We start from the raw sequence: 277,898 nt of genomic DNA, 5'->3' as shown, positions 1-277,898 counted from the left end.
TTCGTATTAAGAATTGTCTACCTTACCTGCCGAGTGCTAGTTACCGTGCGAGACTCATTACCTACTGCGTGCCTGGACAGAGAGAGAGAGAGAGGAAAATTTGAATTATCCCGAGTAGTTTTCGTAATGCCATAATCCGATTAGTATTTCAGCTGCCCTTTTAGCGTGAAGGACCGGTGTTGCCTCCGTCACTTCGGACTCACACGTCGCTCGACACGTCGTGAGGTAGCTCTTCGTTCTACCCGATCTCGCTTAGGAGGATGGTCCCTCCCAAAACTTCGAGCATAAAACATCGCTCTCGGCCCGCGGACGGATGAAGGGACACGTTGGCATAGGCCACTTGTGAACGCCGCCCGTGCCCTCCCCGCGGAAGCAACCGAGAGTTACATCGTCCACTAGACCGTGAATTCGGGTATCGCAGTCCGTGAGACACGGCGCCTCGTCCAGTGGGGTCTGGGGGAGTTTCCTGGGGGGAGAGGTGCTGTATTGCCTGGTGGTTGTGTCGTGGGCCCACCGTGATTCTGTGGGACGCCCAGGGTCGTGAGGGAGGCCTCCCCTTTGCCCTTTCAGAGATGCCCGCCGGATCCCCAAGAGGAAAGATGCCCGAACCACGGTCGTCAAATCGGGAGGCCCTATCCAAACGGGCGAGGGAAAGGAGAACGAAGATGTGGAGTATTAGATAATCATCCATTAAGAAGCGCGGCGAAGAATCATTTTCGCGCACGCTTCCACTTTCAAAATTGTCGCGAAAGCGTGAGCCGGGGCCCACCCTGCGGCCGCGCCTAGCACCCGAGCGCTGCGATGTGATACCCGAGTGGTGGGGATAGCGCCGGGCGCTGAGAGCAGCTCGCTCGCATAAATTAGTCTACTTCCGAGCACCCGATTGACGAGCCATGTCCAGATTGTTGCACCACCTGTCTTTCTTCGTGCCTTTCCTTTTGTTGCGAGCTGTTCCTCGGTAAGTCCGTCTTTCTCTCCACGAGTTCTTTCATTCCGTTGAGCCTCCCGTTCTCGTTCAGTGTATTTTCGGGATATTGTCCGAATTAAAAGTTAGTATTGCGATTTAGTGGGGACGCGTGGATTGCGGTGCCGAGCGAGATTGTGGCCGGTACTTCCCGCTTCTCCAGCCCTTTTTGATTTTGTGGCTTAATTCGATGAACGAGCTCGGTATTAGTTTGGTCCCTAAATATAGAATCACTGTGAAAACAGGCGTTATAATGGTCGTTCAATTTTGCCGATTGCGCGTTGGAAATTTCCACGCATTATTTTCGAGTCGCTCTATCTCTCTCTCCCTGAACGTGCTAAGGTCGCTAGCGAGCGCGCTCGGTCGCGCAATGTTTTCGCGGCGTCTCTCTCGCTCCTACGTTCGCGCTACGGCTTGTACGGTGGCTCACACCTCGTATTGTATTAATTGTATTTCGTTCCTTTCTTCGTTCTTCGTTACTGCGTATCGACTCGAATAATATGTCGTGTTTCGCCTCGAGACTTTAGTCGTACGTAATTTCTCCGCATTATTTTATAATTTATTTCTCGCTTTTATTTACTGTATTTGTTTGAGCTGCGAGTGAATCTCGGTGTACCCTCCGCCGGGCCGAAGTTTCCTTCGCTATTACTTGTGATACTCGCGAATTATTTTAGGGTTACCTAGCGTCAATTACCTTGCCTATGTTGCCTACGACGCTCTCGCGAAGTATTTTAGGGTTACCTAGCGTCAATTACCTTGCCTATGTTGCCTATGACGCTCTCGCGAATTATTTTAGGGTTACCTAGCGTCAATTACCTTGCCTTCATTCGTGTTGCGACCATCACTACTTTTTCTCAAGGATCCCCCCTCCTCTACCTTTCGTACCTCAGCTGAGCTGAGTAGCTGGATCGTCCTCGGTCACGGGCGTCCTTCGGGAACTCGGTATTCTACTGTTTGATTACGTTAACATCGCGAGAAGGGGAAAAATCAAGTCGAGTAATTCGGCGGTACTCTGTACCTAGCGCCCATCCCATCTTCGTTGCCGGTGAGTTCCTGAGGAGGCGCGACACGTGAGCCGAGAAGGGACCGATCGTACCTTTTCAGAGAAAATCGATGTTACACAATATAAAGAAATAGAAATACGAATATCTCTCGTATTGTCTGGAGAACGAATAGAAATTAGTATGACAATACACTGTAAGCTAAGGAGGTGGAAAAAAGGGACCGGTGAACACAGCCAAACTAAATGAAAGAAATTATGACAACAATACATTGAATTACTTGACCAAAGTTTTTTAAAATTTATTTGAATTCGGTTACACACAACCATCCACCTCTTTCTTTAATGTAATTACACAACATAGAATTTCTGTTTGGAAAAAACGTTTTAGAAGTTATAATGAACGAACGTTTTTTTTCTCATTGTTATTATTATTATTATTCAACACTAATTAGTCACGCCATTAATAATATCGATTCCTTCCACTTTTCAATAACCACTTTTATTTTTCTACACTCTGCACGCAACACCACTCCGGCGGTCATAACCTCAAACGTCAACATAACGCGAAATCTCGCAAATTTGCTATCTATGTATATATTACGATATCGAAGTAGAACAGATAATTCTTAATTTTCACGACACATTATTCACGTTTTCACTTCTCAACATTTTACTCACTCTCAGTACACTGCAGCTGTATGAGACCAATTAATCCACTTTTGAGGTTTTATTTATTATAGATATTATTGTCGTGAATTGGGCTCGAAACTTATTGAAACTTCTGTTATGAAAAAAATAAAATTGATTATATCCACTGCTATTTCCAATAATATTTTATTTATTTGAACGAAATTTGCAAATCTTGCACCGTTGATCCACGGGGCTACGATCGCAATCACTTTATAATAACATAACAGACGATAACAGACGGTATACAAGAAAACATTGAGGACTATCAGAAACTTTCTCATCGGCGATTGGTCGAGACGGATAGATTCTCACCGGTGATTGGTTATGATGGGCATCGAGAAGCCCTTGTATGTATCGGTATGAACCCAAACTTCAAAAAGTAAAAAAGGCACGCCAAGTATTAAAAGGTCGTGACCGTCGTTTTAAATGATTTTCTATATTCGCATTGTCAATAAATAAATTTAAAAAAATGTTTAACTGTGAAAAAATATGAGATCTATTGTAACATATACAGTGAATGAATTACGTTTCCTGTAGGAATTCTGAATTTTGGAAATAAAAAAAAATGAGATCATTTTCTAACGTAGCCAAGTACAGTGAATGAATTAAGGTTCTTGTGGAATTCATTTGTGTACACTTTTAGCCCTAATCCCTCACTTATTCAGAAAAATTTTCCAGCAAACGTCACAGAGCAACAAAGGTTTCTCGAATGATTCTGCAATTATTAAGAGATTATCATCTGTTTTTATGCTAGCTCGGGTTATAAACTTAAAACAGTTTACGCGTACAAGTGCATGCATTGTATCTATACGATGAACTGCACAAATTCATTTTCAACATTACACACAAGCTTGGCGTGCATGGTTTTCAATCGGAAGCTCGGGAAGAGACAATTGTTCAAATTTACTATGAAAACAATAATTAATTAGAGTTGTATGAACGAGTGTGAAAAAAACCGATCCCCCAATAAAATAAGAGGGGCCCTGTTATATAATGATTTGGTAAACAATACAGATGGGTGAAATTTGTGGATAAAATTGAACAATTAAACGAACGGATAAAAAAATGAAATCAATCAATCCCTTTATATGCCTTTATCTTGTACGGCATGTAATTTATCCACGCGTCACTTTCACTCGTTTGTCCGTACACTCTTTTTTTTACCAAATGGGCAGATGATAGGGATGAATTACACAAGTATTGAAATGGATGAACAAAGAAGTAAGCTGTGTAAACATTGATTTGAGAAAAGAAAACGCGTTGAATACGAAACATTTGGAGTAATGAATTTATCAGTCAAACTAGTCAAGAATAGATATCTTTCTTTGTGTACATAGCGCGGGATCTCACGTCGAACTACTCAATAAAATAGTTGGATGGAAAAGGGATGGCAAATTAAAAATCAATTACATGAGAGGATCATCAAGTTTTCTTCAAATATATGAACGGATGAGGCAGTCCTTCGCCGAGCTTCCGATTGAAAACCATGCACGCCAAGCTTGTGTGTAATGTTGAAAATGAATTTGTGCAGTTCATCGTATAGATACAATGCATGCACTTGTACGCGTAAACTGTTTTAAGTTTATAACCCGAGCTAGCATAAAAACAGATGATAATCTCTTAATAATTGCAGAATCATTCGAGAAACCTTTGTTGCTCTGTGACGTTTGCTGGAAAATTTTTCTGAATAAGTGAGGGATTAGGGCTAAAAGTGTACACAAATGAATTCCACAAGAACCTTAATTCATTCACTGTACTTGGCTACGTTAGAAAATGATCTCATTTTTTTTTATTTCCAAAATTCAGAATTCCTACAGGAAACGTAATTCATTCACTGTATATGTTACAATAGATCTCATATTTTTTCACAGTTAAACATTTTTTTAAATTTATTTATTGACAATGCGAATATAGAAAATCATTTAAAACGACGGTCACGACCTTTTAATACTTGGCGTGCCTTTTTTACTTTTTGAAGTTTTAATATTTACTGATTTCACTTCTTTTTGCGAGACGTGACAACTATATAGGAATCGTATTTCATTCACTATATTTGTCAACTTCAGAAAACGATCTCATTTTTTTTTATATTTTGAAGTTTTTTATTGATAATGCAAATATAGAAAATTATTGGAAACTACGGTCGCGACCTTTTAATAATTGGCGTTCTTTTTTTACTTTGTCAATTATTTTTTTTTCTAATTTAGCTTATTTTTTAGAGGCGTGACAATATTTACTTAAGAAAAAAAATACATTCCTCGTCTTCGACGAAAATTTTTAAAACGATTTGTTTCAAGTTGAGTGCTTTTCTCTATGTGCCAAAAGCAATCGACACAGCCAATTTTTCTATGTAGACGGACGAAAACTGTGCGGTTATGTTCATGTGAGTTGAAACCTTTTACAAGCAATAATGGTGACGATTTTGATTATCCATTCAGCAAATCGAATTTTCCAATGAAAGATTGGGAAATTCCTATGCAATGGGATGATATTTTCATTTTCTATTCCTTTTTTTGAAAAGCTCCACTTGTTTACTTGGAAAAATGATTTTTGAAACTATCTTCTTTTCATTCATGGATTTCATGTTGACATGGATACTGTCAATGGTTTGCAATGTCCAAGGAGATGTTTCCATGGTATTCAATGTCTAAGATCACAGCTTTATAGTTATTGGTGTCCAGTGATATTTTTTCATGGTCTGTAACGTCTGAACCTGCCTCGTCAATGTAAACTATTAAATCGCAGTTCTAGATATCGATAACTATGAGGAAATATATCGTAAACCATTGCACCGTTTACCTAAATATCGGGAAATATAAAATTGTCGAATATATATTGAAAAATTCGAAGGCATCAACCTAGACATCGAAAACTCTATAGTCGCCAAACTAGACATCGAAAACTATAGAGCCGACGACCTAGATATCGAAAACCTTAGAAAAACTCACCACACTATCGGAAACTATGAAGACATTAACTTTCATATCGGGAACCATGGACAAATTCACCTTAACATCGGAAACTATGGAGCTATCGACCGGGATAGTGAAAACTATGAAGTCGTCAACCTAGTCCACGAAAACAATACGAAAAATTTCAATGTCCAGGGAAAACATACCTGGACATTGAAAACTACGGAGCCGTTGATCTAGACCTCGAAAAGCATGAAAAAACATACCAGGACGACGAAAGCCATGGAGAAATATAGCTAGCCATCGAAAACCGTGGAGCTATCGACGTAGATATCGAAAACAATGGAACCGTCGACCTAGACCATGAAAACCATGGAGAACCATAACCAAACATCGAAAACTATGGAATTGTTGACCTAGCATCAAAAGCCATGATGGAATATACCTGGACCACGAAAACCATGAAGGAACATACGTAGACATTTAAAACTATGAAGCAATATACCTGGACATCCAAAACCATGGAGGAATATACCTAGACATTGAAAAATATGTAGACACATACCTAGACATCGAAAAGTATGGACTCATCGACCTAGATCACGGAAATCATGAAGAAATATACCTAGAGAACAAAAACTATGGAAACTCAGACCTAGCCATCGAAAACTGTGGAACCATCAACTTAGACCACGAAAACCATGGAGAAACATACCCAGACATCGAAAACCATGGAGGAATATACCTGAACCACGAAAACCATGATGGAACATGCCTAGACATTGAAAACCATGGAGCAATGTACCTAGATCACGAAAACCATGGAGAAACATATCCATACATCGAAAACCATGGAGGAATATACCTGGACCACGAAAACCATGAAGGAACATGTCCAGACATTCAAAACCATGAAGGAATATACCTAGACATCAAAACCCATGGAGGAATTATCCTAGACCACGAAAACCATGGAGAAGCATACTTGGATATCGAAAAATGTGGCGCCGTCGACCTCGACCGCGAAAACCATGATTAAACATGCCTAGATATTGAAAACCATGGAGGAATATACCTAGACATCGAAACCCATGGAGGAATTATCCTCGACCACGAAAACCCGAGAGAAACATACCTGGACATCGAAAACTGTGGAGCCGTCGATCTCGACTACGAACACCATGAAGAAACATACCTAGACCACGAAAACCATGGAGGAATCTACCTACACCGAGACAACCATGGAGGAATATACCTGGATGACGAAAACCATGAAGGAACATGCCTAGACATTGAAAACCATGAAGAAACGTACCTAGACCACGAAAACCATGGAGGATTGTACCTACACCACGAAAACCATGGAGAAACATATCCATACATCGAAAACCATGGAGGAATATACCTGGACCACGAAAACCATGAAGGAACACGTCTAGACATTGAAAACCATGAAGGAATGTACCTAGACATCAAAACCCATGGAGAAATTATCCTAGACCACGAAAATCATGGAGAAACATACCTAGACATCGAAAATTGTGGAACCGTCGACCTCGACCGCGAAAACCATGAAGAGACATACTTAGACCACGAAAACCATGGAGAAATATACCTTAGACATCAAGAACTATGGAGAAATACACCTGGACATTAAAAACTATGGAGAAATACACCTGCACATCAGAAACCATAGAGGAATATACCTAGACATCGAAACCCATAGAGGAATTATCCGAGACCACGAAAACCATGGAGAAACATACCTGGACATCGAAACCTGTGGAGCCGTCAACCTCGATCGCGAAAACCATGGAGGAATATACCTAGACATCAATAACTATAGAGAAATACACGTGGCCATGAAAAACTATGGAGAAATACACTCGCACATCAGAAACCATGGAGGAATATACCTAGACATCGAAATCCATGGAGGAATTATCCGAAACCATGAAAACCATGGAGAAACATACCTGGACATCGAAAACTAAGGAGCCGTCGACCCAGACCTCGAAAACCATGAAAAAACATACCTAGACGACGATAGCCATGGAGGAATATATCTGGACATAAAAAACTATGGGGTCGTCCACCTAGAAATCGAAAATCGCGATAGAATGTACCTAAACCTAGTCCTCCAAAACCCTTGATCTATCGCCCTAGACATCCTCGAAAAATCCAGCGGCGTCGACCAGAATTTTATATTTTTTTATTTTTATTATTTATTATTTAATGTTATTCGTATTATTCAATTTTTTTATTTTATTATATTATTATCATTTTATATTATATATTGTATAATATAATATATATATTATATTATATATTAATTATATTAAAATATTTATTATAATAATATTTTATTATTAATTAATATTAATAAATAAAATATATATTATATAATTATATACATATTTTATGCGCAAACCAGGAGCTGGTATTGCCCCCGCTGTGCGCCCATTCTCTGTCTCTCTCGCTCGGCGACGCAGAAGGAGAGGGGGTAGCCGCGTTCAGCGTAGTACGTGACGTAGAGTGTGACAAAAGTAAGAAATCGTGCAAAGGACGTAAGTCCAAATGTAAACAAGCGTAAATTACGCCCCTCTGTCTCTAAGAAAATGAAAATCCCGAAATGATGGAAGTAGTAGGTGGTGCACTATGGCGACCCCCACTCCTATCCCCACTCCTATCCCCACTCCTTTCCCCCACTAGGCCGAGCGGCCGGCGTTGTGGGTGAGCGGTTTGCGGGTGTGCGGAGCGTGGATGAGCGTGTCACCATAGTGCACCACCTTTTTTTTTTTTTTATTTTTTTCTCCGTACATATATATATATTTCAGCTCTTATTAATTTTACAATTCTGGTTATAATATGGTGCATAATTCGCAATACATATAGTAGTAGGGGATATTTTTTGTGGATATTTTTTTGGTTTTCGGCCGATTTCACGACGGGACCGATGACCATGGAGCGGCGGCTTGTGAGGTGTGCTGCTTAGATGGTCGGACGATTCTGTAACGAGGGTGACGGAGATACCATAATGTGAGAGAGAGGCCCGTGTACATTTGGGAGTGTTCAGATTTATGATAAATAAGTTTTTGCCTCATACCTGTTTATGATCATTCTTCAGCAGGTTTGAACTCCAGTCTGTTGTATTCCGTGCCGTGGTACACCATGATTAATTTATTGTTTGAGGCTGCAGCGCACATCTGCTGGAATAAAACGTTCTTATCTTCGAAAACTTTCACGAATCTTAACGGTAGGAAGCATGTAAACGAGTTGTCCACGTCCATGACGATTCGTTTGCCCCATCTCGTTTCGACGAACCGAATACATGTGATGCGGTAATCTTTGGCTAGTTCAAGATCGGCCAGTTTTTTGACGGGGTAGACGGACTCCAAAAGGCCTGTTTGATTGACGAGCGAGAAATCCATTGTTCAGATCGAGTTTTTTTACGGCCACTGTTAAAGCGTGGAGTTCTGATATGTCGCGTATTCTTGCTTTAAGCGTTGCAATATCGTGCAAAAAGATATCTAAGAGTGCTTTCAATTCACGGCGTTTACTTATGCGACGACTCGGGAGTACTGTCGGCTCATCAGAGAACTCGAGCGATTTAAACCTCCTGTTCGGCAGATCCATATCCCTACCTTGAGCGCAGAAAAGAGCTGACAACAATCTTTTGGTGCAGCATCTCCCGCCGTTGTCGCAGGGGGGTAGTGGTGGGAGAAATCAGCCAATGTCTTGGCTGATGTATTGGTTTACCATGACCCTGACAGCCGCCAGCATAAGTCAGCGTTTATAAGATGACGAAATGCGAGGATGAGATCAGCGGCAATGCGCGTCTTTACGAGGGTGATTTTTTGATACCGGCTGCTTTTCCCTCTTCCCGCTGCTTCACCGTTAATAAACCAGCAGTCCAGGATGTGGTGGTTCTGTACTCCCACAAGGCGATGGAGCGATCGTTATGAGAAAGCCATTTTTTCAATCTCACAGCGCCGTTGAGAGCACACTTGAACGAGGTATTTTTGTGCAGTAAGCCGTGAAATACGCAAAAAGTGCTGCTCTCAGGGAGATTACGAGACGGTGGTTCTTCGTTCTCCTCTAGATTTATAACGAAGCAGTCTGTTAGCTGTGTCAAATATGCGGCTGCATCAGATCCTCTTGTAAACAGGCGATCGGATTGTACCGCGATTTGTTTTAAAGCCGTTTCGACCGCACGTAAAGGTGTTTCACCCTCGGACCAGTCTATACCGTGATGATTGCACTTTAACCACGTGTTTTGTCGTTTCACACTAGGAGGCAGCGCGCTATAAGCGTGAGGCGGTGATATGACCCAGTGTGCCAGGTAAGATGTTTTCACAGAGACCACGGCTATTTCTTTAGGCACGAAGTTATTATATTTATCCTTCAGGCCTTGTATATCAACGACGATGTTCATGATACCTCCCGAACGACGTAAAGTCTCAAGCCTTGAGCGTCGACTGACGATGAGCGTTGAACGCTCTGCAGCTGCATTAGAGACAACAGTGCTGATCGTCAGCGAAATCTGACATCCGACCCGCGTCACCACTCGTACAATTTTCGCCGAAAGAAACGGGATAGGAGACAGACACAGGATTTTAAAACAGCTCGTGTGATTCTTGTTAAAATTTTATTATCATGTAATTACCGAGAACGAGAGCAGCAGTGTTGTATACAATGTAAATGCTTAATCCTATGCCCCCTGCCGATACAGTCATCTGTATCGGATACCATACCCTTAGATTTACCACCCTTGCTGCTATACGCATTATAATACTCATGAACTATTTTATCGTTTCGCTGCAGATCATGCGAAAAAACATCTCTAAATCGCTGAATACCGAGACCAGTAGCCATATAATGAAGAAACATAACACAATACTGTCCACAGCACTGCGAGTTAGGGCCTTGGAGCTGAACCGTGTTGCAGCGGAAGAGTCGACAGTTTCTTCGGAGACGCGCGAGATGCTGTGGGATGATTGGTGGTAGCCCGTAACTGTCGAAGAACCACCCGTGTCCATTTCGATCGACGTACATGGCGACCCAGTGGGCTCCCGGGCGTTTGTATCCATCGGTGTTAACCACGAATGCCGTCGGTTTCGTCCACACCCTCGGGATACGATCGGCTGGGTAGACGCCTATAGCATGCTCCTTTATGTTTTCGAGAGATTGTAAGATCTGAAGACTGTTCATGATTCGAGGGTTCTTTTTCCTCTTCGGTCCTGGTCTCGGACATACCAATGCTCCACGACGTGGTAGTCCTATACTCCCATAAGGAGGTAATCCTCTCACTTTGACAGAGCCAGGCCTTGATTCTCATAGCGTTGTTCAGGGCGCATCTGTAGGCCTGTCTGTGATCTGCGACGCAGTGGTGTATACAGCATGCGTCGCTTCGAGGTAGCTGACGTAATGAAGGAGCCTCTTCATCATCTTCTAAATTTATAATAAAATAGCCCGTGAGCTGCGCCAGATACGATGATTTGTCAGAGCCACGCGTGAAAATCCGTGTCGCATGGCCCGCAATCCTTTTCAGATTTGTCTCCAGCGCTTGTAGCGATGTATCACCTTTAGACCATTCTATACCATGAACATTATCACATAGCCACATATTTTGACGCTTTACAAAGGCTGGCAAGTTATCGCCCGTATAGGGCGGCTTTACAATCCAGTGGCCATAGTCTTCAGTTTTTACCGATGCGACGGCTACTTCTTTAGGTATAAACTGGTTATCTCTACCTCTCACGCCCTGCACATCAATAACAATATACATGATGCCGTCTTTTTATTTGACCGTCGCTCTTTGAATGCTCAGTGAAAACTGAGGGTGCTTCTCTCTCGCTCATCAACCGCTGAAATCTACGATGACCTGTCTAGATGAGTCAATCTCAAGCACATTATCATATTCAGCGTACACAATACAGTTAATCGTTGTAGGTAAAGACCCTGCGAAGCGTACTTCTATCCGCACGCTGCCATGCCTCACCAGGTTCCAGTGGGTGCTGCTATTAGCAGAGAGATCGGGTGTCAGATCAAACGCGAAAAGACAATGACCGTATGGGTAGCTCAAACGCGAGATACAATTACCATCGTTGAGAAAGTGAATACCCGAGCCAGAAAATAACGTATGATATGCATCCACATACATATTACTATCTGTGAAGTCTGTCTACAGAGGTTTTGATGGTATCTGCTGGCCGTCTACATATAAAGAAAGATAATTGATCGAGTAGTGGTGAAAATTGAACGGATTTTTTCCGTAATCACCGTTGAAAGCCTTATTATCGACAAATCCAATTATTATACGTTTTGGTAGCTGGCCCAGTATGACGTTATCAAGAGTATCGCCATGTATTCCGGCATGCATTGATATAGCTTTAACCTCGACGCGTGTCAGCGGATATTTTGCTGACACGCGTCAGCAAAATTTTTAGATTTAGACAGAGCTCTCGCATGAGACAGGAGTATACCAGGGGCTATCTTAACGCGTCGCACGATTAGCGATGCTTCTGTAATGCGGATTTTACAGTTTTTCAAATCAGTCATGAGACAGAAAGCGCTATTGTTCTGCACAAGGCGCAAACGCATCTCAACACCGTTCAGTAAAAACCTTTCCTGATTGAAGATATCGCAATGCAAATGTCCAAGAAGATCGATCGTTCTATCCTTGCCTAATGCATCCCGTCTCTCTACAAGTCCTTTGTTACCATCACCCTTATCATCCATTGCTCCCTCTGTATCACTATACCATAAAGCACTTGTAAGATGCGATGTCTTCGCGGCGTATGCGTAGTTCAATAGAGTTTCAATATAAGCTCTATAAGCATAAGCGTTGTTAGGAGGAGACACAAGTTTTTGATTCAAAAATACATCGATCTGACTGAACATTGAGTGTAGGAGATTATTGACAGGTCCTACATCGGGTGATACGCCCTCTAGCCCCCCTGTCTTTTTATAATCTGGAGCATCTATCTTAACGCGTATACTTAGCATTGTATGCGCGAGATCAATGTACTCATCCCCCTGGCCTGGGACGACAAATTCTATCGGTGAATCATCCGTCAACGATGAGATTGGTTTGTAGTATACAGAGTGTGTCCCCTCGATCGTTGTCTGGGTTGGCGGTAATGAAAATAATTCAAGCTCCGACTTAAGACACTCGCACGAGTGCGCGTGTAGGAACGCCATTTTTCAGAGCGCTGTTTAAGCAAAAATATCCGTCACCGTTCTTGGCTTTTTGTTACGTCTCGTGACGCGCGGTTTAGCCGATGATTTTCTACCTCTCACAGCCTTCTTCCTCTTCTTAACACACCTCGTTCTCGCGCCACCGCCGCTTGAACGTTTTCGCGATTTCACTGCCTTTCTTTTCACAGAGCTGCGTCGTGATACGCTCCCCGCAGCAGAATGCATCAGTTTATTAATCTTGCTGCCTTTATAGCCGGAGCCCTTCATGAGCGATGTAATTTTTTCCTCAGCTTTACGCCTCAGGTTTTGGCCTGATTCACGCAGGCGCGTTTGAAACGCTTCTCTCGGTTGTATGCCGGAGTTAACGACATCAGAGGCCATGTTAACCCCCGAGCGAAGCGCCTCTTTACCAACAGTCCGAGCCCCCTGTTTCAAGAGAGGTATGATACGTCGAAAGAGACCCCCTAAAAAACTTCCAATGCCATGACCTCGCTGGTTTGGTGAACCGATATACACGTGGCTGATACCACCATAGCCTGTTCGACCCCCACTCCCCGTCTGCACGCCGAAGTACTCATCATAGTAATCCATTGTAGATACACCCAGGTCAATCTATACGCTTGAACTGTAGCGTCACCGTCAGTGTCCCGTGCTCGAATGGTATTGGTTCGCCGAACTCATCCCTTATATCAATGGTTATTGTTTGAAAACTAGTATGTAGTAAGGGAATATAACGCGGTGGCGAGAAGCTTCTTATCCTCACAGACCCGTAATTATGGGCATCGGCGATAGCAACAGGTACAACGCGCAGCAATGGTGTGCGAACATCGCCGGTAATATAGGGCTCACAGATATCGGTATAAACGTACATCATGTTGGGCGCTCCGTTGGCTAAATTGGCAGGCCTCTGAGCAGTGTATCCTTCACGGGGCACTACTACGCCTCCTGTTTCGGCGAACCCTAAAACCTTGCTCAGTACGTCGGAGAAAAAAAAGGTGTGCTCCAGGCTCTTACAGGATTCGCAGACACGCTTCACCGTCACATACCCGTTGTGGGCGTGCTTGAATTTCAAATGGCCCGTGACATAAGGTATTTCGTTAATAGCCTCGAGCAATGTCCCTATGCTATGGTATACGCCGGGCGGCACACAGGCGTTATCTTCCTTAAAAGCAGACGCCTTTGAAGCACCGGCCTCCAACTCGCTCTTGATAGGTACGTACTTCACCAGGGTACCAGCCGGTTGCCTCGTTGTCACACTCAGGATGTTTCGCCTACTCTCGGTAGGTACGTACCTCATTGAGATACCAGCCGCCTGCTCCGTTATCATATTCAGGAAGTTTCGCCTGCCATCGGTAGGCACGTGTAAAATGGTTGCGGGTATATGGATCTCGGCTAATGAAACAGCCCAGCTACCGTGAAGAGACATACGCTGCGGTAGATGTGTGGTATACCGCGTTGTTACATTATCGGGATAATAATCCATACTACTATTGCTAGGTAAAACCATGTAAAACTCGTCTTTCATTTTAACGCCCTCTGTTTAACCTGCTTTGTTTGCACTCTCGATAGCTCGGGTTCATAAAATACACCGTCAATATCCTCGTCGTGGAGATCGTGCAGGAAGTATACCACAGGACAAATACCGGACGACACACGGTGAATCTTGAATAACTCGCTGCTCCAACCACCTTCGTAACCTTTTGCAAAGGCCGCCTTCGCGCTACTGATACGCACAATGTCACCCACCTTATATTTAGGGAGACAACGCTCTGGCCTTTTGTATCGCTGTATCAAGTTATTCCGAGCCCTAGCGGCTGTAGCAAGCGTCACAGAGCCGGGCGTCATTTTTATAGCGCTATGCGTAGAGTTGTTGTATGCTGAAACAATGCTCTGTAGAACGTCGAGGTAGCGTTTTTGCCGGGAATACGTGAAATAGCGCCACATTCTCTCCTTCAGCGTTCTATTGAATCTCTCGACAATAGCCGCTTTGATATCGGGGTTTCTCGCAATGCGAAACTGTATGCCTTTTTTCTTTAAGAAACCCTGAAACGCAGCACCGACGAATTCTTTACCCCTATCCGTCTGCAGATAAACGGGTGATCGACCGTTGCTATTTTTCTTAGACAAGATGAGGTTAAACGCTTTAGCCACGGATGTGGCAGATTTGTCGCGTAGAGGCTGAACCCATGCGTATTTACTGAGAGTGTCTATCACGACGAGTAGATAAACATAACCATCGTTATAATCTTTAATTGAGCGAAGATCTACCAGATCAGCTTCCCAAAAGTCATCAATGTTCCGTACGTTATAAAAACGTCGCGGGAAGTGCTGTCGCACGGGTCTGTGTTTCGTGTAAGCATCCTGCCCCTCAAGCCACTGCAGCGTCTTCGTTCTGGATACTTTTTTCTGACGTGCCAGACGTAGCAGTTTAGTAGCACCTGAAAACGATGCTTCATGGGATGGATTAAAATACACTTTTTCCAGCGTTTTCATATTTATAATTTGAGGTTAACCCAGATTACATGTCTTTTCTTATGATGTTTATTAGGATAGCCGTTGCCGCTCTGCCCTGCGTTATCTGATTTGCTATCACGGCCACTGAAGAACGGCGACTGACTCGTCGCACCTGTACTGTCGCTGTTTGTACTGCTGTTGCTGCTCTCCTCGAGCTGCGACGGTCGTAGCGTTGAATTGGCCCTTGTCTCCTGCCACAGGGCGTCATTACCGATGAACTCCCGCGGTGTCTGTATTGCTCTCAGAAATTTAGCGAAAGCACCACGCCCCGCCGGTTTAGATATTTTTCTAGCTCTCATGGCGTCGTTCACAAGATCAACGATATTCGAGCCCTGAATCGGGCTACCCTCAATCGATACGACTCCTCCGGAATCCCAAGAAAAATTGCTGCGTGGCGCGTCATGTAAACGACGGAGCAGTAACTTCGCTTTAGTGCGATATTTGGCTGGTATGCTTTCAATTATGACGGAGTCGTTCATGCCGTTACGAGTTTCCCCTTTTTCACTTTTATCATAATTAGACGCCATTGTATGGTCGTTCTTCATAAGATCGCTGTGTTGTCGAGCTCTCTCGTCATCAGAAAAATGGAGATAACGCTGTAGCACAACCAGGTACGCTGTCCATTTTTCCCTCTCATTCTTGTAGGCATTAGAGTTCAAAATTTCATTCATCTCCGCGTCCAGTCTGGATAATACGGTATCAGTAGATTGTGGCGGTTGTGCCGAGGCGTTCCAGCCGGCCGTTGGCTGTCTCTGATTTTGCATGCCCAGCTGCGTCACATGCTCCTCAGGGATAAGAACCATTTTTCTCGCGTGCTCCATCATCCCCGTCCACCAATCAGGCTCGATAGAACAGTGCCTAGTATCGGTGCTAGTAGGAGCGGTAGAAACCCGCCGCTCTGGATAACAAAGCGTTTTTTACTCTTCCAACAACCTTTTTTCGCGGCTAAACGACGGAGAGCGGGGGCGTGTCGTCGTAGCTTTTTTCGCTGATCAGCCTTCAAAGGAACGTTACCGCAAAGAACGTTCAAGGCACACTCGCAGATACAGCGGATGATGCTCGGATCCGCTTTACGCAGGACAGCCTCGCGTTGCTCTTTATTGAGATACTGAAGAGCCCGTAGTATCGTCACGTGCTTTTTGCAGAGTGGTGCACCGTTTCGCTCCATTACGCTTGTCAAACTGTCTAACCTCTCGACGTATCGCCCCTTTTAGCCGATTTTTTCGACCTATAGGGATGGGGGGTAGCAGTGCCTTTAAGAATATACCACACGCATAGACCAATACAATAATAAGGGTGGGAGGTGTTTCCACAGGTGTTGGGTCCTTGCGTTATCTTGTTAGCTCGCTGAAGTGCGCTCAAAACGATCATGCATTTATCACAGTACGATAGCCCTTTGGGCGCCATTACATGCGCTGAACTGGTAATTCACCAGCATTGCATCCGCTTTTAAACTTTTTCCGCGGTACGTAGACAAAATGATGGGGGTCGTCGGGAAAAATACAGGTACGGAATCTACAGTTGTCAGGCGTCGATTGTTTCAGATCGAGTAGCAAATAACCGTGCGGCTTGGATGTTGCGTCGTGGTACGCCTCCTGTAGGAAACGTGGGTTTTCAGGATACACCTGTCGCGCGAGATGCTGAATTTGAGCACGATCACGAGGGTTTTTGAAAATCACTATATAGTTGGCATTCAGCGAGATATCTCGCTGACCGTGTCCTTGATGGAATAAGTTCTGGGTAATAAAAATAACGCTCAGATTTTTATGACGACTGCCTTTGGTGAAAAGGTCCACAACATTGTTGTTAGACGCCTCGCGCATCAAATCATCGATTATGAGAAGTTTTGCGCGAGGGTCGTTAGCATAATCACCACTCTGAGGTAGACCCTCATGGAACTCTATTGATTCACCATACTCCGTGTACGCTGACTGCCACTCGGAGTAATAGAAAATGACTCTCTCGAATGGCTCACTGTTCATCAGTGATATAAACTTTAAAAACTTTTTTACAAAGTACGTTTTACCGCAGCCTGTGGGACCACAGATCATTGAGGTCCAGGGATGCTTCCACCGTACATCCATCTGCACGAATGACCACGTTTCCTGCGGGGCGGTATAATATAAAGAATTCGAGCAGTTGAAACATGTATAGAACTTTTATTTTCCGGTAACAGTATAAATATTTTACAGTAATAACATAGGTATTTTACAATACTGCTTAACAATGTTTAAAGCGAGAGTTTTTATAAACGGCTATTTGTAACCGTAAGGGAGCGAACCGTATTCGCCATCACGTCTTCGTTTGACACTCAGAGGCATGCACGATTTCTTTTCGGGTCGTGTGACAACCTGGTGGAATGGTGTACGACGTATTGAATCAAACTGTAGTACAACAGGATTCTCTCTCTCACCTATTATAAATGACCGTATTGATTCGTAATTTATCAGCGAGCTGTTTGCGTAATTCAGCGTTATGCCTTTAACCTTGCAAACCTCGCTTTCCGCGCCGCCCGGCGTATTAACTATGAAAGAATAAAATTTAGGGCCGCCTGAGATGAAAGACTTAATGTAACTGCCCTCGCCGTAAGAGCTTAGCTCGTCGGTTAAATCCCCTAGCAATTGACCCGTTGGCGGTTCATACTCTCCAGGCTCTTTTCTCGTGACATAAATAACGGAATCGGTGTCGCAGTACAGAGCATGCTTACCCAGCGGTTCGAGATAGGTGTAAAGTTTTAAACGGGCTTGGGCTGTGGTGTATGCAGCTATGACAGCGTTTGCTATATTAGACGGCATTACAGCATCATCGGTTTTCGTATAATTAACATACAGCACTTGGTTGTTAACGGGTAGCATACCAGTGATCTCGTGCTCGGGACTGCTTAGCAGCTCCATAAGTTTTTCGCGTGTCGACACTATTTCTGTTTGAGGTAAATTTTCACGTTGCCCAAATTTACCCCAAAAGGAGTTAAGACAAAGCTTGGCTACCGAACGCAGCCCCGGGTTTTTCGCTATCGCACTACGTTCCAGCTGAACCCCTTCGGCTGTCTTAAAAGAAGTTATATAACGGTCTTGGGCAGCCTCATCATCTGCATAACCATCGGGCCAGCCGCTAGCCTCTTGTTTGATTTTAAGAAAAGTGTTTATGTACCCGGTGAAAAGGCCCCCCTCCTGTGTATCGCGGTTGTACTGCGTTATCTCATACTGCCAGATCTCGCTCACGGTTAATATTTTATACCCGCACGCAATAGCTTGTCGCAATTCATCCACCACCCAGGTACCGCTAAATACACGCTCCGCGGGGTCTTCGTGAGGACACGCGTCCTGGTTCATTGTTTCGCAGCAGCTACGACATAACCCGAATAACAGGCGCTGATGCATTCGCACCGGCAGCACCGGATGATAAAGATTTTGCGGTGGAAGCACTGTACATTTAACAAGGCCCTCGACGCGGGAAAGACTGATATTATTTTCGGGACCTGTCAGCGCCCTGCACTCGTCGCCGACGTATACCGTTGGATGCCCCACCGGATATTTACCGTACTTGCAGATGTATGGGTACAATGAGCAGACGTCAACATATCGTATCTGTTCCCCGTCTTTCACATCGTACAGAGTGACCATGTTTTCCGTGCGACCACCGAAAAAAGCATCGCGCGGATTGAGAGGCTCCGCTCGAACCAGAGGGTGATCACTCACAAAAGCGCTCATCTCTAAATCTGTTTTTATCATCCGGTCATACGCGCACTCCCAAATCTCGGTTAACGTGTAGCCGCTTGAGCGGATTCTCTGCGATATAGCGTTTGTTCTCTCGAGACGCTCGTTCAGTGTATCACCGTCGCCTTGTACACGGTCTCTGTTTACAGTGAAACAGCTCAAACACCCGTGCCAATAGCAACCGTGAAACTGTAACACGTGGGCTGAATCAGGTGTTTCGTAGTAACCATCTACTAATAAATTTTGAGGCAATTTAAACTCGCGCGAGCGTCCTGCGTGAATGATACGACGATTTAAAGAATGCTCCATCCACACGAGCCAAGAGACCGCTTTTTTTGACTGATTGTGAGCCCATCTGTAACCACCCGTAGGTATAATACCGATCGTGTTAGGTTTTAAAAAATTTTTTCGAAAGATTTGAAAGCAGGCGGACGCGATTGTTGTGTTTTCGCTAAACGGGCAAACGCGTCCGCTGTCCTTGAACATTTTCCGGAAAACCACACAGGCCTGTCTCAATATCGTAACGTCGTTTTTACAATAGGTTATGAGCTCGTTTGAAAAGTTAAATACATAAGAAGCATTCTTTAACTCGTTATACCATGCAAAAAAACGCTCGCGTTCCTCCGGGCGCATAGTGTCGGGAGAGTAATCGGCTGCAGGCGGCATCGGCCCAATATAATTTTGATTCTCGGGCCTATTGAACAGATGCGGAAAAGATCCTTTGGCGAGAGCAGTTTTTAGACCGAAAGATTTAGGCAGTGCACTCAGAGGCATGTGAAAGTAGTTCAAGCTGTCGAGAAACACGAGTTTGCCGACGCGCATTGTGATGATTTTAGTACCGTTCATTATTAAAGATGGGAGCTGCGTTTTTTTCTCCTCGATGAGGTAACGCAGGATAAACTGGGCGTCGAAACCACCGGCGTTATGGGCTATTAAAAATACGTGAGAGAAGTTCGGCATACTCTGTATGGCTAACTCCACAAGCTGACACACAGGATTCGTCCTAAATATAAACTCGTGATCCCCGCAATGCTCGCACGGCTCGTCTATAGAAACATTATCGCAGCACTTGGTGCAGACACGTTGAGCTACGCAGAGATTCGGTTCGTGAACGCGCGTTGTAGGATCACCTTTTACAGGGGTACACTGCTGCGTTTCAAAATCATAGAATATGAATATGTTCTCTTTCGGCCTCTCATCGACGCGAATAGGCCTCATATAGCACAGGCGATTATAGGGGTGCCGCGATTTACACGTTTTACAGAAACCCTCCCCGCACACATGCGTCTTTTTCTCTAAAGATCTTATCGCGCGAAAGCAGTTACGGCACCGCTGAAGAGACTCGCAAACAGTGTTTACCCTGTGTTTACGACGGATGGTAACAGCCCTGTGATTTTCTAAACATTGTTCCCCAAAAAAATCGCGGTTACATGTCTCGCATCTGATCGCGGCAGCTGCTCCCAGAGCGCAGGGCGGTGCTTGAAGGCAGCGAGGGCATTTCTTTTTTAAACATCTATGATCCCGACGAGAACGGGCGTTACAGATTGCGCAGAAGTTTAAGCTGCCTACAGCACCACGCAGATTCAAGATAGGCTGGAAATGATGCGACCGCTCATAATACAGAATGTATAACGTGTGCCGGACTGAGCCTACTGTATCCATAACCGTCTGTGTACCGTCAAACACCGGTCTTTCGCGTCGCCCCAAAGTCAAAAACTCGAAAACCACGATAGCTAACCCCTCGCGAGCCAAATAATCCTGGTACATAGCAATTTCGCGCATACCGCAGCCAGCGGGCTGTATAACAACATTTGCGCTTCTCGTGAGCTCAAGCGCCGCCTCTTTTTGAAGCGACCCGTTAATCTGTCGTATACGCTGCCATCTAGAATGCAGAGCCCCTGAGCGTATCTCACCCCTTTCCGCGTACGCGCGTGCTGTTACTAACGAGCGCGGTAGACACAGATTGTCGGTATTTCGAATCGTTAAAATTGATTTTTTAGCAACGCCCTCGTGTGTCAAACGTTTTCGCCCCCTACCCTCCACGCCTTTAACGATACATACTTTTATTTGGAAAGAATCATCAATATCCAGAGACGCTGCACTTTGAGCTATGCTTGTTATTAATTGCCAGATATCTACAAATGTATAGGCGCGGACAGGACGGAATGAAAGCCAGACGGGGCCGTGCGTTAAGCTGCTCGCGGAGAACGAGATCCCCGCGTAGTCACCACCCTCACAGTGACTCGTGAGATGCGTCATAAGATCGCGGAATGCTCCTTCAAGCCATGCTGTCACGTTTGCGCCAGCTTGAGGTTGGCGGATACGCAGTGTTATCTCCCGACCACGTAGTCGAAAACGTTTGAAATAACGAGCTGTATCGTGCGCAATGATGATCCGCCCTCCCGGGGGTTGAACATCCCCGAAAGCCTCGCACCCCTGTGTATTGCGCGTTCTCCCCCCGCCCGTTTGTATATCTGTAATCAAACAAAAGCGTGAGTTATAGGGTAGAGATCGCTGATAAAAAGGCATATTGTAACTTTAGTGTACCTCGTACTAATCGCGGTACGCCAATAACGAGACAGCTGACGAGTCAGCTGACGAGTACCCTGTGTTAAATATAATAAAGCCTTTTAAACATATCCTGCATTTACCGCAAGGGCTAGAGATAAAGAGAGAGAGAAAGCGCGCGAGTGAGGGAGAAAGAGAGAGAAGACATTATTATTTCTTTACCTGAATCACACTCCATCAGCTCTTGAAACCATAGGCCGAAGCGTCTAGCTTCTAATCGCTCCTCGTTTAGACGCTCCTCCTCCTCCCCCTCCTCCTCCTCCTCCGCCTGTTGAACGTCCAGCGGGTACACCCCCAGCTGATTCTCGGGTTGTACGAGGTCATCATCTTCCTGCTGACGATGGCGGTGATGCGATGGACCCGCTATCGCTCCGTCGTCATCGTTAGCTCTGGTGTGCCGGTACACAGCTGTTTGGGTTATTTCATAATTTCTGCTTATTAACGCTGTTTATTTTTATTTTATTATCGCTGTACGGCTATGCTTACCCAGTATATCAGACCGATCGCTAAACATCAAGGAGGGGTTGAGAATAGTCGACGCCTCGTCGTCATCAAATTCGGGCTGCAGCGGTACCGGCTCGGCCGAGGCTGCCGAGGTGCTCGCTCTAGGCTCTTCCTCGGCCCTCTCCTCATGCTGCGGTTCTGAAAAAAACCGCGCCAGTAGCTTTTATATCTAAAAACGAGAATCGCTGATAATAATGCCAAAACAGAGTTGAATACACACGGTAGAGGGCGGTTTGATGCTCTAGATCCGCTTCCTCCGCAGCTCTCGTCGTCTCAGCGAGAGTCTCTTCTTCTTCGTCACTCACAGCGTCGTAAAACGGCCGATATATGGTAAAATGCTGCGGTATCGTCTCGGCCGGGGCTGCCGAGGTGCTCGCTCTAGGTTCTTCCCCTACCCTCTCCTCGCGCAACGGTTCTGGAAAAATACCGCCCCCGTGGTTTTTACGTCTAAAATCGAAAATCGCGGATGATAATGCCAAAGCATAGTTGAATACGTACGGTAGAGGGCTGTTTGACGCTCTAGATCCGTTTCCTCCACAGCTCTCGTCGCCTCAGCGAGAGCCTCTTCTTCGTCACTCCCCGCATCGTAAAACTGCCGATAGCCTATGGTAAAAAAAATAGCTGTTGTATTGCTAATCGCCAACAACAGTGATTTATCGTGATAATGGTACTTACATCTGATTTCACCGACAAGGCCTCTTACGCGGGGGGCTTCTAAAACACCGCGGCGCTGTAACTCGTCATACACAGCATCCAGCACTCGACGACCACTTAATATGCCTCTGTTATAGGCCACCACTAGAGCACGTAAAGGGGCCCACCAGATCACGTATTTAAGTCTGTTCACGAGTCGAGCACCCGATAAACGCAGCAACTCGTAACACCATAGGTCGTTACACCGGCGTCTCAGCTGAGCGCTATGCGGTTTTGTTAGACGTAAAAGACCCAAAATACAAGAACGCACTGATTCATCCGACATTGTAAGGGGTGATCGTTAAATACCGTTCTATATGACGGCTGAATCGCTACTGTCATATCTCGAGCGAGAAGATAGGTGTGAATCATGATTAAAATGCTAGCGATACTTTTTTCAAGACAGCAAAGGAGCAGTCGCTGAAGTTTAACAGTACTCTGCATGGTCCCCGGTGTTTGCGTGAAAAAGCACGCGCACGAGTGAGACAGCTTTGTTTAGCCCTGCAAGCATATTTCCGAGCATATTGCTCCATCTTCTGTATAGCATCTTCTCCCGAAGACCGAGCTGTGTCTTTAGCCCTCGGAGATACGCTCTTCATAAGTGAATCGGCTGAAGTCGCAAAATAGCATATAATAAAGAATATATATTGAGGGGGATTTGTTTAGAGGCATCAAGAGGCTGCATCCGTATGTGTAATTCCGACAGTTCTGTATAAAGCATCGCGTCTTACGGTAGAGCGAGAGAGAGGACTGCTCACTAAAGGATCGGTATGATGAGAGTGAGCGAGACGGCATACGTCATCACTGCTACAGCTTTGAAGCGTTGTGCCTCTACATCTAGCGAGAGAGCAAGTGAGAGAATGAGCGGTGTCGCGAGCGTGAGCGAGAGGGTATATACTGTTGCTGCTGCTCTCGCGCTCTTCACAAGAGAGAGAGTGAGCGAGAAAATGTATCATGTCTCCGGGCGTGGGCGAGAGGCTGTGCTCTATCCATGTTACAGCTCTGGAGCGCTCGGCCGATGCACGTGCAATTCTGATGACACTGCACGACGACGTCGCGAGAGCGCAGAGCCTCACATCTCATGAGAGCGCAAGCGAGAGGGTTTATCATGGTACGGGAGCGAGTGAGATAGCATGCTCTATCATTGCCGCGACTCTCAGATGCCCGAGTATCGGGCCCCACGGGAGAGAAAGAGAGAGAGGATGTATCATGATGGTGGAGCGAGCAAGACGGTATATGATATCACTGCTACAGCTGTGAAGCGCTGTGTCTCTACGGCTAGCGAAAGAGCGGGTGAGAGAATGAGCGGTGTCGCGAGTGTGAGCGAGAGGGTATATACTGTTGCTGCTGCTCTCGCGCGCTTCACAAGAGAGAGAGTGAGCGAGAAAATGTATCATGTCTCCGGGTGTGGGCGAGAGGCTGTGCTCTATCCATGTTACAGCTCTGGAGCGCTCGGCCGATGCACGTGCAATTCTGATGACACTGCACGACGACGTCGCGAGAGCGCAGAGCCTCGCATCTCATGAGAGCGCAAGCGAGAGGGTTTATCATGGTACGGGAGCGAGTGAGATAGCATACTCTATCAGAGCCTCGACTCTCAGATGCTCGAGTATCGTCCCCCACGAGAGAGAAAGAGAGAGAGGATGTATCATGATGGTGGAGCGAGCAAGACGGTATATGGTATCACTGCTACAGCTGTGAATCGCTGTGCCTCTACGGTTAGTGAAAGAGCGAGCGAGAGAATGAGCGGTGTCGCGAGTGTGAGCGAGAGGGCATATGCTGTTGCTGCTGTTCTCGCGCACTTCACAAGAGAGAGAGTGAGCGAGAAAATGTATCATGTCTCCGGGCGTGGGCGAGAGGCTGTGCTCTATCCACGCTACAGCTCTGGAGCGCTCGGCCGATGCACGTGCAATTCTGATGACACAGCACGACGGCGTCGCGAGAGCGCAGGGCCTCGCGTCTCATGTGAGAGCGAGCGAGAGGCTTTACCACAACACGGGTGCGAGCGAGATAGCATGCGCTATCATTGCCACGGCTCTCAAATGCTCGAGTATTGTGCCTCGCGAGAGAGAAAGAGGATGTAGCATGACGTTGGAGCGAGGGAGACGGTATACACCATCGCTGCTGGCTGTTGCTTAAAGAACCAGTGCGATGCTATGACTTAAGGTCAATGCTACGATAACGTACTCCCCCGCCTGCTTAGAGGCTGTGCACGGTGAGCGCGAGGTACCGTATCTCGAGAGAGAGAGAGAGCGAGCGAGAGCGTATACGCTGGCGCGTATGATAGCACGAGAGCGAGTAAGAGGGTGTACGCCGTCGAGATTGCAGCCACGTGCAGTTTTGATGAAGCACTGAATACCTCAAGCTCTCGCGAGGTATCGCGCCTCGCGAACGGTCTTATCTAAGCGCGAGAGCGAGCGAGAGGGCATGTGTGGTTCCTTTGCCCCGTATACGAGGATGACTGCATCGGGCCGAGACGTCAGCTGTTTTACACCCCTCCTGTCCTTCTTTTACCCCTGCAATGATGTGCTCACCATAAGCACGTATTTGCATGAACGTCTTAGCCGTCAGTCTTCAACCGAACCGTGCGCGAGTATCTCGTCCCGGTCAAATTTATATTTTTTTTCTCTCTACAAGTTTTTCCCTCAAAATGTATCCGCGTTACCGCTATGAACTCTTGCATCAATCGTTTATGTGCCGCGTCATACGGTTGTTGAGTGTTGCGTGTCTCTACGTACGCACCGCCGCTATAGAGCAGCTACATTTACATGTGTTAGAATTATTGTATAGTGAATTTATAGACAGGAGGCTGGACAGGCCTATCCAAAGTGAGGAGGCAGCGCCGGGCGTGAGTTGCGTGGTGGTGTTGCGGGGGTCACGCATTGTGTACCGCGGCGAAATCGTATACTGCGATAGCGATGATTATGTTGAGGTGTACCTGGTGGATCACTGTGACACGGCGTTTTACAACCTAGACTGCCTCCACCACCCCTCATCGGTAATAGAGGCAATACCGGCACTCGTAATAGAGTGTTCCCTCCACAGCCTCGCCTACTTGGAGGATTTTTGCTATCCCATCAATGAGATGGAAGCGCTGTGCGAGGGAACTCTTGCGGCCATCGTCATGAGCCCTCCCACGCAACACCCCCTGAGCGTCCGGCTGTTTGTTGAGGATGGCCGGGATCTCGGGGGTATACTCGTGAACGAGTTGTTGGTGCCCGACGGCTATCGTGGTTACGACGAAGGAGCCGAAGACGACGGCTTCGTCGACGTTGTCGACACCCCGGACGGTCCTGAGGAGTAGGCTGCGTGCGTGTGTGTGTGTGTGTGTGTGTGTGTGTGTGTGTGTGTGTGTGTGTGTGTGCGCGCGCGCGCGCGTGTGTGTGTGTGTGTGTGTGTGTGCGTGTGAAAAACTATCGGACGCGAGACAACGTCGTGGAACAGAGACTGGATCGATGGAGAGAGAGAGAGAGAACCACACGCGTCGTCCTGGTGAGTTTTTCAATATATATATTTTTTATTTTATTTTTTATTTTTATTTTTTCTTTTTATTTTTTTTATCCATTTTAAAAATTAATATGTATAGAGAAAGAGAGAGAGATTTTTTATTTTATATTTTTACAAATATAAAATAAAAAAAAAAAAAAAAGCGATGGTGCACTATGACGACACGCTCATCCCCCTCCGCACACCCGCAAACCGCTCACCCACAACGCCGGCCGCTCGGCCTAGTGGGGGAAAGGAGTGGGGATAGGAGTGGGGATAGGAGTGGGGGTCGCCATAGTGCACCACCTACTACTGATGGATTTTAAATCACTAACGTTACATATCTCAGGATCTACTGGACGGTTTTACTTGCAACAAAGACCAATGGAAAGAGAAAAATCGAACAAAAATCGTCACAAATTTTCAAGTTCTTTTATGAAATGGTTTATTTGTGATAGCCATTTGAAAATTCTGTGACGTCATAAAACCGGCATATTCGCGTATATAAGAGTAGCGGCAGGGCTCGCGCTGGCTTTTCTTTTGCGCTGCAGTTTTTCCTTTTAATACTTGGCGTCGAGCCGCTACCGCATCTCTTGATATACGGATACGTCAGCTGCGTAAATGTGTTGGTACTTTTTGCATAATCTTGAGCCCGTGCAAAGTTTTTTCTCAACAATTACGCCACCGATCATGCTGATTTTGGGCGCAATCGAAAGAGAACTTATTAATTGGCTCAAACTTCAATTTTCAAGTAGCGAAATGACTCCTGAGTTTCATTATTCTACAAAATAACATGTCGATTTTACCCCCACCACCGCGAATCGTTTTATTCAGAGATAATATATTCTCGGCGAGAGCCTCGGGCCAGCAGATAATAGGGCTGTCAATGTACTTGTCCCGAGACTCAACCGAGTCTCTTGATATACAGAATGCTTGTTCGCTATTTTAGGCCTTCTAACTCTTGAGCCCCACCCGCGGTCGGCTTAGCAGCTGGAGGAGCCGACATCGTTGAGCCAATCAGAATGCGTAGAGGCACAACTCTACTACCACTAACTACGTTAAAACTCGTATACGTATACGTCGAACTCGTGATGTGTCAGTAACTTTTTTGCATAATCTTGAGCCCGTTCAAAGTTTTTTCTCAGCAATTACGCCACCGATCGTGTTGATTTTGGGCGCAATCGAAAGAGAATTTCTTAATTAGCTGAAAGTTCAATTTTCAAATTGCGACATAACTCCTGAGCTTCGTAATTCAAGAAAATGACATGTCAATTTTATCCCCACCACCGAAATTTACTTTATTCAGAGATAATATAGTCTCGGCGAGAGCCTCGGGCCAGCAGACAATAGGGCTGTCAATGTACTTGTCCCGAGACTCTACCGAGTCTCTTGATTTATATACTGTGCCATTCATTTTACTTTTTGACTCTAACTGTGACTTATATATAAAATGAAAAATTAATTACAAAAGTCGGTAAATCTGTCGAACTAGGGCTGCAGCTTAAAATGCACTGAATTTTTTTTAAACATTTTTTATCACTCAAGAAAGGTGTCAAATGCAAAATTATGGTGGGGGACACCCTCGCCACCATAAAAAACACCATGAAAATTACAAAACTGAAAATCATAACTATGACTGATATGAATCGAGAATGGACACACACACACACACACACACACAACCCAAACACACCGAAAAACAATGGAATATTGCAAGAAGGTGTGACGAGGTTTACATTGCTACAATGTTTATATCCGAGAAGCAGGTAAGTCTCTACGATAAATATTCGTAATATTAGTATTCTCGAGACTATGGATTGTCACAGTTGTGAAATGTCGCTTCCCCAATGTATTATAAAATTCTAAAATCGGAAGGAAAGCATCGTCATTCTTCAAAATCATGGGGTTCTTCAACGGAAAGTTATTTGTACCACTTGCAACAACGCAGCTACTCTTAGTGAGAGCAGTCTCACTTGGCGATGTCAACGACGTCACGAAGAGCGGGTCGGAAAAAAAGTTATTCGAAAAGTGTGTAATTTCAAACAATCATTCAGAACAAAATCATGGCTTCGTAATAGTCAGTTGGCACCAGAGAAATGTTGCACTTTCATCGCTTATTACATGCTGCTGAACCCACCACATCATGATTTTATGATAAACGAGTTGTCAATGGGTTCTCACACTATTTGTGATTGGACAAATTTTATTCGTGAAGTGTTAGAACACTGGGTCGTGAATAATTCGGCAGCTCAAATTGGTGGTCCGAACAAAATCGTTGAGATCGATGAAGCAAAATTTGGCAAGCGCAAATATAATCGGGGTCGTGTTATCGATGGAGAATGGATGTTCGGTGGGATCGAGCGTGGGTCGAAGGACGTTTTTATGGAGCTCGTTCTGGATCGTAGTGCAAAAACGTTATTAGCAATAATAAAAAAAAAATCCGGCCCGGGACCACAATAATGTCAGACTGTTGGAAGGCTTATAATTGTCTTGGCGAGGAAGGATACAAACACTTGACCGTGAACCACAGCATGAATTTTGTCGATCCCGATTCCGGTGCGTTCACGCAAAATATTGAACGTACTTGGCGAGATGCTCGTGCAGCGATCCCCAAATACGGTCGTCGTAAATATTTTATGAGCGGGTAAATCGCAGAATTCTTATTCCGCCGGAATTATCCAGATCACACCACGCGTCTCCATTTCTTACTTACGGCTATCAAGAATTTCTTCAATGACATTGACTCCGATAGTGAATGAATCCTGTGTGTGTGTGTGTGTGTGTGTGTGTGTGTGTGTGTGTGTGTGTGTGTGTGTGTGTGTGTGTGTGTGTGTGTGTGTGTGTGTGTGTGTGTGTGTGTGTGTGTGTGTGTGTGTGTGTGTGTGTGTGTGTGTGTGTGTGTGTCGAGTGCCATGGCACTACTTACTCATCACCTCTACTGTAATATCTACTGTAATGTAATAAAGTAATATTTTTCATTATGGCGAATTTTTTATTTTTTTTATGGGGTTTTATGGCGTCCGCCACCATAATATCCCATGGGCTACCATATATTAGTGATAAAAAACATAAAAAAAAAAATTTGGAGCACTTTTGGGCTGCAGCCCTGGTTCGACAGATTTACCCAAAAGTCTTCAGTTGCTCATTTATGGATAGATTTGAAATTGCTGTCTTCAAAATTCATTGCGTAGATACATTGAATCGCAGCAGATCCCTGCGAACTCTGAAATTTCTGTGCATAAATACGTGTGTTAGAGTATTTTAGTTGATTCAACTGCAAGACATTTTTCTAATTTAGTTGAATCAACTACGCAATTCGCTATTCAACAAAAAAAATAGTTGCATCTACTAAATTTCCTTTCAACCAAATGGATTTAGTTCATTGAAAGAAAGTTTTTTCTCAGTGCGATACTTCCAGTGTTCCCAGCTTTTTAATAATGTCGTTCTGTGGGGCTCAGCTTGATCGGCGGTTCGTGATTAATTTGGTCTCAGTAGTAATTCATTAAAGCATTCGCTGTAGAATTTTGAAAATTATTGAGTTCGAGTCTTTTTTAAATCTGCGTAGTAAGCGCTGGAATATTCCACGCGACGACGCCTCTCTCTCTCTCTCTCTCTCCCTGCACGCGCCGAGGCTCTAGCGGATCCATTACCTCGCGCTTTGTTTTCGCTCTGTCTCTCTCGCTCGCTTTGGCGAGCATCGTTTATACGGCGTTATATTTGGTCTTTCGTATCGTACCTTTTTCAACCGTTGCTTTTACATTCGCCTCTATTGTTCTTTCTTTATTCCGTGTGACGCTTACTGTATTTTCTGTTACCTTATTGCGAACGATATTACATCATATTGTTCCACTACCTTTGTTATCTTCGCCAATATCAATCCGACGTTCATTTTCCCGATTTTACCGTATTCTCTAATCGCGTCAGCTCGTATTACCTACACTAATCGCGCAGGAACTTCGACGTTACCTCGTGCTTGGCCGAAGTTCGTTCCGATGTTATCTTCGATTACCTTTCGTCGCGTACTGCCGGACTCTTTGCGATCGAACGGGTGTCAATTACCTTTTACCTGGAATTACCTAAGGCGCCAGTTGTCCTGGCGTTGTTTACCTTTTACCTTTTACCTAAAGCATCCGCCTGGCGGATGGCTGATTACCGGTTACCTGCAACGCCTGAGCATCGGTTGTCGATTACCTACGGCACCCGGGAGATCACGAGGCGAATCGTTAACCGCGTTATTACCTGACGAATTTGAGCGCGCCACGCGCGAAACCCCTCATTACTGCGTGAGAGGTAAACGTTATGCGATCTGGTGTATCACCGAATTAATTTCGTTCGAACTTTATTTTGTATCGAATCCCACTCCGTCATAATTTCTCTTTTTCCTGTACTCTAGTTTATTCGGCAATTTCGAATAAAGTCTGAAATATTTCCTAAATTTTGCTTTGTCTTGGCTCATTTTTTTTGCGTTGCGAATTGCTATCTTTTCCCCAAGGATCCCCCCCTCTACCTTTCAGTATCTCAGATGAGCTGAGTAGTCGAACCGTCCTCGGTCACTCGTGTCTCTCGTTCTCTCTGTGCCGTACATCATGTTATTTGACGTTACCATCGTTGAGAGCGGATAAATTAAAAGTCGAGTAATCGGCGGTACTTCGTACCTGGCGCCCAATTCACTCTCATGACCGGAGAGTGGTGCGGGAAAATCATGTTACAATACATCCATATTCCATTATCAAAAACAGGAAGTGATAATACTTGTCGCACATGTCAATACTCAGAATTTTCAAAGTTTGCAAGTATCTGCTGCGGTTTTTTCATCTACATTTTGATATAGACAAAAAAGTACCATAGATTCATTAAATTAATTATGCCATAACTGAGAGTAAAAAAGACAGTGCACTTAAAAGCGAACAGAATTCAAAATTGTTTGATGCATCTGTGCATTTATTTTGGAAGATAGCACGTCCAGACCTATTCAGAAATAAGCAGCTGAAGAGTTTGGTAATGAATTTTTTCGTTCATATATTACAGTCGAAACCAAATAGTAAAAAGATTGGCACACCTGCTGCTCCACAGAAATATCAAAGTTTACAGGTACTCGCTGCATACCAGTAATACAAACTTTGATACTATAATACTTCATGATACTTCAAAATTTCCTGAACCACATTTTCGAAATTTATTATGTCACATTCAAGAAAAAAAGTGAAAGACATACTGTATGTTGAAGCGAGCAAAACGATGCAATTTTGTACGTCACTATGGTCATACGCAGGTAAAATATTTGGTCGCATCCAAAAATCATCAGGTGTAGACTAACAGACATGAATTTTTCAACCCATAATGCCAATCGCAGACATGGAGTGAAAATACTTAATATACATTGATTCATGATCACCTATTTCCGCAAGAAACCACAGAAAAATGAAAGAAAAATTTCGAAACGTATTAAAAGTTTCTTTAAACCGTGAAAAAATCATATACACAACTCAAAAACATTACAATCCTATGGCACTCAAAGGCCCCACTTGTAAACATTTTAAAAATCGATGAAGCTAGAAATTTTCATGACATTCAAAAATGTGCCTTTGATGACTTTTTGCAGCATTCTTTTCAATTCATGTTACCATATCCAGAGATGCAGAGTGGAAATACTCAGCACAGGTGTCGACGCAAAAAATTTTCAAAGTTTGCACTGTGACGATTTTATTTTACATTATCGTCACAAATGACATGTTCGTAAGACGGAGAATTGTCGAGCCGGCATCCCGTCCTCCTCGCTCGTTGTCGCGGCCACGCATCGACCACGTAGAACTTTTGAAAGGCAGAAAATGACAGGGAAAATAATAATTTATTACTACGTGGTTTATTTTAATTTTTCTTGGGAAGCAACATTGGAGAAAAAGGGGCTGAGAGCGAGAGAGAAGGAAGAGGGGAAGAACTCAACGTTGTTACTTTGGAATATTTCAATTATTGGAGCATTAACATCGATTTTCCCGCCCGAGATCACTCCCGTCGGATAGTCCGAGTGAAGCCAGAGGGGAGGGCAGAGAAACGAGGCTCTAAACATCGGCGTACTTCGAGCGGGGCTCGTACGCGAAGTCCCGGACAGCGTGGACACTCACACCAGCATAATACCTGCGTCGAATATTCTCGAGATTTCGAGAAAAGAATTGAAGCGAAGATTTCAGGGGAGTCCCGTTAAGAGGGGCGTTTGACCTTTTTTGTTGAAATTGAATCTCATTCGCGATACCCGAATCACAAATCTAAAGAAGTTATTCTCTCTCTTCCCGTTACGTAAATTCATAGTCATCGCATGTTCGGGCTAGGGGTTATTATCATCGAAATAATATCATCAAACAATTTTTCCCGTGAAATTTGGGGCCCCGTCTAACGTCCGACTAGAAAGATTGATGTGTCGCACCTGATGAAGGGCGAGAAAAGATCGAAGCAAGCGGGGAGAGAGAGGAGTGACACCGCGTAATGAGTATCGATCGCTTTCGGCAGAATTTCGTAGGATATCGAGCGAGCAGGACGTGTGATCCCGAGAGTGTAATACCGTGAGTCTTACCCCTTTTCATTGTTCGTTTGGTTCAGTGAGCTCTCGCAAATATTAATCCCGAATATTGTTGTCTGTTTGACAAAAACCGTAGTTATTGTTAACGGGAAGAATTATTTTGTAACAGATCCCGTCTATTTGATTTTGGCTCGACAAATTGTGGCCACGGCGACGATTTCGCCGCGCTGATATAGAAGCTTTAGTTCGCTTAATTTTTTTTTCCGGTGCCTGCGTTCCATTATCGCGAAGTGGGTTTCCTTTCATATTAATTTGTTGCGTAAAAGAAAACAGTTAATTCGCGTGGCCGCGTACGAAAGTTCTCACGAGTCGTGTCGTCAACATTTCGGAAGTAACCGTGGGGAAAAAGTCGGGAATCTTGGTGCGAGAGTGAGTGAGAAAGTACGAGTGGATCGGGAGCGCGTACGCGTGCAACGGGAGAACAGCCCGTCCGAGTAACCGAATAACGGGGGCTTGGTGATTTTTCTGATATCCCGAGTTTCTTTAATATCAAAATTTTCAACAATAGTAAATTTTCTGACCGCGAGTAGTTCCGCGACAGAAAGGACGGGCTCGATAGAATTTTGTGGTGTGTGTAGTTTTCCCGATCAGAGAGTAAGAGTGAGTGTGAGTTCGTGACCTTTTCCCCTCGTGTTTCGCGATCCTCCCGTACATTAAAAATTAGAATAATTCTCCGTCACAGAAAGTGTAATCCCGTAAGGAATAAATCTCAACTGTAAATATTGGAATGATTTTCAATTTACCCACCCCTTCCCGCTGAACTACGCTGGTATATCGTCTTTCTCTCTTTTTGGTCGAGTCGCTTTGCGACTGGCGCCCACGAAATTATTTTTCGAAAAATTAAATCGGCGAAATAGAGAGAGAGATTTTGTGACATCAAGTACCAGGTTGAAGGAAATTTCGGTCACAGCACATAGCTGACAAGGTCCAACCGGAGAAAGAAAAAGTATAAAGCATGTCAAAACCCACAGACTTGCTCACCTTTCAATGCATACATTGCATCCTGAAACCAGAAATACCGATGTCATCCAAAAATGAGACACCGACGATTTTTTGTAGCATCTTTTGAAATCCATATTACTATATGATCAAAGATAGGAAGTGATTATCAAGAGACTCGGTAGAGTCTCGGGACAAGTACATTGACAGCCCTGTCGTTTGCTGGCCCGAGGCTCTCGCCGAGACTATACTTTCTCTGAATATAAGAGATTCGCGGTGGTGGGGGTAAAATTGGCATGTCATTTTCTTTAATTGCGAAGCTCATGAGTTATGTACGGCTTTGAAATTTGAACTTTTAGCTAATTAAGAAGTTCTCTGTCGAATGAGTCCAAAATCAGCATGCTCGGTGTCGTAATTTCTGAGAAAAAACTTTGCACAGACTTAAGATTATGCAAAAGTTACTAACATATTCAGGATTTTACGTATCTGTATTGAAACGAAACAAATGTCTACCAGCAGCTTCGCGAGTTCGGGGATGCCGACTTTTAATTCTTATTTGTTGTGCTGGCCGTCTGATCTGGGGTTATTGACCGGCTCAGCTGTGTGGATCTTCGGACAGGCAGATAAGAAGGAGAGAGAGAGATAGGAATACAACCTCAGGAGCGCGTCGGCTGCCGTGTTTACATACGGCGCGTACTGTCGCACTTTTTCATCATCGGTTAGGATGAGGATTCGATGTTTTGGTAGTCTGGAGGTGGGGACTTGGGAATTCCCTTGATTGTGTGATAGTCAGGCGCTGTGCTGAGAGACACGACAATAAAGGAATTCTTCGAACGATTTATGTGTCAAAGGATAATCGAACGCAATGTCGAGAGACTTTTAACACATAATTCGGTTTTTCTGATCTATCGGGTGGCTCACGAATGGCGTTGGGATAATCCTTGATTTAGTGTGTTTCGAAATGATGAAGTGGGTACTGCGTTTAGAATGGTATGGGCTATACCGAGGACTTAGTATACTAATGAGGTATGGGCTGTACCGAGACTTATAAATTACGTGGCATGGGCTTTGCCGAGAACTTATATCTAAGAGTGGCCTGGGCTGTGCCAAGGAGTTTAGATTTCTATGGCAAGTGATAGTCGGATGCTATGCCGAGAGACACTTGTCACGGAGATCTTAGGGTGATTTCGTTCCCGAGTGATAGTCGGACGCTATGCCGAGAGACACTCGTTTCCGAGATCGAGGAGAATATCGTGATAGCTGGACGCTGTGCCAGGAGACACGATATTCGAGGTAGGATAGGCTTTCCTAAGGAAGCGTGATAGCTGGACGCTATGCCAGGAGACACGCCGAGAGTGTATTATAGGATTGGAGTTTTTGGATCCAATGATAGATAATTGGCCACGGAGGTGTCGCCTTATATAGTGTCCACTCCGTGGTGCGGCGGGGCACGCGGCGCGGGGTTTCCCTCGCCGTGGTGGGGCGTCGGACTCGACTGTTCTTACGCACACGGGCGCTTGCCGTGTGGGTGTAAAGTGTATCGTTACAGTATACGCGTACTCCAACCGCTACAAACATAGGCCTCTTGGCCCCCATGATCACCAATCCCTGGTGAGAGACATTTTGTTGCAACCAATGAAGAGTGAGAGAATTTTTGGGCCAATGACATTCAAGAAAAACAGCAAGGAAGTTTGGCGGAAAGCTAAGGAGCTCGAGAGCTTGAAAGTACTCGAAAGTCACCAGCTGAAGTTTCACGTCATGTTGACATTTGGGGTTATGATGTTATGAAGTACGTGCGGGAAAAAAAAATTTTCGCGTCATCTAACGAAGTGCATATTGATCTTTAATTTGTTAAAACTTGTGGTGTACTAAACCGGTATAAAAGCGGTCGCGTAAATGTAGACTGTGATCTGTGTGTGAAAATAAAAAATATTAAAAAATGCGCGATGCATATGTCAACGAAACTTTTCAAGATTTCATTATTTCGTTCGATTGGAAATAAGTGTCAACTGAGATAATCTTTCAATTAAACCAGAGTGCGCGGAATATTGTCAAGTGTAAATATATTATCAGTTGCGTGATTATATATCATGTGTAATAATGTAGGTTATATATTGTGACGTAACACTCGAACCCCAACCTAACCTCCAAAAACATCGCGACGCGGCGCGATGTTTTGACCGAGCGCGTACAACGACCGGGGAGCCGCGTCACTGCTGGCCGGCGGCGGCCGTACTGGAGGGCAATACAAAGGCCCGATACAAGCGGCGGAGCGCGACACTAGCGGCGCCGCGTATTAAAAACTTGAACTATTATATTTTTTTGTTTTGTTAATTAAAATTCAACGCGATTTCATAAAATATTGTAACTAGACTCAAATGAAGCGGAAAATTATAACGGATCGAAGGAAAATAATAAAAAGATAATTTCTTTTAAAAAAAATTGGTATCAATTCAAATAAAACAAGACGCGTGTTTATGACGCATGCGCGGGTGGAGCGTTGATGGGCTATAGGACGCGTACGTGACTTTTAGCAATTGTAATTATTCGAATCATATTAAAACAACTAACAATGTTAAAAAATGAAGAAAATTAAATAATAACGGATCAAATTGAAGTTTTTGTTGTTGAAAATCGCAATAAGCTGAAATTCATAAAAAGCGGTAGTCCGCGCATCGTATGTTAGCCCGCTCGACCAACGGGCGAGCGTGAATCATGGCAACGGGCCAATCAGAGAAGGCGTTAGAAATGGATGCGCAGAACCGATCCGAAAACCGAAAATTCGGCGTTTGATAATTTTATGGTGGGGACACGGGTATAAGAAGCGCTGCGCGACTCATTCGGGAGGCAGTCCTTCCTCAAAATTCTGACTCGGAACAAAAAGGCTGACCTCAAACATTCTGATTTTGGCAAGCAACCTAACCTATTATCCTAAATTTTTCCTGGATGCCTGGAATCTCGGAGCGATTCGGCGACGTTTCAATCCCAGAGTCCAGGGTCCGCACCTAACCTCTAAACTTTCCAAATTTCCGTTGCACGGGATCTCGGAGCGATTCGGTGACGTTTCAATCCCAGAGCCCGTGGACGGTAAATAACCTAACCTTGCAGATGCTCAGGATCTCGGAGCGATTCGGTGACGTTTCAATCCCAGAGCCTGGGGTTTGTTCCTTAACTTAACCAATTTTTATTTCTTTTTGCTTGCTATAATCAGGGATGATTTTTCTTGTAAATTTGTAAATTCTGTAAAATTCTCTTTTTAAATTCAAGGTTGAAATAAATCGAGTCCGAGTCAAACAAACCCGAAATTTCTGTAAAGTTTGTAAATCTTGTAAATTTTAAATAATTAATAAGGCCGCGGTACGAATTAGAGGTTATATCGCGTCAAACCTATAATAATTTCTTTTATTGTATAAAATCAAAACGCTTTTGAATTTTCGAAACTTTCTTCTTTTTTATAAGCGAAAAATGCGTAAATTAAAAATTGTTCAAATTCGAAACGGCGAGTGAAACAAAATTTCTCCCAATCAGCGAGCGCGATCGCGAATATTTCACGACAACAAATCAAAAACGAATTTATCCTGTGAAATCAATCAAAATTGAATAAATCGGAATTGTTAAATTTTTCAAAATCAAAATTCCGCGTTCTCACGTTTCTTTCATACCTGCTCTTTTTAAAATTAAGGTAGCTCGAACCGACGCGTGGCGGCGTTCAGGCCAGGTCGGCAAGAGCGTTACGTTACAATATACGAGTTCCCTTTGATAGCTGTGTCGTAAAGAAACGGCCGGCGTTTGACGTTACGAAATGCGGGACAAATGTAACAAAAGTTCGCATAGTTAGTGAATAATAATCTAAATAAGGCAAATCAGTTTATCAAAAATCGGTCTGGAAGTTGTAAGAAAAAATGTTCGTCAACCTATAACGTCAAATTTTCTTTTTGCGATCTGAAATATTATGGTTGATAATTAATACAACAAGAACACATGGAACTGTTAGTATCAAGAGACTCGGTAGAGTCTCGGGACAAGTACATTGACAGCCCTGTCGTCTGCTGGCCCGAGGCTCTTGCCGAGTATACTTTCTCTGAATAAAACGATTCGCCGTGGTGGGGGTAAAATTGGCAAGTGATTTTTTTGAATTACCGAAGTTATGAGTCATCTGAGGCTTTGAAAATTGAACTTTCAGCTAATTAAGAAATTCTCTTTCGATTGCGCCCAAAATCAACACGATCGGTGGCGTAATTGCTGAGAAAAAACTTTGCACGGGCTCAAGATTATGCAAAAGTTACTGACACATCACGAGTTCGACGTATACGTATACGCGTTTTGACGTAGTTAGTGGTAGTAGAGTTGTTGCCTCTACGCATTCTGATTGGCTCAACGATGTCGGCTCCTCCAGCTGCTAGGCCGACCGCGGGTGAGGCTCAAGTGTTAGAAGGCCTAAAATAGCGAACAGGCATTCTGTATATCTATATATGCGTTATACAGAATGCCTGTTCGCCATTTTAGGCCTTCTAACTTTTGAGTCTTACCCCGACCGCGCTCAGACTCCGTAAATATTATATATATATATAAACCATGTGTCAGTTTTCGATCATCGTATAAACAAACGGAGTTTTGTCATTATGGAATGCGTGTGGAATATATAAAAAAAACTTTCGTCATCTAACCAAGTGCATAGTACTACAACCTGTGGAATGCTAAACTAAACCGGTATAAAAGCAGTCGCGTAAATGTAGTCTGGTGTGTGAAAAAGAATAAAATAAAAAAATACGCGGTGCATGTCGACGAAACTTTTTAAGATTTCATTAATTCGTTTGACTGAAAATAAGTTTATCATTTATATCATTTGTGAATATAGGTTATAAGATATCAATACATCGATACGCACATCCGAAACCACCCGAGACTTGTTTTCATACTGAACGTCATTTTGACAGGTGAGGTTATGATCCCCAATGTGCTGTTGTGTGCGGACTCTAATTAATAAATGAAAATGGTTAGTGAAAATTGGTTAATGTATATTTTGTTAAAACTTGTGGTATACTAAACCGGTATAAAAGCGGCCGCGTAAATGTAGACTGTGATCTGTGTGTGCAAATAAAACATATAAAAAAATGCGCGGTTCATATATATGTCAACGAAACTTTTCAAGATTTCATTATTTCGTTCGATTGGAAATAAGTGTCAACTGAGATAATCTTTCAATTAAACCAGAGTTCGCGGAATATTGTCCAGTGTAAATATATCATCAGTTGCGTGATTACATATCATGTGTAATAATGTAGGTCATATATACGAGTTCCCTTTGATAGCTGTGTGGTAACGAACCGGCCGGGGTTTGACGTTACGAAGTGTGGGACAAATGTAGCAAACGTTCGCATAGTTAGTGAATAATATAAATAAGGCAAATCAGTTTATCAAAATAGGTCTGGAAGTTGTAAGAAAAAATGTTCGTCAACCTATAACGTCAAATTTTCTTTTTGCGATCTGAAATATTATGGTTGATAATTAATAAAACAAGAACACACGGAACTGTTAGTATATATATAATGTAAGAAACTCCAATCGAATAAATGTTTTCTAATTTATTTCTTGTGTCATCGGTATTTTTGAATATTCCCACATTTTGCTTCCTATTGAGATTGGCTCTGCTCTTTCCGATCCTTGTTTTGACTCCATCGGTTTGCAGCGGATCGATACATAGTATTAAATGGTTGCCTAATATGTGTCCTATAATTTTCTACTATTTCTTCATGCTGATTGTGGTAACATGATTCAAGTGGTTTCCGACTATGATCATCAATCGCACATTTTATATATCAGATTCTTAAAACAGTTTCTGGTGTTGATATAAGTGTTGTTATACTTTTTCCACCTGGTCTGTCGAGTAATAAATTTTGAAACTTCTTCCAAAAAGTCTTTGGATGCTTATTTTGCTGATGATATGAAAAGTCGTATCTTGGGAATGCTGTATGCAAACACAAATTTTGATAACAAAACTTATGGAATGACATGTATGTTGAGTATTTCCACTTTGCAAACTACAAATATGGAATTATTATAAAAAAAATTCATTCGAATAAGTCTACTGTTGCTCAGTTTTGGATGCGATCAAATATAATGCCAACCAACATCCCCAGAAACTTACAGAATTGCTGAATGCAATGTGCGCTATGTCATTTTAATGTAATATCATGACTTTTGACAACTTTTCATTATAATGCTGTAAATTCGGATCATTGACATACTGCAAAAATCTGCAAACTATACAATTTAAATACTGTGCCATTCATTTTACATTTTGACTCTAACTGTAACATATATATGAAGTAAAAAATTGATTATAAAAGTCTTCAGTTGCTCATTTATGGATAGATTTGAAATTGCTGTCTTCGAAGCTCATCGCGCAGATACATTGACTCTGAAATTTCTGTGGATAAATATATATGCGACGGATCACCCCTTATCTTTGATTATGGTAATATGTAATGGAACTTGGTTCGGCAAGGTTTTAAGTGTTCCTTTTCAAATAGTATTGAAGTTTGTATGACTGATACACAGCGAATACTTCCAAACTTTGATATTTCTGTGTTGCAGCATGTGTGCCAATCATTCAAATCATTTACTCCAACCGTATCATGTAATCTAGAAAATTTATCACAAAAGTCTTCCGCTTTTCTAAATACTTCAATTTTCCTTTTTCTACTCCATTGTGAGTTTTCGAATTTCTAAATTCATTTCTGAATTGTTCTGAAATGGTTTTCCTCCAAAACCAATGCAGGTACCTTAAACGTCTTTGAATTCTGTTGCTCTGTTGAATTAAGTTCGCTTAGTTTTTTTTGCTGCTTTGAGTTCTGGCATAATAAATGTTAGAAGTTTTCAGGTACTTTTTTTCAGCAACTATCAAACTGTGGATAATTGGATCTCAGCGGCCACTTGCAAACTTTGGAAATATATTTCATTGGGGGCACGTTTTGGATGAAATGAAATCTCTAGATTCAGAATGCAAAAGCGACATTCAAAGTGGGCAAATCTGTTGGATTTTTCGTGTCTTGAATTTGATCTATCTTTCATTTGAATTTTGAAGAAAAGGGATAAATAAAATCTGTTCTATTAAGGAAATCTTTACGTCAGTTGTTTCTTGGTATGAAGACTTGGAAAAAATCGGCAAAGGCCAAGGACAGACCGGTGACGAAATATTTCCAGTACAATTTTGACGAAAAATAGATCTTATTTCGTGGAAACCAACGTTATAAGCCGAAAATCATATTACGGCCCACAACACGCATTTCTTCATGCTCTTGGGTTCCCAATAGACAAAACATATTAGAAGACAAGGAGAAAAATCACCAAAGTCCAAGACCAAACCAGTGCCGAAATATTTTCAGTACAATTTTGAAGAAAAATTGGTCTTTTACGTGGAAACCAACATTATAAACCGAAATTCATTTCTCGGGCCTATCATCCCGGATTCCTCTATGCTGTTGAGTTCCTAATAGGCATAACATATTAGAGTATAAGGAAAAAAATCGCCAAAGTTCAAGGGCAGTCTTGTGACGAAATATCTTCACTACAATTTTTACGAAAAATTGGTTTTCTATGGTGGAAACCAACTTTATAAGCCAAACATCATACCGAGGGAAAATAAGATTGGGAAAAGTACATTTATGGTCCCTTATTTGCTGATAATTTCATGAAAAAGATTATCCCATAAAAATTGTTCGTATGAGAATGGAATCTATAAAAATATACTAAGCAAATAATTCATAGAAATTTATACTAAAATCCTATAACCGTCATAACATAAATGAGGAACTTTTGAGAAAAAAGGCGTGATATCAAACCGTAAACTTCCCCTAGGGAAAAAAAGGTTGGGACAAGTACATTGATGGTCTCTTGTTTCTGGATGACATAGAAAAAAGACTCAGAACCAGGAAAAAAATTCTATAGAAATAATAAACGAAAAATTGAAAAGTTCAAAAAAATTTAACAAAAATAAAAAATAATCGAAAAAAATTCTGTAAAGAAAAATAAAAAATTTTCAAAAAATTCATAAATATTGGACAAATGGAAAAATGTACTATCCAAGTTACATGCAGTATAAAAATGTATGATATCAATTGGAGGCCAAGTTTTTATTGATAATTTGGAATATTTATCCAACAAATCGGAAACTTTAATTGAAATTTATGATAATTATTTTCAAGAAAAAAGTTAATGAAAAAAAGTCATAACGGAAGTTACGTGCAGTACTAAAATGTTATTCGAAATATAATCTCCGGCGACAAATGAGCGTTGAGAATCCTTGTCGGGCTCACAACGTTTTATCAAAATTACTAAAAAATGAATGAAAATAAAATCATTAAAAATTCACATGAAAATCATTCGTTACTTCAATAAGCTACACACTTTAAAGAATCGATTCCCCTCCGACTTTCAGGATCTCCTGGTATTATTCACAACATTCAACTTCGATTGGATCGGTACAAATTATGTTCAAATACGTCTTAAACGTACTTGTCCGGCCCATCACTTTTTATTCAAATTGCTCATTCGAAAACAAATCAAAAACGAAGTTAATGCATGTGTTAATATTAAGGAACAGTAATTCCCGAGAAAATAATTTTCCTTCGAATCACTCTTGTCAAAATGAAACGAAAATGAAAGATGAAGTCGATTAATCTATTTATATTGTATGGAGTCATAATTCACAACAAAATCATTTTTCTCCAAATTCCAGGAATCCACGTGTCGTACTCGACTAGTGATATTTATCAAAATGTGTACGTGACTATAGAAAAAAAAAACATTTCATGGCTGAGTAGGTTCGAAAATTTCTAGTAATGTGCCTGATTATTTCTCATTTTCATTGGTTCTTACCGAATGGTATGTGTTCACTGAAGAAAATGAGAAGTGGATATTGCTATACGAACTTGCGAACAATCAAGTTCAAATTACTTGGAGATATTATTTTTATTTCTATCGATTTTATTATATTTGTCATTATAGAACAGTCCTGATTTGTTTTCGAATGAGCAATTTGAATAAAAAGTGATGGGCCGGACAAGTACGTTTAAGACGTATTTGAACATAATTTGTACCGATCCAATCGAAGTTGAATGTTGTGAATAATACCAGGAGATCCTGAAAGTCGGAGGGGAATCGATTCTTTAAAGTGTGTAGCTTATTGAAGTAACGAATGATTTTCATGTGAATTTTTAATGATTTTATTTTCATTCATTTTTTAGTAATTTTGATAAAACGTTGTGAGCCCGACAAGGATTCTCAACGCTCATTTGTCGCCGGAGATTATATTTCGAATAACATTTTAGTACTGCACGTAACTTCCGTTATGACTTTTTTTCATTAACTTTTTTCTTGAAAATAATTATCATAAATTTCAATTAAAGTTTCCGATTTGTTGGATAAATATTCCAAATTATCAATAAAAACTTGGCCTCCAATTGATATCATACATTTTTATACTGCATGTAACTTGGATAGTACATTTTTCCATTTGTCCAATATTTATGAATTTTTTGAAAATTTTTTATTTTTCTTTACAGAATTTTTTTCGATTATTTTTTATTTTTGTTAAATTTTTTTGAACTTTTCAATTTTTCGTTTATTATTTCTATAGAATTTTTTTCCTGGTTCTGAGTCTTTTTTCTATGTCATCCAGAAACAAGAGACCATCAATGTACTTGTCCCAACCTTTTTTTCCCTAGGGGAAGTTTATAATGTAAGAAACTAAAATCCAATAAATGTTTTCTAATTTATTTCTTGTGTCATCATTATTTTTGAATATTCCCATATTTGGCTGTACTTCCGAAAAGCGGAAACCGAATTTTGAGCTGAAATTTTGCATACTGCTTCTTTATAACAATATAAGACTTCCCCTAAAAGGATTTTTGGCGACTAGCAATATTTATTGAGAAATTGAATTTTCAAGTTGTTATTTTAGCCCGAACGAATATATCTAAATCGTTTATCTCGCTTGGCCGGTATCCTCACTGCGCTAGTGCCTTTAAAGGCTATATGGATGGCAAACGTTACGCTCCTTGGCTGGGCTACTCCGGGGATTTGTTCCTTAAAGTTCCGTCTCCCCGGCGCGAAGCGGACAAGTACTTTTAAATCATATTTAAACATAATTTCTATCCATCCAATCGACGTCGAATATTGTAAATAATATCAGAAGCTCCTGAAAGTCTGAAACGAATCGATTTTCTTATAAGTCTCTGCCACCGTAGAGTAAGCAATGACTAGCTTGCATGTGATTTTTTTGGATTTAAAAGCTTCTTAGAACAATTCCATAATGTTGAAATTTGGAGTTACTCATAAATTACTTCTCCTTCGATTGATATTACAAATTTTAGTGCTGCACGTAAATCAAATGGTAACTTTTTTCAATTTATTGTAAAATATTTGCCTCCAATTGATATAGTAAATTTTAATGCTGCACGTAAATTAGATGGAATTTTTTTTAATTGATTTAGCGGTGCGAATCAAATAAGAAGAATGAGGCATCGGTTTCCAAAATGATTTCAAGGGCGATTTTTTGGTTTTTTTTTAATTTTTACTTGTTATTTGATTCTTCTGACACTTTAAAAATTAGTTACAGATTATTTTTTTTTAAAGATAATGTTTTTTTCAAGTTTTGTGAAATTTTTTTCGCATTGTTCTGTATTTTTTTTATAAAATAATTTTTTTTATAATTAAAAAAAAAATTATTTTAAAGTTTTTTTTATGGATGGAATTATCAGCAAACGAGGGACGATCAATGTACTTGTGCCAACCTTTTTTTTCCTAGGGTATATTATTTCCTGGTGGTAAATAAAGAAATCAATTATTCTTGTAGAAAAAGAAAAAGTAACGGTAATTATGTAGTTTGATTACTTTTCCGAAAATCAACGAAAGAAATTTTTTTTGGAAAATGTTAGCCTCCCACGACGAAATATCACTTACTATAGTCCAATCGATAACTTCGAGAAGAAGAAAAAAAAATTCCATTGATTTTCGGAAAAGTAATCAAGCTACATAATTACCAAAGTAACTTATCATTATCGTGAATTACTGAGAGTAATTCATTGTTTTTCATGAAATCAATTAAAATGTACGTTTCTAATTGTTTGTTCTTTTTATTATAAGAAATTTTATTTCTACGTATGTATGTACGAGCAAGAAAAATTTGAACCAAATTACCGAGTTGTAAAAAAAAAGAAGTAACAAAATAATATCCTCAACTCCTTTTTTAAAATTTGATATATTAATACAACCCAATTTTTTTCTGACAAATAGAACAATATAATTGGAAACTTACAGTTTAAATCTTTCGTGATGTTTTAATGTGACGTTCAAGTTTTTTGCGCATTTTTTTCGAATATTTCCTTGGCCGTCCCAATCCTTAGCGTTGTTAAAATCGATTCGAACAGATTCTTTAAATATTGGTTCTGTTAAATTCGCACCATCTTCCTCTTTGAAAACTGATGAAACTGCATCTATAATAAAACAAAAAGCCTGTTTATTATAATGAGCGATAAATAGAGACTCAATTTAAATATGAAAACTCCATGTTATTTACCTTTAAGATACAAGTATAGTTTGGATTCGCTGAACACATGTTTGCCAGTTATTGCTTTCAATGTTATGAACGAAAGAGCTAAATCGCGTGACATGAATTTTCGAATTATTTAACCCATGTTTCTCCGCAGGCCAGTTTTCTTATTAATAGACAGTAGTATTTGACGTATCTGTAAGAATATGTTTGAAACTGTGAAAATCAAGGTTGAAACTGTTTTTAAAAGTTTGGCAAGTTCAAAAGTCATTTGAAAAAACTATAACAAAAACACAGTAGAAAGAAAATTTCAAAATTTACCAGTTTTTTCCAAAACTGCTCATTCTTTGCTAACTCTTCATTGAGTTTATTGAATTCATCATGATTTCGACATGGAAGTGAGAAATCAAGAACCTCTTCAGTGAAGTTTTTATTCCAATCAATAATATCATCATTTGTTGGTTTGATTGTCTGGATAGAGTTTTGAATGGAATTTTTAGCCGCTGACAGGTCAAGTATTTGTCCTTGGATTTGACCAATCTTATAATTCAATGAATTCAGCTTTTCCCCAAAGAATTGGAACAGCCGATCTGAAAACATAGTCTTTTAATAGTTCGATAATGATCAAAGTAGCTACATGAGTTTAAAATTTTTATAAAATCTTATCTCACCTTCGAAACACAGATTAGTACGAGCCGAAGGTAAATTTTTCTTGGCATTCCCAAAGGTTGTTGAACATTTTTGAGGATGTATATCAGTTTGAAAGAAATTCAAGCCCTCGGAATACTTGCTGGTGCTCGCAGAGAGTATATCTTTTTTTTAATAGCGACAAATTTTCCTGAACTTTTTTGACAATTTTGCTTTATTGGTGATGCGATAGAAGAACTGCTCAAACTCTCCAATGAAGTATTGTCGCTAGATTCTTTCTCAGAACTTTCCATAGGATCGGAAAGCTTTTGTCGAGATGGTTTTTTCCTTGGAATTTCAGTTTTCGTTGCTTAAGTTATATTTTTACTTTTTTCTTTCTCCGATACTACAAAGAGTGAAAACAAATTGAGGTTTAATCTTTTCTCATTGTAAGTTTGAAATTGCTTGTTACAAAATAGTCTTACCTTCGATGGGCATCAAATTATCACAGAGGTCGAAGCTTATGTCATTCAGTTTTTCCAAAATCAAACTATCTTTCAATGGAAGAAATTTGAATTTGAAACTTTTTTTATCCTGAATTGCTTTTTTCTTCGTATTTTTCTCACTATCTGTTGAGTAAGCATACGGTTTCTGTTCCAGTAAAAGTGCTTTTTCTTCTGTTTCTTCATAAGTAGCTAGAAAATTGATTATTACTACAAAAAGTTTTGCCATCGATTAAATCAAATAAAAAAACTTATTGAAACTCACAAGCTCTTCCTCGGAGATCCACCGGAAAACTGGGCCACTCCTCTAATGATTTTTTACAGTTTTTCAAAATTTTGTGTAGAATGGATATTCTTTTTTTCGTATACGGTTGCGGCATAAATTTGCACAGCAATGTGTCCATAGCTTCATCATTTTCGAGCCACGACGTGGGAACAATATCGATTTCCTTTTCTTTTTTATCACTTATGAACATCATTAACCTATATTTATATTCCATCGTGTCACTCTTTCAGTTTTTTTCTTAATGACGAGAAAAACGAGAAATAATTCTAATGACGAAACACGTGACTGATATTTATTTGTAACACTTTTTATTTTTTTTATATTTTTACACCACACAATTCTTACTTATTCTTCCAGCAAACGAATTCCATTCGGAATAAGAACTAACCTATACTGTTCAGAAAAGGGCATGGTTCGCCGTTCTCTCGCGTGGGGCCCTCAGTGCACGGTTGGTCTCTCGCTTGAGCTCGGCGGTGCCGTGCTCTCTGCGCGCGCTCCCCTCCTTCGTGCTATACTTGCCGGTAGCTCACCGGAGTTTTTCTAGGCTCTTCTTCCACGGATCTCGGTACGCGACGGATCGATTGTGATCCTCGCACTTCGGACTAATCATCGGCTCGCTTCATAATTTTTTACTCTTCTACCTTCTCTTTCATCGGGAGTGTTGCGCCTTACAACCGTGGCACTCTGGGACAATATTCGGGAAATTATTATTGAATTAATTCGGCTAATTTCATTACGAAATCTCTCCTCTTCGGTTTGGTACGTTGTGCAAGACACCACGTGCTTCTTAATTAGCTCTACTTCCCAATCTTCAATCATTCGTTTTCTAATTCAATTGAGTGCGCGTTTTAGTCTCGCGATTTACGCCCGTGGAATTAAACCGTTCACTTTAATTGTTTTCCGGCATTATCTAAAGTTCTCCTTCACTATCGGAACCGAACTCGTAACGGCTCTCTTCGAACACCTCTCCGCCATATTGGCCACCTGTGGACTCTTCGAGATATTTCGATTGTGAACTCTTCGATCTGAATAAAACTGTGATATTTTTGACTGATTTTTGCACGGAAATCTACAGCTTCGCCTTCATTCTTTTTTCTTTCACCCGGCCATGCAATTATCCACGATTCCATCCTCACAAACCAGGAAATATCCCTTCAAAAAATTACATATACTATTACTAAGAACATTAAACTGATAATGAATCGCATTTCAATAAATGTTTAACGAGATTCTACCATACGATTCCATTTTTTCATGATTGATTTTTATTTAAATGAATAGTAATGGGCCGGACAAGTACCTTTAACACATATTAGTATAGGGGCTAGGCCGGTTCTAAGCCAGGGATCTCAGGGGGGTGCGGGAACGGGGGAGCGCGGGGTCTGCAGCGGGGGGTAGGGTCTGCAGCGGGCAAGGGGTCTGTAGAGGGGACCGTCAGGAGAGAGATGGAAGATGAATGTGAGAGAGATGGGAAAAATGATCCGCAGTGGTGGTGGCAGGGTCTGTAGTGGGGGAGTTTGTAGAGGGATCACCAAGCGGGGGTGAAGAAGAGAGATGAATGAATGGGTGTAAAAGAGAAGGAAAATGGGAGTTGGGGAAATATTGTTTTTAAATATCGCATACGCTTGACAAAATTTATCAAAAACTAGAATTTTATTACAATAAATTTCCATGGAGTGAACGTATACATTAGAAAATTGATTTAATATATAGATTGAAAATGCAATTTACTCTATTTGAACATTATAATACAATTTACAGATAAACATTTTTTTTTTTGACAAGTATATATAAACTAGTTGTTAAAATGCAAGTGGGTGTGTGTAAATTTTTAAAAAGACTTGGAAGGAAAAAATAAAAATCATTTCACAAGTTAATCTCAAGATGGATAGAATGGCGAGTATGTATGCAATCCATCCGTTGAAAGAACATTGGATGCTGACTACGAACAAACTCGAATCGATTCCTAAGGTTCTGCTCATAAAATATTATAGTAAATTCATTCCGTCATTATGGGAGCGATTACCTGAACATTTGCAAAGTGATAGTGAGGTTCAGTCTTATCAATATTGTCACGATCATTTTAATCCACCATGGGAACGGACTCATATTGATAATCTAGGACCACTACGTCGAGAGTGCGAAAAATGTTTGATCATGGAGCAACTAGTGAATATTTATGCAATTTATCATTTAAGAAATCCTCATGAAATTACGACAGAAGAACTTCTAATTATATCACCATCAACGTTCAAGAAATATTTCAGTGACTTTACGGATGTTCTGTGGGATCGTTTGCCAGAACATTATAAATCTGATAGTGAAATTGTATCATTACGTTATTGCATTAAACATTGGAATGCATCATCAATGGATGACCATATTGACGGTCCAGCACCTCTCCGTCGAAATTGTAAGAAATGCTCTGAACGTGTTTGAACAAGTATGCAGGTGTTTACAACCTTGGTGAAGTCAAAAACGGATGAGCCGAAGGATAGTCGGGGGAGGCTGCATCGATGCGAGCGTTGATCAAGTTTGAACCTGTTTTTCAACGTGGAAAAAAAATGTATAGTAGCGGATGATCAGTTTTGGGGTAGGGATAGATGGAAAAACTACAAATAGCAGAGTCCAGAAGAAAAAATCATCATTCCACATTTTCGTAAAGTTGAGTCAAGACTTGCTCTTTGAAGAAAAATCTCAAAAAAAACTACATCCATAATGGAGTTCGCCGCAATCAACAAAATCATCACCAAGTCAGATCATCTTCCTTCCAAGAAGCTGAAAGAGCTGCAAGTCAACGAGGAATATCTCGTCTCGGACGTGAGGACAGTAAATACCAAATGGGGAAAACGATACGTTGCCGAAATCGGGAATCAATTCACTATATTCCTGCCGCCTCGAGTTGACAAGGCATTCGACCAGAATCCAACGGTATTCGAGAAACTTCTGGAAACAGCTCATTGTGGACAACTCTACATGAAATACCTCGGTGGTGATTGGAACGCAATTGAGTTTTCTCAAAGAGATTGTTAATATTTAATAAAAAACGGAAACAAATTATTCCGCAATATAGAAGGGATATTATTGTGCATCGATAAATGAAAAAAATTGTACATAATGTATATGTTCAAGCTTCCAAAATAACTCTGCAGTTTACATTCGATGCGGGCAATTTTTACTTCCCACTTATTCTTCCAGCGAACGAGTTCCATTCGGAATAAGAACTAACCTATACTATTATTAAAAACATAAAATTAATAATGAATCGCATTTCAACAAACTTTTAACGAGATTCTGCCGTGCCATTTCGTTTTTTTATGATTGATTCTTTATTGAATGTATAGTGATGGGCCGGACAAGTACTTTTAACACATATTTAAACATAATTTGTATCGATCCAATCGACGTCGAATTTTGTGAATAATACCAGAGGATCCTGAAAGTCTGAGAAGAATCGATTTTCTTATAAGTCTCTGCCACCATAGAGTAAGAAATGACTAGCTTGCATGTGATTCTTTCAGATTGGAAAGCTTCTTAGAACAATTCAATAATGTCAAAATTTGGAGTTACTAATAAAATACTTGTCCACCGATTGATATCATAAATTTTAGTGCTGCACGTAATTCAAATGGTAACTTTTTTCAATTCATTAGAAAATACTTGGCCTCGAATTAATATAATAAATTTTAATGCCACACGTAAATTAGATGGAATTTTTTTCAGTTGATTTAGCTGTTCGAATCTCATAAGAAGAATGAGGCATCGCTTTCCAAAATGATTTCACGCGCGATTTTTCGGTTTATTATTTTTTACTTGTTATTTGATTCTTTTGACACTTTAAGAAATAGATGCAGATTAGTTTTTTTTTAACATAACGTTTTTTCAAGATTTGTAAAATTTTTTTCGAATTGTTCTGTATTTTTTTTTATGAAATAATTTTTTTTTACAATTAAAAAAAAATTTTGTTTAAAGTTTTTTTTATGGGTGGAATTATCAGCAAACGAGGGACCATCAATGTACTTGTCCCAACCTTTTTTTTCCCTAGGGGAAGTTTATGTTTTGATATCACGTCTTTTTTCTCAAAAGATCCTTATTTATGTTCAGATGACTATAAGATTTTAGTTTAAATATCTATGAATTGTTTATAATTTTCGGCGTATAACGTTGGTTTTCACGAAAAAAGACCTATTTTTCGTCGATGTTATACTGAAAATATTTCGATAGAGGTTTATTCTTGGACTTTGGTGATTTTTCTCTTTGTCTTCTAATATGTTTCGTCCATTGGGAACTCAAGAGCATGGAGCAATGCGTGTTGCGGGCCGAGATATGATTTTCGGCTGATAACGTTAGGAAAAATAATGGAAAAGAGGAAAGATAGATCAAATTCAAGACACAACAAATCCAACGGAATTGGCCATTTTTAAATGTCGTTTTTGCATTCTGAATCTAGACATTTTCATGTCATCCAAAACGTGTCCCCGATGAAATATATTTCCAAAGTTTGCAAGTGGCCACTGAGATTCATTTATCTACAGTTTGATAGTTGCTGAAAAAAGGCACCCGGAAACATTTATTATGTCAGAACTCAAAGAAGCAAAAAAAACTGAGCGTACTTAATTCAACAGGAGCAACGGAATTCAAAGACGTTTAAAGTATCTGCATTGGTTTTGGAGAAAAACAATTTCAGGAGAATTCAGGAATGAATTTAAAAGTTTAAAAACTCAGAATAAAATAGAAAACGGAAAATTTAGGAATTTAGAAAAGCTGAAGACGTTTGTGATGAATTTTTGAGATTACATGTTACGGTTGGAGTAAAAAATTTAAATGATTGGCACACATGCTGCGACACAAAAATATGAAAGTTTGGAGATATTCGCTTCATACCGCAGTAATACAAACTTCAATAGTATTTAAAAAGAAATACTTTAAAACTTGCTAAACCAAGTTCTATTACTCATTCTCATAATCAAAGATAGGGGGTGATACTTAACACACATATTTATGCACAGAAATTTCAGAGTTCGCAGGTATCTGCTGCGATTCAATGTATCTGCGCAATAAATTTTGAAGACAGCAATTTAAAATCTATCGATAAATGAGCAACTGAAGACTTCTGTGATGAGTTTTTTACTTCATATATATGTTACAGTTAGTTTTAAAAAGTAAAATGAGTGGCACAGTATATCAATTTTATAATTCGCAGATTTTTGCTGTATTTCAATAATCCACATCTATAGTATTATAGAGAAAAGTTGGCAAAAGTCATGATGTTACGTTGAAATGACATAGCGAACATTGTATTCAGAAATTCTGTATGTTCCCATGGATGTTAGCAGGCATCTAGAGTCGCGGCAGCGACTCTGAGACAAGTACATTTATAACAACAACATGACATGACGAGTTGCTGCCAGAGACTCTTTACCGGAGCGATAGCGTTTCCAATTGTTTTCGAAAATTTTCAAAATTTGTTTCTTTAATACTTAATTAACTATAGTATTCCAGAGAATATTATAAGTTAACGTATTTTTTATTTTTTTTTTTCTTTCGATCGCGACCTCTTCGAACTCTGTAGCTTAACGCGTTGAAGAAATATTAATTATTTATTTTTTAATAGCATCAAAAAATGGGTCGGATTTTCGCACACATTTTTGATGTTTATTTGTTTTTTTTTAGTGACAAATCTGGTGCCATAATACATTTTATATACCTATATATTTTTTTTCTGGTGCCATAATACAAGTATATACTTATATATATTTCGTGATATGACGTATGGTGTGTTGTTATAAATGAATGAGGTTATAAAGATCGCGTTTGACAGTTCTCTGTAGTACAAGTATATATCTATATATTTCCGTGATGTAAAAGAAAGATCGCGAATGTAACAGTTTTCACCGACTATTCACCGACTATTTAAAAGCAGGACAATGTTTAGTGAAAATGGTGAAAAAAGTAAAGATGAAAAAAAGCGAAATAGAGGTCGAAATCCAAGATTGTGTTTTCAACAGTTAAAGTTTCATACGCAGAAGACTGCCAGTCAGAAGACCGAAATAAAATTTTGGTTCCTTCCGGATAGAGATTTCTTGAGTTGGTCCGTATTCTGAATTTTTGGATCAACAAAAATTTTTGGATCCGCAAAGAAAATGAAGAAAGATAGAGTGCGGGTGAGTATACTTGCAGGCTCCGGTGACAATGCTTTTAAGTAAGTAGAATAATTTTTCAATATAATAGTAATTTTCTGATTACAAAATCTTTTATCTCCAGTGCTAATGAAATGTGGAAGCGGTCTGTTGCTGTTCCTTTTCATTTTTGGTTGTGAAGACTGTCGCAATGGTCCAAGTCCACGGGTTCCTAAAGTGTCAGAATTTGTTACGGACCAGCAAAAATTTTGTTGTCTGAGATAAAGGTATCAAAATTTGATCCTCAATCAGAATTTAAACCACAAGTTAATAGTAGAGATGAAGATGAAATTGCAATCAACAGCGTTAAAGTTTCATACTTGAAGACTGCCAGTCAGAAGACCGAGATAAAATTTTGGTTCCTTTCGGATAGAGATTTCGTGAGGTTTGGTTCAACGTTGATCTGCAAAGAAAATGAAGAAAGATCAAGTGCGGGTGAGTATACTTGCAGGCTCCGGTGACAATGCTTTTGAGTAAGTAGAATAATTTTTCAATATAATAGTAATTTTCTGATTACAGAATCTTTTATCTCCAGTGCTAATGAAATGTGGAAGCGGTCTGTTGCTGTTCCTTTTCATTTTTGGTTTTGAAGATTGTCGCAATGGTCCAAGCGTACAGGTTCCTAAAGTGTCAGAACTTGTTACGGACCAGCAAATCTGAGATAAAGGTATCAAAATTTGATCCTCAATCAGAATATAAACCACAAGCCCTATAAACTCGTTCAGTTTAATAGTATAGATGAAGATGAAATTGCAATAAAAATTTTTTTTTATTACAGTGGAAGCGGTGTTTCCTGATAAAACTCTTTTGATTCAAATGGACACGGTGTGATTTTTTTCCATGACCTCAGTTTGGTTGATCAACACGGTTTTACAGTCTCAAGCGTTCCATGAAAATATATGGCTCAAAGTCTTGATTGTCCAGATTTCGTGATCTTAAGTGTATGGAGGTATTCCTTGAGCCATGGGCTTCAAATGAGTGGATACTGGGAATGAGATTCTTGGGTCAGACTCGTTGGGAATATGTTAGAACTTTTCAGTTCTGAAAGGTGCGATACTACAGAGAATGAAATTTCGATTCAGGTATATTTATATGCATTTTTTTGTAGTTTTCTATCAAATTGAATGAGAAACGAAGTCATCATTATGTGATTAATTGTATTCTATTTCAGTTAAAAAAAAAAATATTTCTGGATTTTCGCTGTGAGAATTCCGTCCAAACTGCTTGGTCATTTTTCGTGTTGCTCTTGCCAAGACACAACCATTGATTCAAGTGTTTCTCAAGGTAAGTCAGTATCCAAGTTTAACGCTACGAATTAGTCGATGATGGAAATTATTGCAATCATGGTTTGAAACACTTATATAATATATATATATATATATTTACGTTTTTTGCAGTTTTCCTCGTTGTTGCTGATAAGAAGTTACGGACTTGTGGCTTGGTTCATCGTGTTTTTCAGAAACGAGTTTGCTTAATGTATTTTGGTAAAAAATATGGTCCATTTTGAAATTTGCTCTGACTCGTTAATTCAGGAGTCAATAGGGTTGGAGAAGAAATTTATGAGGGCGTTGATGGAATTCTTGATAATTTAGAAAATGGCGCTGAATTTGTAACCGCATAACAGACTATTCGAAAGTGTTGATGATTTTTAATCGAACAAAGTAAAATTTAAGTTGGAAATAAAATATGCGCGCGCATGTTTGTTTGGCTGTATAGTACTTAAAACAACTTTAATGTATAATAAAATGATTTTTCAAAAAAACTAATTCTGCGTAAGTTGGATTTTCAATATCGCGTTATCTGGAATTTTTATTAGCCGTAATTTGATATATTTTTCTCTTTCAATGAGGCAGGGAATTTTTTAAAAAATTTCCAAGGTAGGGAAACTAAAAATCTATTTTATTAATTAAAAATTTTTCCGAATAAACTGATAGGTAATAATTATAATGCAGGAAATTCTATATTCACTTGTGGACAGACTTATGTTGGTCTTTCTCGTGTTACTACCTTAGACGGACTACATTTAATCAATTTCGATCCCCATTCTGTAAAAGCAGATGAGTTAGCTATAAGGGAATACAATCGTCTCAGACAGAAGTTTCGTACAGATCTTGCACTCATAAAGTTTGCCAAACAATGGGCTCCCAAAATTCCAGATTTTGTTTGGGCTATATCCAAAAATGTTATGGAGTGTCAAGCAGCGCCAAGTGAATGGAAAAATATGAGCTCCTGGTCTATTAACGGATTAACCAATACGGATGGTGTTTCGTGTTATGCTAATTCTATTATACAATGTATTTTCAATTGCAAACCTCTTAGGGAAGAATTTTTCAGACTTCGGAGGAGAAAGAAAATCCTATACCTCTTTTACTTCGGTCTTATGTGGAAAGAAATAAATCAGTGAGTTCATGCGTTGTAAGAGAATATGTAGGAGAATCGTTTATTCAAAAAAAAACAGCACGACGTTTCTGAATTTTTCATGGGAATCTGCAAAAAATCTGATTTACTTCGAAATGCTGTAGAACATAAATTGATTATTAAAGTTCGATGTAAAGCTTGTCAATATACGACCACAGATGAACAAGCAAATAATATACTAGTTTTGAGCTTTCCGCGTGTTAAAAAAGCTTTTACTTTACAGGAATTAATCGAACATATATAGTTTGTCTCAGTGGAATCCGATTGAAGGACATCAGTGCAATGCTTATGGCGGAATGGGAACACTCTTAACAAAAACTTCGCTATCAACTGTTCAAGGCGTTTTGATTCTTCAACTTTTAATATTATCTATAGATGAAAAAACTATGAAACTTTCAAAGATTAATTTTAGTATTAAAGGTATTCCATCCGCTGTAGTTACTGTTTGCGGCGAAAAATATAAAGTCAATAGTGCTATTTTCCATCATGATCGAACAGTATTTGAATGGCATTATACGAACATGTTAAGATCTGGTACGTCATGGGTTTTTGCTGATGATGCTAAGGTCGAAAAAAGAAGTTGGCCGAGAAACGCCAAGAATAGTTATGTGTATTTCTTGGAACGAACAAAAAAATGAATTAACGATAATAGTTGTGTCGTAACATGTCCTGTGAATTTTTTTCAAGTTCACAGTGCACAAAAAGTAGTCAAATCAAACCGTGAAAACAGCATGAGTGCTGTAAAAAAATTGGAGACAAGTACATTTATGTTTTATGTAACCTCGACTGAGTAAAACCCGACGTGTTACTCGTGTAGTCCAAAAAATAAATGCACGATGATTTATAAGAAGTTGTTCGATCTATTCTCTGGAAACTTGCTTCAATAATGAGCAATTCATTACTAAAGGTTATAAAAAAAAACTATTTCAAACGTAATGAATAAAAAAAATGAATCTGTTAAATCTTGGTAATGTATGAAAAACATTTGGTTCAAAGGAACAAAAGGTTGTCAAATAAATGCAAAAGGGACGAGTACATCGGATGACGAATAAACAAAATTTTTAACATAATGGTATGTAAAAAAAATTACGAAACCAACTGTGTTTGAATAAAACAATTAAGAAAAGCTTTCACAAATCGTGAAAAAAACATTATATTTAGAAGAAATACAAATCCATAATTATATTGTAAAGGAAAAAAAAATTCAAATAGAACGTGAGAAATTCATTCCTACGGGAAGCATCCGGAACTTGAAAAAGTTCTAGTGAATCAAAAAGTTACCAAAAAATCGCATCAAAGGTAAAAGTCATTTGTTACTCTATGGTGACAGATACTTAGAAGAAAATCGATTCTTCTCAGACTTTCAGGATCCCTTGGTATTCACAATATTCGATGTCGATTTCGTGTCGGTACAAATTATGTTTAAATATGTGCTAAAAGTACTTGTCCGGCCCATCACTTTTCATTCAAATTGCTCATTCAAATAAAAATCAGGGCTCTTTTAGATCTGATGGATCATATGTATGCCTACAGAGGGAATTGAGAAAATTATCTCCAAGAGATTTTAACTTAATTGCATTCAATTTTTCTGTAATATACAAGAAATATTATTGTGTATTGATGAAAAAATACCCTTCGGACGATAAAAATTGTCAAGCTTCCAAATTAACTCTCCAGTTTATATTGAAATTTTCGAGAGGATTCGTCTGTATAATCTCGTTTTTTTTTTATTATCACATACACAATTGCACTTTGTTAAAATCAACATAAAAACATGAGTGAATTGTTGCGAAGAAATAGTTGCCGCCGAGCATATATGAGATGATGTTCGAATTCAAGTGGGCGTGTAACGGCAGCGTCAATACTAGTTCCATAAAAATAATACATTAATTAAGGTCTAGTTTGATTTTTATTTGAATGAGCAATTTGAATGAAAAGTGATGGGCCGGACAAGTACTTTTAGCACATATTTAAACATAATTTGTACCGACACGAAATCGACATCGAATATTGTGAATACCAAGGGATCCTGAAAGTCTGAGAAGAATCGATTTTCTTCTAAGTATCTGTCACCATAGAGTAACAAATGACTTTTACCTTTGATGCGATTTTTTGGTAACTTTTTGATTCACTAGAACTTTTTCAAGTTCCGGATGCTTCCCGTAGGAATGAATTTCTCACGTTCTATTTGAATTTTTTTTTCCTTTACAATATAATTATGGATTTGTATTTCTTCTAAATATAATGTTTTTTTCACGATTTGTGAAAGCTTTTCTTAATTGTTTTATTCAAACACAGTTGGTTTCGTAATTTTTTTTACATACCATTATGTTAAAAATTTTGTTTATTCGTCATCCGATGTACTCGTCCCTTTTGCATTTATTTGACAACCTTTTGTTCCTTTGAACCAAATGTTTTTCATACATTACCAAGATTTAACAGATTCATTTTTTTTATTCATTACGTTTGAAATAGTTTTTTTTTATAACCTTTAGTAATGAATTGCTCATTATTGAAGCAAGTTTCCAGAGAATAGATCGAACAACTTCTTATAAATCATCGTGCATTTATTTTTTGGACTACACGAGTTATATTTGATCGCATCCAAAACGGAGCAACTGTAGACTTATGTCAGTCTCGGAGAGCTCCTTGACTGTCGTGCTTAAGCGTGACAGAGTCCAGTTCTTCTACCCTGGTTATTATCCTGGCGATGAAGAGTATAGTACTTGTCGGAAGGACAAGTGGAACCCTTCATCACTTTATCGCTTTTCCTTATATTGCCTATGACAGCTTGCTCTGCTTGTGAGCAAGCTTTGTTTAAATTCGCCCTCTTACAGCTAATTTATTAACTAAATAATTTGTTGATATCATGATTATTATTAATATGGTTTATTTTGTTCCCAGGTCTATTGGTAGATGGCATCGGCGGTGTCAGTTAGGGCTTTGGCACCGAGTGTGCCGTTACAATATATGAATAAATACAACAAAAACACACAGAACTGTTAGAATGATGTTGTAAACTTTAACCCATTAACGCCTGACTTGACCAAAATTCTTCGCTAGTTTTGGCCTAATATTTTGCATCGAAAAAAAATTCTAAAAATTATTGCATCCATCTTTCCTAATGTTTTCAGATCCGCTCTAACCGAATCCGCGATCAGATTGACATAAAAAACAGTTTAAACAATAGTTTTTTGATGTTTTTCAACCAAAAACGTGAATTTTGCTGGTCTATTTTTTTCAAAACGTCAATTTCACTCCGATAAAACTGTAAAATAATGCTTTGAACTATCCTATCGTGGTCATCGATAGTTGCTCTTGAAACATACGTGGTTGAAAATTTTTTTCCGGTCTCAAAAAATAAATATGGCGGTTGTTTATATGCGACGTCATTCGCGTAACGCGTTACATGTATTTACTCGTCAAGAATGCATCACAGGAAAAAAATCAAAAGTACAAAAGTTGTTTTATTTGTTGAGATCTTTTCAATGATGGTCCCAAAAATGGGGCCCGATAAAATTTTAGGTCCGGTGAGGCCTAAATCACGATTTTTCATAAAAAATACTCAGATTTCATGAAAAGTAAGTTTCCCATTACCCGGAGCTCCCCTGTTGGTGGTCCCAAAATTGGGCCTGATATGAATATTGGGGCCTGTAGGGCCCAAATAATGTTTTATATGCAAATTTTATTCCTATTATCGTAGAACTTGACTTTTCGCATGATTTTTTGTTCTACAACTATGAAATACGAAAAGGTAGTCCATACTTCTCCTAATTCAACATTTTTTAATGCTCTTAGCCGTTGCTGAATGTAACGTTGCCCGGTTTTCACCACGTGGAGGTGAGCATTCGTTGAAAACCTTCGTTTTTTTTGTTGTTTCAAAAAAAAAACACTAATGGTTCTTTTCTTCAAGAGAAAAGTCGGAAAATGATAAGCTAAAATCCAAAAATAGGAAAAAAAAACAAAAAAAAACCAAAAAAACAAAAAAAACGAAGGTTTTCAACGAATGCTCACCTCCACGTGGTGAAAACCGGGCAACGTTACATTCAGCAACGGCTAAGAGCATTCAAAAATGTTGAATTAGGAGAAGTATGGACTACCTTTTCGTATTTCATAGTTGTAGAACAAAAAATCATGCGAAAAGTCAAGTTCTACGATAATAGGAATAAAATTTGCATATAAAACATAATTTGGGCCCTACAGGCCCCAATATTCATATCAGGCCCAATTTTGCGACCACCAACAGGGGAGCTCCGGGTAATGGGAAACTTACTTTTCATGAAATCTGAGTATTTTTTATGAAAAATCGTGATTTGGGCCTCACCGGACCCAAAATTTTATCGGGCCCCATTTTTGGGAACATCATTGAAAAGATCTCAACAAATAAAACAACTTTTGTACTTTTGATTTTTTTCCTGTGATGCATTCTTGACGAGTAAATAAATGTAACGCGTTACGCGAATGAGGTCTCATATAAACAACCGCCATATTTATTTTTTGAGACCGGAAAAAAATTTTCAACCACGTATGTCTCAAAAGCAACTATCGATGACCACGATAGGATAGTTCAAAGCATTATTTTACAGTTTTATCGGAGTGAAATTAACGTTTCGAAAAAAAACAGACCAGCAAAATTCACGTTTTTGGTTGAAAAACATTAAAAAACTATTGTTTAAACTGTTTTTTATGTCATTCTGATCGCGGATTCGGTTAGAGCGGATCTGAAAACATTAGGAAAGATGAATGCAATAATTTTTAGAATTTTTTTTCGATGCAAAATATTAGGCCAAATCTAGCGAAGAATTTTGGGCAAGTCAGGCGTTAATGGGTTAATTGAATAAATGTTTTCTAATTTATTTCTCAGGTTTCCCATATTTTGCTTCATATTCAGTTTGGCTCTGCCCTCTCCGATCCTTGTTTTCACTCCATCGGTTTGCAGCGGATCAATACATATCATTAATTAATTGCCTAATATGTGTCCTATGATTTTCTACTATTTCTTCATGCTGATTGTGGTAACGTGATTCAAGAGGTTTCCAGCTATGATCATCAATCTCACATTTTGTACATCAGATGCTCAAAACAGTTTCTGGTCTTGATATAAGTGTAGTTATTCTTTTTCCACCTGGTCTGTCGAGTAACAAATTTTGAAACTTATTCCAAAAAGTCTTTGGATGCTTTGTTTGCTGATCATATGAAAAGTCGAATCTTTGGAATGCAGTAGGCAAACACAAATTTAGACAACAATACTTATGAAATGACATGTATTTTGAGTATTCCCACTTTGCAAACTAAAAATGTGGAATTATTAGTGAAAAGATTCATTACGCTAAGTCTACAGTTGCTCCGTTTTGGATGCGATCAAATATAATGCTTGCTAACATCCATGGGAACATACAGAATTTCTGAATACAATGTTCGCTATGTCATTTCAACGTAACATCATGACTTTTGCCAACTTATCTCTATAATACTGGGATTATAATAATAATTGGATTATTGAAATACAGCAAAAATCTGCGAATTATGAAATTGATATACTGTGCCACTCATTTTACTTTTTAAAACTAACTGTAACATATATATGAAGTAAAAAACTCATCACAGAAGTCTTCAGTTGCTCATTTATGGATAGATTTTAAATTGCTGTCTTCAAAATTTATTGCGCAGATACATTAAATCGCAGCAGATACCTGCAAACTCTGAAATTTCTGTGCATAAATATGTGTGTTAAGTATCGCCCCCTACCTTTGATTATGAGAATGAGTAATAGAACTTGGTTTAGCAAGTTTCAAAGTATTTCTTTTTAAATACTATTGAAGTTTGTATTACTGCGGTATGAAGCAAATACTTCCAAACTTTCATATTTTTGTGTCGCAGCATGTGTGCCAATCATTTATATTTTTTACTCCAACCGTAACATGTAATCTCAAAAATTCATCACAAACGTCTTCAGCTTTTCTAAATTCCTAAATTGTCCGTTGTCTATTTTATTCTGAGTTTTTAAACTTTTAAATTCATTCCCGAATTCTCCTGAAATTGTTTTTCTCCAAAACCAAGGCAGATACCTTAAACGTCTTTGAATTCCGTTGCTCTGTTGAATTAAGTACGCTCTGTTTTTTTTGCTTCTTTGAGTTCTGACATAATAAATGTTTCCGGGTGCCTTTTTTCAGCAACTATCAAACTGTAGATAATTGGATCTCAGCGGCCACTTGCAAACTTTGGAAATATATTTCATCGGGGACACGTTTTGAATGACACGAAAATGTCTAGATTCAGAATGCAAAAGCAACATTTAAAAAGGGCCAATTCTGTTGGATTTGTTGTGTCTTGAATTTGATCTATCTTTCCTCTTTTCCTTTCTTTTTCCTAACGTTATCAGCCGAAAAATATATCTCGGCCCGCAACAGGCATTGCTCCATGCTCTTGAGTTCCCAATGGACGAAACATATTAGAAGACAAGGAGAAAAATCACCAAAGTCCAAGAATAAACCTCTATCGAAATATTTTCAGTACAATTTCGACGAAAAATAGGTCTTTTTTCGTGAAAACCAACGTTATACGCCGAAAATTATAAACGATTCATAGATATTTAAACTAAAATCTTATAGTCATCTGAACATAAATAAGAATCTTTTGAGAAAAAAGACGTGATATCAAACCATAAACTTCCTCTAGGAAAAAAAAGGTGGGGACAAGTACATTGATGGTTCCTCGTTTGCTGATAATTCCACCCATAAAAAAAACTTTACACAAAATTTTTTTTTAATTGTAAAAAAAATTATTTCATAAAAAAAAATACAGAACAATTCGAAAAAAATTTTACAGATCTTGAAAAAACGTTATATTAAAAAAAAACTAATCTGCATCTATTTTTTAAAGTGTCAAAAGAATCAAATAACAAGTAAAAAATAATAAACCGAAAAATCGCCCTTGAAATCATTTTGGAAATCGATGCCTAATTCTTCTTATTTGATTCGAACAGCTAAATCAATTGGAAAAAATTCCATCTAATTTACGTGCAACATTAAAATTTATTATATCAATTCGAAGCCAAGTATTTTAATGAATTGAAAAAAGTTACCATTTGAATTACGTGCAGCACTAAAATTTATGATATCAATCGGTGGACAAGTATTTTATTAGTAACTCCAAATTTTGACATTATTGAATTGTTCTAAGAAGCTTTCCAATCTGAAAGAATCACATGCAAGCTAGTCATTTCTTACTCTATGGTGGCAGAGACTTATAAGAAATTCGATTCTTCTCAGACTTTCAGGATCCTCTGGTATTTTTGACAAAATTCAACGTCGATTGGATCAATACAAATTATGTTTAAATAAAAGTACTTGTCCGGCCCATCACTATCCATTCAATAAAAAATCAATCATAAAAAACGAAATTGTACGGCAGAATCTGGTCAAAAATTTGTTGTAATGCGATTCATTATTAGTTTAATATTCTTAATAATAGTATAGGTTAGTTCTTATTCCGAAATGAATTCGTTCGCTGGAAGAATAAGTGGGAAGTAAAATTTGCCATCATTGAATATAAACTGGAAAGTTATTTTGGAAGCTTGAACATATATATTATGTATAATTTTTTTCATTTATCGATGCACAATAATATCCCTTGTATATTGCGGAACAATTTGTTTACGTTTTTTGGTAAATTAGTGCAATTAAGTAAAAATTACTTGAAGATAATTCTCTCAATTCCCTCTGCATGAATACTTGTGATCCATCAGTTCTAGACAAGCCCTGATTTTTATTTGGATAAACAATTTAAACGGAAAGTCATGGGCCGGACAAGTACTTTTAACACATATTTAAACATAATTTGTATCGATCCAATCGACGTTGAATTTTGTGAAAAATATCAAAGGATCCTGAAAGTCTGAGAAAAATCGTTTTCCTTATGAGGCTCTGCCACCATAGAGCAACAAATGACTAGCTTTCATGTGATTTTTTTTAGATTTAGAAGCTTCTTAGAACAATTTAATAATGTCAAAATTTGCAGTTACTAATAAAATACTTGTCCACCGATTGATATCATAAATTTTAGTGCTGTAATTGAAGTGGTAACTTTTTTCAATTCGTTAGAAAATACTTGGCCTCGAATTGATATGATAAATTTTAATGCTGCACGTAAATGAGACGGAATTTTTTCCAATTAATTTAGCTGTTCGAATCAAATAAGAAGGATGAGGCATCGGTTTCTAAGTTTTTTTTTTATGGATGAAGTTATCAGCAAACACGACACCATCAATGTTCTTGTCCCAACCTTTTTTCCCCTAGGGGAAGTTTATGGTTTGATATCACGTCTTTTTTTTCGAAAGTTCCTTATTTGTGTTTTGATGACTATATAATTTCAATTTTAATTTCTATGAATTATTTACGATTTACTGCTTATAACGTGGGTTTCCACGAAAAAAAGACCTATTTTTCGTCAAAATTGTACTGGAAATATTTCGTCACAGGTCTGTTCTTGAACTTTGGCAATTTTTTTCCTTGTACTCTAATATGTTTTGTCAATTAGAAACCCAATAGCACGGTGGAAAGCAGGTTGGAGGCCGAGCTATTTTGGCTTATAACATTGGTTTCCACGAAAAAAAGACCTATTTTTCGTCAAAATTGTACTGAAAATATTTCGTCACAGGTCTGTTCTTGGAGTTTGGCGATTTTTTTCCTTGTACTCTAATATGTTTTGTCAATTGGGAACCCAATAGCATGGTGGAAAGCGGGTTAGAGGCCAAGATATGATTTTGGCTTGTAACCTCTGATTCGTCGAAAAAAGACTGATACCGCACAATCAGTATCCTAGTGAAGAATATTATACACGAATGCTGTAGGATTGTAATGTATTTGATATTTCCTTAGTGTTCGAAATCATTTTCGTTGTATGAATTAAGAAGTTTTGTTTACATTTTTTGTGGTATAATGCGAAAACGGGCGATCATCAATGTAAATGTCCAAATTTTTTTTCTCCGGGAGAGGATTTTTACGGCTTGATATCAAATCTTTTTTCTGTAGTAGTTCTAAACGACAAAAAATATTCTTAAACAAAATTTTCTAAAGTTCTCCAATGTTTCTGTTGTGATATTTTAAATTATTTCTTCAATGATTTTCTTTCAGTTTTGTACAATTTATAACAGTTTAATATTCTTCGAATGTTGGAAGTGATACCCTCACTTTTTCAACCATTTCGAACTTGTTCATAATTTTGTGGAATTAAAATCATATTCCGTAAGGTTTTTCAATATTTCGTATCATTCTGGAATTTTCCCCCGTCATTTATAAATTTTGTTTTCGATTGTTTTGATGAAATCATTGTGAATAAAGAAAATATGAAAATTTTTCAATGAAACGAATTTTTTGATTGATTTTCCTTAAAATTTGACAGAAGGAGAACGAACAAGATATATATAATGTTTACCAAGTCCACCAGAATTTGCAATTTTCACATATGTTAATTGAATTCTAATCCTACCAATCTTTTCCATTCATATTATCATACCCAGAGATAGAAAGTTGACGCACCTACGTCGTTGCACAAAATTTTCAAACTCTGCATGTAGCCACCAAGATTCAACCGGACAAAAGAAAAAGTATGAATTGCATCAAAACCAACAGAATTGCTTACTTTTTCATATGATCATTGCATTTTGAAAACATAACTTCTTATGGCATTCATAAACAGATCATCGCTGAATTTTTGTAACATTCATCATTATTTTTTATTATTGATTACTATTTATAATCTATATCCAAATCCTATAATTCATGTATAAATTTTATTATTTGTAGTCCATATTCCATAATCAAAAATAGGAAATACTAAGTACCTAGCATGCATGTCAATACACAATTTCCAAGTTTGCAAGTCTCCCCTGCGATTTATTCATCTAAATTTTGATACAGACAGAAAAAATCACCACCGATTCATAAAATTTATTATGCCAAAACTCAAAGGATAAAAGACAGCACACTTGAAAGTGAACAGAACTCATCATTGTTTCATGTATCTTCATTCATATATTTAAGTTGGAACCAAAAAGTGAAAAAATTGGCACACCTACCGTTTCACAGGAATATCAAAGTTCATCGGTACCAGTAATACAAACTTTGGTGCTATAGGGCAAAAAACTTCAAAATTACCTGAAGCACATTTTTGAAACTTATTATGGCATATTCAAGAAATAAAGTGACAGATACACTGCATGTTGAAGTAAATCAAATAGTGTAATTTAGTATGTCTCCATGGTTATACACAGACAAAATATTTGATCACATCCAAAAATGATCAGGCATAGACTCACACATATGAATTTTTTAATCCATAATGCCAATCATAATCATGGTCTGGAAATAATTAATATACATGTCGCTTCATCATGTTGTCAAGCTTAAGAGGGGTTCATTGCATTTCAAAGATACAAATTTTGATATCACGACAAATAAGCAACCAATGACTTATAAATTCCCAAATTCATCACGCAACAATTCAAGACAATATCTATGTATTTACATGGCCCAAAGATTTTTTCAAACTCGAGTTTATAAACAAGCAATGATGAAAACTTTTTGTTATGAATTTTCCAATTTATTGAAAACAATATAAGGAAATAGAAATACGAATGTCACTCGAATTGTCTAGAGAATGAATAGAAATTGGTATCGATACACTGTAAAAGCTAAGGAGGTGGGAAAAAGGGCCCGGTGAATACAACCAAACTAAATGAAAGAAAATATGACAATACATTGGATTAGACACTTTTCCTTGACCAAAGATTTTCAAAATTTATTTAAATTCATTTACATACAACCACACATATTTTTTCTTTAATGTAATTACACAACATAAAATTCCTGTTTGGAAAGAACGTAATAACCATTATTATTTTTTTACACTCCGCACGGAACAGCACTCTGGGGATCATAACCTCATACGTCAACATGAAGTGAAATCTCGCAAATGTGCTATCTTTGTATATATTATGATAATTGCACAAAACAACTGTAATTTCTGAGAAACGTCTGTTTTTTTCTTTTATTCACTCACAATAAGGAACATCACTTTGGTGTCCCCCTCCGATTTTCTTGAAACTGCTGTATGTGAAAGAGCATTCAAAAGTAAGAGACACGTATTTTTTTTTATCGGCGGAAAAACGGTTTTAAGGGGTGAAACCACCCTTGAAAGTAAGGCATGTCAGGGGGTGATTTTGCAGTTTCACCAATAAGCACTCAACTGATTTTGATAAAACCAAAACCAAAATGTTTCTTATCTAAAGTGATGAAAAGTTCACCATGTGCACGAAAAAAAAAAAAAAAAACAGGGGGTTAACCACCCTGACATTCTTATATATCTCACGCCACAATAAAAAGGAACGAATATGATGAAATGAAACGGGTTCTATTTCCATGAAAACATGAAAATAAAGTTCACGTGTTTTTGCATTTTTGCAAAATAGCAGTCTTAAGGGAATCAACTACCCCTTTTTTGAATTTTCGTACTGTAGGTGGCTTATTTTTGTTTTACATGTTTTTGCTGATTCGAAATATTATAATAGTTTCGAATCAAGATATTCTGACGTATCGAAGTCAATACAAGACTCTGAAAGGGTGAATCTCCCCCACTCGATTTTCCACTTTATTCGCTATTTCAAAATTTCTCCCTGCATTTCGTTCAATTTGGTTGCTCTGCATCGAAATTACAAATTTAATAATTTTAGGAACATATAAAACTCGTTTTGACCTGGACGGTGGCGGTTTGTCGGGGGGGGGGGGGGGGGGGGGGTCCCACAATTATTTTTTCGGTGATCATAGAAAGCTTGTAAACTGCACGTAAATGAATAGGTACCATGCTGCAGATAAAAATGTCTCTATAAAACACTTTATCAACTTTGGCGGAAAAATAGAGGTGTAGACATATAACCCCGGTGTTTGTGCTAGATAAGAATGTTATCAAGTAGTTATGATCACCTGATATTTTTGGCATTCTCACAAACCGAATAACATTAGTCATTCCGAATATTCTTGAGTCATGCATCAGATAAAAACGTTATCAGGCATCGTGAGATTAATAAATATATTTTTCTTTCGATACTTATTTTCAAAGGCGCTAACCATTAGCATTGTACTAGTGCATATTTGAGTGAGCTCCAAATCGTGCGTGCTTTTTCTGTGCTTTTGGTGTATTGTGCCTACTACTTTTACCAGCATGAAAGTCAACCCAATCAACGTTATCAAATTGTTACTGGCTACATTTGAGGTTATGAACATTGCACAAACTCCTGTTAATAATTCAGAAATAGAGATGAAGGAGAATTTCGAAAAAATTTTAATAGATTCTATGCAAGATTACAACGGGATTGAGATGATACAGGAAGAAACTCTTGATTTTCAAGAATCATTTAAAGAGTTCGAAGCAATTGCTGTTGAAGATATCATATAGCAAAAGGATGATGATGTCGATTCCGACGCTTGTTCTGGTGACGATGAGCTGAGCTATGATTATAAAAAAAAAGCTGTTGAACATTGGAAATCTGGTAAAAAAAAGAATTGCAGTGTTGAAACCGTCAAACAAAAATACAAATCTGTAAAATCCATACGGCAGTTACGACGCTGGGCACAACAACTGAACAAGGGTGGTACATATAAAGAAAAACTAGCTCGAATTTTTGAATACACATTACGGAATATGAAAACTGCTGTAGACGCTGGTGTCATTGTTCATGATATTGACCTTCGAAAGTGGGCTCTACAGGCACAGAAAGAAATAGGCCATGAAGATATACGATTCAAAGCCTCTCATAACTGGCTATGGAAATTTAAGAAATCGCATCGCATTGTTTCCAGAAAAATTAATAAATTTATAACGAGAAAAATTGTGGAGGAAGAAGCGCTTCTGCAAACAAATGCGGACAAATTTGTTCAAGATGTTAAATTACTAATAGAAAAGTATGGGTCAAGCAATGTATATAATTCGGACCAAAGCGGTTTTCAACTGGAAATCCATTCAGCACGAACTTTAGCGATGGAAGGATCGAAAAAAGTTGAATGTGTTGTACAATCAGTGTCTTCAACGACCCATAGCTACACGATTCAGCCAACAATAAATGCCAACGGGAAACTACTTTCTCCACTTTTCATAGTATTAAAGGAGGCAAAAGGTGAATTTGGACCAAGAGTAACGAACGAATTGTTTAAGCCAGATAACGTCATAGTAACAGCATCAAAATCTGGGAAACTTACTTCCGGTGCGTATTATCGTTAAGGGTGCATCAACTTTTTCCAAAATATAGTTATAAATATATAATTTGTTATATGTTTACAGATCATTTTAAAATTTGGATGGAAAAAGTTTTTTTTCCGAATGTTGGAAGTGACAACGTATTACTGATTGATTCCTGGAGTGGACACTGCCCCAAAGTTGTACGTGAAGCCACCCCTCATGATAAAAAAATCATCACAATGATTATCCCAAAAGGTACAACTGGAAAAATTCAACCGCTTGATGTATTTGGATTCAGGATATAGAAAAATTTTGTACGACATTTTTCAGATAGTGTTCTATTAGTGGATGCTGATATAAATTTACATTTGAGGAATAATATAATCAAACTGCAATCTTTGGCCCACAATCAATTGTCATCTCCACGCTATATCAATCTTTTCGAATATTCATGGTTTAAAAGTAATTATATTACGGAAAAACCGGAATATTTCGAAAATCCTGTTCATTTTGGGTTCGGTCAATCAAAAACACACTGTGAAATACCTGGTTGCAATAATATAGCGATTATAAAATGTGCATGGTGCAAAAAATCTTTGTGTTTGAAACATTTTTTTGATGAATATCATTATTGTACAACGTATGAGCCATAATTGCTGGAAATGATAGGTTTTATTATATTTTATTTCCTAATAAAATTAATTTATTAAACTATTTAATAGCCCTAATAAAAAAAAATATTATTATTATTGTTGTTATAAGTATTGAATTTCTATGAATAAAAGTAGTTAATTAATATGATTTTAAAAGTAGTTAATACGAATATTATTATGATTTCATTATTATGAATGATACGTATATGGAGATTAGAGGCAAGAGTATTTACGGAGGTTATTGTTCGGGAATTAGCGAGGTTTCGGTGCCGGCGAGCGCTCTCGGGCTCGAGTGCTCGCCCCACCGCGGGCGTCGCTAGCTCGCGGGCTCGGGAATTCGGGAAACGTGAGACAATGGGCTTTTCGTGCTCTAGTTCTCACGCTCTCGCGGGGGGTCAGCACGTACTGGACAAGCAATTCGGGTGCGGTCGACGCGACGTGTGGCGCATGCCCACGGCGCGTCTTCATCGATCTCCATATTGATTGACTAGTCTAGATCCGGTCGTTCAGCGTGCTGACGTGCTTCTCGGTACAAGTTTCACTTTCGGCTAAATCTCTCCGGTAATTACGGTGTTTCACCAAAAATACCTCGCTCAATATCTTCAGAACATTCACGGGAACAAATTGGACTACTCATTCGGACTTTTCTCTCATCGATTGCGGGTATTTCTCACGATAACTATCGGGCACGCGAAAGCACGCTTCGAGCGCTCCTCGTAGCTTCGTCGAACGAGCCTCGTTCGACGTTGACCGGCTCTTCTCACTCGGGTAATCTGCATCGGTTCGGGTGTACTTTCAATCGTGGGCATACTGTCCACGTTACTCTACGAGCAATAAAACCTTTTTACATTTTTTATCCCGCTACGTATTGTGTCATTTATTTTCTCCCCACCAACACCAGATCCTTCACGCAACATTTTTGGTCCTTCGAGCCGGATCTGATGGGTGGCACAGTGCAAAAAGTGATACAGAGTGTGTGAAGTGGTTTTTTTTGAGTGGACTCATTCGGGACTTTGGAATTTTTCATCGGGAATTGGACATTTTTCATCGGGTCTCGGCGCGTCGCAGTGGGCTCCACGTGCTTCGCTCACACGGCGGCCATCTTGAGACGCTCTCGCTCACGGGTACCGGCGTTCGACTCGGACTCTCAACCGCTTCGTCAACCATACTGGTAAGTCTCATACGATTTTTTGGGTCACGCGGAAAAATTCAAGTGCGCTTCCGTTGAATTGCGGAGAACATTGTTTGGTGCACGATAATTCGGTTCTTCGAGCTCTTTTTAAACGAACAGTGTCGGGTGTTCGGGCTCAACGGAGAGCGTCACATTACCGGGACTTGAATTTTCGATCGCGGCGCTCCGTTGCGCGAGTTTACGGTGCTCGTAGTGACATTCCCCGGTTTCCTCGGGCTGCACGGTGCATTTTTTCGGGACATTTTCGTGGGCATTGTGCGGGTTATTCATACGTGTGTTCGGGTTTCTCCGTATTTCAGCCGGGTTCAACGGGAGTGACTCGGGATGTCCGACAGTGAAATTCACATCGGGAAGGTGGAGGAGGGAGACGATTCGGGAGCGTCACCCGGTGTACCATCGACGGTATCGCTAGCCCCCCCCCCCCCCCCTCCAGCGGGCACCACTCGCCGGGAACGGTCTCCGGGCGCGGAGTCGCAGGGCAAACGGGGCTCGTCACGCGACAACTCACCGGGAAATTCGGGCAAACGGCCGTCGGGCTCGGCCGCTCTTCGGGCAGCGACTCAAGCGGCGCGGATACGGCTGTTGGGAGCCATATTCGAACGGGTTTGCGCCGTGGACGTCGAGAATACTTCCGTGGCCCAGCTCGACGGGTTTCTCTCGAATGCCAAGGACCTTTGGGGCAAATTCAGCCTCATGCACGACTCCATACTGGAGAACAGCACGGACGACTTCCTCCAGGATGAATACTTCACGGAGGACGCGTACTCTCGGGCCTTCACGCTCTTTGGCGACATCACCGGGCAGGTGGCAGTGCTGAAGGACGGGATTCAGCATCGCGATCGGGAACGGGCGGGATCACCCTCACTCGATACGAGCGTGGCAACGGGAGACAGGTCATACCTGCCAAAAATCGAGCTACCATCATTTTCCGGGGAGTATACTCAGTGGATACCGTTTCGGGATCTCTTCACTTCGCTCGTCATCACTAATCGGGCGCTCTCAGATGTCGAGCGGATGCACTATTTACGGGCGTCGACCACGGGGGAAGCCGCGAAGCTGATCGCGAGCATGGCGATCGAAGCGGACTCCTTCTCAACGGCCTGGGAGACTCTTACAGAGCGCTACCAGAACGATCGGGTTTTGGTCACTTCTCATCTCGACACGCTCTTCAAAACGGCGGTGATCGCTCCTCGCTCTGCACGGGATCTCCACGCGCTCGTACACAGCGTCACCGAGTCATACAACTCACTTCGGGTATTGGGCGCTCCTATAGAGCACTGGGACTGGGTGCTGGTTTATCTCATTCCCAGACGTCTCGACCCTGGGACTCGGGAGGCGTGGGAGCTCAGGACCGGGCAATCTAAAGTTCCCCCGTCATTCACGTCACTACGGGAATTCCTGGGTAATCGAGCTCGTGCATTGGAGGGAGCGGGCGTCGAGACCATCTCCACCCCAAAATCGGGCCCGGGCAAGGAGAGCACACAGAGGAATACTTCCTCTCGCGTGCATGCAGCCACGTCGGGTAGCGGGACAACCTCACAAGCTTGTGCCTTCTGCCAGGAGAAGCACTACATTGCCGTGTGCTCCAAGTTCAGGTAGCCGTCTCCAAAGGCGCGTCGGGGCGAAGTACAGAGACTCAAACTGTGCTTCAACTGCTTGGGCCGGCACAACGTCAACGCGTGCAACATCGCTACGCGATGCAAGGAGTGTGGGCGCAAACACCACACGATGATTCATACCGGGTGGTCCAAATACGGGGATGCAGCCAGGGGTACGGAAGCCCCCTCAACATCGGGCGGCCAGCAGGCCAACTCTGGGGACGCAGGCGCGTCAACATCGGGTACTTCTCAATGAGATACGGCGGCATTGACTTGCGCGATTACGGGAAGTGCACGACCAGCGGTGCTCTTGGCGACGAGCCAGGCGCTTCTCATCACCAACTTCGGAGCTGCTCATCGGGTACGAATGCTGCTGGACTCGGGGTCCGAGTTGTCCCTCATCTCTGACAAACTCGTTCAGCGGCTCAAACTTCGTCGGGAATCTTCCTCTATCTCAATCATCGGGATCGGCGGGACTTCATCGGGTCACACTCGCGGGATGGTCTCATGCACACTTCACTCAATTCACACCACGGATTCTCTCTTAATAAAAGCATTTATTATCCCCAAGTTAATGCCAACTCTGCCTTCATTCTCTATTTCGCACCCCCACTGGCCTCATTTACAGGGTATTCCTCTAGCGGATCCAGATTTCTCAGTTCCGGATACGGTGGATCTCATACTGGGCGCAGATGCATACGGGAAACTGGTACGTTCTCAAATTCGACGCGGGTCTCCTGAGGAACCCATCGCACAAAATACGATATTCGGGTGGGCAATATTCGGGCCCTGCAACGAAGCTCACAATTCGTCGGGTTGGGTACAGCATGCCGCTGTCGATCACGGGTTTCAGGCTCTCCAGGACCTCCTCGCGCAATTCTGGGTGCAAGAGGAGGTGCCAGTGCAATTTGGATCGGATCTCACACCGGAAGAGCAAGAATGTGAGGCTCACTTCGTTGCTACACATTCTCGGGATAATTCGGGTCGGTATATCGTTCGGTTGCCTCTTCGGTCGTCCACAATCCAGCTCGGTCAGTCGTTTCATACGGCGCACGCTTGCCTCAATCGGCTCGTACGAAAGCTCGACCGGGACTCTCACTACAAGGGACTGTACGACACATTTCTCGGGGAGTATGAGTCCCTCGGGCACATGTCACGGGTGCGGGACGACGAGGTCGGTCGGGATCGGGTCTATTATCTCCCTCATCACGGGGTCTTGACGACAAAACTTCGGGTAGTGTTCAACGGGTCGTGTAACACGGATTCCGGGACCTCATTAAACGATCTCATGCACACGGGCGCCAAATTACAAAAGGACATTTCGGATGTTCTCCTCTGGGCACGGCGCGACCGATTCATTTTCGCGACTGACATAGTCAAAATGTTTCGACAAATTTGGGTTCACCGGGACGATTGGGATTTACAACGAATTCTTTGGGTGGATGAAAACGGGAACACGGCTCATTATCACCTGACTACAGTCACCTACGGGACACGGTCAGCTCCGTTTCTCGCGGTACGGGTGCTACTCCAACTGGTAGCAGACGAAGGGGAGAAATATCCGGCCGCAGTCGCTCCTCTTACAATGGGGCGATATGTGGACGATATTTACGGGGGGGCTGACCAAATTTCGGAACTTCTCACCCAGGCGCGACATCTCATCGGGATTTGCACGGCGGGCGGCTTCCCGCTGGCAAAATGGCAGAGCAACAGTCCGGCTTTACTCACAAATCTGGGGTTCGGGTCGAGTCCAGAGGATTCACGCTCATTCGACGAGTGCGAAACAAAAGTTCTCGGGCTCGCATGGTTTCCGGGGCCGGACGTCTTCAAATTCACCTCACTTTCGTACACGGGCGAGCAAAGCATTACCAAACGGGTCATACTCTCGGAAATTGCTCAGATCTACGATCCTCTCGGGTTCCACTCACCGGTGGTCATTCGGGCAAAAATCCTTCTACAACGGTTGTGGCTGGAAAAACTCGCTTGGGACGACCCCGTATCCACGGAGGTCGGGAAATCATGGGTCACATTTCGTCACGATCTGGCTCACCTCGGGAACATCGCGGTTCCGCGGTGGCTCAACATGACCTCGGATTCCACCGTCGAGATTCACGGGTTCTCTGACGCCTCACAGTTGGCAATGGGTGCGGTCGTGTACGTTCGGGTTACGGGTCCGGGAAAGAGCACCAGAACCGCGCTGGTCTGCTCGAAAACGAAAGTCGCGCCGATCAAACGGCTCACCATTCCGCGGTTAGAGCTCACCGCCGCGTTATTGGTCGCCAAACTCGCGAAATACGTTCGGGATACGTTGTAACTCCGGGATTCGCAGGTATATCTGTGGACGGACTCCACAGTCACGCTTACATGGGTCACCTCTCATCCTTCACGATGGAAGGATTTCGTTCGCAATCGGGTATCCTCAATTCAAGAGCTCATTCCTCAGGGTCAATGGAGATTCATTCCCGGGCGGGACAATCCGGCGGATTGTGCTTCACGGGGACTAACCGTCTCTCAGCTCGAGCAATTTCAATTATGGTGGAACGGGCCACACTGGTTAGTCAAATAATCCTCACATTGGCCAACTCATTTCACCGGGACGGCAGATTCAGCGGCGCTCGAAGAGCGGCCAGGTCTTACGCTCACTGTCTCAACGCAACCCTCGCCGGTCTTCGACCTCATTCATCGATATTCCTCCCTCACCAGGCTGTTGAGAATTACTTCATTACTTTTCAAGGCGCTTACAAACCTGAAAGGTGCGGGTCAGGATTCATCGGGCTCACTCCTCACACCGGGCGACCTGGAACACTCACAACAATACTGGGTCAAGGCAATTCAAGGGGCCTACTTCGCGACGGAGCTCAAGATTCTCTCGGCGGGTCAAACGCTTCCGAAGTCGCATCCATTCACACGACTTACGGCGTTTATTGATTTTCACGGGACCATCCGGGTGGGGGGACGGTTGAAGCTCTCAGCCTTACAACCTGAGAGCAAACATTCAGCCATCCTCCCGCGGGACTCACCACTCACGCGTCTACTCATCTTGGACGCTCACACGCGCACGCTACACGGGGGGACGCAGGCAACTCTGGCGTTTCTGCGCCAGCGGTACTGGATAATCGGAGGTCGGGCCCCTGTTCGTTCCTTCATACTGCGATGCGTGCATTGCGCGCGCTTTCGGGCGCATCGGGCACAGTAACTCATGGGCCAGCTGCCTTCAACACGGGTCACTCCAGCACGGGCTTTCTTATTCACCGGCGTTGATTACGCCGGGCCAGTCTCTCTCAGGAGCTGGCGGGGACGCGGGCACAAGACTTACAAAGGCTGGCTGTGCATTTTCGTCTGCTTCACCACTTCGGCGATGCATCTCGAGGTCGTAACTGACGCCACCACTGACACATTCATCGCTGCATTCCGCCGTTTCACCGGGAGACGGGGTCACGTGCATACACTGTACAGTGACTGCGGAAAGAATTTTCAAGGCGCGGATGCAGAGCTACGGAGACTTTTCAACGGCGGGACTCGGGAATCGCAACAGCTGGCGCAGTTACTGACCAACGACGGGACAAAGTGGGTTTTCAACCCCCCGGGTGCACCTCATATGGGCGGGAAATGGGAAGCAGCGGTGAAATCGGTCAAGTTTCACCTTCGGCGGACGCTTCGGGAGACCAGCCTCACGTTCGAAGAACTTACAACTCTTCTTACGCAAATCGAGGCTGCGCTCAACTCACGACCGCTGCAACCACTCTCGGAAGATCCGGACGATCTCTCCGTGCTCACCCCCGGGCACTTCCTCATCGGGGACGCACTCACGGCTATACCTGAGCCATCACTTCGGGATGTGAACCTCACTCGGCTGGCACGGTGGCAACTCATCCAGGAACGGGTCCAATACTGTTGGGAGCATTGGTCATCGGGTTATCTCCAGCAGCAGCAATCCATCTCCAAATGGCATCACCCCTCTCACCAAATCCGGGTTGGTACAATGGTGCTGCTGACTGACGAGAGTCTACCTCCACTCAAATGGCCACTGGCACGGGTGGTCGAGGTTCATCCGGGACCGGACGGGCTCATTCGGGTCGTCACCATTAAGACGGCGACCACGACACTCAAGAGGCCGATCGCCAAACTAGCGGTCCTGCCAATTCATCCGGGAGATTAATCGACAGCACTGCTGCCGATGGCGGGCGGAATGTTCGGGAATTAGCGAGGTTTCGGTGCCGGCGAGCGCTCTCGGGCTCGAGTGCTCGCCCCACCGCGGGTGTCGCTAGCTCGCGGGCTCGGGAATTCGGGAAACGTGAGACAATGGGCTTTTCGTGCTCTAGTTCTCACGCTCTCGCGGGGGGTCAGCACGTACTGGACAAGCAATTCGGGTGCGGTCGACGCGACGTGTGGCGCATACCCACGGCGCGTCTTCATCGATCTCCATATTGATTGACTAGTCTAGATCCGGTCGTTCAGCGTGCTGACGTGCTTCTCGGTACAAGTTTCACTTTCGGCTAAATCTCTCCGGTAATTACGGTGTTTCACCAAAAATACCTCGCTCAATATCTTCAGGACATTCACGGGAACAAATTGGACTACTCATTCGGACTTTTCTCTCATCGATTTCGGGTATTTCTCACGATAACTATCGGGCACGCGAAAGCACGCTTCGAGCGCTCCTCGTAGCTTCGTCGAACGAGCCTCGTTCGACGTTGACCGGCTCTTCTCACTCGGGTAATCTGCATCGGTTCGGGTGTACTTTCAATCGTGGGCATACTGTCCACGTTACTCTACGAGCAATAAAACCTTTTTACATTTTTTATCCCGCTACGCATTGTGTCATTTATTTTCTCCCCACCAACACCAGATCCTTCACGCAACAATATTTATCAATCTTAATTTGTGACCGAAATTTCGGCCAAATTTGTGACCGAAATTTTCATATTTTCCAACATTGTCACAAAACTCTCTGTTTCCCTCTCTCGTCGATTTTTGTTTCGGGAAAAATCCCGTGGGCGCCAGTCGCTGAGCGACTCGACGAAAAAGAGAAAGAGAAAATGTTGACCGGCTTGGCTGGCAGCGGGATGGGGGTGGGCGAAAGGAAGAATAACTTGGAATCTCAACTCACAATTTGATGTTACAATTTAAAGATTAGTTGAACACTTCGTTTATTCGTATATTTGATTAACAAATTTTTATATCGCTGGTGAGAATTTTAACGGGACTACCACGCAATTCGGGGGGAAAACGTCGCGAATCACACTCACACCCCGATCGGGATTCTACACACTCTATAATTTGATATCGAGCTCGTTTCGTCCTATCACGGAGCTACTCGTGGTCAGGGAATTATTCGATGGAAAATTACGATGTTACAAATATTCACGGGATGAAAGAAATCACCGAGTCCCCGCTAATCGGTTACTCGGCCGAGCTGTTTCCCGTCGTAATCGTACGCGAACCCGATCCACTCACTCTCTCTCACTCACACTTACTCAAATATTCCCGACTTTTTCCCCACGAATCCTCGCACAATTATCACGACACGGAGATTTTCGAGCACGGCCACGCAAGCTACATTTACTTTACTTTTAATTTTGTCGGAAAAACCCCGCTTCACTAGCTGGGAACGCGGGTACGAACAGAAAAAGAACAAACTCTAAGCTTGAACAAAAGTGGCGAGGCGAAACCGTCACCGTGACCGTATTTCTCGAGAGGTTTTGGCCCTTTTGACGGGATTAATTGAATTTAATTGAATTTCCGATACGACGAGTATACAATTCGCCGCGAAGACAATAATATTCGGATAAATTCTTCGAGAGGTCATCGATTACAGATCAATGAAAGAAAGCGGGAACTTACAGTCACACTCAACTCTCGAGATCTCCACGTCTGGCTCGCTCGATACTTCACGAAAATCTGTCGAAGTCCGGCCTCGTTCCGTAGCGCGCTATCACCCCTCCTCTCCCTCTTCGCTCACTGAGTGACAGGTGTGTCACTCGAAATTTTCGACGTTAGGCGTTAGACGGGGCCCCGAATTTTCGCGGGATTGAATATTTTAATTTTTGATATTAGCTATAACCCCTGGCCTATATTTTACATTTATTGTCGCGAATACTAACCACTGTAAAAAAAATCTGTATTGGAATTAATATAAAAATGTAGGAAGTCTTTTTACAGATACCGTTTATTAATTTTAATATTGTCGTCTGAAAATCAATGCCCTGCTTTTGGAATGTCTAATAATCGTTTAGTAATATCCCAACACTTAAGTACTGGAAAAATCATATACATTGTAAAAAATTTCTGTATGAAAATTAATATACATGTATAGGAAGTTCTTACGCAGACACGGTGTTGTTGATGTAGATAAAGATACATCGAAAAAAATATTATTTTATCAATTGAAAATTATTTTTCACTACCCGTGATGGTCATCACAATTTCTGGTACCTCTAGAATCATTTTATTTGAAGAAAAATTCCTACCTACATGGGGGATTCGATCCGATCTACCTACCTACCTACATATTTCTAACTACGCACGCTACTAACTACACTACCACGACATTGGTAGATGTAAGCCAAAAAGGCATTATATAAGTTTTGTGACTTAACTCTTTAAGTTAGAAATGTTTCGTCTGCACCGATTTTGATAAAAATTGGTATCCGAAAGTTTTTGGGGTCGCTTACTACGAATCCGATTACAGATTTTCAAAATTTTCTAAATTAAAAATGGCGGATTTAATGACAGACTACTTGTTTGAAAATCGATCCAATTGGCCTGGAATTTGTTACTTTTACGGGGTCACTATTCACAAATCTGGTATAGATAGTTTTTTATTTAAAAGAAAAAAAAACAACAAACAAATTTAAAAAAAAATTGGATCAGTGTTCGGTGTTCTGCTCTCCGTGGATGATCTTGGGAACTACGAATTTGTATGCGAATTGGAGTAAAAACTGACAGGATTTGTAATTGTCAATAACAAAAACCCTAGAAGAATCACTTTCATGGGCATAGATCCACTTTCTTCTTTTTTTGACCACCATTTAGAATATTCAGAAAACTAGCATCGAATTCATAATTATGCAGCATCCTCGGAAACTCCCAAATATTTATTGTTATGAGCGTATTAAATCCATTTTTGAAGTTACGAATTTTTTAAATTTGACATCGAGTTCAGAAATCGACGAAAATTGCGTTACTATAAAAAAAGTCGGGACTGAAAGGATTAAAAACTTGATTACGAATCCGGCATTAGATTTTTAAAATTCAAAATGACGGTATCAATATGGTGGCAGTCAAATTCTGAAATCTCCTCAATATTTTTAAAACTCTGAACCTAGGGGTTTGCGGTGTAACTAATTACAAAAAAAATGTATGGCAAATCTATTGAAGAATTCATAATATAATTTTTGACCGTGTATATTAATTTTTGTTTCTTATTCTCGTTTAGCATTTTTGAAAGGTCATTGTTGGAACCACAAATCGCGCATATCATGAAATTCAACTTCATATGTTGTAGCGAAACACACGCGCGACGGCCCGAGCCCGTCGAAACGAACGAAACTCCGCGATCTTTAGATCGCGGACAAAACATCGCGGCGACCACGCTCGTCGTTGTTGACAGGTGGCGGCCATCTTAGGCCGGTAGGCATGAGCCCGAGCGGGGCTACCGGCGCCGCTCTGAACTTCGCCGCGCTATATTTTATCGAGATTAATTCTTTTTGTATTTTTTTTTTATTTTAAGTCGCCCGAGCACGTGAATATGATCAAAATTTTCAGAAAAATAACACGAATTGAAGAAAAATGATCACAAGTCAAATTAATAACATAAAAACTGATCACAATGAAAAATGTAAAAAGCGACTACGACGCATGCGCGGGGAGAGCGTCGATGGGCTATAGAACGCGTACGTGACTTTTAGCGATTATAATTTTACGAATCATATTAAAACAAATAACAATGCCAAATTAAAGAAGAAATTGAGTAATAATTGATCAAATTGAAGTTTTTATTGTTTAACATCGGAATAAGCTGTAAATCATAAAAAGCGGTAGTCTGCGCATCGTATGCTAGCCCGCTCGACCAATGGGAGATCGCGAATCATGGCAACGGGCCAATCGGAGAGGACGTAACAAGTTGATGCGCAGAACCGGTCGAAAACTGAGATTCTCGGCGCTCGAGAATTTTATGGTGGGGAACGGGGTATAAGAAGCGCTGCGCGACTCATTCGGGAGACAGTTCTCCCTGGCTAAAGAATCAACTCGGACCTCTCTCAGTACATCAGCCTCAACAATACCACACCTATCCTCAAAATCTTTGGGGTTCCCGTAGCGCGGACTCTCGGATCGACTCGGCGACGTCTCGTTCCCATAGCCCGTGGACGGTGAATTGCCTATTTCCTCGGATGCCTGGATTCTCGGAGCGACTCGGCGACGTCTCGATCCCATAATCCAGGGTCCACACCTAACCTCTAAAAAAAATTTTCCGGCTTTCCGTTGCACGGAGTTCTCGGATCGACTCGGTGACGTCTCGATCCCATAACACGTGGACGGAGGGTTACCTCTACCCTGTAAATGCACGGACTCTCGGAGGGATTCGGTGACGTTTCTATCCCATAGCCCGTGGTTTGCATCCTACCTTTTAACGTTTTATTTCTTTCGTATTGTTGAGGAGAATTAAAAATTCATCTTATTATCAAAAATTAAATTCACGTTTGAAAAACATTGTCCGAGGTGGTCCAGGTAGGGAGATCTAGACCCATTTAGAAAAAAATCCAAGAGGCGATAGATCGAGTTAAAATTATATCGAGTCAAAACAAAATTGAAAAATTGTAAAAGCGAAGAGATCCTCTTGGATTCATTTATATTTTTTTTTAGAGAAAACAAGCGTAACAGGACATCGGAAAAACCGCGTCAAACGAATAATAGCTCGAAGCATTGAATCGAGAGGTTTTTAAGCTCGAGGCGTGTCGAGAGACTAGAACGAACGCAATAATTAAATTTAAAATTGTTTTATTCCTAATTATCATTTTTGTACAATTAAAATTCGAAAATTGAGAAATTAAAATTATCTCAGACAGAGAATTTGCAACGTTTTCGGGTCTTTCGGGTCTTTTTCTCGCCAGATCCGCTTAAACAAAGCAAGACAATATTAAAATCAAAATACAAATTTTATTTTCCGCGAGCCAAAGTGCTAAATCTTCTTTATTTTTGTTAAATATCGATCAAAATTGAATAAAATCGATTATTTTATTATTTTCACAAAATTAACGGTGTCCGCGTTTCCTTCATACCTGCTCCTTATTATTAAGGTTGCTCGAACCGACGCGTGGCGGCGTTCAGGCCAGGTCGGCAAGAGCGTTTCGTTACAATGTATATCATTTCCCAAACACCTGCAAATAAATTTCAAAGTTGTACTGTATTTTTAATGTTTTGTTTCCGACAGGTGGATTCATATACAAATGTTGTAATTTCCAATTGACAATATGGGATATTACATCACTAGTTCGAAAAATTCTCAAACCTGTTTTGAATATTGAATATCATGTATTGTAAATTTCATACCAGTTATAGGAATGTAGAATACTGTTTTAAATTTACCACACAAGTATATTAATTTTCATTTCATATACCCAGTTTGCAAAGTTCATACACCGCTGTATAGTAAAAGTATTGTAAATTTCATAACATTTTTTACAGTGAACGGGAAAGAGGAGTATTACAACGTCGGATCCTGGATTCTCGATGTTAGATCCTGAAACTTCAAAAGGGTTCGACGTCCCTCCAGACAGGACTCCCCTGGTTTCGGCACTGCTACGTCGATGACTCCTTCCGAATTTCAAATTCTCGATCTTCTCGAATTTTCGAAGCTATGTCCGAGCGTGTATCGTGAAATTGTGTGTGTGAGTGTGTTGTACGGGACGTAACGGTATTTTTGCGTACGAGCCCTGCTCGAAGTACGCCGACGTTTTGAATGTTTTGTCCCTTGGATTATGATTTTCCAAAAATTCTATCTTCCCTGCCCATTTCCTCCGGATAGCTCGCATGGAAACAAATAAAATAAATCACGGGGTATAAATTCATTATTCTTAAAATCCTTATTCTATAAAAGGTTTGCGTGGTCGTGCGTGATCGAAGCAACGAGCGAGAGACGGGAGACTGCGAAAGACATCTTTTCATGTCATATTTCCGTTTGTGACAATCGCCAAAAATAAAATTGTCACAACTCCCCCCTTCCAGACATTGACCGCCCCGGTCAATGAACTCTTGAAATTTCCAAAAATTAACGATAAAATAAAATTATCAAAACATCATGGCCACGGTTTCTCCACGCAAAGCTTTTATAGAGTCAACAAAAAAAAATAATAATCTTCATGACGAAACTCTCGCTGTCACTCAACTGGACTGGACTGACGCAACAAACACAAGACAACACAACCCGAACCAACACCTTTCAGTTCCGACGGAAAAAAGACAAGGAAGTCAATTATGTTTTCTTTATTTCTTAGTCACAATTTTTCTTTTCTCAGTCAAAATTTGTCTTCATCAGGGACTAGATCCTTTTACTTCAAATGAAACATTAACGCCATTATATTAATCGTCATTAAATAAATAAATAACCGTCATAATCTTTGGTACCAAGTTGAAGCTAAAGGGCCTCACTCACCTAACCATTTTACACGACAAGAGTTGCACGTCCTTATGATAACGTTCCTGATACTTCAACCAAAGCAGTATTTTTCAGTACTCTTCAGTCCTCGACAATCAGAACGTTTGTGACTCTAACTCCCGCAATTCCTAAACTCCTTTTAAACACTCCCGAATTCAGTACAATAGCAAAGTTAATTGACTTTTTATTGGACTCTCAAAGTAATAGTTTGTAAACCAAAATTTGTCGGGACACATGATCAGTCGAAAATATCGAATCAGAATAATCATCAAGTTATAGAAATAAATAAGCCAACATTCCAAAATTTAATCACAAATGGATATCGATTGGATATCAACAAATGGATATAAATGAAATAAACGTATGTAGTTTGAAGAAATACGGCGTTATTTTTATTGGTTCACCAATTTTGACATTTTTTTTTACTACAAATTTTGATTGTAACTTTCTGTTCTCTTGAAGAACATTTTGCCTCATACGCAAACGAATGTAATAAACAATCGCGTATAGACGATAAAATCTCCACCGCGGGACCGCACATGGTTTAACCATTTTCGTTTTTTTTCACTTCAAACGTCTTACGATAAGCACTAAGAATTATAGAAATTCAATATAATATAAAAGTAGGGAATTTATTTGTCGTACTGGTATGATACCATATAACGCACTCGCTGCTTTTAGTGATTTTAGGTTAGATAATTGTTTAAAAATAGGTTGCATGTTTTCATCCCTACCACATCCCTACCTACGTACATCCCTAGATTGCAGCGCCACGCCACGACCATATCAAATATTTAATACGTGTACAATAAGAGAACCACGCCGTCCTATAGAAAACTGGCTACGTTTCAAGACCTGCATGTAAGACCGTGGTCGTCAGATTTCCAATCATCAACAACCAATTTCAACAACCAATCATAACATCTGTAAATGGATGTCGTCAGATCCAACCAATCAGAAACTCGAGAGCATTAAAGTGCCTTTGATTGTGTTGTAAATACAGACACATAAATTCTAGAATGTTTTGGTAACTTTTGCATGATCTTGAGCCCGTGCAAAGTTTTTTCTCACCAATTACGCCACCGATCATGTTGATTGTGGGTGGAATCGAAAGAGAATTTATTAATTAATCTCCAGTTCAATTTTCAAAGCCTCAGATGACTCAGGAGTTTCGTAATTGAAAAAAATGACATGCCAATTTTACCTCCACCACCGCGAATCGTTTTATTCAGAGAAAAAATAGTCTCGGCGAGCTCGGGCCAGCAGACGACAGGGCTGTCAATGTACTTGTTCCGAGACTCTACCGAGTCTCTTGATAGGTTATATATACGAGTTCCCTTTGATAGCTATGTGGTAAGGAACCGACCGGGATTTGATGTTACGAAGTGCGCGATAAATTTAACAAACGTTCGCATAGTTAGTAAATAATATAAAGAAGTTAAATCAGTTTATCAAAAATAGGTTTGGAAGTTGTGAGGAAAAACGTTCGTCAACCTATAACGTCAAATTTTCTTTTCGTGATCCGAAATATTATGGTTGATTCCTTTCTTAAAAAAGACATTTCGATATATCGAAATCTGAAGCCTCTATTTGTTGCCATGGTTTTGTTTATCGTTGCCATTCAGGCTTGCGACATATCGGTGTCGAATGTGGAGCCTCTATTCGTTGCCATGGTCATGGTTTTGTTTATTCATTTCATGAACATCATCAATTGCTGCCAAGCACGAGTATGCGATAGATGTCAGCAAATATAAAGTGGAAATTTAGTAAATTAATGTAAAAAAATTAAGTGGAAGCAAGAAGAAGCAAAATGACAACATCAACGACTGGAGAATTTACGGCGACGACTGAAGAATTTACAACTAATAAAGAAATGGATGAATTCATTACGGGTGACGAAACCATGTAAGTACCATCATAAACCTTTTTAAAAAATGACGAGGACGACGACAACGAGGATACGTGGACGACGACGACGATAACGGGAAAACAACAAGGACGCGTGGACGATGATGATGACGACAATGACGACGAGGAGGACACGTGGACGTGGATGACGGTTACTTTGATGACGATGGTAACGAGAACGAGGACGTGGACGTGGACGAGGGTGACGTCTACCAGGACGATGACGACGACGAGAATGATGACGACGATGACGACGATGACGACGAAAACGACGATGACGACGAAAACGACGACGAGGACGAGGAAAATGACGACGAGGACGATGAAGACGACGAAGACGACGAGGAGAACGACAACGAGGACACGTGGACGACGACGAATATTACGGGGACAAGAACGAGGACGCGTGGACGATGATGATGACGACGATGACGACAACGAGGACACATAAAAAAATGAATTTATGTGATTTAATTTTTCTTACCCTAGAACCTCGATCCGTGCCACGCTGGTAAAAGTTACCAACACATTTATGGATTTACCATGTCTGTATACACGTACCGACCACTACATACGAGGGCATTTTGATACCCATCATAGCCAATCCCCGCCGAGAAAAGACGGGCTTCAACTAATCGCCGATGAGAAAACTTCAGATTGGTGCTTTCGTCTGTCTTCACACCGTCGGTATTCTTGTCACATCGTTCCCATGTATTTTTACGATACTCGGGCTCCGTATGACATCGTTTATATCAAGTGTCGGAATTATTTCTTTCGTTAACCGTCTGTGTAAATTCATTCATCATCTATATAATAAAATTTCAGGGAAACAGTGCGAGATGTCTAAATTCGATTTACAGTTCTTATATAACTGTATGGCTATGTGTTCGCAAGTGTTTGTTAATATATAAAACATTCATTTTGGGAAATGTCTCCTTGTATAAACACTTTGACTTTTACGTTTATTTTGTGATATAATTTTCTTGCAATCATTTGTTCTTATTTCGTTAAATTTTAAACAGGAGTTGCGAGAGAAAAAAACGTTCGTTCATTATAACCTCAAACGTTCTTTCCAAACTGTGTGTCTTCCTAAATTATATGTCGTGCAATAATATTGAAAAAAAAACACGCAAAATTAGTGTTAGTTTTCGTTGTATTTATATAAGATTCTATTTTTAACGATTTACGAAAACAAAATAAAACTCAAATATCAAGAGTCGCATCGACAATTCTCTGCTCAGATTGCAAACAAAGCTGATTCAAGCCTTGCCATATTCTTATTCATATCAAGAACCGCTATAGCGGCTCGTAGCCAAGTATTCTTAAAAAAGTCAGCTCGCTCAGGCTAATGCTTGAGAGATATTCGAAACACAAAAAAAAATCTGTTTTTGTGATGATGTCAGATTAAGCCACCCATATCATTTAGCATAGACGACAGAATTTTCATATAGGAATAATAAATTTCACTTCGTACTTCCATCTCAATTGTCATTCCTACATTCATTTATTGATCATAATTTGAACAGTAATGATATTCTTCGAAAAAATGTTTGAAACACAAGGACTTTTTATACCGCATGAACATCTTATTATTGCTACATTTGTACAGCCTTTCATTTCACATTGAGTTTGGGATGACATACCGAAAGCAAATTCAATGGGGTTTTCGAAATGCTCAGATCGTTCTTCAATATACCCACTTTTGAACCAGGCATATCGAAATAAATTTTTGTACCTCGGAGATGATAATTGATTATGTACTAGAGACTGCAGTTTGATTATATTATTTCGTAAATGTAGATTCAAATCATAATCAAGTAACATGACACTGTCGGAAAAATGTCTGACATAATTTTTCCAAATTTTAAATCCGAAAACATCAAGGGGCTGAATATTTTCCGTCGTCCCTTTTGGTATAATCATTGTAACAATCTCTTTATTATGCGGTGTAGCTCCGTCGACAACTCTGGGACAATGTCCACTCCAAAAGTCAATCAAAAGGACACTTTTCTCACCGACGTTTGGGAAAAACACTTCTTGAAGCCATGTTTTGAAATGTTCTGTAAACAAATGCATTTGATATAAGTATCCGATCTATTTTTCACAATCAAAGTATCATAAATGTACTAACGTACCTGATGTTGCCTTGCCAGATTTCGATACACTTCTGAAGATATTGGAAGGTTGAAAAATGGTTTGCTCTACGATCGGTCCCAACCGTCCAGAAGACTCTTTCAAAATTATAAGAAGTGGTGACAGCAATTTTCCTTCCGCGGAAATTGTTGGCTGTATGGTATAACTGTGAGTCATTGCTGAAACGGATTGTACAAGGCATTCCACTTGTTTTGTACCTTCATCTGCTAATGTTCGTCCTGAATGTATTTTTAATTGGAATCCACTTTGATCGTAATTATAAATGTTTTTCAAGCCATATTCCTTCATTTTTAAGTGAACTTCAGACACGAAATTATGAGCAAGGTTTTGTAATTCTTTCTTGGATTCGAGGGTCTTCCTCGTTATGAATCTATTAACTTTTCTACTTGTTATTCGACACAATAGTGACAGATCAACAATCAAACAGCAACTAAACTCTCGCCGAGTATACTTTCTCTGAATAAAACGATTCACGGTGGTGGGGGTAAAATTGGCAAGTGATTTTTTAGAATTACGAAACTTCTGAGTCATCTGCAGCTTTGAAAATTCAACTGGAGATTAATTAATAAATTCTCTTTCGATTCCACCCAAAATCAGCATGATCGGTGGCGTAATTGCTGAGAAAAAACTTTGCACGGGCTCAAGATTATGCAAAAGTTACCAATACTTTCAAGAATTTATGTGTCTGCATATTATACCACCATCAAAGGCACTTTGATGCTATCGAGTTTCTGATTAGTTGGATCTGACGACATCTACTTTCAGATGTTATGATTGGTTGTTGAAATTGGTTGTTGATAATTGAAAATCTGACAACTTCAGAACGCAGCACGGCAGCATAGCAGACATTAAAAAAGACGTAGCACAGTAACAGCAGACATTGACTACGTTAACACGGCCCTCTTATTACGATTTTGTATATACAGACAGGTATATTTATATATAAAGCAGATATGCATTTTGTATATCTATATTGATATAACTAAACCGAAGTAAGAGGGCTGTGTAAACGTAATCATAATTTCGATCGAAAGGCGAGTGTCAGTGTATAACTAGTTGTTATTGTAAAAAAAGTACAGTTAATAACTGAGTCAATAAAAGAAAAAAACAGAAGTTTCTCAGAAATTACAGTTGTTTTTGTGCAGTTATCGTAATATAAACATAGATAGCACATTCGTAAGATTTTACGTCATGTTGACGTTTGAGGTTATGATCCCCACAGAGTGCTGTTGCGTGTGAAGTGTAAAAAAATGGAAATAGTTATTGAAAAGTGGAAGGAATTGATATTTCTAATGATGTGACTAAGACTAATTAGTGTTGAATAATAATAATATTAATGAGAAAAAAAACGTTCGTTCATTATAACATCTCAAACGTTCTTGCCAAACAGAAATTTTATGTTGTGTAATTACATTAAAGAAAAAATATGCGTGGTTGTATGTAAATGAATTTAAATAAATTTTGAAAATCTTTGGTCAAGGAAAAGTGTCTAATCCAATGTGTTGTTGTCATAGTTTCTTTCATTTAGTTTGGTTGTATTCACCGGGCCCTTTTTCCCACCTCCTTAGCTTTTACAGTGTATCAATACAAATTTTTATTCATTCTCTAGACAATTCGAGTGACATTCGTATTTCTCTTTCCTTATATTGATTTCAATAAATTGGAAAATTCATAATAAAAAGTTTTTATGATTGCTTGTTTATAAACTCGAGTTTGAAAAAATCTTTGGGCCATGTAAATACATAGATATTCACTTAAATTGTTGCATGATGAATTTGGAAATTTATTTCAATAAGTCATTGGTTGCTTGTTTTTCGGGATATCAAAATTTGTTTCTTTGAAATGCAATGAACACCTCTTAAGTTTGACAACAACATGATGAAGTGACATGTATTGAAACGATCCAGACTAAGATCCAGTTGATAAGATAGTTAACAACCGTACCGACACAGTAGAGCGTGGTACGACAATCAATCAATCGAGGCGCCAGCGCCTGGGCTCGCGTATCGACCCACCTCGCATCGATCACGCAGAATAACAACCTCTTTAAAATTCACTTAAATCACTTCAATCTTTTCACATAAAAATATTTGAAACTTACGAAATGAATCAGGAAGGTGGAATCCTCACAATAAAATCACTTGTAAATTGAAGAAATTTTATAACATAAAATAACACGTGTAAATTCAAATTCAAATGTATTTCGCGCGCCTCAGAGAGCAAGCGCACATTCGCCAATCAAGAAATCCTACCAATGCGAGAATTTCAAGTTCAACGAATAGAGAAATTATCCATCAACGATTGGCACAACGAAGTGTCGCGCTTGCGTATCACTAGAAAACCCGGAAATAGGCATTGGTCAGACACAATCGACCAATAATAAATTGGTCGATTGACTTGAAAGTCAACCAATCAGGAATTTTCATCAAAATTAAAAGGTTTGAGATTAATTTGATTAGCGAATGGGCGAAATTGTCGCAATGCGCCAAATTTATTATGATGATTTTTCGTTGTTTCTCGCTAGTATAAGAAGGCACCGAAAACTAGTCTCGGTAGCCAATCTAGTCCTCATCACGCTAGACCCGCTTTTACTCGCCGATCTCGAGATTCAGCAACTTGGATCCGCATACGCAACTCAGCCGACTCTGACCTCGTAAATCAGAGTCCGCATTACGCAATTAATCACCACGAGCTTCGGAAGCATTTTTCATATACCACCGACTCATGCTGACAGGGTGGGCCCCATTCGATTCCGTTTGGGTTCAGGATTGTCAATGTGGGGCACCGATCTAGTCAGAAGGGCGGGGATGGTTCGATTTCGTTCCATCTGAAGATTTCTGGCTAGATTACCTATTCTTTGTCTGCCAAGAGGGAGGTGATCGTTCGATTTCGTTCGATCAAAAGATTCTTGTTGGATTCCTCTCACTCATACCAAGAGGGCGAGGACAGTTCGGGTTCGTTCTGTCTAAAAACTCCTGGGTGGGTTCAAATCCATTTTTAAAAATTGTGGCTTCATGAGTTTAGAGTCAATCAAGTATGAATGTCAAATTGCGAGATCAATTCTAAATTTTCCTAATTTTGCGAAACCTTATCAATTCTAAATTTTCCTAATTTTGCGAAACCTTATCAATTCTAAATTATCTTAATTTTGCGAAACTTTATCAATTGCAAATTTTCGTAATTTTGCGAAAACCTTATCATATTTACGAATTTTCTTAAATTTTGCGAAACTTTATTATATTTGCGAATTTTCTTAAATTTTGCGAAACTTTATTATATTTGCGAACTTCCTTAAATTTTGCGAAACGTTATTCTATTTGCGAATTTTCTTAATTTGGCGAAACTTTATCATATTTGCGAACTTTCTCATTTTGCGAAACATTATTATTTGCGAACTTTGTTTCTTTGTGAAACTTTATTAACTTGCGAGCTTTAAAAACTCGATTATTTTTGCGAACCTTATTGTTTTGCGAATGATATTATTTGCGGACAATTCAAAAAGAAAATTGCTGGGTGTAAAAACTCATTTTCATATTTGTTTTATACACAAAACACGAAATACGTCTAGTTCAATAAATCTATTACTCAGCTCGAATCTACGCGTAACGTAGTGTTCTGTCACTAACGTACCGTTACAGTATATTGAGTATTTCCAGACCATGTTTATGATTGGCATTATGGATTGAAAAATTCATGTGTGTGAGTCTACGCCTGATCATTTTTGGATGTGATCAAATATTTTGTCTATGTATAACCATAGAGACATACTAAACTACACTTTTTGATTTACTTCAACATGCAGTGTATCTGTTACTTTATTTCTTGAATATGCCATAATAAAAGTTTCAAAAATGTGGTTCGGGTAATTTTGAAGTTTTTTGCCCTATAGCACCAAAGTTTGTATTACTGGTACGCAGCGAGTACCGATGAACTTTGATATTCCTGTGAAACGGTAGGTGTGCCAATCTTTTCACTTTTTGGTTCCAACTGAAATATATGAATGAAAATACATGAAACAATTATGAGTTCTGTTCACTTTCAAATGTGCTGTCTTTTATCCTTTGAGTTTTGGCATAATAAATTTTATGAATCGGTGGTGATTTTTTCTGTCTGTATCAAAATTTAGATGAATAAATCGCAGGGGAGACTTGCAAACTTGGAAATTGTGTATTGACATGCATGCTAGGTACTTAGTATTTCCTATTTTTGATTATGGAATATGGACTACAAATAATAAAATTTATACATGAATTATAGGATTTGGATATAGATTATGAATAGTAATCAATAATAAAAAATAATGATGAATGTTACAAAAATTCAGCGATGATCTGTTTATGAATGCCATAAGAAGTTATGTTTTCAAAATGCAATGATCATATGAAAAAGTAAGCAATTCTGTTGGTTTTGATGCAATTCATACTTTTTCTTTTGTCCGGTTGAATCTTGGTGGCTACATGCAGAGTTTGAAAATTTTGTACAACGACGTAGGTGCGTCAACTTTCTATCTCTGGGTATGATAATATGAATGGAAAAGATTGCTGCAAAAAGTCCTTGGAGGCACGTTTTTTAATGAAATAAAAATTGCTAGCATTAGAATTCAATGAACATATGTGAAAATTGCGAATTCTGGTGGACTTGGTAAACATTATATATATTTTGTTCATTCTCCTTCTGTCAAATTTTAAAGAAAATCAATCAAAAAATTCGTTTCATTGAAAAATTTTCAATTTTCTTTATTCACAATGATTTCATCAAAACAATCGAAAACAAAATTTATAAATGACGGGGGAAAATTCCAGAATGATACGAAATATTGAAAAACCTTACGGAATATGATTTTAATTCCACAAAATTATGAACAAGTTCGAAATGGTTGAAAAAGTGAGGGTATCACTTCCAACATTCGAAGAATATTAAACTGTTATAAATTGTACAAAACTGAAAGAAAATCATTGGAGAAATAATTTAAAATATCACAACAGAAACATTGGAGAACTTTAGAAAATTTTGTTTAAGAATATTTTTTGTCGTTTAGAACTACTACAGAAAAAAGATTTGATATCAAGCCGTAAAAATCCTCTCTCGGAAAAAAAAAATTTGGACATTTACATTGATGATCGCCCGTTTTCGCATTATACCACAAAAAATGTAAACATAACTTCTTAATTCACACAACGAAAATGATTTCGAACCCTAAGGAAATATCAAATATATTACAATCCTACAGCATTCGTGTATAATATTCTTCACTAGGATACTGATTGTGCGGTATCAGTCTTCTTTCGATGAATCAGAGGTTACAAGCCAAAAATCATATCTCGGCCCGCAACACGTATTTCTCCATACTGTTGGGTTCCTAATGGACAAAACATATAATGGACAAAACAAGGGGAAAAATTGCAAAAGTTCAAGGATAAACGTGAGACGAAATATTTCTAATACAATTTTGACGAAAAATAGGTCTTTTTTCGTGGAAGCCAACGTTATAAGCAGTAAATCGCAAATAATTCATAGAAATTTAAAAAACCATATACTTCCCCTAGGAAAGAAAAGGTTGAGACAAGTACACTGTTGGTCCTTCGTTTGCTAATAATTCCATCAATAAAAAAAAATTTGAAAAAAATTATTTTTAAAAATTGGAAAAAATATTATTTTATAAAAAAAAATACTGAACAATTCGAAAAAAATTTCACAAATCTTGAAAAAACATTATGCTTTAAAAAAAACTATTCTGTATCTATTTTTTAAAGTGTCAAAAGAATCAAATAACAAGTAAAAAATAAAAAACCGAAAAATCGCGCTTGAAATCATTTTGGAAACCGGTTCCTCATTCTTCTTATTTGATTCGAACAGCCAAATCAATTTTAAAAAATTCCATCTATTTTACGTGCAGCATTAAAATTTATTATATCAATTCAAGGCCAAGTATTTTCTAATCAATTGATAAAAGTTACCATTTGAGTTACGTGCAGCACTAAAATTTATGATATCAATCGAAGGACAAGTAATTTATGAGTAACTCCAAATTTCAACTTTATGGAATTGTTCTAAGAAGCTTTTAAATCGAAAATAATGACATAAAAGCTAGTCATTTGTTACTCTATGGTGGCAGAGACTTATAAGAAAATCGATTCTTTTCAGACTTTCAGGAGCTTCTGATATTATTCACAATATTCGACGTCGATTGGATCGATACAAATTATGTTTAAATATGAGTTAAAAGAACTTGTCCGGTCCATCACTATTCATTCAAATAAAAATCAATCATAATCAAACGAAATTGTACGGCAGCATCCGATAAAAAATTTATTGAAATGCGATTTATTATTAATTTAATGTTTTTAATAATAGTATAGGTTCGTTATGCCGAATGAAATTCGTTCGCTGGGAGAAATGAGAAGTAAAAATTGCCGTCATGGCAATACAAACTAGGAAGTTATTTTAGAAGTTTGAACATATTTAATGTGCAAAATGTTTTTTATTTATCGATGCACTATAACATTCCTTGTATATTACAGGACAATTCGTTTCCATTCTTATTAAATTGGTGCAATTGAGGGAAAATTAGTTGAAGATAATTCCCTAAATTCCCTCTGCATGAATATTTGTGCTCCATCAGTTCTAGAAAAGCCCTGATTTTTGTTTGAATAAACAATTTTAATGGAAAGTGATGGGTCGGACAAGTACTTTTAACTCATATTTAAACATAATTTGTATTGATCCATTCGACGTCGAATATTGTGAATAATATCAGAAGCTCCTGAAAGTCTAAAAAGAATGGATTTTCTTATAAGTCTCTGCCACCATAGAGTAAGAAATGACTAGCTTGCATGTGATTTTTTTGGATTTAAAAGCTTCTTAGAACAATTCCATAAAGTTGAAATTTGGAGTTCCTCATAAATTACTTGTCCTTCGATTGATATCATAAATTTTAGTGCTGCAAGTAACTCAAATGGTAACTTTTATCAATTGATTAGAAAATACTTGACCTCGAATTGATATAATAAATTTTAATGCTGCACGTAGAACCCTAGGAAAAAAAAGGTTGGGACAAGTACATTGAAGGTCCCTCGTTTGCTGATAATTCCATCCATAAAAAAAACTTGAAAAAATTTTTTTTTTTTTAATTGTAAAAAAAATTATTTTACAAAAAAAATACAGAACAATTCGAAAAAAAATTTTCAAATCTTGAAAAAACATTATCTTTGAAAATAACTAATCTATATCTATTATTTAAAGTGTCAAAAGAATCAAATAACAAGTAAAAAATAAAAAACCGAAAAATCATGCTTGAAATCATTTTGGAAACTGATGCCTCATTCTTCTTATTTGATTCGAACAACTAAATCAATTGAAAAAATTCCGTCTAATTTACTCGCAGCATTAAAATTTATGATATCAATCGGTGGACAAGTATTTTATTAGTAACTCCAAATTTTGACATTATTAAATTGTTCTAAGAAGCTTTTAAATCGAAAAAATGACATAAAAGCTAGTCATTTGTTACTCTATGGTGGCAGAGACTTATAAGAAAATCAATTCTTCTCCGACTTTCAGGATCCTCTGGTATTATTCACAAAATTCGACGTCGAATGGAACGATACAAATTATGTTTAAATATGTGTTAAAAGTACTTGTCCGGCCCATCACTGTTCATTCAATAAAAAATCAATCATAAAAAAATGAAATTGTACGGCATAATCTGGTTAAAAATTTGTTGAAATGCGATTCATTATTAGTTTAATGCTATTAATAATAGTAGAGGTTAGTTCTTAGTCCGTATGGAATTCGTTCGCTGGAAGAATAAGCAGGAAGTAAAAATTGACATCATTGAATATAAACTGGAGAGTTATTTTGGAAGCTTGAACATATATATTATGTACAATTTGTTTCATTTATCGATGCAGAATTAAATCCCTTGTATATTGCGTAATAATTTGTTTCCGTTTTTTATTAAATTAGTGCAACTAAGTAAAAATTACGTGAAGATAATTCTCTCAATTCCCTCTGCATGAATACTTGTGACTAGTGAACCATCAGTTCTAGACAAGCCCTGATTTTTATTTGGATAAACAATTTGAACGGAAAGTGATGGGCCGGACAAGTACTTTTAACACATATTTAAACATAATTTGTATCGATCCAATCGACGTCGAATTTTGTGAATAATACCAGAGGATCCTGAAAGTCGGAGAAGAATCGATTTTCTTATAAGTCTCTGCCACCATAGAGTAACAAATGACTAGCTTTCATGTCATTTTTTTCAATTTAAAAGCTTCTTAGAACAGTTTAATAATGTCAAAATTTGGAATTACTAATAAAATACTTGTCCACCGATTGATATCATAAATTTTAATGCTGCACGTAAATTAGACGGAATTTTTTCAATTGATATAGTTGTTCGAATCAAATAAGAAGAATGAGGCATCAGTTTCCAAAATGATTTCAAGCATGATTTTTCGGTTTTTTATTTTTTACTTGTTATTTGATTCTTTTGACACTTTAAATAATAGATATAGATTAGTTATTTTCAAAGATAATGTTTTTTCAAGATTTGAAAATTTTTTTTCGAATTGTTCTGTATTTTTTTTTGTAAAATAATTTTTTTTACAATTAAAAAAAAAAAAATTTCAAGTTTTTTTTATGGATGGAGTTATCAGCAAACGAGGGACCTTCAATGTACTTGTCCCAACCTTTTTTTTCCTAGGGGAAGTTTATGGTGTGATATCACGTCTTTTTTCTCGAAAGTTCCTTATTTATGTTCAGATGACTATAGGATTTTGGTTTCAATTTCTATAAATTATTTTTGATTTTCGGCTTATAACGTTGGTTTTCACGAAAAAAGACCTATTTTTCGTCAAAATTGTACTGGAAATATTTCGTCACAGGTCTATCCTGGGACTTTGGCGATTTCTTTCCTTATACTTTAATATGTTATGCTTATTGGCAACCCAAGAGCATGCCGAAATACGTGTTGCGGGCTGAGATATGATTTTCGGCTTATAACGTTAGAAAGTTAGAAAAAAGAAAGTAAAAGAGGAAAGATTGATCAAATTCAAGACACAATAAATCCAACAGAATTATCCATTTTTAAATGTCGCTTTTGCATTCTGAATCTAGATATTTTCGTGTCATCCAAAACGTGCCCCCGATGAAATATATTTCCAAAGTATGCCAATGGCCGAAAAAAGGCACCCGGAAACATTTATTATGTCAGAAATCAAAAAAGCAAACAAAATTGAGCGTACTTAATTCAACAAAGCAACAGAATTCAAAAACGTTTAAGGTACCTTCATTGGTTTTGGAGAAAAACAATTTCAGGAGAATTTAGAAATGAATTCAGAAATGTAAAAATTCAGAATAGAATAGAAAAATGAAAATTAAGAAATTCAGAAAAATTGAAGACCTTTGTGATGAATTTTCCAGATTACATGCTACGATTGGAGTAAATAATTTGAATGTTTGGCACAAATGCTGCAACACAAAAATATGAAAGTTTGAAGGTATTTGCTCCATACCGCAGTAATACAAACTTCAATACTATTTGAAAAGAAACACTTTAAAACTTGCTCAACCAAGTTCCATTACATATTACCATAATCAAAGATAGGGAGTGATACTTAGCACATATTTATCCACAGAAATTTCAAAGTTCGCAGGTATCTGCTGCGATTCAATGTATCTGTGCAATGAGTTTGGAAGACAGCAATTTCAAATCCATCCATAAATGAGGAACTGAAGACTTTTGTACTGAATTTTTCACTTTATGTTTATGTTACAGTGAGAGTCAAAAAGTAAAATGAATAGCACAGTATATAAATTTTATATTTTGCAGATTTTTGCTGTATTTCAATGATCCAAATCTATAGTATTATAGTGAAAAGTTGTTAAAAGTCATGATGTTACATCAAAATGACATAGCGCACATAACATTCAGAAATTCTGTAGGTTTCCATGATGTTGGCAGGTATTATACTTAATCGCATCCAAAACTGAGCAACTGTAGACTTATCGTAATGAATCTTTTCACTAATAATTCCAAATTTATAGTTTGTAGAATAGGAATACTCAACATACACGTCATTTCATATGTATTGTTGTCAAAATTTGTGTTTGCCTACCGCATTCCAAAGATTCGACTTTTCATATTATCAGCAAAAAAAGCATCCAAAGACTTTTTGGAACAAGTTTCAAAATTTATTACTCGACAGACCAGGTGGAAAAAGAATAACTACACTTATATCAAGACCAGAAACTGTTTTGAGAATCTGATGTACAAAATGTGCGTTTGATGATCATAACTGGAGACCTCTTGAATCACGTTATCACAATCAGCATGAAGAAATAGTAGAAAATCATAGGATACATATTAGGCAACCAATTAATATTATGTATCGATCTGCTACAAACCGATGGAGTCAAAACAAGGATCGGAAAGAGCAGAGCCAAACTGAATAGGAAGCAAAATATGGGAATATTCAAAAATAATGATGACACAAGAAATAAATTAGAAAACATTTATTCAATTGAAGTTTCTAACATCATACTAACAGTTCCGTGTGTTTTTGTTTTATTAATTATTTATCAACCATGTCATTTCAGATCAAAAAGAAAATTTGAGGTTATAGGTTGACGCACGTTTTTCCTCACAACTTTGAACTTTTAGAACTCTTTTCGATTAACTGATTTGACTTATCAAGTTTATATTATTTACCAACTATGCGAACGTTCGTTACATTTGTCGTGCCTTCGTAACGTCAAACGCCGGCTGATTCGTTTTACCACACAAGTATCAAAGCGAACTCGTATACATAATCTAATTACACACATGACATATAACCACGCTATAACTGACGATATATTTACACTGGACAATATCCCTCGCACACTGATTCAATTGAAGGAATTAATACTCAATTCCAATCGAACGAAATAATAAAATCTGCATCACCCAAAAACACACGGATCACAGACTACATTTGCGCGGCCGCTTTTATACCGGTTTAATTCACTAAAAGACCGGTTTTCTTAATATTATGACACCACATCACTATTTTTACTAAAATAATAAATATTATGCACTCTACTAAACAACGAACATCTTTTAAAATTAAATTTAGACCGCACTTTGTTATACGCCTCTTGGATATCGTGGCGAAGCTACGGCAACGCCATCGGTCGGCTAACGGCGGCAACTCGGGGTCGTTTTTCTCCTAGACGTCAACATTTAATTCGCATAAAATTCACTACACGTTTTGGATATTTCTTTATTGTACCAAAAAAAGATCGATATTATGAGCCAAATAATTATTAAGTGTGGATTTCAGAATATTTACGCAGACTTTTTTCGCGGAAAATCTGTGTCAAAAGGTAAGTAATTACACGAACCATGAAATCTTCTTTCAAATTCATTGCATATATAATTTTTACCACGTATTCATTTGATTGCAAGATAGCTTATCGTATTGCTAATAACGGGATGTTAAATTTATTAAAAAATATAGGGCATAAACTTTTCCAAAGCCATCATGTTCAGGAGGTCGTCGAAATCCGTAATGGTGGAGAAGGAATCATCCGTGGAAAAGTCATACCACAGACCAGAGTAAGTAATCGACCGTACGACGTGAAACTGGAGGTATGTATTAATTATTAGTTATAAAATGAATTCATAGTAAAGTAATAATGTAAACAAATATATTTTCAGCAACTTTTCAACCATCCATGCAATTTAGAAATGGAAAATAAAGATATATTTCTTTATCAAAGAAATATATATATATATATATTGAAGGAATAAGTATCGTTCGGAAATGTGGAACCGATAATAATTTCATTTATTTACTTATTTATTATTTTATCGTTTTACATCTACAATATACTATAGATACTAAAACAATGAAATAAAAAATAACTTGCACGTGAAACTCTAAAAAATGTCAGATTTATAATTAATCATGATTAACATTCTGCATGTTGGTTTCGATTTTTTTTGTGCTGGTTTTGGTGCGTGTATTGCTTGAAAACATGTAATACCGTCAACACAATAATGAATTTTGAATGCTGCATATTTTGTTTCGCAATTCCTGTGTGTACATACACGTTCGTGTAATTTTTTTGTGTGCTTTTTCCCGCTCTTCCCGTTTTTTTCCCTATAGGAACTGATTGTTTTTAGGTGAACCCAGATCGTACGGTACGAAGGACAGAATGCACTTGCAAGGCGGGTTTATCGGTTCGAGGTTGCAAACATGTAGCAGCGGTCTGCATTTTTATAAATAATGAATGTACGCAATCGAAAACTGATCAACCGCAATGTTGGAATCAGCCTCGAGAAAGTCAAGTGGAAAAATATAAAAAAGGTTGCACTATCGCTCAAATGTTCCCAGGTAAGGAACATCTGATTGATTGTAATGCAACGTATACATTCAACGACGTCCAAAATGTACCGTATGAGACAGCAAGTTCATTGTTTGGCCAGTACATAGAATCGGAGAAAGATATTGAACCGCTAAGAGAAATTGCAAGAGAAGAAGAGAAAAAAAGAAAAGAAGAAGCATATACAAATATGGACAAAATTTATAGATTACAAGAGTCGAGACGAGATTACAGCTGCTATGAAGTTTCGTCACTCGATGATTTGAAAATGCGACTTCAAAAATATACGTGTCCTCGTGAGCTGCGATCGAAATATGAAGAAAAGATTGTAGCAAGCAGGAGTGAGTGTTTGAGCATCAGCGTACTATCGGAAAGTCAATCCGATTGCTTCGAATGGTTTAAAGAAAGAGCAAAACGGGTAACATGCTCCAGCAAGGCTCACCGCATAAAAACGAGGCGAGACGCATTCGAATCTTTGGCGGCACAATTAAAAAATAAAAAATTTGATGGCAAGATGACAGAAGCCATGAAGTATGGTCTTGCAACCGAGCCGCATGCAAGAAAGTGTTTCGAAGAACAAACTGGCTTAAAAGTAACTTCAGTTGGATTAATTATAAATATTACCCAACCGTTTATGGCCACGAGCCCCGACGGAATAATATTAAGCGAATCAACTTTATTGGAAATCAAATGCCCATTTACCTGTAAGAATCAGCAAATCGTGAACCGTGACGATAAAGTTTCGAATGTCCCGTATTTGGAAATAGACGACAATAATGAAATTTATTTGAAGAAAAGCGACAAATATTATACACAAATTCAGGTATCAATGTATATACTCAACCTTAAAAAATGTCATTTCTTTGTTTACTCGAGTCACGATAACGTAGAGGTCATAGTTGAAAGGGATGAACATTTTTTGGAAGAGTTAATTCCCAAAATTGAGTGGTTTTATTTTCAACATTATCTTCCACTATTATTCTAGGCATTGAATAGAATAATACACTTGTATCTGCTTCAGTATTTTTATATATAAACATATTTGTTTCACGTACGCAGTTCTTTCCTTCTTTATAAATCAAAACTTCCAAAAATTCCTGAAAGCCAACTACGCACTCATTTGTGTTGCTGAATTGGCCGCTTCAGGATTTTTTATAAGTGGTGGCTTGCTATTGGCAATAACGCAGCACATGTGCATAATCGCATCAAGATACGGTAAGAGTGAAATGGGAATTAATTTCAAAATATTGCAGAGTTTTATCCTTTGAATAGCACGTTCTACATGTATTCTAACTGAAGCGATTTTGTACGTTTCATCTATTTCGGAGTTTGTAAACTGTGGATCGAACGCAAACGGAGGTATCACCAAGAGGGCATTGCGTTTGAGCAGTTCAGATTTTATCTGAGGGAAACCTTTGTCGGCTAAAACCGTATCACCCGGTTCTATGCACGATAAAAGTCCACAGTCATTCGTTATAAAACTATCTGTAGCTCTTCCGCCATACCCTTTTGATAATTTACAAACGAAACCATCGGGCGTAATAGCGATCAAATATTTGACGGTAAAACGTGACTTGTAGTTGGAGTACATGAGAACGCGTTGTTCCACAGTAGGGGGAGTTTCAGTAAATATTTCCGTGCAATCGATTATGCATCTGCAATTCGGATATTTTTTGAAACCAATTGGTAAATTTTTTTTTATGCTTTCTCTCGATGGCCAAAAAATCCAAGTCTTTGTCTTCTCAGTCAACGTAGTCAAGATTTCGAAGAAGATTTGAGAAGCAGTTGATTCGTGTATCTTAAAAAAGCAAGCTAGACCAGAAAAAGAAATACCCAATTTCATTTTCATTAAAAAAAGTAATAATCTATTTTGTTTATTCAATACCCGGTAGTAAGCTGGTTGGCCATCTGTTTTCACAGTAATCAAGTTGAGCAACACATTGAAAAAAATTAATGAAACCCCGCCTAACTGCAACATAGTTTTGTTTGAACCAATATCAGAGAATCCTGAGAAACCGTAATGAAAAATATCGTCAGGACCACATGACTTGTCGGCAACGGTTTTCAGCTCTTTCACTATGATTCGCTCGTTTTTATTTGGCTTCCCAATGTAAATATTCGTCTGCGTGGAAGCTTCATTTTTATCATTATTCCAACTCCAGAAAGTATTCCCTTCTGCACTGGCTCCTTCGTTGTCACACGCATCAGTTTGACAAGCAATGCACGTACTGCCAGCTTCCGTCGGAGTTTCATTTAATCCTGTAATTAGACGAAATTATTGAAACTTCATTTAAAATAACGCAACATAAAACAATTGTACATTTTCGAAATTTGAAACCGCCTAACATTTACAGATACTTTTAATAGTACATTATAACACTAGGACGAAAAAGTTTTTCGTACGCGTGTTATACGAAATTTTATATTACGAGGTGCGGAAATGGGGGTTTTGTGTACGCGAAGCGTACGCAAAAGCGTCCATTTACGTACCGCGTGATATAAAATATATTTTCAATTTTTGATCGTACCCATTTCAATGTCACTTGCGATATTTTCCTTTTCTTGCGGTTTTGCAGCTGTTGATGTGCTCATTCTTTCTTTTCTTTTCAGAAGTCGTTCGTGTCTAGCTAGGTCCAGTTGTGATTTCTCTCTTTTTTTTGTACACAGCGGGGAAAATTGTCGGCACATACGCTGGGCTGTTTTCGACGTTGGATTGCTTGCCTCCAACAAAATGAGCACTGCAGATGCGAGTGTTCGTACTCGGGTGCCACGTCTTGTTATCTAATGTACTAATAAAAATATAACATACAATACACGTACAGAAAATTTGGAGTTTGAATATTTTCAAAACGTTCCTGGTATCAAATCGTCATAATAATAATATTTACTCACATTCTTCTGACAGCTTTTATCCACTTATTTCTTTTTTCAACTTCCCAACTCCGTTTCGGAAACGAATAAAAAGTTAATTCACGATTCCGAGATTGGGAATTTTTACACCCCACAACACAACAGTACCTCGTACCACCCATTTTTTTCCTGTTTGAGAGCACTTTTTAAACGTGATCCGTACGGCTGATCGCACGCAAAACGCCCACGAGTTGCCTAAATCTGCCACAACGCCGCGCCACTAGCGTTATCCAAGAGGCGTATATCGAAACTACGTTTGTTCATGATGCTATCAAAAACTGACAGATGATTGTACATATATACGTTGACGAAGTCTGAGCGTGGTTACGTTCATGGAGTGTGACCGTGGATACGTTTATGGAGTTTAAACGTGGTCTGTCAGATGGAGTGAGTCAATCAGAATGCGTTGAGATACAACTCTACTACCACTAACTCACGTCAAAACGCATATACGTATACGTCGAACTCGTAATGTGTCAGTAACTTTTGCATAATCTTGAGCCCGTGCAAAGTTTTTTCTCAACAATTACGCCACCGATCATGCTCATTTTGGGCGGAATCGAAAGAGAATTTATTAATTAATCTCCAGTTCAATTTTCAAAGTCTCAGATGACTTATGAGTTTCGTATTTGAACAATATGACATGCCAATTTTACCCCCACCACGGCGAATCGTTTTATTCAGAGAAAGTAACTCGGCGAGAGCCTCAGGCCAGCAGACGACAGAGCTGTCAATGTACTTGTCCCGAGACTCTACCGAGTCTCTTGATAGATATGGAATTTTTAAAAATTGATTTGGCTGTTCGAATCAAATATGAAGAATGGGGTACCGGTTTCCAAAATGATTTCAAGCGCGATTTTTCGGTTTTTTATTTTTTACTTGTTATTTGATTCTTTTGACACTTTAAAAACAGATACAGAACAGTTTTTTTTTAACATAATGTTTTTTCAAGATTTGTGAAATTTTTTTCGAATTTATAAAGATTGAGGACGCCAAAACGTCCTCGCACCCAAACGTCCGAACGCCCAAACGGCTCGCACCAAAACGGCGGCGCCAAAACGTACTGCTCCCGATAAAACCTACTCTATTTTCCTTGGATGCCTGGGATATTGCACGGGTCTGACACTCCAGACCCCCCACTCTTCTTATTTGGCTTCAGCGTCGAAATCATAGCCAACTTACAGACACGAAATTATTCAAGGTGAAAGCGTACACTAATAGCCGTTTTCTCCGACGCGGTTCAAACTCAGTTCAATTTTTTTCATATAGCTTCGAGATAGAACGGGGTTTATACTCAGATTAAACGTTGGAGAAAACGGGCCTAAGGGTGGTAGACCTGAGGTTACCTGAGGGATATGAGATCTACGACAGAGTTGGAGGGGATGGTCGAGACGCGCCGATTTTGATCGCATAAAGCGTTTGCGTTGAAATAATACCCTTACTTTTCCTACATAGAAACATATAGATATATGGAATGAAAAGAAAACTATTTAGTTATTATTACTACTAGTCTAATTATTTTCCATGGAACCATTTATCCTTCAAACTGCTCTGATAAGCATGTATCAATTTCTTTTACTTACTCGAAATATGTGACTTGGATCATTGGTTCAGCGTTCGATCATCAATTTGAGATTCTCGTGTTCATCCCCCTTATTTATAAATACTTTTTTTTATTTTGAAAAAAATCTTTAGTGAATACATTTGTCTTTTTCAATAGTTTCGTATGTAAATGATCAATTTTTGCAATAGAAAATCAAAATTCCCAATTATTATTATGATTTGATAGAAGAAAATCCTACTTGTTTATGAGAGCTGTCAACAGAGTTTTTTGAAAGGTGCCGATTTCGGAATTAACCCACGGAAATGTCTATCAGATAAAAATTTTTTTTTACATCAAAAACGAAAACCATGTAGTCAAGTTTGATTTCCGTTGTGTGAAAAAACTCATTAGTTCGATAGTTATTCATAGAGCGAAAAATTAGATATAATAGCAAATGAAAATTGAGAAATTGGAAAAAAATAAAGTCTATAACTATTGAAAGAATTATTTGAAAGAAAATTCGAATTGATTTGAAGTCGTTGGTTTCTCTATGTTTATATTTTTTTAAATATTTATATGAATATTTGGCGTCAGGCCGGTGCCGCGTCTCTTGATTTTTTAAAACTGTTCGGGAATTAGCGAGGCTTCGGTACTGGCGAGCGCTCTCGGGCTCGAGTGCTCGCCCCACCGCGGGCGTCGCTAGCTCGCGGGCTCGGGAATTCGGGAAACGTGAGACAATGGGCTTTTCGTGCTCTAGTTCTCACGCTCTCGCGGGGGGTCAGCACGTACTGGACAAGCAATTCGGGTGCGGTCGACGCGACGTGTGGCGCATGCCCACGGCGCGTCTTCATCGATCTCCATATTGATTGACTAGTCTAGATCCGGTCGTTCAGCGTGCTGACGTGCTTCTCCGTTCAAGTTCAACTTTCGGCTAAATCTCTCCGGTAATTTTGGTGTTTCACCAAAAATACTTCGCTCAATATCTTCAGGACATTCACGGGAACAAATTGGACTACTCATTCGGACTTTTCTCTCATTGATTGCGAGTATTTCTCACGATAACTATCGGGCACGCGAAAGCACGCTTCGAGCGCTCCTCGTAGCTTCGTCGAACGAGCCTCGTTCGACGTTGACCGGCTCTTCTCACTCGGGTAATCTGCATCGATTCGGGTGTATTTTCAATAGTGGGCATACTGTCCACGTCACTCTACGAGCAATAAAACCTTTTTTACACTTTTATCCCGCTACGCATTGTGTCATTTATTTTCTCCCCACCAACACCAGATCCTTCACGCAACAAAAACATATAATCTTGTTATGTATTATTAAGATCCATTCTATTTATTAATTCAAATGTACACATCGACTGATATAAATAAAACATATAACGATTATTTCGACAAAATAACCTTTTTCATCTTTTTCCTGTCTTTTTCCTTGATTATGATAACTTTACAAAAACGAAATTAATAATTCTGTCAAGGTTAGCCTTTTTTTAATTCCCATAGAGACGAGGTTTAATTAAAGTCAAATCAATGCGGAATTTTTCACTGGTAACGAGTATACGTTTGTTTGATCACAGTAATCGTAAAAAAGAAAGATATTTAATGCATTTTTTTATCGATCATATCACGCAAAACATTCAATTTTCAACAATCAAGAGACTCGGTAGAGTCTCGGGACAAGTACATTGACAGCCCTGTCGTCTGCTGGCCCAAGGCTCTCGCCGAGACTATATTATCTCTGAATAAAACGATTCGAGGTAGTGGGGGTAAAATCGACATGTTATTTTGTAGAATAATGAAACTCAGGAGTCATATCGCTATTTGAAAATTGAAGTTTGAGCCAATTAATAAATTCTCTTTCGATTACGCCCAAAATCAGCATGATCGGTGGCGTAATTACTGAGAAAAAACTTTGCACGGGCTCAAGATTATGCAAAAGTACCAACACATTTACGGAGTTGACGCATCTGTATATGCGTTTAGACCGATACATACAAGGGCTTCTTGATGCCCATCACAACAAATCACCGTTGAGAATCTATCCGTCTCGACCAATCGCCGATGAAAGAATTTCTGATAGTCTTCAATATTTTCTTGTATACCGTCTCTTATCGTCTGTTAGGCTCGCTACACACGGTCAATAATATTGCACAGTGTTCAGGAATTAGCGAGGTTTCGGTGCCGGCGAACGCTCTCGGGATCGAGCGCTCGCCCCACCGCGGGCGTCGCTAGCTCGCGGGCTCGGGAATTCGGGAAACGAGAGACAATGGGCTTTTCGTGCTCTAGTTCTCACGCTCTCGCGGGGGGTCAGCACGTACTGGACACACATTTCGGGCGCTATTCTAAAAATATTGTGCTCAACGCATTCGGGACATTATCTGCTACAAGTTGACACGTTTTACGGGACCTATAACCGCGGGATTCCTCATATATTTCGGGATTATCGTTCGGGCAAGCGCGAGCACGCGTCGGCTATCCTTTCGGCATCGTCGAACGTGCGTTCGACGACGACGACCGGGTCACTTCTCACGTGTTCCATCTCACCGGGCCAATATTTCGGGCCTATCATTCATTGTCGGGACATTCCTTTATTGTTACTTTACCATCGACATCAAATAAAGCACCACCTTGTTACACGTTTTACGTCGACCTGCATTGCGTCATTTATTTTCCCACCAACACCAGATCTTCACGCAACACACAGTAATATTGTACAATAAGTTTGTATGGTGTGTAGTGCGCCATAAATTTAAGATAGCTCAAACTTCTGTTGAATGATTGCCCAATGTTTCAATACCACATCTACACTAGGGTGCTTCAAAAAAAATCGATATTTTTTTTTCGTGGGCCGAAGAGGGGTGTTAGTATATGTAAAAAAAATGACTTACTCAAATTTTCAGATCTTTTGAAAAATATATAACGGTCCCTCAAACGACTTTTGTATTTTTTTTCCTGTTTTAGGGACAAACGTCATGAAAAAAATCATAAATCGTTATGCAAACATAAAATGCACTTCTCCCTTGAATACATGAACCTTTGTGTTGAAAAAAAAAATCATTAATTAAACGGTCCCTCAAATGACTTTTCTGTTCGTATGACATTTTTGTTCGTACTAGTGCACTTGTACTTGTTACATTGTAGACCGTGAAGCAATATAAACAGAGCTACTGTGACCACGACAAGGACGAAGCTCAACAGCTACATGAGCTAGGGGCTTCGCAAAAAACATGGGAAAAATATGCTTCATATTCAGCGCAGAGGAAAATTATTTCCGAGCTAAATATTCAAAAAACATATAACATAATTTTGCAATGAAATTGTGTAGTATACTGATGTTCAGCGCATTATTCCAATGTATTTTATGTTCACAATATTTCACTTATTCAACAAAGAAAGTGCATTTTATGTTTGCATAACGTTTCATGACTTTTTAAGACTTTTTCCATGATGATTTTCCTCAAAATAGGAAAAAAACATAGAAAAATCGTTTGTGGGACCGCTAAATATTTTTTTTTTATCTCAAATTTTGGGAAAGTCACTTTTTTTACATGTACTAACATCCCTCTTCGGCCCACGAAAAAAAAAATCGATTTTTTTTTAAGCACCCTAATCTACACGTTCAATAATATTGTGCAATCACCTACATTGCGCAATATTATTGACCGTGTGTAGCAGGCCTAATAATGTAGGTTATATATACGAGTTCCCTTTGATAGCTGTGTCGTAACGAACCGGCCGGGGTTTGACGTTACGAAGTGCGGGACAAATGTAACAAACGTTCGCCCTGTTAGTGAATAATAATATAAATAAGGCAAATCAGTTTATCAAAAATAGGTGTGGAAGTTGTAAGGAAAAATGTTCGTCAACCTATAACGTTAAATTTTCTTTTTGTGATCTGAAATATTATGGTTGATAATTAATAAAACAAGAACACACTCAACTGTTAGTGTATAATGTGAGAAACTCCAATCGAATATATGTTTTCTAATTTATTTCTTGGGTCATCATTATTTTTGAATATTCCCATATTTTGCTTCCTATTGAGTTTGGCTCTGCTCTTTCCGATCCTTGTTTTGACTCCATTGGTTTGCAGCGCATCGATACATATTATTAATTCGTTGCCTGAGATGTGTCCTCTGATTTTCTACTACTTCTTCATGCTGATTGTGGTAACGTGATTCAAGAGGTTTCCAACTATGATCATCAATCGCACCTTTTGTACATCAGATTCTCAAAATAGTTTTTGGTCTTGATATAAGTGTAGTTATTCTTTTTCCACCTGGTCTGTCAAGTAATAAATTTTGAAACTTGTTCCAAAAAGTCTTTGGATGCTTTTTTTGCTGATAAGATGAAGAGTTGAATCTTCGCAATGCGGTAGGCAAACACAAATTTTGTCAACAATACTTATGAAATAATGTGTATGATGAGTATTCCTATTCTGCAAACTGCAAATGTGGAATTATTGGTGAAAACATTCATTACGATAAGTCTACAGTTGCTCAGTTTTGGATGCGATTAAGTATAATACCTGCCAACATCATGGAAACCTACAGAATTTCTGAATGTTATGTGCGCTATGTCATTTTGATGTAACATCATGACAACTTCTAACAACTTTTCACTATAATACTATAAATTTGGATCATTGAAATACAGTAAAAATCTGTAAACTATAAAATTTATATACTGTGCCATTCATTTTACTTTTTGACTCTCACTGTAACATAAATATGAAGTGAAAAATTTATTACAAAAGTCTTCAGTTGATCATTTATGGATGGATTTGAAATTGCTGTCTTCCAAACTAATTGCGCAGATACATTAAATCGCAGCAGAAACCTGCGAACTCTGAAATTTCTGTGGGTAAGTATATGTGCTAGTATCACCCCCTATCTTTGATTATGGTAAAATGTAATGGAACTTAGTTCAGCAAGTTTTAAAGTGTTTCTTTCCAAATAATATTGAAGTTTGTATTACTGCGGTATGGAGCGAAAACCTTCAAACTTTCATATTTTTGTGTCGCAGCATGTGTGCCAATGATTTAGATTTTTTACTCCAACCGTTACATGTAATCTCAAAAATTCATCTCAAACGTCTTCAGCTTTTCTAAATATCTAAATTTTCCTTTTTCTATTCTATTGTGAGTTTTTAAATTTCTAAATTCAATTCTAAATTCTCCTGAAATTGTTTTTCTCCAAAACCAATGCAGGTACCTTAAACGTCGTTGAATTCCGTTGCTCTGTTGAAATAAGTACGCTCAGTTTTTTTTCCTTCGTTGAGTTATGACATAATGAATGTTTCCGGGTGCCTTTTTTCTGCAACTATCAAACTGTAGATAAGTGAATCTCAGCGGCCACTTGCAAACTTTGGAAATATATTCCATCGGGGGCACGTTTTGGATGACATGAAAATGTCTAGATTCAGAAAGCAAAAACGACATTTAAAAAATGGCCAATTCTCTTGGAATTGTTGTGACTTGAATTTGATCTATCTTTCCTCTTTTCCTTTTTTTTTCTAATGTTATAAGCCGAAAATCATATGCCGGCCCCCAACCCGCTTTCGACCGTGCTCTTTGGTTCCTAATTGATAAAACACATTAGAGTACAAGGAAAAAAATCGCCAAAGTCCAAGAACAGACCAGTGACGAAATATTTCCAGTACAGTTTTGACGAAAAATAGGTCTTTTTCGTGGAAATCAACGTTATAAGCCGAAAATCATATCCCGGCCTCCAACCCGCTTGCGACCGTGCTCTTGGATTTCTAATTGACAAAATATATTAGAGTACGAAAAAAAAATTGCCAAAGTCCAAGAACAGACCTGTGACGAAATATTTCCAGTACAAATTTGACGAAAAATAGGTCTTTTTTTGTGAAAACCAACGTTATAAGCCGAAAATCATAAATAATTCATAGAAATTTAAAGTAAAATCCTATAGTCAACTGAATATAAATAAGGAACTTTTGAGAAAAAAGACGTGATATCAAACCATAAACTTCCCCTAGGAAAAAAAGGTTGGGACAAGTACATTGATGGTCCCTCGTTTGCTGATAATTCCATCCATAAAACAAACTTTAAAATCAAATTTTTATAAAAAATGGGCAAAAAAATTATTTTATAAAAAAAATACAGAACAATTCGAAAAAAATTTCACAAATCTTGAAAAAACATTATCTTTAAAAAAAACTAAACTGTATCTATTTTTTAAAGTGTTAAAAGAATCCAATAATAAGTAAAAAATAAAAACCGAAAAATCGCGCTTGAAATCATTTTGGAAACTGATGCCTCATTCTTCTTATTTGATTCGAAGGGCTAAATCAGTTTAAAAAAATTCCATCTAATTTATGTGCAGCATTAAAAATTTATTATATCAATTCGAGGCCAAGTATTTTCTAATAAATTGAAAAAAGTTACCATTTGAGTTACGTGCAGCACTAAAATTTATGATATCAATCGAAGGACAAGTAATTTATGAGTAACTCCAAATTTCAACATTATGGAATTGTTTTAAGAAGCTTTTAAATCCAAAAAAATCACATGCAAGCTAGTCATTTCTTACTCTATGGTGGCAGAGACAATCGATTCTTTTCAGACTTTCAGGAGCTACTGATATTATTCACAATATTCGACGTCGATTGGATCGATAGAAATTATGTTTAAATATGAGTTAAAAGTACTTGTCCGGCCCGGGAAGAGCGCCGGGAAGGTCCTGGGTTCGATTCTCGGTCTCGTAGCCTTTTCGCGGAAATTGAAATATGAGCGTGACGTAGCTCCAGGCGTATATATGGGCCACACTCAGGTACTTGTACCTGTACGACACATGCATATGACTGTAGTTCATGTTTACATTCCCGTGAAAAGGCGCGACGTAGCTCCGATACCGTGAGGCGAGCTCAGGGCCGGGCTGTAGTGGCACAGGTTTTCCGCAATTTCCCTGTGCCCATGGAATCGAGTGCCATGGCAAATGCGCTACAGAGGGGGATGTCGGGTGCGGCCGCATGGGGGACTGGTTACTGATCCGGACCAGACCCCCAGGGGGGACTGGCTACTGACCCGGGCCGACCCTGCAATAGGCGAAAGCCTCTACGCGGGGGGACAATACGAATTAAAAAAAAAAAAAAAAAAAAAAAAAGTACTTGTCCGGCCCATCACTTTTCATTTAAAATACGCAATTAAAAATTTCGATGGGAGCCATCTGAATACATATATACGCACATTCGAGACTTGTTTTTATAATCGATTGCACGCCATGTTGAAAAATTTAGTAATAAATTTTGAAATTTACACTTAGAACAAGTGCCGCTGTATTGCCAGTTTTGATTATACGATGAAAATTTATTGATAGAAGGAAAAATACAGATCCTTTTTAGGAGACGGTTCACAGACAACTGACTTCCATATAACATATGACGTACATCATGATTTCATAACTTGAGTAGGCAACGGAATAATCTTCACTTTAAACAAAACAAATAACGATTGAACCAATATATAGCGACACTCCCACTCGTTATTTACTGATGAATTGAAAGTGACGTTCGATTTATTAAAAATTTATCACGAGGCACCGCTTTTGTCAAAATGTCAGCCAATTGCTCTTCTGTGCAAACATAGATGATTTTTATTGCACCGTGTTCAACACATTCCCGAATATAATGATATTTGATGTCGATGTGTTTAGTTTTCTTATGATGCTCCGTATTTTTTGTTAAGCGAATAGCACTTTGGTTGTCCATGTGAAGAGGTGTTGGATTCTTCAAATCAACACAAAGTTCTTGGAGTAGAATTCGGAGCCAAGTCACTTCTTGAGAAGCATCTGAAGCTGCTACATATTCCGCTTCAGTCGTTGAACGCGATATACATTTTTGTCGATGCGATGACCATATTACGGGACCTCCCGCCATTAGAGTTATATAGCCGGTCGTTGATCGCCTTGTATCCACATCACCCGCAAAATCAGCATCGGAATAAGCAGTAAAATCTATATGACTCCCACTGTATTTAATTCCCATATATTTGGTTCCTTGAATGTACCTTAGGATTCGTTTCACCGCTTTCCAATGTTCTTTTCCAGGATTATTGAGGAATCGACTAACTTGACTCACCGCGTACATAATATCCGGTCGTGTTAGAATTGCAGCGAACATAAGACAACCAACCGCTTCTCTGTATGGCATTTCTTGCATACTGACTTTTTCTTCGTCATTTACAGGACTCTGCTCATTAGAAAGAGGAGCATTAGGATCCGCTGGTACTGAATTCGGTTTACATTCTTGCATGTTAAATTTTTTTTAAATTCTATTGATGTATCCTTGTTGGTTGATGAAGACATTCTTTGCTTTTCTGTCTCGTTTTATTTCAAGACCAACAAAATAATTCGAATTCCCAATAGTTATTTCAAAATTGGCATTAAGTTCTTCAATAATCTTGTTCATTAAATATTCTGTTTTGAACATGATTAATCCATCGTCAACATATAGAGCTAGAAAGATTTCTTCCCCATTGATTTTTGCATAGAACACACATTTGTCGGCCTCTAATTGTTTGAAACCTAATTTCTTTAAAAATTCCACAAATTTTTTTTTCCAACAGCGTGGTGATTGCTTGAGCCCATATAGACTCTTATTGAGCTTGCAAACAAGATCAGAGTCAGTATGGGTAAAACCTTCAGGTTGAGCCATAAAAATTTCTTCTTCCAAATCTCCGTTCAGAAACGCTGTTTTTACATCAAATTGTTTGATTTCAAAATCATTAACCGTAGCTAATGCAAGAAGAACTCGAATTGAATCATACCGAACTACTGGTGAAAAAATCTCTTGATAATCAATTCCTTTTTCCTGCGAATATCCCTTTGCACATAATCTGGCTTTGTATCGATTTATTGTACCATCGGGATTGAGTTTTAATTTGTAAACCCACTTGCAGCCAATGCGTTTTCGTTTTGGTGGTAATGATTGTAGTGTCCAAGTTTCGTTCTTCTTTAATGATGCAATTTCTTCATTCATAGCTTGTTGCCATTCTCTTGCATCTTCACTCTCCATAGCTTCTTTGTATGTCTGTGGTTCTATTGTAGCAGTTAAACATGCTAACTGTGCTACGTATCTATCAGGTCGATTCAAAGTAGTTCGATCTCGAAGTACTCGTTCTTGTTGAGTTCCAGCATTAATTTCAATATTTTCAGGCAAATCATCTGTGGCATCAAGAAATTCGCCCGACTCGTTAGCTAGAAATTCGCCTGATTCGTTGGCTTCACCGTAATTCTCATTCTCCAAATTGTTTTCTTCTTCCATTTCTCGAACTATTCGTTCTTCTTCTCTCACGTCTGCTGATTTTTCCATATCGAACGACAAATAGCATTTTTTGTTCCAACTAATTTCTTTTGGAAACTCTGTGATATCTTGTTCATTGAAGTTTACATCTCTTGCTATTATCACCTTTCGAGAACTTTTATCGAATAATCTATAGTTCGTGCTGTATCCTTCATAACCCACGAAAATCAATTTCTTCAATTTACTCTCGAACTTTGAACGAAATTGTTTTGGTACATGTGCATATGCTGTTGCTCCGAATTTTCGCATATGCGTTAGAGTTAGTTCTTTTCCTATCCATTTTTCATACGGTGTCTTCGTGTTGTTTGGCATGCATGGACGTCGATTCAGTGTATAGACAGCTGTATTTACTGCCTCAGCCCATAAAGAACGTGGGAGATTAGTAGCATTAAGCATGGTACTTGTGCTTTCAATAATCGATCTAAGATCACGTTCAGCTCTTCCGTTTTGTTGAGGAGTATACAGTGTACTTGTTTCATGAATAATCCCGTGTTTTTTGAAATGATCTTTAAATTGTTGATTTATAAATTCTCGACCATTATCACTGCGAAACACTCTTATTTTATTACCTGTTTGCTTCTGCACCAATTTTTCAAACTCAAGAAATTTTGAAAATACATCATTCTTGTGTTTGATAAAATATGTAAATCGGTATGAAGTGCAATCATCTTTGAAGAGAACAAAATAGTCTGCTCCACCAACAGAAGTAGTTCCCATTTTTCCACAAACATCTGAATGTATATATTCACCTGGTTTCTTCGCACGTTCTTGTAAATTATCTCTGTATGGTTTGAGATGTAACTTGCCAAATTGACACGGTTCACAAAAAAGACCCTCGATATTTTTAATTTTCAAACCCGGTATTTTACCTTCATCGGCCATCCTTTTCAAATTAGAAAAATTCATATGACCCATACGCTCATGCCACAAGATTGCGGGATTTACTGTTGTGACGTTTGCTTGTTCAGCACTCATTATTCTGAAAAACATCTTGTAACACTGATTTTCCAACTTTATTCCAGTAGCAACTAAGTTCTTGTTTCGAACTTCAATCTTGTTTTTATCGAATTTCACTTGTAAATTCTTATTCGTTACTGCTCCAATTGAGAATAGATTTTTCCCAAGTTTTGGCACGTATAGAGTATCTTCAAGGGTACGTGGTTCCCATCGTCCCTGCACTAATGCCATAATTTGTATCGAGCCAATTCCTTCGGCATACACAATCGAATTATCTCCGATCTGTACTGGTATCTGACATTCGACTGGTTTTAAACCACGAAACCACTCTTTATGTGAAGTCATATGTTGAGAGGCGCCACTATCTACCAACCAAATATTTTCACAGCCTGTTGCAGATAGATTTTTTATTTCGACAATCAATGCTTGATTTTTATAACTATGGTTATCTTCTTGATAATGAGTGTTTTCTTGTGAACCCAATCTTTTTCTACATTCCGATTTGAAATGACCCTTCTTATGACAAAAATAACATTCTATATTCCTTTTATTCCTTTTATTAATTTTAGGATCTTTTTCTTCTCGCATTTTTCTTGAATTTTCTGGCTTTTTCATGTTCAAAGCAGTAAATGCGGTGACTATATCATCACCGACACTTAAACGTTGTTCTTCTTTAAGTAATCTCGCCGTTAAGTTATCAAAAGTTTGTTTCGTTTCGTCATAAGAATCCCAAGCAGTCACAAATGCACCATATTTTAGAGGAAGACTTCCCAACACTTTTGCAACTTTATCAATATCGCTCAATGTTTCTCCTACGTCATTTAACGCTTGAGCCATTGATTCAATTTTGCTTATATATTGAGCAATTGTGTCTGTTTCGGTCATCCGGTAATTAAAGAATTGTTGTTTAAGTGTTACCTTATTTATCGCAGAACGTTGTTCGTGAATTATTTTCAAACGTTTCCACATATCTGGTGCCGTAGCGCAGGCCATAACTGTTTGTAAATGCTCAAATTCCATGCTAGTAGATATTATAAGCATTTGCCTTTGCATTTAAATCGTCCCATTTTCGTCTCGCTTCATTATCCAGTTCCGGACGAATCGATACTTCATTTATTACATCGAGTACTCCTTCCACTCGAAAAAGTATTTCCATCTGATATTTCCAGAGCTGGAAATTTTTCCCGTCGAACTTCTGAATGTGAAAATTCTTGAGCTTGTCCATTTTGACCTTGCTATCACAAATTTTATTTTGCTTGTCAACAAAACAAATTTTAAACCGTAGCACACTGAAATGTAACAATTTATTCTCTTGTTTACTATTTAAACACTGATTATTTGTTCTTGCCCTAAAAGCTCTGGGCCCATAACCTTTTGATTATACGATGAAAATTTATTGATAGAAAGAAAAATACAGATCCTTTTTAGGAGACGGTTCACAGACAACTGACTTCCATATAACATATGACGTACATCATGATTTCATAACTTGAGTAGGCAACGGAATAATCTTCACTTTAAACAAAACAAATAACGATTGAACCAATATATAGCGACAGCCAGCAATAGCACAACAAATAGAATTTGAACAAATAAAAAATGCGAAAAAGATCGGAACAAAAAACCGGTTGCCGAAAGTGAGGCTCGATCCCCGGATTACAAATATGCCACGGTACTTGTACTACGCCACGTACTTTGGATGAAAAGAACAAAACTTATATATAAATCGTGAAACGCAATTTACATACGAGTTTTGTTGTTTGTCAGTTACAAATGTGTGGCTAATTTTCACCGAATTTTCAACTTCGGTTTTTTAGAGTTCTTATGATCAAACAAACATTGTCAAACAATTGGCGTTAAGAAAAATTTTTAAAGTTGAAATATATAGGGGCGCTAAGTTTAAGCAACTGAAAGAGATGCATATGACCGTTTTCTCCGACGTGGTTTAAACTCAGTTCAATTTTTTTCATATAGTTTCGAGATAGGATGAACCGAGTTTAAACTCAGATTAACGACTCGGTTCATACTATGAAAAAAATTGAACTGAGTTTAAACCGAGTCGTTAATCTGAGTTTAAACTCGGTTCATCCTATCTCGAAACTATATGCAAAAAATTGAACTGAGTTTGAACCGCGTCGGAGAAAACGGCCATAACTTCGTCAAGCGCTCGAGGCGCTCAGTGCGGAAGTGCCAAAAAGTCCTATACCTTAAGCATTGAGTGTCACCCCCCTGGGATATTGGTGAGACTCGGCGATGTATGGATCCCGTAATCCAGGATCCACTCTTAACCTAAAAAGTTTTCCGGATTGTTGTTGCACGGGAAATTGAAGGGGTTCGGCAACGTTCTCATCCCATGGTCCGTGGACAATCAATTACCTAACCTCGCGGATTCTCAGGATATTGGTGAGACTCGGCGACGTATCGATCCCGTAGTCTGGGGTCCGCATCCTTAACCTAACCTCACTTTTTGTTATATTTCTGCTTTGCCAGAATCGGGAATTATTTTTTTGTTTGTTTGTAAATTAATTTGTAAATTTGTAAATTCTGTAAATTTTTCTTGATTATCATTTTTTTAATTAAAAATTGAAATTAAATGAGAACGAGTCAGATAAACCGAGATTCTTGTAAATTTTTTTAAATCTTGTAAGTTCGTCGATAATTCAAGAGGTCGCGGTACGAATTTGAGGTTATATCGCGTTAAATTAATATTTTTTTTGTATAAAATCAAAACACTTTTGAATTATCGAAAATTATTTTTTTTTTCATTTTGAAAACGAGCGAAATCGTGTAATTAAAAATTGATCAATCGGCGAACGCGATCGCAAATATTTAACGATAATAAATCCGAAACAAATTTATCCTGTAAAATCGATCAAAATTGAATAAATCCGAGTCGTTCAATTTTTTCAAATAAAAATTCCACGTTCTCGCGTTTCTTTCATATCTGCTCCTTTTCAGTAAGGTCGGCAAAAGCGTTACGTTACAGAAGCTAGGCTGAAGACAAGCAAAGTTCGATATTTGTGATCTGAAATGTTTCCATGTGCCATGATTAAACTGGAACTTTGTATAATGTATGACACGAAAAATGGAGTTGTGGGAGTTACAAGAAACGTTGTAGAATGAGTGACTGTGAGCCGAACTCTCAAATTCATTGCTACGCCTGTTATGGACGATAAATGTGTACACAATTTATAAGTAGCTTGTATACCAGTTTTCACCCATTTTTATTTTAATTCGTGTACACAGTATGTAAGAGAAATATACACCCCAATGAAAGTCATTCATTTTTTTTCTAGATCAAACCGAATATAAATATGTATCTATTTTAGTTTTAGCGTAATGTGGAGACGTGAAAGGCGAGAACCACGCGATGGAGAAGCGTCCAAATACAGCTTGTATGGATTTCCATCTGCTATTTCGCACCCATCTGGCTTCTTCCTTTTTCAGTTGTTCGATACCCTGTTACATTAGTAATGAAAGTGATAAATGATACATTCGTCTTATCATGAAAGTGATGAATGATACTTTCGTCTTAACCCATTAACGCCGAAGTGATCAGAATTTTTACTAACTTTTAGACACCGAGAAAAAAAACATGGCCGATTTAAACGTGAAAATTTTCGATAAAAATTTTTTTCGCATTTTTTTTTCACAATGATACCGCAAAGCTATCAACTTTTTACAATGATCAGAGGTGATCATGGCACTCGAACATTAAGAGGAATTTTTTTCAGAAAAATTCGTGGACGCGTTTTTTCAAAATGGCGGCGAGAATGAAAAAATTTTATAAAAATCTTAATCAATCGGTTTCTTCAAAACTATAAACTTGAGAAAAAAATTTCTATAAAAATGGCTTAAAATTAGTCGAAGAATACTTTTAATTTTTTTCAGAATTTTTGAAAACAATTTTTAATTTTCGTAAATTTCAAAAAATCCAATTTTTCAAAAATACCTGAAAAATTTTTGGAAAAATTGGAGAGTGTTCCTTGACTAATTTTAAGACTTTTTTGTTGTTAAAAATTCTTTCGTCAAGTCTATAGGTTTAGAGAAAAAAAATTTTCTTGAATGGTACATAAAATTTTGTTTCTATCTACCACTACAAAATTCACGAACAAACTCGTACAAATGAAATGCAGGGATTTTATTATAATTTATTAGCCGAAAAAAAGGTTCTAATAAATGCAATACTACACGAGTACCTAAAGCACATTTTACTAATTTGTTTCCGGTTTGGGAACCTTTACCGCAATATAGATCTAAATTTAATATTAGCCGTCTGAAGTGCATAAATCCCAAAATTTCAAACCAAACCTTATTGGTTTCCCTCGAATAAATTGTTTCAAAACAGTTTTTGCATAAGACTTGACCATCATTTCATCAAAAGATATAAAAGTTTTCCATATTCCGAACTTTAGGAGGTTGTTTTGGAAAAGTTTCAACATCGAACGAACCCGCCAACCTCTATCGTTTGGATCCTTGTCTTCAGCTTTAGAATATTTTATTTTAGACTTGATTTCTTCAAACTTATCGCGAGTCATTGCAGAAGAAACAATTTCACTAGATAAGAATGGATCAGATGACCAATAATCTCTCTGAGACTTTCTTTTATTGAATGAACTGAAAATAACTATACCTGTAAAAGTGTTAAGATCTTGTAATTTCAGATCATAATTATTCTCTTTAGACGCATCAATCATATATTGTTTCATTTCGGCGGAAAAAATGGTTTCAAACAATTGGAAAGGCTCGCACGCCTGTATATTCTTTTTTGTAGCTTCAGATAATAATATTGTTTCTTCACAAGTATTTGGATATGATTTCTCGCCATCGATCCAAATGAATTCGTGATTTTTTTCAAGTTTATCTAAGTTTGCAGAATAAGTAGCACAAGCTTTTTTATAAGAAATATTTGGTATTGTGAATTCATGTTCAGAATCTGAATCAGATATCGAATTACAATCGAAATCAGAATCATCGGAGCCTGAATTGTCTGCATTCGGAATCAAAATGTTTTCATCGGAATCACTATCCGAATAATCTGATTCATACTCTGCATGCAATGAAGTAGAAGATTTTGAACGTTTTCGTGAAATAACAAATGTATTGAAAAAGTGAAAACTAATATTTCTTTTATATGCTTTACATATAATTCATGTAAAAATTGTATACAACATATGTGTCCATGCACAAGTGAAAAGATATACGAGTTTGTTCGTGAATTTTGTAGTGGTAGATAGAAACAAAATATTATGTACCATTCAAGAAAATTTTTTTCCTCTAAACCTATAGACTTTACGAAAGAATTTTTAACAACAAATAAGTCTTAAAATTAGTCAAGGAGCACTCTCAAATTTTTCCAGAAATTTTTCAAGTATTTTTGAAAAATTGGATTTTTTGAAATTTACGAAAATTAAAAATTGTTTTCAAAAATTCTGAAAAAATTTAAGAGTATTTTTCGAGTAATTTTAAGCCATTTTTGTTCTTAGAAATTTTTTTTTTCACGTTTATAGTTTTGAAGAAACCGATAGATTAAGATTTTTATAAAATTTTTTCGTTCTCGCCGCCATTTTGAAAAAACGCATCCATAAATTTTTCTGAAAAAAATTCCTCTCAATGTTCGAGTGCCATGATCATCTCTGATCATTGTAAAAAGTTGATAGCTTTGCGGTATCATTGTGAAAAAAAATGCGAAAAAAATTTTTTTCGAAAATTTTCACGTTTTTCACGTTTAAATCGGCCATATTTTTTTTTCTCGGTGTCTAATCAAAATTTTGAGCTCAGATTTTAAAAGAGCATCGAATTCCGCGTAGGAATAGAGATATTGCATTATTTTTTTGGTCCGATAACATAATAAATAAACACGTTGAAAAGTTAGTAAAAATTCTGATCACCTCGGAGTTAATGGGTTAAGACATTAGTGTTTTAAGAGCTCAGTCAGTGTGAGTAACAAACCTCGGAAAAAGCTAAGCATACAAACCGTTTCGTCATTCCAAATAGCTTGCAATTGTGTACCCAGCATGACAACGGTGAATATTGCGAACAGAAGAGCCTCAAATGTTAGGAAAAGTAAAAGAACGACTGTCGCTGGTGGAGAAAAAGTTGAACATTCACGCCACTCTTGTCTGACACACGTAGTGAACTGTTGAATGCACAGGAACAGTGATTGTAAAGATATTCCAGCAATGTAGAACTGTAACAACCAAGGTTATCAATACACAGAGTGTCAAAAAATCCAGCAGAGTAACATACTAATTATCAACAATTACTTACGGTAAAAAGAACGAAATATTTTTGATTATTTTCGCCAACACAGTTGTTTACCCACGGACAGTGATGATCCATTTTTCTGATACATCTAAAAAATGAATAAGCGTGTGACGATGTTATTATACATATGTAAATTGATGTTCTTAAACTATAGACAGGACTGCGTTATAACATATTTCATACATCAAGAGACTTGGTAGAGTCTCGGGACAAGTACATTCACAGCCCTATCGTCTGCTGGCCCGAGCTCGCCGAGACTATACTTTCTCTGAAGAAAACGATTCGCGGTGGTGGGGGTAAAATTGAAATACCATTTCATACATTTACGGAGTTCATGAGTCATTTCAGGTTTTGAAAATCGAACTGGAGACTAATTAAGAAATTCTTTGTCGAATGAGCCCAAAATCAGCATGATTGGTATCGTAATTGCTGAGAAAAAACTTTGCACGAGCTTAAGATTATGCAAAAGTTACTAACATATTCACGAACTTGACGTGTCTTTATACGCGTGAGCAGCGACCCAAGCAAAGGCGTTTTGTTGCCTTCCAGCATTCTGATTGGCTCATTGATCTCGGCTCACTTCAGAAAAGAGTTCGGTCCTGCTAGACCGAATCGAAACCACGTTCAGACTCCATGAACGTTTATATATTGAAACGTTCCGATATTCGGGAGGTGGTCAATTTTCCAAATATCGGAGCTTGGGATTTTTTAGATCCTTATTTCTCACGTAGGAGAGGTTTCAGTGTGCAGGTTTGTGCACTGACCGACGGATTTTGTCAGGGGCGGGTAAAGCCTTCTGATTTCCCCATCTTGCCGGTATAGGAGCATCCAGTGCTCTACGTCTTTCTCGCTACGCGATCGGGCATGGCCTCGCTAAATCGTACTGCGAAAAGCAATCTTTTCGATATCGAGGAATAATATGCTCCATTATTTCTTTGTTTGATACAATTTTGGTAAGAATAAGGAGGAGAATGAAGGAAAGGTTGGGGCCTTATTGTCGTACGGGCTGTGCTCCCCTGACGCGAGAGCGCTCCGTCCGTAGCCCTTTGACAGACTTGTGTCAAACCAGAAATCATGCTAGGCGGTAAGGCTGTCCCATTACAATATATCAAGAGACGCGGTAGCGACTCGACGCCAAGTATTAAAAGAAAAAACTGTAACGCAAAAGAAAAGCCAGAACGAGTCCCCTGCCGTACTCTTATATACGCGAATATGTCGGTTTTATGACGTCACACAGTTTTCAAACGGCTCTCCCGGACAAACCGTTCCATTAAAAAATATGAAAATTGGCAACGACTTTCCCCTTTATAATGGTTTTTGTTGTAAGTAAATCCGTTCAGCCATTCTCGAGATATGTCATTTTTTTTAATTGAAACCGAACGCTTCACGATAATATTCCATTTCTCAGAGACAGAGGGCCGGAAGATGACATGTTTACACGTGGATTTACGTCCTTTGCAGGACTGGTATACATTTCTCGGCTCGCACTACGCTGAACGCGGCTACCCCCTCTCCTTGCGCATCGCCGAGCGAGAAAAACAGAGAATATGCGCAGAGCGGGTATAGATATATTAAGGTGTGTCATATCAGGGCAACATTTTTTTTCAGGTGCTCACGCAAAAATCTTCAGTTTATACATAAAAAAAATTGTCGCGAAAGGAGAACGCTGTTAAAAAATATTTAGAGGTTCATCATCGGCTTTATAGTTTTCCCATTTAAATAACATTGAAAATTTGTTTCCTTTCAATGATATCGGTATTTCTCAGTCCGATTTCATATTGTGGGGTGGTGTGAGTGAGTTTTTGTAGGAAATTGAATTGGCTGCAAAAAAAGTCGTATGAGAAAAAACGTTCACGTCTATTCCGTTTCGAACTATTACTAATCAAAGCGAATTTTATATGAAAATATCTGTTTGAATCTACTTCGCGACTGATTTTTCAAAGATATCATAAATTAAAACTTTATATGAAATTGAATTTTCTTTTTAGTAAGTTATGTAAATTAAATTTTTCGATTCAACCTTTCACGACTGACGTGAGCTCAAGATATATTTTACGGATAAATGTTTTAGGAAATTTGTCCACAGCCATAGAATCTTCTTTTCATACTTATTATAATGTTAAAAATATTGAATGTACGGTCTTGTAATTCTGTTGTGATTTAAATTTGTAATTTCAGATTCAGATTCATAGTTAGTTACCCGAAAAACTTTTAAGTACCCAGTTTCATAATCATAGAAAAAAACTTGATGTATTTTGTCCACCATATAATATCGATAAACCGGAATTTCCGAATTTTGAATTTCAATTTCTAATGAGTAAAACCAAAAGCCTTCGAGTACTGAAATTGATAAAAATCATCAAGAAAATTTCAGTATTTTGCACTGTGGCACAGCAACGCTATCCTGCAGTACGCCGCACGAAATTTACTCGTAGAGCAGCACTTTTTTAAGGTATAACTACGGATCGAAAAGTTCCAAAAGTCAGCAACTCGCACTATTTTTAAACTGCTACAATTCTCGAATAAATTCAATTCCAATCGATTCAACCTTATGTATTGATTCATACATGATTATTTCAAATGCCTAGTTATTATATTTTCTCAGGAAAATGTACATTTATCATACGCGTTCTGAGCAATTTAGGGTCTACTTTTGATCTAGTACAGTTCACTCATACACGTCCATCCCTGCACCGATAGGCGCACACGAATGCGCATCGTGCGTAGACTGATCGTGGCAACATCGCAGCGTCAGCTGCTACGAGTCTACCTACCGACGCCATTATCCTGTGTATACCAGAGTTCGATGTGTGTCGTGTGATTTTCTCAGAAAACAAAAGTGCAGTGATGTTGAAAGTAAATACAGAAAATTTAGTCCGTTATAAAGGAAAATGGAAAAAGAAGACTGTGGTTGCTGGCAGAAAAGAATTGATTGAGCGGAATAAAAAAAAACCGGATACGAAAATTGTCGAAGAGCCGAGTACTATTCTCCGTGGCATGCGATTGATTGATCCGAATGAAGTCGACAAAAATATGATATGCAGTCATTGTAATAAAGAATTGGCATTCAAGCATATCATCGCAGAAAAAACGATGGGCTTTCATTACATTTGGACCCTAAAGTGTGATACTTGCTCTGCGGAGACAAAAAGCCACTCTAGCAAATGTCACTCCAATGACGGTCATCGTTATTATGATGCAAACACTGCAGCAGTACTCGGTATGTTATTATTTCACATAATTATCATCTGCCTCTAAAGATATCTTTTTTTTTTTAATTTTCAACCAATTTCGTAAATATAAAGTAAGAGTTTTCAATTTTTTGACTGATATGGAAATCTAACCTCAAATTCTAACCTCAAACTGTAAATTTGTAGGTGCTGTTCATTCAGGAGCAGGTTGCAGTGCATTGAGAAAAATCGCAATGTGCATCGACATGCCGGTCATGAGTGAGGAGGCATACAAACGATACGAACGTGAAATGGGTCCATTTATTGAAGAAGCTGCAAAGGATAGTTGCCAAAGAGCAGCAGCGGAAGAACGACGTTTAGTCATAGAGCATATAGATAAGCTGCGCGATAAATTGTAAGCTCTCTGTCATTGTGGCAAAATATTCCATTCTTTCGTTTGGCATAAATAAGGTTCAATTCATGAAAAAGATATTGATCGAATTGTTGCATAACAAACGATGGTATTACAGGATTAGAATGAAATACTGTTTTTATATAAAATTTCCATATAACCATACATAAATCTAAAGACGCGGCAGAGTCTTGACGCCAAGTATTAAAAAGCTAATCAAGATCGGCAGCGTATCTACACTCGAGATTGGGTAATTTTTGTTATGCTCATCAATCAACAATGCTGATTTCATGGAATGAATATATTATTTTTGTCAATTGAAACTGAGATTTGTCTGGTTTTTTTTATCTATATAGCATACGTTATATATCACGTTTGCTGTATAAATAAAGAAATTAATTTATGGCGATTACACCACACCTCGAACTCCTCACTTTCCAATAAAAAGTCTAGGTTGACAAGATAAATACAAATGTAAACTATTTTTAATGTTTACTAAATAAAAAAATATTAATTGAAAAGTGGTTCGTGATGAAAAGTGGTCCGCAGCTATTCCTCATACCACAGCGTGATTATTTTCCTTTATGCTTAATTTTTCCAGACCACAGGAGATATCCGATGAAATTTACCCGCTCGCAGAGTTTATGCGCCCTAGGATCAACGACGATAATAGACCAGATTTTGATAATGCTTTGAGTCGTGTTATAAATATAATCGTATCTTATGATATGAGCTGGAGTAAGCGTGGCAATGGATGCAGCTATGATAGTTTGAACGGATACGGTGCGATAATCGGGCTACTCAGCAATAAAATTTTATATTTCACGACACGCAATTGAAAATGCAAAAAATGTGATCTAGGATATCCTAAGGAAGATCATGATTGTAAAAAAATTACGATGGGAGCGCTAAGGCCATGGAAGCGTCTGTAGGAGCACAATTAGTGAATCATAGCAGAATTCTTAAGGAGGTAGGGCTTAATGTTCGCGTTGTTATCGGGGATGAAGATAGTTCGACGATATCAGCAATACGGCGAGAAACATCAGAGCATATATTCAAGTTGGCCGATTCCAATCACTTGACAAAAAATTTCTCTAACGAACTCTACTCATTGCGTTCTCGTTTCTCCGAACTCGGAGGAAAGAATGTCATCAAGCATTTCAAAACTTGTTTTGCGTATTGTTGTGCGCAAAACGAAGGCAAGACCTCCGATCTAGCAACTGCGTTGCGCAAGTTGCCTGATCTTTTTTTTGGTTCTCACGAAAACTGTGGAGAGTGGTGTGAACGCAGCTTTAAAAAAAATGGCAAACACCGAGTTCAGTTCAAAAATAGTCAGTTATACGAGCAATTGATAAAGCTGTTGAGTAAATATGCCGATAATGCTTCGAAATTTGCAGTTCGTGCGTCCAGTCAAACTAACGAGATTATGATGGCTCAGAGGGCACGTAAATGCGAAAAAACTGAAGACAAGTACATTTATGTCCCCTGGACAGCCCTCGTCAAATATTAATTCATTACAACGTATGAAAAACTATGATCAAAAAAAAATTCAACACCTATAAAAAACTACAAGCTCGTCATAGCAGCTCAAGAAAACATGATTGAACCCTCAAAAAATAAAATCATACATTGTTTCTTGAAATTGAAAAAGGAAATTGAAAATTGTCCGAGTAAAAGTCTGCTTCTAAAAAAACTATCCAAAAACCAAACTCATCATACACTTTATGAAAAACCTTCTTCGTTATCATTCAAAAGAATATCGAACCTCGTAAAAACACGCTTCCTTCCAAATAATTATTACAAAATAATTCACAAAAATGACGTATCAAATGACCATCTCAAATGCATTAATGAATAACCTCGAACCTGTGATATGGAAATACGTAATCTCAAGACGTTCCGCTCAAAGGAACTGAATGTTGTCAAATAAGTGCAAAAGTGAAAAGTACATTGCATTGAGAACCGAAAAAATACAAATGTAGTATATTTAAAGAAGATTAAAAAATACAAATAATCAAATGATAAACAAAAGAAAAACAAAAACACAAAAAAATCGCAAACACAAAAAGTTATAATAACAAAAAATTACGAAGATTTTAACTTACTGAATAGTCAACTAAATTATTGAATTTTAGCCGTTGTGAAATCATGTTCTAATGGGCTTTGAGAATACTCGTCTGCCTATTACTAAAAGATCGACAACCATAAAAGTTACAAAATCTTGCTTTTAAGCAATTATATAGAAGAACAATGCCACCCATTTTTTTTATAACCAGCACATATAAAACTGTGGTTAATTTCGAGTTGAGAATACTCTTCCAGCCCAAGGAGTCCTGACTGAGTTACTATTCGACAGTAGAAACTTATAAGGAAACCGAAATCTTCCTGCCCATGACTTTTTGAGAAAATGGCTAATTCAAAATATCATATCAAAGGTGAAGTCATTTTTCACTTTATGATAGTAGAGATTTATAAGAAAATCGATTCTTCTCCGACTTTCAGGATCCCCTGGTATGATTCACTACATATTCGACGTCGATTGGATCGGTACAAGTTATTTTTAAATACGTGTTAAAAGTACTTGTCCGGCCCATCACTTTTTGATAATATAACTGAACTAATATTTGAATGAATAATAACTATCAAAATTCGTGGCAAAAAAATTATTGGGGCTGATATCTGCTTTGACATCGAAAACAATGGAGCCACGGACCTAGACCTGGAAAACCATGAATCCGTCGACCTAGACATCGGAAACCATGGACTCGTCGACCTAGACATTGAAAACCATGGAGAAATATACCTAGACATCGAAAACCATGGAGAAATATACCTAGACATCAAAAACCATGGAGAAATATACTTAGACATCGAAAACCATGGAGAAATATACCTAGACATCGAAAACCATGGAGAAATATACCGAGACATCAAAAACCATGGAGAAATATACCTAGACATCGAAAACCATGAAGCCGTCTACCTAGACATCGGAAACCATGGACCCGTCGACCTAGACATGGAAAACCATGGAGAAATATACCGAGACATCAAAAACCATGGAGAAATATACCTAGACATCGAAAACCATGAAGTCGTCGACATAGACATCGGAAACCATGGACCCGTCGACCTAGACATCGGAAACCATGGAGAAATATGCCTTGATATCGAAAACCATGGAGAAATATACCTAGACATCGAAAACCATGAAGCCGTCGACATAGACATCGGAAACTATGGACCCGTCGACCTAGACATCGGAAACCATGGAGAAATATACCTAGATATCGAAGACCATGGAGAAATATACCTAGACATCGAAAACCATGAAGCCGTCTACCTAGACATCGGAAATCATGAACCCGTCAACCTAGACATGGAGAACCATGGAGAAATATACCGAGACATCAAAAACCATGGAGAAATATACCTAGACATCGAAAACCATGAAGCCGTCGACATAGACATCGGAAACCATGGACCCGTCGACCTAGACATCGGAAACCATGGAGAAATATGCCTAGATATCGAAGACCATGGAGAAATATACCTAGACATCGAAAACCATGAAGCCGTCTACCTAGACATCGGAAACAATGAACCCGTCGACCTAGACATGGAGAACCATGGAGAAATATACCGAGACATCAAAAACCATGGAGAAATATACCTAGACATCGAAAACCATGAAGCCGTCGACATAGACATCGGAAACCATGGACCCGTCGACCTAGACATCGGGAACCATGGACCCGTTGACCTAGACATCGGAAACCATGGAGAAATATGCCTAGATATCGAAAACCATGGAGAAATATACCTAGACATCGAAAACTATGGAACAATATGCCTGGACTTCGAAAACCATGGAGAAGTATACCTAGACATCGAAAACCATGGAGCAATATGCTTGGACATCGAAAACTATGGAAAAATATACCTAGACATCGAAAACCATGAAGCCGTCGACCTAGACATCGAAAACCATGGATCCGTCGTCCTAGACATCGAAAACCATGGAGCCGTCGACCTAAGTACAATTTCACATCCGCATTCTCACCAGCACTTCTCAAAAAAATAGAATTCGAATTTGAGTTCAAAACACCACTAACACAATATCATGCTCATGATATCTTTAGTATATAAAAAATGTATGATTATTAAATGATTATTGAATTAAAATACCACTAACACAGTAACTGCGCACTAAAATCAGTGAGCTTTCACATCACGATCACGATCACAATATATATAGGTGTCATCCATGGTCACGATGTTAGGTCAACTTGGACACTGACGGCGTTCCAACCTCATTATTTCATGCACATAATAGAAATGTCAGACACGGAAATATATAGGTATACAAAATATGTTTGGAACCAGATATCCCTAGTTCTTGAAACAAATAAACATCAAAAATGTGTGCGAAAAAATGCACAATTTTCTGATGAAATTAAAAAAATAATAATTAATATCTTTCGAATGCGTTAAGCTACAGAGTTGCAAGAGGTCGCAATCGATAGAAAAAAATAAATGAAAAATACGTCAAGTTGAAATATCCTATGAAATTCTGTAATTATTATTTTATTGAAGAAAGAAATTTTCGAAACAAGTAGAAAAGCGATGGCTCCTGTAAAGAGTCTCTGGCAGCGACGTCATAAATGTACTTGTCTTTGAGTCACTACCGCGACTCTAGATCATTTATAAGTGGAATTTATGGTTTCAGAATGCAATGCATATATTGAAAAATATGCAATTATTTTGGTCTTGACACGTTTTATACTTTTTCTTTCTCCGGTTGAACCTTGGTGGCTACAGGCAGACTTTGAAAATTTTGTACATCAACATATGTGCATCCACTTTGCATTTCTGAGTATGGTAATATGAATAGAGAAAAACGCTTCGAAAAGCCATTGGAAGCACATTTTTAAATGAAATAAAAATGTCTAGATTCAGAATGCAATATATATATCTAAAAACTGTCAATTTTGTTGGATTTGGTGAGCATTATATGTGTTTTCTCTCTTTATCTCTCTCACTCTCTCTCTCTTTCTGTCAAATTTTGGAAAAAAAACAATTCAAAAAATTTGTTTTACTGAAAAGTCTTGATGTTCTTTTCTATCAACAATTATTTCAACAAAAAAATTAAAAACAAAGTTTATCAATAAGGGGAACAAATTCAACGATGATGGACAAAAATTCGAAACCTTATGGAGAATCATTTTAATTTCACAAAATGGTGAAAACCTTCGAAATTGTTGAAAAATTAAGAGGTTCACTTTAAATATACAGAAAATATCAAAATCGTTATAAAATGCACAAAACTTAACGAAAATCATTGGAGAAATTATTATTGAACATCACATCAAAACTTTCAAAAACTTTAAGAAACCTTATCATAAATCATTCCATATCAATTAAAAATACCGCAAAAAAAAAATTTGATATGAAACTATAAAAATCCCTTCTCGATAAAAAAAAATTCGGACGAGTACATTTTCGCTTTAAACCTCAAAAAATGTAAATCAAAGTTCTCAAACTTCGCAATGAAAATGATTTAAAACGGTGAAAAAATATCAAATATATGACCATTCTATAGCACCCGAAGACCTTATTTGTAAACATTTTAAAAACTGATGCCCCATCCTCCTAATTTCATTCTGACAGAGAAATAATGACTAAAAAAATGAATTGGAACAGTTTCCATCTACGTTACATGCAGCACTAAAATTTATGATATCGCTTTGAGGCCAAGTATTTATTGGTAATTGGAAAATTATAATCAAAATCCAATAGCCAAGGAAAAAAGATTGAGGAACTTTAGAGAAAAAAGTCATGATATAAAACCGCCAAAATTCCTTTAGGGAAAAACAGGTTTGGACAAGTACATTGATGTTTTCGTGCTTCCTAATCATATCACGAAAAATGTGTGAAAAATTTCATAAAAAAAGAAATGAAGCCAACTGTAAATAATTTCAACAGAACAATTGGAAAAAAAATCACAAATTTTGAAAAAAACATTACATTATAAAAATACAAATCTGTAATTATTGTGTAAAGTGAAAAAAATTCAAATAACACATGAGAAATAAAAACCCGAAATATCGCGCTTGAAAAACGATGCCATTTCCCTTATCTTATTCTAACAACTAAAAAATTCCATCTAAGTTACTCACAGCAATAAAATTAATGATATCAATTCGAGGCCAAGTATTTCTAATAAATTGAAAAAAGTTACCACTTGAGTTACGTAGAGCACTAAAATTTATGATATCAATCGGAGGACAAGTGATTTATGAGTAACTCCAAATTTCAACATTATGGAAATGTTCTAAGAAGCTTTTGAATCCAAAAAAATCACATGAAAGCTAATTATTTCATACTCTATGGTGGCAGAGACATAAGAAAATCGATCCTTTTCAGACTTTCAGGAACTTCTGGTATTATTCACAATATTCGACGTCGATTGGATCGATGCAAATTATGTGTAAATATGAGTTAAAAGTACTTGTCCGGCCCATCACTATTCATTTTAATAAGAATCAATCATAAAATAACAAAATTATACGGCAGAACCCAGTTAAAAATTTATTGAAATACGTTCCATTTTTAGTTCAATGTTCTTAATAATAGTATGGGTTAGTACTTATACCGAATGGAATTGGTTCGCCAGAAGAAGTGAGAAGTAAAAATTGCCGTCATTGAATACAAACTGGAGAATTATTTTGAAAGCTTGAACATATTTATTGTGTCAATTTTTTTCCATTTATCGATGCACAATAATATCCCTTGTATATTACACGACAACTCGTTTCCATTCTTATTAAATGAGTGCAATTAAGTGAAAATGAGTTGAAGATAACTTTCTAAATTCCCTCTTCATGAATATATGTGCTCCCTCAGTTCTAGAAAAGCCCTGATTTTTATTTGAATGAACAGTGATGGGCCGGACAAATACTTTTAACTCATATTTAAACATAATTTGCATCGATCCAATCGACGTCGAATATTGTGAATAATACCAGAAGTTCCTGAAAGTCTGAAAAGAATCGATTTTCTTATGTCTCTGCCACCATAGAGTAAGAAATAATTAGCTTTCATGTGATTTTTTTGGATTCAAAAGCTTCTTATAAGGAAACATAGAGAGGTCGACCCCTCCGATTTTGATCTAATTTATATATGTTGTAGTACATCGAAAACTAAGAGACACGTATTTTTTCTTATCGACCCATAAACGGTTTAACGGGGTGAAAACAACCCCCGAAGATGGGCACCTCACGGGGTGGTTTCTCAGTTTTGCATATAAGCGCTTTATGTATTCGAATGAAACCAACGCTAAAATATTTATATTGATAAATCATCGAAAACGCGCCCAAGACTTTTTAGGGGAAAGGGTTTTTAAGGGGTGAACAACCTCTAATTCGAAAATTTTATTCTGTACCATAAAAACTATTCTTCCGATTCGAACGGTACCAACTGCATTTTGTAGAGGTCGAAAAATTAGTCGATACGTGTTTCGGGATTTTTCGGAAAAATTCGCTTTTAAGGGGGTAAATCACCCCTTTCGTCGTAATACCTTATATCATTATAAAAACATTTTTATTCTCAATTATATTGTTGTACGGTAGCACAACCACTTATATATATTATTGGAATGTCTTCAAACTCGAAAATAAGTTTACCTTTGACCATATTTCTACGCGAGATCATCCCCGTATCGATAATTTCCACATCGCCCCTTTGTGAGTTACGATTTATTTATTATGAAGGAAATAAAGCATAGATTTAAATGTGATAAGCTATAGACCATAGAATGTTGTACATTCGAAAGGAATTCCTGCCGCAGAGCCCCGTTCAGAAAAATATAGAAAATTAGATTTAATTATAAAGTATAGTATGTATATCCTGTAACGCAATTTTCCCCGCGAGGGTACGATTGGTCCCTTCTCGGCTCACCCGTCTCGTCTGCTCGCACGACTCTCCGGCCACGAGAGTGAATTGGGCGCCAGGTACGAAGTACCGTCGATTACTCGACTTTAATTTTATTCACTCTCTACGATGGTAACGCCAACAGATCACGATACTCAGAGTGCGCGAGAGACACGAGTTACCGAGGACGGTCCGGCTACTCAGCTCAAACTGAGGTACAGAAGGTAGAGGGGGTGGTCCTTGGGGAAAAGTAGCAATCAGGAACGCAAAATAACATAATCGAAACAAGATAGAAATTTGGGCAAAATATTCACAATTTATTCAACTCCTTGACGACGCGTAAAGTTACAAGAAAGACATTAATATTGATAGTCCAGTCATTATATACATTTGGAAATGCAAATGAACCGAGAAGGCTAAATTTTTTATATGACGTGGGGGGGGGCTTAGAAAAGCTTAAGTTCAAATTGTCGACCAAGATTTCCTATGTGCATTTTGCGCCACCTTAAAAAAAGGGTTAAAATCAGTTTTTTTACAATAACTCGGTTTTCCGTTGAGATACGAGAATTTTTCACCTATTGTTTATATTTATTGAGACATCGATCGAAGAAGTCAGAAATTTAGGTAATGAAATTTGTTTTTTGCTATTTTCTCTTTTCTCGCGATAGATATCGAAAAATTGTCTATTATAAAACTTGTAGAGCGTGTTCAGACCTACAATTTCTTTTTTTTAATTTTTTCCTCCGACCAAAATTATGATCTCTAGCACGCCGCAAAGTCAGTAAGTCCGTGCCCCGCTTCGATGCAGCCGCTCGCACGGTTGTATGCACACGTCGAAACGGATGGGAGATTGTTCGGGAAATTATTGGGATAAAACATAAACAAATAAACCAGACAAATTATGCAACAAAAACATGAAATTTATTGAACAATTATTTTTTTGTGTAGCCAAAAATAATAATTAAGGGCCCCCGTTTTTTTTTAATATTCTTCGTCGTTTCGATGGTCCTGGTTGAAGAAGTTCTTCCTCGGTCAACTCTTCTAGTTGTAGAGACTCTTGAACCGCTGGAAAAAAAAACGAACGAGGACGCACAGCTGTTATTATGGAGTGAGCTATCGCTGTACATTTTTTTTTCCACTGCTCCAATGCACCGCGTTTATCTTTTGTGATGGTCGTGGCAAGAAAAACTTGCAAAGATTCAGGAACAGCAGCTTCGACATCTTCCACGAACGCATCCGATGGGGGATAATTATTTTTATCGTAAACGACACCTCTAATGTCCTCGCGAATTATTGCAGCAGCTTCACGAATAACTCTTAACCTTTCTTCACGAGAGTCCTTTTTTTTTTCTTCATACCATTTATTCGAAAGTATTTTGAAGCCAGTATTCCGAAAACAAACCACACAATCACGTCCTTGATTTTCGTTTATAAGAATGTCATCTCCATACTTGACTTGTAAATGTTTTTTAATCGTTCTGATGTCGGGAACGAAATCTCCATTCAATTGGTTCATCAACTCATTCATTGAAAATTGACATTCGTCCGAATTTTCTTTCAGAAATGAGTAAATTCCCTCCATTGCCTCGGCTATTTTGTCCTCTGCGGGTCCTCCTTTAATCCCCTCCTCAGGTACTGGATGGTATACACGTGAAATATATGCTCGATGGTACCGAGCTCCTGCTGCGACGAGATCGGGGACACAATTAATTCGTTCGATGATAGCAATAGCAAATCCATCATCACGTCCAGACAAGTACCGTAGAACGGTTTCTTTCATCGATGTTTCGTGCACCGAATGATTTTTTTTTCGTCAATGCACTGGCAATTTTGATTCGTCGCAAAATGCTTCACCACAAAATAAACATAGATTTTTAAAATCAAAAGTAGGTATGAGCTGAGGTTGTTCTTCGGATTCTGGTTCTTCCGATGCAGATTCACTTCGTCGAGAGGCAAACGATGCTAGTCTTTGATTCGCATATTTTTTGTAGCACGCACTGTGAACATTCACGGAATCGATACTTTGTAACAAGTTTTGATGCTCCACACATCCTCTTTTCACACTCGCCGCTAAGAGAGTCTGAACAGCTCTCTTTTTCGCAACGTAAATGTCTGTAATAAGAGGTTTTTGGCAAATGAAACAATCACCCATGTTCACGAGATTTATAAAACATGTATGCTCGCTCCAAATGACTCGAGACAACTGATCGAAATGCTATGAAAAAGAGCAGATGTTTCGGCGCGAAAAAGAAAAAGGGTCTGTTATACCTGACCTCTCAAATTCCAACGGTCGCTCTATTGGCGCGCTCGGTGGCGGGACGCACATTTTATAGCGTCGGGCGGCGCTGTGGTCAACTTTGCGGCGCGCTGGAGGTCATAATTTTGGTCGGAGGTAAAAATTTGAAAAACGAAATTGTAGATCTGAACACGCTCTACAAGTTTTATAATAGACAATTTTTCGATATCTATCGCGAGAAAAGAGAAAATAGCAAAAAAAAAAATTTCATTACCTAAATTTCTGACTTCTTCGATCGATATCTCAAAAAATATAAACAATAGGTGAAAAATGTATAGGACCTTAATTGTAGAGCACAAAAAAAGCAACAAAAAACTATGAATTCAAAATTCTCGTATCTCAACAGAAAACCGAGTTATTGTAAAAAAACTGATTTCAACCCTTTTTTTAAGGTGGCGCAAAATGCACATAGGAAATCTTGGTCGACAATTTGAACTTAAGCTTTTCTAGGCCCCCCCCCACGACATATCAAAAATTTAGCTTTCTCGGTTCATTTGCATTTCTAACCCGTTTTTTCCGACGTAATGACTGGACTATGAACACCGTGAACAATCGAGAACAAAATAATCAAACACGAGATTCGGTAAATTTTAATGATCGGACATAAGTTCAAGCGATATAATACAAGTGATGGGTAGAATCTGGATAATGAAAATAATAGAACTGATCTGTCGCTTCGCATATTCGCACGCCTCACATTCGTTATTCGACACCCACGAATTGAGTGTCTCAGGTAAACGCAGGTAACACGTAACCAGCCGCAAGGGCCGTAGGTAAAGCGCAGGTAAAGTTCATCAGCCGCGAAGGCTGGAGGTACGATTAATCAGCCACGAGGGCTGTAGGTAAAAGGTAACCGGTAACAAGTACCGTAGGTAATGCGCAGATAAAGTTCATCAGCCGCGAGGGCTGGAGGTACGATTAATCAGTCGCGAAGACTGTAGGTAAAATTAATCAGTCGCGAGGACTGTAGGTAAAATTAATCAGTCGCGAGGACTGTAGGTAAAGTTGATCAGTCGCGAGGACTGTAGGTAAAGTTAATCAGTCGCGAGGACTGTAGGTAAAGTTAATCAGTCGCGAGGACTGTAGGTACAACTAATCAGTCGCGAGGACTGTAGATAAAACGCAGGTAAAGTACTAGTGTGAGAAAATGCGAGCGCCAAGGTAATGAAAGAATGATAAATAATTAAAGTAACAGTTAACGTAATAAAAGAATAAGGTATTGTAGCGAAACACACGCGCGACGGCCCGAGCCCGTCGAAACGAACGAAACTCCGCGATCTTTAGATCGCGGACAAAACATCGCGGCGACCACGTTCGTCGTTGTTGACAGGTGGCGGCCATCTTAGGCCGGTAGGCATGAGCCCGAGCGGGGCTACCGGTGCCGCTCTGAACTTCGCCGCGCTATATTTTATCGAGATTAATTCTTTTTGTATTTTTTTTATTTTAAGTCGCCCGAGCACGTGAATATGATCAAAATTTTCAGAAAAATAACACGAATTGAAGAAAAATGATCACAAGTCAAATTAATAACATAAAAACTGATCACAATGAAAAATGTAAAAAGCGACTACGACGCATGCGCGGGGAGAGCGTCGATGGGCTATAGGACGCGTACGTGACTTTTAGCGATTATAATTTTACGAATCATATTAAAACAAATAACAATGCCAAATTAAAGAAGAAATTGAGTAATAATTGATCAAATTGAAGTTTTTATTGTTTAACATCGGAATAAGCTGTAAATCATAAAAAGCGGTAGTCTGCGCATCGTATGCTAGCCCGCTCGACCAACGGGAGATCGCGAATCATGGCAACGGGCCAATCGGAGAGGACGTAACAAGTTGATGCGCAGAACCGGTCGAAAACTGAGATTCTCGGCGCTCGAGAATTTTATGGTGGGGAACGGGGTATAAGAAGCACTGCGCGACTCATTCGGCAGACAGTTCTCCCTGGCTAAAGAATCAACTCGGACCTCTCTCAGTACATCAGCCTCAGCAATACTACACCTATCCTCAAAATCTTTGGGGTTCTCGTAGCGCGGACTCTCGGATCGACTCGGCGACGTCTCGATCCCATAATCCAGGGTCCACACCTAACCTCTAAAAAAAATTTTCCGGCTTTCCGTTGCACGGAGTTCTCGGATCGACTCGGTGACGTCTCGATCCCATAACACGTGGACGGAGGGTTACCTCTACCCTGTAAATGCACGGACTCTCGGAGGGATTCGGTGACGTTTCTATCCCATAGCCCGTGGTTTGCATCCTACCTTTTAACGTTTTATTTCTTTCGTATTGTTGAGGAGAATTAAAAATTCATCTTATTATCAAAATTAAATTCACGTTTGAAAAACATTGTCCGAGCTGGTCCAGGTAGGGAGATCTAGACCCATTTAGAAAAAAATCCAAGAGGCGATAGATCGAGTTAAAATTATATCGAGTCAAAACAAAGTTGAAAAATTGTAAAAGCGAAGAGATCCTCTTGGATTCATTTATATTTTTTTTTTAGAGAAAACAAGCGTAACAGGACATCGGAAAAACCGCGTCAAACGAATAATAGCTCGAAGCATTGAATCGAGAGGTTTTTAAGCTCGAGGCGTGTCGAGAGACTAGAACAAACGCAATAATTAAATTTAAAATTGTTTTATTCCTAATTATCATTTTTGTACAATTAAAATTCGAAAATTGAGAAATTAAAATTATCTCAGACAGAGAATTTGCAACGTTTTCGGGTCTTTCGGGTCTTTTTCTCGCCAGATCCGCTTAAACAAAGCAAGACAATATTAAAATCAAAATACAAATTTTATTTTCCGCGAGCCAAAGTGCTAAATCTTCTTTTTTTTTGTTAAATATCGATCAAAATTGAATAAAATCGATTATTTTATTATTTTCACAAAATTAACGGTGTCCGCGTTTCCTTCATACCTGCTCCTTATTATTAAGGTTGCTCGAACCGACGCGTGGCGGCGTTCAGGCCAGGTCGGCAAGAGCGTTTCGTTACAACTGGCGCCCAACGTGGGGCAGGTATTGCAGGGGGACGCGGATATTTTACTTTGCTTAAATTACTTTTAAATTTGAATGAAAATTATCGGTTGTACAAAAATGGCGGAAAAGACCGAAAGAAACGAAACAGCGAGAGATTCCGGGTTTCAAAATCCCGAGGACAATAGTGCAGGTGTTCAAAATGTCGATTTAACTACCTCGATTCCTCCTCCAGGAGCGGGGAATATTTTTAATCAATCTCGCGGTAATTTTGGTTTGCATTTGGATAAAATTGACGAGAATCCTGAAGAAATAAGATTAGAGGAATTTGGTACTCCCAAATCAAATAAAGAGAAAATGGAATTCGGTGAATTAAATCACGAATTATTAATGAGTTTAATCGAAGCAATGAAAGAAATGAAGACTCAAGTCCAGAGCATGGCTAACGAGATTGCACGAAATAATCAGGCCACTAGTGATTTAAGGGCTGAATTCACAGAGAAATTCAAGACATTGCAAGCCACAATTGCTTGTGACGTCCATAAAATTTATGATCCGATTAAACGACATGTAACGGGCTTGACAAAAATCGTACAGGACAACGAGTCAAAAAGTGCTGTAACCGAGGTGAATGTGGCGCAAATGCAACTGGATGTGAGCGCAATCAGAGAAAGGGTTGAAAATCTCGAACAGAAAGACAAAATTCAAAGTCCCAATACGGAGAGCACACGGATCGTCCCAAAACCGAGCAAAGAAGTTTCTGACGACGAATCCGATGATGAACAAGAAGAGGAAAGAAGAGAACGGATTCGGACGATGCTGCCGATGGACATGCATCCGAATAAAATCAAAATCAAACCTCCCACATATGATGGATCAGAGAAAAAGAGACCGATGAAATTCATCAAGGAATTTCGGAGGTATTGTGAGGTCACCAATCCGACCGTCATGGAGATGAAATATTTGCTGGGGCAATGCCTGGAGAAAGCGGCCAAGGAATGGTGGGTACTCATCGAGGACCGCGTTGAAGATTTTGATGAAGTAGAGAAGAAATTCGTGGAGCGCTTCTGGAGTATGGACGTGCAGAGAAAAGTAAGAAAGGACCTCGAGTTCGGACATTACTCGGAAAAGGACAGTAAAATATCTAAAGTGGAATATACAATCCACATTTTTGGAGCCGCAAAGGATCTCATCCCTCCTCCCAGTGATGAAGATATAATCGCATCACTTTCGCAACACTACACGGACGAAATCCAAGCAACAATTATCAGCCGGGGATTCAAGACGCTCGAACAATTAATTGAATTCCTGGGGAAAATGGATCGGCATGGACCAATCAACTCAAAAAAAGAAAAGGAAGCTGCTCAATCCTCTCCAAACCAGAATCAAAATAAAAACGAACAGAGACCGTTCCGTATGCCACAGCAAAATAATTGGAATAACCAAGGAGGCTATCAAAATAATTTCAACCGAGGCAATCAGAATTGGAATCAAAACAATCGACCAAACAACGGTGGATTTAATAACGGTTGGAACAACGGCTGGAACAACGGCTGGAATAATCAACAGAACCGCAATTACCAGCAAAACTACAATCAGAGGCCCAACAACAATTATCAACAAAATTACAACCAGCGGCAAAACAACGGATATCCTCAGCAAAATCGCAATAATGGAAACAACAATCAACAAAACGGATATAACCGACAAAATCAGAATCCGAATTGGAGACCGCAACAGAACAATGGAGGATACAGGCCGCCGAATAATCCAAATGACCATCGTCAAACTAACGAACGACAACAACCAGAAATTCAAGCAATAGAGGTCCATCAAGAACCACAACCCTCAACTTCGGCGGCGGGAAACGAATAAACGTTGTACCCGTGCTCGAAAATATTAATCAACGAAAAACGAAAAACGAACGAGGTACAACGGCAGAAGATGAGAAGAAAGACAATTCGCAGGATGGTTTATCGGAGGACCTCCAACAAATAAGCGAAGTAAACAAAACAGAGGAGATTAAACTGGCCATCAACACGATTTTTACGGACACAAGAGAATTTTTAATGAAAGAAGAAACAAGTGAAGAAGCCGTGCCGATTATAGAATGTCCAGAAATTTATGCTAAGATAGAGGGTATCACAGTTACTGCGTTAGTAGATTCAGGTTCGAGAGTTACCACAATTTCAGAAGAATTTTATTTAGAGAACAAAGAGATTTTGAAAAATTGTCCACTTTTACCTGTCACGGGAGTGACGGTAAAAGGAGCGATAAAGGGAAAAATGACAAAAGTCAAAAATCAAATTATGGCAAAAATAGAGATTGGAAAAGTAAAAACGTACATTAAATTTTTAATAATTCCTGGTCTGATTAGAGACGTTTTGCTCGGTATTGATTCCTTACAACCGCTCAAAAGTTTGATTAATTTGGAGGAGATGTCTTTACGAGTTAAGTATAACGAAGTTGTTGATGTTGTGCCCACAAAAGGGTCATTTGAAAAAGAAAAAGTTGTTGGAGTTTTTGAAGAAGAAGTTGAAATAGTTTTTGAAAAAGGAGAATTGGAGGGTGATGAAGAAAGTGAAGACATTAAAGATAAAGTTAGTGGGAATTTGAATAAAATTGAAGATGTAGAGGACAATGAATTCATGGAGACATTTTACCAGAGTGAAGAAAACATTTCTGAGCCAGAGCAAGAGATGAATTTTAAAATAGAAAATATTGAAGAAAAATTTGAGCCAATACAAAATTTGATTTTTGACAATACAAACAGTGAGGAAATAACTTTTGAGGAAATAGATGAAATTGTAGGACAGACTGAACTCTCTGAAAAGGAAAAAGAAATTCACAAACGAGTAATATGGAATAGGAAGGAAGTTTTTCGTAAAACCACAGGAAGAATTTCGGTTTACGAACATCAATTAGACATTACGACGGATACGCCGATCGTTGCACACGCTTATGAGGTACCTTTAATGCATAGGGAAAAAGTAGACAGGGAGATAGAGAAATTGTTAGATTACGGAATAATTCAGAGATCAAATAGTCCGTGGATAAATCCGATAATTCGTGTTATAAAGAAAGACGGTACAGTTAGACTTTGTTTAGACGCGCGAAAATTAAATCAGGTGATGGCTAATGATCACGAATCAGTTCCAAACATGGAAGAAATTTTTCAGAAATGCCATTCGGCGAAAGTAATGACCACTCTAGATTTAACAAATAGTTTTTGGCAGATTCCTCTTCATCCAGATTCGATGAAGTACACGGCATTCAGATACAGGGGAAAAGTCTACGAATTCAAAGTAACGCCATTTGGGCTAAAAACAAGTACCGCCGCATTATTGCGAGCTCTTGATATCATTCTTCATGGTCTAGGGGATCTCGTAATAAATTTTGTCGATGACCTTTTGTGTATTTCCTCGAATTTCGATGAACACATGGCACATTTAGACGAGCTCTTAGAGAGATTACAGCAACATGGGATGACGATAAAATTGAATAAAGCAAAATTTTTCAGGCAGGAAGTAGAATTTTTAGGGCACATTTTGACAACTAAGGGCATAAAGCCACAACCAGAAAAGATACAAGCAATTCATGAGTTTCCGCCACCCAGAAATTTAAAGCAGTTAAGGGGTTTCTTGGGATTAATTAATTATCACACTAAATTTACAAAGAAACATGCTGAGGAAAAAATTCCACTCTTAAAATTGCTTAAAAAAGAAACAAAATGGCGATGGGGGGAAGATGAAAAAATCGCTTTTCAGAAGATTAAAGATTTATTTGTCGATAACGTTCTTCTAACGCATCCTGATCCAGAAAGGGAATTTATTTTGCAAACGGACGCAAGTAGCTATGCTTTGGGGGGCACCTTGGCCCAAAAAGATAAAAACGGTGATTTAGGGGTGATAATGTTTGCGAGCCGTACGCTCAAGGGTCCTGAACTAGCATACACCACTACGGAAAAAGAATTGCTCGCGATTGTTTGGTCCTTGAAAAAATTTAGAACTTATTTGCTCGGAGCAAAAATTAAAGTAATTACTGATCATCGAGCCATTACTTTCTTAAAAAATTGTCAATTATTAAATGAGAGATTAACGAGATGGATTCTCGCTATTCAAGATTACGATATTGAATTCGAGTTTTGTCCGGGAAATAGAAATGTTGTCGCGGATGTTTTGAGTCGATTAAATCCACCAGATGCTGGGGGGCGGAAAGGAAAAGAATTGGTGATTAGCACAATGTTAGCAATCAAACCGTCGCAGGAATTAGAACAGATGATTCGGCAGGTAGGACTTTGGCAAGAAAGAGAAGATAAGATCAGGGAAATTAGGGAGAGGATACAAAATGAACAAGACGATAAATATCGAATTCAAAATAACATTTTATTGAAAAAAATAAATCCCGATTCCTGGAGAATTGTTTTGCCACGAGAGATCCTCCATCTTCTCGTATCTGAAACACACAAAATGTACGGTCATGTAGGCGCGAAAAAAGTTTGGAAAATAATAAAAGAAGATTTCACTTACCCGAGATTATACCGCGTAATTAGACAAATTCTTGGTTCGTGCGATTCTTGTCAAAGAAATAAAGTTCCTAACCAGCATTCTTATGCGGCACAGCAAAATATCATTCCGGAGGGACCGGGAGATATTGTGTCGATCGATTTTTTCGGTCCCTTACCAGTTACGAAAGGTGGAATGAAACACATTCTCGTAACAATAGATGCTTTCTCTAAATTTGTAGTTTTGTACCCTCTCAAAGCGGCGATAGCACCGGCAACAATCAATAAAATTTTTAGCCATTACATTCCGGAGTTCGGCAAACCAAAAAAATTGCAATTTGATCACGGCACGTAATTCACTTCACGATTATGGTTAGGGAAATTAGCCAGTGAAGGAATTCAGCCAGTTTTCTCGTCTATTCGTCATCCTCAAGGGAACATAGTCGAAAGGGTAAATAGAGAGATCGGTAGATTTTTCCGAACGTTTTTGACTGACAAGCATACTGATTGGTTAAAGTGGGTTCGAGTAATAGAGGATTGTATGAATGAGACTCATCACGAAATAACAGAAATGACGCCAGTCGAGATTCAGAGAAACATAAAACCACAGAGAATTTGGAAAAACTGGATTCAGGTAGGAAAAGACGAACAATTCGATGAGGAAGAAGGGATTGAAGCTAAATTAATGCTGGCCAGGGATAGAATAGTGAGAAAAGGCAGGGAAAGAGCTCAAAAATTTAATCAGAAGCATAAATTAATTAATTTCAACGAGGGCGACCTAGTTCTGGCAAAAGCGTGTAATGTAAGCGATCCAGTTAACAAAAAAATAGCGAAATTCTTTTCAATTTACGAGGGACCATACAGAATTAAAAAACAGATAGCTGCTGCAACATTTATTCTTGAAAATCCGGAGACCGAAGTAGAAAGAGGGATGTACCATGCCGCGAATCTCAAGAAATACAAAAATTGATGAAATTTGCTGATTCCGAGTAAAATTACCGGGATGTATTTTAATTAACTATATAACAAATCTTTTCATATTGTTTCCAAACGATTCCAATGCAAAAAATTGCCAAATTACAATAAAAAATTTCAAAACTTCATGTCAAGCGTTATACAAAACCGTTACGCATTCTCCATCCGTATTTCTTCTACGGGACTATTTAAAAATCAGAAAAACGCATAAAAACCCGAAAAAATTTATTAATAATGAAAAGAAAAGAAAGACAAACAACACAAAAGCATTCAATTAGCAATAATAGCAATAAACAATGATAAAACTCATTTTTATTAAAAATTTCAAAGATATAACGAAAAAGGGTAAAAGTTGCATTAGAGAGCCATAATTACTCGATTGTTCAAGTTAATTAACAATAGAATTCATTTAAACAACCGAAGAACAATTTGAGAAGTGTGCGACTGCGTCATGCTTTCGGCACGACCGGAAGTTCATGAAAACGAAGTTTTAGGCATTAGTTCCCGAAATATCCACGATCGGCGAGTGGCGCTGCTAGCGGCCGAGCTCTAAAGTCCGAACGAGGTCCGGCCGCCATGTCAAGTCGTCACTCAACAACGGACACTCGAACGAGACGGACGTGGTTTCTAGCAGCAGAAAATCGAAAGTACGAGAATTCAGAGGGACTTAGGAATTTTTTAGGCGTAAATACAGGTAAAAATTACAGATTTAGGTGTACTAAGCATGAGGAATGATGAAAAAGTAAGTAGAGGATAGGAAACAAGAAAAGATAGAAATGAGCGGGAGAAAATTTCTGGACGGGTATAGGCATGAAGATGGACGCAAGCACACAGACTAAAGTTGGGCGAAAGAACTTCGCACAACAAACGGACGGAGGAGAAGGAGAGTGGGTGAATGAGGATAAGGAGGTGGAGATAGTGAGGGAGATAAAGGGAAGGAAGGATGAGGAGGACGTCGCCATCATTGCGGTCTTTTGCCCGATCGCGTCAAATAAAAAGAGGAAGAGAGATGTGAAGACGCAAACCGCATCTTCAACAAAGGAGAAGGGGATGCAGACAGAGTGGATGCTCCAAGTGATTGAGGTAGAGGAGTCACAAAGATCGAACCGGGACCTACTCCTTCGATACATCCGACGGCAGTGGGACTTGATCGAAGTGAGGGAGGCATTTAAGGTGCCGGTCATCCTTTCCCCTATAAGGGAAGTTGAGGACAAGGGGGAAGCATGGAAGGAATGGGGTCCAGGTGAGTTCAAGTGGGAAGAAGACAAGAAGGACAACAATAACATTGACAAGAACGAGAATAAAAGGAAAAGGACCAATGATGACAGGGAAAAGAAACAAACAAAGAGGATAAAGGAAGAAGCGGAAAGAAAAGACAAGGAGAACATAGAAAACAAAAATGACAACAATAACATTGGTAACAGCAAGCACGAAAGAAAGAGGACCAACGACAAGGAGGAAAAACAAATAAAGGAGATAATAAAGGAGGACAAAGGAAACAACACTAACAATGACGTTAACAATGAAAAGAAGAGAAAAAGAAACGACGATGACGGACAAGCAAATACGAAAAAGATAAGGAGAGAGATTAAACAAGAAGATCTCGACACGTTAAATGGAACGAATTGGTTGAACGATGAGATTGTCAACAATTACATGGATTTAATCAAAGATGACAAAACGTACGTGATGAACTCTTTTTTCTTCCCACGACTTTACCTTAACGGCTACTACGCGATCAAAAGATGGACTAAAAAAGTCAATATTTTTAAGTACGAGAGAGTGATTGTCCCAATCAATCGAAATTATCGAAATTCTTCGTTATCACGTTTCTTTCATACCTGCTCCTTTTAAAATTAAGGTAGCTCAAACTGACGCGTGGCGGCGTTCAGGCCAGGTCGGCAAGAGCGTTACGTTACAATACATTGGAAAATATGAAGAGTGCTGTTGATGCCGGTTTAATTGTTCATGATGTGGATCTTCGGAGGTGGGCCCTACAAGCAGAAGACATTCGGTTCAAGGCTTCCGATTGGTGGTTGTTGAAATTTAAGAAAGCTCACCGTATAACATCTCGAAAAATTAACAAATTTGTAACCCGAAAAACTGTAAAGGAAGGAGCAGATTTGCAAAGAGATGCAGATAACTTCGTTAATGAAATTAAATCTCTTCTTGAACAATATGGTTTACAAAACATATACAATTCAGACCAAAGTGGGTTTCAAATAGAAATGCATTCAGGACGAACATTGGCAGTAGAAGGCACAAAACAAATCGAATGCCTTGTGCAGTCAGTGTCTTCGACAACTCACAGCTACACTATACAGCCCACAATATCTGCAGAGGGAAAATTACTATCGCCACTTTTCATTGTTTTGAAAGAACCTTCCGGAACATTTGGACCAATTATAGAGACGACCTTATTCAAACCAAGTAATATCTTTTTGACTGCTTCCAAATCAGGAAAATTCACTTCAGGTATTTGTATACCCTACCTTCTTTTGTATTTTCAGGTATAAGAAAAAAAATTGTTTCAAAATCTGTCAATCCTACATATGCAAAGAAAAAGTAAAACAAACGTTATCTTGAATTTTGCAGATCACTTTAAGATGTGGCTGGAAAAGGTCTTTTTCCCTAACATCGGTTCAAAAAGCGTACTTTTGATAGATTCATGGAGTGGACATTGCACACAAGTAGTCTGCCAGGTTACACCGATTGGAACAAGCATCAAAACAATGATCATACCAAAAGGTACAACCACTCGATGTATATGGATTCAGAATATGGAAGAATTTTGTTCGACATTTTTCAGATGCTGTCTTGTTCCTCGATTATGATCTCAAACTACCTTTAAGAAATAATATAATCAAATTGCAATCTTTATCTCATAATCAGTTATCTTCTCCAAGGTATCAAAATTTGTTTCGATATGCTTGGTACAAAAGGGGTTTACAAGCGATAAAACTGAAGAATTTGTCAACCCTGTCAAATTTTCTTTCGTACAATCATCGAGACCTCAATGTGATGTTCAAGGTTGTGAGAAATTGGCAATAATAAGATGTTCGTGGTGTAAGAAATTACTTTGCTTACAACACTTTTTTGATGAATATCATTACTGCACGGACTATAAAAACTAATAATAATCTGAAAACTATATTAACGTGTTATGATGGTAGTTGAGTATGTATTTTCGAGTTTGAAGACATTCCAATAATATATATAAGTGGTTGTGCTACCGTACAACAATATAATTGAGAATAAAAATGTTTTTATAATGATATAAGGTATTACGACGAAAGGGGTGATTTACCCCCTTAAAAGCGAATTTTTCCGAAAAATCCCGAAACACGTATCGACTAATTTTTCGACCTCTACAAAATGCAGTTGGTACCGTTCGAATCGGAAGAATAGTTTTTATGGTACAGAATAAAATTTTCGAATTAGAGGTTGTTCACCCCTTAAAAACCCTTTCCCCTAAAAAGTCTTGGGCGCGTTTTCGATGATTTATCAATATAAATATTTTAGCGTTGGTTTCATTCGAATACATAAAGCGCTTATATGCAAAACTGAGAAACCACCCCGTGAGGTGCCCATCTTCGGGGGTTGTTTTCACCCCGTTAAACCGTTTATGGGCCGATAAGAAAAAATACGTGTCTCTTAGTTTTCGATGTACTACAACATATATAAATTAGATCAAAATCGGAGGGGTCGACCTCTCTATGTTTCCTTATAAGAAGCTTTTGAATCCAAAAAAATCACATGAAAGCTAATTATTTCTTACTCTATGGTGGCAGAGACATAAGAAAATCGATTCTTTTCAGACTTTCAGGAACTTCTGGTATTATTCACAATATTCGACGTCGATTGAATCGATGCAAATTATGTTTAAATATGAGTTAAAAGTATTTGTCCGGCCCATCACTGTTCATTCAAATAAAAATCAGGGCTTTTCTAGAACTGAGGGAGCACATATATTCATGAAGAGGGAATTTAGAAAGTTATCTTCAACTCATTTTCACTTAATTGCACTCATTTAATAAGAATGGAAACGAGTTGTCGTGTAATATACAAGGGATATTATTGTGCATCGATAAATGGAAAAAAATTGACACAATAAATATGTTCAAGCTTTCAAAATAATTCTCCAGTTTGTATTCAATGACGGCAATTTTTACTTCTCACTTCTTCTGGCGAACCAATTCCATTCGGTATAAGTACTAACCCATACTATTATTAAGAACATTGAACTAAAAATGGAACGTATTTCAATAAATTTTTAACTGGGTTCTGCCGTATAATTTTGTTATTTTATGATTGATTCTTATTAAAATGAATAGTGATGGGCCGGACAAGTACTTTTAACTCATATTTACACATAATTTGCATCGATCCAATCGACGTCGAATATTGTGAATAATACCAGAAGTTCCTGAAAGTCTGAAAAGGATCGATTTTCTTATGTCTCTGCCACCATAGAGTATGAAATAATTAGCTTTCATGTGATTTTTTTGGATTCAAAAGCTTCTTAGAACATTTCCATAATGTTGAAATTTGGAGTTACTCATAAATCACTTGTCCTCCGATTGATATCATAAATTTTAGTGCTCTACGTAACTCAAGTGGTAACTTTTTTCAATTTATTAGAAATACTTGGCCTCGAATTGATATCATTAATTTTATTGCTGTGAGTAACTTAGATGGAATTTTTTAGTTGTTAGAATAAGATAAGGGAAATGGCATCGTTTTTCAAGCGCGATATTTCGGGTTTTTATTTCTCATGTGTTATTTGAATTTTTTTCACTTTACACAATAATTACAGATTTGTATTTTTATAATGTAATGTTTTTTTCAAAATTTGTGATTTTTTTTCCAATTGTTCTGTTGAAATTATTTACAGTTGGCTTCATTTCTTTTTTTATGAAATTTTTATCCCATTTTTCGTGGTATGATCAGGAAACACGGTAACATCAATGTACTTGTCCAAACCTTTTTTTCCCTAAGGGAATTTTGGCGGTTTGCGTATTTCGAACCAATAGGAAGACAGCTTTCATCGATAATGCGCGATGCCTCGCGGTACACTTTCCACGCGCAAAGCTTTTGTCCTTCGTGTAGAGTTAGCATGGAAATTAATTGGCGATACTGACGTATCTCATGATCGGCTGATGTTTTTTTACGTAGGACTGCTGGCTAATATCGGTTAAAAGTTTTACCGTTGGCCGATAACTACTGCTTTATTACCGTTCAAGACGATAACGTAGGGTTGAATCAAATAATTCGTGAAAGAAAAATTAGGACGATATTTCTTAAATCGTTCAGTATAAGAGGGGCCCTAAGACGAGAACGAAGGACGAAATAATGAAGACGAGAGCGAATACGTGAACGAAAACGATAACGTATAGAATAATGACGAGGACGAGGATGAAAACGAGCGACGAATATGACGACGAGGATGGGGACGAAAACGAACAATGAGGACGCATACGAAGACAAGAACGATTACTATGACAAGAATGACGACGAGGTCGAGAATGATGATAAAAATGAACAACGAGACTGAGTACGCAGACGAGTACAAGGACGAAGGCGAGAACGACTACGAAGACGAGTACGAGTACGAGAACGAAAACAAAGACGAGTACTCGTTCTCGTAGTAAGCTCATTAAAGGCTTAAAGGGTTTTGAATATAAAAAATATTTAATTCAACGTATTTCACGTAACCGTTATGTTGACCCAATTTAGCTCTTTTCTGTGTTCAATCTATAACAATGCTCACTTGTCTATTGTTATTGTAAGTAGAACAATGAGACTGTGAATTCGGACGCAGAACTGCTTATTTTGAAGTCGACTGCCCAAAGCTGCGTTTTCCAGCAACCGATCGACAATAATAAAAACATCAACGATCTCATTCATCAACCTGATAGTCAGTTTCAAATACAGCCAACAGCAGTCGAGAGTTCGCGTACTCAAGCTAATTGTGAAACGGTATTTATTTGTTTCGTTGCATGTTTGATCGATAGATAAATTTTTTTGAAAATATTATTAATATTTATATTTTCATTTGCCTACAGAAGCTACACAATTTACTGCAGAGCGATGTTCATGGTCGCATGATCCTAGCGGTCTATGAAACGCAAAAGTTTCTGACTCCTAGCGCGCGTAACCGCTTAGTACGATTTGTAATAAAGCAGGAGCAAGATAATGCCTTCAAAGATTTATATCAGGGAGAGCGATTGAATGAATTTATGTAAGACCCAATAATCAAATCAGCATAATAATCTGGATTATTAATAAAGTCAGTGCTAGATAATTATATAATGATTTTCCAGGATACCCGCTGAGAGATTTTCCTGTGTTAACTGTGGCACCGCTATAATTATACGAAAGGGGTTATGAAAAAAAATTCCGTCTTACGGAAAAGTTATGAACCAATCAACATTCCTCCTATTGCGCGTGAGTATTGTATTAACAGACTCGGTAGAGTCTCGGGACAAGTACATTGACAGCCCTGTCGTCTGCTGGCCCGAGGCTCTCGCCGAGTATACTTTCTCTGAATAAAACGATTCGTCGTGGTGGGGGTAAAATTGGCAAGTGATTTTTTTGAATTACCGAAGTTATGAGTCATCTGAGGCTTTGAAAATTGAACTGAAGATTGATTAATAAATTCTCTTTCGATTCCACCCAAAATCAGCATGATCGGTGGTGTAATTGCTGAGAAAAAACTTTGTACGGACTTAAGATTATGCAAAAGTTACCAACACATTCAAGAATTCATGCGTCTGTATTTATAAACGCCATCAAAGGCACTTTGATGCTCTCGAGTTTCTGATTGGTTGGATCTGACGACATCCATTTTTAGACGTTGTGATTGGTTGTTGAAAGTAGTTGTTGATGATTGGAAATCTGACGTCAACTTCAGAACGTAGCACACGGCGCAGCACAGCTAGTAACAGCAGTCATAAATTCGATCGATATACATATATATATGTACCATGTGTCCATGTAAACCATGTGTCAGTTTTTGATCGTATGAACAGAGTTTCGACATTACGAAGTGCGTGCGGGATCAATAAAAAAATAATTTTCGTCATCTAAAGAAGTGCATGTTACTATTTATTTTGTTATTTGTGATACATTAAACCGGTATCAAAGCGGCCGCGTAAATGTAGTCTGTGATGTGTGTGTGAAAAAGAATATAAAAAATGCGTGATGCATATGTCAACGAAACTTTTCAAGATTTCATTATTTCGTTCGATTGGAAATAAGTGTTAACTGAAATAATCCTTCAATTAAACCAGAGTACGAGAAATATTGTCCAGTGCGAATATATTGACAGTGGCGTGGTTATATATCATCTGTACATATGTTATATATACGAATAAATAGAACAAAAATACACGCAACTGTTAGAATGATATTAGAAACGTTAATTGAATAAATGTTTTCTAATTTATTTCTTGTATCGTCATTATCTTTAAACATCCCCTTATTTTGCTTGATATTCAGTTTGGCTCTGCCCTCTCCGATCCTTGTTTTCACCCCATCAGTTTGCAGCGGATCGATTCATATTATTAATTCGTTCCCTAATATGTGTCCTATGATTTTCTACTCCTTCATGATGATTGTGGTAACATGATTCGAGAGGTTTCTAAGCATGATATTGGGGTGGGGATCAAATGTTAGAATGACTAAAATTTCGAACAGCTAAAATCTCGAGTTTATTAACTTCGAATCATAATATGGAGACAGATCAACTCGAATAGAGCTTTGAATGTCGAAAATAAATAAAGTAGAAACTTCAATGTTCGAAGCACGTTTACATTGAAAACAGAATGTAACAATCTCCCATAGAACGACGAACTAAAATATCGATTTTCCGAAAAATCGAATTCGATTCATAAATTATTATAATCAGCCATACTGTCAATATTCACAATTTCGAAAATATAATAACGAAAGACTCAATATCATTGAGGTTGAAATACCGAAACCCTAAAAAGCCGAATGGTCAAAATAGCGAAACGCTAGAAAGTCGACCGATCAAAATGAAGAAACGCAGCGGAGCTCAAAATACACGTTTCTCACTCTTCGTGCTTTACAACAAAGCTAACAGATGGCACTGGTTGGCGCATTGAATCATAGTGCTGTGAGAAGTCAAGGGAACGCCTTATATATGTGTACGCTACTGAGATGTTTCCGCGAGTTTTTCGAGTTTACTGCATGTTGAACGAAGGGTAAAACGAAAAAACATAAAAATTAAAGAAACCCCAGAATCTGAATTCGTGGAGTGGTGAATTTTGTGTGTGATTCTGAAACAAATCATCGAAAACTGATTGAGACTGAACTAACCTCGTTATTGGACTCGGACGCGGTGGCGTCCGATAGAAATGGTGGCAAAGCCATAGAACAAAATGTCAGAGAAGTAATTGAAAAGAATGAGACGCTAAAGCAAGCGGAAGAAGAAAGGTCAACTCTTCGTGAAGCAATTTTAGGGAGGGAGAAGATACAAAAACCAAAAAAAAAAAAAATTTTGAAAAAGTCCGAAAGAAATTTCAGTTTCTTCCCTATGTTCAAACCCATCCAACGATTCCGCACACACATCCGAGCATTATTCTCAATAAAAAAATATTATCGCGATTAATTTTAAGGAGGGAAAACGGGAAAAAACAACATATGATTTTTTTATTCGTTAGTTTGTAAACTGTTTTTGGCAACGCCAAAATCTGTTATTTTTATCGAGCACGGCAGGATCACTTCCCGTTTAAACACCCCGTGATTTTCCAAAAAAGTTATACTTTCAGATTCCGTTTGAAATTTAACGATTGCTTCTGTAAGCGACAAGGAACACCCGTCACACATGATTATTCCGTATATACTGTTTAAATTGAAATCGTTGACATTCATACTTTGTGGCCAGACACGTGAACATTATGCCTTTGTTTACTTTTTTTCATTCCATTGAATGATACTACGTAAACTTTACTATCGTTCATATTATTCTATTGTATTTGTAGCAACAAACAATTGTTGTTGGGTGACTCCGGAACATCTTTGAATATAGCGAAGAAACGCAAGTTTCTTTCGGACTTTTTCAAAATATTTTTTTTGGTTTTTGTACCTTCCCCCTCCCTAAAATTGCTCGCAATATTATTTTTTATTGTTAATAATGCTCGAAAAGTAATTTTCCATGCTTTTTAGGAAAAGTGAATAAAGTAAATATTTACCGAAAAAATTATTAAAAAACGAAGATTGGTGGGAATAACGGATGTGGTGCAATTTCCCGAGCCTCAAGCACATAACCTCACTATGGGGAAATCAAGAGGAAAAGGGAACTTTTCGGATGAAGAGGAGCAAGACAATAACAAGAAACCGAAGGAAAATACACCGACAGTAAGCAGAACTACAACCTCTTCAGAAAAGGTACGTTTAGAGGAAACAATGGATTCAGACAGGGTGTCAAAAATGCGTCTTTTCCACAGAAAAGATAAAGGCCCATTTATAACGCATGTTCGCTTCGAATCAACAATCAAGGATATAAAACCCATGGCGATCTTAAAAGTTTCGCGATCCTTGGATAAAATGAACGCAAAATATGAAAAAATCGAACCATATCGAAAGAACGAATGGATCTTGACCTTTAAAAGCCGAGAAGAAGCGAACCGAGCCATTTCTAACGAATTGCTTGTGGAACAGCAGCTCAAAATTTACATTCCAGGCTATGTGTGGTCTCGGAAAGGGAAAGTTACTGGAATTCCAGAAGATATGTCTTTAGACGAGATTATCAATACGATTAACGAAGAAAACAAGGAAAAAGAGGTTATTGGGGCTTTCTGTATTAAGAAACGCACCAATATTGATGGGCGAACAACATGGACTGATAGCGAATCTGTTTGTCTAGAATTTAAGGGCCAGCTCATCCCAGAACATATATCTATTTGGCGTGCTCGAATCCCAGTATCTCCTTTTGTCGAGTCCGTCAAAATTTGTTATAGATGTGGTAAAATGGGACGCATCAGAAAATACTGTAAGAATCCGGAATGCTGTTTGAATTGTGGCGGAGAATGTCATGTTGAACAAGGAGGTAGATGCGACAGAGAAGCAAAATGTGTTAATTGCGGTGGCAATCACAGGACGCTTGACCGCACCTGCCCAGCTTTTCGAAAAGCCGAAGAAATCAACAGAATAATGGTCTACGACAATTTACCTTTCATCACAGCTAGGAAAATATTTGAAAACTGTGCTTCGACCCATCAAGTACCAATCAAAATTACTACAAACTTTCCTCCACTTCGCACTAACGCAGAAGCTGCTAAACTCAGCAATTTTAGAAACAACACTAAGTGCTTTGAATCGAGATCATGGAGTCAAACCGTGATCAACAATGGAAAGGAAACTAACAATTCAAGAAACAAAACGAGGCAAAGGGATCAACACTTTGAGGACTTATTTACGGACCATGGAGAGGCTTCGTCAGACCCATCCTCAGCAGGATCACTGAGGACGCTTTTTGACACGTTAAAATCAGCTCCTGACCTGGGATTATTAATCGAGCGATTATGGAAGACGATTCAACTGCATCTATTACACAATAATGGCCAACAATCAGATTAAATTCGTTCAATGGAACTGTAGGAGTGTTCGACAAAAGATACCTGACTTGCAATACAATTCGCATAATTTTGATATTTTTTTGTTATCAGAAACTTGGCTGAAACCAGAGGACTCCTTCTATTTGAGGGGATTTGATGTCGTGAGGAGAGATCGCCTGATACAAAGAGGAGGAGGAGTAGCTATACTAGTAAAGAATAACATCAGATATAAGGTGATTCGGGGTCTGGCTGACTGTCATGGTAAGATTGAGTTGTGCGCGGTTGAGCTCTATCTCGGGAATGAAACACTATTAGAAGTTTCTTGTTATCGGTCCCCAAATGGACCGCGTATTAGTAAGCTCGAATGGTCCCAATTTTTCGCTCAATTTCAAAAGAAGTTCTTGGTGGTCGGAGACTTCAATGCTCACCATTCTCTCTGGGGAGGGGGGGGGGCATGAATGCCAGGTTGGCGCCAGTATGGTTGAGGCAATGGAGCATCATGATCTTTTTGTGTTAAACTTAGGGATGGCTACGCATTACGATTTTGCACACAATCCAGTCAGCTCTTGATATAGCATTTGTTGATCAGGGTTCGGCTTTAGACTATTACTGGAATGTAGGGGAAACATGGGGTAGTGATCATCTCCTAATCTATATAGAGGGGTAGTGATCATCTCCTAATCTATATAGAGGGGTAGTGATCATCTCCTAATCTATATAGATCTAAACTGTTATATAACAACCTATTCAAAGGACAGGGTTAAGGAAAAACTTTACACACGAAAAACAGACTGGCACCTTTTCTCTAGGCTACTTGAAACTAAATTAAATGAGAACAGTATATTTGAGGATTGTCACATTGAACCCCAGGTTAAATATTCGATTTTTTTAAGTACAATAGAAGACAGTATAAGGGATGCAACTCCCCGAACTAAATTTGGTCCATCCCCATTTACGAAACAAAAGAGTAAGCAATTACCGCCATGCCCATGGTGGACAAAAGACTGTGACAGGCTGATTAGACGGAGAAAGGCTGCCTTTCTAAAATTTAAGTACTGTAAGACAAGAGAAAGCTTTATAGCATATAAAATGAGAAATGAAAGCAAGGTATGGTCTTAGAAAAATCAAACTACAAAATTTTATCAACTTTTGTGAAAGCCTATCAAAATACACTAGCCCTGGGTTCATGTGGAACAAAATCAAATGTTTTAAGAATAGATTTAACTTTAAAGTAAATGCAAATGAATACAACGAGGATCGACTCAAGAATGTTAAGGCTATGATACAAAAACTCTGCGATAAAATCAATAAAATCTCATAAAATCAAGCGCGGATGCTGATAGAATAGATTATTTGATCATTACAATGCTTCCTAGTCCGGCCAAAAAAGTACTGCTTAACTTATATAACGATATCTTCCACTCACAACGATTTCCAGAAGAATGGCGCCGTTACGAAATATTTTTTATTCCCAAGAGCGAGGAAGCAAAAGTCCGACCCATTTCGTTAGCTCCTTGTCTGTGTAAAATATTAGAGAAAATGATCAACTACAGAATTTTATGGTGGATGGAATTTAATGAAAAGATGCCAAAGACCCAGTTCGGTTTTCGAAGAGGAAAATCTTGTTTAGACAATTTATCAATTTTGTATACAGAAATAATAAAAAGTTTCAAACTAAACAAAGCCGTCCCAGCAGTCTTCTTGGATATACAATCTGCTTATGATAATGTAATAGCTGATGTTCTTATAGATAAACTGAAGCTCCTTAGTTTCCCCAGTAAGACAATGGCTTTCATTTATAATTTAATTTCCCTTAGATCTTTGTCCTTCAGGTTTGGTGATATAGACGAGATACACTGGACTTACAGAGGCCTCCCGTAAGGAAGTGTTTTGAGCCCAGTGCTTTATGCAATATTGTAACGTAACGCTCTTGCCGACCTGGCCTGAACGCCGCCACGCGCCGGTTCGAGCTACCTTAATTTTAAAAGGAGCAGGTATGAAAGAAACGTGAGAAGGCGGAATTTAGATTTTGAACAATTTAACAATTCCGATTTATTCAATTTTGATTGATTTCACAGGATAAATTCGTTTTTAGATTTGTGGTCGTGAAATGTTCGCGATCGCGCTCGCCAATTGTGAAAAATTTTGTTTCACTCGCCGTTTCAAACAATTTTTAATTTACGCGTTTTTCGCCTATTTTCAAAATAATAGTTTCGATAATTCAATTGTGTTTCGATTTTATGCAATAAAAGAAATTATTATAGGTTTGACGCGATATAACCTCAAATTCGTACCGCAGGCTTTTTAATTATTTGAAATTTACAAGATTTACAAACTTTACAGAAATCTCGGTTTTGTTTGACTCAGACTCGATTAGTTTCAACTTTGAATTTAAAAAGAGAATTTACAAATTTACAAATCAATTTACAAGAAAAATCATCCCTGATTCTAGCAAGCAAAAAGAAATAAAAATTGGTTACGTTAAGGAACAAACCCCAGGCTCTGGGATTGAAACGTCACCGAATCGCTCCGAGATCCTGAGCATCTGCAAGGTTAGGTTATTTACCGTCCACGGGCTCTGGGATTGAAACGTCACCGAATCGCTCCGAGATTCCAGGCATCCAGGAAAAATTAGGATAATAGGTTAGGCTGCTTGCCAAAATCAAGAAGAATGATTGAGGTCAGCCTTTTTGTTCCGAGTCAGAATTTTGAGGAAGGACTGCCTCCCGAATGAGTCGCGCAGCGCTTCTTATACCCGTGTCCCCACCATAAAATTATCAAACGCCGAATTTTCGATTTTCGGATTGGTTCTGCGCATCTTTTCGTAACGCCTTCTCTGATTGGCCCGTTGCCATGATTCACGCTCGCCCGTTGGTTGCGCGGGCTAACATACGATCCGCGGACTACCGCTTTTTATGTTTTTCTGCTTATTACGATGTTCAACAACAAAAACTTCAATGTGATCCGTTATTATTTAATTTTCTTCATTTTTTAACATTGTTAGTTGTTTTAATATGATTCGAATAATTACAATTACTAAAAGTCACGTACGCGTCCTATAGCCCATTAACGCTCTATCCGCGCATGCGTCATAAACACGCGTCTTGTTTTATTTGAATTGACACCAATTTTCTAAAAGAAATAATCTTTTCCTTATTTTTCTTCGATTCGTTATAATTTCCCGCTTCATTTGAGCCTAGTTACAATATTTTACGAAATTGCGTTGAATTTTAATTAACAAAATAAAAAAATATAATAGTTCGAGTTTTCAATACGCGGCGCCGCTAGTGTCGCGCTCCGCCGCTTGTATCGGACCTTTGTATTGCCCTCCAGTACGGCCGCCGCCGGCCAGCAGTGACGCGTCTCACCGGTCGTTGTACGCGCTCGGTCAAAACATCGCGCCGCGTCGCGATGTTTTTTTGAGGTTATGTTCGGGTTCGAGTCGATTCGGTCGTTCAGGAGGAGGTTACGTTACAATATATGTAATGGACCTCGAAGGGGTAATTGATCGCAACTCCCAAATTATCCAATACGCTGATGACGTGGTGATCTACTCGACACTTCAATCATTACCCAACGCTATGAATAACCTTAGAACTTCTATTACATCAATTGACAAACATTTGAACCAATTAGGTTTGACCATGGCACCTGAAAAATCTAAAATGATAATTTTTGAAAAACGTAAACACAGTAGAGCTCGGAACGATCGTAGGCCTCTAGAAATTCGTGTTAATAATACTACGATTCAGAAGGTAGACAGAGTCAAATTTCTAGGCCTTTATTTGCAATCAGACTTAACATGGAATGCACAGATAGATCATATCCAAGATAAATGCCAAAACCCATTAAAAATTCTGAGTTGTTTCCGTCACACGTGGTGGGGCGCAGATCCCTTGTTATTGTTCCGCCTTTACATTGCCCTAATTCGGTCCAGGATAGAGTATGGTTGCTATTTTTTCATGGTTTAAGCAAAACTCAAGCTTTAAAGTTAGACAGGATTCAATATAAAGCACTCCGATGTGCTTTTGGATACAGAACATCAACTCCGTCTAACATCATTTTAGCCGAAGCCAGAGAACCGCCTTTATCATTACGATTCGCTTTCCTTGGGCGAAATTATTTATCTAGAATTGTGGTAGACACTAGCCACAAGCTTCCAAATCTTCTAGAAGAAATAGTTGAGATTGAAGATAATTCGGTCTCAGTGAATCGAGATGGGGAATTTCAATTAGTTAAGTGCTATCGCGATATTATTAGCAAAAGTCATCTTTTGATGTCTAACAATAAACCCTTATGCTATACGTACAGTTACGAATTTCTCTTTCTTTCACCAAATATTTCTTTTGACGAAGGTGAGAGCCTCACACAAGTCACTGACTGTAACATAACTTTCAACGACACCTTCAAGAATTTAAGGTCAAACAGCCAATGTTTTTTTACAGATGGTTAAAAAATGCTAAATAAGAACTTTGTGGGATTTTCGGTAGTGCAAGATGATGGTCAGAAATTTTTAGCATTCCGAAATAGTAATATTGCATCTATTTTTACAGCAGAGGCCATGGCTATTGCGGAAACTTTGTTACTGATATCAACGTTAGAAGGAATGCACTTCGCCGTTTTCTCTGACTCGCGGAGTATTTTGGCGGCACTGAGAGGGTTTTCCAAGCTTCAGAATAAGTCATACCTTGTTTTATATATAAGAAATTTGCTGTGCGAGTTAGAGGGAATGGAGAAGATTGTTAAATTCTTTTGGATACCCGCCCATAAGGGTGTAGTTGGGAACGAATTGGCAAATGAGACCGCTAAATTGGCGATTGAACCGGGTTCGGACACACAGTTGTGTTTACCTGTTTCAGATTTTACAGCTTTTTGGAAATCCAAACTTAAAGAAGAATTCCACGACTGGTGTATATCGACAGGCCAAGCCAAAGGCGTGAAGTTTTTCACACAGTTCTATAGGCAAAGCCCTCGACCATGGTTCTATAAACGAGGCTTCGAGAGGAAATTTATTGTATCTATTAACCGTCTGAGATCTAATCATACATCCCTGAGATCGAGCTTGGCGCGTCATAATATTGTAGCATCTTCTGCGTGGCCATGCGGTGGAACGGATGAGACCCCGAATCACATTTTCTGGCAATGCCCTTTTTATGAGGAAGAGAGATCTGAACTTATTAGAGGTTTAACAAAATATTATGGAACTCCTCCTTTCCACATCGAATCCTTCTTGTACTCTTTGGAGGACAAGTCCCTGGATCTTATTAAAAAATTCATGAACAAAATCAATATCTGTATTTAGGAATATCAAATGTGTGACACTAGGTATCGATACTTCTCCTGGATTTAATATCTTCTCCGTTTGTTTATTCTGTCTATGCTATGTTAATCTTAACTCTGATTCTTACATTCTCCATTTTGTTTAGACTTCTTTCGACAACAGAACTAACGGTTTCAAAGTCTCTGTAAAGAATATTGATACGTTGGCTGTGAATCTTGAAGAGGGCTGTGAATAGACTTACAAGGAAAGTCTTTCCGCTGTCCCCCTCCGATTTTAATGAAACTTGAATATGTTATTCTACATCAAAATCTAAGAGACGCGTATTTTTTTTATCGGCGGAAAAACGTTTCTAGGGGGTGAAGTCATCCCTTGAAGTTGAGACCTCCGAGGGGTACTTTTCAGGTTTCACCTATTTCCACTTGAGATAATCGAATGCACCCAAATGGATAATTACCTTAATGATAAACGATGAAAAATGCAACTGGTTTCACATCGGGGGGTTGCATAAGAAAAAAGTTATAGGGGTTAAAATTCACAAAATCGTTATAACAAAAAAACTATTGCACCTATCTCGATGAATTCAATTGCATTTTGAAGAGGGTAAAAAAATAGTAGATACGGATTTTTGCGTTTTCCTCGCAAATCAAGTTAAGGGGGTGAACTACCCCTATGTATGTTTACGTTTAATCTCAATCAAACGGCAGTAATTCTTTTTTTTCTTGTTTCCTCTCCTCGTAATACGTTTTTTCTTCATATTTACAACAACAATGTTGCGGATATAACATTCAATGAACGATTTTATCTAAATGCCAACTTATTTATAGGTGAATCTTCAGATGGAAAAGTATTTATATCTGACTTATCGATAATTCTGACCGATTTATATTTGGCAATGAGATAATAACATAGGCATACGATAAGCGCTTACACATATACTCATATTCGTTCCGGTTGATAAGACCAAGTTTTGGGATGACGTATAGAAAAACTACATAGTCGAGTAAAAAAAAGTGTACAATATGCTTATATCTTTTATTAATAATATGTCAACAGTCTAACAAAATAATCACCATAGCGATAAATAGAAGCGAACATATAATGGTGTGCTCTATTAACCGTTGTAAGTACTGCAGTAATGATAATCATCGAAAAAGTGTTTAAAACATAGCGACTTTTTGCACCAGGAACAGCGAACAATAGCAACATTTTCGCATCCTGGAACTTCACAATGTGAGTTGCAGGAATCTCCAAATGCAAAATCTACAGGATTCTCAAAATTCGCAGGTTTTTCTTCTATGTAACCACTTTTGTACCAAGAATATTTGAAAAGATCGATATAACGTGGTGACGACAGTTGGTTATGAACGAGTGATTGCAGCTTTATGATATTGTTTCTCAAATGCAAATTAATATCATAATTCATCAAAAGACAATTATCAGAAAAATGTCTAACAAAATTTTTCCATATTCGGAATCCAAAAACATCGAGGGGTTGGATTTGTCCGGTAGTTCCTTTAGGTATAATCATTACTTTCACATCTCTATTTGAAGGTTTCACATCAAGTACAGCTTGGGGACAGTGTCCAGTCCAAGAATCAATCAGTAATAATGATTTTGGGCCAACTTTCGGGAAAAATACATGCTCCAACCAAATTTTAAAATGATCTGAAAATAGAAAAACCCATTATTTTTTCAATCGAAAAAATGTTTACACAAAAACAGTGGATGTAATTTATACTTGAAGTAAGCTTCCCAGACTTGGATACTTCTATGTACACATTATCGGGTCTGAAAAGCGTTTTCTCCACTAATGGACCAATCTTGCCAGTTGGTTCTTTTAAAACTAAAAATAGAGGAGATAACAGCTTGCCGTCAGCTGATATAGTCGGCTGAATAGTGTAACTGTGAGTCGTAGAAGAGACTGATTGTACAAGACATTGTACTTGCTTTTCTCCTTCGATCGCTAAAGTTCTTCCTGAATGCATTTCTAGTTGGAAGCCACTCTGATCTGCGTTAAATGTATTTGACAATTCGTACGTTCTAATATTTTGCTTTACGTCATAGACAAATTTTTGACTTTGTTGTTCCAAGACTTTTCCATCTTCAATTGTTTTGGATGTAATGAATTTATTAATTTTTCTCGATACGATACGATGAGCTGCTTTGAATGAGTTTATCCACGTACGAGATGCTTTGAAACGAAAATCAGTATGCCCTACTTCTTTTTGAGCATGCAAGGCCCATTTTTTTAAATCGGAATCGTGCACTATTAAACCAGCATCCACAGCAGCTTTGAAATTTTCCAAAGTGTATCCACAAATTCGTGCTAATTTTTCTTTGTATGTCCCCCTCTTGTTCAAATTGTGGGCCCACCGCCGCAACTGTCGTATAGATTGCACTTTCTTGAACTTTTGTTTAACACTTCCCAAACCTAAATTTCCTGTCTTCCCGCTGCGCCAATACTCAACGGCCCTTAATTTGTACTCGTAAGATAAGTCTTCGTCATCACGAGTGCATGTATCAGGCGGAAGTTCTGGTTCATGCAGGGCGTCTGCCCATTCTTGATCTTCAACAATTTCCATTTCCCGATCCTTAAATGGTTCTTCAAAATGCAAAGAATTTTCTTCTACCATGTCGAAACCACTGTATTCGTTCATTGCAGTCAACAAAATATTTTCAATGTTTTCTTTCAACTGTATTTCATCGTTATTCACTGGCGAATCCGGTAAATGCATAACTTCAAAAGTTGCGAGAAGCATTCTAATAACGTTCAAAGGATTTATCTTCATTTTGATTAATACTTGCAACTTTGTTTTAAATAGTCTCGAATTGTAAGGCACTTCTTTTGTGTAAAATAAAAATAACCGACTGTGGTGAATACATTCCGCGATCGCAGTTTTATCACTGCTTCTGCGTCGTATTTCAAATCTAATTTTGGAGCGAGTCACAGACCGGACAGAGGTGACTCCGAAATAACACCGTCAAGTAGAGGGGGGAGATATGATAACTATGAAAATACGTCAGTATTTACGAAATTTTTGTGAAAAGTATAAGAAATACATATTTTTAAATTTATCTTGTGGTTTATTCATTATTAACTAATAAAAAAAATTGTTATTCGTAAAAGTTATCCAATCTATAATTTTTCGCGGAAAAAATAAATAAGTGAATTCTTTTAAACTATGGATGTAATTCGTATGAATACCGTAAAAAGTTACAAAAAATAAAGAATTCATAAGATGGTAGAATTTTCAACGGAAAAATTCGATTTTTTCCAATTTTCCTTGCTCAAGTAGATCAAATCCATTGTTTAAATAAATTTTGAATAGAAACTTTTAAGTATAACTAGAAGAGTCTCAAAATGCCTTCAAATAAAAAACAAACCATTAAGATTGGACGCATACTTTGGGTTCTATCACTTTCACCAGTTAGGAAAATGTAATTGCAGGAAAAATCCATCCATCTGTTGATATGTGGATGTTGTAAATTTTAAGAAAAAACGTATTACGAGGAGAGGAAACAAGAAAAAAAAGAATTACTGCCGTTTGATTGAGATTAAGCGTAAACATACATAGGGGTAGTTCACCCCCTTGACTTGATTTGCGAGGAAAACGCAAAAATCCGTATCTACTATTTTTTTACCCTCTTCAAAATGCAATTGAATTCATCGAGATAGGTGCAATAGTTTTTTTGTTATAACGATTTTGTGAATTTTAACCCCTATAACTTTTTTCTTATGCAACCCCCCGATGTGAAACCAGTTGCATTTTTCATCGTTTATCATTAAGGTAATTATCCATTTGGGTGCATTCGATTATCTCAAGTGGAAATAGGTGAAACCTGAAAAGTACCCCTCGGAGGTCTCAACTTCAAGGGATGATTTCACCCCCTAGAAACGTTTTTCCGCCGATAAAAAAAATACGCGTCTCTTAGATTTTGATGTAGAATAACATATTCAAGTTTCATTAAAATCGGAGGGGGACAGCGGAAAGACTTTCCTTGTTAGCATAAGGGGACACCTAGTGTCTTTTACTTGTTCTTCTTTATAGATATTTGATAAAATCATAGATTAAGGTTAAGAAAATTTGTATCCAACTACTAGTGGCTAGATGGGAAATTACTCCTCCCAAGGCCTTCCTCATTTTTTTGTACTTTTTCTCAATAATAAAAAAAAAAAAAAAAATTAGTGCTGTGAAGTTTCTAGATAAAACCCCAGGGGCTAAAATATATATTTCTCCATAAGATTGAAAAAAAATTATTTAGTTTTTTTTCCCGACTCAAGCTTAACCTTTAATGGACGGGTCTGGTCAAATATCGACCACTAATTTGGTCGGGCACCGATTTCAGTGCCGAAAGTATAATATTTCTGCGCTGTCAAAACTGCACGCGCTTCATTTGTCTCAGCGGGAGCAATAGTATATTACACACCTAGGGAGGGAAAGTAGACTACTTCAAACCGCGGGCAGAATTGTCACCCGAGCCGAAGGCGAGGATGATAAGCACGCGGTTTGAGGTGGTCTAATTTCACTCCCGTGGAGTGTATACTATTTTTCACCACACATGCACCGAAAATTCAACCTTCCGATTTCGAAAAGTTGAACTTTCGGCGCAGGTGTGGTGAAAAGGTTATTATTCGTACGGTTTATTTTGGAAATTTATTATGGAAATGTCATATCATTTCCAAGCACTATTATCAAAACAGCACTATACTGCTACAAATCCGAACAAATAACATACATTTATTCTTCCTTCCAAATAAAATCAATGCGAAGGCCAAAAATAAAGTGACCAGACTGATAAAATGAATATAGTCGTTCGGAATAAGGATCTATTTTCAGGTTCATATGAATGCAAATATTTATATAAATTATTTTTGCTAATCTTGTTCTTTTGATGCCTGCCCCCCCCCCCCCCCCCCCCTCCCGACCAGCAGTACTCGCTTCGCTTGTGCAGCAAATGTCGGGGCAGGTATCAAAACATCTTATATCGATAGATGCATATTTTGCAAGAAACGTACTTTCGACCGGCTGTGAAGAAAAATAATATACACCACACGCGCAGAAGTTTGATAGCCCTGAACTGCGCGTCAAACTTTCTGCCCTTGTAGTGTAATATACTATTGATCTTATCCACAAATTTCATGTAAAAAGGGTTCGACTTCAACGTAAAATTCCCCGTCCTTAAAAGGTTAATTTTAGATATCAAGCACACAAATTTATTAGCTATCAACATTATGACTAGATGAGTTTGAGAAAAAATTGGTCAAACTGTGGATCACTCGTTTGCGATCCACGGAGGCATTTACCATTAATTATTATCAAAAAAAAGTAATTTATTACATCGATTTGATTGATTTCCGGTACTGAAAAGTTTTTCAGGTCGCTGAATCCGAAATTAAAATCAGATTATGTGAATTAAAAATGGCCCAACGAAAAATATAAATATTTTTTCCGAATCGAATGTTGACGCTCGGGGTTTTTCGGTGTCGCTGTGTCTAAGTTTGATGTCAAATTTTTTGAAAATTCCATTTTAATTTTCCAAAATTAAACATCACATTGGAATCCGGCAACCCAAGAAACGAATGAAGCTAAATTTTAGTGCAATAAAATAAAATATTCTAACAATTTGGCACAAACGTTTCTCCGTGCCTCACTGCAAAGAAGGCAAGAAAAAAGTATATAATATAAACAGGAAAAATATGAATATAAAAAGTATATAATAATCATCCCGTACCGTAAATATTCTACAACATACATAGTACATTATCCAGTAATTATGACATATGTTAGATTGAATTATCAATCAAGAATGTTCTATGATCGAATTTATATAAGAATTGAAGAACATTAACGGGTTTGCAAATTAATGTGGGAAAGAGAAACTGTTTATAAGTTCGTCTTGAATCTGGAACATCTACAACATTCAGTGGAGCATATTCAGCCAGGTAAGTTATAGAAGTCAACTATTTGAGTTAGTTTTTACGAAAATAGAGGTAAATATAAGGTGGATTTTGGAATAAACACTCAAGGTTTTATAGATAATTGGAGATCATTTTCTTCAAAATGAAATTTTGTGATGGATTGATGATCATCATTCTTCCTCCTGAGATATTTCAATGGAGTGTGTTAGGTCTAGTATTCTAACACATTGAAACAATCATTAGGAAAAAAAGCACAGATTCGGAAAATTCGAAAGAATAGGAAAAAAGATAATAAAAAAGCGATATCAAAAAAGCATATTAAAAAGAGAGGAAAAAATTCAATTGATACGAGCAACTTCCCCGAAAAAAAATCTAGAAAATCAACTTGAAAAACAAAATTTAGTTTGTTCAGGATTTAGCGAGGCTTCGGTGCCGGCGAGCGCTCTCGGGATCGAATGCTCGCCCCACCGCGGGCGTCGCTAGCTCGCGGGCTCGGGAATTCGGGAAACGTGAGACAATGGGCTTTTCGTGCTCTAGTTCTCACGCTCTCGCGGGGGGTCAGCACGTACTGGACACGCAATTCGGGCGCGATCGGCGCGACGTGTGGCGCATGACCACGGCGCGTCTTCATCGATCTCCATATTGATTAGGCAGTCTTGATCCGGTCGTTCAGCGTGCTGACGTGCTTCTCCATACAAGTTCAACTTTTGGCTAAATTTCTCCAGTAATTACGGTTGTTCCACCAAAAATACTTCGCTCAATATCTTCAGGACATTCACGGGAACAAATTGGGTTACTCATTCGGGCTTTTCTCTCATCGATTGCGGGTATTTCTCACGATAACTATCGGGCACGCGAAAGCACGCTTCGAGCGCTCATCGTAGCTTCGTCGAACGAGCCTCGTTCGACGTTGACCGGCTCTTCTCACTCGGGTAATCTGCATCGGTTCGGGTGTATTCTCAATAGTGGGCATACTGTCCACGCCACTCTACGAGTAATAAAACCTTTTTTGTACTTTTACCCCGCTGCGCATCGTGTCATTTATTTTCTCCCCACCAACACCAGATCCTTCACGCAACATAGTTAATAAAAAAATTGTACGAATTATATGAAATTCACCAATATTACAATAATTACAATCGACTTGAGCTGAAGTTGGGAGACGTCTCTGAATAAGGGAAGGAGTTTATGTTTTCATGTCCTGTTGTTTAATTCGCCAATCACCTTACAATAGATGTCAATGTATGATATTTTGAACATACTATTTCCCTGTAAAATCTGCAGGTATTAAGTGAAAAAAGTGTTACAAAATTTATTGTCTTGTTATTGAAATTGGTTCAACGACATTATATAACAACAATTTTACAAGAAGGTAATTCAAACCAGATTAAATCTTTACCGGATGATGTACGCACTCTGCGGCAGAAGTAAATTTTCTAAGAGAACCACCCCAAAGTTTTTGCGGTACGTTAGGTACGACAAAATTTGACCTTCCGCCACACATTACGATGATCCGTGCCGATAGAAGATCAGCGTAGTAACCGAGAAGTTCCACCGTTGCGTATGTAATTTTTAATTAATTCCAAAATTCTTATAAAGATCATAGGAAATATACCGCAATGCTCATCGTTTTATCGAAAAGAAGCTGAAATTTGCAACTAACATGATGTAATGAAAAAAATCGTTTAATTCTAACAATGAACCATAGAAATTTGAAAAATGAGGAAAAGACACGTTTTTACGTTCTTTGACTGAACCTCCGACACAAAATTAAAACTCAACAGATATTTAAGCTTTCTACGTTTAGTCCAAGTATGAACTATGAATTTTATCGAATAAATCGAGGTAGGGTAGAAATCGTTGAGGCATCTCAAAAAATACTAAGGTATATATATACTTAGGGAAAAAAAAGTTTGGACAAGTACATTGATGTTTCCGTGTTTCCTGATCATATCACGAAAAATGTGATAAAAATTTCATAAAAAAAATAATGAAGCTAACTGTAAATAATTTCAACAGAACAATTGGAAAAAATTTCACAAATTTTGAAGTAAAAAAAAAACATTACATTAAAAAAAATACAAATGCGTAATTATTTTGTAAAGTGAAAAAAATTCAAATAAAACATGAGAAATAAAAAACCGAAATATCACGCTTGAAAACATTTTGAGAAACGGTGCCCCATTTTTCTTATCTTATTCTAATAATAAAATCAATTTAAAAAAAATCCATCCAAGTTACTTAAAGCAATAAAAAACCATAAACTTCCCCTAGGAAAAAGAAGGTTGGGACAAGTACATTGATCGTCCCTCGTTTACTGATAATTCCATCTATAAAAAAAACTTTAAAAAAAATTTTTTAACAAATTGTCAAAAAAATTATTTTATAAAAAATATACAGAACAATTCGAAAAACATTTCACAAATCTTGAAAAAACATTATCTTTAAAAAAAAAACTAATCTGTATCTATTTTTTAAAGTGTCAAAAGTATTAAGTATAGTACTAATAGTAAATATTAATAGTAGTAATACTACTATTAATAGTAGTATTAATAGTAAATAATAGTAAATATAAAGTATTAAATAACAAGTAAAAAATAAAAAACTGTCGTCTTGAAATGAAAAAAAATCGTGCTTGAAATCATTTTGGAAACCGATGCCTCATTCTTCTTATTTGATTCGAACAGCTAAATCAATTTAAAAAAATTCCATCTAATTTACGTGCAGCATTAAAATTTATTATATCCATTCGAGGCCAAGTATTTTCTAATAAATTGAAAAAAGTTACCATTTGAGTTACGTGCAGCACTAAAAATTATTATATCAATCGAAGGACAAGTAATTTATGAGTAACTCCAAATTTCAACATTATGGAATTGTTCTAAGAAGCTTTTAAATCCAAAAAAATCACATGCAGGCTAGTCATTTCTTACTCTGTGGTGGCAGAGACTTATAAGAAAATCGATTCTTTTCAGACTTTCAGGAGCTTCTGATATTATTCACAATATTCGACGTCGATTGGATCGATACAAATTATGTTTAAATATGAGTTAAAAGTACTTGTCCGGCCCATCACTATTCATTCAAATAAAAATCAATCATAAAAAAATGAAATTGCACGGCAGAATCCGGTTAAAAATTTATTGAAATGCGTTTCATTTTTAGTTCTATATTGTGACGAAACACTCGCGCGACGGCCCGAGCCCGTCGAAACTAACGAAACTCCGCGATCTTTAGACCGCTGACAAAACATCGCGGCGACCACGCTCGTCGTTATTGACAGGTGGCGGCCATCTTAGGCCAGTAGGCATAAGCCCGAGCGGGGCAACCGGCACCGCTCTGAACTTCGCCGCGCTGTATTTTTTGGAAATTAATTCCTTTTGCATTTTGTTATTTTAAGTCGCCCAAGCACGTAATTACGATCAAAATCATCAGAAAAATAACATGAGTTAAAGAAAAATGATCACAAGTCAAATTAATAATGTAAAATCCAATCACAATGAAAAATGTAAAAATCGACTGCGACGCATGCGCGGGCAGAGCGTTGATGGGCTATATCACGCGTACGTGACTTTTAGCCATTATAATTATTTGAATCAGATTAAACAAAGTAATAACGCCGAATCAAAGAAAAAATTAAATAATAATTGTAAGATTGAAGTTTTTGTTATTTGAACATCGCATAAAGCTGAAAATTATAAAAAGCGGTAGTCCGCGCATCGTATGTTAGCCGCTCGACCAACAGGCGAGCGCGAATCATGGCATTGGGCCAATCAGAGTAGGCGTTACAGAAAAGTGCGCAGAACCGAGCGAAAACGGAGATTCTCGGCGCTTGAGAATTTCATGGTGGGGAACAGGGTATAAGAAGCGCTGCGCGACTCATTCGGCAGACAGTTCTCCCTGGCTAAAGAATCAACTTGGACCTCTCAAGACATCTCTCAACACATAATTAACCTATCCTCAAAATTTCTGGGGTTCCCGTTGCGCGGACTCTCGGGTCGATTCGGTGACGTCTCGATCTCATAGCCCGTGGACGGTGAATTGCCTATTTTCCTTAGATGCCTGGATTCTCGGAGCGATTCGGTGACGTCTCGATCCCATAATGCCGGGTCCACACCTAACCTAAAAAAATATCCGGCTTTCCGTTGCGCGGAGTTCTCGGATCGATTCGGTGACGTCTCGATCCCATAACACGTGGACGAGAGGTTACCTTTACCCGGTAAATGCACGGACTCTCGGAGGGATTCGGTGACGTTTCTATCCCATAGCCCGTGGTTTACATCCTACCTTTGTCATCTTATTTCCACTATGGTCGAGAGTAGCGTTGAAATTTTTCTTTTCAATTAATAAAAAAAAAAAAAAACTAAATTCATGTTTGATAAAATTGTTGTCCAAGTTGGTCCAGGCAGGGAGATCTACGCAATCTAAACTAAATTAGAAGAATCCAAGAGACGATAGTTTAAAATTGATTTTATATCGAGTAAAAAGAAATTCAAATTTGTAAAAGCGAGCAATATTCTTGGATTCACTTATTCTTAGAGCTAACGTAACAGGACATCGGGAAAATTGAACTTTGCAATTATAGCGAGTTTTCCGGTTTAAGGCGTGTCGTAAATACAAGACAAAAGCGATAATTAGAATAAAGACAAGTTTTTTTTTGTTTGTTAATTTTGTACAATTAAATTCCGAAAATTGAAAAATTAAAAATTATCTCAGACAGAGAATTTGCAACGTTTTCGGGTCTTTCGGGTCTTTTTCTCGCCAGATCCCATTAAACAAAGCAAGACAATATTAAAATAAAAATACAAATTTTATTTTTCGGGAGCCAAAGTGCTAAATCTTTTTTATTTTTGTGGAATATCGATCTAAATTGAATAAAATCGATTATTTTATTATTTTCACAAAATTCACGGTGTCCGCTTTTCCTTCATACCTGCTCCTTATTATTAAGGTTGCTCGAACCGACGCGTGGCGGCGTTCAGGCCAGGTCGGCAAGAGCGTTTCGTTACAATATATATAATATATAAAATTTTCGAATGAGCAATTTAAATAAAAAGTGATGGGCCGGACAAGTACGTTTAAGACGTATTTGAACATAATTTGTACCGATCCAATCGAAGTTGAATGTTGTGAATAATACCAGGGGATCCTGAAAGTCGGAGGGGAATCGATTCTTTATAGTGTGTACCTTGTTGAAGTAACGAATGACTTTCATGTGAATTTTTAATGATTTTATTTCCATTACTTTTTTAGTAATTTTGATTAAACGTTGTGAGCCCGACAAGGATTCTCAACGCTCATTTGTCGCCGGAGATTATATTTCGAATAACTGATAAATACTTGACCTCGAATTGATATAATACATTTTAGTACTGCACGTAACTTCCGTTATGACTTTTTTTTCATTAACTTTTTTCGTGAAAATAATTATCATGAATTTCATTACAGTTTCCAATTTGTTCGATAAATATTCCAAATTATCAATAAAAACTTGGCCTCCAATTGATATCATACATTTTTATACTGCATGTAACTTGAATAGTACATTTTTCAATTTGTTCAATATTTATGAATTTTTTTGAAAATTTTTTATTTTTCTTTACAGAATTTTTTTCGATTGTTTTTTATTTTTGTTGAATTTTTTTGAACTTTTCAATTTTTCGTTTATTATTTCTATAGAATTTTTTTCCTGGTCTACATCATTTTTGATATAATTACTTCGAATATTGTGGTATTTTAATATGACATTTTTTCCAACTTCAGGAGACACAATCAACAAAGCCAATATTCTACGAACAAAAGTTGATCCATGGTGTGAAACTATACAGCTGTAGAATGAGACATATGATTTCCGGAGGAAATACTTAATGAATGAAAGGCCAACAGTATCGCAATATCTCGAATCCTTTGCTTGTTTGCGTATGCAGAAAGCAATTGATCTGGTAAGAACACATTTTTGTAACATATAACGTAATTGAAAAATGCGGAACTTTATTTTAGTTAATGGTTTTTTTTCTAGTACGAGTCTGATTTTGTTCTTCAGTATCCTCAAAAATCATCGCTATTAAAAAATAACTGGGAAAAAACGCGAAGTTACCTTATAAAGCGACTTTAGAATCTTAAAATTTCTAACGTCGAAGAAAAAGGATATATTCATTTGTTACTAACGTTATCCTCAGATATGTTTACAAACTAATTTTTTAGAGTATAAAATATCACGTTTGCAGTGTAATGTATCTGTTTTATTATATACCGTTCGATGATAATTTTGCATACATATTTCAGATGGTCAAAATACGATTCTTCTTTATTTATTACCGCATTTGATTGCTCCTGGCCGCCTTTTACGAAAACGAAAACTCGCAACACGAGCAATATTTATGAATATGCAGACCCTGAAGACGAAGTGAATGTGGCCAAAAAACTCAGTTTCCAGGAACGAAGAGACGCATTTGTTGTTCATTTGCACGTAGGTTTTCTTATTTTAGTTTGCTGCTATTTAAACATATGGTTTTAATGCAAACATCCTAATATTTTTCTTTATCGTAGGATACATTTTCATTAGACGAAATTGTGCAGCAGGCACAAAGTCGGAGATCAAAAAGCAATGCACTGAGTAAACAGCCGATTGCAGTCGTCGTGAGGCCGTTAGCTCAACCAGCAGCAACGTATGTTATAATTGGCCGTCAAGTATACACGACGCAGTCATTGTTGGAGTCGATCGACATAGCGTTTAAAATGTGTTATACTCTGGATTGTTGTTATCCACAGAACGCACATTCTTTGTGGGTGTTCATTCAAAAAGTGTATTATTTCATTGATAACCCCGATGACAAAATATCTTGCGCACTAAATTCAATTATCGGCGAGGTTCATGAAACGATTAATCGTAATCAATAAAGTTTAGAGTTGCGGTTCATTATGATTTTTTTGTTTTATTTGCGAGTACGAAGTTCGCACAAATGAAGGACCACATACGTTTTATTCACCCAGAAACAAACGTTTTCAAATGTAGAGATGAAAGATGTTCTCGAAGTATTTATCTTTTCAAGTCATTTCGACGGCACCGCATTAAGAGGAGATATACACCTAGATGGTCGAAAAAAAGGTCATTTTTGCGTTTTTTTTGTAGTAAAACTATTCGAAATTTCGGATTGGGGTTTGAACCAAATGAGAGTTTACACATTCAAGAAAATGTTCAATTTTCATTCTTGAAAAATATTAAAAATATATAGATATATCGCATGTTCTTTGGAGCATGGTAAAAAAATCTGCTCACACGGTACCCATTAACGTTTGTTCAAAAATCATCTGAAACAAAAAAACCAAAAAGATTATTAAACTAGATACTATAATCTAGTAGATGTCATAGCCGATTTCGAATATATGGAGTTTTGACAAAATGGCGAACGTTTGAACGTAAATAACGGTTTTTGAGCCCAAAATTAGTTATTTTGTTTATAAAAAAAACTAAGCATCGAAAAAAAAAATTCTATAACATCTACTAGATAATGCTATACAGAATAAGCACACCAAATTTCAAGTCAATCGGTTCATTGGTTTTCGAGAAATTTTGGGTACCGATTTGAAAAACGTGGTTTCGAGAAAAACGTATTTGAAAATTCAGGAATTAATAAATGTTAAGATTTGTGCACTTACATGGAATCATTGATACCAGGCCCATAGTGCAGGTCGTCTACGGTCAACGCAATGGTCAGGGCTTTCAAATTTTGTTGTCGACGCCGTATTCGACCTTCTTTTGTTTGTAACTGCGCTTGCAGCTCGGCTTTCGCTATGCGAGTTTCATCTTCTTGCGCAGCGTATAAGTGCGCTCCTAACCCAACCGATATTCCCAACACATTCATAATTTCGAGTAGTGAAGTGACACCATTATTGAACGTGCATGCTGCTAGAAAAACAGCGAAGTTAACAATTTTAGATCCGCTGTTCATCGGTTTTAGAGCTATCTTCCAAATTAATTGATTGAAGCTCTCATTGCAGTTTTGAGTATACCCGCCCGCACAGCGTTCTAACAATTTGTCATTGCTGAGGTCTTCGTAAATTGGTTTGATAGCATCTAACACCCTTGGTGGCAATGCAGCATAATCGTGACAGAAATTTTTCAATTGTTTTTTTACTTTTGCTTGTTGCCACTTGCACCACGATTCGGGGCCATTGGGACAGAAATGATGTTGAGGATTGCTGTCTGTTGAGCTGTAATGATAGAATGCTGCCCATATCGCTTTTTTCATCTCATCCTTTGAGTTACAATTTCTGCGAATAGCTAAACCATAGTAAATGCTCAGTTTATCTATAAGCTTTGCCGTCAATTTGTTTTTGCCGCCGATTCCAGGGTTGTTTTTCTTGTATTGACGAAGACGGGTTCCCATTCGCTTTTGGACGTGTCCCACGCATTCTTTTTTCACAATTTCAATTTCATCACCATATGGTTGCGCTTTTATTATTCCCGTGTACGTCTTCGAATCGCCATCCCCCATGTAATTGGTGTCCATAACTCCATGCTTCTCGGCAGATCTTGAAAATAATTCAATCATGGCGTCTACTTCTATTTTGTCTAACGATCCTTCATGATTGAGCTGACAATTTTTTCGTGAAGAGATTTCCATTCCTCATATTGCTCGGTATTTTTGTGATTATTCCAATAATTACATTCAGTACAATAAGAAGATTTTACAAGAAAATCAACGATTTTTCCTGTAAACTGACCAATGAGAACAGCAATTCCATATAATGAGGTGAAACCACGTTTTCGCCACGTCCCATCTCCTGAAACGGTCAATTTTGTGATATCAGCACTAGGATTTTCTCTTGTTATTTCCTCTTGTTCTTCTTTCACAGCTTGTTTCAACACCAATTGAACAATACTTGAAGCAGCAGAATGAATGTTATTGATTATGATATCATACGTCGTTTGGCGAAGCGGAAGCGGTAAATCCATGAGTCCACAGAATTTCGTCGCTCCACGCAAACCAATTCCCAATAAACGCAAGACGAAAAAAAATCTCGTATTTATTTCATAAGCCGAGCTGATGTACGGGCACGAAGGAATGCAAGTCGGATTGCACGATGAACACAACACTACAATTTTTAAATCGAGTCCTCGAGTGCTTTCTATAGCGAATCGAACTTCACTATTACATTTCTTACATTTCACACATTCCGATAAGGCAGAAAACACCGTAAAAAAATTTACAATGCGATATCCGATGTTTGGATCTTTTGGTGCGGATGCCTTACGATCGGTTTTCAGTTTTTTTGGCACTGGAACCAATATTCGCGTTGGAAAGTTTTTCGGCAGAATATCGATTCTTAGGCGGTATTTTTTTATGGTTACGATCTTTGCGAAAAGGTCCGAATTGATGAGATTCTCGAGAACTTTTACTTCTCGGATCTATTTTTATTTTCAATATCAATTCGCAAACGATAATTTTGTGTAGCGCACACTCGCTCGCTTATTTATAGAGATAAAAAAATTAGAATGCGATATCCGATGTTTGGATTATGTTTTGCGGATGTCTCACGATCGGTCTTTAGTTTTTTGACGCTTGAACTAATGTTCGCATCGGAAAGTTTTTCTGCAGAATATCGATTCTTAGACGGTATTTTTTTATGGCTACGATCGTTGCGAATAGATCCGGATTGATGAAATTCTCGAGAACTTCTATTTCTCGGATCCATTTTTATTTTCAATATCTATTCGCAAACGAAAATTTTGTGTATCGCACTTATTGGTATAACTCGCTTATTTATCGAGATTATTGCTTTGCCATTTTGATGAAATATTCTTGAGACCTCAAACTTGAAGAAAATGTAAAACAAATCGATTTTTTCCGACCATCTAGGTGTATATCTCCCCTTAAATGTCACATACCAGAAAATGGTAATATCACCTCTTAGCCAACGTTGCCTGACAATCTTCACATAGCTTCCGATGATCAATCTGTAGGATCTTTCGAAACTATCATTTCTGAAGATATTTCAGATGAAAAATTAGAAACGGAGAATCATCCGAATATTAGCAATGCAGCGATTCTGATGCAAGCGTATTTGAGAATGATGATTTTACGGCATCCGCGGATGAAAAAGTAAATGTCAAAAAGTCTCCAACTTTTGAATCGGAACTACATTTTCGTTGCTCAATTATACAATTTCTTGGAGATTCCGAGAAGCAAAATTGATATTATAGTTCATCGATTCAGTACTTTGATGAACTTCACTGTTTCTTCAACAGAAAACGATGTTAAAAACCTCCTAAATTCAGAAAATGATCATCTTAAGAATTTTCATAATCTTGATGCCATTTTGCAAAGCTTTATCTCGCCACTCAAACAATTCGATTCAGAAAGACAGCGATTAAACAAGTTTAAAAAGGTAAATACCTTCATAAAACCAGAACAGGTCATTATCGGTGAAAGACAGGAATTTCAAAAAAAAAAAGAATGTAATAATTTACGAACATATTCCGGTATCCATCGAGTTTATATCAATGAAAAACGTATTGAAATCTTTTTTTGAACTGCCTTATAATTTTACTCATACTATCCAGTATATGAAAAGACTTGAAAATTCGGCTAATTGGGGCACATCAAATTTCATTCAAGGAAGTCTGTGGAAAGAAAAACATCTAAGTTCATTGGAAAAATCGTTTTCCCATTGTTCATGTACTATGACGATTACGAACCAAACAATCCCCTCGGAAGTCATCGTGGTATTGCTAAGTGTGGCGCTGTTTATTTGAGTATCCCCTGCTTACCTCCTGAGATGCACTCAAAATTGGAATATATATTTCTATTTATTCTATTCAATAGTTTAAATAGACAAATTTCCAATAACGGTCCGATTTTCTGTAAAGCAATAGAGGAGCTCGAATTTCTTGAAAAACACAGTATTTCTATTAAGACTGAGCAAGGTTCACATCAAATTTACTTTTCCTTACAACTAATTCTCGGAGATAATTTGGACTTACATTCTTTATTTGGGCTTAATGAAAGTTTTCGCTCCAATCACTTTTGTAGATTTTGTACCATTCATCAAAAAGATATCAATACCGTTTTTAACGAACGACAGTGTAAATTGCGAGACAAGTCAAGTTATGTTTCATACGTCGAAAACATCGATCCATCCGTTAGTGGCATAAAAGCGTCGTGTACGTTTCATCAAATAAATGGATCTCATTTCTTGGAAAATTACTCCGTTGATGGGATGCACGATATTTTGGAGGGTGTGTACCAATGTGACCTCGGACTCCTCCATCATTTTATTTATGTCGAAAAAAAATTCACTTTATTTCAGTTGAATAATTTCATACAGGGTTTTTCGTATCCCAGGAGTAAAAAAAAATAGGCTGGTTGAAATACTTGAGAACCATCTGAAAAATTTGCGAATCATAATATCGGCTGCCGAGATGTTTTGTTTTATTATGCACTTGAGTTTCGTGATCGGACATTTAATTGATGAAAATAACGAATTTTGGCAAATGTTTTTGATTTTGAAACGGATCGTAGTTTTTATTACGAGCAAAGTGGTTCCTGTGAATTCTCATTATTTGTTAGATGCTGAGATTCAAGAGTATTTAACCCTGAGAGCCAAACTATTTGTACGTAATCTGCTTCCGAAGCATCACTTTCTCGTACATTACTCCAGGACGACGGAAAAGATTGGTCCATTATGGAATATTTGTTTAATGAGGTTTGAAAGCAAACATCGCGAAGGCAAAATCACGGCTTATTCTGCTATATCCCGTGTTAATGTTTGCCATACAATAGTGATGAGACATCAATTAAAGTTAAATTATACATTTCTGCAGCGAGATACCACCAATAAACTTGTTATGGGTCAAATATCAGTAGATTTACTGAGATATATGCCGTATATTGTTCATCAATTTGTAAGAAACAGTAACGATACTATTTCCATCGTGTCTTGGATTAAAAGATCTGATTTCAAAATTTACAAAGGGTCTGCACTTATGACTCCTGCAGAGGTTGGGACCCGAATTTTACGAAGTAAGGCATTTGATTGTAAAACGCACTGAAGTCTTGATTGTCTCCATAGAATTTAAAGCATCGCAAAGCGAAAGCTTTACAAAGCAGGTCATTTTGAAGTTTATCGAGTTGATCCGAATCCAGATCTTAACTGCAGCTGGTCGACGATAACTATGGAACAGTTACAATTACGAAATGTATCAATTACGCATAAGTTGACAAGTCTCGATGGTAACACGTGAATTCCTAAGACATGGATTTAACAATGTGTAAACGTCGATAAAATAAGTACTCAGTTATAGATATAAGGACTTTTTGTATATATTAATAAAATTTTTATTTATTGATGAAATATACTGAGATTAAAACTATTTAATATTGTTTCTTTCACATCCTACTCTCGAATCACCACAATGCCATCATCGTTTGTGCATTTTTCAATTAAAAATATTTACGAGTGTAACGGTAGAGAAAGGAAAGATGGAAGGCGGGGATAGAGAGAAGGGGGCCAAACGATATGGAAGAGCGGCAACCGATTAAAAAAATTAGGTTGCAGCAAAAATTGCTATAGTTTAAAAAAAATTTGCGATACAGCCAAAGGGTCAAATATTGATAAAGGACCATAGTAAAATTTTATACTGGTGCATAGCGAAATTTTATATGTATAAAAACATCGTAAAATTTCTATACGGCGACCCGTTATGTATTTTGCAATGTCCAACTAATGGTTTTCCGTGAATTAGAGGTTACTTTCCGATAAAACCTTGACGTTTCTATAAATTACTATGTGGCATTACAAAAATGAGCGTTATGCCGATATGGTACCACGTTACCACAAACTATAATAAAAATTTCAAAAACTCGAATTCAAAAATTCGAATAATATTTTCTCCGTGTAGATTCCTGAGGTATATAGATGAAAGAGATTAATGAAGCGGGTGTATGAAAAAATAAAATAATTAGAAAATATTAATGATTTAATGAATAATTACACAATAAATATCCAGGCGAATGGATTAAATTATTGAATCAACGAACGAATAGGATGTTGAGAAACTATGGTTTTATGAATAAAAGAAATAAACAATCTGGTGAATGCGCAACGAATGTCATACAGAATACTTATGATGAACCAGTATATGAATAAGACAAGTAAAAAATTCATACGTGGCTGAATGAAGGATAACGAAATAAAAAACAAATAAATTAGTGGGCATTGAAATTCGCCCCAGATGCAGACGGATGGAGCATTCCTTCGCTGAGCTTCCATTTGAGAACCATCCACGTCAAGTTTGTGTGTAATTTTGACAGTGAATTTGTGCATAAAATCAGAATAACAATCTCTTAATCGCAAAATCATTCTGGGAACGCATGAAGTCACAAAACTCTTTAGCCGGTACAGTTCGAGGTGTAACACGATTTTCTGCAGAAACTAAAATTTATTCAAAATTCTTGGCTATGCTAGAATGATCTCATATTTTTTTTTCCTATCTTGATCATCCTACTATGTCATTTTAGCAATAAATAATGGGAAAGGAAAATTTTTATTTACTGAAAATATAGTAAAGATCATTTTAGAAAATACTTGGCCTCATTCGGTTTTCTATTTCTCACGTTTTATTTGAATTTTTTTCATTTTACAAAAATAATTAAAGATTTGTATTTTTTTGAATGTAATGTTTTTTCAGGATTTATGAAATTTTTTTCAAATCGTTCTGTTAAAATTATTTACAGTCGGTTTTATAATTCTTTTTATGACATTTTTTTTTACATTTTTTAAATTCTGACGGAGAAATAATTGAATGAATTGAAAAAGTTTCCATCCATGTTACGTGCAGCATTAAAATTTATAATATCGCTTCGACGCCAAGTACATATTGGTTACGTGGAATATTAATCCTTACGGGAGAACTCAGAAACTAAAATTTAAAAAATTGACCTCACCCATAGAAGTATAATACTATTTACAATTAGTATTATTCTAAAGAACCAACAATATAATGAATTCAAAGAAGTCTTGTTCTAACTTACTTGGAGCGCTAAAACTGATGATATGAATCTGAGACCAAGTACTTACTAGTGATTCGGAATAAGACGTGTTTATTGTAGAGGTGCGCTTACCGATTATCGATAATTATTTATCTATATTATCGGTTAGGTCATGATTATCGATAATATCGCTTACTTATCGATAACGTTCTATCAGTTAATAAGAAGTCAGTCAACATAAAAAACTCTTGCTGAATAACTGATGTTTATTATGACAAAATTAGTGATTAGTCAACGTAAATCAATTATTTTTCATTTTCGTAATTAATTCTTATAATTGATAACACTTTTACATGTTTCAGCTGGAGCATAGCTCTTATTTGATAACATTTCTCCAGCTTTCGGAAATACCCTCTCACATGGAATCGATGTCGCTGGTATTGACAAGTACTTCATGGCCAATTCCTCAAGTTTCGAATATTGATTCTCTTCTGTACCCCACCATACGACAGGATCGCTATTGCGAATTAATAATGATGATTTTAAATACCTGTAAATAAATTTATATGCATATATACACATATCATTTTTTTTTATGTGATATTATTATTATTCTAACTTCGAAAGAAAAACTTATACCTTTTTAATTCTACTTTGGCAGAAGATACGGATGTTATTAACTTTGCTAGCTCTAACTTTACGATCGAAAGAAGTCCAAAGATTACCGATCTGTACAGTTGTATTTTCCTTTTCGAATGAAGAATATTTTGAGTTGTTCTTTTCGCCCCCTTGACAATAATCCAAGATTTTACGTTTGGCCATTTTGATACAACCAGCATACTGGAATGGAACACTTTTGTAACGTGGATAAAGAATAGCCGAAATGAAGTAAATTGAATTAATTTAAATCTGCTCAAGTTTTCTTTTAATTTCAGTTATCAAATTATTTCGCAATTCTGATACATCCGATGAGATGTGAGTGACTTTTTCGATAGACGATACTATACAATGAACAATAGGAATTACTTTGGATGCAGTTACGTAGTCTTGACCAGGCATTTCTTTATTAGCGAAAAATAGAGGTTTTAACCCCTTCGCAGTGAGGTGAAAATCACATTTTCGTGCCATTTTTGTATTGGAAAAAAATTTTCTTAAATTTGTCTCAAAGTCACAGTATGAACGTTTTTGGGGTCGCTGATCATGAATTCGACATCAGATTTTCAAAATTCAAAATGGCGGATCCAATATGGCGGCCGCAAATTCGAAAAATGGATTTATTTCGACGAAAGTGGTTTTTGGGGTCGCTGAATTCGAATTCTATATCAGATTTTTTAAATTTCAAATGGCGGATTCAATATGGCTGACGCAAATTCAAAAAATGCTTTGATTTTGACGAAAGTGAGTACCGAATGGTTTTCGGGGCCGCTGAATTCGAATTCAACATCAGATTTTCAAAATTCAAAATGGTGGATCCAATATGTCGGACGCAAATTCGAAAAATGGTTTATTTCCGACGAAACTAAATATCGTACAATTCCGGAACGCTGAATCCGAAGAAGAAATCCGATTCTAATAATTTAAAATAGTAGATTCACTCCAACACGAGAGGCTTTGAGTTTTGATTTAATTGTTAAACTCAAGCGCCTAAATGTGAGAAATAATTCAACATAATATAAAAGTATTCTAAACAATGTAAATATGTAACGAGATTTTTTCTTCTCTTATAGGCTCCCAGGTCACGGAAATAAAGACACAACACTCATACTCGATATAGATCAGTTTCATTTGGCTTCATACGCGTATTTTCGTACTCGATCAGTTGTAGATTAATTTTATCGCTACTCTTCATCTCATATCCGAGTCCGATAGACCTATGTCTGCACTCTAGTACTTCTACAATGTTCCCACGATACCTGTGACACGTTTAGATCGAGGGTACTATCCCAGAGGCATCCACTATACACTCAAATAGCTCTCTTTTGATCCGAAGTTTCAGCAACCACTATATCCACGATTCGTGACTCTGGGTTCGGTTGAAAGCGGGATATAAGGGAAAAAAACTTTTGCTATTATTTTACATTAGTTATTATGACTAGTTTGTCGTACCTGATTGGCCAAATTTTTATTCATTATATTGTATCTGAGCTTCACATACTTGGAGTAAGGATTCAAATTCTTTCGTATTTATTTTCGTATTTTCGTACTTATTTTTCGTATTCACGTCCACCATATTGGATCCGCCATTTTTTATTTTGAAAATCTGTTGTCGAATTCGAATTCAGCGACCCCAAAAACTATGAGGTACTCACTTTCGTCAAAATCAAACCATTTTTCGAATTTGCGTCTGCCATATTGGATCCGCCATTTTTTATTTTGAAAATATGATCTTGAATTCGTAATCAGCGACCCCAAAAACGATGGTGTACCAAATTTCAATCGAATCGGTGAAGTAGAAATATGTTTTTTTTTAAATGCCCCTATGTGTGTCATAACACAAAAATGGCACGACTTTTGTCGTCACAGTGAAGGGGTTAAACCATTTCGAATGAACACCAGCAATTGTAAATCCTCAAACGTCAAAACAGAAGTATTTTTCCGTTTCAAACTTATCAGTACAAATGTAAGGATTTCACGAAGTTCTAATACACCATCGATCATTAAATAAATCGACCTCCATTGCGTTGTCAACATCTTTTCTCAAGCCCAGCAGATTTTCAACCCATTCATCTATTTGTTGATTTCGTAGAGCCTCCAATGTCGAATTACTAGTTTTAAAAATATGCACAATACTTTTGTATTTCGAAATAATCTCAGATATTCGCCTTGTTTTTAGAGCAGCCTTTGCAATAAGATCCAGGTTGTGTGCAAAGCAAGAATACATTTATGTTTTATGTCACTTGGACAGTAGTCTCGGTGAAACCCTATGTGACACTCATGTAGTTCAAAACACAAATGCACGATGATTCATAAGAAGTTGTTCGATGTATTCTCTCGAAACTTGCTTCAAATGAGCAATTCATTACTGAAGGATATAAAAAAACCATTCCGAACGTAATGAATAAAAAAATGAATCTGCTAAATTTTGGTAATGTATGAAAAACATTTGATTCAACGGAACAAAACGTTGTCAAATAAATGCAAAAGTGACGAGTACATCGGATGACGAACGAAAAAAATTCAAAAGCTGTTTTGAGAATTTGATACTATTTCAAGAGGATGCTCGAAATCTGATGTAGCATGTGATGATTATACTCGTCATGGATCACTGTTACGGGCATCATTTTTCTCATCGTTCGTTCGTAATGTTCATTCAATTCTGATCTTATCACCGTAAACCTACTCCCAAGCTCAGAAACGATTCAAGTCATAGGTTCGAAGAATGTACTTTGGCAAACTGCACATGAATTTAACTCCAGATCCGAGGCATTCTCCATGAAGTTTCATACAATTCTACATTCCTTATTTTTTGCTTTCCAATGAAAAATATATCTTGAATTATTTTCAAACGATTTACGAAAATTCGTTGTTTTTATTATAAAGTACGTATCATTGGATATTATGTAGAGTTATTCCAATAAAACAAAAATATTTCGCCGCACCGAACAATTTACAGTTTTGATTGCACAGGAAAAAATAGAATGGGGGGTCTCTTGAGTGATTTCTTTTTGGAGAACGGAGCAAATAATCCGAATCAGAGGTTTTTTATCCGAAGAATGTCTATTCTCCGAACAGTGCCATTTTTTCTTCATACTATTTTGAGATAATGCTCCAAATCTGATGTAGCATATGTATGATCACTATACTCATAATGGATCACTGCTTTGGGCATTATTTTACGACGTTGAAGTTTGCAACGTTGGAGTCCAACGAATGAACGACGAAATATTTGTAATTCACCAATTATTTATTTTACGAATCATTGGTGTAGGTTGAAAAACTACGAACAATATTGGAGATTAACTTGAATTATTTGAGAGTTTTATTATATCATTTCGTTGGACTCCAACGTTGCAAACTTCAGCGTCATATTATTTTTTTCATGGTTCAATCGTGATGTGCATTCAATTTTGATCTTTTTAAATTTTATATTAATTCAAAAAACTTGCTATATATCATGAAGATTTATTCCGATAACATGAATATCTCATGACACTGAACTATTTATAGCTTTGATTACACGGGGGAAAAAAATACAAATGGGCGATCTCTTGGGTGATTGCTTTTTGGAGAACGGGGGAAATAATGCGAAGCAGAGGTTTTTGGTTCAAAAAGTGGATAGAGCTGTTTTGAAAAATTTGGATGTTATTTCGAGAGAATGCTCCAAATCGGATGTAGCATACATATGATCACTATACTCATTATAGATCACTGCTTCGGGCATTAGTTTTCTTATCGTTCGATTGTAATGTGCATTCAATTCTGATCTTTTAAAATTCTACATGAATTCGAATAATAACTGAAACTTGCTAACAGATTTTTTTGCTATCTTCCAATATTTACCAAAATTCTTTGTTTTGTATGTGTTATTAAAGTACTTCGAATTGCATATCATGAAAACTTACTCCAATAAAAAAGATATCTCATGACACTGAACTATTTATAGCTTCGATTTCACAGGAAAAAATAGAATGGGCGGTCTCTTGAATGATTTTTTTTTAGAGAACAGAGTAAATAATGCGAATCAGACGTTTTTTGTTCTAAGAATGTCTATTCTCCGGATAGTGCTGTTTTGAAAATTTGGATGCTATTTTGAGAGAATGCTCCAAATCTGATGTAGCATATGATCACCATACTCATCATGGATCACTGTTTCGGGCTTTATTTTTCTCATGGTGTGACCGTAACGTGCACATTCAATTCTGATGTTTTGAAATTCTAAATTAATTCGATTCGAATAATACCTGAATTTTTCTAACATTTCTTTTGTTTTCCAAAGGTTATTAAAGTACTTCGAATTGGATATCATGAAAAGTTCTAATAAACCAAATATCTCACCACACTCAACAATTTGTAGCTTTGATTGCACAGGAAAATAATAGAATGGGCGGTCTCTTGAGTGATTTCTATTTGGAGAACAGAGCAAATAATCCGAATCACAGGTTTTTTGTCCGAAGAATGAACTGTGCTGTTTTGAAAAGTTTGGATGCTATTTCGAGAGAATGCTCTAAATCTAATGTAGCATATAAATGAAGCAACAATAGAATCTTTAACAAGAGAATGGGGGTGTTGTTCAAATTTTGAAATATGTCAAACGAGGACGGATAGTAGAGGAAAGCAACCAAATAACCGACTTTATCAAAATCCATTCGAATTTACAGACAAATCGGGCTCTGTTGTTAATCATCGCATTTGTTAATCTTTTTATAACATGAAGCAACGCTATCCTGAACAAGGCCGTTTAGGACTTTTTACCGCGAATGATTTTAGAAAATGTCAATTGTATGTTATTGATCATTTATTCATTTTTTATGAGGGATGAGAATAGAGAAATAAAATGAAATTCAGATATAATCGAGTTTGTACATATTTATTTTTTTCACATATACTCCAACTCGATATTCAGTTCCACACGTTTATACCTTATTGTTTTCTGTTTTTTCGTTTTACAAATGTAATAACTCAACCGAAATAAGAGCGTCGTGTAAATGTGGTCAGTGTCGATATCACGCTATTGATACACTGTATACCAAATTTTAGAATTTGGTATACAGAGTATCAAAGAATTGGTCGAATAGATTTAGATTCAGGTTTACTGCTTACCGATGAATAATTTTTTTCTGAAGTTCAGTTTATTATTGATTGTTCTTATTGTATTACTTTACCGAATTGACGTTACCCCCTCCCCGCAAGTTCTTTGAGTAATATGTACAATTAAAAAAATAAGTGTATCGAATTACAACAGCACATTGTGTACGGTTGTAATCATATCGGTTTTCATGGTTTTTCGAAATTCAAATTCTTCCGACCATCTTTTTCATTGTCTGATATGCGTATGTACAGTGCGGTTTCCACCTCCCTATGCCCATATCCCGTTGCCCATATCTTTCCATACTTGTGCAGAGCTAGACCGGAGTATTTGTTGAAAAGTACTGCATGTATTTTTGGGTTTTTATTAGAAAGACATGACGTTCGTTCCCTCAAAAACAATATCATGCTTTTTAACGTTCATATTATCTTTTCTTATATATATATTTTTTTTAACAGAAAGCTTTGAGGCGTTCTGACGTGATATGTTCTATGTTCTACGAAAAACATCTAAATATTGAATTTGTTTTATACCCAATTTTGATGTCTATAACAAAGACGCCACAATCTCGTCATTGTTTACTGACTCAAATTAGTTATGGGTAGTAAGTTAATCTTACATTACGAAACGAAAAACGTGGAAACTTTCATTCGGTTTCGTCATGTTACTCATGACGTTGTTATGGCCGAGCCATTTATTTATAAATTACTGGTTAGATAGTTTAAAGTATATTAATTAATTGTCATAAATGTATTTTATCGATTAATCGTATAATTTTGAAACGCTCAGTACGAACCGCGTCCTCTTGTGAAACCGAATTCCTCATACTATACGAAACCTCTTTTAGTCAATTGCGAAACGTATTTCACAGATTCTCAGATTTTCGAGTTCCTTTAAGAGAAATGCACAATTCATTGCGAGAACCCGGAACGACACTCACTCACTTAGACACACTTTTATATTCTTCCATACGCATTTGCTCAACAATCTAAATCCTTACGTTGCCATTTCCTAATATTGGAAGCATCGATAGAGAATTGAGAACAAAAATTAGTCAGTCTTTCGCTAATCGTCGGTCTAAGCGGAGCTCCTCAGGTATTATTACCTCGAGTCCGAGTCTTGTTCCAGGTTCTTACAAGATAGTTAATAGTTACGCATCTTCGAATCTTTGCGATCAAGCATCACTGCTCGAGGGCTAGTGAGGCACTGAGGTGCAGCGTTTCTTTACTTCTTGGAGGCAAATAAGAACTCATTAATCAATTATTCACATATCCAAACCTTCAAAGTACTAATAAGAAAAATCCAGAAATCAAACATTATTTCGATATATTATATTCTCAAATTATCGTGTGTACTACGCGATTTGTGTACGTAGGTGTGCCGACTACACTGTCTTCGAGGAGACCCGCCACGCTCAGCGTCAGCACGTCTCAAATTACGCGTAGAACATCGACCGTAAGTCCAAAACTGTATCACCTTTTATTTCATTTATGTTATGTGATTGTAAACAAGAGGAAGTAGACTGCGATCTTATTCAACTGTAATCTAAATCTCTAATGCCGACTCCTTAATAAACAAGTTAACTCGTTACTTTTACCCGATATTTCTGTGTCTTGAACTACATCAATCTCCTTGAAATTCCATAATGTATATTAGCAACCGCAGTAGGTGCGCCTAACGCTTTAATAGCTATTCCGAACATCTACTATTTTTATCTCTTCTCCTTTTTACTAAATTGTTTATTTGTTCCTCTGAGAGATTAGTAACTTTAATATTTGTTATTCGTTATTTTCCTCTCAGCCCGCGCGTTCTCACGTTCGAGCGCAACAACGTATTCTATCCGAACTTATCACATTTTCCCGACAGCTTTACAAAATCCATCGTGCATATTTCGTTGATATTTAGGTTGTATTGAAAAATGTTAAATATCCTTTCAACAATAACCAGAACATTAAAAAACAAGATACTTTTTTCGGCTAGCGTAGTTAAAAAATTCAGAACGTCTTAGAATCAATGAATGCAATAAATATATTTTAAGATAGAGTACTAGAACATTACTATCAAAATCATTTAGAATTCAAAACAATACTGAAGTTCGTAATTTGCAATCCTTATTTGAATGGAATAAGTGGTTATTTTTAAAAATGTTCATTTTTTATTTTTTTATTTCAGCTTTCCAATTTACGTGACGTTACGTGAATATTTATTCCTTTCCTTTTTTCCTATTTTCCAAAATTCTTTATATTTATTTTATTTATTTATTATTTATTTAAATTGTGACGCATTGTTGCGCCATAGTCGCGCTTACAGCGCGAGTCGTTTATTTATAGAGCACTCACCGTGCAGATTGCGCTACGCGGCGCCTGTTGTCTTTTGTCGACATCAATCAAGTTACAACTTGATTTAATTTTTCGTTTAAGATGATTGAAACATTAGACGAATATTCAGATCGTCTAAAACGTTGCATAGGCGAAGGCGAATGACTAGATGATCATCATATTGATGAATTCGCAAGATTATTGAAAAAATCACCTCAATCAATTTTCCAAATGCAACCGCAATTTCGTCTCTATCTTCCGAAGCAAATAGTTCCTGTTGATCCCAACGAAAAGCATGTACAGATATTGTATAGCTGCAGTGAGCTTATCAGGGTTGATGGTAACGAACCTCAATGTGGTCATTGAGTTTGCAATTACTATGATACAAAAAAAAATTTCATTTTCAATTCTAGTGGAGCTCGTACTCTGCACAGAGATCATCTGACTTATCTGAACCGCTTATTTCCGTTTTATGATTTCAATAAGCGAGATTCGGTTCTGTTTCCTACTGTCGACCGACAACCAAATAATAATGATTGCGCTCTTTATGCAATAGCTTTCGCAGTATCGTTGCTATACGATTTGAAGCCGGAAAATGTTCGATACTACCAGCCTGGCATGCGTGCGTATTTGTTGAAAATTTTTTTATCTCAAGAAATATCACACTTTCCGACTGATATTACTAATACAACTATAATTCCATCTCTTTAAATTGTACAAAAAAAACGGAAACATCATATAAAAATGCAAAATTTTCGATTGAAAAAAAAAATTGTGTTCCGTTTCAAAACAAATCAACGAATCTTCAGTTGTTGGGCCTTACTCAAATAACCAATGTACGGATGTTGAAATTCAAAATTATCATCCGTGGGACGGTGATGATAACTATTATACAAAAACTAATAGTACACTGAAGTCTATTAACGGTGATTTGAATATCGATGGTAATAAACAGACTTTGAAGGTTCCACATAAATCACAATTTTCGCCTTCAGAGATAGCGTTGAAAAGAAGAAAAGATGCTGCTGTGAGACAAAAAAAATGTCGAGCAAATCGAAAACTGTGTATTCAACAAGATATCACATCTCAGGATTTCATTGATAAAAGCGATGAAGTAGTGGTTATTAGCGATGAGGTTGTAACTCCTCCAAATGATAATCAAGAAACTTTTGATATTCATCAAACTTGTTTAATTGCCGATGGTTCATTGCTCAATGACGATCATATCGAAGAGTTTGGCCAGTTATTGAAAATAGCATCAAATTCAGAATTTGAACAGCAACCACCATGGAAATTTTATTTTCCGGATCAGATACAGCCTGTTGCATCAAATAAAAGACATATTCAAATCTAGAGTCGCGGCAGCGACTCTGAGACAAGTACATTTATAACAACATGACATGACGAGTTGCTGCCAGAGACTCTTTACCGGAGCGATAGCGTTTCCAATTGTTTTCGAAAATTTTCAAAATTTGTTTCTTTAATAATTAATTAACTACAGTATTCCAGAGAATATTATAAGTTAACGTATTTTTTATTTTTTTTTTCTTTCGATCGCGACCTCTTTGAACTCTGTAGCTTAACGCGTTGAAGAGATATTAATTATTTATTTTTTAATAGCATCAAAAAATGGGTCGGATTTTCGCACACATTTTTGATGTTTATTTGTTTTTTTTTAGTGACAAATCTGGTGCCATAATACATTTTATATACCTATATATTTTTTTTCTGGTGCCATAATACAAGTATATACTTATATATATTTCGTGATATGACGTATGGTGTGTTGTTAAATGAATGAGGTTATAAAGATCGCGTTTGACAGTTCTCTGTAGTACAAGTATATATCTATATATTTCCGTGATGTAAAAGAAAGATCGCGAATGTAACAGTTTTCACCGACTATTCACCGACTATTTAAAAGCAGGACAATGTTTAGTGAAAATGGTGAAAAAAGTAAAGATGAAAAAAAGCGAAATAGAGGTCGAAATCCAAGATTGTGTTTTCAACAGTTAAAGTTTCATACGCAGAAGACTGCCAGTCAGAAGACCGAAATAAAATTTTGGTTCCTTCCGGATAGAGATTTCTTGAGTTGGTCCGTATTCTGAATTTTTGGATCAACAAAAATTTTTGGATCCGCAAAGAAAATGAAAAAAGATAGAGTGCGGGTGAGTATACTTGCAGGCTCCGGTGACAATGCTTTTAAGTAAGTAGAATAATTTTTCAATATAATAGTCATTTTCTGATTACAGAATTTTTTATCTCCAGTGCTAATGAAATGTGGAAGCGGTCTGTTACTGTTCCTTTTCATTTTTGGTTGTGAAGACTGTCGCAATGGTCCAAGCGTACAGGTTCCTAAAGTGTCAGAATTTGTTACGGACCAGCAAAAATTTTGTTGTCTGAGATAAAGGTATCAAAATTTGATCCTCAATCAGAATATAAACCACAAGCCCTATGAACTCGTTCAGTTTAATAGTATAGATGAAGATGAAATTGCAATAAAAATTTTTTTTTATTACAGTGGAAGCGGTGTTTCCTGATAAAACTCTTTTGATTCAAATGGACACGGTGTGATTTTTTTCCATGACTTCAGTTTGGTTGGTCAACACGGTTTTACAGTCTCAAGCGTTCCATGAAAATATATGGCTCAAAGTCTTGATTGTCCAGATTTCGTGATCTCAAGTGATTGATATGGAGGTATTCCTTGAGCCAAGGGCTTCAAATGAGTGGATACTGGGAATGAGATTCTTGGGTCAGACTCGTTGGGAATATGTTAGAACTTTTCAGTTCTGGAAGGTGCGATACTACAGAGAATGAAATTTCGATTCAGGTATATTTATATGCATTTTTTTGTAGTTTTCTATCAAATTGAATGAGAAACGAAGTCATCATTATGTGATTAATTGTATTCTATTTCAGTTAAAAAAAAAAATATTTCTGGATTTTCGCTGTGAGAATTCCGTCCAAACTGCTTGGTCATTTTTCGTGTTGCTCTTGCCAAGACACAACCATTGATTCAAGTGTTTCTCAAGGTAAGTCAGTATCCAAGTTTAACGCTATGAATTAGTCGATGATGGAAATTATTGCAATCATGGTTTGAAACACTTATATATATATATATTTACGTTTTTTGCAGTTTTCCTCGTTGTTGCTGATAAGAAGTTACGGACTTGTGGCTTGGTTCATCGTGTTTTTCAGAAACGAGTTTGCTCAATGTATTTTGGTAAAAAATATGGTCCATTTTGAAATTTGCTCTGACTCGTTAATTCAGGAGTCAATAGGGTTGGAGAAGAAATTTATGAGGGCGTAGATGGAATTCTTGATAATTTAGAAAATGGCGCTGAATTTGTAACCGCATAACAGACTATTCGAAAGTGTTAATGATTTTTAATCGAACAAAGTAAAATTTAAGTTGGAAATAAAATATGCGCGCGCATGTTTGTTTGGCTGTATAGTACTTAAAACAACTTTAATGTATAATAAAATGATTTTTCAAAAAAACTAATTCTGCGTAAGTTGGATTTTCAATATCGCGTTATCTGGAATTTTTATTAGCCGTAATTTGATATATTTTTCTCTTTCAATGAGGCAGGGAATTTTTTAAAAAATTTCCAAAGTAGGGAAACTAAAAATCTATTTTATTAATTAAAAATTTTTCCGAATACACTGATAGGTAATAATTATAATGCAGGAAATTCTATATTCACTTGTGGACAGACTTATGTCGGTCTTTCTCGTGTTACTACCTTAGACGGACTACATTTAATCAATTTCGATCCCCATTCTGTAAAAGCAGATGAGTTAGCTATAAGGGAATACAATCGTCTCAGACAGAAGTTTCGTACAGATCTTGCTTTCATAAAGTTTGCCAAACAATGGGCTCCCAAAATTCCAGATTTTGTTTGGGCTATATCCAAAAATGTTATGGAGTGTCAATCAGCGCCAATGAATGGAAAAATATGAGCTCCTGGTCTATTAACGGATTAACCAATACGGATGGTGTTTCGTGTTATGCTAATTCTATTATACAATGTATTTTCAATTGCAAACCTCTTAGGGAAGAATTTTTCAGGACTTCGGAGGAGAAAGAAAATCGTATACCTCTTTTACTTCGGTCTTATGTGGAAAGAAATAAATCAGTGAGTTCATGCGTTGTAAGAGAATATGTAGGAGAATCGTTTATTCAAAAAAAAACAGCACGACGTTTCTGAATTTTTCATGGGAATCTGCAAAAAATCTGATTTACTTCGAAATGCTGTAGAACATAAATTGATTATTAAAGTTCGATGTAAAGCTTGTCAATATACCACCACAGATGAACAAGCAAATAATATACTAGTTTTGAGCTTTCCGCGTGTTAAAAAACCTTTTACTTTACAGGAATTAATCGAACATAGTTTGTCTCAGTGGAATCCGATTGAAGGACATCAGTGCAATGCTTGTGGCGGATTGGGAACACTCTTAACAAAAACTTCGCTATCAACTGTTCAAGGCGTTTTGATTCTTCAACTTTTAATATTATCTATAGATGAAAAAACTATGAAACTTTTAAAGATTGGTTTAGTATTAAAGGTATTCCATCCGCTGTAGTTACTGTTTGCGGCGAAAAATATAAAGTCAATAGTGCTATTTTCCATCATGATCGAACAGTATTTGAAGGGCATTATACGAACATGTTAAGATCTGGTACGTCATGGGTTTTTGCTGATGATGCTAAGGTCGAAAAAAGAAGTTGGCCGAGAAATGCCAAGAATAGTTATGTGTATTTCTTGGAACGAACAAAAAAATGAATTAACGATAATAGTTGTGTCGTAACATGTCCTGTGAATTTTTTTCAAGTTCACAGTGCACAAAAAGTAGTCAAATCAAACCGTGAAAACAGCATGAGTGCTGTAAAAAAATTGGAGACAAGTACATTTATGTTTTATGTAACCTCGACTGAGTAAAACCCGACGTGTTACTCGTGTAGTCCAAAAAATAAATGCACGATGATTTATAAGAAGTTGTTCAAGAAGTTGTTCGATCTATTCTCTGGAAACTTGCTTCAATAATGAGCAATTCATTACTAAAGGTTATAAAAATCATTACTAAAGGTTATAAAAAAAAACTATTTCAAACGTAATGAATAAAAAAAATGAATCTGTTAAATCTTGGTAATGTATGAAAAACATTTGGTTCAAAGGAACAAAAGGTTGTCAAATAAATGCAAAAGGGACGAGTACATCGGATGACGAATAAACAAAATTTTTAACATAATGGTATGTAAAAAAAATTACGAAACCAACTGTGTTTGAATAAAACAATTAAGAAAAGCTTTCACAAATCATGAAAAAACATTATATTAAAAAAAATAAAAATCTGGAATTATTTTGTAAAGGAAAAAAAAATTCAAATAGAACGTGAAAAATTCATTCTTACGGGAAGTATCCGGAACTTGAGAAAGTTCTAAAACTTGCTTCAAATGAGCAATTCATTACTAAAGGTTATAAAAAAACCATTTCAAACGTAATGAATAAAAAAAATGAATCTGCTAAATCCTGGTAATGTATGAAAAACGTTTGGTGTTCAAATGAACAAAACGTAGTCAAATAAATGCATGTGACGAGTACATCGGATGACGAATGAAAAAAATTAAAAATATAATGGTATGTAATAAAAATTGTGAAACCAACTGTAAATAATTTCAACAACACAATTAAGAAAAGCTTTCACAAATCGTGAAAAAAACATTATATTTAGAAGAAATACAAATCCGTAATTATATTGTAAAGGAAAAAAAAATTCAAATAGAACATGAGAAATTCATTCCTACGGGAAGCATCCGGAACTTGAAAAAGTTCTAGTGAATCAAAAAGTTACCAAAAAATTGCATCAAAGGTAAAAGTCATTTGTTACTCTATGGTGACAGATACTTAGAAGAAAATCGATTCTTCTCAGACTTTCAGGATCCCTTGGTATTCACAATATTCGATGTCGATTTCGTGTCGGTACAAATTATGTTTAAATATGTGCTAAAAGTACTTGTCCGGCCCATCACTTTTCATTCAAATTGCTCATTCAAATAAAAATCAAACTAGACCTTAATTAATGTATTATTTTTATGGAACTAGTATTAACGCTGCCGTTACACGCCCACTTGAATTCGAACATCATCTCATATATGCTCGGCGGCAACTATTTCTTCGCAACAATTCACTCATGTTTTTATGTTGATTTTAACAAAGTGCAATTGTGTATGTGATAATAAAAAAAACGAGATTATACAGACGAATCCTCTCGAAAATTTATTAAAATGTGATTTATTATCAGTTGAATATCTTCAGTAATAGAATAGGTTAGTTGCTATAACAAATAAAATTCGGTTGAAGAAGGAAATGTGAAGTAAAAATTGCCGTCATTTCAATAAAAACTGGAGAGTTAATTTGGAAGCTTATCAATTTTTATCTTCCGAAGGGTATTTTCAATACACAATAATATCTCTTGTATATTACAGAAAAATTGAATGCAATTAAGTTAAAATGTCTTGGAGATAATTTTCTCAATTCCCTCTGTAGGCATACATATGATCCATCAGATCTAAAAGAGCCCTGATTTTTATTTGAATGAGCAATTTGAATGAAAAGTGATGGGCCGGACAAGTACTTTTAGCACATATTTAAACATAATTTGTACCGACACGAAATCGACATCGAATATTGTGAATACCAAGGGATCCTGAAAGTCTGAGAAGAATCGATTTTCTTCTAAGTATCTGTCACCATAGAGTAACAAATGACTTTTACCTTTGATGCAATTTTTTGGTAACTTTTTGATTCACTAGAACTTTTTCAAGTTCCGGATGCTTCCCGTAGGAATGAATTTCTCATGTTCTATTTGAATTTTTTTTTCCTTTACAATATAATTACGGATTTGTATTTCTTCTAAATATAATGTTTTTTTCACGATTTGTGAAAGCTTTTCTTAATTGTGTTGTTGAAATTATTTACAGTTGGTTTCACAATTTTTATTACATACCATTATATTTTTAATTTTTTTCATTCGTCATCCGATGTACTCGTCACATGCATTTATTTGACTACGTTTTGTTCATTTGAACACCAAACGTTTTTCATACATTACCAGGATTTAGCAGATTCATTTTTTTTATTCATTACGTTTGAAATGGTTTTTTTATAACCTTTAGTAATGAATTGCTCATTTGAAGCAAGTTTTAGAACTTTCTCAAGTTCCGGATACTTCCCGTAAGAATGAATTTTTCACGTTCTATTTGAATTTTTTTTTCCTTTACAAAATAATTCCAGATTTTTATTTTTTTTAATATAATGTTTTTTCATGATTTGTGAAAGCTTTTCTTAATTGTTTTATTCAAACACAGTTGGTTTCGTAATTTTTTTTACATACCATTATGTTAAAAATTTTGTTTATTCGTCATCCGATGTACTCGTCCCTTTTGCATTTATTTGACAACCTTTTGTTCCTTTGAACCAAATGTTTTTCATACATTACCAAGATTTAACAGATTCATTTTTTTTATTCATTACGTTTGAAATAGTTTTTTTTTATAACCTTTAGTAATGATTTTTATAACCTTTAGTAATGAATTGCTCATTATTGAAGCAAGTTTCCAGAGAATAGATCGAACAACTTCTTGAACAACTTCTTATAAATCATCGTGCATTTATTTTTTGGACTACACGAGTAACACGTCGGGTTTTACTCAGTCGAGGTTACATAAAACATAAATGTACTTGTCTCCAATTTTTTTACAGCACTCATGCTGTTTTATTCAGCTGTGAGGAATTAAATGTTAAGAACGGAAAAACTCATATAGGAGGACATTGGGTTTGCAGCTATTTCGATATGAGGAAAATATTGATTTTTGATTCAATGGATCGAAAACGTTGAATAGATATCATAAAATATATTTACAAAGATTGTTCCCTTATTACGATTTGGATGAACCCGGCTCCATTATCTTTCCGAAAGTTGACCTTCAACCGAATGGTCGTGATTGCGGATTATTTGCAATGACATTCGCTACATCGATATTCTATGCAATGAACCCAGAAAACGTTAGATACGATTGTACAAAATTTCGCGAACATTTATTGAGAATTCGGGATACTAAAATTATAGAACATTTTCCATATTTGATTATTGAGAACAATCCCGTAGGTCACAATCAGCGCATAGAGGAGCTACAATTAATTAAAAATAACATTATTTCCATGAATAATATTGATCAAGAAGAAGACCTGATACATTTGATGACATCGTTATCGTTAGACACCGAAGGCGAACAAAAAATATTAGTTGCGAAATCTGGAGAACACAATGGCAAGGAAGTGCCATTAAAACATATTTGTGCGGATAAACTGTACGAAAATATACCGCTAGATAAATTAACTCTTAATGAGCCTACATCTTTGGTGGGCAAAGATTCTGAAATGAAACCTGATTTATTGATTGAATCGAAAACGAACTTCCTATTAGCGTGTAAAATTAGTCCGCTTAAAAAAAAGCATCGTAAAATTAACAAATTTGCAAGCACAGGTCAAATAAGGAAAGATCACAAATGTATCGAACGTAATTTTTGAATGCGAACCGCTACTACAATTGTTCAAAAATATTGCAAATTCATTCGAGAAAACCGTTGTATTAGAACAAAGTTTACGAAGGAGAGGTACATCCAAAATATTGCCAAAAAATTAAACTTGCGGTCACTTGTAGATTGTCGACTTGAGGCTGAGCGGTTAGTTAAATGGGCCTTCATTACGAGGCAAACGTTTGTCATTGCAATGAACAGATCGCTCAGATCTGCTAGAGCTAAAGCTAAAGTGTGTTTTTTACGTGCTGCCGATTGCCCAGTATCAAACGATGAAGAATACATCGAACTATTATGCGGTCAAAGGATGCATAGTGCTTCAACAGAGGCTTATTTTGCAGAAACTGCTTATAATCCTTTGAACCGATCAGAGCCTATTATTATTAAATCAGAAGTTAAGGCTATTAACGTATTACCACTGATAACAACGAAAAACAAATCTCACAGATCGTGGAACTGTAGCCATTTGTGTAAAACAAATGATTGTGATATTGACATATTGAAAAATTTGAATTTTTTTTACCGAAAATTAACTACATGTAAATTATTTAAAGTCGTCGAGTTCATTGAACAAGCTAGAAAATGTTCTAATAAAACGAGTAATGAGAAACTCGGTCATTCTCATGGCTGCTACATCGATCCAAAAACCTGTTCATCCAAGTTTTTGTCAGTACAAATATTATCGCCACATTTTCCGACAATACGACGGATCAAACGATTGGTGCATCATCTGATATGCTTCTATCAAAAATTACTTGATTTGGATGAGAAATTGAACAACAGCGATATCGAGTCGCTGCGGAAAATATCTGATCAAGCTGAGCAGAAAGCACAAGGTTTGATAGCGGATGCCGTAGAAATCAATCTCAATGAAACTGAGATAAGGTCTCAATACAAGTTAACATTTAACGCTTTAGCCAAGCGTACCATGGATTTACCACGGTATGCATGTATATCGTGTGAAAAACTTTGTACCAAAGCTTTGTACTATTCTACATATAATATATAGTACAAAGAAAAACTTTGTACTATTCTAAATATAAAGGTGTCCAAGACCTCGAAATATGGTAAAACTTGGGATCATTTGTTGGACTTCCTCGGTAAATGTGAAACAGTTCAGGAAGAAAATTATATTTGTCGTAGTTGTGATGCGAAATTAAAAATAGATATAGTGCCTTCCGCTTGCATTCTGAATGGTTTTGACAGTCCTAAAGTACCTCCAGTTATATCAGGGCTCAATATGTTTGAGAAAATATTGATCCAACGAGTTTCAAGTTGTTCGAAGATTAGGTACCGTCATGAACAAGAAGTTACCGCAGAAGCATATGATTCCAAAAGCTGTTGGTAACAATTTCATTTTACCTTTACCATGGGAGGAAACGTTGAAAAAAATTTGTCCGGACACCGAACCTATTAATTTTAATCAAGAGCTATATATTGTAACGTAACGCTCTTACCGACCTGGCTTGAGCGCCGCCACGCGTCGGTTCGAGCTACCTTAATTTTAAAAGGAGCACGTATGAACGAGATGAGAGACGAGGATTGTGTTGATAAAATAACAAAATGAATTTATTAAACAATAATTTTGTGTTTTTACAAAAAATGATACGCGTCTTTAATTTTAATTTTTATTTGTCCGCGTTGTTTGACCGAATCAGGCGAGAGAAGACTCGAAAAACCCGGAAAAACGGAGCGTTTTTCTGTATGAAAATCTTTGACCGAATTTTCAAATTTGTTTTTCTTTTTATTTGTACAATAAAGAGCGATTTATGGTTTGTTATGCCTCTGCTTATTCCATTTCCTTTCCTGCACGCTTTGCATGAGATTTTTCAAAAAAAATGTAATTCACAACTTTAATGATTGACAACCGATGTCTTGGATTCCTAACCGCTTGAACCTGGATTTTTACGCTTCCTGCTAATTCAAGTAAAAAGAAAATTCCTGCAATTTTCTTTTTACAATTTTTTAATTTATGATCGCTTTGATGCTATACAAACTTTAATCTTACCGCAGCCTCTTGAATTACTACTTTTATTCGCTTTTTTATTCGCCTTTATTTAATTGTAATTTGTTAAGCGATTTATTTCGTACAATGGCCCAAATGGACAACGGATTATTGAATTATTCAATTAATAATTGATTCTAATGTTAATTAATTCGTTCGACCCAACCAAATCGGATAAATTACAAAACAACCTTGAATTTAATAACAATCAATCATAAAATCATTTATTTATCGCCTCTGTTCTTAATAAACCCAAAAAATGCTAGGTGGAAAGTTTGTGCTTGACCACGGGCCTCAAACGTCGCCGAATGGCGCCAATGTTCAAAGACACAAGACAGGTTAGGATGTGAACCCCAGACCACGGGCTCGATACGTTGCCGAGTCTCGCCAATGTCCTGAGCATTCACTAGGTTAGGTAATTTTTGTCCACGGACCACGGGATCGATACGTCACCGAGTCTCACCAATGCCCCGTGCAACGAAGATTCGGAAGTTTTTTAGGTTATTTGGAATGGACCCCGGACTACGGGATCGATACGTCGCCGAGTCTCACCAATATCCCAGGCATCCAAAGAAAAAGTAGGAAATAGAGTGTATTTTTCTATTTGAGTCTGGTCTAGTTCTTCTAGGAGATCCGAGTTGGTTCTAGAGGTAGGGTAAACTGCCTACCGAATGAGCCGTGCACGGACTCTTATACCCCGTTCCCCACTCTAAAATCTCTCAAACGCCGAATTTTTTCATATTTCGGACGTGTTCTGCGCATTCCTCTGTAACGGGCCTCTCTATTGGCTCGCTGTCATATTTCGCGCCTTGTTATTGGCTGATCGCTATTTTACCCGATGCGCCGAATTCCGCTTCTGATGATTTTTAGCTCAGCATGACTTTAAAATAATAAAATTCTAATGAAAATTGACATTATTTAATTGCTTGTATGATTTGGCCTCATTGTTTTATTTAATATCGTTAATTTTAATTTTATTCGGAAAATCGGGAAAAGTCATGTTCGGGTTCCTATAGCCCATGAACGCTTACCCCCGCGCATGCGCCGTAAGCACGCGTCTCGCTTTAATCGAAATAATACAAATTTTCTACAGGTTTTAACCTTTTCATTAATTTTCCTTGATAGCGGCTATTTTTCCCGTTAATTTAAACCTAATTACGCTCTTATTAATAAATAAAAAGTTTGAAAACAATTAGAATAAGAAAAAAATAATTTAGTTTGATTTCTCGTCAAGTGGCGCTGTTCAGAGCGTTGCCCGCCGGCTCGCTCGGGCCTTTGTGCCAGTAACCAAGATGGCCGCCGGTTGGGACGCACGCCTGTCCTTCGCTCCGCGATGTTTTGTGTACGTGTAGTATTCGAGAGTTCGAGCGAGTTCGGGCCGCTCCGCGGGCGTTACGTTTCAATATATTAGATCGCGGTATCCCAATAAAATCTAAAGTAGTATAGGAACGATTGGTAGATAAAAACAAAGTATTAAAAGCATTGCAATAATTGAAAGAAAACAATCCTCTTTATTCAAAAATAAAATTACCAACATGCACTGACGACTTATTATCGAAAGATATCTGTGATGTTGAGTTTGAAGAAGATGAAGATACAGTAAATTGTTCTATACCAAATAATAAACAAAAAATTAAGAGTGATTCAGACAATAAACAAAAATTGAACACTGATTTGAAACAAAATGAACAGAAACGAGCTATATTGACTCAGAAGTCACAATCGGACAGTTTTTATCATCCCTATACTATTTGTCCAATACACGAAAAAAAGATTAACGAAACCGCAACGGGTCTTTATCAAATGTTAAAAGTCAACGAACTTCCATTGGACAAACGTCTTCCTGATTTAGATTGCCAATGTTTTCCTCATTTACATCCTTATGGTACAAACGGTCAAAATCAAAAGAGATCTGTACGTCTTGCGCATTTCGAGTATTGGAAATCTCGGTTCATGTCCAAGCATCGTCAATATCGGTCAGATATTCAATATCTCTTTTATGCTTTAAACGATAACTACAAACGCCAGCTTAATGCTGGAATATTTCACAAACTAAATATAACGAATCCCAAAGTGAAGTATACAGCAGCAAGTTATTTGGATCAACTGTCGAAGGACCAACTTGAGTCCAATTTGAATTCAATATATTCAAGATTGCGTAATACTGAACAATTTTGGAAAATACCGAGGAGTAATTTAAAAGCAATGACGCGCGAATACGGCCCTGTCACTTGGTGTTTGACTATCAGTCCAAGTGAATGGCTGTGGGACGATTTATTCGAATATCTCCGTGAGGTAAATGATGTTCCGGCCAATGAAAAAGTTAATCCTCATGGAACTCATTGCCAATGACCCAATATCGACATCACGGTTTATGAATATTAAATTCAAAGGTATGCTAGATTTTATTGCTTTATCTGCTGAATCTCTGGGCAAAATTGAACATTATTTTTGGCGTCTCGAGTATCAAACAAGGGGGGCACCACATTTTCACTTATTGCTTTGGGTTAAGGACGCTCCTGTTATTGGTAAGTCATCACGCGATGAAATCACTTCATTCATAATGAAATATGTCACATGTAGGATGCCTGATAAAAATGTTTCACCCGATGTATATCGACGGGTTAACGTACATCAGAAGCACATTCACAATAGTTATTGTTTACGAAGTAAAAAAACAAAAATCGGATTTTCTCGATGCTGCAAATTTGGTCATCCGCGTCCTTTAACCGAAACTTTTCAACTATGCGAAAATTTTGCTTTCATGGAAAAAACCGGCTAAAATTGTTCTTTACTAAGTTCAAGCAGCTCAATTCGATTCCGGTAGCTAGTGTTCAGAAAGCTCCACATCCATCGGTTCGGTAGTTCTGATTTCATCCACGCCCACTATTTTTGCTGGTTTCTGCATTGATGAAACATTGACATACACAATTTTACTTCTGGAATTTTTCGTGAAACCAGTGATGTCGGTCATACAAAACATAGCAATTCCCTTGACCTATCAGTGCAGATAGTATCATAGGTTTTGTGAATTGCAAGAACTCTTGCTTTCTGGACTTATTCCATCGTATCAACATTGTCTTACACCGACCACAAACTGTATGTGGTATCCAATTCGCACTCCAGTCTATTATTTTAATACCGAAACAAACCTCATAAAAGAATTTTAATCATGCCTGCGATAGTTTTATATTCAAGTTTTTTATACAATTGTCCCCAATTTCTAGTTTATTGCATACAGAATATATAGATCTTTTTATTTGTGTACAGTTTAAGATGAATCATGCATATGTAAAACATTTAAAAAACTATTTTTGACGTTTTTTTGCTATTTTTTTGTTATTTTTCACGATCTTCGATGGAAGTGCGCATGATCGGGACTACTAGCTACCGGAATCGGATTGAGCTACTTGAAATTCGTAAAGAACAATTTTAGCCGGTTTTTTCCATGGAAGCAAAATTTTCGAGACGTACGAGTTAAACAAACGCCCGGTTTCGGTTTCAGCGCATCAAAATACAAAAGGAGCGTACTCGATCTAGATCAATAAAACTCTTCTTCTACCCATGCTAGCGATTTTAACCCATTTTTAGAGATTTTTGGAGTTACTCAAAATTTTGCGGGTGTATCAGCCGATCTGACCTCAGATTCAGATTCAGCGCATCAAATTACATAAAAAAACACCCCCGATTAAGGTCGAAGACAACTTAGATCATGCTTTAAACAGCAATTTTCCGTCATTTTTGCGGTTTTTTGAAATTTACTAAAAAATTTGGAGATGAATCAGTCAATCTAATCTTCGAATCAGATTCAGCGTATCAAATTACATTAAAAACAGCCCCGCGTAAGGTCAAAGACAACTTTTATCATGCTTTTAACAGCCATTTTCCGCAATTTTAGCAGTTTTTTGGTATTTACTAAAAATTTTGGGGGTGTATCAGTCAACCTAACCCTCGATTCAGATTCAGCGCGTCAAATTACATGAAAAACACCCCCGCGTAAGGCGAAGAGAACTTTTATTATGCTGTTAACAGCGATTTTCCGCAATTTTTGCAATTTTTTGGAATTTACTCAAAATTTTGGAGGTATATTGGCCAATCTGACCCCGGATTTGGATTCAGCGGGACAAAATACGTAGAGATTGATGGGTCCGGTTCTAGGTACTTACCACTTTTTTTGTGTGCCGGTGTAATCATTGACGAAAGTGTCTATGAATTCCAACATGACCCTCATGGACATTAATTTACAGTTAACAGGAATATGCAATACTCAAGATACCGAAGATGGTTGGTTTGGTCGAAAACATGTACTTATATTTGGAGATTTGTTACAGCTTCCACCTGTACACGAAGATCCGGTGTTTGTTAAGTTGTCAACCGATAAAATTGAAAAATTCATCGGGGCGATGGGATCTTTCGATTTATGGACGGAATTATTCTGCTATGACGAGCTAAGAATTAACATGCGCCAGAAAGACGATACTATGTACAGGGATATGTTGTCCAGAATTCGCGTAGGCGCGGTTACAGATTCGGATACCAAAATTCTGAAGTCTCGGAAATCACAGTTCAAAGCTGAAAATATCGATGGTCGTTTATCTGAGTTATATGATTATATGTGCAAGCTCCTCCAAGATACAGTTGGTTTACTCCCGAAGATTAATCAATGTGATGCGCTCAATGCAGCAATGTTAAATCGAATTCCTTCGGAGGAGATACATCTCGTTGCACAGGATACTGTAGATTGTCCAGCTTATCTCAATAAAAAAATAACTAAAAGTTTATGCACAGATGATGAAGGTAGCTCCAAAACAGCCGGATTAACTAAAGATATAATTGTGAAAATTGGGGCACGAATAATGATACGGAGAAACATTGATGTGACTTTGGGCCTCGTGAATGGTACAATCTGCAAAATTGTTTCTGTTAATCGACATGGAACAAGTGGTGATGTTGAAAGTATTCAGGTAATATTGTCATCGGGTTTGGAATACTGTTTGGAAATTTCCAGCGTTAAATTCGAAATTATGGATCGAGCGTTTGTTGTGAGAAAGCAGTTTCCCCATATGTCTCAGTTACGGTATGACCATTCATTAAAGTCAAGGTCTCAGTTTGAAACACGCTCTCGTAGAAGTTGGATCAACTATTTTCATCGTCGGGCAAATTTACGTTGCTTTATCACGCGTTACTAATATTGAAGGTTTGCATTGTAACGAATTTTTCCCGGGGAGGTACGATTCGTCCCTTCCCGGCTCACTCACCTCGCCTCGCGCTACTCTCCGGCTGCGAGAACGGACTGGGCGCCAGGTACAAAGTACCGCCGAATGAATCGACTTGAATTTCGTCGGATCTCGCGATGGTAACGTCAGGCAAAATTAGAATGTAGAGAGCACGAGGGAAACAAGTGACCGAGGACGGTCCGGCTACTCAGCTCAGCTGAGGTACAAAATGTAGAGGGGGGGATCCTTGGGAGAGTGTAACAATTCATAACGCAACAAAAAAAAATATAGCCGACACAAATCAAGTAATTCAGAAAAGGTTTCACCATTTATTCGAAAGCTCGATGAATAGATCAGAATACAGCGAGAGATATATTAGAAATAGAGTGGATGCGATATAAAACAAAACCGGGGGGGGAAGTAAGTCGCTAACGAGTCCGAGCGTACAACGGTTAGGCCTTGCGCCGCGACGATGGAAATTCGCGTACGGCGGGCGCGAATCCGCCGGGTGAAAACGATTAGCGATTCGCCCCGCGATCTCACAGGTGCCGTAGATAGACGACAACCGAGCTCTGACATGGCAGGTAACAGGTAGCCAGTAACCCGACAAGCAGGGCTGGAGGTAATAGGCAAAAGATAACCCACGTCAGAACGAACGGTGTCGCAGGTAATGCAAGGCAAAAGGTAGCGGCACCCGGTCGATCGAGAGGGGGTTAGAGAATAAAGTAATAGAAAAATTAACGTTGGGACGGTATGAAACGGATTGAAATTTAGGGCGTAACGCCGCTCGCAAAAATATATCGGAAAGTGATCAAAATACGACACGCAGTAGACATCGTAGCGTGAAGGCTCAGGCAAAGGAAAGGATCGAGAAATATTCAACGCAAAAGATAACAGGTACTGCCGTATAAACGACGCGCGACCACGCGAGCAAGAGAGACGGAACGAAAACAAAGGCGCGAACGAACAGGCCGGCGAGAGCCTCAGCGCGTGCAAGGAGAGAGAGAGAGAGAATAAAGTTACTGCGTGGAAGGTTCCAGCGCTTAATACTACATTACATCAGACTCGAACTCGATATTTTCGAAATATTTGAACGGAAAAGACTTTAATCAATTAACGCGAAGACCAAATGGACTGTGAGTTCGATAGTCAAGTCAGGCCACGCAAAACTGCCGTACTAAAGAATGAACACGGGAAGTATCGGCCACAATCTCGCTCGATACTTCGGCCCCGCGCTCGACTACAACGGCCAAAACGAAAAACTCTACAAAAACCGGAACTATATTCCGAAACTCAAAAGGGACTCGACTTAACTAGCGAACTCGATGGAGAAAGAGACGTGGACTTACCGAGGAACACGCTCGCCGCACCAGGACCAAGAAAACTCGACTTCGGGAAGGCTCGGCTGTTGACTCGTCGTAACGGTGCTCGGAAAAAGACTAATTGGTGCGTGCGAGCGGTCCTCGCGATTCGGCGTTGTCCCCACCACGAGGCCCAGGTACTGCAGCGCTCACGCGTTAGGCGCGAACCCGAACGCGAACTCGGGGTTCGCGCTGTCGCGCGGGATTTTCAAACGGGGAGTGCGTCAACGCCAAAATTGCAGCTACGCTTGTTGCATGATCGGATCAAATACTGACTCCTCCACTGCTCTCACCTCTCCCGCTCACTCGAAGCACTCCTCCCTACAAGGTGACCGTGATCCGGGTGTCTTTCCTCTTGGGGATCCGGCGAGCAGCTCCGGAAGGCTGAGGGGAGGCCTCCCTCACGATTCCTGACGTCTAGGATGCGTGGTGGGCCCACAAAATAACCACCAGGCAAAACAGCACCTCACCTCCGGAAAACTCCCCCAGATCCCACCTGACGAGGCGCCGGTTCACGCGGACTTTGACACCCGAATCTACGGTAGTGCGGGCGGTGCAACTCGGGGTTGCTACGGCGGGAAATACACGGGCGGCGTTCATAAAATGGCCAATGCCAGCGTGTTCTTTCAACCGCCCGCAGGTCGAGATTGTTTTTCGGTGCTCGTAGACGGTGTGGGAGGACGGGTTCTTGCGAGCGAGATCGGCTCGAACAGCCGGAGAGACAGCCGACAAGTTTTAATGGCTAGGCCCCTGTGGCAGCGACAACACCAACTCGTTCCAATATCGAACTCCACTGTCAAAACGCAACGTCATGATTACTCAAAAATAGGCAAACTAAAATTCCCTCTCCGCCCTGCACTCGGAGGTAAAAGGTAGTCACAGAAGGTAATTAACGCTCGGTCGGTAATATAGGCGCATTCTAAGCTAAACTTAAGAGCTACGTGGTGCTGAGTCTCAGTCCGAACATCGCCCGACGAGTCGAGGGGCGTCAAAAGGGCCGTAAACCCGGTCCACTGGTCGACAACGTCCGTACGAGTGGCAGGGCAGAAATGTCACGTCACAGCATATCATTAATTATGATCCAGCTTCGGTAAAGCCTAATGCAAACGCTATCATTGAGTATAACCGTTTGCGCAAATTTTATCGACCCGATCTCATGGCAATCAGCATTGCCAAACAACGTATTCCAAAAGTTTATGATAAACTGTGGGCAGTGCCAGCAAGGATTTTAGAATGCCAAGAGATAACTGACAACAATCAGAATGACCCTATTAAAATTCATGTGAAAGGGTTTGCTAATAATGATGATTTTTCTTGCTATGCAAATGTTATTCTTCAATGTATGATAAATTCTTCTCATATTCGAAAAGCTATGTTGATGGATTCATCAGAACCCTACAGCCTGAGATCTCTTGTTCAAGCATACATAATTGATGATGAAATCATTAATGTGTTTACTATCAGAGGAATTGTTGGAGAGCCATTCATCAATAAAGTTCAACAAGATCCTAGCGTGTTTTTCATTTCTCTTTATAGAAAACTAATCGCTCTTAGAAATGTTGTAAAACATCAATTAAATTTAGTATCACTGTGTAGTAGCTGTGGTTCCAAAATAACTGATCTTAACCCAAATAACATTATTCCTCTCGTAGTGCCGAAATTTCGGAAAGCGGCTTTCGATTTGCAATATTTAATTAATTCTAAGGTGGAAAAATGGTTAAGAACTAATCGACTTTGTACGGTTTGTCATACACTAGGGGTAGTTGAAAAGTTTGAATATTCTTCATTGAAAGCTGTTGTGGTTGTCAAATTGTTACTCTTCGAAATGAGGAATGGTAAAATAGAAAAAAAGAAATGTAATATTAAAGCAATACCGACTTCAACTGTTCGAATTAATCAGGATGAATTCAAAGTTATCAGTGCAATTTTTCACCACGGGGAAAACATTCAGCATGGACATTTTACGTGTATGCTGCAAGATATGGGCACTGGTTGGATCAGTGTTGACGATTCAAAAGTCGAGAAGCGAAGTTGGCCACGAAACGGTAAAACTGTTTATATTTTATTCTTACAAAAACTTTCTACATAAATCGTGACTCTAATCAAGTATCGTTCTAATAACTACTTATATGTTACAGATTTTTAACATAACAATTTTACGGCGCTTTTTCCGAAGCTTTAACACGTTTGATCACGGCGCATTTGAAGCCGGAAAAAATTAGTATGGTTTGTTTTAAAATTCGTATGTTCATACTGCTGATTATTTCAGGACTCATTTATTCGCAGCTCCAGCGCGTTTCTGCCTAGTGCATCAAAAAACCGGTTTTATTGCGCCTATTTGAATAATTGACCACCAAGAAATCTGTAGCGTTGAAAGTTCATCTGATCATTAATTTTCGCTGGAAAACGAATGACCTAGAAGCATTGTAACATTTATATTCATAAGTGGTTTACTACGCTTTTTGCATTTTAAATGTTACCATTTACTTTCAAGGGTACCGCTACTTTTTTGATAGCTATTCTTGTCTCTTTGCCATGCTCATTGTAAACATAAAAAAGTATAATGGAATTTTAATGGCTCGCAAATGCAATAATAGACAATTGTCGAAGTTTTCAATTCAAGATAAACTGCATGGTTTGTTTTATCCAAAATGGATCGGAATCTCTTAATTCAGTCCAGAAACTTCGATCTGAACGTAGAAAACTAGGTTCATAAACGATCAATCAAAATTACATATTACATTAATTTTCTATTATACTTTAAATGTTTTTTTTTCTATTTCAAAATATTACTTTTTGTGCACGGATGTGCGCATCCGTATGTGTGCGTGTGTTTGCGCGTGTGTCTAACATCTGTTTTCTCCAATGCCTATCCAAGTTTACACTCGAATCAATATACGTTGAATATATCTACTCATAAATAAAAAATTGAGCTGAGTTTAAACTTTGACTGTCATTCAAGAATTCCTAGTCACTCATGATAAGTTCGAACTGTTCAATTAATGTTAAGTTAGTGTTAAGGGAGTAACTATATTACATCGCACATGAAAAATGCGGGGCTATTGAATCTTATTTTATACATGCTGTATATTGAATTTTTGTCTTTTTATTTCCAAAATGTTTTGTAATGTTTATAAACAACTGCATTAGAAATGTACTTTGGCAATATGTGAAAACCTTGCGAATACCGTAAGCATATTAAGGAATTAGAAAATACATTTTTTTTTATTAAGGTTCATTTTTATGTACATGTGCATTATCATGTCACATAATTTTTTAATTTGAGAAAGAAGAAAGAATTTTTGTCAGATTCATATATGTAGAAGGGCCGAACGCGAGCGTATTTATTTTTTATCAACTTTGTTGTGAATTTTTATTATTACGTACTAGCGACTCTAAGATTCAGGTTATATCATTATCGAACATAGCGCTGTTAAACATAGTCGGCTCAATAATTGTGAAGGAATCTCTAAGCGTTTATCCTTAGTCCTGGATAAGGAAGCGTGGGGATCTCAAGAAAATCATTACTGTTGGGTTGATAACGCAAACCCTTCATCCGAGCTGTCGAACCCACGGTAGATCGCTCAACAGGACCAATTTTATTCCCGTTCAAGCATGAGCCTCACTTGTTCTCTTGATTTTCGATTACCATTATTATAAATAATCATCGTTAATGGGTAGGCAACGGGTCTAGGATCCTAAGTGGCGTATTTCGAAAAATTATCAGCCGCAGCTTTCATTGATCAAAGACATGATAACGGCTCGTCACGCTAAGTATCAAGAATTATTAGAGGTATGAGGATATGCACGCGTTTGGAATTTTTATTATGTTTAATTCATGATTTTAATCTTTCGTGAATGGCTACTATGCTTATTTCAAATGACCGAGAAGAATTCTTTTTACTTCTCTCTCCGATCTTGAGCTCCATAGCTCAATTAAAATAATATATATTTCGTTTTAAAGTTCCTTACGTTTGAAAGCGTTAAAGGTGTTGGCATAAGCGATCGAGTTAAAAGTTTTGAATATTATTGTCTCCAATATTATTGTACATTACATTTTTTATAATTTCCGATCAATAACTTATTTTGCAAAATGTTATCACCGAATATTCAATCTTTGTTTCATAATTAATAAATGATATTTTGTAATTTCACACTCTGAGTTTTTGTGTAATTTTTTTTGTATGGTTGAATAGGTCCGGCATAATCTATTGTACAAAACTGTTCGAATTTCCTTCCTAATAAAAGTCTCAGTTCATGAAAAATGTGTACTCGTTAGTAATTTTTTTTATGAAAACTGCAAATAGGTGAAAAAACGTACGCCGAGTATCCAAAGTCATACTGTTATGAAATATCTGCTAGTTATTAAATACTGTGTAAATTTATATGATATAAAACCGACCAAACAGTTTTCGTCCATTTTGTAAATTGTTAAATAAAAATAAACATGAGATCGTTTTTTAACGTTGCCAAATACAGTTAATGAAATACGGTTCCTATTTATAGTTGTCACGCCTCTCAAAAAGAAGTGAAATCAGTAAATATTAAAATTTCAAAAAGTAAAAAAGGAACGCCAAGTATTAAAAGGTCGTAACCGTAGTTTTAAATGATTTTCTAAATTTGCATTGTTAATAAAAAATTTTGAATAAATTTTGAACTATGAAAAAATGTGAGATCTATTGTAACATATACAGTGAATGAATTACGTTTCCTGTAGGAATTCAGAATTTTGGAAATAAAAAAAAATGAGATCATTTTCTAACGTAGCCAAGTACACTGATACAGTGAATGAATTACGGTTCCTGTGGAATTAGTTCATGTACACTTTCAACCCTAATCACTCACTTCTTTAGGAAAATTTTCCAGCAAGCGTCACAGAGCAACAAAGGTTTCTAGAATGATTCTGCAATTATTAAGACATTTATTATATTAGTTATTCAACCCGTTGGCGTTGAAAAATGCATTTTTTCCGTAGATTTAGCCCAATAATCAGTTTCTGCAGGTCCTGGATCCGTGCTCTTTGGTTCCTATAGCATTGATACTTATGGCCTGATGTGAATATGTGAGTCTATTAAGCCTACGGACCCTCCCAAAGCAATCTAGTTAACGCTAAACGAGAATAATGGCCTATTTACATCATCTTTTGGAGTTATCGAAAAAATGGTACACAGGATCTGAATTCTAACCTCGAATATCGATTCAGCAGCTCAAAATACGTAGGAAAAGCATGGCCGCATCCGCCGCACAATCAACTTATTTTTTTTGTGTGGCTGTGTTATCAACCATAATATTTCATATCGCAAAAAAAAAATTGGAAGTTTTAGGTTGACGAACATTTTTCCTTACAACTTCCAGACCTATTTTTGATAAACTGATTTGCCTTATTTATATTATTCACTAACTATGCGAACGTTTGTTACATTTGTCCCGCACTTCGTAACATCAAACCCCGGCCGGTTCGTTATTACCACACAGTTATCAAAGGGCACTCGTATATATAACCTACATTATTACACATGATATATAATCACGCAACTGATGATATATTTATACTGCGCGGTAGTATGGGACCTAACCCCCCACCCTTAGCCTCCTCGTTTGATCGAAAGGTTAACGGGTTCTTCGAGAATCTTCGCGAATAATTTCGCCCTCATTATTTCAAATTGTCGACGTTCGAGAATTCGTTGTTGACAATATCGACGTTGGATCTCGGTGCCGGTAGGCGCACCGCGAGGAAGGATACTACCGCGTTATAGAAATTTCGAATCGATCTCGTTACTCGAAATCCGGACCACAACGAGGAAGGACGCATTCTCTTGAGCCTCATCTTTTGCCTTCGAGAAGCCAACGCCCCGAAATCGAATCGTAATTCCGAAGATAATTGCCGGAGTTACAATTTCTGAAACCATTGCGGTGAGCCGTTGCCTCGTTCATAATTATGTCTCGTTTTTGTATTATTTTGCGCGCAAATTAAAATCGGTGAAATACCGGAAAATTGAATGATATCGAATGGTTACTTTGTCGCACGCGTGAATTGAATTCTAACGTCCTTTTTGATTTATTTGGTCATCAATAGTAAATTTCTTATCGTTGCGGAATTAATAGAATTGCCGAGAAGAATTCGTTAAATTAAAGATTTACATCCGGATCAGAGTCCTAGGTTAAGAATTATCGTAATTTCGTGTTCTGTCACCGAGAACCACTGTAACGTAATTTCGTAGGCTACGCCTTACTTTCGTATCGTAAATTGTATCGTTTGCATTACATCCGAGAACAGATGCTCAACTAAAGTGACAATTGTTAATCAAATATTATATTGACGAAATTACTAACTGGAAAATTTGGGAAATTTTTAATATTATCTTTGTTTCTTATTCTGTTTTCTAATAAATTATATTTGTAATCCCAGCTCTGCATTCCCGTAATTATTTTCCTCTAGAAGGCTCACGCCCCTCTACCGAGAATATCGAAAGCTAGTCCGGTCAATTCTCGAGCCTATTTCTTTTGTTTAATATCAAATATTTGTCGAGGAGAAAACCTCGGCTGGCGCCCAATAACAAAGGAATTGGGATAATTTGTCGCTTACCTGGAAAAAAGCGTTACAATAGATATAAATACTTATATTATTAATAATAATGATAAAATTAAATTAATAATTATTATAATTCATTGTAATGAATCGGATTTCAATAAATTTTTAACCAGATTCTGCCGTACATTTCCGTTTTTTTATGATTGATTTTTTATTGAATGAATAGTGATGGGCCGGACAAGTACTTTTAACACATATTTAAACATAATTTGTATCAATCCAATCGCCGTCGCATTTTGTGAATAATACCAGAGGATCCTGAAAGTCTGAGAAGTATCGATTTTCTTATAAGTCTCTGCCACCATAGAGTAACAAATGACTAGCTTTCATGTGATTTTTTTGGATTTAAAAGCTTCTTAGAACAATTTAATAATGTCAAAATTTGGAGTGACTAATAAAATACTTGTTCACCGATTGATATCATAAATTTTAGTGCTGCACGTAATTCAAGTGGTAACTTTTTTCAATTCATTAGAAAATACTTGGCCTCGAATTGATATAATAAATTTCAATGCTGCACATAAATTAGATGGAATTATTTTCAATTGATTTAGCTGTTCGAATCAAATAAGAAGAATGAGGCATCGGTTTCCAAAATGATTTTGAGCGCGATTTTTCGTTTTTTTATTTTTTACTTGTTATTTGATCCTTTTGTCACTTTAAAAAATAGATACAGCTTAGTTTTTTTTTAAATATAATGTTTTTTCAAGATTTGTGAAATTTTTTTCGAATCGTTCTGTATTTTTTTTCATAAAATAATTTTTTTTACAATTTTTTTTTTCAAAGTTTTTTTTATGGATGGAATTATCAGCAAACGAGGGACCATCAATGTCCTTGTCCCAACTATTTTTTTCCTAGGGGAAGTTTATGGTTTTAACCATATTAACGCCAGCAAAAGTGTTCTCGATGTATGACCTTTCCAGAACACTGGTTATAACTAGTATTATAAAAGTATATATAAATACTTTTTTCTCACTCAATTTTTCCAAGATGGCGGTTTTTGCAAAAGAGCATGCGTGATTTTTTTCGAAAGTCTCAACTTAACAAAGAAATGCTACAGAACAAAAAGTGTTGAGAATCATCTAAAGAATACGTCTGATTTTTTTCAAAAATTTCTAGCTATATTAGTTTTTTTAATTTCGATAAATTTTGTGAAATTTTAAAAGCTCTGAAAAGATTCACACGCATTCTTTGGATGATACTAAACAATTTTTGCTATATAACATTTTGTTGTAAAATTGAAACTTTTTGAAAAAAAATGTGCTTTCCATTGCATAATAAATAGATTCAACATTTTCTTATCAAAAGTTTCAACTTTAAAAAATTGTTTAGAATCATCCAAATAATGCGTGTGAATCTTTTCAAAACTTTTAAAATTTTACAAAATTTATCGAAATTAAATAATACAAAAACAGCTAGAAAATTTTTGAAAAAAATCACACGTATTCTTTAGAAGATTCTCAATACTTTTGTTTGTGCAAGGAGTCTGGTGTAGGTGGCAAATAATAAATACGGCGGAGAATAGAGAAAAATTATAAGTAAATTTATTTGCGAGCCAACTCCCGATGATACTGTACAATGAGTCCCGATAATTGTTGAGAAAGAGCCCGGCGGAATACAGTTTATGAATATATATACAAGACCATCAGTCAGCCGTCAGTTATTGATGTTATAACAAACGGATTTTCGACATTACGAAGTGCGGGGTGACAAAAAAATATTTTTCATCTAATAATGTGTTAAATATGTATTTATTTTATTAAAAATAGTGGTATGTGGTGTCATACAGTATTACGAAAACCAGACATATAGTGACTTTGACGTGATATATAGTACATCGCCATCTGTCAGTTTTTGATGGCATGAGCAAATTAATAGCAACAGCGATCTGAATGATAAAATTTCGGAGAAATAGTGCGAGCTGTATGAATTCGATTCAAAATTCTTATATGACTATAAAAAAAAAATGTTATGTAAGTTTTGTGAAAACCATGTGGGTTAGTTTACGCTCATCGCAATCGGTTCGCGAGTGTTTGTTATATCGAACATATATTAGTATTGGGAAATTTCTCCTTGTACAAATTCTTTGATTTTACGTTTATTTATGATATAATTTTGTTGCAATCCTGGTTCTGGTTCTTCAAAAATTTTCAACGGGAGTTATGTGAGAAAAAAAAACTTTCGCTCATTATATAACCTCTCAAACGTTCTTTCCAAACAGAAATTTCATGTTGTGTAATTACATTATAGAAAAAATATGCGTGATTGTATGTAAATGAAAGCAAATAAATGTTGAAAAACTTCGGTCAAGTAAAAGTGTCTAATTCAATGTATTGTTGTCATATTTTCATTCATTTCGTTTGGCCGTGTTCACCAGGCCCTTTTTCCCACCTCCTTAGCTTACAGTGTATCCATACCAATTTCTATTCATTTTCTAGACAATTCGAGTGACATTCGTATTTCTATTTCCTCATATTGATGTCAATAAATTGGAAAATTCATAACAAAAAGTTTTCATGATTGCTTGTTTACAAACACGAGTTTTAAAAAATCTTTGGGCCATGTAAATACATAGATATTCACTTGAATTGTTGCATGATGAATTTGGAAATTCATTTCAATAAGTCATTGGTTACTTATTTTTCGTGATATCAAAATTTGTATCTTCCAAATGCAATGAACACATCTTAAGTTTGACAACATGATGAAGCGACACGTATATTGAGTATTTCCAGACCATGTTTACGATTGACATTATGGATTAAAAAATTCATGTGCGTGAGTCTATGCCTGATCATTTCTGGATGTGATCAAATATTTTGTCTGTGTATAACCATGGAGACATACTAAATTACACTATTTGATTTACTTCAACATGCAGCGTATCTGTCTGTCACTTTTTACCACGGCTTTTTACACTATTTGATTTACTTCAACATGCAGCGTATCTGTCACTTTATTTATTGAATATGCCATAATAAGTTTCAAAAATGAGGTTCGGGTAATTTTAAAGTTTTTTGCCCCATAGCACCAAAGTTTGTATTACTGGTACGCAGCGAATACCTATGAACTTTGATATTCCTGCGAAGCGGTAGGTGTGCCAATCTTTTCACTTTTTGGTTCCAACTGTAATATATGAATGAGATACATGAAACAATTATGCGTTCTGTTCACTTTCAAGTGCGCTGTCTTTTTTCCTTTTAGATTTGGCATAATAAATTTTATGAATCGGTGGTAATTTTTTCTGTCTGTACCAAAATTTAGATGAATAAATCGCAGCAAATACTTGCAAATTTGGAAAATTCTGTGTATTGACATGCATGCCAGGTATTAGTACTTCCTTTTTTTGATTATGGAATATGGATATCTACAAATAATAAAAATTATACATGAATTATAGGATTTGGAAATGGATTATAAATAATAATCAATAATAAAAAATAATGGTGAATGATACAAAAAGTCAGCGATGGCCTGTTTATGAATGGCATAAGAAGTTATCTTTTCAAAATGCAATGCTCATATTAAAAAGTAAGCAATTCTGTTGGTCTTGACGCACTTCATACTTTTTCTTTTGTCCGGTTGAACCTTGGTGGCTACATGCAGAGTTTGAAAATTTTGTGCATCGACGTAGGTGCGTCAACTTTCTATCTCTGGGAATGATAATACGAATGGAAAAGATTGCTTCAAAAAGTCCTTGGAAGCACGTTTTTTAATGAAATAAAAATAACTAGCATTAGAATTCATTAAACATATATGAAAATTGCGAATTCTGGTGGACTTGGTGAACATTATATATATTTTTTTCTTTCTCCTTCTGTCAAATTTGAAGGAAAATCAATCCAAAAATTCGTTTCATTGAAAAATCTTCATGTTTTCTTTATTCACAATGATTTCATCAAAACAGATGAAAACAAAATTTATAAATGAAGGGGGAAAATTCCACAATGATACAAAATATTGAAAAACCTTACGGAATATGATTTTAATCCCACAAAATTATAGACACGTTCGAAATGGTTGAAAAATTGAGGATATCACTTCAAACATTCGAAGAATATCAAACTGTTATAAATTGTACAAAACTTAAAGAAAATCATTGGAGAAAGGAGAATTATTTTTAAATATCACAATAGAAACATTGGAGAACTTGAGAAAATCTTATTTAAGAATATTTTTTGTGGTTTAGAACTACCACAGAAAAAAGATTTGATATCAAGCCGTAAAAATCCTTTCTCGGAGAAAAAAAAATTTGGACAATTACATTGATGATCGCTCGTTTTCGCATTATACCACAAAAAATGTAAACAAAACTTCTTAAATCACACAACAAAAATGATTTCGAACCGTAAGAAAATATCAAATATATTACAATCCTACAGCATTAGTGTATAATGTTCTTCACTAGTATACTGATTGTGCGGTATCAGTCTTTTTTCAACGAATCAGATGTTACAAGCCAAAATCATATCTCGGCCTCCACCCCGCTTTCCACCGTGCTCTTGGGTTCCTAATTGACAAAACATATTAGAGTACAAGGAAAAAAATCGCTGAAGTCCAACAATAGACCTGTGACGAAATATTTCCAGTACAATTTTGACGAAAAATAGGTCTTTTTTCGTGAAAACCAACGTTATAAGCCGAAAATTATATCTCGGCCTCCAACCCGCTTTCCACCATGCTCTTTGGTTCTTAATTGACAAAACATATTAGAATACAAGGAAAAAAATCGCCAAAGTAGCACAATTTTGACGAAAAATAGGTCGTTTTTCGTGGAAACCAACGTTATAAGCAGTAAATCGTAAATAATTCATAGCAATTTAAATTAAAATTATATATTCATTAAAACATAAATAAGGAACTTTCGAGAAAAAAGACGTGATATCAAACCATAAACTTCCCCTAGGGAAAAAAAGGTTGGGACAAGTACATTGATGGTATCGTGTTTGCTGATAATTCCATCCATAAAAAAAAACTTGGAAATCGATGCCTCATTCTTCTTATTTGATTCGAACAGCTAAATCAATTGAAAAAAATTCCATCTAATTTACGTGCAGCATTAAAATTTATTATATCAATTCGAGGCCAAGTATTTTCTAATGAATTGAAAAAAGTTACCACTTGAGTTACGTGCAGCACTAAAATTTATGATATCAATCAGTGGACAAGTATTTTATTAGTAACTCCAAATTTTGACATTATTAAATTGTTCTAAGAAGCTTTTAAATCCAAAAAAAATCACATGAAAGCTAGTCATTCGTTACTCTATGGTAGCAAAGACTTATAAGAAAATCGATTTTTCTCAGACTTTCAGGATCCTTGGTATTATTCACAAAATTCAACGTCGATTGGATCGATACAAATTATGTTTAAATAAGTGTTAAAAGTACTTGTCCGGCCCATCACTATTCATTTCAATAAAAAATCAATCATAAAAAAATGAAATTATATGGCAGAATCTGGTTAAAAATTTGTTGAAATGCGATTCATTATTAGTTTAATGCTTTTAATAATAGTATAGGTTAGTTCTTATTCCGTATGGAATTCGTTCGCTGGAAGAATAAGTAGGAAGTAAAAATTGACATCATTGAATATAAACTGGAGAGTTATTTTGGAAGCTTGAACATATATATTATGTACAATTTGTTTCATTTATCGATGCAGAATAAAATCCCTCATATATTGCGAATAATTTGTTTCCGTTTTTTATTGAATTAGTGCAACTAAGTAAAAATTACTTGAAGATAATTCTCTCAATTCCCTCTGCATGAATACTTGTGACTTGTGAACCATCAGTTCTAGACAAGCCCTGATTTTTATTTGGATAAACAAATTAAACGGAAAGTGATGGGCCGGACAAGTACTTTTAACACTTATTTAAACATAATTTGTATCGATCCAATCGACGTTGAATTTTGTGAATAATACCAAGGATCCTGAAAGTCTGAGAAAAATCGATTTTCTTATAAGTCTTTGCTACCATAGAGTAACGAGTGACTAGCTTTCATGTGATTTTTTTTGGATTTAAAAGCTTCTTAGAACAATTTAATAATGTCAAAATTTGGAGTTACTAATAAAATACTTGTCCACTGATTGATATCATAAATTTTAGTGCTGCACGTAACTCAAGTGGTAACTTTTTTCAATTCATTAGAAAATACTTGGCCTCGAATTGATATAATAAATTTTAATGCTGCACGTAAATTAGATGGAATTTTTTTCAATTGATTTAGCTGTTCGAATCAAATAAGAAGAATGAGGCATCGATTTCCAAGTTTTTTTTTATGGATGGAATTATCAGCAAACACGATACCATCAATGTACTTGTCCCAACCTTTTTTTCCCTAGGGGAAGTTTATGGTTTATGGTATGCTATACAACATTCTGAGGGTAGGAGTTCTGGAATTTTTTCCGTGTAGCGACATATCGTAAAGTAATTTATGAAAATTTCAAGATTTTCCAAACGTATTGAGGCCCACAGTAAAATCGTGACCACAAACGCAGAAAAATTTCATGTGTTATAAACGGAAAACTTTAACCCCCATGGTCGAGGGTCAAGCATTGTTTTAAAAATCTGACAAAATTACAACATTACTTTTTATGTATTTCGAAACAATTTAGGGCGCAAAAAGGATAAAATAAATTTTGATCCCAAATAACGACCACCCTAGAGGGTATGAAAATACCTAAAACAACTTGCATGAATAATAAAACGATTTTAATTTTCAAAAAAATTGATTCGACTTGAGGAGGTCACTCCCCATGGTAGCCGCAATTTTTGGCGTTTTTCCGCGATTTTTTTGCGGTGAGAAAAAACACAGACTTAAAATTTGAAGAGTTTATTCATTGGTATTTCAACTTTATGATAGAATTGTTTAACTCTGATGATAGAATTTTTTAACTCTGATTTTCACTCTGAGGTTAATTCGGGCTTAAAATTACTCCATAGGATCCCATATGCTTCTCGATGATCTCCACGATTCCCGGGGGTTCCGTTTATCTACGGTCAAAAAATCAAGGAGCGTTTTGATTTGTAAAGCAATGGCTATCGCCTGAACTAAAATCATACAAAAATATAAAATTTGAAGGATTATTGAGCTATGCAACAGTTTAGAAAATTGAAATAAGGTGTTTCAAAACGGAAAAATCCTTCAATATTTAATATTTCGGTATGATTTTAATTCAGCCGATAACCACTGCTTTACTAATCAAAACGCTCCTTGGTTTTTTGATCTCAGATAAACTGATCTCCGGGAATCGTGGAGACTATGAAGAAACATATGGGTTCCTGAGGAGTAGCTTTACACCGAATCTACCAGAGATATCAGAGATAAAAAATTCTTCCATAGAGTTAAAATACCATTGAATAAACCCTTCAAATTTCAAGAGTCTATATTTTATTTTCTTGTCGCAAAAAAATCGCGAAAAAACCCCACAAAATCCGGCTGCCACACGGGGTGACCCCTTATGTTGGATTTCATTATTCCAATCGATCAATATCGCGTTATCTGAAAAAAAAGATTTGAGTGCCTTAGTCATTGAAATCCTATCATTATTTAACGACTTAACCTCAACATTGAAATTTATAATTCGTTGCAATGTATTGAATTTTAATATAAATTAGCCGTAATTTGATTTAAAAAATTTTGTTTCTTTTTTTTCGATATCTCTTTCAACGGGACAGGGAATAATTTTAATTAAAAATTTGTTCAATAAATGTCTTTTCGCAAGTACATTCTGATGGGTGATAATCATTACATCTGAACGGTAGTCTCAGTGAATAAACCCTACATATGTTACTCATGTAGTGTGCATTTCTTGAAACGAGCAAAAAATGAATTAACAATAACAGAATATCATCAAGAGACTCGGTAGAGTCTCGGGACAAGTACATTGACAGCTCTGTCGTCTGCTGGCCTGAGGCTCTCGCCGAGTATACTTTCTCTGAATAAAACGATTCGCCGTGGTGGGGGTAAAATTGGCATGTCATATTGTTCAAATACGAAACTCATAAGTCATCTGAGGCTTCGAAAATTGAACTGGAGATTAATTAATAAATTCTCTTTCGATTCCGCCTAAAATGAGCATGATCGGTGGCGTAATTGTTGAGAAAAAACTTTGCACGGGCTCAAGATTATGCAAAAGTTACTGACACATTACGAGTTCGACGTATACGTATACGCGTTTTGACGTGAGTTAGTGGTAGTAGAGTTGTATCTCAACGCATTCTGATTGGCTCACTCCATCTGACAGACCACGTTTAAACTCCATAAACGTATCCACGGTCACACTCCATGAACGTAACCACGCTCAGACTTCGTCAACGTATATATGTACAACCATCTGTCAGTTTTTGATAGCATCATGAACAAACGTAGTTTCGACATAACAAAGTGCGGTCTAAAATTAATTTTAAAAAATGTTTGTTGTTTAGTAGAGTGCATAATATTTATTATTTTAGTAAAAATAGTGATGTGGTGTCATAATATTAAGAAAACCGGTCTTTTAGTGAATTAAACCGGTATAAAAGCGGCCGCGTAAATTTAGTCTTTTTAGAGACAGTTAAATTAGGAAATTATTTAAATTTGGCATACGTATTGTTTAACATATGAACAACACGTCTATAAAATTTTAACAAGTTTCACCATCCCGAACCCGAGATATATGTAATTGAAATTGACTCAATTAACACGTAACATATGGACCATGCATAAGCAAACGGCACATTATTAATTCTACCGCTAGTACTAAAATTAGGAAGTTTATAAAAAACGAGGAGGAGCTAGAGCAGGATATCACAGATATTGTGAAAAAAAATCAAGGTGATTGACCATCTAGTTTGACAGATATAGCCTCGAGAAGTACGAAGGTTTAGGCTGCATACGATATATTTTGCAAGCGAACAAGCGAATGTCGTCTGTATAGACAACCTTTTATGTGTGTTGAAGCGTAACCTGGATAGTTCCGTCAAAAAATTTACTCACGATGTCGGATCAAAAATACTTTTAGAATAAATTTTACCAAAGCAAATGATATTTGTTACTATATCTGCTGGCACCGAGTACGTATATATAGGGTCTTTACAAAGTTATTGATTACGATCCGAACGAATTATCAAGCCTTTTATTATGCAGACAGTACATAACTTTTGGTTGGGGCTGTCGCAGAGGATCAACCTTAAGCCCGTGCAAAGTTTTTTCTCACAAGGAAACATAGGGAGGTCGACCCCTTCAATTTTGATCTAATTTATATATGTTGCAGTACATCGAAAACTAAGAGACACGTATTTTTTCTTATCGACCCATAAACGGTTTAACGGGGTGAAAACAACCCCCGAAGATGGACACCTCACGGGGTGGTTTCTCAGTTTTGCATATAAGCGCTTTATGTATTCGAATGAAACCCACGCTAAAATATATATATTGATAAATCATCGAAAACACACCCAAGGCTTTCTGGGGGAAAGGGTTTTTAAGGGGTGAACAACCTCTAATTCGAAAATTTTATTCTGTACCATAAAAACTATTCTTCCGATTCGAACGGTACCAACTGCATTTTGTAGAGGTCGAAAAATTAGTCGATACGTGTTTCAGAGTTTTTCGGAAAAATTCGCTTTTAAGAGGGTAAATCACTCCTTTCGTCGTAATACCTTATATCATTATAAAAACATTTTTATTCTTAATTATATTGTTATACGGTAGCACAACCACTTATATATATTATTGGAATGTGTTCAAACTCGAAATAGTATATTACACACCTAGGGAGGGAAAATAGACTACTTCAAACCGCGGGCAGAATTGTCGCCCGAGCCGAAGGCGAGGGTGATAAGCACGCGGTTTGAGGTGGTCTAATTTCACTCCCGTGGAATGTATACGATTTTTCTGTCCGACGCAGGCGGAATGCGGCAACTTCGGCCCGCGCAGCGGGCCAAAAGTTGCCACTTTCCGCCCGGAGGGCTGAAAATAAGTTTACCTTTGACCGTATTTCTACGCGAGATCATCCCCGTATCGATAATTTCCACATAGCCCCTTTGTGAGTTACGATTTATTTATTATGAAAGAAATAAAGCATATATTTAAATGTGATAAGCTATAGACCATAGAATGTTGTACATTCGAAAGGAATTCCTGCCGCAGAGCCCCGTTCAGAAAAATATAGAAAATTAGATTTAATTATAAAGTATAGCATGTATATCCATATTAAATTATGTGCACACTCTAATGCTACGCTCTGTAAATTTATATTAAATGATACATCAGAGTACAACGGAATAAAAATATCACGGCCTTGATGTCCAGCGCTGATTACCAAACTCCAAAGTGTACTTCCTTTTCGCTATCACCGTGGTCTTGATCGTGATTTTATCGTGATATGACTATTATTCGGAAGATAGATATGTGCGTAGTTATAGTTATGCGTAGGTTGTAGCCTCGTGCCATCAGTCTCCTTGTTTATCGTTCTGCCAAGCGTGCTTATCTGGCTTGGATGTTGCTTATATTTTCATATTCCTCAAAGCAATTTTTGGAGACAAATATCAGTTCGTCACGGGATATTCAAGTGAAATATACACCGCTATTGCACGCGTAATACAAAATGATTGTGAATCCATTAAATGTTATACGACTTTTATTGATAATGTTTGAAGCGATGAACATTGCTGAAAGCCCAATCAATAATAAAGAGCGGGAATTGAAAGAAAATATCGAAAAAATTTTACTGCAAAATATGCAAGATTTTAACGGAATGGAATATATTGAAGAAAATACTTTAGATTTTCAAGAGCCTTATAAAGAGTGTGAGGCGAATCCTATAGAAGATAATGCGATGGAATGGAGTCGTGGAACACCATACGATACATGTTCGACCGACGAAGAAGATTTGAGCTATAAAAGAAGAGCAGTTGAATTTTGGAGGAGTGGAAAGAAAAAGAACTTGAGCGTAAACACTGTTAAACACCGATTCAAAAAGTGAGATCTAAAAGTCAATTAAAACGTTAGGCTCATCAATTCAACAAAGGTGGAACATACATGGAAAAACTAGCTCGCATTTCTCAATATACATTGGAAAATATGAAGAGTGCTGTTGATGCCGGCTTAATTGTTCATGATGTGGATCTTCGGAGGTAGGCCCTACAAGCAGAAGACGTTCGGTTCAAGGCTTCCGATTGGTGGTTGTTGAAATTTAAGAAAGCTCACCGTATAACATCTCGAAAAATTGACAAATTTGTAACCCGAAAAACTGTAGAGGAAGGAGCAGATTTGCAAAGAGATGCAGATAACTTCGTTAATGAAATTAAATCTCTTCTTGAACAATATGGTTTACCAGACCAAAGTCGGTTTCAATTAGAAATGCATTCAGGACGAACATTGGCAGTAGAAGGCACAAAACAAATCGAATGCCTTGTGCAGTCAGTGTCTTCGACAACTCACAGCCTCACTATAAAGCCCACAATATCTGCAGAAGGAAAATTACTATCGCCACTTTTCATTGTTTTGAAAGAACCTTCCGGAACATTTGGACCAATTGTAGAGACGATTTTATTCAAACCAAGTAATATCTTTTTGACTGCTTCCAAGTCAGGAAAACTGACTTCAGGTATTTGAATACCCTACCTTCTTTTGTATTTTCAGCTATAAGAAAAAAAATTGTTTCAAAATCTGTCAATCCTACATATGCAAAGAAAAATTAAAACAAACGTTATCTTGAATTTTGCAGATCACTTTAAGATGTGGCTGGAAAAGGTCTTTTTCCCTAACATCGGTTCAAAAAGCGTACTTTTGATGGATTCATGGAGTGGACATTGCACACAAGTAGTCAGGCAGGTTACACCGATTGGAAAAAGCATCAAAACAATGATCATACCAAAAGGTACAACCGGAAGGATTCAACCACTCGATGTGTATGGATTCAGAATATGGAAGAATTTTGTTCGACATTTTTCAGACGCTGTCTTGTTACTCGATTATGATCTCAAACTACATTTAAGAAATAATATAATCAAATTGCAATCTTTATCTCATAATCAGTTATCTTCTCCAAGGTATCAAAATTTGTTTCGATATGCTTGGTACAAAAGTGGTTATACAAGCGATAAACCTGAAGAATTTATCAACCCTGTCGAATTTGCTTTCGGACAATCATCGAGACTTCAATGTGATGTTCAAGGTTGTGAGAAAGTGGCAATAATAAGATGTTCGTGGTGTAAGAAATCACTTTGCTTGCAACACTTTTTTGATGAATACCAATACTGCACAGACTATAAAAACTAATAATAATCTGAAAACCATATTAACGTATTATGATGGTAGTTGAATATGTATTTTTGAGTTTGAAGACATTCCAATAATATATATAAGTGGTTGTGCTACCGTACAACAATATAATTGAGAATAAAAATGTTTTTATAATGATATAAGGTATTACGACGAAAGGGGTGATTTACCCCCTTAAAAGCGAACTTTTCCGAAAAACCCTGAAACACGTATCGACTAATTTTTCGACCTCTACAAAATGCAGTTGGTACCGTTCGAATCGGAAGAATAGTTTTTATGGTACAGAATAAAATTTTCGAATTAGAGGTTGTTCACCCCTTAAAAACCCTTTCCCCTAGAAAGCCTTGGGTGCGTTTTCGATGATTTATCAATATAAATATTTTAGCGTTGGTTTCATTCGAATACATAAAGCACTTATATGCAAAACTGAGAAACCACCCCGTGAGGTGCCCATCTTCGGGGGTTGTTTTCACCCCGTTAAACAGTATATGGGCCGATAAAAAAAAATACGTGTCTCTTAGTTTTCGATGTACTACGACATATATAAATTAGATCAAAATCGGAGGGGTCGACCTCCCTATGTTTCCTTGTCAGAAATTACGACACCGATCATGCTGATTTTGCGCTCATTCGACAGAGAACTTCTTATTTAGCTAAAAGTTCAATTTTCAAAGCCATACATAACTCATGAGCTTCGCAATTAAAGAAAATGACATGCCAATTTTACCCCCACCACCGCGAATCGTTTTATTCAGAGAAAGTATAGTCTCGGCGAGAGCCTCAGGCCAGCAGACGACAGGGCTGTCAATGTACTTGTCCCGAGACTCTACCGAGTCTCTTGAAAAGAAAATTACCAATAAAATCTTAGTTTTAGGCCTTGACATTCAACCAAAGTGATCTTTCATACGTGCTATACCATTTTGAATTTTAGGTCCTATATGACTACAATCGAAGCTTCTGATTGAAATTTAAAAACATGAATAGAGAAGGTAGTTATAATATTGATGAGATGGAAACTATCGGCGGGGCAGTTACGATCTGGGATGATTGTTGCAATCCTTCAGGATTGAAGAAGCATTACAAATGAAAAGTTTGAAATAAGTTTTTTTAGCATCCTCGGATGCTGATCGTGAATCGTGACGATTCACGATCGGTATTCGGGAGAAGAACACTCAAGTTGAAAACAAAAGTTTAACGGCCCATTTTTCGGAAAGTTATAGGAAAAAGAAAAAATAAATTTTACTTTTTCCCAAAAATCATAACTTATTTTTCAATTGACTAAAAATTCTGAAAAAAATTAAGAGAGCTCCTTTCAATGGGTATAATAACTTGGAAAATTTTGAACCAAATCAAAAACCCAAAAATTTTTAAGTGGATGATTTGACGTGGAATGCGCCATATACAGAAAATATCAAAATCGTTATAAAATGCACAAAACTTTATGAAAATCATTGGAAAAATTATTTTTGAACATCACATCCAAACTTTCAAAAACTTTAAGAAACCTTATCGAAAAACATTCCATATCATTTAAAAATACCGCAGAAAAAAAATTTGATATGAAACTATAAGAATCCCTTCTCGATGAAAAAAAAATCGGACGAGTACATTGAAGATCGCCCGTTTTCGCATTAAACCTCAAAAAATATAAATCAAAGCTCTCAAACTTCACGATGAAAATTATTTAAATCAGAGAAAAAATATCAAATATATTAGCATTCTATAGCACCCGAAGGGCTTACTTGTGAAAATGTTAAAAACTGATGCCCCATCCTCCTAATTTTATTCTAACAGAGAAATAATGACTAAAAAATGAAGTGGAACAGTTTCCATCTACGTTACATGCAGCACTAAAATTTATGATATCGCTTTGAGGCCAAGTATTTATTGTTAATTGGAAAATTTGGCAACGAAAAAAGATTGAGGAACTTTAGAGAAAAAAGACGTGATATAAAACCGCCAAAATTTCCTTTAGGGAAAAAAAGTTTGGGACAAGTACATTAATGGTCCCTTGTTTCCTGATCATGTCACGAAAAATGTAAAAAAAAATTCCATAAAAAATTATGAAGCCAACTGTAAATAATTTCAACAGAACAATTGGAAAAAATTTCACAAATTTTGAAAAAAAAAGTACAAATCTGTAAGTATTTTGTAAAGTGAAAAAAATTCAAATAAAACATGAGAAATAAAAAACCGAAATATCGCGCTTGAAAATATTTTGAAAAATGATGCCCCATTTTTCTTATTTTATTCTAGCGACTAAATCAATTAAAAAAAAATTCCATCTAAGTTACTTACAGTAATAAAATTAATGATATCAATTCGAGGCCAAGAATTTCTAATAAATTGAAAAAAGTTACCACTTGAATTACGTGCAGTACTAAAATTTATGATATCAATCGGAGGACAAGTGATCTATGAGTAACTCCAAATTTCAAGATTATGGAATTGTTCTAAGAAGCTTTGTTAGATTTTTAAATAGAAAGTTTTTATGCGGTATTACATGAAAATTTTAATTTCCACTAGGGTGCATCCCGCGCGCTGAAGCGCGCGAGCGGTTTTCTGGTAGCGCTGAACCGCTCCTTTTATTGCGACAGCATCTTGAAGCCAACCTATTTCGGAGCAGTTCAATAAGAATAAACACGAGTACAGAGGGATGGCTCCATATTTTTCGATTTCTAGGCATATTCTTCTACTATTTTCGATGCTAGGTCGACAGCTCCACAATTTTCGATATCTACCCAAGTAAAAAATTACACCTTGGCTCCCCTCTGACTCCTAAGTGACTACTGTATGTCGAGTCTTTGGGTCCACGGTGTGGCTGATACTCAGCTACGGTTTGGCAAAAGTCTGGCGTTTCCAGATCACACTATCGATAGGTGTGTTTTTTCGAATTTTTGGAGCTTCCAAACATAGTTTCAGTCCATTGCAGGCTCTTTGAACTCAAAAATCTGAGAGTTTTTTGAAGAAAAAAATATATTGACCTTGAATTTTGTCTTTGTCCTTGGATAATCGTTGACCGAGTCGATTTATCGAAAAGTGATATCGGTCGTCTTTTATAGAGCGTTGAATTCTCTACAAAAATATGCCAAGAACTTTTTGGTATCTTATGGGAAATCGACAAGAGCGATGCGCACTAACTTAATATTAATATTAAGGACTCATGTTTTAGCTGGTCTATTTTGATATTTAAACGAAACTTGTGAGCTTGGTTTCGAACGAAAATAAAAATTATTTTTTTTTTATCACCCCAATATCTAATATTTTTCTATATGTAAGCTGTCTGTCACTTTTTGTGATTCAAAGAAGAGGAAATTTTTCTATTATAGAATTCTGCCTTTCATTCAATATTACGGATATGTTTAATTACACAGGCACACAAAATAAAAAAGTTGGATGTGCGGCGGATACCGTAATACTTTTCCTACGTATTTTTAACTATCAAACCAATATTCGAGGTTAAAATTCAGATCCTGTGTACCATTTTTTCGATAACTTCAAAAAATAATGTAAATAGCCCATTATTCTCATTAAGCGTCATCTAGATCGCTATTTTAATCTATTTTAATCTTATTGTATTTATTTTTCATTTACATTAACACTTTGAGGGAAGGTACATATATGTACCACGTTCTTTCTCAAGTTTTTTCCTTTTTCTCGTTGTATTTTGCAATACATTTATACTTTTAAGTACTTTATAGATTCTTCAGGGCTCATATATTATGAGATACTTATGAGAAAAAATAATTTAAATATAAAATACATGTTTTTTTTTCAAAACAAATTGGGTTATTCTTAAAAGGAGTCTCCAAGTGCTTAAAATTTGTTTTACCTGTACTTGATATTGAGTACCATCATTTTTTTTAAGTTTTTTCCGCACGCTCGAATTTTCAAAAAAATTCTTCAAATTTTCCAAAATTCAAACTTGATCTAACAGTCTCCATATTACGTCCGCCATCTTAAATTTTTCAATCCTGATACAAGAATCGTAATTAACGATCCCAAAAAGCGTTAGATTGTCTATCAGTTTTGAAAAAATTTCAATAGAAAAGTGTTCCCTTCAATGAGTTAATGATGTTTGCACTTTTTCAACTTTTATTTGTCATTGGCAGGAATTTCTAGAAATAACGTCTCACGTTCTTCTTTCTTACCGTATTGTCGAAATTTTTTTTTTTTCTCTTCAAAGAACATCTTTCAATTTCCAGTATCATAAAATACGACGCCTATCCTAATTTCAGCCCTTTAGAATATTTTTTAGAGGTCGCTCATCGCGATTCTCTATTTCCCATTTAAATAATCCGGGAAGCACATCACTGGCGACTTTTAAATTTTGCAACTCGTGGACCGGTCAATGTAAGATAATTCCCACAACAGGTGTTTGTAGAAAATCGAGTGCTCTATAAAAAAGGTCTCTTGCCACTTTTTCAGCGAAACTGTTAGATTTATCACGATACGTTATAGGAACTTTTTTGAAGATCACGTCATTCTTACAAAAATTATCTCATAAAAAAATTCAGATTGTCATAAATTAATAATTTACTGTATTCCGAATTCATTGTTTGGAGGGGAATGACTTTTTTCATTGAGTGGGGTCATCTTGACAGCATGCATTATTGAAAATCTGCAAGCGTACATATAGAAATGAATAAACATAACAAACGCCCATATGAAAAAAAGAATGTTCATTTCAGATTTTTTTTTAACAATCTGGGAAACGTTGGCGGTGTTCTTGAACAACCTTCATAAAATGCTGCAATTGTTCCTCATGATTCATTAAACAATGATTATATCGTTCTATTGACGCAATACTACACTCTGCAACACCGTTCACCACCCTCAGATTTGTAAAAAAATTCCACATTCTCTTTATATCTTTGTGGTTAGACCACAGTGAAATATCGACTCCCAGGAAGTCGTGGGGTACATGAAAGTTTTGAAAAATGTCAGCGAATCTTTAGATACAAACTCACTTAAATCCTTCCTTAAACTTTTTTCTAATAAATCAGAACAAAGCAAAGTCAACCGAAGCGAACGCGTAAAGTGAAGTGGAGTGAAGTAAGCAATAAGTCTTTCCGTTCCGCCGATAACATAGGACCTACATTTACGGTGTAGCTCCAGGCGATTTTTTTAATAATAAAAAAAATTATTTGACAGAGAATTAAAAAAATTCTAACGTCTTTTAGAATCTCCATCCATAGTAAACATTACAAAGTATTTCCAAATAATAAACGCCATTCGCCTTCAAACAATGAGTTCGGAAAGCAGAAAATTATTAATTTCTGACAATCTGAATTTTTTTTGAGATAATTTCGATGAGAATGACGTGATTTTTAAAAAAGTTCTTGCAATGTATTCTGATGAATCTAACAGCTTCGCTGGAAAAGTAGCAAAAGTTAAAAATCTACTATCGGTTCAACTTTGACAGTGAATAACTGTTGAAAGAGAATATTTATTACCAAATGATAAGAGATTTTTTTTATAGAGCGTTCGATTTCCTACAAAAACCTGTTTTGGGAATGATCAGACATGGACCAGTCTGCAGGTTGCAAAATTCCAAAGTCGCCAGCGATGTGCTCCCCGGGTTATTTACATGGGAAACAGAGAGAATCGGGATGAGCGACCTCTAAAAAATATTTTAAAGGGCTGAAATTTGGACAGGCATCATATTTTATGACACTGGAACAATTGAAGGATGTTCTTTGAAGACAAAAAACAATTTTTTTATTGACACACCCTAATGTCTGTAAATCGACAAATATGGGGCCGTCGATCTAGACATCGAAAACCGTACAGAAATATACCTGGACATAAAAAACTATGGAGCTGCCGACCTAGACATTGAAAACCGTAGAGTTTATCTGGACATCAAAAGCTCTGGAGCCGTCAACCTAGATAGCGAAAACTATGAAGAAATATACCTGGACATCGAAAACCATAGAAAAATATACGTACAATGGAGTTGTCGGCCTAGAGATCGAAAACCGTACAGAAATATACCTAGACATCAAAAACTATGGAGCCGTCGACCTAGACGTCGAAAACCATGAAGAAATATACCTAGACATTGAGAACTATCAAGCTGTCGACCTAGACGTCCAGAACCGTAGAGAAATGTATCTAGACATCGAGAACTATCAAGCCGTCGACCTATACCAAGAAAACCATGGAGCCATCGACCTAGACATCAAAAACTTTGCAGCCGTCGACCTGGATAACGAAAACTATGGGGAAATATACCTGGTCATCGAAAACTATGAAACCGTCGTCCTAGATAGCAGAAACTATAAACAAATATACCTCGACATCGAAACCTACGGAGTCCTTAACCTAGATAGCAAAAGATATGAAAAAATATACCTAGGCATCGAAAACTATGAAGCTGTCGACCTAGACATCGGAAACTGTAGAGAAATATACCTAGGCATCGAAAGTTATGGAGCCGTTAACCTAGATAGCGAAAACTATGGGGAAATATACCTAGACATCAAAAACTATGGAGCCGTCGATCTAGACATCAAAAACTATGGAGCCGTCGACCTAGACATCAAAAACTTTGCCGCCGTCAACCTCGATAGCAAAAACTATGAAGAAATATATCTAGACATCAAAAACTATGAAGCCGTCGGCCTAGACATCGAAAACTATGGAAAATTATACCTGGACATCGAAAACTGTGGAGCCATCAATCTAGATAGCGAAAACTATGGAACCGTCGACCTCCTAGACCTCGAAAACCATGGAGCCGTCGACCTAGATATCAAAAACTTTGCCGCCGTCGACCTAGACATCGAAAACCATGAAGAAATATACCTAGGCATCGAAAACTGTGTGAAAACTGTATGAAAACATACCTAAACATCGAAAACTGTGGAGAAGTATACCTGGACATCTGAAACCATGGAGAAATACACCTAGATATCGGAAACTATGGAGTTGTCGACCTAGACATCGAAAACCTTGGAGGAATATACCTAGGCATCAAATAACATGGAGAAATACACCTGGACATCGAAAACTATGAAGCCGTCGACCTAGACATCGAAAACCGTTGAGAAATATACCTAGACATCAAAAGTTATGGAGCCGTCAACCTCGATAGCGGAAACTATGAAAAAATATATCTAGACATAAAAAACCAAGGAGAAATATACCTAGACATCGAGAACTATGGAGAAATGTACCTAGATATCGAGACCTATCAAACCTAGGCATTGATAACTATGGAGAAATATACGCAGACATTAAAAACTATGGAGCCGTCGACCTAGAGGTCGTAAATCACGTACAAATATACCTAGACATTGAAAACTATGGAGCCGTCGACCTAGACGTCGTAAACCACGTAAAAATATACCTAGACATAAAAAACTATGGAGTCGTCGACCTGGATGTTAAAAACTATGGAGAAATGTACCTAGACATCGAAACCCAAAGAAAAATATACCTAGACATTGAAAACTATGGAGCCATCGACCTAGACTTCAAAAACCTTGGAGAAATATACCTAGACATCGAAAACTATGGAGCCGTTGACCTAGACGTCGTAAACCACGTAAAGATATACCTAGACATAAAAAACTATGGAGTCGTCGACCTGGATGTTAAAAACTATGGAGAAATGTACCTAGACATCGAAAACCAAAGAAAAATATACCTAGACATTTAAAACTATGGAGCCGTCGACCTAGACATCAAAAACCTTGGAGAAATATACCTAGACATCGAAAACTATGGAACCGTCGACCTAGACATCAAAAACCTTGGAGAAATATACCTAGACATCGAAAACTATGGAGCCGTTGACCTAGACATCGAAAACCAAGGAAAAATATACCTAGACATTGAAAACTATGGAGCCGTCGACCTAGATAGTGGAATCTGGAGCCGTCGACGTAGACAGGAAGTAGAAACGTCATCCTGGGCATCGAAAAACATGAAGTCGTCAACCTAGACAACAGAAGCCATGTAGTTGTTGTCGATCTGGGCATAAAAAATCACTATTAAGTCGACCTGGATTTTGACTACCACAAACCGTCGACCTCGTCACTGAAATTTGTAAAATTAACACGAAATTTCGGACCTTGAGAAAATTCGTATATTTTCATAATCATCCTACGATAAATCTATTACCATTCGAAGTACGAAATAAAAAGCAATTCGCATTTCAATTCAATGTAAATATTATTTCCTATTTTCGTGCTGAAAAAAACTGGAGCCTGAAAAACATGGGTTATGTTATTTTACACTCGAATACGAATACTTTTTTATTTGAATGTGCTGTTTCTCTGTGGGCCATGTAATTAAACGCTGTTGGTTGATATAATCAACTGCGCATACACGAACTGTCAATCTGACAGTTGAAACTATCAAACTAAGAGCAGGACTTTAAATTCGAGATTTCAAAGCGACCAATCACAGCACGAATAAAGAGGCTTCAAGAGTTCGATATTTCGATATAATTCGATACATTTCGAGCTCATGAACTTTTTATTAGAGGACATTAGACTCTTTTGTCACAATAAAACTAAATTCTCCATCCCCGAAGAGATAAAAAATAAGGGTTAGGGTGAAATTTTCAGATTTTTCAATGAGATGTTTTTACGCTATATTACATAAAAAGTGTTCGTTTTTGAGGATACCAGATTCTTTCATTGAAATAAAATAAAATTCACTCCCTGCGAAAGGGTGAAAAAAAAGAGTTGGGGATGAAATTTTCAGATTTTTCAATGGAAAGTTTTTGTGCTGTATTGCATGAAAATTCCAAGTTTTTTAGGACACTAAACTCTCTTATTGAAATGGAATGAAATGAAACTTCTGATCTGCCAAGGGGTGAAAAATGAGGGTTGGGGGTGCATTTCGATAGAAGAGGCTAATGTTTTAAAAAACTTGGAATTTTCATGCAATATAGCACAAAAACTTCCCATTGAGATATCTAAAAATTTCACACCCAACCCTTTTTTTACCCTTTCGCAGGTAGTGAATTTCATTTTATTTCGATAAAAGAATCTGGTACTTTCAAAAACAAACATCTTTTATGTAATATAACAAAAACTTCCCACTGAAAATCTGAAAATTTTACCTCCAACCCTCATTTTTCACCCCCTCGGGGATAGTGAATTTTGTTTATTTTCGACAAGTCTAGTACCCTAAAAAATTTGGATTTTCTATGTAAAATAACATAAAAACATGCCACTGGGAAATCTGAAGTATTCACTTTCAACTCTCATTTTCACCCCTTTCGAAGGTAGCTATATGAAAATTAAGTTTGGGAATGAAATTAAAACCTCAAAAACCCCCAGAAACGAATTTTCATGTATTTCGGTAATTTATTGGCTCGTACCAGTTTTGGCACGAAAACCAAAAAAAAAAGCTTACCAGTCAACCAGTTAATAATGGAAAAAAAATCAAATGTAAAAATGAAACTTTTTCCACTCTGTATATTAGGGTGGCCCTTAATATGAGTAAAAAAAAAAATTGATCGCGCCGCCCCCCAAAACGGTTCCAAATGATAAAAAAAAAATCTACGCAAAGCTGTAGCTATGTCCGGTAAGAGGAAGACGTGCCTGTAAGCATGAACTTGGATTTAAATATCAATTTTTCTTCATGATTTAGTAATATTTTAAAATGTTGTATTTCAGTGAAAAATGGTCGTATCGAGGTCTAAAAAAACGCATTTTGAAGCTTCAAGTTTCTAATTTCAAGATCTTATGACGAAAAAAATGCAGAACTACATGTTCTGCGCAATTTTGAGAAAAAGTACGAGAAAAAAACAGCAAATTTTTAATAGCTGGTTTATCAAGTTTCAATTTGCTGTTTTTAAAACTTGGGTAGGACCATTTTTTGCTGAGATGTTGAACTTTGAATTAAGAAGAACGCTTTTGTTTTTGATCGACGATATCTCGGCAACCAATGGTCGCACAGGAAATTCAATGGCAGTTCTGAAAACTGGAATGAATGTCCTACAAGGTTCCGTTGCGATCTTGAAGATGAAATTTTTCTTTCATCCTTGTCGTAAATAAAAAATAAAGGAATAAAAAAGTAATTTATGGTTTTTCAGAAAGTCAATAGCCAAATTTCAAATAATCATGAAATGACTGATGTTGAGTATGCCATTTACAGCTGAATATACCCCCAAAAACCTTGCGAAGTTACATTTCGATTTAGCCAATCGTTTCTTCGTTGCAACCGATCAAACATTAATCAAATTTAAGGGTCACGTTTTTTTACGTTAAACGAGTCATGATCATGACAAAAATTAAAAAAAAAAAAAAAAAATTTCCAAGTGTTTTCTACATTTTTCCCATAAATAAAGTTGAAGTATACAAAAAAAAAATTCCGAATGTTTTTGATGAAAAATGATTTTTTTTCTTAAGGCTTCCAACATTGAGGGCTTCTGAAAAACCATAAATTACCTTTTTTTTCATATTTTTTTAAATTCACGACAAGGATGGAATAAAAAATTCATCTTCAAGATTGCAACGGAACCTTGTAGGACATTCATTCCAGTTTTCAGAACTGCCCTTGAATTTCCTGTGCGACCATTGGTTACTGAGATATCGTCGATCAAAGACAAAAGAGTTCTTCTTAATTCAAAGTTCAACATCTCAGCAAAAAATGGTCCTACCCAAGTTTTAAAAACAGCAAATTGAAGCTTAATAAACCAGCTATTAAAAATTTGCTGTTTTTTTCTCGCACTTTTTCTCAAAATTGCGCAGAACATATAGTTCTGCATTTTTTTCGTCATAAGATCTTGAAATTAGAAACTTGAAGCTTCAAAATGCGTTTTTTTAGACCTCGATACGACCATTTTTCACTGAAATACAACATTTTTAAATATTACTAAATCATGCAGAAAAATTGATATTTAAATCCAAGTTCATGCTTACAGGCACGTCTTCCTCTTACCGGACATAGCTACAGCTTTGCGTAGATTTTTTTTTATCATTTGGAACCGTTTTGGGGGGCGGCGCGATCAATTTTTTTTTTTTACCCATATTAAGGGCCTCCCCACTGTATATACTCTAGCACGGCTCCATAGTTCTCGAAAATCCCAGATGAATTGAAAGTAGAAATTTTTGGTTGGCAAAAATTCTCTTCAACGCGCGGCGGTCTACCACCGATGGAACCACCGATGGACGAGGGAAACCATTATTCCGGGATTTGCCGAACTGCTCGACGGGTTTAATCAGGATCGCCGTTCACTCAGTTTTTTTGTAGGACTCTGTCCCCTCGCGGGAGTGACTATTTCTCACAAATCCGAACGTGTCATCGAGCCAGCGCAGGGATTGCGGGTTCGGTAGCTGAAAATCCCACCCGCAGTCCCCGGTCTCGATGCACGAACGTGGCATACGCTAAGCTGTCTGTACCCGCGCCCTTTTAGTAAAGTTTAGGCGCTTCTCGCATTGCTTGCTTCACCCCTCAGGTCACTGCTTGGTGTGATGACCGCGAGTCGTAGTATAAGCGATTCTCGCCTTTTTTGGTCAACTCCCTCGGGTCACTACTCGGTGTGGTGACCACGAGTCGTAGTATAGGTAGTTCTCGCCCACAGCACCGGCGCGCCAATCAGGCTTTACGCCTCCCCTCCTCCACTCGCTCCCGGCCAGCCTCGCACGACTGATCAAGTAAAAATTGGGGCCTCCAACGGGCGACGAGATCATTCTTTAACTAGCCATGTCTCGGGAAGGACCTGCTACACTGAACTCTCCATGCCAAGACAGAAAACAGGACCGTATCTACGTCGATTGGACCGTTGTCAAGAGAAACGAAACGAAGCCGAGAGGAAGCACCGGACGCGAGCTTAAAAGTCCGAAAAACAACGTATCCTAACCAACTCTCACCTGCCTGCCTCTACCACCGGTGTCTCGTGCCTTCCCAGTGAGCGTAGCCCGGTAGCTGGGAAAGCCGGCTCACGCTCACATGACACTAGACAGCGATTTCCCACTCCTTCAATCCGAAAACTAGCGCCGACCACCACCCATCCGGATATCGTCCAGACAACTACTCGTGTCGTTACTCGGCTTAAAAAACTCCACGCCGACATCACCAAGAGCCGTCAATTATCAGCATTTCACCGAAGAAGCGGACCAGCTTGGTTCGGCCTGCCCCGGCATCGCCATCTTCTATCGTCCGTCGCATTAAAACTCTCACCGCGGAAGCCGAAGATTCGGCTGATTTAACTTTGGGAATTTCCGAAACCAATAGCCCTTATCAGGGCCCACAAACAATCAAACGTGGGACGTTCGAGTTGAACACTTTTTTTTAAAAAAGGAAAAAAATGGTGTGTATCATCTTCTGCTAAACCATCGAATCTTAAGATTTCCCGAACGGGTTTAAAGACCGAATGACAAAGAAAAATCGAAAAAAAAATCCCCACTAATTTTCAAATTTCTGAGAGTAACGATTCATCCATCAAGATAGTTTGAATCATCCGTCAAGATGGTTTGAAAAATGTTATAACGTCACAAATAGGCATATATAAAAGGGCAACAGATCTTGCACTGGCTCTTTTTTACACACTGGTTTTTCTTTTATGCTTGACGTCGAACCGTTACCGGGTCTCTTGAGGTTTAAAGAAAAATTTCATATTCAATAACCATAATTTTTCGCAATTACAACCCATTCTGGGAGATTCTTTGCAATCAACTTAAAATTTTAAGGGTGTATTAATTAAGAGGATGGATCAGTCGGTATATCGCAACCATGAGTGCGAGAGAGATAGTTGCAAATTTCGAAATTGAAATTCTTTGACAAAGTTCGACCGATTAAAAAAAGGCTCTGTCAGTCGATTTTTGCCATCGGTCTGCGTAGGCTGGTAGAGCCTTTTTTATCGATCAAACTGTGTCAAGGAATTTCGATTTCGAAAATTCCAAGTGAGGTTAGTCGACTGATCCATACTCTTAAACGTACAGATCACTTTTCCTTCGTGTGCTGGTATTATGAATATAATAATACATTATGATACGTGTGACTTACACTGCCTATTATTGCACGGTGTGAAGTTAGCGCCCGAGCGTATAGCGAGGGTGCTAAACGCCGTGCTGTAATAAAGCAGTTTTAATTTACGGGTATCGTATACTATTTTATAGCCCGCCCGACCTAAACCCGCATTTTAGCCACGCTTTCATATGATCATTGTTTGTGAGTTCAGAAATCACAATATTTCGTTCATATGCATTCATTTAATCGAACGTAAGATCGTAAATTTGTAAAGATCTGAAATGTGAGTCTTCTTTTCAAAAATTGTTTCATTTTTTTGGTAATTTTCTCTTTGTTTTTTTAGACTCCGACATATCTTTGGTTTGAACATTTCCTTAAATTCGATACCAATAAAAACAGCTGCACCCGACTGAGAATAAAATTATCTCGGTGCCTTTACTTTACATTAGCAAACGAGCCTCGATGAAAAACGCATTTCTAATAGTCAAGGTAGTTTTCGCAATGAAAAAAAAAATGTTTTTTCCATCTCTTCAGTCTCAAAAAGTTGTATTTTAGAAAAGGTGACAATTTTTTACGGATTGCGAAATTTCTAGCAATGTTACTGTTGAACTGAATTGTTCACTTTTCTATCAAAACGTCCATATTACCAAAGGAGTTGTTATAATCTATATACATAGATTAAAAGTACCCACCTCTGACAAACGGAACAATGATGAGCCCGGTCTGGCTTGATGGAACAACATCGCGGACATTTGAATATAACTTGACCTTCTCTGAAACCCATTTGCTGTATCATCTCCTTGGTAGCATTTCCTTTTGGAACCGCTCCCTATGAAGCAATTTGATTGTATTAATTGTCAATGCGCAGGGTCATTCCTCCAATGCAAGGTCAGAAAATTGAAACGTCTCTAAAAACTTCCTACGATTCAGGTTTATTGCAAGTAGCTGCCTTACAGGGGGAGGTTGTCTACTCCTCATTGCTCAAATTAATAGGACATGCAAGGTTTGGCTAGAATTGGAAGTACCCGAAGTGGGAACTCCAATAGCCTCCAATAGCATTAGAAAAATCAAAATTTTGACCCGGCTTTCACACCACTTAAGCCAAGAATGTTTGTTTTTTTGCCAAGCAGCGGGTGGCGTAGTGGTAAGAGCTCGGACTGGTAATTTGATGGTCGTCGGTTTGACTCTTCGTGAAACTACTTTTATTTTATCTCTTTCATAATTTTTATATTATTCATTGTCTAATCAAACAAAAAAGTAAATAATTAATTTTATCCAAATTTATTTATATAGAATTGAAAAAGTTTCAAAAAACCCAAAAATCTTGTTTCCCAACGTTTAAAACAATGCTAACCCAGTTCTTTATAATCAGAACATATCAATATTTACGGGCTGAAAATCGTTATCTATATTATTTCCTTTAAACATTACAAAATTATGTTTAAATACGTGTCAAAAGTACTTGTCCGTTCCACCACTTTTTATTCAAATTGCTCATTCAAATCAAAGTTTATTTATGTATCAACTTTTTTGGATAGTGATCCATGGGGAAATCATTTCACTTCGAATTACGGCACACGATCGCTTAAACCTCGAAATTTGACATCTATTTGGACTGGATCATATTGTGCGCGGAATCATAAATAAAAAACATATGCATGGCAGAGTTGATTTGAAACTTTTATTGTCAGTTGGACCTTTTTAGTGATAAATCTGTCAGTTGTATAGATAGGGAAATTCCTATTAAAAGTTTCATAAGGGTTGGATAACTCAAAGAAATTATGAGTTTTATGCTATTCACCACTCGCCAGAGAAGAAAACAATTCGCGGTGGTGGGAGTAAAATTGGCATGTGATTTTGTTGAATTACGAAGCCATTTGGCAACTTGAAAATTTAAGTTTAAGCCAATTAAGAAATTCTCTTTCAATTGCGCCCAAAATCAATATGATCAGTGGTATAATTGCTGAGAAAAAACTTTGCAGAAGCTCAAGATTATGCAAAAATTACGAACACATTTACGGACTTGACGTATTAAGAGACGCGGTAGCGGCTCGATGCCAAGTATTAAAAGGAAAAACTGCAGCGCAAAAGAAAAGCCAGCGCGAGCCCTGCCGCTACTCTTATATACGCGAATATGCCGGTTTTACGACGTCACAGAATTTTCTGTATACGCGTACCGACCGCTACATATAATGAGAGGAAAGTGAGTATAGGCCCATTAATATGTTGCCGATCAATGAGAAGGTACTCGAACTTGTATTAAAAAACAGACCGAAAATTATTAAGTGAACGACACCATAACAGATCATCAGTCGGGATTCAGAAAACAATACTCATGTGGAACAGCATTACAAACAGTCGTGGATGAATGGAAATTAGATATAAGCGAGGGTAAAATTGTAGGGGTTATTTTCATGGATTTGAAGCGAGCTTTCGAGACTATAGATAGAGAAATATTACTAGAAAAATAATATGAGTATAGAATCGGGGGAAAGGTTCTAGAATGGTACCGTTCATATATGAAAAATAGAACACAGTAAGTAAAATTCAATGATGAATGGTCGAAACTGTTAAATACGGTGTATGGAGTGCCACAAGGGTCTATATTGGGGCCTATCAAGAGACTCGGTAGAGTTTCAGGACAAGTACATTGACAGCCCTGTCGTCTGCTGGCCTGAGGCTCTCGCCAAGACTATCTTTTCTTTGAGTGACACGATTCGTGGTGGTGTGGGTAAAACTGGCATGTCATTTTCTAAAAAATGGCAGAGCTCAGGAGATGTTTTGTAAAGCGAAAATTGGTTTGGAGACACGATCAGTAGCGTAATTGCTAAGAAAATACCTTTCACAGGTTCAAGATTATGCAAAAGCTACTAAAACATTTAGAAATTTGACGTGTCTGTATTGTAACGTAACGCTCTTACCGACCTGGCTTGAACGCCGCCACGCGTCGGTTCGAGCTACCTTAATTTTAAAAGGAGCAGGTATGAACGAGACGAGAGACGAGGATTGTATTGATAAAATAACAAAATGAATTTATTCAACGATAATTCTGTGTTTTTACAAAAATGATACGCGTCTTTAATTTTTATTTTTATTTGTCCGCGTTGTTTGACCGAATCAGGCGAGAGAAGACTCGAAAGACCCGGCAAAACGGAGCGTTTTGCTGTACGAAAATTTCGACTGAATTTTCAAATTTGTTCTATTTTTATTTGTACAATAAAAGACGCTCCATGATTTATGGTGCTTCCGCTTGTTCTACTTCCCTTCCTGCATGAGATTTTTCAGACCGAAAAAAAAAATCTAATTCGCAATTTTAATGATTTACACGGATGTCCTGGATTCCTAACCGCTTAAGCCTGGATTTTACGCCTCCTGTTAATTCAAGAGTGTTGTACGCTTTCTTTTTTACAATTTTTTAATTTATGATCGCTTTGATGCTATACAAACTCTAGTCTTACCGCTGTCTCTTGAATTGATGCTGCTATTCGCTTGTTATTTGTTTTTATTCGTTATAATTGATTATAATTGGTTCGGATGACTTGATGTCGTACAATGGTTCAAATGGACAGCGGATTATTGAATTATTCAATCCTAATGCTAATTAATTCGTTCGACCCAACCAAATCGGATAAATTGTGAAACAATCTTGAATTTAATAATAATCAATCATAAAATCATTTATTCATCGCCTCTATTCCGAACAAACCCAAAAAATGCCAGGTGGAACGTTTGTGCCTGACCACGGGCCTGAAACGTCGCCGAATGGCGCCAATGTTCAAAACACAAGACAGGTTAGGATGTGAACCCCAGACCACGGGATCGATACGTCACCGAGTCTCACCAATGTCTCGTGCAGCGAAAATTCGGAAATTATAGGTTAAGTGGGGTGGACCCTGGACTACGGGATCGATACGTCGCCGAGTCTCACCAATACCCCAGGCATCCAAAGGAATAGTAGGAAAAAGGATTTTCAGGTTTTACCAGAATAGAGTGTACTTTTCTATTTGAGTCTGGTCTAGTTCTTCTAGGAGATCCGAGTTGGTTCTAGAGGTAGGGTGAACTGCCTCCGAATGAGCCGTGCACCGACTCTTATACCCCATTCCCCACTCTAAAATCTCTCAAACGCCGAATTGTCATCATTTAATCGTCTGAATGATTTGGCTTCATTGTTTTATTTAATATCGTCAATTTTCATTTTATTCGGAAAATCAGAAAAAGTCACGTTCGGGTTCCTATAGCCCATGAACGTTTAGCCCCGCGCATGCGCTGTAATCATGCATCTCGCTCTATTTGAAATTGCACAAATTTTCCAGAAGATTTAACCTTTTCTTTAATTTTCTTTGATAGCGACTATTTTTCCCGACATTTTGAGCCTAATTACGTTTATATTGATAAATAAAAAGTTTGAAAACAATTAGAATAAGGAAAATATAATTTAGTTCGATTTCTCGTCAAATGGCGCTGTTCAGAGCGTTGCCCGCCAGCTCGCTCGGGCCTTTGTGCCAGTAGCCAAGATGGCCGCCGGTTGGGACGCACGCCTGTGCATCACTCCGCGATGTTTTCGGTTCGCGTGATACTCAAGAGTTCGAGCGGGTTCGGGCCGCTCCGCGGGCGTTACGTCTCAGTATATAATACCATCAAAGGTCTCATGTCCCTTCACGGCGGTATCGTGGACTGACGTCATATACCAGTACCTCCACCTCGTTGCTATATAACCGAGATATTATGAAAAAGGGTTATGTTGTTTTGACAATGCGGAGTTCAGGATGTGTATATCGTGTGCTGGATAAATTTGTGGTGTTTAGTTAATTGTGTCATTCTTTCCTACCGTGAAATGTTTCTAAACATAGATTTATTTAAATGAATAATTGGTTGAATATAAATAAATTCCAATAAATTTTTTAAAACTTTTATCAAATAAAAATAAATACTAATCCATAGTATTTTTATCATATTTTCTTACATTTAGTTTGGCCATGTCCTCCAGTCCCTTTTTTCTACCTCTTTAGCTTACAGTTTATTCATACCAATTTCTGTTCATTCTCTAGACTATATGTATGTTGTGTATTTCTATTTTCTCTCATTGTCTTCATCAACATAGTTTAAAGATTTATGACAATAAGTCTTGTTCGATTTGATCGGTTGTTTATACACCCGAGTTTGAAAAAAATGTTTTTGCCAAGTAAATGCATAGATATTCACTTGAGTTATTACATGATGAATTTGGAAATTTATTTCAATAAGTCATTGGGTGCTTTGTTCCTCGTGATATCAAAATTTGCATCTTGGAAATGCAATGGACACCTCAAGTTTAAGGAGTTTCGGTACAGGCGATACAATGTTGCCATGCTAATCCATGCTAAAAAAATTAAAAAATTCAAAAAGTTCAGAATTTTATAAAATTTGGTGAACATATTCTTTAGTGCCAAATTTGACGACACAAATTTTTTAAGATTTTTCTTCTACACGGTTATCGAGTAATTGATCACTAAAGTTTACGTGTATAAGCATAGCGTTTCCATATATATATAGGTATACATTCCGGGCATGAGAAATCTGCTTTAATGCGTAATTACTCGATAACTAGGTAGAAGAAAATTTTGAAAAAATTTGAGTTTTCGCACTTGATGTTGAAGAACATTATCACCAAATTTGATCAATTTTTTAATATTTTGACTTCTGTACTGAAACTCCTTAAAAACATGATGAAGCGACATCTATATTGAGTATTTTCACACGGGTGGGGTTCAATGTGTCGAATCACTGAATTGTAGAACGGTCGATATTTCGAAATTTTTAAAGTTGTGATATCAGTTTGGAGAAAAATAAGTAGTTCGAAATTCTTATTCCCGATCGACTATTCAGCGGATTGCGTGTTTAATAAAAAATTCCTTCTTCGAATTCGTATTCAGCCGAAAATATATATTGAGACGATCCGTACCAATTAATAAGATAGTTATCGGCCGTACCGACACAGTAGAGCGTGGTACTGTGGGAACGATACATCTTGATATTGCTGGGGGTAATGATGGAAAGTTCTTTCCATCATTGCCAACTCTTCCCAAGGAATAATTGAAGGATAAGAAAAAAGAATACATAAAAAAAGAAGTGACAGTTTTGAGTTTCAGTTTGTTTGCAAACCTAAAAGAGAAAAAGTCATTCACGAACATGTAATTGAGTTGAAAAATAAAGAATCTTTTAATACATTATATCTGATCCCATAATTTGACAATTAATCGATCAAGGCGCCAGCGCCTGGGCTCGCGTATCGACCCACCTCGCATCGATCACTCAGAATAATAACCTCTTTAAAACTCACTCAAATCACTTCAATCTTTTAACATAAAAATATTTGAAACTTACGAAATGAGTAAGGAGAATCAGGAGGCTGGAAATCTCACAATAAAATCACTTATAAATTGAAGAAATTTTATAACATAAAATAACCCACGTCAATTCAAATTCAAATGTATTTCGCGCGCTTCAGAGAACAAGCGCACATTCGCCAACCAAAAGATCCGACCAATGCGAGAATTTCAAGTCCAACGAATAAAGAAATTATCCATTAACGATTGGCCCAACGAAGTGTCGCGTTTGCGCACCACTAGAAAATCCGAAAATAGGCATTGGTCAGACACAATCGACCAATAATAAATGACATACAACTTAAAATTTAACCAATCAGGAATTTTGATAAGGTTTGAGAATAATTTGATTAGCGAATGGACGTAACTGTCGCAATGCGACAAAATTATTATGATGATTTATCGTTGTTTCGCGCGAGTATAAGAAGGCAATGAAAACTGGTCTTAGCAGCCAGTCTAGTCCTCATCACGCTAGACCCGCTTTTACTAGCCGATCTCGAGATTCAGCAACTCGGATCCGCATACGCAACTCAGTCGACTCTGACCTCGTAAATCAAAGTCCACATTACGCAAACAGATCAAAACGAGCTCAGGAAGCATTTTTTTCATATACCACCGACTCATGCTGACAGGGTGGGCCCCATTCGATTTCGTTTGGGTTCAGGATTGTCAGTGTGGGGCACCGATCTAGTCAGGAGGGCGGGGATGGTTCGATTTCGTTCCATCTGAAGATTTCTGGCTAGATTACCTATTCCTTGTCTACCAAGAGGGAGGTGATCGTTCGACTTCGTTCGATCAAAAGATTCTTGGTGGATTCCTCTCACTCATACCAGGAGGGAGGGGACAGTTCGGGTTCGTTCTGTCCAAAGATTCCTGGGTGGGTTCAAATCCATTCTTCAAAATCTCGGCTTCCTGAGTTTAGAGTTTATCAATTGCGAATCTTTATCAATTATGAATTAAAATTGCGAATCGTTATCAATTATGGATTAAAATTGCGAATCTTTATCAATTCTGAATTAAAATTGCGAATCTTTATCAATTATGAATTTTCTTAAATTTGCGAACTTTATCAATTATGAATTTTCTTCAAAATTTCGAAACTTTATGAAATTATGAATTGTCTTACAAATTGCGAAACCTTATCAATTCCGAATTTTCTTAATCTGGCGAAACTTTATCATATTTGCGAATCTTCATAATTTTGCGGAACGTTATTATAGTTGCGAACTCTCATATTTTTGCGAAACTTATTATAAGTTGCAAACTTTCATAATTTTTGCGAAACTTCATTCATTGGCGTGCATTCGTATTTTGCGAACCCGATTATTGCTGTGAGACTTATTAATTGCGAAGTCTAAGTATCTTTGCGACTTAATTAATTTTTTTTGAGATTTATCATTTTGCGAACCGCATTATTTTGCGAACGATATTATTTGCGGACAATTCAAAAAAGAAAATTGCTGGGAGTCAGAACTCACTTTCATATTTATTTTTATACCCAAAAAACAAAAGACTTCTAATTCAATAAATCTTTTTTTTTGTTAAAACATCCACATAAATCTACCTTGGCTCTTGTTTTTCTTTCATACCTGCTCCGTTGAATCATTACTCAGCTCGAATCTACGCGTAGCGGAGTGTTCTGTCACTATCGTACCGTTACAATATTTCAATAGTTTTCATTTCGAATGCAACTTTAACAGACCATCCGAATGTCAAAAGTTCATATTTTCGAATTCAAAATGGAGAGTAATTGTTTTACAGACAGACCAGAATATAGAGTAGCAAAAAATCGAAAGTGCATTTTTCGAGCCTATAAAAATTAGATATGCAGAATAGCGATAGCTCGAAAAGGCGAAAGTCAAAATGGCGATGTTTAAAATCTAGAGTCGCGGCAGCGACTCTGAGACAAGTACATTTATAACAACAACATGACATGACGAGTTGCTGCCAGAGACTCTTTACCGGAGCGATAGCGTTTCCAATTGTTTTCGAAAATTTTCAAAATTTGTTTCTTTAATAATTAATTAACTATAGTATTCCAGAGAATATTATAAGTTAACGTATTTTTTATTTTTTTTTTCTTTCGATTGCGACCTCTTCGAACTCTGTAGTTTAACGCGTTGAAGAGATATTAATTATTTATTTTTTAATAGCATCAAAAAATGGGTCGGATTTTCGCACACATTTTTGATGTTTATTTGTTTTTTTTTAGTGACAAATCTGGTGCCATAATACATTTTATATACCTATATATTTTTTTTCTGGTGCCATAATACAAGTATATACTTATATATATTTCGTGATATGACGTATGGTGTGTTGTTAAATGAATGAGGTTATAAAGATCGCGTTTGACAGTTCTCTGTAGTACAAGTATATATCTATATATTTCCGTGATGTAAAAGAAAGATCGCGAATGTAACAGTTTTCACCGACTATTCACCGACTATTTAAAAGCAGGACAATGTTTAGTGAAAATGGTGAAAAAAGTAAAGATGAAAAAAAGCGAAATAGAGGTCGAAATCCAAGATTGTGTTTTCAACAGTTAAAGTTTCATACGCAGAAGACTGCCAGTCAGAAGACCGAAATAAAATTTTGGTTCCTTCCGGATAGAGATTTCTTGAGTTGGTCCGTATTCTGAATTTTTGGATCAACAAAAATTTTTGGATCCGCAAAGAAAATGAAGAAAGATAGAGTGCGGGTGAGTATACTTGCAGGCTCCGGTGACAATGCTTTTAAGTAAGTAGAATAATTTTTCAATATAATAGTAATTTTCTGATTACAGAATCTTTTATCTCCAGTGCTAATGAAATGTGGAAGCGGTCTGTTGCTGTTCCTTTTCATTTTTGGTTGTGAAGACTGTCGCAATGGTCCAAGTCCACGGGTTCCTAAAGTGTCAGAATTTGTTACGGACCAGCAAAAATTTTGTTGTCTGAGATAAAGGTATCAAAATTTGATCCTCAATCAGAATTTAAACCACAAGTTAATAGTAGAGATGACGATGAAATTGCAATCAACAGCGTTAAAGTTTCATACTAGAAGACTGCCAGTCAGAAGACCGAGATAAAATTTTGGTTCCTTTCGGATAGAGATTTCTTGAGGTTTGGATCAACGTTGATCTGCAAAGAAAATGAAGAAAGATCAAGTGCGGGTGAGTATACTTGCAGGCTCCGGTGACAATGCTTTTGAGTAAGTAGAATAATTTTTCAATATAATAGTAATTTTCTGATTACAGAATCTTTTATCTCCAGTGCTAATGAAATGTGGAAGCGGTCTGTTGCTGTTCCTTTTCATTTTTGGTTTTGAAGATTGTCGCAATGGTCCAAGCGTAGAGGTTCCTAAAGTGTCAGAACTTGTTACGGACCAGCAAATCTGAGATAAAGGTATCAAAATTTGATCCTCAATCAGAATATAAACCACAAGCCCTATAAACTCGTTCAGTTTAATAGTATAGATGAAGATGAAATTGCAATAAAAATTTTTTTTTATTACAGTGGAAGCGGTGTTTCCTGATAAAACTCTTTTGATTCAAATGGACACGGTGTGATTTTTCCATGACCTCAGTTTGGTTGGTCAACACGGTTTTACAGTCTCAAGCGTTCCATGAAAATATATGGCTCAAAGTCTTGATTGTCCAGATTTCGTGATCTCAAGTGATTGATATGGAGGTATTCCTTGAGCCAAGGGCTTCAAATGAGTGGATACTGGGAATGAGATTCTTGGGTCAGACTCGTTGGGAATATGTTAGAACTTTTCAGTTCTGGAAGGTGCGATACTACAGAGAATGAAATTTCGATTCAGGTATATTTATATGCATTTTTTTGTAGTTTTCTATCAAATTGAATGAGAAACGAAGTCATTATTATGTGATTAATTGTATTCTATTTCAGTTAAAAAAAAAAATATTTCTGGATTTTCGCTGTGAGAATTCCGTCCAAACTGCTTGGTCATTTTTCGTGTTGCTCTTGCCAAGACACAACCATTGATTCAAGTGTTTCTCAAGGTAAGTCAGTATCCAAGTTTAACGCTACGAATTAGTCGATGATGGAAATTATTGCAATCATGGTTTGAAACACTTATATATATATATATATATATATATATATTTACGTTTTTTGCAGTTTTCCTCGTTGTTGCTGATAAGAAGTTAAGGACTTGTGGCTTGGTTCATCGTGTTTTTCAGAAACGAGTTTGCTTAATGTATTTTGGTAAAAAATATGGTCCATTTTGAAATTTGCTCTGACTCGTTAATTCAGAAGTCAATGGGGTTGGAGAAGAAATTTATGAGGGCGTTGATGGAATTCTTGATAATTTAGAAAATGGCGCTGAATTTGTAACCGCATAACAGACTATTCGAAAGTATTGATGATTTTTAATCGAACAAAGTAAAATTTAAATTGGAAATAAAATATGCGCGCGCATGTTTGTTTGGCTGTATAGTACTTAAAACAACTTTAATGTATAATAAAATGATTTTTCAAAAAAACTAATTCTGTGTAAGTTGGATTTTCAATATCGCGTTATCTGGAATTTTTATTAGCCGTAATTTGATATATTTTTCTCTTTCAATGAGGCAGGGAATTTTTTAAAAAATTTCCAAGGTAGGGAAACTAAAAATCTATTTTATTAATTAAAAATTTTTCCGAATACACTGATAGGTAATAATTATAATGCAGGAAATTCTATATTCACTTGTGGACAGACTTATGTCGGTCTTTCTCGTGTTACTACCTTAGACGGACTACATTTAATCAATTTCGATCCCCATTCTGTAAAAGCAGATGAGTTAGCTATAAGGGAATACAATCGTCTCAGACAGAAGTTTCGTACAGATCTTGTCCTCATAAAGTTTGCCAAACAATGGGCTCCCAAAATTCCAGATTTTGTTTGGGCTATATCCAAAAATGTTATGGAGTGTCAATCAGCGGCAAGTGAATGGAAAAATATGAGCTCCTGGTCTATTAACGGATTAACCAATACGGATGGTGTTTCGTGTTATGCTAATTCTATTATACAATGTATTTTCAATTGCAAACCTCTTAGGGAAGAATTTTTCAGAACTTCGGAGGAAAAAGAAAATCCTATACCTCTTTTACTTCGGTCTTATGTGGAAAGAAATAAATCAGTGAGTTCATGCGTTGTAAGAGAATATGTAGGAGAATCGTTTATTCAAAAAAAAACAGCACGACGTTTCTGAATTTTTCATGGGAATCTGAAAAAAATCTGATTTACTTCAAAATGCTGTAGAACATAAATTGATTATTAAAGTTCGATGTAAAGCTTGTCAATATACGACCACAGATGAACAAGCAAATAATATACTAGTTTTGAGCTTTCCGCGTGTTAAAAAAGCTTTTACTTTACAGGAATTAATCGAACATAGTTTGTCTCAGTGGAATCCGATTGAAGGTCATCAGTGCAATGCTTGTGGCGGAATGGGAACACTCTTAACAAAAACTTCGCTATCAACTGTTCAAGGCGTTTTGATTCTTCAACTTTTAATATTATCTATAGATGAAAAAACTATGAAACTTTCAAAGATTGATTTTAGTATTAAAGGTATTCCATCCGCTGTAGTTACTGTTTGCGGCGAAAAATATAAAGTCAATAGTGCTATCATGATCGAACAGTATTTGAAGGGCATTATACGAACATGTTAAGATCTGGTACGTCATGGGTTTTTGCTGATGATGCTAAGGTCGAAAAAAGAAGTTGGCCGAGAAACGCCAAGAATAGTTATGTGTATTTCTTGGAACGAACAAAAAAATGAATTAACGATAATAGTTGTGTCGTAACATGTCCTGTGATTTTTTTTCAAGTTCACAGTGCACAAAAAGTAGTCAAATCAAACCGTGAAAACAGCATGAGTGCTGTAAAAAAATTGGAGACAAGTACATTTATGTTTTATGTAACCTCGACTGATGAGTGAAACCCGACGTGTTACTCGTGTAGTCCAAAAAATAAATGCTCGATGATTTATAAGAAGTTGTTCGATCTATTCTCTGGAAACTTGGTTCAATAATGAGCAATTCATTACTAAAGGTTATAAAAAAAACTATTTCAAACGTAATGAATAAAAAAAATGAATCTGTTAAATCTTGGTAATGTATGAAAAACATTTGGTTCAAAGGAACAAAAGGTTGTCAAATAAATGCAAAAGGGACGAGTACATCGGATGACGAATAAACAAAATTTTTAACATAATGGTATGTAAAAAAAATTACGAAACCAACTGTGTTTGAATAAAACAATTAAGAAAAGCTTTCACAAATCATGAAAAAACATTATATTAAAAAAAATAAAAATCTGGAATTATTTTGTAAAGGAAAAAAAAAATCAAATAGAACGTGAAAAATTCATTCTTACGGGAAGTATCCGCAACTTGAGAAAGTTCTAAAACTTGCTTCAAATGAGCAATTCATTACTAAAGGTTATAAAAAAACCATTTCAAAACGTTGTCAAATAAATGCAAGTGACGAGTACATCGGATGGCGAATGAAAAAAATTAAAAACATAATGGTATGTAAAAAAAATTATGAAACCAACTGTAAATAATTTCAACAACACAATTAAGAAAAGCTTTCACAAATCGTGAAAAAAATATTATATTTAGAAGAAATACAAATCCGTAATTATATTGTAAAGGAAAAAAAAATTCAAATAGAACGTGAGAAATTCATTCCTACGGGAAGCATCCGGAACTTGAAAAAGTTCTAGTGAATCAAAAAGTTACCAAAAAATCGCATCAAAGGTAAAAGTCATTTGTTACTCTATGGTGACAGATACTTAGAAGAAAATCGATTCTTCTCAGACTTTCAGGATCCCTTGGTATTCACAATATTCGATGTCGATTTCGTATCGGTACAAATTATGTTTAAATATGTGCTAAAAGTACTTGTCCGGCCCATCACTTTTCATTCAAATTGCTCATTCAAATAAAAATCAGGGCTCTTTTAGATCTGATGGATCATATGTATGCCTTCAGAGGGAATTGAGAAAATTATCTCCAAGAGATTTTAACTTAATTGCATTCAATTTTTCTGTAATATACAAGAGATATTATTGTGTATTGATGAAAAAATACCCTTCGGACGATAAAAATTGTCAAGCTTCCAAATTAACTCTCCAGTTTATATTGAAATGACGGCAATTTTTACTTCACATTTCCTTCTTCAACCGAATTTTATTTGTTATAGCAACTAACCTATTCAATTACTGAAGATATTCAACTGATAATAAATCACATTTTAATAAATTTTCGAGAGGATTCGTCTGTATAATCTCGTTTTTTTTTATTATCACATACACAATTGCACTTTGTTAAAATCAACATAAAAACATGAGTGAATTGTTGCGAAGAAATAGTTGCCGCCGAGCATATATGAGATGATGTTCGAATTCAGGTGGGCGTGTAACGGCAGCGTTAATACTAGTTCCATAAAAATAATACATTAATTAAGGTCTAGTTTGATTCTTATTTGAATGAGCAATTTGAATGAAAAGTGATGGGCCGGACAAGTACTTTTAGCACATATTTAAACATAATTTGTACCGATACGAAATCGACATCGAATATTGTGAATACCAAGGGATCCTGAAAGTCTGAGAAGAATCGATTTTCTTCTAAGTATCTGTCACCATAGAGTAACAAATGACTTTTACCTTTGATGCGATTTTTTGGTAACTTTTTGATTCACTAGAACTTTTTCAAGTTCCGGATGCTTCCCGTAGGAATGAATTTCTCACGTTCTATTTGAATTTTTTTTTCCTTTACAATATAATTACGGATTTGTATTTCTTCTAAATATAATATTTTTTTCACGATTTGTGAAAGCTTTTCTTAATTGTGTTGTTGAAATTATTTACAGTTGGTTTCATAATTTTTTTTACATACCATTATGTTTTTAATTTTTTTCATTCGCCATCCGATGTACTCGTCACTTGCATTTATTTGACAACGTTTTGAAATGGTTTTTTTATAACCTTTAGTAATGAATTGCTCATTTGAAGCAAGTTTTAGAACTTTCTCAAGTTGCGGATACTTCCCGTAAGAATGAATTTTTCACGTTCTATTTGATTTTTTTTTTTCCTTTACAAAATAATTCCAGATTTTTATTTTTTTTAATATAATGTTTTTTCATGATTTGTGAAAGCTTTTCTTAATTGTTTTATTCAAACACAGTTGGTTTCGTAATTTTTTTTACATACCATTATGTTAAAAATTTTGTTTATTCGTCATCCGATGTACTCGTCCCTTTTGCATTTATTTGACAACCTTTTGTTCCTTTGAACCAAATGTTTTTCATACATTACCAAGATTTAACAGATTCATTTTTTTTATTCATTACGTTTGAAATAGTTTTTTTTATAACCTTTAGTAATGAATTGCTCATTATTGAACCAAGTTTCCAGAGAATAGATCGAACAACTTCTTATAAATCATCGAGCATTTATTTTTTGGACTACACGAGTAACACGTCGGGTTTCACTCATCAGTCGAGTTGGAAATCACCGATCTGAGTAAGTGAGTGAGTGAGACGCGTATATTTGGAGGTCCACTGCATTTCTTTATTTTGATCGATCGACTTTCTAACGTTTCGCTATTTTAACTGTTCAACTTTTTGGTGTTTCTGTATTTCAACCTCAGTAATATTTAGTCTTTCATTATTATATTCTCAAAATTGTGAATTTTCGCAATATCGCTGACTGTAGTAATTTATGAATCGAAAACGTGATAGTCGAATTTTTTAAAAATCGATATTTTAGTCATCGTCCTATGGGCGATTGTTACATTCTATTTTCGATGTAAACGTGCTTCGAACCTTGCAGTTTCTGCGTTATTTTTTTTCGGCATTCAAAGCTCAAGTCAAATCTATCAGTCTTCATATTATCATTCAAAGTTTATAAACTCGAGATTTTAGCTGTTCGAAATTTTAGTCATTCCAACATTTGATCCCCACCCTTTCCACACAATGTTTGCAATTGGCATTATGGGTTGAAAAATTCATGTTTGCAAGTCTACACTTGATCATTTTTGGATGCGATCAAATATGTTATCTCCGTATAACCATGAAGACATACAAAATTACTCCATTTTGCTTGCTGCTTCAATATGCACCATGTTTTTCACTGTTTTTCTTGAATGTGTCATAATAACTTTCAGAAAAGTGGCTCAGGAAATTCTGAAATATTTTTCCCCATAGTATCAAAGTTTGTATAACCAGTATGCAGCGACGACTTGTAAACTTTGATATTTCTGTAAAGTGGCCAGTGTGCAAATCATTTCACTTTTTGGATTCAACTGTAGTATATAAAAGCAGATATTCATTACTAAAGGCTTCAGTTGCTTACTTCTGAATAGGGCTGAAATTGTTGTCGTTGAAAGCCAATGCACATATACATCAAACAATTTAAAGTTCTGTTCGCTTTTCAATACGCTGTCTTTTCACTTTTAGTATTGGCATGATTAATTTAATGAATCTGTGGTAGGAAAATGTAGATGAATAAACCACAGCAGATCTTGCACACCGTGAAAATTCTGTGTATTGACATGTGCACCAAGTACAATCACTTCCTATTATTTGATTATGGAATGTAGATAGAAAAAATAAATAATAGAAATAAATAATTGAAGCGGTCTATACTTTTTCTTTCTCTGATTGAACCTCAGTGACTACATGGAGAATTTGAAAATTTTGTGCATCGGCATGTATGCATCCACTTTGCATCTCTGTGTATACTGATATAAATGAAAAAGAATGCTTCAAAAAGTAATTTATAAGCCCATTTTTTAATAAAAATGTACAAACCACAAAAAATGTAAACAAAAATTCTCAAACCTCACAATAAAAATGATTTCAAACCGTGAAAAAATATTCAAATCCATTACAATCCTACAGCATTGGTGAATAACATTATCCACTAATTTATGCGGTATTTTCAACGTGAATGAAAGTTTTGAATAGAATTTCAAAAATTGGACACATAAAACAAACGTCCATGGTTTAAATTGTTAACTATAATTATTTTTCATTATACGGCGTCCGAATTTATTGGTTTAAAAAAATGAGAAAAACATTATTTACGAAAATTTCATTTATTCCAGCATATGCTGGAATAAATGATATTTGGCAGAGTATTCTTCGATAGATCAACCAATGTTTCAATTTAGTATTCCACACTATATTGATTTTTGTTCTTAAGATCATTAGTAGCAAGTTACATGAGATTCAAAAGAGATTTTTTTATTTTCACGACTATATTGAAAATATTGAAATTCTTGCCTACTAATAGTCAATTAATCTTCTTGATTTTGCAAAACAAATAGGTAGGGATGTACAAGAATATATCGATGTGACGAGCACTTTTGTGTCGTATGTGAAAATTTTTTAAAAGATTGCTTCAATAGAATTTTCAATTTTCTGATCACAGAATATATAGTTTTTATTATTTTTTTTTAACTTCGTGTGATTGGGGTTAGCTCTGCTTAATTTAACTTGAACAACAAGATTGCAGGACTTTTGAGAAAAAAGGCGTGATATAAAATCACCAAAATTTCCTTAGGGAAAAAAAGGTTGGGGCAAGTAGATTGATAGTCCCTTGTTTCCCGTTCATATCACGAAAAATGAAAAAAAAAAATCCATAATAAAAAATTATGGAACCAGCAGCTGTAAATAATTTCAACAGAACAATTCGAAAAAATTTCCACAAATCCTGAAAAAACATCACATTAAAAAAAATACAAATCTGTAAAGTGAAAAAAATGCAAATAAAACATCAGAAATGAAAAAACGAAATATTGAGCTACAAAACATTTTGAAAAACGATGCCCTGTTCTTCTTATCTTATTTTAACAACTAAATCAATTTAAGAAAAAATTCCATCCAAGTTACTTACAGCATTAAAATTTATGATATCAATTCGAGGCCAAGTATTTTCTTATAAATTGAAAAAGTTACCACTTGAGTTATGTGTAGCACTAAAATTTATGATATCAATCAGAGAGCGAGTAATTTATGAGTCACTCCAAATTTTAACATTATTAAATTGTTCTAAGAATCTTTTAAATCCAAAAAAAATCACACGGAAGTTAAAGTCATTTGCTACTCTATGGTGGCAGAGACTTATAAGAAAATCGATTCTTCTCAGACTTTCAGGATCTTTTCGTATTATTCACAAATTTCGACGTCGATTGTATCGATACAAATTATATTTAAATGTGTGTTAAAAGTACTTGTCAGGTCCATCACTTTCCATTCTAATTATTTATTCATATGGATAATATGTATATTCACGTGGAAGCTAAAGTCATTTGCTTCCATGTGATTTTTTTTTGGATTTAAAAGCTTCTTAGAACAATTTCATAATGTTAAAATTTGGAGTAACTCATAAATTACTCGCTCTCCGATTGATATCATAAATTTTAATACTGTAAGTAACTTAGATGGAATTTTTTCTCAAATTGATTTAGTTGTTAAAATAAGATAAGGAGAACAGGGCATCGTTTTTCAAAATGTTTTGTAGCTCGATATTTCGGTTTTTTATTTCTGATGTTTTATTTGCATTTTTTTCACTTTACAAAAGAATTACAGATTTGTATTTTTTTTAATGTGATGTTTTTTCAGGATTTGTGAAATTTTTTTCGAATTGTTCTGTTGAAATTATTTATAGTTGCTGGTTTCATAATTTATTATTGTGGAATTTTTTTTTCAATTTTTCGTGATATGAACAGGAAACAAGGGCTATCAATGCACTTGTTCCAACCTTTTTTTCTCTAAGGGAATTTTGGAGGTTTAAAAAATATTTTTGATATCACCAGTAAAAAATGTAATACTGTTGCTTGCTTGGAAAACTATAAAACAATGATTAGTAGTTCTTTTTAAAGACTTGAAAAACTATTTCTCATTATAAATATAAACATCACGTAAAAAAGATATTTTCGATAAAACCAGTAAAAAATTTAATACCGTTGCTTGCTTAGATAACTATAAAAAAATGAATATAGTAGTAACCATAATTTCATTTTCAGCCCTCCGGGCGGAAAGTGGCAACTTTCGGCCCGCTGCGCGGGCCGAAGTTGCCGCATTCCGCCTGCGTCGGACAGAAAAATCGTATACACTCCACGGGAGTGAAATTAGACCACCTCAAACCGCGTGCTTATCACCCTCGCCTTCGGCTCGGGTGACAATTCTGCCCGCGGTTTGAAGTAGTCTATTTTCCCTCCCTAGGTGTGTAATATACTATTAATACAAAATATTTTTTCGATTCTTCATATGTATTAATAGGTGAAATTTTGTGGATGAATGTAGGTGCAAAAAAATCATACATCATATTTCTGAATCAGTCAGAGTACAGATAGTTTGTTAGAGCGATAGTTTAATGTATACAAACACTCTTTTGTTACTGAGAAAAAATATTTAAGGCATACCGGATCTGTGAACATTGTCCTGAGGTGGGACGCAAAAGCGAGGAATGCCAACGACTGAAACACTGCCATGTTTAAGCCAGCATAAAAGGTATTTATGTTCGGTAAGAGAATAACCGCAACGACAACGAATTCTGCGTACGTTATCAGAGCCCAAGTAAGTAGAGCACATATTATACCACAAATATCCTGAAAAATCAACAAGGAAAAAGTGAATCACGTTTAAAAATAAAAATATGACATGAAAGAACTATATTCAATAAAACTTACTTTAATGCACCAGAATTTGCCGTTGCAACACCTATTATGTATGTCTCTTTCTCTATGCAAGGCCATGTAATCGTAATCCATACTGAGAAAATTGATATGGGCATCCGGATTGTATGAATATATAGAAAATGTCAATCCAAGTCAATAGGACAATATCGAAGAATACGTTGTGAGTTGGTTCACGAGTCCAATTGTCATGCTTAATAGCCTGTAATGGAACTCATAAGTCACGGTGATATCAGAAAAATAAAAAAAACTGACTATGATTATTACTAAATATTTAAACTGTAATGCTTTAAATGCGATGGACATCGAATTGAACGGTTCAAATTATTGGAAACAGTAACGAAGAAGATAAACCCAACAATTTTCAATCCTATTTTTATAACCTCAAAACTTGTATACTCACACTCGTCTGATTGATTATTACTAACCGGCAGTATATTATTAAGCACAATTCGTGTCTCGGATTTCATCCTGATCTACTTGTTTGTTTTATTTGCAACTAATACGAATGCATACGTATTTAAGTGCATTATCCTGATGTTCGTTCTGTTTATCATCGCTGTATTGATGACTGTCAACTACGTTTATATTATCATGGCGATCACGGCATTTATTCCCATTTAGTAAGTATGTGGTAAGTATCGATGTTGCGAAAACTAGGGAAGTAGACTGTTGTAAAGTTATGGCCGTTTTCTCCGACGCGGTTCAAACTCGATTCAATTTTTTTTATGGCCGTTTTCTCCGACGCGGTTCAAACTCAGTTCAATTTTTTTCATATAGCTTCGAGATAGAATGAACCGAGTTTAAACTCAGATTAACGTTGGAGAAAATGGGCATTAGCCGGCCAATCTTTGATTTTCCACTTTTTTAACAAATATTTCCAGTGGTCGCGTGGTGGAGTAATTAAAACACTTGGTATTTTAACCTCGCTCTGTATAGTACCTTTAACCACTGAATAGCAGGTAAAATTGGTATTTCTAAATTTCTTAGCCGTAATCGATAGGGCATAAGTTAGGTAAATTAAGTTAATTAATTGCATCATTAAGGTACAAGTAATTAGTCTGTAATTAATTAAAATTGATTGACCGTATAGTTAGCTAAAATTGGTTGATATTTCATAACCTGATCATAGAAATCTTTAGGGCGTAATTTAGGCAAAATTAGGTAATTATTGAAAACTAGATAAATCATTAATTAGCTTCAAATAAACGAAAATTTTGAATCACGTAATTAGCAAAAGCGTGTGGGGCGCAACATTGTGACATGCGTAATTCGTCACCAGAGTGCGCTGATTTCTGCGCTAAAAGCCGCGAATTTGCGAATTTCGTACTTTAGCATTTCATACTGATTTGATAATTTGATCATTAAAATATTAATAAATGAGAGGAACGTGACGGACTTGGGTGACTAATATATAAGTATGACATAAACAATAACCGCTAGTCGATAAGAAATATGAACGTATTGACTAACTCATTCTTATAGTTTACATTATAACAATCTCCATACGTTGAAATGTATCGAAATAAGGCTTTCTTTGATTTCTTATATAAATAGTTTTAATATCCCAATACGATACTTTTACCCACTTTCATCTTATAAATATTAAGCTACGACATATCCTTCGTCACTCTTATGCTAAGGACCTAGAATAATAAGGACATATTGTGTGGTTGCGAAGCGAGCGTATGAAACCGAAGCGTGGTACGCGAGACCCTAGAATTGAATGAGTGGGAGAATGAAAACCAGCGTGATTGGTCCGCGTATGAGAGGAGCGTACGGAGTCTGCGCGTGAGAATCAAAAGATTTGTGAGACTACAAGTCGAACGGAATAGAATTGGGGAGAACACTGTTGTCAGCCGAAGAGTCATATTTTCGACAATATATTCATCAAACATTTAAATCTTTGTCTTGAGTTATTGGAGAGAAATCCGCAAGGCGAGTTTCAACTCCTTATCAATCGAACCCACCCAAACTAAATCATTCGAAATAATATAGTTACTATAATTCTCGCTCGGAGCGTTACAACATCACTGAGAAACAACTTCAGGCCGTACGCTGTGACACGTGACTACCGTGAACCTCCGTTAACTTGGCCCTCCCCCATTTTATCAAGAGACTCGGTAAAGTCTCAGGACTCTCAGCACAAGGTTCCTATACTACACAGGTTGTCTTATCCCCACTTTTTCTATGACGTCACAGAGAATCCTGTGCGACAGAGACACACAAATTCCGTCTCACTCACTATGCTCATGCGAGTTTCATGGCAGTCTGTAGTCAAGGTTCCTAAACTACACAGGTTGTCTCATACCCACTTTTTCTATGACGTCACAGAGAATCCTGTGCGACAGACACACAAATTCCGTCTCACTCACTTTGCTCATGCGCGTTTCATGGCAGTCTGTAGTAGGAGCGTAGCAGCCGGCAGCCGCTCAATATAGGTATAACAATGCTTCGAGCTCTCTCAGCGTTTATGTACTACAAAGCGAATTTTTATACATGATGCCAAATAGCCGAAGCGATATCGTACCCGTTATGACATGAAGGGACGTCGGGTTCGATTCTCAGTAGACAAAACTTTTTTTTTATTTATTAAAAAAATTAAATCATTCATTCTGAAAATCTATTTTTTGTTTTGATTATTTGACTGTTTATATCATCACCGTTATTAGTTATTTTAATATGTTATCTTATTTAAAGCTCAAATTTTGTGAACTTGGACGGCGGGATATTCTGCTTATCAATCCATTTGTCGTACGTCGATATTGTTTTTGGGTTAGATTTAAAAGAAAAAATGACAATGTTCTCGTACTCTTAATAATAATATAACCAGTCAATAGATACAAATTATTGATTAAATGTTATTATACGGTTTTTCGATTTAAATAATATTTTTAAATATCATCGGTCAGCACCCACAAATCATCCTTCAATGTTAATTCATCAAGAGACTCGGTAGAGTCTCGGGACAAGTACATTGACAGCCCTGTCGTCTGCTGGCCCGAGACTCTCGCCGAGACTATACTTTCTCTGAATAAAACGATTCGCCGTGGTGGGGGTAAAATTGGCATGTGATTTTCTTTAAATAATTGCGAAGCGTATGAGTTATGTACGACTTTGAAGATTGAACTTTCAGCTAATTGAGAAATTCTCTATCGAATGAGCCCAAAATCAGCATTATTGGTGGCGTAATTGCTGAGAAAAAACTTTGCATGGGCTCAAGATTATGCAAAAGTTACCAACACATTCAAAAATTTATGTGTCTGTATATTATATTATAATACCATCAAAGGCACTTTGATGCTATCGAGTTTCTGATTGGTTGGATCTGACGACATCCATTTTTAGACGTTGTGATTGGTTGTTGAAATTAGGTGTTGATGATTGGAAATCTGACGTCAACTTCATAACGTAGACCACGGCGCAGCACAGCTGGTAACCAGCAGTCATAAATTCGATTGATCTAGAGTCGCGGTAGCGACTCTGAGACAAGTACATTTATGTATGACGAGTCGCTTCCAGAGAGTCTTTACCGGAGCGAGAGTGTTTTTCAGCTGTTTTCGATAACACTCAAAATTTATTTCTTTAATAACTGAATAATTACAGTATTCCAAAGAATCCTGCAAGATGACGTATTTTTTATTTTTTTTTATCTTTCGATCGCGACCTCTACGAACTCTGTAGCTTAACGCATTGAAAAGATATGAATTATTTATTTTTTAATTTCATCAAAAAATGTTGCATTTTTTCGCACACATTTTTGATGTTTATTTGTTTTTTCTTTAGTGACAAATCTGGTGCCATAATACATTTTATATATCTATATATTTTTTTCTGGTGTCATAATACAAATTGTATACCTATATATTTCCATGAATCTGTTCATGCTTCAAAAATTTGGAAAGTGACAGTTCCCCGTTGTATTCAAAATTTAAGCTGTCAATTTCACGAAATGTTATCGAATCATTCAGAGATTAAAGGATACCACATGTTCGTTTTACCAAGAAATCTGAGTCACGTATTGTGGCCGAATCTTTTTTTTAATGTTCTTTTAGTCGGTGTGATGCTATCGTTTAATGTTCTTTTAGTAGGTATGATGCTATCGAGTAAATCGTTGGATTGGGCTTTTTTTTACTCGTGTTTATCGTTGATGATAAGCATTGGAGTGAATTTAAGTGAAGAATGCGCCAAATGTACATTCGTACATTCTTTATTTTTTGTATGAGCAAAACTTGCAGGAAAAAAATAATTACGCGCGTCATCGTACGAGGTTAGAATGATGTGTCGGTGCATACGCAGTAGAGAAACGATCTCGACCCCTTTTCACCAAGGGCACAAGCAAAATCCATCTCTCGTAGGTGGCTTGATAGTTTTCGATTTCTAGGTCGACGGCTCCATGGTTTTCGATGTCTAGATAGATTTCTCCCAGGTTTTCGAAGTCTAGGTCGACAGCTCCATGGTTTTCGATGTCTAGATAGATTTCTCCCAGATTTTCGAAGTCTAGGTATATTTCTCCATGGTTTTCGATGTCTAAGTATATTTCTCCACGATTCTCAATGTCTAGGTCGACGGCTCCAAGAATTTCGATGTCTAGGTCGATGGGTCCGTAGTTTCCGATGTCTAGGTATATTTCCTCATGGTTTTCGATGTCCAGGTATATTTGTCCATAGTCTTCGATGTCTACGTATATTTCTCCATAGTTTTCGATGTCTAGGTATATTTCTTCATGGTTTTCGATGTCTAGGTATGATTCATGATAGTCGTTGTCATTCACATCGACGGCTTTATAGATTTCGACCCTAGGTATATTTCTTAACGGCTTTTGATGTCTAGGTCGACAGCTCTATGGTTTTCGATGTCTAGGTCGAAGGCTCCATGGTTTTTTATGTCTAGGTCGACGGTTCCATGGTTTTTGATGTCCAGATCGACGGCTCCATAGTTTTCGATATCTAGGTCGACGACTGCAAGGTTTTCGAGATTTAAGTCGGCGCCTCCATAGTTTTCGATGTCCAGATATATTTCTTCATGGTTTTCAATGTCTAGGTATATTTTTTTCCACTGTTTCCGTTATCCAGGTCGTCGGCGCTATAGTTTAAATTGTTTATCCAAAGAAAAGTCAGAGCTTGTCTAGACCTGATGGATCACAAGCATTCATGCAGAGGGAATTGAGAGAATTATCTTCAAGTAATTTTTACTTAATTGCACTAATGTAATAAAAAACGGAAACAAATTATTCCGCAATATAGAAGGGATATTATTGTGCATCGATAAATGAAAAAAATTGTACATAATGTATATGTTCAAGCTTCCAAAATAACTCTGCAGTTTACATTCGATGCGGGCAATTTTTACTTCCCACTTATTCTTCCAGCGAACGAGTTCCATTCGGAATAAGAACTAACCTATACTATTATTAAAAACATAAAATTAATAATGAATCGCATTTCAACAAACTTTTAACGAGATTCTGCCGTGCCATTTCGTTTTTTTATGATTGATTCTTTATTGAATGAATAGTGATGGGCCGGACAAGTACTTTTAACACATATTTAAACATAATTTGTATCGATCCAATCGACGTCGAATTTTGTGAATAATACCAGAGGATCCTGAAAGTCTGAGAAGAATCGATTTTCTTATAAGTCTCTGCCACCATAGAGTAAGAAATGACTAGCTTGCATGTGATTCTTTTGGATTTGAAAGCTTCTTAGAACAATTCAATAATGTCAAAATTTGGAGTTACTAATAAAATACTTGTCCACCGATTGATATCATAAATTTTAGTGCTGCACGTAATTCAAATGGTAACTTTTTTCAATTCATTAGAAAATACTTGGCCTCGAATTAATATAAAAACCTGCAACACAGCACGAATGCTGTAAAAAAACTAGAGACAAGTACATTTATGCCCTCTGGGAAGTCATCTGTAAAATCATGGAAATCAATGGTCGTAAGACTTTAAATCCAAGAAACAAAACGTTGTTAAATAAATGCAGAAGTTGCCGAGTACATCGCACTACGAACAAAAGAATTACAAAAGAAGAAAAATAGGACACAACAAATTACAACCACAAAGAATACAAAGACAAAACATTACAAAAACAAATTGCGACTAAAATAAATTAAGATCATAAAAATTTTAAATAAATTACCCACGGAAAAAAATTATATACCAAAAAATTGAAACAAAAAAAATTTGGCCGTTGTACTTGGCGTTTTACTCGACTTTCGAATTTGTGAGTATAAGATACAGGTAAATTAGATAATATTAGCTAGAAAAAAAACGCCAAGTACAACGGCCAAATTTTTTTTGTTTCAATTTTTTGGTATATAATTTTTTTCCGTGGGTAATTTATTTAAAATTTTATTTTCGATATCGAAAACTATGGAGCCGTCGATCTGGACATCAAAAACCATGGAACCGTCGACCTAGACATAAAAAACCATGGAGCCTTCGACCTAGACATCGAAAACCATAGAGCTGTCGACCTAGACATCAAAAGCCGTTAAGAAATATACCTAGGGTCGAAATCTATAAAGCCGTCGATGTGAATGACAACGACTATCATGAATCATACCTAGACATCGAAAACCATGAAGAAATATACCTAGACATCGAAAACTATGGAGAAATATACGTAGACATCGAAGACTATGGACAAATATACCTGGACATCGAAAACCATGAGGAAATATACCTAGACATCGGAAACTACGGACCCATCGACTTAGACATCGAAATTCTTGGAGCCGTCGACCTAGACATTGAGAATCGTGGAGAAATATACTTAGACATCGAAAACCATGGAGAAATATACCTAGACTTCGAAAATCTGGGAGAAATCTATCTAGACATCGAAAACCATGGAGCTGTCGACCTAGACTTCGAAAACCTGGGAGAAATCTATCTAGACATCGAAAACCATGGAGCCGTCGACCTAGAAATCGAAAACTATCAAGCCACCTACGAGAGATGGATTTTGCTTGTGCCCTTGGTGAAAAGGGGTCGAGATCGTTTCTCTACTGCGTATGCACCGACACATCATTCTAACCTCGTACGATGACGCGCGTAATTATTTTTTTCCTGCAAGTTTTGCTCATACAAAAAATAAAGAATGTACGAATGTACATTTGGCGCATTCTTCACTTAAATTCACTCCAATGCTTATCATCAACGATAAACACGAGTAAAAAAAAGCCCAATCCAACGATTTACTCGATAGCATCATACCTACTAAAAGAACATTAAACGATAGCATCACACCGACTAAAAGAACATTAAAAAAAAGATTCGGCCACAATACGTGACTCAGATTTCTTGGTAAAACGAACATGTGGTATCCTTTAATCTCTGAATGATTCGATAACATTTCGTGAAATTGACAGCTTAAATTTTGAATACAACGGGGAACTGTCACTTTCCAAATTTTTGAAGCATGAACAGATTCATGGAAATATATAGGTATACAATTTGTATTATGACACCAGAAAAAAATATATAGATATATAAAATGTATTATGGCACCAGATTTGTCACTAAAGAAAAAACAAATAAACATCAAAAATGTGTGCGAAAAAATGCAACATTTTTTGATGAAATTAAAAAATAAATAATTCATATCTTTTCAATGCGTTAAGCTACAGAGTTCGTAGAGGTCGCGATCGAAAGATAAAAAAAAATAAAAAATACGTCATCTTGCAGGATTCTTTGGAATACTGTAATTATTCAGTTATTAAAGAAATAAATTTTGAGTGTTATCGAAAACAGCTGAAAAACACTCTCGCTCCGGTAAAGACTCTCTGGAAGCGACTCGTCATACATAAATGTACTTGTCTCAGAGTCGCTACCGCGACTCTAGATCAATCGAATTTATGACTGCTGGTTACCAGCTGTGCTGCGCCGTGGTCTACGTTATGAAGTTGACGTCAGATTTCCAATCATCAACACCTAATTTCAACAACCAATCACAACGTCTAAAAATGGATGTCGTCAGATCCAACCAATCAGAAACTCGATAGCATCAAAGTGCCTTTGATGGTATTATAATATAATATACAGACACATAAATTTTTGAATGTGTTGGTAACTTTTGCATAATCTTGAGCCCATGCAAAGTTTTTTCTCAGCAATTACGCCACCAATAATGCTGATTTTGGGCTCATTCGATAGAGAATTTCTCAATTAGCTGAAAGTTCAATCTTCAAAGTCGTACATAACTCATACGCTTCGCAATTATTTAAAGAAAATCACATGCCAATTTTACCCCCACCACGGCGAATCGTTTTATTCAGAGAAAGTATAGTCTCGGCGAGAGTCTCGGGCCAGCAGACGACAGGGCTGTCAATGTACTTGTCCCGAGACTCTACCGAGTCTCTTGATGAATTAACATTGAAGGATGATTTGTGGGTGCTGACCGATGATATTTAAAAATATTATTTAAATCGAAAAACCGTATAATAACATTTAATCAATAATTTGTATCTATTGACTGGTTATATTATTATTAAGAGTACGAGAACATTGTCATTTTTTCTTTTAAATCTAACCCAAAAACAATATCGACGTACGACAAATGGATTGATAAGCAGAATATCCCGCCGTCCAAGTTCACAAAATTTGAGCTTTAAATAAGATAACATATTAAAATAACTAATAACGGTGATGATATAAACAGTCAAATAATCAAAACAAAAAATAGATTTTCAGAATGAATGATTTAATTTTTTTAATAAATAAAAAAAAAGTTTTGTCTACTGAGAATCGAACCCGACGTCCCTTCATGTCATAACGGGTACGATATCGCTTCGGCTATTTGGCATCATGTATAAAAATTCGCTTTGTAGTACATAAACGCTGAGAGAGCTCGAAGCATTGTTATACCTATATTGAGCGGCTGCCGGCTGCTACGCTCCTACTACAGACTGCCATGAAACGCGCATGAGCAAAGTGAGTGAGACGGAATTTGTGTGTCTGTCGCACAGGATTCTCTGTGACGTCATAGAAAAAGTGGGTATGAGACAACCTGTGTAGTTTAGGAACCTTGACTACAGACTGCCATGAAACTCGCATGAGCATAGTGAGTGAGACGGAATTTGTGTGTCTCTGTCGCACAGGATTCTCTGTGACGTCATAGAAAAAGTGGGGATAAGACAACCTGTGTAGTATAGGAACCTTGTGCTGAGAGTCCTGAGACTTTACCGAGTCTCTTGATAAAATGGGGGAGGGCCAAGTTAACGGAGGTTCACGGTAGTCACGTGTCACAGCGTACGGCCTGAAGTTGTTTCTCAGTGATGTTGTAACGCTCCGAGCGAGAATTATAGTAACTATATTATTTCGAATGATTTAGTTTGGGTGGGTTCGATTGATAAGGAGTTGAAACTCGCCTTGCGGATTTCTCTCCAATAACTCAAGACAAAGATTTAAATGTTTGATGAATATATTGTCGAAAATATGACTCTTCGGCTGACAACAGTGTTCTCCCCAATTCTATTCCGTTCGACTTGTAGTCTCACAAATCTTTTGATTCTCACGCGCAGACTCCGTACGCTCCTCTCATACGCGGACCAATCACGCTGGTTTTCATTCTCCCACTCATTCAATTCTAGGGTCTCGCGTACCACGCTTCGGTTTCATACGCTCGCTTCGCAACCACACAATATGTCCTTATTATTCTAGGTCCTTAGCATAAGAGTGACGAAGGATATGTCGTAGCTTAATATTTATAAGATGAAAGTGGGTAAAAGTATCGTATTGGGATATTAAAACTATTTGAAACTATTTTTAAACTTATTTTTAAAACTACAGATGACTTCCCAGAGGGCATAAATGTACTTGTCTCTAGTTTTTTTACAGCATTCGTGCTGTGTTGCAGGTTTATTTGACGACTTTTTGTGTACTCGAAATCTGAAATTTTATGGGATACATTGAAAAATTGAAATAATGATCATAAAATTGAAACATCTGATCACCCAATAAAGCAGTTTATATATTCACCTACACCCATCTCTCTCTATATATTTATTTTGACATGCTGAAGCCGAATTCCAAAATACCGTGAAAATAGGTGAAAATTGCGAAAAATGGTCGTTGAGCAAAATTTTGTTGACCTAAATCTAGAATGTTTCTCGTGTTTTTCGAAAGTTCTGATAAACAAGGTTTCAGACAATATTTCGGATTTTTCGATTCTCACAAGTGACCCATGAATCTCGTTGTCAGTATCCACTTATATATTTGAAGCCCCTGGCTCAAGGAATGTCTTGGTATGAATCAGTTGAGATTTCACACAATCTGGACAAGCGATGAGAATTTTTATTATGAGGTCCAAAAGCTTGGAATATTTCCATGAGGCACCCGAGACTTTGTAAAACCATGTTGACCAATTGATTTTGTTCTTCCGAACAGATGTACCAATATTGCGATCGTAGAAAATCACTCCGTATCGGTTTGAAGTTAAAAGTATTATTAGGAAATTGTGCACCCTTTCCACTGCAAAATCTATCGACGTCAAAAAATCGAATTGAAACTTGAATATTACTTCAGAAATCAATTGACTGTAGAATTTTAATTAAAATTGAACATGACGCTAAACGAGTTTATCAGTTGTGCAGTTTATATTCTGTTTTAGGATGTTTTATCAAAAGGTAATGATTAAAAATGATGAATACAACGTTTTTATCACTCCTTCTTTCGGATTAACAAAATGTTTGCCGGTTCGTTTGCCTGTTTTGCTTTTGAACCAGGCAAATTTCCGGGTCCCTTCCTATTATTGTACCGCGAAACAAGACTCTGCAAGACCGGAAACGAAAAAAAAAACACGCATTAGTTTTGCTATGGCTGAATTTTCAAAAACCCAAGATTTCGCGGTGTCGAGGACGAAATGAACGGTGGTGTGAAAATAATATGTCAACTCGAGGAAAATACAAGAAATAATTCCCTGTCCGTCGAGTAAAGCTCGAATGACCGAGGAATGACCTTCCACAAGAAAAGCGAGTATAAAGTGTACGTAACAAGTTCTAATACTTTGGGAATCCATGAGCTTGGTTCGTTACGACAAAGTCTCCAAAACTTCTGTGTGAAATGAAAAATACCACCAAGCGGAACCATCTGACATTGCTCTGACTCGATAGCATACCATGAATAAATGACGAATGAGAAATAGTGAAGCTGCGACAAGCCTCTTCCACATTTATCAGCACTGGGGATCAAGGGACGCGGTAGCGGCTCGTATTGTTACAAGATTCTGCAATCGAAAACATGCAATTACTGTTTTACTTTGGAAAAACGTTTATCAGAAAATCTTTTAATCATAAATGACATTTCAAATGATTTGATTCCATCCAATAGTCGTAAGACTTTTAAAAGTTCTCTTTAAATTCAAGTCAATAATGAACATTTTTCTGCTTACTTGACAACCATAAACTACACGGCAGAACACACAGCACAGGCATTATTAACATTTTTTTATAGAAGTATCCAAAAGTCTGAGAATTTCAAAACCATTGTCACCAGCTTGTACGTATGCAATTACAATCGCAAAATCTCTATCATCATTTTCTTTTCAGACCACCAGAAATTTTCTCAATGCGTCGAGCCCTTGACTAGAATTAAACTTTCTTAGTGTTTTTCCATACAATGGGTTTACTTCTTCGGTAGATATTTTTGTAGTCCTTGATCTTATTCGTCACTCCTATCTTGGGTTATTTTATTTATATTTTTCAATGGAATCTATCCAATTTTTGATAAAATAGCATAATGAAAATGATAATGATCATCTACAAATCTGATAATATTCAATTTTGGAGAGCTGATGAAAATTGTCGCCATGACAAAGATGCAGAGGCATGGATTTATTTATTTATTTAAATCTCCTTTAAAATGTAAAAGGATATTTAAAAACCAATTTCTCGTGAATTATTGAATAAAATGTTTTCCATATGATATAACAAATGAAACGAAAATGGAATGTGTAGGGAATTGAAATCTGAGTATATAATCAAACAAATATCGTAGACGAATATAAATTCTTCATTTGTTATTAAATAAAATGTTTTCCATGAGAATTGAATAAAGAATCAAAAATGTAATGTGTTAAATTGAATTATTGTAAAAATAGATATATTCAACAAATATACCCATCTATAATATTCAATTCAATTCTACACATTTCCGTTTGGATTCAATATTTATATCATACACAATACATTTTATTTGAAAATTTATTCCGAACTAGGGTGCATTCCGTGCGATTAAGCGTGTGAATAGTTTTCTTGTAGCGCTGCAGCGCTACTTTTATTGCAACAGCGTCTTCAAGCCCACCAATCTTGAAGCAGTTCAATAAGAATAAACAGGAGTACAGGGGGATGGCTCCATAGTTTTCGATGTCCAGGTATATTTCTCAAGAGTTTTTGATGTCTAGGTATATTTCTCTACGGCTTTCGATGGCGAGGTCAACGGCTCCATAGTTTTCGATATTTAGGTCGCTGTAGTTTATGGGGTCGAGAACAATCTCTCAATGATTACCATGTTAACACTGTTATTGCCATTGTTTTTCGATGTTTGAGAGAACGTTTCCATGTTTCATTATCTTTTTCATCTCGTATCATGTTTCATTAGGTTCCAGTATCTAGATTGACAGTTTCATGTTTATCAGTGTCCGGTGATATTTATTCACGATATTCTGGGTTCTTGAAATCTCCCCTGTTATTGAAGACCATGGAGTCTTCGATCAGGATATCGATAACCATGATGAAATATATCCAGACATCGCAAACCATTGAGTCATCGACCTCGACATCGAAAGCTACGGGGAAAATACCTAGACATCAAAAACTGTGGAGCCGTCGACCTGGACATCGAAAACTATAGAGCTATCGACCCAAATTTTGAAAACCATGGATCCATCAACCTAGACATCGCAAACCGTAGAGAAACATAGCTAGACATGGAAAATTATGGAACTGTCGACCGGGATAGCGAAAACTATGGAGAACTATACCTGGACATGAAAAACCATGGAGAAATATGCCTAGGCATCGAAAAACATGGAGAAGTATACCTAGACATTAAAAACTATAGCGCCGACGACCTGGATAACGGAAACAGTGGAAAAAAATATACCTAGACATTGAAAACCATGAAGAAATATATCTGGACATCGAAAACTATCGAGGCGCCGACTTAAATCTCGAAAACCTTGCAGTCGTCGACCTAGATATCGAAAACTATGGAGCCGTCGATCTGGACATCAAAAACCATGGAACCGTCGACCTAGACATAAAAAACCATGGAGCCTTCGATCTAGACATCGAAAACCATAGAGCTGTCGACCTAGACATCAAAAGCCGTTAAGAAATATACCTAGGGTCGAAATCTATGAAGCCGTCGATGTGAATGGCAACGACTATCATGAATCATACCTAGACATCGAAAACCATGAAGAAATATACCTAGACATCGAAAACTATGGAGAAATATACGTAGACATCGAAGACTATGGACAAATATACCTGGACATCGAAAACCATGAGGAAATATACCTAGACATCGGAAACTACGGACCCATCGACCTAGACATCGAAATTCTTGGAGCCGTCGACCTAGACATTGAGAATCGTGGAGAAATATACTTAGACATCGAAAACCATGGAGAAATATACCTAGACTTCGAAAATCTGGGAGAAATCTATCTAGACATCGAAAACCATGGAGCTGTCGACCTAGACTTCGAAAACCTGGGAGAAATCTATCTAGACATCGAAAACCATGGAGCCGTCGACCTAGAAATCGAAAACTATCAAGCCACCTACGAGAGATGGATTTTGCTTGTGCCCTTGGTGAAAAGGGGTCGAGATCGTTTCTCTACTGCGTATGCACCGACACATCATTCTAACCTCGTACGATGACGCGCGTAATTATTTTTTTCCTGCAAGTTTTGCTCATACAAAAAATAAAGAATGTACGAATGTACATTTGGCGCATTCTTCACTTAAATTCACTCCAATGCTTATCATCAACGATAAACACGAGTAAAAAAAAGCCCAATCCAACGATTTACTCGATAGCATCATACCTACTAAAAGAACATTAAACGATAGCATCACACCGACTAAAAGAACATTAAAAAAAAGATTCGGCCACAATACGTGACTCAGATTTCTTGGTAAAACGAACATGTGGTATCCTTTAATCTCTGAATGATTCGATAACATTTCGTGAAATTGACAGCTTAAATTTTGAATACAACGGGGAACTGTCACTTTCCAAATTTTTGAAGCATGAACAGATTCATGGAAATATATAGGTATACAATTTGTATTATGACACCAGAAAAAAATATATAGATATATAAAATGTATTATGGCACCAGATTTGTCACTAAAGAAAAAACAAATAAACATCAAAAATGTGTGCGAAAAAATGCAACATTTTTTGATGAAATTAAAAAATAAATAATTCATATCTTTTCAATGCGTTAAGCTACAGAGTTCGTAGAGGTCGCGATCGAAAGATAAAAAAAAATAAAAAATACGTCATCTTGCAGGATTCTTTGGAATACTGTAATTATTCAGTTATTAAAGAAATAAATTTTGAGTGTTATCGAAAACAGCTGAAAAACACTCTCGCTCCGGTAAAGACTCTCTGGAAGCGACTCGTCATACATAAATGTACTTGTCTCAGAGTCGCTACCGCGACTCTAGATCATTCTTAAAGTTTCGGTGACCTGATATCTTTATAACGCCATTAATAAGATAAATGTTCAACGAATACGTATATGATTTAATTTTTTTTTCCAGCATTTACGATCCCTTAAATTTGATTGAAAATTCACGATCCATTTACTGCCACTATACGATGTCCAATTTTTAATACTTATTTTCTTGCTTAAATGTTCGGTAATCTCCCCTCAATTTTTTTTACCGTAATTTTCGAACATTTTTCTATGCTGTGTAAAAAAATCAGATTTTTCTGCAGATTTTTAAATAGTGGCCATGATCTCATTAAGTTCATATTTTTTAAGTGAGAACATCATTTTCAACTATTTTAGAGGTATCCAGGATGCACCGCAAAGAGATCTTTAACGTACCAAGTGCAAGTGCGTTTGCGTGTGCGTCTGCATATGCGTGCATACGTGGAGGTGCATGTGTGTGTGTTTTTTATTTTCATTTTATTTTTCAACTTTTTTTAAAAAGAGGGGCTTGCAATGCCTTTATGCCCATAGGTACGAGCTCACAAGGATTAGGTCTCTGCGGTTCGTAACATAACGTATCGAAAAAAGTCCCTGGATCGCTCGATTTGTTTCAACGCCCACCGACAAACGCCACCCTTCGCAACGGATCTGGATTAGGAGTGTCTTGGTGGAATTGTAGTCGGTACGGGTGAAGTTTCGCACCTCTCAATACACGGTGCACTGTCGATTTGGGAAACCCCAGTCGTTCCGAGATCAATTTGGCACTCAAATGAGGATCAATTGCTATCATGGCTAAAATAGCCATGTTTCGTGCTTCATGCAATCCACCAAAATTATTGACGTTTGGGAAATGTCGACGGTGGCAGATCATCCGACCTGCCCTCGCTCGCTGCTCAAGGGTTCGTATTGTCTGCTGTGATGGGTGACGACGATCAAGATATTCACGTCGATACAAATTTTCAGCTCGGAAGTAATTGCCCCGACACCTCCCTAAAATAAAGAGCATATCAACGATTTCGTTGGGACTGAAATCAGCCATTGTTGCTAATTTTCAGAATTTTCCTCTAATTTAAGAACTTTTAAAAATTTCGAGAATCAAGAATTTTTCTTTGATTTCAGAACCTTTACAAATTTTCGATTTCGTCTCTTGCTAATGGCTGCGGCGTCAGAAGATAAACGTTTCAATTAATTTTTCATCCGTAGGCGATCACAATGACTTCTGAAATAAAAAATTTTCTCGAAGCGTAAGCCTCGCTTACGATTAAAGGTAAGTTCACTTTGTAAGAGATTAAAGAAAACATCATTGGTAGTACTGACATAGTCTGACTTTGCGTAGTTCTCTTACTTTAGAGTTTTAAATCAGAGAAGAATTTTTTATTTTAGAAGTCATTGTGATCGCCCACGGATGAAAAATTGATTGAAACGTTTATCTTCTGACTCCGCAGCCATTAGCAAGAGACGAAATCGAAAATTTGTAAAGGTTCTGAAATCAGAGAAAAATTCTTGATTCTCGAAATTTTTAACCAGGAAAAAAATTCTATAGAAATAATAAACGAAAAATTGAAAAGTTCAAAAAAATTCAACAAAAATAAAAAATAATCGAAAAAAATTCTGTAAAGAAAAATAAAAAATTTTCAAAAAATTCATAAATATTGGACAAATGGAAAAATGTACTATCCAAGTTACATGCAGTATAAAAATGTATGATATCAATTGGAGGCCAAGTTTTTATTGATAATTTGGAATATTTATCCAACAAATCGGAAACTTTAATTGAAATTTATGATAATTATTTTCAAGAAAAAAGTTAATGAAAAAAAGTCATAACGGAAGTTACGTGCAGTACTAAAATGTATTATATCAATTCGAGGTCAAGTATTTATCAGTTATTCGAAATATAATCTCCGGCAACAAATGAGCGTTGAGAATCCTTGTCGGGCTCACAACGTTTTATCAAAATTACTAAAAAATGAATGAAAATAAAATCATTAAAAATTCACATGAAAATCATTCGTTACTTCAATAAGGTACACACTTTAAAGAATCGATTCCCCTCCGACTTTCAGGATCTCCTGGTATTATTCACAACATTCAACTTCGATTGGATCGGTACAAATTATGTTCAAATACGTCTTAAACGTACTTGTCCGGCCCATCACTTTTTATTCAAATTGCTCATTCGAAAACAAATCAGGACTGTTCTATAATGACAAATATAATAAAATCGATAGAAATAAAAATAATATCTCCAAGTAATTTGAACTTGATTGTTCGCAAGTTCGTATAGCAATATCCACTTCTCATTTTCTTCAGTGAACACATACCATTCGGTAAGAACCAATGAAAATGAGAAATAATCAGGCACATTACTAGAAATTTTCGAACCTACTCAGCCATGAAATGTTTTTTTTTTTCTATAGTCACGTACACATTTTGATAAATATCACTAGTCGAGTACGACACGTGGATTCCTGGAATTTGGAGAAAAATGATTTTGTTGTGAATTATAACTCCATACAATATAAATAGATTAATCAACTTCATCTTTCATTTTCGTTTCATTTTGACAAGAGTGATTCGAAGGAAAATTATTTTCTCGGGAATTACTGTTCCTTAATATTAACACATGCATTAACTTCGTTTTTGATTTGTTTTCGAATGAGCAATTTGAATAAAAAGTGATGGGCCGGACAAGTACGTTTAAGACGTATTTGAACATAATTTGTACCGATCCAATCGAAGTTGAATGTTGTGAATAATACCAGGAGATCCTGAAAGTCGGAGGGGAATCGATTCTTTAAAGTGTGTACCTTATTGAAGTAACGAATGATTTTCATGTGAACTTTTAATGATTTTATTTTCATTCATTTTTTAGTAATTTTGATAAAACGTTGTGAGCCCGACAAGGATTCTCAACGCTCATTTGTTGCCGGAGATTATATTTCGAATAACTGATAAATACTTGACCTCGAATTGATATAATACATTTTAGTACTGCACGTAACTTCCGTTATGACTTTTTTTCATTAACTTTTTTCTTGAAAATAATTATCATAAATTTCAATTAAAGTTTCCGATTTGTTGGATAAATATTCCAAATTATCAATAAAAACTTGGCCTCCAATTGATATCATACATTTTTATACTGCATGTAACTTGGATAGTACATTTTTCCATTTGTCCAATATTTATGAATTTTTTGAAAATTTTTTATTTTTCTTTACAGAATTTTTTTCGATTATTTTTTATTTTTGTTGAATTTTTTTGAACTTTTCAATTTTTCGTTTATTATTTCTATAGAATTTTTTTCCTGGTTCTGAGTCTTTTTTCTATGTCATCCAGAAACAAGAGACCATCAATGTACTTGTCCCAACCTTTTTTTCCCTAGGGGAAGTTTACGGTTTGATATCACGCCTTTTTTCTCAAAAGTTCCTCATTTATGTTATGACGGTTATAGGATTTTAGTATAAATTTCTATGAATTATTTGCTTAGTATATTTTTATAGATTCCATTCTCATACGAACAATTTTTATGGGATAATCTTTTTCATGAAATTATCAGCAAATAAGGGACCATAAATGTACTTTTCCCAATCTTATTTTCCCTCGGTATGATGTTTGGCTTATAAAGTTGGTTTCCACCATAAAAGACCAATTTTTCGTAAAAATTGTAGTGAAGATATTTCGTCACAAGACTGCCCTTGAACTTTGGCGATTTTTTTCCTTATACTCTAATATGTTATGCCTATTAGGAACTCAACAGCATAGAGGAATCCGGGATGATAGGCCCGAGAAATGAATTTCGGTTTATAATGTTGGTTTCCACGTAAAAGACCAATTTTTCTTCAAAATTGTACTGAAAATATTTCGGCACTGGTTTGGTCTTGGACTTTGGTGATTTTTCTCCTTGTCTTCTAATATGTTTTGTCTATTGGGAACCCAAGAGCATGAAGAAATGCGTGTTGTGGGCCGTAATATGATTTTCGGCTTATAACGTTGGTTTCCACGAAATAAGATCTATTTTTCGTCAAAATTGTACTGGAAATATTTCGTCACCGGTCTGTCCTTGGCCTTTGCCGATTTTTTCCAAGTCTTCATACCAAGAAACAACTGACGTAAAGATTTCCTTAATAGAACAGATTTCATTTATCCCTTTTCTTCAAAATTCAAATGAAAGATAGATCAAATTCAAGACACGAAAAATCCAACAGATTTGCCCACTTTGAATGTCGCTTTTGCATTCTGAATCTAGAGATTTCATTTCATCCAAAACGTGCCCCCAATGAAATATATTTCCAAAGTTTGCAAGTGGCCGCTGAGATCCAATTATCCACAGTTTGATAGTTGCTGAAAAAAAGTACCTGAAAACTTCTAAACATTTATTATGCCAGAACTCAAAGCAGCAAAAAAAACTAAGCGAACTTAATTCAACAGAGCAACAGAATTCAAAGACGTTTAAGGTACCTGCATTGGTTTTGGAGGAAAACCATTTCAGGACAATTCAGAAATGAATTTAGAAATTCGAAAACTCACAATGGAGTAGAAAAAGGAAAATTGAAGTATTTAGAAAAGCGGAAGACTTTTGTGATAAATTTTCTAGATTACATGATACGGTTGGAGTAAATGATTTGAATGATTGGCACACATGCTGCAACACAGAAATATCAAAGTTTGGAAGTATTCGCTGTGTATCAGTCATACAAACTTCAATACTATTTGAAAAGGAACACTTAAAACCTTGCCGAACCAAGTTCCATTACATATTACCATAATCAAAGATAAGGGGTGATCCGTCGCATATATATTTATCCACAGAAATTTCAGAGTCAATGTATCTGCGCGATGAGCTTCGAAGACAGCAATTTCAAATCTATCCATAAATGAGCAACTGAAGACTTTTATAATCAATTTTTTACTTCATATATATGTTACAGTTAGAGTCAAAATGTAAAATGAATGGCACAGTATTTAAATTGTATAGTTTGCAGATTTTTGCAGTATGTCAATGATCCGAATTTACAGCATTATAATGAAAAGTTGTCAAAAGTCATGATGTTACATTAAAATGACATAGCGCACATTGCATTCAGCAATTCTGTAAGTTTCTGGGGATGTTGGTTGGCATTATATTTGATCGCATCCAAAACTGAGCAACAGTAGACTTATTCGAATGAATTTTTTTTATAATAATTCCATATTTGTAGTTTGCAAAGTGGAAATACTCAACATACATATCATTCCATAAGTTTTGTTATCAAAATTTGTGTTTGCATACAGCATTCCCAAGATACGACTTTTCATATCATCAGCAAAATAAGCATCCAAAGACTTTTTGGAAGAAGTTTCAAAATTTATTACTCGACAGACCAGGTGGAAAAAGTATAACAACACTTATATCAACACCAGAAACTGTTTTAAGAATCTGATATATAAAATGTGCGATTGATGATCATAGTCGGAAACCACTTGAATCATGTTACCACAATCAGCATGAAGAAATAGTAGAAAAGTATAGGACACATATTAGGCAACCATTTAATACTATGTATCGATCCGCTGCAAACCGATGGAGTCAAAACAAGGATCGGAAAGAGCAGAGCCAAACTCAATAGGAAGCAAAATGTGGGAATATTCAAAAATACCGATGACACAAGAAATAAATTAGAAAACATTTATTCGATTGGAGTTTCTTACATTATATATATACTAACAGTTCTGTGTGTTCTTGTTTTATTAATTATCAACCATAATATTTCAGATCGCAAAAAGAAAATTTGACGTTATAGGTTGACGAACATTTTTTCTTACAACTTCCAGACCTATTTTGATAAACTGATTTGCCTTATTTATATTATTCACTAACTATGCGAACGTTTGCTACATTTGTCCCACACTTTGTAACGTCAAACCCCGGCCGGTTCGTTACCACACAGCTATCAAAGGGAACTCGTATATATGACCTACATTATTACACATGATATGTAATCACGCAACTGATGATATATTTACACTGGACAATATTCCGCGAACTCTGGTTTAATTGAAAGATTATCTCAGTTGACACTTATTTCCAATCGAACGAAATAATGAAATCTTGAAAAGTTTCGTTGACATATATATGAATCGCGCATTTTTTTATATGTTTTATTTGCACACACAGATCACAGTCTACATTTACGCGGCCGCTTTTATACCGGTTTAGTATACCACAAGTTTTAACAAAATATACATTAACCAATTTTCACTAACCATTTTCATTTATTAATTAGAGTCCGCACACAACAGCACATTGGGGATCATAACCTCACCTGTCAAAATGACGTTCAGTATGAAAACAAGTCTCGGGTGGTTTCGGATGTGCGTATCGATGTATTGATATCTTATAACCTATATTCACAAATGATATAAATGATAAACTTATTTTCAGTCAAACGAATTAATGAAATCTTAAAAAGTTTCGTCGACATGCACCGCGTATTTTTTTATTTTATTCTTTTTCACACACCAGACTACATTTACGCGACTGCTTTTATACCGGTTTAGTTTAGCATTCCACAGGTTTTAGTACTATGCACTTGGTTAGATGACGAAAGTTTTTTTATATATTCCACACGCATTCCATAATGACAAAACTCCGTTTGTTTATACGATGATCGAAAACTGACACATGGTTTATATATATATATATTATTTACGGAGTCTGAGCGCGGTCGGGGTAAGACTCAAAAGTTGGAAGGCCTAAAATGGCGAACAGGCATTCTGTATAACGCATATATAGATATACAGAATGCCTGTTCGCTATTTTAGGCCTTCTAACACTTGAGCCTCACCCGCGGTCGGCCTAGCAGCTGGAGGAGCCGACATCGTTGAGCCAATCAGAATGCGTAGAGGCAACAACTCTACTACCACTAACTACGTCAAAACGCGTATACGTATACGTCGAACTCGTGATGTGTCAGTAACTTTTGCATAATCTTGAGCCCGTGCAAAGTTTTTTCTCAGCAATTACGCCACCGATCGTGTTGATTTTGGGCGCAATCGAAAGAGAATTTCTTAATTAGCTGAAAGTTCAATTTTCAAAGCCTCAGATGACTCATAACTTCGGTAATTCAAAAAAATCACTTGCCAATTTTACCCCCACCACGGCGAATCGTTTTATTCAGAGAAGGTATACTCGGCAAGAGCCTCGGGCCAGCAGACGACAGGGCTGTCAATGTACTTGTCCCGAGACTCTACCGAGTCTCTTGAAAAGTTCTTAAATTAGAGGAAAATTCTGAAAATTAGCAACAATGGCTGATTTCAGTGCCAACGAAATCGTTGATATGCTCCTTACACGCAAACGCACTTGCACTTGGTACGTTAAAGATCTCTTCGCGGTACATCCTGGATACCTCTAAAATAGTTGAAAATGATGTTCTTACTTGAAAAATATGAACTTAATCAAAAAAATTTTTCAACAAAAGTTTTTGGTTTTGTGCTAAAAAATTTTTTGGTGATGAAAAAAAGTTATGTTTCCATTCGAAAAAAACATGTCGGCCATTCTAACGCCGCCATTTTGAATTTTGGATCCACAAACCAATTTTTATCATACGTCCCCCTTCAACCCCTAAAAGTTTTGTTCCACACAATATTTGATCCGAGCAATATTTTCCGAGAAAAGTCAGGTGTAAGATTAAAATGGGACACCCAATAATTTTGAATCAAATCATTCTACTTGCGGGGTCCATTCAAGGAGGAAACACACTTTTTCGCTTGACACGTGGTATACAATAGAAAACAAAAGTAACAAGTTATGAATATCACAAGCTAAAATTTTTTCTGCATGTGTAAAAAGGTCTATTAAAACGTTGTCAATTTTTTGAAAAAAATCAAAACGGTCCAAGTTTGAAAAAAAAATATTTTTGGTTAAAAACTAAAAAAAAAGTATAAAAATTCATTTTGTTATTTTTTTTGTATTTTTTTTCAAAAAACTACAACTCAAGATGAACAAAATGACCTACTATTATATTTTGATATCTCTGTTATTGAAGAAGTTATGGGCGTTCACAAAAAAATTGTACGAAATTTTGAAAAAGATAATGTGATCAGATGAGTTGGGGAAAAAATCTAAAAAAAATAGGAACGACTTCTTTTAGTAGTTACAAAATAATAGAAAATTTTCAGCAAAATCAAAAATGGTCGGGGTTACGGATTGGTCGGTTTGGTATGAAATGACCCGGGTCATTCCATTATTAATAATATTGCCAATAGTATAATATATTATATATACTATTGGCAGATATGCATTTTGTATATCTATATTGATATAACTAAACCGGAATAAAAGCGTCGTATAAACGTAGTCATTGACTACGTTTACACGGTTTTGTATATACAGACGGGTATATTTATATATATCGACAGATATGCATTTTGTATATCTATATTGATATAACTAAACCGGAATAAGAGGGCCGTGTAAACGTAGTCATTAACCAGACATAACTACGGATACATTCGACTTGAACGCTGACAGCGTTAATAACGCTAATGCCCGTTTTCTCCAACGTTAATCTGAGTTTAAACTCGGTTCATGATATCTTGAAACTACATGAAAAAAATTGAACTGAGTTTGAACCGCGTCGGAGAAAACGGCCATATATAAAAAAAATCGAACTGAGTTTGAATAACCGCGTTGGAGAAAACGACCATAAAACGTGTTCGATTTGAAGTGAACACGGCGGTGACGCTGGTTGCGTTCACCCCATGTTCGACTTGGTGCGATTACAAAATGGCGGAACCAACAGGTGATCTTGTTCTTTTTCAATTACTCAACGAAATAACACTGGATTCATCGAAAAGTGAAGTCAGCGAAACAAGCAGTAGTACGATAACAGAGATAACAAACGATTCTCTCTGTGGATGCGTTCAACCATTCGAACGTTGGGAGCGTTGAGAA

General features: G+C 37.1%; 10 protein-coding genes and 2 long non-coding RNA genes across 15 annotated transcripts; 3 read left to right on the top strand and 9 right to left on the bottom strand.

Moving 5' to 3' along the window:
- Positions 1-11,977: 11,977 nt before the first annotated feature.
- On the bottom strand, positions 11,978-12,772 carry LOC122416726 (uncharacterized protein F54H12.2-like). Its single transcript, XM_043429768.1, has one exon. It carries the CDS (start codon positions 12,770-12,772, stop codon positions 11,978-11,980), a length of 795 nt encoding a protein of 264 aa, XP_043285703.1.
- Positions 12,773-17,538: 4,766 nt separating this feature from the next.
- On the bottom strand, positions 17,539-21,528 carry LOC122416725 (uncharacterized). Its single transcript, XM_043429767.1, has one exon. It carries the CDS (start codon positions 21,526-21,528, stop codon positions 17,539-17,541), a length of 3,990 nt encoding a protein of 1,329 aa, XP_043285702.1.
- On the bottom strand, positions 21,418-23,714 carry LOC122417275 (uncharacterized). Its single transcript, XM_043430661.1, has 7 exons — positions 22,747-23,714; positions 22,570-22,674; positions 22,292-22,486; positions 22,054-22,209; positions 21,730-21,975; positions 21,547-21,605; positions 21,418-21,473 (listed from the first exon to the last, which is right to left on the bottom strand). Exons 1-6 carry the CDS (start codon positions 23,048-23,050, stop codon positions 21,553-21,555), a joined length of 1,059 nt encoding a protein of 352 aa, XP_043286596.1. The 5' UTR covers positions 23,051-23,714; the 3' UTR covers positions 21,418-21,473; positions 21,547-21,552.
- A 21,389-nt stretch (positions 23,715-45,103) lies between these two features.
- On the bottom strand, positions 45,104-46,650 carry LOC122417279 (uncharacterized). The gene is made up of 5 exons (XR_006262258.1): positions 46,430-46,650; positions 45,989-46,350; positions 45,639-45,907; positions 45,345-45,513; positions 45,104-45,261 (listed from the first exon to the last, which is right to left on the bottom strand). It is a non-coding gene; the product is annotated as an uncharacterized lncRNA (long non-coding RNA).
- Positions 46,651-53,095: 6,445 nt separating this feature from the next.
- Positions 53,096-53,474, top strand: LOC122417280 (uncharacterized). The gene is made up of 3 exons (XR_006262259.1): positions 53,096-53,139; positions 53,217-53,347; positions 53,432-53,474. It is a non-coding gene; the product is annotated as an uncharacterized lncRNA (long non-coding RNA).
- Positions 53,475-72,580: 19,106 nt separating this feature from the next.
- On the top strand, positions 72,581-74,320 carry LOC122416724 (uncharacterized). The gene has a single exon (XM_043429766.1). The coding sequence runs from the start codon at positions 72,581-72,583 to the stop codon at positions 74,318-74,320; it is 1,740 nt and encodes a 579-aa protein (XP_043285701.1).
- Positions 74,321-75,205: 885 nt separating this feature from the next.
- On the top strand, positions 75,206-76,165 carry LOC122416723 (uncharacterized). The gene has a single exon (XM_043429765.1). It carries the CDS (start codon positions 75,206-75,208, stop codon positions 76,163-76,165), a length of 960 nt encoding a protein of 319 aa, XP_043285700.1.
- A 9,887-nt stretch (positions 76,166-86,052) lies between these two features.
- On the bottom strand, positions 86,053-87,358 carry LOC122417276 (uncharacterized). Its single transcript, XM_043430662.1, has 2 exons — positions 86,707-87,358; positions 86,053-86,631 (listed from the first exon to the last, which is right to left on the bottom strand). Exons 1-2 carry the CDS (start codon positions 87,254-87,256, stop codon positions 86,072-86,074), a joined length of 1,110 nt encoding a protein of 369 aa, XP_043286597.1. The 5' UTR covers positions 87,257-87,358; the 3' UTR covers positions 86,053-86,071.
- An 11,294-nt stretch (positions 87,359-98,652) lies between these two features.
- LOC122417274 (uncharacterized) lies at positions 98,653-102,283 on the bottom strand. Of its 2 annotated transcripts, XM_043430660.1 has the most exons (3): positions 101,993-102,283; positions 101,629-101,889; positions 98,653-101,359 (listed from the first exon to the last, which is right to left on the bottom strand). In XM_043430660.1, exons 2-3 carry the CDS (start codon positions 101,786-101,788, stop codon positions 100,209-100,211), a joined length of 1,311 nt encoding a protein of 436 aa, XP_043286595.1. In that variant the 5' UTR covers positions 101,789-101,889; positions 101,993-102,283; the 3' UTR covers positions 98,653-100,208. The 2 variants fall into 2 exon arrangements, with proteins under 2 accessions (XP_043286595.1, XP_043286594.1); XM_043430659.1 differs by having other exon boundaries at positions 101,629-102,283.
- An 8,787-nt stretch (positions 102,284-111,070) lies between these two features.
- LOC122417478 (secreted RxLR effector protein 161-like) lies at positions 111,071-111,835 on the bottom strand. Its single transcript, XM_043430998.1, has one exon. It carries the CDS (start codon positions 111,833-111,835, stop codon positions 111,071-111,073), a length of 765 nt encoding a protein of 254 aa, XP_043286933.1.
- Positions 111,836-117,047: 5,212 nt separating this feature from the next.
- LOC122417278 (palmitoyltransferase ZDHHC3) lies at positions 117,048-255,141 on the bottom strand. 3 transcript variants are annotated; one of them, XM_043430664.1, is made up of 7 exons: positions 254,677-255,141; positions 254,268-254,475; positions 254,001-254,186; positions 235,901-236,037; positions 120,113-120,197; positions 119,820-120,032; positions 117,048-117,301 (listed from the first exon to the last, which is right to left on the bottom strand). In XM_043430664.1, the coding sequence occupies exons 2-7, from the start codon at positions 254,346-254,348 to the stop codon at positions 117,140-117,142; spliced, it is 864 nt and encodes a 287-aa protein (XP_043286599.1). In that variant the 5' UTR covers positions 254,349-254,475; positions 254,677-255,141; the 3' UTR covers positions 117,048-117,139. The 3 variants fall into 3 exon arrangements, with proteins under 3 accessions (XP_043286599.1, XP_043286600.1, XP_043286601.1); XM_043430665.1 differs by having other exon boundaries at positions 254,702-255,141; XM_043430666.1 differs by lacking the exons at positions 117,048-117,301; positions 119,820-120,032; positions 120,113-120,197 and adding exons at positions 178,403-178,704; positions 178,794-178,994 and having other exon boundaries at positions 254,677-255,125.
- LOC122417277 (uncharacterized) lies at positions 169,822-173,211 on the bottom strand. The gene has a single exon (XM_043430663.1). The coding sequence runs from the start codon at positions 172,785-172,787 to the stop codon at positions 171,816-171,818; it is 972 nt and encodes a 323-aa protein (XP_043286598.1). The 5' UTR covers positions 172,788-173,211; the 3' UTR covers positions 169,822-171,815.
- Positions 255,142-277,898: the final 22,757 nt, after the last annotated feature.

This window comes from Venturia canescens, chromosome 10, assembly GCF_019457755.1.
Source record: "Venturia canescens isolate UGA chromosome 10, ASM1945775v1, whole genome shotgun sequence".
NCBI classification, from domain to species: Eukaryota; Metazoa; Arthropoda; class Insecta; order Hymenoptera; family Ichneumonidae; genus Venturia; species Venturia canescens.
The sequence above is the reverse complement of the archived record's forward strand: the minus strand, read 5'-3'. Positions and strand labels throughout refer to the sequence as shown.

What these genes read in the sequence shown, in the direction of transcription:
- LOC122416726 (XM_043429768.1), bottom strand. Translation starts at nt 12,772, where the DNA reads ATGGCGTTCCTACACGCGCACTCGTGCGAGTGTCTTAAGTCGGAGCTT.
- LOC122417478 (XM_043430998.1), bottom strand. Translation starts at nt 111,835, where the DNA reads ATGCAAGAATGTAAACCGAATTCAGTACCAGCGGATCCTAATGCTCCT.
- LOC122417275 (XM_043430661.1), bottom strand. Translation starts at nt 23,050, where the DNA reads ATGTCGGATGAATCAGTGCGTTCTTGTATTTTGGGTCTTTTACGTCTA. An exon ending in CCTTGTCGGTGAAATCAGAT is followed by an intron (nt 22,675 to 22,746) that starts GTAAGTACCATT and finishes TTTTTACCATAG; the next exon opens with GCTATCGGCAGTTTTACGAT. An exon ending in GCTGATGGAGTGTGATTCAG is followed by an intron (nt 21,606 to 21,729) that starts GTAAAGAAATAA and finishes TATTTAACACAG; the next exon opens with GGTACTCGTCAGCTGACTCG.
- LOC122417278 (XM_043430664.1), bottom strand. Translation starts at nt 254,348, where the DNA reads ATGGATTACGATTACATGGCCTTGCATAGAGAAAGAGACATACATAAT. An exon ending in GGACAATGTTCACAGATCCG is followed by an intron (nt 236,038 to 254,000) that starts GTATGCCTTAAA and finishes ATTGCTTCATAG; the next exon opens with GGAGCGGTTCCAAAAGGAAA. An exon ending in CATTGTTCCGTTTGTCAGAG is followed by an intron (nt 120,198 to 235,900) that starts GTGGGTACTTTT and finishes TTCATTTTTTAG; the next exon opens with ATGTATCAGAAAAATGGATC.
- LOC122417276 (XM_043430662.1), bottom strand. Translation starts at nt 87,256, where the DNA reads ATGACTCAGAAGTTTCGTAATTCTAAAAAATCACTTGCCAATTTTACC. An exon ending in ATCTGGCAAGGCAACATCAG is followed by an intron (nt 86,632 to 86,706) that starts GTACGTTAGTAC and finishes ATTTGTTTACAG; the next exon opens with AACATTTCAAAACATGGCTT.
- LOC122416723 (XM_043429765.1), top strand. Translation starts at nt 75,206, where the DNA reads ATGGGCCAGCTGCCTTCAACACGGGTCACTCCAGCACGGGCTTTCTTA.
- LOC122417277 (XM_043430663.1), bottom strand. Translation starts at nt 172,787, where the DNA reads ATGGAAATCTCTTCACGAAAAAATTGTCAGCTCAATCATGAAGGATCG.
- LOC122417274 (XM_043430659.1), bottom strand. Translation starts at nt 101,788, where the DNA reads ATGTGCCGACAATTTTCCCCGCTGTGTACAAAAAAAAGAGAGAAATCA. An exon ending in CGCAAGTGACATTGAAATGG is followed by an intron (nt 101,360 to 101,628) that starts GTACGATCAAAA and finishes GTCTAATTACAG; the next exon opens with GATTAAATGAAACTCCGACG.
- LOC122416724 (XM_043429766.1), top strand. Translation starts at nt 72,581, where the DNA reads ATGCCAACTCTGCCTTCATTCTCTATTTCGCACCCCCACTGGCCTCAT.
- LOC122416725 (XM_043429767.1), bottom strand. Translation starts at nt 21,528, where the DNA reads ATGCCTTTTTATCAGCGATCTCTACCCTATAACTCACGCTTTTGTTTG.